This window comes from Aphidius gifuensis, linkage group LG1 (assembly GCF_014905175.1).
Source record: "Aphidius gifuensis isolate YNYX2018 linkage group LG1, ASM1490517v1, whole genome shotgun sequence".
Taxonomy (NCBI): Eukaryota; Metazoa; Arthropoda; class Insecta; order Hymenoptera; family Braconidae; genus Aphidius; species Aphidius gifuensis.
Genome location: NC_057788.1, coordinates 384,102 through 668,007, shown reverse-complemented (window position 1 = coordinate 668,007; position 283,906 = coordinate 384,102). Strand labels below are relative to the sequence as shown.

The 283,906-nt window shown below is 24.3% G+C and overlaps 35 protein-coding genes, 1 long non-coding RNA gene and 1 other non-coding gene across 53 annotated transcripts; 22 read left to right on the top strand and 15 right to left on the bottom strand.

Annotated features, from left to right (window-relative positions):
- Positions 1–29,953: 29,953 nt before the first annotated feature.
- On the bottom strand, positions 29,954–30,035 carry Trnal-aag. The gene has a single exon. It is a non-coding gene; the product is annotated as a tRNA-Leu (tRNA).
- A 13,688-nt stretch (positions 30,036–43,723) lies between these two features.
- Positions 43,724–56,007, bottom strand: LOC122860690. Its single transcript, XR_006374450.1, has 2 exons — positions 55,687–56,007; positions 43,724–44,318 (listed from the first exon to the last, which is right to left on the bottom strand). It is a non-coding gene; the product is annotated as an uncharacterized LOC122860690 (long non-coding RNA).
- Positions 56,008–56,614: 607 nt separating this feature from the next.
- On the bottom strand, positions 56,615–95,768 carry LOC122860689 (diacylglycerol O-acyltransferase 1). The gene is made up of 12 exons (XM_044164608.1): positions 95,215–95,768; positions 92,230–92,358; positions 91,081–91,175; positions 86,314–86,366; positions 85,329–85,437; positions 74,128–74,283; positions 70,440–70,620; positions 69,422–69,530; positions 63,019–63,063; positions 60,903–61,081; positions 58,622–58,772; positions 56,615–58,049 (listed from the first exon to the last, which is right to left on the bottom strand). The coding sequence occupies exons 1-12, from the start codon at positions 95,328–95,330 to the stop codon at positions 57,873–57,875; spliced, it is 1,500 nt and encodes a 499-aa protein (XP_044020543.1). The 5' UTR covers positions 95,331–95,768; the 3' UTR covers positions 56,615–57,872.
- Positions 95,769–99,509: 3,741 nt separating this feature from the next.
- LOC122860688 (protein slowmo) lies at positions 99,510–114,619 on the bottom strand. Its single transcript, XM_044164607.1, has 5 exons — positions 114,438–114,619; positions 114,145–114,310; positions 111,975–112,061; positions 101,671–101,844; positions 99,510–101,596 (listed from the first exon to the last, which is right to left on the bottom strand). The coding sequence occupies exons 1-5, from the start codon at positions 114,467–114,469 to the stop codon at positions 101,363–101,365; spliced, it is 693 nt and encodes a 230-aa protein (XP_044020542.1). The 5' UTR covers positions 114,470–114,619; the 3' UTR covers positions 99,510–101,362.
- A 2,135-nt stretch (positions 114,620–116,754) lies between these two features.
- LOC122847790 (calpain-A-like) lies at positions 116,755–118,046 on the top strand. Its single transcript, XM_044145646.1, has 3 exons — positions 116,755–116,886; positions 116,972–117,769; positions 117,828–118,046. The coding sequence occupies exons 1-3, from the start codon at positions 116,755–116,757 to the stop codon at positions 118,044–118,046; spliced, it is 1,149 nt and encodes a 382-aa protein (XP_044001581.1).
- A 2,397-nt stretch (positions 118,047–120,443) lies between these two features.
- Positions 120,444–121,350, top strand: LOC122860687. Its single transcript, XM_044164605.1, has 4 exons — positions 120,444–120,562; positions 120,632–120,876; positions 120,946–121,119; positions 121,236–121,350. Exons 2-4 carry the CDS (start codon positions 120,632–120,634, stop codon positions 121,243–121,245), a joined length of 429 nt encoding a protein of 142 aa, XP_044020540.1. The 5' UTR covers positions 120,444–120,562; the 3' UTR covers positions 121,246–121,350.
- Positions 121,351–122,584: 1,234 nt separating this feature from the next.
- LOC122847789 (protein PFC0760c-like) lies at positions 122,585–136,006 on the bottom strand. Its single transcript, XM_044145645.1, has 4 exons — positions 134,535–136,006; positions 124,065–134,480; positions 123,765–124,004; positions 122,585–123,684 (listed from the first exon to the last, which is right to left on the bottom strand). The coding sequence occupies exons 1-4, from the start codon at positions 135,972–135,974 to the stop codon at positions 123,649–123,651; spliced, it is 12,132 nt and encodes a 4,043-aa protein (XP_044001580.1). The 5' UTR covers positions 135,975–136,006; the 3' UTR covers positions 122,585–123,648.
- A 2,879-nt stretch (positions 136,007–138,885) lies between these two features.
- LOC122860686 (cytochrome c oxidase assembly factor 6 homolog) lies at positions 138,886–140,225 on the top strand. 2 transcript variants are annotated; one of them, XM_044164603.1, is made up of 4 exons: positions 138,886–139,077; positions 139,518–139,660; positions 139,746–139,810; positions 140,109–140,225. In XM_044164603.1, the coding sequence occupies exons 2-4, from the start codon at positions 139,520–139,522 to the stop codon at positions 140,173–140,175; spliced, it is 273 nt and encodes a 90-aa protein (XP_044020538.1). In that variant the 5' UTR covers positions 138,886–139,077; positions 139,518–139,519; the 3' UTR covers positions 140,176–140,225. The 2 variants fall into 2 exon arrangements, with proteins under 2 accessions (XP_044020538.1, XP_044020539.1); XM_044164604.1 differs by lacking the exon at positions 138,886–139,077 and adding an exon at positions 139,224–139,312.
- Positions 140,226–140,263: 38 nt separating this feature from the next.
- Positions 140,264–145,999, bottom strand: LOC122860683 (REST corepressor). 5 transcript variants are annotated; one of them, XM_044164598.1, is made up of 10 exons: positions 145,112–145,515; positions 144,555–144,623; positions 144,413–144,487; positions 144,109–144,323; positions 143,857–144,039; positions 143,044–143,160; positions 142,424–142,512; positions 142,165–142,339; positions 141,657–141,971; positions 140,313–141,589 (listed from the first exon to the last, which is right to left on the bottom strand). In XM_044164598.1, exons 1-10 carry the CDS (start codon positions 145,212–145,214, stop codon positions 141,491–141,493), a joined length of 1,440 nt encoding a protein of 479 aa, XP_044020533.1. In that variant the 5' UTR covers positions 145,215–145,515; the 3' UTR covers positions 140,313–141,490. The 5 variants fall into 5 exon arrangements, with proteins under 5 accessions (XP_044020536.1, XP_044020533.1, XP_044020532.1 ...); XM_044164597.1 differs by having other exon boundaries at positions 140,412–141,589; positions 142,165–142,360; positions 145,112–145,519; XM_044164599.1 differs by lacking the exon at positions 143,044–143,160 and having other exon boundaries at positions 140,507–141,589; positions 142,165–142,360; positions 145,112–145,518.
- Positions 146,000–146,105: 106 nt separating this feature from the next.
- On the top strand, positions 146,106–147,385 carry LOC122860684 (SAGA-associated factor 29). The gene has a single exon (XM_044164602.1). The coding sequence runs from the start codon at positions 146,438–146,440 to the stop codon at positions 147,311–147,313; it is 876 nt and encodes a 291-aa protein (XP_044020537.1). The 5' UTR covers positions 146,106–146,437; the 3' UTR covers positions 147,314–147,385.
- An 82-nt stretch (positions 147,386–147,467) lies between these two features.
- LOC122860682 (diphthine--ammonia ligase) lies at positions 147,468–151,514 on the top strand. Of its 2 annotated transcripts, XM_044164595.1 has the most exons (13): positions 147,468–147,591; positions 147,990–148,150; positions 148,217–148,401; positions 148,480–148,553; positions 148,644–148,824; positions 149,075–149,166; positions 149,232–149,322; positions 149,392–149,575; positions 149,648–149,815; positions 149,908–150,209; positions 150,296–150,623; positions 150,695–150,796; positions 150,865–151,514. In XM_044164595.1, exons 2-13 carry the CDS (start codon positions 148,036–148,038, stop codon positions 151,185–151,187), a joined length of 2,145 nt encoding a protein of 714 aa, XP_044020530.1. In that variant the 5' UTR covers positions 147,468–147,591; positions 147,990–148,035; the 3' UTR covers positions 151,188–151,514. The 2 variants fall into 2 exon arrangements, with proteins under 2 accessions (XP_044020530.1, XP_044020531.1); XM_044164596.1 differs by lacking the exon at positions 147,468–147,591 and having other exon boundaries at positions 148,055–148,150; positions 148,258–148,401; positions 150,865–151,289.
- A 401-nt stretch (positions 151,515–151,915) lies between these two features.
- Positions 151,916–160,046, bottom strand: LOC122860681 (reticulocyte-binding protein 2). 2 transcript variants are annotated; one of them, XM_044164592.1, is made up of 6 exons: positions 159,199–160,046; positions 154,423–159,132; positions 153,159–154,274; positions 152,726–153,083; positions 152,364–152,479; positions 151,916–152,175 (listed from the first exon to the last, which is right to left on the bottom strand). In XM_044164592.1, exons 1-6 carry the CDS (start codon positions 159,668–159,670, stop codon positions 152,057–152,059), a joined length of 6,891 nt encoding a protein of 2,296 aa, XP_044020527.1. In that variant the 5' UTR covers positions 159,671–160,046; the 3' UTR covers positions 151,916–152,056. The 2 variants fall into 2 exon arrangements, with proteins under 2 accessions (XP_044020527.1, XP_044020529.1); XM_044164594.1 differs by lacking the exon at positions 152,364–152,479 and having other exon boundaries at positions 159,199–159,744.
- A 109-nt stretch (positions 160,047–160,155) lies between these two features.
- On the bottom strand, positions 160,156–163,095 carry LOC122860680 (condensin complex subunit 2). Its single transcript, XM_044164591.1, has 3 exons — positions 163,021–163,095; positions 162,712–162,896; positions 160,156–162,638 (listed from the first exon to the last, which is right to left on the bottom strand). The coding sequence occupies exon 3, from the start codon at positions 162,613–162,615 to the stop codon at positions 160,405–160,407; it is 2,211 nt and encodes a 736-aa protein (XP_044020526.1). The 5' UTR covers positions 162,616–162,638; positions 162,712–162,896; positions 163,021–163,095; the 3' UTR covers positions 160,156–160,404.
- Positions 163,096–168,535: 5,440 nt separating this feature from the next.
- On the bottom strand, positions 168,536–170,423 carry LOC122860679 (SCF E3 ubiquitin ligase complex F-box protein grrA-like). Its single transcript, XM_044164590.1, has 3 exons — positions 170,306–170,423; positions 169,746–170,224; positions 168,536–169,657 (listed from the first exon to the last, which is right to left on the bottom strand). Exons 1-3 carry the CDS (start codon positions 170,343–170,345, stop codon positions 169,019–169,021), a joined length of 1,158 nt encoding a protein of 385 aa, XP_044020525.1. The 5' UTR covers positions 170,346–170,423; the 3' UTR covers positions 168,536–169,018.
- A 670-nt stretch (positions 170,424–171,093) lies between these two features.
- Positions 171,094–173,590, top strand: LOC122860677. The gene is made up of 3 exons (XM_044164589.1): positions 171,094–171,646; positions 171,718–172,227; positions 172,329–173,590. Exons 2-3 carry the CDS (start codon positions 172,131–172,133, stop codon positions 173,273–173,275), a joined length of 1,044 nt encoding a protein of 347 aa, XP_044020524.1. The 5' UTR covers positions 171,094–171,646; positions 171,718–172,130; the 3' UTR covers positions 173,276–173,590.
- Positions 173,591–174,280: 690 nt separating this feature from the next.
- LOC122860676 (ESF1 homolog) lies at positions 174,281–177,116 on the bottom strand. The gene is made up of 4 exons (XM_044164588.1): positions 176,925–177,116; positions 175,447–176,811; positions 174,552–175,360; positions 174,281–174,465 (listed from the first exon to the last, which is right to left on the bottom strand). Exons 2-4 carry the CDS (start codon positions 176,783–176,785, stop codon positions 174,346–174,348), a joined length of 2,268 nt encoding a protein of 755 aa, XP_044020523.1. The 5' UTR covers positions 176,786–176,811; positions 176,925–177,116; the 3' UTR covers positions 174,281–174,345.
- A 3,589-nt stretch (positions 177,117–180,705) lies between these two features.
- LOC122860675 (hybrid signal transduction histidine kinase G-like) lies at positions 180,706–184,227 on the top strand. Its single transcript, XM_044164587.1, has 2 exons — positions 180,706–181,964; positions 182,039–184,227. Exon 2 carries the CDS (start codon positions 182,451–182,453, stop codon positions 183,186–183,188), a length of 738 nt encoding a protein of 245 aa, XP_044020522.1. The 5' UTR covers positions 180,706–181,964; positions 182,039–182,450; the 3' UTR covers positions 183,189–184,227.
- A 2,688-nt stretch (positions 184,228–186,915) lies between these two features.
- On the top strand, positions 186,916–190,904 carry LOC122860674 (muskelin-like). Its single transcript, XM_044164586.1, has 3 exons — positions 186,916–187,642; positions 187,724–187,793; positions 187,915–190,904. The coding sequence occupies exons 1-3, from the start codon at positions 187,500–187,502 to the stop codon at positions 190,174–190,176; spliced, it is 2,475 nt and encodes an 824-aa protein (XP_044020521.1). The 5' UTR covers positions 186,916–187,499; the 3' UTR covers positions 190,177–190,904.
- A 96-nt stretch (positions 190,905–191,000) lies between these two features.
- On the top strand, positions 191,001–193,969 carry LOC122860670 (PMS1 protein homolog 1-like). Its single transcript, XM_044164578.1, has 4 exons — positions 191,001–191,959; positions 192,027–192,938; positions 193,000–193,713; positions 193,783–193,969. Exons 1-4 carry the CDS (start codon positions 191,132–191,134, stop codon positions 193,882–193,884), a joined length of 2,556 nt encoding a protein of 851 aa, XP_044020513.1. The 5' UTR covers positions 191,001–191,131; the 3' UTR covers positions 193,885–193,969.
- Positions 193,970–194,227: 258 nt separating this feature from the next.
- LOC122860671 (calcium-independent phospholipase A2-gamma-like) lies at positions 194,228–197,258 on the top strand. 3 transcript variants are annotated; one of them, XM_044164579.1, is made up of 6 exons: positions 194,237–194,652; positions 194,861–195,693; positions 195,776–195,988; positions 196,053–196,079; positions 196,144–196,352; positions 196,419–197,252. In XM_044164579.1, the coding sequence occupies exons 1-6, from the start codon at positions 194,600–194,602 to the stop codon at positions 197,085–197,087; spliced, it is 2,004 nt and encodes a 667-aa protein (XP_044020514.1). In that variant the 5' UTR covers positions 194,237–194,599; the 3' UTR covers positions 197,088–197,252. The 3 variants fall into 3 exon arrangements, with proteins under 3 accessions (XP_044020515.1, XP_044020514.1, XP_044020517.1); XM_044164582.1 differs by lacking the exon at positions 194,237–194,652 and adding an exon at positions 194,746–194,790 and having other exon boundaries at positions 196,419–197,169; XM_044164580.1 differs by lacking the exon at positions 196,053–196,079 and having other exon boundaries at positions 194,228–194,652; positions 196,419–197,258.
- Positions 197,259–197,348: 90 nt separating this feature from the next.
- LOC122860673 (60S ribosomal protein L29) lies at positions 197,349–198,542 on the top strand. 2 transcript variants are annotated; one of them, XM_044164584.1, is made up of 4 exons: positions 197,349–197,411; positions 197,719–197,786; positions 197,875–197,939; positions 198,027–198,542. In XM_044164584.1, the coding sequence occupies exons 2-4, from the start codon at positions 197,750–197,752 to the stop codon at positions 198,141–198,143; spliced, it is 219 nt and encodes a 72-aa protein (XP_044020519.1). In that variant the 5' UTR covers positions 197,349–197,411; positions 197,719–197,749; the 3' UTR covers positions 198,144–198,542. The 2 variants fall into 2 exon arrangements, with proteins under 2 accessions (XP_044020519.1, XP_044020520.1); XM_044164585.1 differs by lacking the exon at positions 197,349–197,411 and adding an exon at positions 197,427–197,457.
- Positions 198,351–199,378, top strand: LOC122860672 (phosphomevalonate kinase). Its single transcript, XM_044164583.1, has 4 exons — positions 198,351–198,539; positions 198,637–198,842; positions 198,919–199,068; positions 199,152–199,378. The coding sequence occupies exons 1-4, from the start codon at positions 198,454–198,456 to the stop codon at positions 199,295–199,297; spliced, it is 588 nt and encodes a 195-aa protein (XP_044020518.1). The 5' UTR covers positions 198,351–198,453; the 3' UTR covers positions 199,298–199,378.
- A 150-nt stretch (positions 199,379–199,528) lies between these two features.
- LOC122860668 (probable serine/threonine-protein kinase DDB_G0282963) lies at positions 199,529–209,009 on the top strand. 5 transcript variants are annotated; one of them, XM_044164574.1, is made up of 6 exons: positions 199,529–199,908; positions 200,139–200,273; positions 200,354–200,689; positions 200,772–202,730; positions 202,957–203,037; positions 203,269–209,009. In XM_044164574.1, exons 2-6 carry the CDS (start codon positions 200,150–200,152, stop codon positions 208,587–208,589), a joined length of 7,821 nt encoding a protein of 2,606 aa, XP_044020509.1. In that variant the 5' UTR covers positions 199,529–199,908; positions 200,139–200,149; the 3' UTR covers positions 208,590–209,009. The 5 variants fall into 5 exon arrangements, with proteins under 5 accessions (XP_044020509.1, XP_044020511.1, XP_044020510.1 ...); XM_044164576.1 differs by having other exon boundaries at positions 199,542–199,781; XM_044164575.1 differs by having other exon boundaries at positions 199,546–199,742.
- Positions 209,010–209,999: 990 nt separating this feature from the next.
- On the top strand, positions 210,000–211,166 carry LOC122860667 (phospholipase A2-like). The gene is made up of 3 exons (XM_044164572.1): positions 210,000–210,611; positions 210,667–210,823; positions 210,897–211,166. Exons 1-3 carry the CDS (start codon positions 210,440–210,442, stop codon positions 211,108–211,110), a joined length of 543 nt encoding a protein of 180 aa, XP_044020507.1. The 5' UTR covers positions 210,000–210,439; the 3' UTR covers positions 211,111–211,166.
- A 171-nt stretch (positions 211,167–211,337) lies between these two features.
- On the top strand, positions 211,338–212,661 carry LOC122847788. Its single transcript, XM_044145644.1, has 3 exons — positions 211,338–211,577; positions 211,693–212,153; positions 212,293–212,661. Exons 1-3 carry the CDS (start codon positions 211,427–211,429, stop codon positions 212,659–212,661), a joined length of 981 nt encoding a protein of 326 aa, XP_044001579.1. The 5' UTR covers positions 211,338–211,426.
- Positions 212,662–212,749: 88 nt separating this feature from the next.
- Positions 212,750–216,770, top strand: LOC122847787 (A disintegrin and metalloproteinase with thrombospondin motifs 8-like). The gene is made up of 8 exons (XM_044145643.1): positions 212,750–212,925; positions 213,013–213,252; positions 215,105–215,298; positions 215,449–215,599; positions 215,684–215,833; positions 215,917–216,066; positions 216,167–216,318; positions 216,415–216,770. Exons 1-8 carry the CDS (start codon positions 212,750–212,752, stop codon positions 216,768–216,770), a joined length of 1,569 nt encoding a protein of 522 aa, XP_044001578.1.
- A 5,177-nt stretch (positions 216,771–221,947) lies between these two features.
- LOC122847786 (A disintegrin and metalloproteinase with thrombospondin motifs 3-like) lies at positions 221,948–223,812 on the top strand. Its single transcript, XM_044145642.1, has 7 exons — positions 221,948–222,108; positions 222,172–222,323; positions 222,402–222,741; positions 222,836–222,951; positions 223,047–223,300; positions 223,388–223,540; positions 223,783–223,812. Exons 1-7 carry the CDS (start codon positions 221,948–221,950, stop codon positions 223,810–223,812), a joined length of 1,206 nt encoding a protein of 401 aa, XP_044001577.1.
- Positions 223,813–224,506: 694 nt separating this feature from the next.
- LOC122860666 (histone acetyltransferase p300-like) lies at positions 224,507–226,168 on the bottom strand. Its single transcript, XM_044164571.1, has 2 exons — positions 224,960–226,168; positions 224,507–224,850 (listed from the first exon to the last, which is right to left on the bottom strand). The coding sequence occupies exons 1-2, from the start codon at positions 225,885–225,887 to the stop codon at positions 224,831–224,833; spliced, it is 948 nt and encodes a 315-aa protein (XP_044020506.1). The 5' UTR covers positions 225,888–226,168; the 3' UTR covers positions 224,507–224,830.
- A 250-nt stretch (positions 226,169–226,418) lies between these two features.
- Positions 226,419–230,063, top strand: LOC122860665 (dolichyl-diphosphooligosaccharide--protein glycosyltransferase subunit 2). The gene is made up of 8 exons (XM_044164570.1): positions 226,419–226,550; positions 226,785–227,017; positions 227,197–227,632; positions 227,820–228,195; positions 228,422–228,601; positions 228,686–229,127; positions 229,405–229,576; positions 229,852–230,063. Exons 1-8 carry the CDS (start codon positions 226,541–226,543, stop codon positions 229,995–229,997), a joined length of 1,995 nt encoding a protein of 664 aa, XP_044020505.1. The 5' UTR covers positions 226,419–226,540; the 3' UTR covers positions 229,998–230,063.
- A 744-nt stretch (positions 230,064–230,807) lies between these two features.
- On the bottom strand, positions 230,808–233,185 carry LOC122860664. Its single transcript, XM_044164569.1, has 6 exons — positions 232,532–233,185; positions 232,149–232,438; positions 231,731–231,853; positions 231,422–231,655; positions 231,188–231,357; positions 230,808–231,113 (listed from the first exon to the last, which is right to left on the bottom strand). The coding sequence occupies exons 1-6, from the start codon at positions 232,780–232,782 to the stop codon at positions 230,892–230,894; spliced, it is 1,290 nt and encodes a 429-aa protein (XP_044020504.1). The 5' UTR covers positions 232,783–233,185; the 3' UTR covers positions 230,808–230,891.
- An 870-nt stretch (positions 233,186–234,055) lies between these two features.
- Positions 234,056–235,122, top strand: LOC122860663 (keratin-associated protein 21-1-like). Its single transcript, XM_044164567.1, has 4 exons — positions 234,056–234,158; positions 234,255–234,521; positions 234,611–234,856; positions 234,946–235,122. The coding sequence occupies exons 1-4, from the start codon at positions 234,121–234,123 to the stop codon at positions 234,953–234,955; spliced, it is 561 nt and encodes a 186-aa protein (XP_044020502.1). The 5' UTR covers positions 234,056–234,120; the 3' UTR covers positions 234,956–235,122.
- A 1,324-nt stretch (positions 235,123–236,446) lies between these two features.
- LOC122860659 (receptor-type guanylate cyclase gcy-12) lies at positions 236,447–246,134 on the bottom strand. Its single transcript, XM_044164563.1, has 20 exons — positions 245,852–246,134; positions 245,194–245,330; positions 244,372–244,744; positions 243,889–244,052; positions 242,159–242,285; positions 241,939–242,091; positions 241,545–241,869; positions 241,130–241,479; positions 240,826–241,064; positions 240,568–240,753; positions 240,380–240,460; positions 240,128–240,301; positions 239,910–240,069; positions 239,692–239,841; positions 239,445–239,616; positions 238,876–239,381; positions 238,531–238,801; positions 238,414–238,425; positions 237,768–238,333; positions 236,447–237,660 (listed from the first exon to the last, which is right to left on the bottom strand). The coding sequence occupies exons 3-20, from the start codon at positions 244,709–244,711 to the stop codon at positions 237,338–237,340; spliced, it is 4,299 nt and encodes a 1,432-aa protein (XP_044020498.1). The 5' UTR covers positions 244,712–244,744; positions 245,194–245,330; positions 245,852–246,134; the 3' UTR covers positions 236,447–237,337.
- A 5,383-nt stretch (positions 246,135–251,517) lies between these two features.
- On the bottom strand, positions 251,518–257,480 carry LOC122860660 (transcription termination factor 5, mitochondrial). 2 transcript variants are annotated; one of them, XM_044164564.1, is made up of 7 exons: positions 257,056–257,471; positions 256,847–256,980; positions 256,462–256,783; positions 255,973–256,394; positions 255,682–255,903; positions 255,264–255,596; positions 251,518–252,024 (listed from the first exon to the last, which is right to left on the bottom strand). In XM_044164564.1, exons 1-6 carry the CDS (start codon positions 257,377–257,379, stop codon positions 255,299–255,301), a joined length of 1,722 nt encoding a protein of 573 aa, XP_044020499.1. In that variant the 5' UTR covers positions 257,380–257,471; the 3' UTR covers positions 251,518–252,024; positions 255,264–255,298. The 2 variants fall into 2 exon arrangements, with proteins under 2 accessions (XP_044020499.1, XP_044020500.1); XM_044164565.1 differs by lacking the exon at positions 251,518–252,024 and adding an exon at positions 252,596–252,967 and having other exon boundaries at positions 257,056–257,480.
- Positions 252,679–255,268, top strand: LOC122860662 (protein kinase 4). Its single transcript, XM_044164566.1, has 3 exons — positions 252,679–253,291; positions 253,390–253,465; positions 253,743–255,268. Exons 1-3 carry the CDS (start codon positions 252,679–252,681, stop codon positions 254,725–254,727), a joined length of 1,674 nt encoding a protein of 557 aa, XP_044020501.1. The 3' UTR covers positions 254,728–255,268.
- A 5,667-nt stretch (positions 257,481–263,147) lies between the features above and the next one.
- LOC122847785 (matrix metalloproteinase-19-like) lies at positions 263,148–264,949 on the top strand. The gene is made up of 8 exons (XM_044145641.1): positions 263,148–263,184; positions 263,252–263,344; positions 263,411–263,431; positions 263,509–263,966; positions 264,035–264,107; positions 264,301–264,437; positions 264,503–264,826; positions 264,890–264,949. Exons 2-8 carry the CDS (start codon positions 263,281–263,283, stop codon positions 264,947–264,949), a joined length of 1,137 nt encoding a protein of 378 aa, XP_044001576.1. The 5' UTR covers positions 263,148–263,184; positions 263,252–263,280.
- A 768-nt stretch (positions 264,950–265,717) lies between these two features.
- LOC122860658 (RB1-inducible coiled-coil protein 1) lies at positions 265,718–275,133 on the top strand. 2 transcript variants are annotated; one of them, XM_044164561.1, is made up of 8 exons: positions 265,718–266,383; positions 266,956–267,284; positions 268,184–268,392; positions 269,060–270,608; positions 270,689–271,127; positions 271,399–273,210; positions 273,275–273,384; positions 273,468–275,133. In XM_044164561.1, exons 2-8 carry the CDS (start codon positions 267,217–267,219, stop codon positions 273,499–273,501), a joined length of 4,221 nt encoding a protein of 1,406 aa, XP_044020496.1. In that variant the 5' UTR covers positions 265,718–266,383; positions 266,956–267,216; the 3' UTR covers positions 273,502–275,133. The 2 variants fall into 2 exon arrangements, with proteins under 2 accessions (XP_044020496.1, XP_044020497.1); XM_044164562.1 differs by having other exon boundaries at positions 265,891–266,383; positions 270,689–270,758.
- A 189-nt stretch (positions 275,134–275,322) lies between these two features.
- On the bottom strand, positions 275,323–279,487 carry LOC122847784 (transcription factor glial cells missing-like). Its single transcript, XM_044145640.1, has 7 exons — positions 279,106–279,487; positions 278,112–278,214; positions 277,782–278,012; positions 277,434–277,703; positions 277,218–277,338; positions 276,315–277,135; positions 275,323–276,119 (listed from the first exon to the last, which is right to left on the bottom strand). The coding sequence occupies exons 1-7, from the start codon at positions 279,114–279,116 to the stop codon at positions 275,661–275,663; spliced, it is 2,016 nt and encodes a 671-aa protein (XP_044001575.1). The 5' UTR covers positions 279,117–279,487; the 3' UTR covers positions 275,323–275,660.
- Between the last annotated feature and the right edge of the window lie 4,419 nt (positions 279,488–283,906).

Sequence of the window (283,906 nt, the reverse complement as noted above, 5' to 3'; positions counted from 1 at the left end):
TTTTCTTAATGGAATCACAAAAATTTCAAGAGTGTGATAAGATTTAAAAATAAGTGATTTAAAATTGAATGCAGATTCATTCCAAGTGGTGGGAACTTTGCTTTTAAAAGTATATAACCTTTTTCACTGAAAAGAAAAAAAAGTATCTATCGAATCGATGCCACGATAAGTCGCAAAAATAAAAACGAAACTCAAGTGTTTAGAGAAAATATATAAAATAAATTTAAAACGATCGAATGGTATATCAGATGAATTTAGTACTAGACTACTAGTGATAAAAAAAGATAAAAATAAAATAACAATTGGGCGGAAGATAGTTGGTAAAAAAATAAAACAAACAAGTGCGTTGGAAAATAAAAAATAAAAAAATTGAAAGTAGAGAGGATATATTTTTTTTTAGATAGAAAAACTTGATGGTCTACTATAATTCTATATCAAATTATTATTTTTGAATGTCGTTGGAATATTGATTATTGACTTGAAATATTATCAAAATATAAAAAATTTATAAAAATTTTAATTTATATTTTTTTTTTTAAATTAATATAACCCGAAAATTTTGAACTATTATTTTGGATTTTTTAATTTTTATTATTTGATGAGACTTTAATTTCGTATTAATTTTATAATAATAAAAATAAAATTTAGTCAAATAATTTAAAGAATAAAATTCTACAAATTATAATTAATATTTTTGAATGAAAAAATCTAATTAATACCGGTAATTTATCAACGTAATAATAAGAAAATTATTTGAAATCAATGAGTGTAAAATTTCGTTTAAAAAATCATTCAATAAATTTACAATGAAAAAAAAAAATATATACAACTGTTTTTGTGACTGGCAAAATCACTGGATTTTTATTTTTTTATTTTTCAATGTGTGCTATCTATACATCAGACAATATATCAGTATTGTCTGACTCGCGATTTTCCACAAGGTCGACTATAAAAATGCGCATTCCGCTGGATACTCAATTTTTTATTTTCTTTTTTTTTTATTTTATTTTATTTTATTTTATTTTATTTTCAATTAGACCAAAGAGCACATTTAAGGCATTTGAATTGGTCACTACATTCATGATGTACATAGTATATAATTGATATTTGTTTTACAGTGAATATAATATAATTGCAATATTATAAAAAAACAAAGCTGCTTAAATATCACATATTTTACATGCAAAGTAAAATATTTTTTTTGTTGTATGATGAATTTAAAATCTTGCTGTATAACCATCTTGATGATGACAGTATATTTTGTGTACATAAAAAATAAGTATATGCACTTTTTATTTTGACTATTATTATATGGAAAATAAAAATGAAACTAGTATCATTTTTTATCTACAATATTACTCGGAAAAATATTTTGTATTATTTTTAATTTAAAACAATTTTTTTTTCTCTTTTATCAAGTATTTTTTTTATTTTTTTTTTTTAATTAATTGACTGGAAGTGCTTGGTTTACCTACGATATCCTGAAATTTATGAATTTATTATAGAATTTTATAACAGTTTATTAGACACACAAAAAGTTTTTTAAAATTATTCAAAAATAAAAAAAAATTTATTTTTAAATGAAACAATGTATAAAAAAAATATAAATAAAACATGTTTTGAATAAATTTTATTTTTTTTAAATACAACATATATTTGTCGTTAATTAAATTTTAATTACACAACAATAATCATTTTATTTTTAATAATATATTTTAAAAAGAAAAGAATTGCTAGATATACAGCTTTTTTTTCGAATTCCAATTATTTATGGTATTTTTGTCGAATAAAAATATTTCAATGAATTATTTATTAACTCGATCATATCGTGATCCAATGAAAGCACATGCTCTAAATTGACAATGATCACAATTTATTCTCGTTCCTGTTTCTAAAGTACAATACGGTACAATATTTCGTGGTTTTTTAAGATGAGCAATAGTAAATGAATGAATCTTCCAAGTTTCTTTTATTGGCGTAATGATATTATTATTAAATAAAAATATATCGTGAATTTTGGTGTCTTTAAATGCATTATCTTCAATGTAGCTAATTTTGTTGTGTGATAAATCCAACTGACTGCAGTTTACACCCTCAAAAGTATCTTTTTTAATAATTGAAATTTCATTGTAACTTAAATTGATAAGTTTTAAATTATTGTTACTGGATTTCATCAATGATTTACTATTAATTCCATTGATTTTATTATTATTCAGCTCAAGGCTAATTAATTTATTGAGATTATCAAAAATACCAGTAGAAATATAATTTATTTTGTTGAATGCCAAATTTATATATTTGAGATTGTCCAATAAATCAAATACATCAGCTTCAATTGTCATCAATTGTGTTTTTGATATTGACAATTTTTCCAAATTCAATAAACAAATTAATGAATTTGTTGGTAGTACACCGATTGATCCACCTGTATAATAAAGCCCAGTAAGTGGCAGTGAATTCTCATTGGATATTGGATTATCACAAATATTAATTGAATCACTATTTAAAATTTCCAATACTCTTATACTTGGAACAGTTTTTAATACATTATTAATATATCGCAAAGGTGATTTTGGATTATATTTAATTTCAATACGCAGATAATTGAGTGATGTTAAACGATCAAATGAATTTTCCTTGAGAGCAATTGGTCCAACATCTAATATTAAATTTTTTAAATTTGGCAAACCGTCAAATGATTCAGGATAAATAGTAAATTCACCTTTTATATTATTATTTAGATTTAATGTTTTTAAATAATTCGTAAGTGGTGAATCTTTGAATACATATTTACCAATTGCCGTTATTCTTTCGTCAAATATTTCAAGTGTATCATTTGCCTTAAGCCACTTGACAAAAGGCGAAAAAAATGATCCAGAATAAACGTGTTGATTGGGTAAGTCAACAGATGTTAATGTTTTTCCTTTTTTACAAATTCTGTATGTATCTCGAATATCACAGTTTGTTTCAATTTGTGAATTATCAATATACCAATAACGTGTATCATCGAAATAACCAACATTACTATAGTAATATATATGACGAAGACTCATGTCTTTAAATGCACCATCATCAATTTTAGTAATTTTATTATATGATATATCTAGCACATTTGTTTTAACATCGCTAAATGTATCATTTTTAATATGAGTTAATAAATTATAACTCAAATCAAGCATTGTTAAATTTTTATTCATGAATGGTTTATTATCAATTGACTTTATTTGATTTGATGATAAACTTAAATATTTTATGTTATCAAGACCGTCAAATGCAGTGGATTCAATTGTTTTTAAACTGCTATTTGTTATAGCAAGATATTCAAGTTGTTTCAAACACGAAAAAGCAAGTTGTTGTAAATTTTCAAACTTTCCATTTTCATAATGAAGACTTGTTATTTTAAAATCATTATTTGTACATAATTTTTCATCACAAATATTAACTCTATCTTGATGAGTGAGTAATAAATTATCAAAAAATTCAAGATTTTTAAATAATTGACAGAGAGGAATGCTGGAAGATTGATCTATCGAAATTTCAAGAAATCTTAATGATGTTAGGCAATCGAAAATAAATGAGTTAATTTGAATTGGTTTGGTATTGAGTTTGAGAACTTCAAGTTGTTTTAATCCAGCAAATGATGCAGGGAATAATGTAACTGCTGTCACAGCTGAATTTATTATCAAAATTTTTATACTCAAATTTTGAAATGTATTATCTTCAATTGATGTAATTGTGTCGTCTGTTATTTCAAGTGTTTCAGGTTGCCAATTATCAAGGAAATGTTCAACTGATTTAAGTTTCATGCTTGATGTTTTACAAATTCTAAAATAATCATTTTCACTGGAGTAACATATGTTGTTATTTTCTAATTTATTTAACGCAATATCATAATCCTTGTATTTAAAATAAACTATGGTATTTTTGTTGAGGCCCCACTTTGGATAATTTAGCGTAAATAAATAATTGTCAAACAAATAAATTTTTCGAATATGTGATCCATTAAATGCTCCATCAAAGACTAAAAAAATTTCATTTTTTCTGAAATCAATTAAATTACAATGTATATTTTGAAATATTCCTTCGTCAATAATTTCCAATGAATTGTAACTCAAATTGAGCAATGATAATTTTTTACTTTCAATTACAAATGCTCCTTTATCAATTTTATTTATTGAATTGTTACTCAAATCAATGATTTCCAAACTTCGAACAGTGTTAAATACAGTTGAAAGTATATGAGTCAATTTTTTATTTGATATTAAATATAATTTTTTTAATTTTTTTAAACCATCAAATGTACCATGTACAATGAGTGTCAATCTGCTTTCAGTTATTGTAAGATGTTGAAGATTTTTTAAACATATAAATGATTGACGAGTTAATATTTGTATGTAACCACCTGTATACTTAAGTTGCACAATATTGAGAGAATTATTTTGTCTTGTAAAATCGCAAATATCAGCATCTTCATTATTAACAAATTCCAATTTATTTAAATTTTGATGTTTTTGGAGTAAAACATTGAGAAGTGGCTTTGTTTCCTTGATCACTTGAATTTTTAAATATTTTAAATTATTCAATCCATGAAAAGTATCAGAGTCCAGAAAAACAGAGGCTGAATTAATTTCCAGATTTTCCAATGATGGTAAATTTGAAAAAGCAAGTGGTTCAATTTCCAATTGTTTATTAGCCAAATTGAGTTGTAATGATTTGATGGATGATGATGATATATTTTCCAACGCTTTATTTTGAAATACGTTGATTTTTTTATTTGTTATTTCAATTTTATCCGAATAAATTTTAATAGCTGAATCGTTATCTCTAAAAAATGTCCAATTACCGATCGCGCAACTTCTATAGCTTCCCGAGATGGATGTATAACAATAAGTTGTATGTGAAAATATAAATGATGGCTGTATGATCAATATTAATTTAATTATCATACCAATAATATTAATATTGGCCATGATGATTAATTACAACTTTTAAGCACTGATTTTAAAAGATACCGCATGAGCTTAAACTGATGATGAAGATCTAATTTTTTTATTTAATTATTTCGCCTTTTATAAGAGACAACGCATCACATCTTGGATATAATTTTTTTTATCAGTCACATTTAACTGATAGTGCTAGTATTATTATTCAAATATTTAAACAAATCTCCAAAGTTTCCATGCGTATATGTGTCTAGTAGGCTACTTATCATAATTTTTTTTTATCTTTTTTACATCCAAAGCAGAGTTGGAAAGAATATTTATTTTTTACTAAAATAATTATCAAGTGATTTGATGACGTATGTATATTGACAATAATAAAACAGTCTGATAATTTGAATTTAAATTGTTTCAAAATGTTAATTTTAATCGTTATGTATATAAAAATTTTTAAAAAATAAAATTAATGTTTATTTTAGTTTATTTGCTTGGCTAGACATGGAAAAAAATTTGAAAGACGAATAATCTTTTAAAACAAAAAAAATTAAATTTAAAATTATTTTTTAATAATAAATTGTATCGTATAATTTTAAATTCAATTTATCAACACATTAAAAGTAAATTTATTAGCTTTACAGTAAAAGACAATTTTAATTACTCATTATTTGAAAATTTTTATTATAAATATCAATTTATTGTCTACAAAATATTGAATTTATTCATTGACAAATAATTTTATTTCTCCATCATGAACATGACTGTGTTGTTCAATATATTTTTTAAATCCAGATGAACCTTGTTTGAAGTGATTGTAAGCCTCGCAAAACGATGAACGCTGAAAATAAAAAATAAAATAGATAACACATTATTTGATCAGTATTTTACAGTCAAAAAATAAATAAATATATGTGTGGTTAATAAAAAAAATATATAATAATGTTTTATTACCTTGCATTGTTTAACTTTATTTTCATTTGAACAAAAAAGATCAAAATTATCTTCGTTTAATCCACAATCATTTGAGCTTTTGGTTGAAATAATATTTTTACAAATTTCATTATAATTTCCATTGATACCACATGTATGAAAATTTTTTAAATTTTGACAAATATAATATGGTTTTGTACATTTAAAATCAAATATTTTATGTCCAAGTTGACAATTAACCGATACAATTATTAATAATGTTATTAAAAAATATTTAAACATTTTTAGTTTGAAGAAAAAAAAAAAACTAACGACGTTATTTAGAACAAGAGATCTTTTTACAAAAAATTGTCTGATTAAAAAAAAAAACGCAATCTAACGCAAAGTTATTAGTTGAAAAGATGATTGATTATTGAGAGTCGTATTAATATTAAATTTAAAAGACAAAATTGACTTGACGTAAAAATTCAATCCATTAATTTTCGCATGTAATAATTTAAATACTCTCTATTTATTTTTCTTATCTTATTTATTTGAAATTTTTTTCTTTACAGGTAGTCAGTATATAAAACTGTCGAACCGCAATGAAATAACCTAATTTTTTTTTAACATTTCAAATATTGATTTAATTTAATTAAAATACAAACTAAATATAACATCTGTATTATAAAAAAAATTCAATGAATACCATTATGCAAATTAAGTTATTGAAATATTATTATCCAATTGAATTTTTTACATAAAAAAAAATTGATTTAAAATAAAATATTAATATCATATTATTTTAAAATATTTATTAATTAATCAATTTTATATTTGCGTGTCTAATAATTTTATGAAAATACTTTTGTTAAATTTAATATTATATCATGACTATTTTTTGAATTTCTATAAGGAAATAAAATTTCATCTCATGTGGTTGAAAAACAACTTGAGGGATTTCAGAAAAATTATAGAAAAATGCTAGTGTTAAAATCTAGGATTTCAGTTTGGTCAGTATATATCATTTTGCACTATGTGAAAGTTTACCGGAAACTCGAACAAACTGATTCGTTTACCAACGTAAGTTAGTTTTTTTTTTTTTAAATTTTTTTTATTTTTTTCCTACTCTCATTTATATTTTCTTTCTTTATTTCATATCAAATATTTTTTTTCTTCTTTTATTTTCATATAAAACAACCCTCAAATATCAACAAACTCAAACTTTTTTTTTATTACAATATTTTTCAAGTAAAATAATATCATTCAAACAACAAATTCAATAAATAAATTCCTAGAAAACATCAAGTACTATAAAAATATGAAGTATTATTAAAAAAAAAAAAATTTAATTTATTTTTTAAATTAATCATTAGTTCGTTTTTAAATAATTTAAAATTATATAATTATTTTTTTAATTATAAATTGACACAAAAAAAAAAGTATTTATTATATAAATTTTTTAAAGTTTTTATATTAAAATTAATTAATTTTTTTGTTTTTAAAATAATTTATAAATTATAGGTAATCATAAAAATATTATTAAATTTATTTTAATTAAAGTTTTTACTTTTAAAAATTATTATTATATATTTTTAAATTAATTTATAAATTGAGTAACCATTAAAATGTATACAAATGAATGAAAATTGAGGCTATTGTTAAATGTGGTTTGGTACACGTTGCTCAAAAGTACAACTAATTACAACAGTATTTATTTTCTACACATATCAAATATCATTTATTTTCGTGTGTTATATACATATATTATTGCACCTACAATATTTACACATGACAAGCTAATATATCTCAAATATTCTCTATAAAATTTGTTCTCTGTGCACATATACATACCTGATGAAACTTTCAATTAGCTATCTGAAATATTTATTTTCAACATAACGTATACTGTCGTTCCTGAAAATCACCAATAAATTATATATTAAATTGTTTCATATATTGTACATTTTTATTTGTATTATAATAAATTTAAAAAATTCAAAATAGTATATTAATATATATTATTAAATAATTAATAAATTAATAAATATTTTTTTCGATTTTTTTTTTAATATTCAAAATTGGCTACTCGACTACTCGACTGGCGGGTAAAATGTTTAAACTTACCTTGATATTCCCGGCGTATTTCCGATCCAAGTTTTGGTGGAATTTCGTGATACCATCCTTGTATGTTTGCCTATTGTATACACATTGTTAAAAATTTATATGATAAAAGTTAATGGTCTTATAGGTATACTTAAAACACACACACACTTGAATGATTTATATATTTTTCATTTATCTCGGTATAACATACGCTTCATTTAATTTTATTATTTACAATTGTTGTTTAAATTTTTTACATTGCGGTTGACGAAAAAAAAAATCTTATTTTCCATTATTAACAACAAGTAAATATTTTTTACATCATAAATTAGAATAAAAAAATATTTTCAAGTTTAAAAATAAAGCTTTTAATAATTGCAAATATATTAATAAACGCTTTTGTATACGTAATAATTTTTTTTTCTTTTTCTTCGTGATATTATTGTCGAGAAATTTTATGTTGCAAAAAATATTGTCAACAAGATATCTTGAAATTTAATTGAATTATAAATACGTGAATTTTTTATTTCGACAAAAGTAATAAACAGTGTTACAACATTTTGAATTTAATGGAAAATTTTGGATCCTTGTAATTTAAGAGATCTCAGTATAATATATAATGGTGTCCTTTAACCATCTATTTTGTTGGTTAAGGCACTTTCATAGCTAGATTTTGGGGGCGTGTCCTAAATAAAATCCTATGCTTTTTACATTGTAGATTTTGTCATACCAACCCCAAAAAACCAAAAGTTTGAACTTTTTGTGATTATTTTTTTTGCCTAAACCATTTATTTTTTTCATTATTTATCAATTTTATGCAATACATTTCAATAAAAACCAATTATATATTAATAAAAAAAATTATCTTATGATATTTATTCATTTCAATATTGCACACAAAAATTTTTTTTTGTTAGTATGCATCACTGATTTGCACTGATATTAAGTTTTCTATTTATATCCAATTAATATCAATATTCATTATCAATCTTAATTTTATATCGTTAATAAAAAACATTTTTAATAATATTTTTATTAACACTTGCATTTATGATGCTCTATTATTGTGTAATTGAGTTTCTTGTGTGCAAGTTTAAATTTTCCCGCTATTTTAATATTGCCCAGTTATCATGGCTCCTCATTAAAAAATCAGTAAAATGCGTGTTTTTGACAGATAATTTTAATTATTACTCAAAAAGCAGCATTAAAACTCTATGTGAACCAAACTTTAAAAAATTCCTCATTATTTTTACTATTATTGATGAGTTTTTTAAAAAAAAGTGATTGTTAGAAATGTAATTTAGTTATGTTCAAAGAAATTTCAAACATAGCCTCCCATAAGAGCCCATGTATAACCCCTCCAAAAGTAGTCAACTTTTAAAAATTATTAAAAAAAAAAAAGGTTTATAACAAAAAAACTGATTTTACAAAACGATGCATTAATATTTCAACTATCTACTGTATAAATTTTAAGAAATTCTGATTGTTGGAACGTAGCTATGAAAGTACCTTAAATTTTACCTCTACAATTTTACTGAGTTAATGTGTATAGGTTTTAGAAATACATTTTACTACTAAGATATATATATACACACTGTCATGCTGTTGCCAAACTTGGGTTTCACTGAGTAAATAACAGTTGCATCAAGAACTACGTGATACTTGTTTTGAATCTGATACACAACATAGTCTACATAGTCTTTTTACATGACACACACACACACACACACACACACACATGGAATATATATTAATGGTTAAAAAACTATTTTTCTTGTAAAATCAGTAAACAAATTTACGATGTAATTTTCACTTATTTCTCTAGGGTGAAATTAAAAAGAAAAAAAAATTATAAAAAAAAAACTTTTTTTTTTTCTGGATATTTTTATAAAGACTTTTTTATATTAAATAAAATAAAAATAAAAAAATTTATTATGAAATATTTATTTTAATTAAATTATTTATTCAAAGAAAATATTTTTTTTTCAAGTACTTTGAGTATTGAAATATGTTGAGTATTGAAATTTTTTAAAAGTCAATATAAAATATTTAAAATTAAACATCGAGACAATAATTTTTATAAAAAAAATTCAAATAATAAGATTTTCATTTATTTTCAATTTTGATTAAATTGATTTAATTTTTTTCTTTTGAATAATTTATAACTAAAAAAAATTCATTAAGTAATGATGGTAATGTAAAATTGAATTAAAATTTTTTTCATTTTTAAAATTATCAAAGAAAAAAAAAATATACATATTTTTTTAAATTAATTATTTCATTATTTTTATTATTTCAAAAATTTATCAAAAATAAATTTAAAATTTAAATAAAACATGAATTATTTGTAATTAAAATTAAAAGTAAATTAGCCATATATAATTTGGACATTATATTTTCTTTTGTAAAAAAATAAATAAATAAATAAATATAATATAGGTATAATTAAATAGGTGAACAGTTTTGAAATTACATTGTTTCTGTAAGTGATAGGAGGTAAAATAAGTGAAGCTTTTTGATCTGGTTCATGACATGAAGCGAAGGAATGACGAATTATTGTTCATGAATACCCATCGGCGTTTGGTATAGGGTATACTCACTATACAATCGTTATATATGTATATATAGCTATAAAATCATGTTAATATACAAGTTTGAGAATAGACGAGTTGAGTTTATATTGTGAGGAAATGAGGGAGCAAGAGAGTTACGTGGTATTTCTGAGTATGGCGTTTAGTAAATTGGAACCGATGAGTGACGGACAAAATTAAACGGCTGGTAATTAAAATTTAACTTATTATTTTTATATTGTGCTTTTTCTAAATTTTAAATACAAGTTTCTTGTATTTTTATATAAAAAAAAAAAAAAAATGATAAATTTATAAAGTTAATGACGTGAACGAAAAAAAATATTTTAATATATTATCATTAAATTTGACTATTCATTTGATTTAAATTTAATTTCATAATAAAAAAATATTATTATTATTTAATTAAATATTTTTATCATTTTATTAGTTTGACCTTTATCAAATATAGCTTAAAAAAAGAACGCTTATAATTAATTAAAATCTCATTTTATTTTATATTTTATTTTTTTACATAAATAATCAAAGACGTTGTCAGTTTGAAAGAATATTAGTATACATAATTATTTTTAGAATCGTCTAGACAATCTTCTTTAAAAAAAAATTATTGATTGAAAAAAAAAAAAATACAATAATCTAAACTTGAAATAAAATTTATTTTTTTTTCAAGGAAAAATTATTAAACATAATAAAATGTTTAATATAATTAATGTTTTTTATTGACGTCAATTTTTATTGCTCCATCATGAATTGAACTGTGTTGATCAATATATTTTTGAAATTTAGCTGAATTTTCCTGAAAGTCTTTGTAAGCCTCGCAAAATGATGTACGCTGAAAAAAAATAAAATACATAACACATTATTTGATCAGTATTTTACAGTGAAAAAATAAATAAATATATGTGTGGTTAATAAAAAAAAAATATATAATAATGTTTTATTACCTTGCATTGCTCAACTTTAAAATCATTTGAACAAAAACGATCATAATTATCTTTGTCTAATTCACATTCATGTAAATTGTTGATTGTTATAACATTTTCACAAACTTTACGATAATTCATTGCGATACCACATTCATTAAAATTTTTTAAATTTTCACAAATATAATTTGGTTTTGTACAATTTTCATTGTAAAAATTATTTTTAATTTGACAGTTAACAACTGCAATTATCAATAATGTTAATGAATAATATTTAAACATTTTTAATTTAAAGACAATCAAAAAAAAACAAACGTGTTATTAGTTTGAAAGATGATTGATGAGTGAGTGTCGTATTAATATTAAATTAACAACAGGAAAAAAATGATAATTTATAAACAAAATTGATTGGTTCTATTTTAAAATCAACCAATTAATTTCTATTATTAATTTTGACCTTTATTTTATTTTACGGATGTGGCATAGACGCTAATATAGTCCCCAACATAATTTTTTTTTTTTTTTTATTATGTTTTACAAAGACCACTTACAGCTCCTATAATAGTTGAAATAAAAAATTCGTATTAGGCGCAAATTAAAGATCTCAATGAGCTCTAAAATCTGTAATAAGAATAGAAAATTTTCAAGTTATTATTTAGTCTGTAAATGACAGAGGAAGGTTCGAACAATATTCAAAAACTAGCCCAATTAATGATACATGTTGTTGAGAATTAAAAAAATATAAATAAATTATTATTTAAAATTTTTAAATACAGAATTATATAAATTTTAAATATAGCTTAAATCAACACAATAAAAATAGAACACATCATTAATTCAAATCTCGTTTATTTTATTTTTTGTTTTTTTATTTTTTTACAAAAACAATCAAAGACGCTGCTAGTTTGAAAGACTATTAGTATAATTATTTTTATAATCGGCTATTTCAATTATGATAAAGACAGCTTTGGAAAAAATTTATTAATTGATAAAAAAAAAAATTTTAATTTCCAATACAATTTCCATTAAACATTATTAAAAATTTTTCGTTGTAAATAAAAAACTATTGAACATAATTTTTAATATAATTAATTTTTTTTATTGACGTCAACTTTTATTTCTCCATCATGAATGTGACTGTGTTGTTCAATATATTTTTTAAATCCAGATGAACCTTGTTTAAAGTGATTGTAAGCCTCGCAAAACGATGAACGCTGAAAATAAAAAATAAAATAGATAACACATTATTCGATCAGTATTTTACAGTCAAAAAATAAATAAATATATGTGTGGTTAATAAAAAAAATATATAATAATGTTTTATTACCTTGCATTGTTTAACTTTATTTTCATTTGAACAAAACAGATCGAAATTATCTTTGTCTAATTCACAATCATTTGAGTTGTTGGTTGAAATAATATTTTCACAAATTTCATTATAATTTCCATTGATACCACATGCCTGAAAATTTTTTAAATTTTGACAAAGATAATTTGGTTTTGTACATTCAGAATCAAATATTTTATGTAAAATTTGACAATTAACCGATGCAATTATTAGTAACGTTATCAAAAAATATTTAAACATTTTTAATTTGAAAAAAAAAAAAAGATGATTGATAAGTGAGAGTCGTAACAGTATTAAATTTAGAACAAGAGAAAAAAATATTTCTTTTTACAAAAAATTGTCTCGTCTTATCTAAAAATTAATTTAAATATTCTTTATTTATTTTTCTTATCTTATTTCTTTTAAATTTTATTGTCTACAATTAATGAGTGCAATGACACCAAACGACTCAATTTTGAATTCAATTGAATTTTTATTTTGCCATTTTAAGAAGAATTATAAGAAAAAAAATTTTTTTTTTTTCTTGTTTATCATTTTGACAAATATAAATTCGAAACAATCTAGCTTGTCGTAAACGAAATTTTTTTTTTATATAGATAAAAATTAAAAAAATACAAACACACAATGATTAAATATTTTAGAATATTAAAAAATAAATTTATCAATTTTGACGTTATAATTTAAATGCTCACTTTTTTTTATATTTACATTGTCTCGACACCCAATGAAATAACATTTAAAGTATTAAAATCAAATTAAAATACATAAAAGTTACTCTTGATGCTTAAAAAATATATCAAGACCAGAAAAAAAATAAATATAAAAATATATTTTTGACGAAGAAATAAATAAACAGTTTGTAAATTTTTTGCCAGGATTTTTCACCCTTCAGACATTGACCCTTTGGATCTGAATTTTTTTATAAATATATTTTTTTTTTTCACTAAAAGCACATACACATGGCATGTAGATATATTTTACTTTAGTTTTTTTATCGTAACATCCTGAATCCAGCTTCACTCTCCTCTCCATCTTGGTGGAATAGTGGCAGGCACTCGGCAGCCGATAAATTTTCTCAAATGAAAAGAAAACATAGCCTGAAGCACAATAAAATAGTATATACACACCCAAAAGTTGAAAATGCCTGTGTGTAGTCCGCCTATCCAACTAACCTTATTTATGTGGCTTTTTTTTTTTGACTACATAAAGTTACTTTTTTCAACTTAAAGTAAATGCTTATAAACCTATACAAACTACATTCATCTTAAATTTATTTCATTTAATTTTTAGTCTATTTTTTTTTTGCTACCTTTCAATTTAAAAACCATTCAATATTAATGAAAATAATTTAATCAATAAAATAAAAACCACCAAATGAAAAATTCATTATTTTTTTTTATTTTATTTTTCTGTAATACTGAAGAAAATTTTTTTTTTCAATTAATTAATTAGTATTTTTATATAAAAAAAATTCATTGATTATTTATTTTTCATAAAACTATGATAAATGTAAATTTAAATTAATTTTTCAAATATTTGTACTATTTTTAATTAACAATTAAATAAATTAAATTTGATTGAAAAATATTTTTCTATCTAATTTCAGTATTGCATAATAATTCATGATATTTTTACTATTTTTTTTATTGCATCGAGTGTTGAATACAGTGTATTTTTTAAAAAAAATATAGTTTTACTACGGTTCATCTTAAGGATATATTTCCATCGATCTGTATGAGTTTAAAAAAAAAATAAATAAAATATATGTATATGAAAAATTTAGTTGTGTGTGCGCGCATTGTATTGAGGTGAAAATAAAGAATGAAAATTCAATGGTAAGTGAACAGATGTCACATGTCACACGACTGTATGGCGACAGACAGTCGATCCATTCCATTAAATTTCTCGGTAAAATATAGACAAAAATACATGTATTTTATTTTTAATGTACCTGCTTCGGTGGATAAAAAATATCATTGTCTCTATCATTTTTCATATAAATATATAATCAATACAGTTGTAACGACTGTCATTATACTGTAATTTCTTGAATTATAATTTACTTCCTCTTCAGAATTTTTTTTTTATTTTTTATCTCGTCTATATTTATTTATCAATAATAATAATAATAATAATTTTAACAAGTATATATATCTTTTTTTTAATGGCAATTAATATCGTGATTCGTGAGCTAAAAAAAAAAAAGTTTAATTAAATAGAAATAAAAGAAACGAAATTAAAAGATGATAAAATTATTTAAATGAATTTTTTATTTATTTATTATATATATAGATAATTGACCTAAAAAAAAAATTTTATTTTTAATTAATTTTTATTTTGTATTCAAGAGTTCATATATTATTTTTATTTTTCTGTTCTAAAAATGTATAAAGTTATTTTTTTTAAATTATTTTTTATAAATTTATTTATTCATTGGTTTTATTTTATTTTGTTTGTAATAAAATGAGTGATGATTTAATTTATTTTTTTCTATTAACATTTTATCAATAGCCAATTTTATTTATTTATTTTTTTTATTTTTATGGTCACTTTTATCTATTATAAAGGTTTTATATGGATAAATGTAACTTTTGTAAATGACCTCCAATCGGTGTATTCTTGATAAAAAAAAAAAAGAAACGATATGGATAATCTGTTTTTATCGGTTTATATATTTTATTATTTTTTATTTTTATGTGTATACAATGATATATTTTTATTGAAAATACTTGCAACTTGCGTTTTACAAAAGGACATAAAAAGTATTAAAAAAAAATTAATAATCGTTTTGATATAATAATAAATTAAATCTTGAAAAATATAATAATACTTTGGAAATACTTTTATTGCCAATTTTTGTATTATAAACTATGTTATTTAATAAACGAGACACGGTGTTGTGTTTTTTTTTTTGATGAAAATGTTTCTTTTCAATAGTGCAGTGTTATTTTTATTTTTGTGTAATTTTTTATTTTGCTCGATTAACCTTTTCATGAAATTCAGTATTTTTTATGTAATTGTTGGTTCAATATTTAAACAACACCTTGATACGTTTATTCTACAAGTTACAAAATTTAATTTCTATTATTTTTATTTCTTTTTCAATTTTTTAATTTGCTAAAATTCGGTTTTTTTTTGCCAAAAGTTGTCATTATATTAAAAAAAAATATTTCTAAACAAAATTTTTGCATGATATTATGCTTCTAGTATTTAGACAACTAACCAAATGAATTGCCAATTTTCATATTATAAATTTTGTCGTAAAATTACTTTTTTCCAATAATCAGACTAATTGTAAATTCATCTGATCAATATAAAAAATATTCTACCAATTCATTTAATTATTAGATTAAATAATTGAGTATAAAAAATCCGCTGTTTTCGTTCTCAATTACTCATTGACACATATCATTAAAAATACTAAAAAAAAAAATTTTCGAAAGTTAAATATAAAAATCAAATTGCCAATATTTATACATGACAAATTATACAATTAAATATTTTTTTATCAATTAAATTCTAATTTGAAATTTATCAAATCTATGAAAAATATTTTATTTAATTATTCAACTGATTATTATTATTATTTTTATAATACAACTTTCAATTAAAAAAATAATTATAAAATTCAATTAAAAATTAAAAAAATAAACATAATAATTTACAAATATACATATTTATTCTGTGAAAATGTTGGCAGTTTAATTTCAGAGTCCAATCTCATGGCCAAGGGATACAAGTCGACTATATGGTCAGACACGTCGACTAACACTATAACTAATTTGTATTTTTATGCATTAATATACACATATATGCCATGAGCATTTTGTCAGTTATTCTTTTCGTAAAACAAAAATAAAAAAAAAGTTTTGGTATGTATTTCATACGCCAGCATACATTCAACATAATTGAATCAGCAAGTCGTTTGTCCAACATCAAAAGAACTCCAACACAAAAACTTGCTAGAGGCAATACCCGAGAAATACTTTTTTCATTATATCTTTTATTTTTTTTTTCCCTATACTTTTTTCATTTATTATTTTTTTCCTTTCTTTATCATGTTACATCTGCGTCTATGAATTTTTGTTTCATGTTTTTATGTACAAAAAAAAAAAAAAAGCTAAATCAAATGAAAAAATTTGTCGAAAAAAATGATTAAAATATAAAACGATATTGCAGTTAAAAATTATACATTCAATTTTTACGAGTAGAGTGATTTTAGATGTTGAAATATGAAAAATTCATCATAAGAAATCAATATGAAAAAAAGAAGTTTAAAATTTTTATGATGTAGTATTAAAATGAATACGAAAGATGCAATTTTATATATGTAATAATATATAAAAAAGAAACTAGGTTAAATTTAATATTTTTATCGCACAGTAGCAAGGGTGATTGTTGGATTTAAGTGTAACGTTGATGGTGGTGGTGGTGGTGATGAAGGTTACCAAGACTCGTAAAGTGTCCTTTATAATTCTTCAGGCCTCGACTTTGAATGAGGCTATTAAACTTACTGAGCATCAACCATGGCCATTGCGTTGGCAATATATAATATATATAAAAAAATAAAAAAATAAACGTCTGCATAACATATACATATTTGTGGATGCATGTTTGTGTAAATAAAATCACTGAAAATATGTGTGTTTTGTGTCAACTTCAAAGTGTCACAGAAATTGAGCTTTTCGTAGTAAAATTTTATTATTTAAAAAAAAAGTCACAAATATTTTTAAAGATTATTTTTACATGTTTTATTGGAAAATTTTATTTAATTTTCATTTTTCGATAATTAAAAGTTTTTTTTTTTTATTAAAAATTCTTTTATTGATTTTTTGATTAAATAAAATCAATTCAACTCATTTAAACTTCAAGTTTTAAAAAATTTATTACCAAATTCTTTCAAAAAATTTTATTCTTGGCTCTTTTTTTTCTGTAATTCTTTGAAAAGTTTATTAATTGCCAATTTTAATTAAAATCCAAAATATCCAAAGAATTTTATTCAACAATTATTGTCTTTTTTTATATTATTTATACAAAATATATATAAAAAAAAAAACATGAATCCTTTGAGAGATTAATATTGTTTAAAAGTTTTATCAAATTCATTAAGATGAAAATCCTAGCAAAAGTTTATCTAAGATTATTTAATTCCCCAAATGGCTTCTAATACCCAAACATACAAGCCCAATTTAATGATCAAAATGAAAATTAGTAAAATTTTAATCTAATATAGGTCGTTAAAATGTTGATAAAATATCATGAAAATTGGCATGCTTCCCATGTTCTCTCAAAACTAGAATAATAATTCAAATATGTAAAATATATAATATACAAGCCATCATGTAATCACACATGTAGATATTGCTAAAAGTGTTGAACCACATAGACACAGCTCTAGTTCAAGTATATATTTAACAGAATGGATGCACTACGACATCATAAACAAATTTATGATCACTACGCATAGGTTAGACTGTAACCAACCCGCAATATTAATCATATAATCCTTAAGTATATTGCTACAAGTATTAGACATGTGTGAGTACATAATTTTACATATACATATTTATAATAATCCCTGGAGTTTTATGTTTTACTTAAAAATATATACTGGATAAAAATATTTGTGTGTTGAAAAAAATTCATGGAGACAAGCCAAAGTAGCATTTGCCATTTTACTTACACTATTTTGAGCTGGGTTGGATGGGATGGACAAGAAATATATCTATGATATATGTATAATAAAATAAGACTGTTCACGTTAGATTGTGATGTAAAATTTATACTTACTTACTCCGTCAAACCCTCGTAATTTTACTCTTCATTTTTTTTTTTTTTTTACTATCTACATCATGATAAGTATCAAGCGTGAATTAACTTGAACATTACGTTTTTGGATCAACTGATTTATGGAGGTTTTGTGTCCGGAAAGATATTCCGATCAATGGACCTCATGATAAGAGAAAAAAAACAAAAAAAAAAACCAAATAACCGTATCTTTTTTTTTCTATTCTATTTTGAAAATTTATCGCCTGATGGGTCTATAAATTTGAAGCGTGATATTTATTTAATTACTTGATTTAAAAAAATGATATTTTGAATTTTTCAAATTTATTATTCAAGTCTTTATTGTAAAAAAAAAAAATATAAATATTTTTATTTATTTATGTAAAATTAATCGTATGAAATATTATTGAATATTATTTGTTTTTTTTTTCTCTTTTTAAAGTAATAAATTTTGATTGAATGTGTTTTAGATTATAGTGTAGAAAAAAAAAATGTTTAGTTATGAGTTGAAGGTTTTCCCTAGATATTTTGTACGTGCGTTTATATTCTTGGCAATGTCGTGTGTAAAACCATATAAGGCTATAGAACACTACAATGAAAATTGTATATTTGCATATGAATTATTGTACGTACAATTGTAGAAAGTTTATTGGTTATTTAACGTTTCTGTGGAGGCCTTGACACAATGTTATACCATTTCAACTTTTCCCTTATAACTTCTTGTATTTTGTATTTCTATCTTTGTCTTTTCTATTTTATTTTTTTTTTTTTCAACATATTACAGTTATTCTCGCATACTCTCTCGTTGAACATTCAAGCCAAAGTACCACTAAGATTGATTGCATCTACGAGACTCACATTCTAAAAATTCAAATAATCATCTAATTTTTATTTCATTTTTATTGTTTCTCGATATATCAATTTTATTTTTTATTGTGTAATAAATTTTAGAAAAGAAAACAAATCATCGGATATTTTTATAAAATCAATTTTTTATATAATAAATATTTTTTATTTTATTGTTAAAAAGGCTCTTTTTTTTTTATGTAATTTTGTATTTTAATTTTATTTTAATTGCTTTTATATTTTATAATTAATATTGCCAGAGGGGTTTACTTTGTTTTAGAATTTATTAATTTTTATTTTATTAATTTTTTCATCATAAATAGCACTTGTTATGTATTTTTTTTTTTTAATTTACAATATTAACAAATAATTATTTAATAAATGAATATTTTTTGCATGTATTACTCACAAAATAATTTTACTTATTTATTAAAAATATAAAATCATGTATTTTACATTTTTTTCATACATCAAAATTAATTTATAAAATTAAAATTAATATGTTTTTATATTATGTCGCAATGATGATTGAAATTTTTTAACTTTAACTAATCATTTTTAAATAATTTATTTGTTCGTTGGCTTTACAGCAGAAATATTTCCATTAAAAAATTTAAATATTGATGACATTGTTATTTTTAAAAATGTAATAATGCAAAGATTATTAAAATATTCAAACACAAATGAATTTCGGTATCGTTAATTATATATGTGAAAGCACAAGGCACGATATTCATATGTATATAAATAATCAACTCAAGCGTTTAATTTCTAAACACATTCAAGCGTTAATTAATTAATCCACATATTCACCTAACAACCTACACATTCAAACACTCAATTAATAACGCTTGATTAATTTAAAATTTTTTTTTTTTTCCTTGATCAAGCTTTTTAATTTTTTATATATTCATTTATAAATAATACTTCAATTTATTGTGCAGAATTGTTGAGCTTTTTATTTACTCATATTTGAAAAAAAAAAAATGAATTTTTACCCACTTGAATGGCCTGCGTTTTATCATGCATGGTATATTTTTTTCATCTATTTTATCTTCAAACAGATATATATATTTATAAATTTCAGAAATAAAAAATTTTATAAAAGTTGTTTTTTAAATTGATTTTAAAATTTATTAATTTTTTTTTTTTTTATTTGAATTTTATATTGACAATTTTTTATATTATTTTATGAAAATTTTTAATATGAAAATTTTTGAAAGCATGTACTTATTTGGTAAAGTCTCTAAAATTTAATTTAAATTTGAGAAAAAAATTGTTTTAAAATAAATTTCTCAATGTTTAATTTTTATTTTTAATCAAAATAATTATTAATTTCTGAAAGAAATAAAATCTAATAATTAATTGTTTTGAACTAATAAATATGGCTAAAATAAAAAATAATTTGTACAATTTTATATAATTATAATCAATTTTCATTATCAAAATATTTTTTCAAAATTTATATTTCGTTTATTTAATATCCAATTTTAAAATAATTAAAAGCTATTATTATCATCATTGAATTTATTATTTTCATTTGAAAAAAAAAAAAAAATTAATTCCACCACTTTTGATGTACTTTCAGTGCCTTTTTATTATTACTATTTATTATATTAAAATTGATAAATGACTAACGAGATAAAAATGTGAAAATAAAAATAAAAAAAAGAGGAAAAATATACATCTAGTGATAAAAATGAGTTGAGTAAAATTCACAGTAGTATCCGGTTACTTGACAACAAAAGGATTGCTTCAGACACCGGAAATTCAAAACCCTATTTTACACATATATATATTAAAGAAACTACTAAAATATGTATGTGTGTGTGTACATAATATACACATATATAAATTTAAAATTGATTAGATTTTGGAATCTCGCCAATTGAAAGTAACTTGCTGGTGTTAAAATTGTGTGAGAAAAAAAAAAAGAATATAATGAAAATGAAGGTAAGTTTCTTTGATTGTCTACCTCTTGAACAACTTTAATGTTCATTAGTTTGATAAAGTTTTACTAAACATTATATAGCCTCTGATCATTGACCACTTGACATTAATTAAAGTTTTCTCTTATCCATTTATTTATCCAACTATAAATGTGTATACCAACTATATATTTTCATCTATCAAAGTTGTCACTTTGTAAATATAAACTATGTTGAAAACCTCAATGTTGTAAACATTGAATCACGAATATCCAATTCTCTATTCCTTTGCATACCTAAATAAACATCAATCACTTGACAAACTCTGATTTCATCAAACAAACGTTAAAGATGTATATTATTCTTTCAAATAAATTTTGTTTTTATCATTTTTAATTAAACAAGTAAAATTGTATGTCATTCATTAGAAATTTTATTTGATAAAAATATAAATTAAAATAATGAATAACAATTTAAAAATAAAGAAAAAATTTTTTGTTTAAAGTTTATATCAAAAGTCATTTGATTTTCAATGTATTGGATAGGAAAAAAAAATGATGAGAATAAAGAATTACGAGAAGATAATAAAAAAGAAAAGAAAAAAAAAATTAGGTAGTGTTACGAGGTAGAATGTGAAAAAGCTCGAGTCACGACTAATGAACTTGGGCAAGTGCCTCGTAAAGCTTCTTAGCCAGAATAGATTGTTCAATATATATGTATATAAAAGTTGAACATTTGTGCCACGGATAACTGAGCTAAATCTTTGTCGAATCGAAAATTTAAAGCTGCGAGATTTTCAAAGGCGCCAAAATAGGGTCAAGATATAAAAGAATTTAAAAATTAAAATTAAAAAATAGCACAAAGATGAAAATTAAATAAATATAATTAAAGAATATTAAAAATTTATTAAATATTGAATTTTTTTTTTATTAAATTATATTTGAAAATAAATTTAAATTAATTTTCTTTTAATTAATTTAATTAATTTAATTTTAGTATTGAAAAAAATTAAAAATACTCTGGATATTTTCTTATAAGATTATCAACTTTTATTCGTTATTTAAAAATAAATTTAAATTAATTTTCTTTTAATTAGTTTAATTGATTTAATTTTATTATTGAAAAAAATTAAAATACAATATAGATATTCTCTTAAAAATTATCAACTTTTATTCGTCTTTATTTTTATAATTTTTTTAATTAAAATTGACACAGATTACCCAATAATTTTTATTTAAAATTCAATCAATAATTTAAAAAAAAAAAACAAAGAAATTCTATTGTAAAACATAATGCCATGTTTTTAAATATTTAAACTTATTTTTACGATAATTAAATTACCTGATTTATAATGATTATCGAATATCATTTTAAAATTTTATTATGTAGACTTTTGTTTGAATATCCTCTTCGAAATTTAATCAATTTTGTTTGCTTAATAATGTTTGCTTAATACTCATTTAATATTCATCAACAACTTAATAAATTAAAAATTAAAATGCGTTGATGTTTGTGAGCATAATTATTCATCATTTATAATTTAAAAACAAAAGCTTTAACAACTCATAGCGAGAAAGAAAATAAAAACAATTTATCATATTTAAATTCATGTAATTATAATTTTACTATTATTTACATGAAAAATTTGATGAGTTTATTCTAGTTTTCATATCAACATTAAATTATTTCAATTTACACATTATATTTAGTTGAAAATATTAATTTACAATATTATTATTTTGAATTTCATTCACTATTTCCATTTTGAATATTATTTTAGATTATTAATAGTGGTTATTTGTAACAGATACATTAATGGGCTCGTTTGTTAAGCCATAATTAATAACAATTGAATAATGAGAAAAAAAAAAAAACATTATATATTATAGTGAAAGAAGTTTAAGTATCAAAAGAAAAATAGCTATCTCAAGTGTCAAGCCATTTACCTAGCTGATCAACTTACAATCTCGTCTCCAATTTATTTCCTGTATCCAAAAAATTATTAAAAAACAAAATAACATAAACAAAGTAATTTATAATAATAATTTAATAACTATTATTTATTAATTATATAATTTTATTTATGAAAATTTTATTTACATTTAATATCTCAATGATATACAATATTTTTGTTAAATTAATTTCTTAAAACAATTATTTTTATTTTATAATATTCATATATATATATATATTTTTTATTTTCTTATTATTTTTTCTTTTCATATTTGCATTTATGATTATAATATTTATATTTATAATACTGCTGTTAGTTAAATTTAATAGTAGCTTTTTTATCTTTTTTTTTATTTCGAGTGTTTAAAATGTTTTGTTGAGTTGTTTTTAATTTTCAAAATAATAAATGGTTTAATTTATAAATAAAAATGTAAATTATTAAGATGATGAAAATGTTGTTGAGTAGGTATTTTACCTTGAGAAATTTTCAAGATATAAGTGTAACAGGTGGCTTGAAAAGTCCCGCTGTAGATCTCAATGTACTACGACATGCCTGGAGGTCATTATTGACGCTTGCCCTCATGGGAACCCAAATCACCCCATCATAACAACCCCAAACTTCACCCCTAACCTCTCTTATATTTAATATCAACACCCTCAATATTATCTTCAACATCAAATGACGTGTATTTTATCAAAAATTATATATTTGATTTTATTTTTTTTCTCTTTTCAAATAATTGAACCTGGTTGCACCGTCGTCTAGTTAAACACCCAAGTGAAAAAAATATTTACAATATATAAATGCCATATGGATTTGTCACAAATAATTTATAGATATATATTTTTTATATATTAAAATCTGTATAAAACGAGAAATAATGTGTTGAATTTTTTATGGAAAATTTATTTGTAAAATATATGAAAAATATATATATCAATAAAAAAGACCAAATCTATATTTATTAATTTTAAATTTTCATTAATTGTTTATTAATTTTTAAATGTAATTTATATTTTATTCAAATATTTTCTTTTTATTTTAATATAAGTGAATATTTTCTCGAATTGATAACACTTGTTTAAATTTTTTTCAAAGATTTTAGCATGTACCAATATAATAGTCAAGTTCTATCGACTAAATAGATACTTGTTAAAAACCAAATAAATTAAAATGACAAATTAATTCAAGAATTAACAAAAATAGCATGTAGCTAATTTCGATAACCTGAATTCGATACAACCAGAAAATAATCAATAATTTATTTAAAAAAAAAAAACATTTCTATCACTGACATTTTCAGCTTATTTCATACTTGCATTAAATATTATTATTTTTAAATTTTGTGAAGCTATTCAAAACCAGTGCACAGTGTCTGGTCCCAGTGTTGTTCTACCCTGTGTTGTGTGTGTCTATTTGTGTGGTACACTCATTTAAAATCAGTGTGTCTGCATGTGTGTGTATGTTTATGTGCAATTTCATATTACATCTAAAAATATTTTTAGACTATCTGTATATAAATACCTTTATTCCACAAACAAATGGAAAATGATGAATTAATTTTTAACGATTTCATGAAAATTTAAATTATGTCTGCTTGTTATTCGACAGGATATTCTTGACATTTATATCAGACAAGCCATCTAATAGCTATTAATAATTTAAAGAAAATTATTTTTTAAATATGTTATTAATATTCTCTTTTAATTTTAATAATTATTATATAAAATTATTATTATTATACATAAATATTTTTGATATTTAATTTTATGAAAATTTCAATAATTCTTTCATTTATTTTTATTTACAAAAATTTAATTCATATTTTATAATTGGTATTTTTATTCATAGCAACGAGTTGTTATTATTATTATATAATAAAAGCTGTGTATTTTGAATCTACAATATTGCAATATGAAAATTTTCTTTGTAGATATTGTAATAATAATATGAGCTTCAGAGCTTTACGGATTATTACTCATACAGTATATTATAACTAAGAGTTTCATTTAAGCAATTCAACCCCTATCTGAGATATAACAGCTGTTTTCATATTTATATATTTTTCCCGCTCTTTATTTTTGTCACTCTTTATCTCTCTAAATCCCTTCAACCATTGAATTTGCCAACTACACACACACTCACTCACCATTGTTTTAATTTTTTTATTTAATTTTTCTTTTTCATTTATTCATATTTTTTTTTTTTTCCTTTCATTTGTTTTTGACACTCTAATATCTGCTGTTAATTTTATTATTTTAAATTCTTTTATTGTGTATTTATAAATCCATCATTGTCGACAATAATTTTTAATCTAATAAAAGTAAAAAATGAAAATATACATTAATCAAAAAATTAATCAAACAGCACCATGATTTTTTAGTATTTATTTTATTATATTTTCGTCAAAGCAATAAATTATATTTACTTTTAAATTAAAAAATTTTTTTTCATTTATTTATTTGATTTTATTTAATTAATTTAATTAATTTACTATTTTTTTTATTATATACTTTGAATTTGATTAAATTTTATTTATTTTTGTCGATATAAAAGTGATGAAATAAACAGTGACATATTTTCATTAATTAATATTGTTGATAGATAAAATGACATATTAAAAATTAGCAAAGAGATCTAGGCATTTGGCCAGACGTGTTGGCAATTATAAATAGAGGATAAAAAAAAAAAAAAAGTGATTGGTATTGTTGGTTTGATTGGTTACACAAGAGGAAGTTAAAAAAATTTATAAAATTAAATGAATAGCTGGTTGACGTAACAAGTTATCCAATAGTTATTAATTTTTTAAATTGTTTTTTTTTTTTTTTGTTTTTATATTTTCAACATATTCACGTCAATTTATTTATTTTTCATTTGCAATTAAATGCACATGGTTTTATGAAATATTATTTATATTCCATCTCAACTGTAAACTCAAGTTTAATTAAATTAATTTGTAATAAATAACATTTCAAAATTCACATAAATAAAATTATTTTATGTATCATTTTTTTTATTCTACACATTTTTTAATTAAATTTTTTCCTTTTATATTTTATAAATTTCTTTCACGATAAAAACATTGCAAAATAATTTAAAAAAAAAAATAAATAAAAATTTTATTTACATTATATTACAAAAATAAAAATTTATTTTATATTTTTTTTTTAATAAATTTTTATTACAAAAAAAAAAAAACACAATATTTATATATTTACAATTATTTAATAATAAAAGCTAACAAGCTACTTGAATTATTTAATAAAAGTAGATAAAAATATTTAAACATTTTTGAGTGTTTCGAAATAAGTTGCATGTAAAAAAAAATAAAATAAAAACCACAGTGGTTTAGAGAAAGAGATTGAGACAAAGTGAGAAAGAGAGTTGAATAAACGAGAAAATGAAAAGTTTTAAAATATATATATATAAAGAGATGATTTTCTGCACGAGTAAGTTGAAACCATTGAGTTGTATATATTGTGATTCCTTGGGAGTTTTAGCCTCGGGGTTATCTTTACCAGTATGTGCATAGTTGTGGTTGATGGTGTTGTTTCGTGGTGGCAAACTTGAGTCAAAATAATGCTGTCCTTTTTCGAAATACTCACCAACATGGAGACAAAATAATACATAGACAAAGACAAGTCAACATAAAAGATAAAATAGATATAATAGAAAGAGATAATGACACTTGAGTCAACTCAAGTCGGTTGTTGGTTCTTAGTACATCAAGATGTTGTTGTGGTTTATTTTGTATTGTCGTGGTTCTTGGCATTTTCCCTCTGGCAATGTCCAAACCTCTCAATGTTATATACACTTAAAAAATTTCACATTTTCACTGGCTTCCTCAGCTGACTCGATAGAACATGACCTCACTGAATAATTTGTTATTTTAACAAAACTTGCTTAAACCTATTTTGTTTATTTAAACATCCCATGAGATAATCCACTGGCTAGGTTGCTAAACTCTGTAACAGATAATAATTTTCAAAACTAAATTAAATTTACAATATTTTATTTATTATTAAATTAAAGCAATACAATTATTATTTGAATTATAATTTTTTTTTTTTTCATTATTCTCTTCTTTGTTCAAACAAAGATTTTTTTTTAATTTAAAAAAATGCTGATGTCATTGTTTTAATAATTAACTTTTTAATTGAAATAATTATGTACTATATAGATAAGCTTTATTAAGTAGATTTAAATGATTTATTTAATATCATCTCGTTTACTTAATTATTTGACCTTTTATATATATAATTTGTTTTTTCATCTTTTATTTTCAAATGTAACAATGCATTTTATTATTCTTCGGAGCTTTTCAATGGACCATTGTTCATCACTAAGGATTTAATAGAAAAAAAAAATGTGAATAATAATAATAGAAATAGGAAATGAAAAACAAAAGAGTCGACAAATTGTGAAAGAAAAATTTTTTTTGTTAACGAGATAAAATTATCACGTAGTGTGTGAATTCTTTGTTTTCTCTCGATTAGGCCTGATTATATTTTATCCTTATTTTTCATTCTATTTTTAGTAGAGCTTTTTTATTTTCACTTAGATTTTTTTTTTTGCTCAATGGTTTTCCGGAAGTTCACGGTTTAGTCGAGTGAACGAGAACAATCAAGATGGGACAATAGATAACGAAGATTGGCGACAGTGAATTTCTCTCTAGGTTGGTCGCGTTTGAATGAACAAGATAGGGACACACTCAACCTTCTCCAGGAATGACCCGCATCGTGTGTGATCACAATCTATATGGGCGTTAGGTAGATTCACTGCGCCACCATGCCCTGGTAATTTGTAAGCCAATAGTTTTTTTTTTTTTTCTTCCATTTTTTTTCCCCTATATATCTTTTACAATGAAATTTAACCTAAAATTTTATCTTTTCATAAAATATATAGGCTTAACATTGTTGAATTACTTTGATAAAGAAGCCCTAAATTACCAATGATCTCGTTACATCTTTATGTCTAGTTTCGCAAGAATATATTCGCAAATTTCATCCCTTTTTTATTTGATAATTTATAATAATAGAATTTCTTTTTCAAAATTAACGACAAAGAAAAAAGTGGGGAATAAATATTTAGCTTTATTATTATGTTGATAATTACGCAAGTTTTTGAAAGAAGGATTGACTTGACTTATCAACTGCAGTTATGACACATAAGCTTTGTTATTTTCCATTAACAATTTTGTGGTTCAAAGTGGCCTGCTGATAGGAGATAATCAGCACTGCAGCAGTTTGTAAATGCTATACCCTTTCTGACCATGATGATGAGGGAATGAAAGCAATGGGTTATTGCTGAAATCCTCATACTCTTGTACAATATAACCCCAGTACAATTCTCTTTCTCTATTTATCTCATCATTTTCTATTTCCCTCTGTTTCTCCAGTGTGCGGTGTATGTATAGAGTCAATTCTGTATATATACTATACTACACCTCGTCAATGTTTTAAGCGTTCGTGGTAACTTTTGGTACCGGTTGTACGCAATCAGCTGCTAATTGGGAAATGATTGGAGGCACTGGTACGCCAATACTATCGTGTGTACCTACAACTATGCCTCAATGATTTAACATCAAACCCTCAGATTCCTTTTATACCCTTTGCCACCATCATTATATTTTGTCTACCCATTTCTCTGTTCTCCATTTGTGTTCGAGTTTTTTTTTTTTTTTATTAGATTTTTCTCTTTGGTTAGACCTTTCTATTTGGTTAGCACCACATTGCCCAATTGTTCGACAAATGCAACACCATCGTTCAATTTTCAATAAATTTTGGAAAATCAATATAAATTTTCGGTAAACTATGCTATGATAATTTGACAAGTGTTTATGTACAAGAAAGTTTCATTTTTATTTAAAATTTCATTAATGTCATTGGTATTTCTCCCAAATATAATTTACTACATTCCAATATCATAAAGTTTAACTTGCATATATTCGTTGGGATATATTGTCTGATATTATATTAGTATTGAACATTTAAAGTTTGCCAAGTGAAACTGTATTAGACACTTTATCCATAATATATTGACACAATTCAAGTTACTCATAGTAATTTACAAATGTATAATATATTTACCTAGAGAGAAATATTATTAGCTGCAATTACGTAATATTAGAATAATTTGAATGACGTTGAGCCAATATTCATTCATGATAATGTTCAATTTAGGATATATTTTATCAAAAATTCGAGTTCATCAACCTCTTTTATTATGAAAAATATATGATTCTTAGAGGCTAACTTTTGGAATACTACCAAGTCAGCTACGACCTTTCGAAACACTCAATTTTCTATCGAAACTTTGATGCTGTATTATTATTCTACTAGATTATATAGTAGCATTCTCAGAACGTTATCGATCGTCGAGTAAAATGGGCAGTGGCAATTGGCGCTGAAGTCGAGCTGCAATCTAGTCTATTGTGACTTGGCTATAGCATTTTTTTTTTCTGAATTCACTTTTTTAAATTTATCATAAAAATAAATTGATAAATAATTGATTGCTTGACAATTACTAAAAAAATTCAATATTAAAATTAATTAAATTAACGTAATTTATGGATATATTGAAAAAAAATGTATCGCAATATTTAAAAATAATGCAAAAAGTTAATTTTGGCAGCGGTGGGATTCGAACCCACGCCTCCGAAGAGACTGGTGCCTTAAACCAGCGCCTTAGACCGCTCGGCCACGCTACCATGTCTTACAAAATCGTTAATCACGAACTTGTAGCGAGTGTCAACAAAGCACTCTAATAACAAAATAAATCAAACAAAAACAAAAAGTTAAAACCAAGTGTAAACATAAACATGACCTAAATAATCATACTCAACAAAAACAAGTCTTCTCTTTCGAAAAATAATTGTTTTTTTTTTTTATCAAAACTTTTATCAAAATATTTGCAGCATTAATTTTACTATCGAAGCAATTGTCAATCCTTAATTACTTTATGATTTTAATAATTCAATTTGTTATTACTGCATGAACAATAATAATTTTGAAACACTTGAAATTAAAATCAAATGTCATATTTAATATACATAAACAAGTTGTATGATGACAACTTTGAACGGGTTGTATTATGTATACTGCAGATAATCAACAAACAAAATTTACTAAATATATCAACAATATAAAGCAATTGTAATGAAGAAATACTTGGTAATATAATGAAATATGAGAGATGAATAGTCAGATATACATTTTGTGAATGTTAACATTTTCAGAAATGAGACAGCGTCAGATATAATATAATTTGAGTGGATCCTTAGTTGTGTTCTCAGAGTGTTCTATTTTTGTCGTCCATTTACAGTGACTATACACAACAAAACCCAGCACGTTGTGTCTGGTTTAAAGTACATCGTGAATCTAATTGTCAGAGACACTATGGTATAATACATGAAGCATATAGTGTTTTCAGTAGTGACCCTAACAAATTCACATTATTTTATATATGTATGTGGTATACCACATCTTCAACTTGACGTCTATATGTATATCAACACTCTCATGATAATTGGCTTATTGAAGTACATCATGTTAATGTATATGTGAATTGTGCTCTCCCTTGGTATAACATGTACATCATGTTTGATATGTTGTAATCAGATTGTAGCTAAACCAGGCGATAATAAAATATTAATAAATTCTGTGATAGACTAATTAATAATTAAAGTTAATTACTTTCGGTTGATTGGAAGGATCTTTCTTCAAATTTATTGACATGAACATTATTGTTCCGGGAGTTTTATCTATGGGTTTTTCTTCCAAGTCAAATCAAGAAACTATTTTGTTTGAAATTATCTCAAATTAATTTTTTACAACAGTTTTTAATAGTGAATGAAATCGCTGATTTCTGAGCAAATGGATTTCAATTTTTTTGACGATAAATAATGCTCGACGCAAGATGGTAATTTTTTTCGAAATAGTTAAGGCTGATCTCTATGTGCTGGATAAATTTTAACAATATCTATCGATGCGTTTTCGCAGGAGAATTTTTAAAAAATCAAAAATTCAAAAATAGGTCATATATTATTGAGCAATAAATATTGCTTGGTCCACGATGTAAATTTTTTTGAGAATAGTCAAAGCCTATATATCTATTTTCTCTTACAAATTAAATAAATATCTACCGATGCGTTTTTGTAGGAGAAATTTCAAAATAACAAAAACTTGAAAATAGAATTTAACAAAAGACCGATGTAGTTTTTTTATCCAAAAAAAAACTAACCTACAATAAATTCATCGAAATATGCCATATTAAATTTGAATAAAAAAAAAATTCTTTTTCAAATTATCAGATAAAAATCATATTTATAATTCCATTCATTGGACCAATTAAAAATTATTTTTAAAATCCTTTTTACCTCTACAATTTTGCGTATTTAGCTTACTGCAATTTCGATTAAATTGAGCAATATAAAAAAAATATTTATGAATGAATAGATAATAATAACAGTTGAATGAACAAATATAAAATCAGTGATGAAAAAAAAGGTATATATATATTAATAAAATGGGATAAAAAAAAAAAATCAAAACCTAGCATATGTTCAAATGCAATAACATAACAGCGTTGAGTGAGCACAAATCGAGTGAGTTATGTAGCTTGATACGAGATCAAATGGGATAGGACAATTGGGTTTGAAATGTTAAGTGCAATATAGTGATATCTTTCGATACATAAATAGAAAAAGAACGAGAATAGTTATAGTCGATAGAAATTGCGGTGAAATAAAAAGAGAAGAAGCTAGAATAAAATGTAAATAAATGTATATAAATTTATTGAAGGCTAACTCCAGAGAGATTGAGAGAGAGAGAGATATCAGATTAAACTAGAAACTGGTCTGTACGTTAACTCAAACAAGATTTCACATGGGATTTGGATTTCAAGTATCGACTCTATACAGGTTCCACAAATATAGGCCTCTGTTGCTTCGTATCTGTCAAACTGTCGGTTTCGAATTGTCAGCTAGAATGAGATAGACAATCGGCAAACTAAATAGATAACTTGAGACAAAGACAGACAAACATATTGAGAGACAAATATATTTGTCTATTGTAAAATTGATAATATATGCATCAGTTACATACAGATGATCATTTAATTGGTAGAAATTGATTACGGCTAATGTCATAATAAACATAGTTGAACATAAACATATCGAATAATAATATAAAATTAATAATTATTTGTTAATGTTCACCCAATATCTATAAATTTCATTTTAAATTATATCTAAATTGTAAATGGAAATTATTTATTACTCCAGCACGATAAGCAAAAGTCATTGCAAATAAAAAATCATATATTGATGGAAAAAAAAATATTGAAGTGCCTTCCGGCTTCTTGGTTATTTCAAAAGTTTTTTAGTACTTTTGCCACCTATTTTATGAACAGTCATAAAGTTATCTTAAATTTTGGATTAAAAAATTTGTTTTATTTATTTTTCTCTTTTCAAAGTTTTTTTTTTTTTCAATTTTTAAATAAATATTTAAAAAAAATGCAATATCTGAAGATTTTTTTTTTTTTTTTTTTTGAATAATTTTCACAGCTGTGACAGTACAAGTTTTTTTATTTCTTTATTTTCTGGTTTGTGATTTGAAAATTTGATGGAAAACATGTCGATAAGAAAATACGATGGAGAATATTTTGATTCAAGTTTTTTAATTTTTTTATGTCGTATTTTTTTGAAGAGTTTATTTTTATTCCTAGGGAATTTTGTTGCTTGATGTTTGATGAAATTTTTTGCTTTTTTCTACACGTAAATTTGAGAAAAAAAAATGTGAATATTATAAAATAACAATGGAAGAATGAAAAATAAATTTTCTATCTATTTTCGTTATAAAAAAAATGCCTAAAATATGAGAGTTTTAAATTTTTTTTTTCAAACACATCGCAAGTATATATTAAAGGAAATTGTTTGGTGTTCAAAGTTACACCACATTGCATACTAGATTTCAGTTTACCTTATATTATTATTTTTATAAAATATTAAACTTTCTTTTTCAAACACCATCGATATATTTTTACCTCTACCTTTCGTATTCTTTTACTCATAAATTTAAAATATTTTCCACAAAAAATATATTATCGATATAAAAAAGTAGTTTTTTTTTTTTTTCAAATTCTTCTTCCTTTTTCTTTTTCCGATCAGTTTAAATTCCACGTAATGAATTTAACTCTGCAAAACTTGAGTTAAAAAAAAATATAAATTAAGTTTAAATAGATACCCCGGTAAGTGTGCAAAAAGAAAAAAAAAAAAAAAACGTAAATGATTTCAGAATAAATGTGGTAAAAATTTTAATCGGAATTTTTTTCGATATAAAATAAATGCAAATAAATGAAAAAAAAAATACATATTCCAATAGTAAAAAGAATAATTTGACTGGTTGATTTTCTACGTTGCCATTTTCCGAATAAATATATATTTTTTTTTTATTTTTTTTACCTCTTCATCAGAAAACACGATTTGCCGTCTGTTTTTAACGAGCAGCATCTCGTTGAGCATTCTCAATTTCAAGCTTGTCAATCTAAATTTCCTATACATATATATCAATCGATATTATATTCGCTGAATTTACTTTTTTACATATTTTTTTTTTTTTAACTCATCTAGCTGTCCTCCACAATTTTCAAACGATCGCTACAAAAATTAACTCATAAATATTTATCGATCCAATATTTTTATATTTTTTTACTAACCAAAAATGTTAAAATTATATTTTCGAGAATTAAAATTTATCTACCGTAAGCTTTTAAAATGTTATTGTTAAAAATAACAAAAGAATAATAATAATAGTAACAATATTAAAATGAGTATTGTTATTTTTGGTGATAATATAAAATTTATATTTTTTTTTATATTTATTGTATTCTATTGAAGAGCTTAATTTGGGTTATAAAAAAATAATAATATGAAAGAGGATAATATTCAAACAATATGTTTTAAAAGCTTAATATTTATTTAAAAAAAAAATATATATTTAATAATAATAATGAGTGGTTCAAGCAACAATTGAATAAAAAAAATTTAGAGAATTTTAAATTTTACGAATTATTCACGATGCGGAAAATAGATTCAACCAATATGTGGTTTCACATATATATATCCAATTTCATTTTGTTTTTCTTTGTAGACATATTAAACTAAACCGATACATGCTCTGCTTTCGATATTCATTGAACCGAGCACTTGCGGTCGTTTCAAATCCACAGTTTATTCGATAGTGGTTTAAGTGGTTCAATTACACCAAATAATACGCCGATGCATTATAAATGTTTATAAATTATATGAAAAATATTTTTAAAGCGCTAATTATTATTATATAATTTATTATTCAAGTATTTATTTCAATTGATTTCATGTCGTCAAAGGTTATAATAATATTCTTGAAATAAATTCAAAATAAATTTAAATTTCATTTTCATTTAGACTTTTGAATTTTATATTTATTTTAAAAATTTTTTCATATTTTCATGAGACGTATTATTGTGTAGAAAAATATAAAAATATAATTAAAAAATTTAATATTATTTGAATATATTTTTCTTTCACTTCAGAGCTTTTAATAAACATATTTAATATTTTTATTAAAAAAATAATAACAACAGTAATAGCTAATCAAACCTCGAAAATTATTTTGAAAACTTTTCTAAATATTAATAACGATATGCAAGTTGTTAAATATATATACTAAATCCTATACAAAAAGCTGGTGCATGTTTTGCGATTTTCAAAACATCAAACATGCATCATAAAATTCATTGACACAAAGTACAAGTTCATAAAAAAGGGATATATAAAATAACATAGCCATGGAGAATATAAACCCCGTATATAAAAAAGATATTATTTTTATTTTTCCATATAAATAAAAGAAAATAAATAAAAAATAAAAAAAGACTATTTGAATGTGGATTTTGTTAAATATTGCTTTTTCATAAATCTTTCTTTTAAAACAAGAAGCTCTTTTGGGTTTCAAATAAAAGTATACCTGTTTGATGGCTAAAGGGTTAACAAAAAAAAAAAAAATACAATTGACCCAGCAGCCGAGAGTTCAAGTACTCATTCAAGCATTCAAAGTCACTTCCGTTTCAACTGACCATCCAACTTTTTTTTTTTTATATTCATTTCGTTGTTTTTTCCATTTTTTTATTGCTCCACTACCGGCCTCTTCAATTCACTGAATCCAAATGCATTTCATTTCGATTTGCAATTGACTTCACAGCTTGATTCCACAAAAATCCAGAGAGAATGTACCATTGAAAATATAGGAAAAAAAAAAGCTCAGCGAAAGAACAAAGCCGCGTTGTAATAAAAGCTTCTCTACAATTTTTCGTCAGAACTGTGTTGGAATTATTACAGAAGTTTTCTGTGTTTATAAATAAAAGTGTGTATATATATATATATTTTTTGTACAAAATGAAATAGTATTGATACCCAGGGATTGATGGAAAAGGGTTTTATTATTATTTATATTTTTATTTTATTTCAAAACAAATATAACAATGAAAATGAGAGTTGTCTGTTGTCGTTATGTTTTTATTTTTTTTTTTTTATATTATTTTTGGTATGTATCGTGTTACTTGGGTTATTTTTTCTTTGTTTAACAATTTCTATCTATTCTTTGGTTCACTCAGCTGAACCCTCAACGACAGTTACTGTTTCACATCTCTTTTATGTAACATCATACATAGCACCATCACCACTACTAGCTTTCATTCACCCCTGACATTATCCTGCCTCGTAAATGGAACTAAAAAAATATAAAAAAAAAGTTAAAAATTACTTTTTTTTTTTTTTATGCTATACCAACTTTCAACATGGTGCTTCAGTGTTATGTCCACACTTGGATGATCATTGTTTTTTTTTTTTTTTTGTCTTTTATGCAACATGACAATTTGTAAATTTTCATGTCATTGTTTGACTTATTCACCTACTTTATTTTAAAAACAAAAACAATTTTTTTTTTTTTTTTTGAATTATTTTGAATAGAGTTAAACTATTAACTTTTATATTTTTATTATTATCCAGTTACTTTTTTTTTCATCCATTGTTCTGTATGTAAAAATGAAAAAAATAAAAAATTAAATTTACTTTTTTTTTTAAATTTTAATTAGAAAAAAAAATTATTTAACATGATAATTATTTAATCAGATTAAAAAAAGGTGGTAAAATGTTAAACGAGTAATTTGATTAATGGAAAAAACTTTCTCTTAAATTTGGTAGTAAAAAAAAAAAAAAGTTAAATGAGAAAATAAAAAAAAAAGCTTTTTTTCTTCTCGAGAATAAATTGTTTTTTTTTTTTTTTGATTTAGGCAAAAGAGAAGGAAAAAAAAAATTACTTCCACAGCTCTGAAAAATAATCATTTGTTTGTTTAGTTATTAATAATAAAAAAAAAAAAAAAATTTAGATTAACGAGGTTATGATACTTGTACGCAATCTAAGGTTGATCACTTAACGAGTTTCATTTTCACCCCTCACATCTGTCAAGCTTCTTACTGTAATCTTCTTTTTTCCAGTCCTCTTTCTCTTTTTTTCTCTTCGTCTTTAACCTTACTAGTTTTTTTAACTTTTTTCGTTTCTTTTTCTGCTTCTTTTTTTTTATTTTTTCATTTTTTTTCCATGTCTAAAGGACATTACACAGCCGTCTTACCTCAATCATGACAAAAAAAAAAAATAAAAAAAAATAAAAAACCAAATAAAAGCATACAGCTTTGTAGCAATTTAATTTGTAAAAAATTTGTGATTAAAAAGATTGCTATTAGAAATGAGACTAGCACGAGTAGGTAGTTGTATAATTGAAGAGCTTAGTGTAGAGTTAAATAGAGATATTGGGCTTTGAAACTTGATGTGCAACACGAAGGTGTATACACTTGGCAATTTTCATTTTAAAATAACTATAAATTAACAAAATAAATTACTGATCATCCACAACCAAATTATTTATCTCATTTTATTATATGTATAATTTGAGTTAAAAAAAAATATGATCTTCCGACATGTTAACAATTTATTTTCATGCCAAAAAAAAAAAATAATGAAACAATGTTTTTTTTTAAATGTGCTTTAATGTTGAATTATAAATGAAAAACCTTGTGTTACTGTAATTTCTTCAAGATTTATGACTGTCCCTTTTTGTGGGTTATTTTTTTTTTTAAATTTTTCATTTATTTTCTCTTGTTTTCTCGTTTTTTTGCAGGAAGCCAGGAAAAATAAAAAAACCTTTTTTTTTTTTTTTCTGAATTCTTGACAAAAGAAACATAGAAGGATGCGGATAGTAAAAAAAAAAAAATAAAAAACATAAAGCTGTGTGTCTCAACGTTTACGAGTAAAATAAGTGAAGTGTATCCATGGGTTACAATGGGGATCTGGAAAATTACGAAGCGTGACCGTAGGTCGTGTTTATCGCTCTACTTCCGAGACATAATCGATCTAAAAGTACAAAACCCTCAACAGACTAGAAATAAATATAAGGAAGAAATATTTTCTCGCTTAGCTCATTGATCTCTCACAGTCGTGTGCAAGTTCAAGGAGTACTTGTTTTATTATCAATAGTTTTTTCTCTCTACATTATCCTTATCACAATACGTGATTTTTAAGTATATAGAAACTTTTTGAAATTATGTATATTTAAATCAAAAGACAAGTCACGAACTTTCAAATATTTGCTCATTAGATAAATTATTTGTTTATTTATTCATTTGTTTTTTTTTTTTTTTTTATAATCCAAAAGAAACACTGGTTTTATTCTACGAAAATCTTAGAATGTTTCTTCGAATTCTCAATTACACAGAAATAACAGGTAAAGCTCATTAAAAACTAGATAAATATTTCTACCTGGAAAATCACTTTTAAGAAGCTTTAAAATTTTTTTTATTTGTTTAAATATCCCTTTTTTTTTTTTTTTTAAATAAATTAAAAATTTTGTAATAATAAAATTAATTAATAGATATTAAAAATCATGTAAATATAATTATAAATTAATTAATTGAACAGTAGAAAAAAAAAATATATATATACAAATTTCATTGAAAAATTAATGTAAATTCATTTAAAATAAATTAAATATAAATTTTTCACAATTTGAAATACACTTTTACGATGAAAATAAAAAATACAATTTTTTATTCATGCTCAGTATGATTAATATATCAATAGAAACATCTCAGTATAATGTTTAATAAAAATTCCGTCAATTCCAGGTATAATATAAATATTATTTTCCATAAAAAAAAAATCCAGACTTCATCTATTGCAATATACATACATACAATTTGCATTACCATATACAATGGCATATATAAAATTGACCGCACCAAGAGATGTTCATCCATATATAAATAAAATCCATTTGTTGCATGAAATAAGCCAAAAATAAATCCAAAAAAAAAATACATATCGACATGTATGTTAAAATAAAAAAACAATATAATTGTATAAAAAATTTATAAAAAAAACAATTTAAAAATTTAATATATAAAATTACATGACACATTGACATTTAAAAAAATTTTTTGATTGATATTTGCTTAGTGTCATGTTGATAAATATTTTTTTATAATTTAAAAATGAATTCTTTGAAAAATGCCACTTGCAAATTTTGAATTGAGGTGAATATGTTTGTGGCAAGTGTATCAAGAGCATCATATTTCTGACGTCTGACGAGTACGTAAGCCATAACAGGCTGTCTAGTTTATTGTTATGCCCAAACATCCAGTATAAACGCATTTACGTATCTATATATATATAAATTTACAGTGTTGAATTTGTGCAAGCTTTGGATTATAACCCTGAGGGGGTCAACTCTGTATACTCTCATCATTCTAACCACCAAACTCATACCAATGTAAGTCTAGCTATAGATTTTGATTTAGTTCATATATGTATATATAATATGAGGGTTGTTGTTGTTGTTGTGTGTTGTGTGTTGTTATACTAGAAATAGGATGAGACGATGCGCTTTCCATACCTCAAAATGTACTATTCAAGTCCAGCCTCAAGCTTCTGTTATACCACACAGTAGTTTATTCTATATCTATATCTTTATCTCTATAGAAACACATTCAGTCTGTTGTTATAAGCACAAATGCATTCGCGTCATTCGTATGTGTTTGTGCATTTCGAAATGCCAAGTGTCCGGAAATCCATCATTTATATTTCATCTTCATCTACTGTGCCATCTAAATTCCAGGGGAATATCATTTTGTCGAGGGCCGATCCGTTTGAATTTAAAGTCATTGTGGGAATATTTATATTTACTAAATTATTCATCTAAATTTATATATATAAATATTTAAATTATATTAATTTTGAAAATATATATATTCATCATTTTCAAATGAGCTTTTAAATTATTTTTCATATTTTTTATTTATTTTGACATTTTTGTTTAGTTTACATTACTAATTCGAAATTAGTCTTTTTCTTTTATAGTTTTAAGAGTAAAATTATTTTTTTTTTTTCAAATAAATTGAGTTATTTTAGACTTCAAAAGAATTTAGTCATATATTCACAAAAATATATATTTAATATGACATTTAAAATTCTTATTTTCATTTAAAAATATGTATTTATAATTGTTGAATTTTTAAAAAAATATTTACCGAGTCAGTAAAGATCAAACATATTTATGATCTTCAATTGGGTTACTACATATATACATACGAAGGTTGCATGGTTTGAGAAGGGTGCATTACAGTTGACTGATTCTCAAAGAGAATAACATATATAACGAGGGAGAGAGAGAGAAAGAGAGTTGTATACAGATACCCATCAATGATTGATCAAACCACACAGAATGCTTATTTTTTTCTATTTTTTTTTTTGATTTTGTCAAACGCTAGAGTATCTCTCAATAGCTCCATAAAAAAAGAAAAATTTAAACATTATAATAATAATTGTAATGAATTATTAAAATATTTTTAAATGAATATAATCCTTCTTGAATGAATTTTATTTTTAATATTAAAATACACTGAGTTTAAATATTTTTTTATGACATATTTATATTCAAAAAATTTATCACATTAACTATTATTTTTTTTAATTGTCAATTTAAAAATTTATATAGTTTTATAAATATAAAATTTTAATAATAATTTTATTCTAGTCATCTGGTTGTTGTTAATGAGATTAATAAAAATTAATTAAATTTTTAATTTACATTAAACGTGAATTTATTATTTTATTATCATTTGTTTTATTTTTTATTTTTTTATATATATTTTTTAAAAAGAAAAATAACAAAAAAAATAAGTTAAATAAGATTTTTACTATTGTCCGAGAGTTGTAAAATTTTTTGACCTTTTTATATTTAAATAAGCAAAAAGAAAATAGTTTTAAAAATAAAAATTTTATACTCTGTCTGACTGAATTCGTACTATTACTACTTGTCATTTCATACTTTCTAAAATTGACGAAAAAAAAAAGGGAAATTCTTTATTATATATATATTTTCGTTATAAATTATTTAAAACTATTATTATGTATTTTTGTATAATCATCATGTACGTTTCATTGGCTGTGATCTGGATTATATGTGGGCTGCCACTTTCCGTTAGCTGTAGAGGCATCAACGTTCCCAACTTAGCCACAGGCCACATCGGCATCCTCACAATGTGCAAACCTCACATTCAGACACTATCTATCTTCTCATTCTCACAAATTTAAACTCATCTATATATCTATACATATATACTCATGTTATAAATTCAACAATTTTAGTCCTATTCATACACTAAATCTACCAACACTTTTCAACATAAGCCATATTAAATTTACTAATCACAAAATTTTTTAGTACCAATCAAAAATTCAAGAATTTAATTCATTACTAAATACATAAAACTTTAATCTTTTAAACTATATTCTTTTGTGTTATTTAAAAACTACTTAAATTTTCTTTATCTAATTTTCACTTTGCTTTATTTAACCTTTCATTGTTTTCTTTGACTATGATATTTACCATGTTATGTAATGTTAATTTTCAATTAATACCAAGTGTATTAATATTTGCACTTATTATAAATTCATTTGTCTTGGTAATGCATTTTCGTAAAATTAATTTCTGCAGATTTTTCAAAATTTATCAGTAAATAAAATTTTTATTTCATGAAAAAAAACCAGAGAAAAATCACAACTAATTACTCTATAAAACAAAGTTTTTTTTATACTAAATATTATTAATTGAGACTTGGTCTTAATTATGTAAAAAATAGGATGAAAAATTTTAAAAAATTATTTAATTTATCAGGCTATTTTTGCCCATTGAAATTATTTTAATAAATTAAATTCCATTGAGAATTAAAAAAATAAAATTACACGCTTTTGTTACTTGAAATGCAACAATTTGTAAAATACACAAAGACACATGGCTAAATGAACACCAAAAATGTGAATGACTTGAATAAAAAGCTTATGTTATGCAACAAATAACTCAACTTTCTATATCGAACAAAGAAATGTTCGACGTTTAATCCAATTTCAATAGCTTCAGAGTTTTTTGTTAACAAAAAAAAAAAAACAAAACCACTTTTGATCTTTTATTGTGTATAATGCTTGATACAATTCGATTGATATTTATTCGAGTGCTGATTTTGGTTAAATTATTTAACCATTCCATGTGGTTCATTGTTTGAATTTAATTTATTTTTACTTGTCAATAAACAAAATATTCAATCAACTAAATATGTTTTTAAAATAATTTTTTTTTTAATTTTTATTTAAATTTAACTCGAGAGAACGTATGATATCTTTTACAATTTACTGTCATAATTTTTTTTATTTTTCATATAGTTGGTTTGTTGGAGAATATACCTGCATGGGTTTTCAGCTTTCATTATCAGGCATGCCACTCACGGCTGCTCCTAAATTCAAGTTTTTTTATTTATTTATATATCTCTAGAATTTTTTTTTAATTTTAATATTACTGCCTGTTTTGGCTTTAATTTGTATATATTTTTTTTTTGTTGTGTTATCGTATTACACATCATAATTAGGTGGACAAAAATAGTAGTTATACGTGAAATGAATTAATTAAAAATTTTAATTTAAAACAAATTATATATATTTTATTATTTTTATACTTTTATGTAAATTAATTTTTAAATACTTGAAATATTAATTTACATTATTTTCTTAATCCAACTTTTATCTAATCATTTATTTAATTAATTTTTCAAACAATTTACTGTTTTTCAAATTTAAATAATCATTCAAAATATATTTCTTCAATTAATTTTAAAAAAGTATTCGATATTATTGATATGATAAATTTAGAAAGAATTATTTATTATAATTTTTAATTTATTTAAGGGTATTATTGTATAAATTTTAATACTCACAATATCTTCAATTCTTGTACAGCCATTTTTAGCAATACATACAAGTGCAATAACAACACCACCAACAAACATAAGTATCATGAAAACAGCTAATCTCCATCCATGATCTCGTTCAGTTATAAGCTTCTTAGCTGATGGTAATTTAGCAATCTCGGTTGTTGTAACACCAAGTTTATTGGCCTTATGTAATGTTGCTTTTAAACGACGTGATGCTTTTTCACACGCCATTTTACTTGAATTACTTCGCGCCATTGATTTTGTCTTTACATGTACATGATCCATGTTCATTTTCATTTTTAATATCAATTCTTTTAAATCTATCTTTTTTTCATCACATCTATCTTGTTTTTTTATGTCAATTATATTTTATCAAACACAAGTAAATATTGTATTTATAGATTTTTACTTTGCATTATTTTTTATCTATTTTTTTTTTTTTTTTTATATATGAAAAACTTTATTTTAAAAACGAAACAAATTACAAACAAAACTGAAGATTTGAAAAATTTTTCTCGTTATATTTTTGTGTTTCTAGAAGCCTCAAGGGTCAAAATAAAGACGATTTGAACTAGGGAATCGTACGATCGATGAGTTAAACTCAAACATGTCATCTTCAACTCACAAAACTTGTATTTTCTTTTCTTATTATTTTATATTTTATTTTTTTTTTTTAACCCTCAAGCTGATTTTATTCAACTTGTTTTTCTTTGCTGTCCCAATGGTTTTGACAATTTTATTTTTATTCCATATGTATCCCCGGATAATAATAATAAAAAAAATATTTAAAAAAAAAAAATTTCAACCTAAAAAATGCCGCCGCACATCAAACGTGAATTTATTTTTTATTTTTTATATTTTTCGAAACTCTGTCTAGTTTTTTTTTTTTGTTTCGAAATTTTTTTGTTTTTATTTAGTGAAAAAACTGGCAACACGCGCCAACGCACTGCAGTTTTTTTTATTTACGAGCATCCGTAAAAAAAAATCGGCTCTATGTCCAGTAAATTTTTCCGAGATTATTTTTTTTTTTTTTTTTTTAGTTGAGATGTGAACGAAGAGAAAAATCCCTCGGTTAATCGCACACTCGATTCGATCGAATGACAGTTTCGTTATTCACCCTTTTACTCGCCCCTTTTCATTCAACCATCACTTCTTTTGTTGTTTTTTATTTTTTTTTATTTTTATTTTTTCTATTTTGCGTTTTTGACCATTCACCGAATTTCATTCGTACTTTATTTTCATTTATTTTTGTTTCCTCTTCTCTTTACGTCACTTTTATATTTATTTTTTTTATTTTTTTTGTAATTCAACTCTTGTTTTTTTTTTTTTTCATATTATTTTATTTTTCTAGTATTTTTCACCCCCTATATAACCAGTGCCAACTGTCAGTCGTCGTAGAATTTGTTACTTGTGATATATATATTTTTTTTACGATTAACAGACACACCCACCACCACCAACTAGTTATTTTGTCTTGTAAAAAAAAAAATCACCACATAATATTCCAAGTCAATATCCTGTGCTTCAAGTGTTTTTTATTATTTTCGAATTATTCAGTTCAATTTTATTGGGATACTTATCAACAAATTCATCAACCATTTGAATTTATATTTTTCATTTAGCTTTGTATTCACTCTGCAACAAAAATAAAAACATTTTTTTAATTATTAAACTAGACAATCATTGCAATACTCATAAACAATTAAGACATTTTAATATAATTAAAAAAAAAATTAATTAAATTAATTCTCAAAATTTAAACCATATTTTTTTCATTCAACAAGCACCATAATTTCTAAAATGTTTATTGTTTATTATTGTTATAAAAAATGCATCAGTAGAAATCCACGAAAAATAATATTTTACTTCTTCAAAATATCTTTTATCTAATGGATATTTAAGAAATACTGTGCAACAAATGTTTACTGTAAAAAAAAATATTGAAAATAAAAAGACCTGCAGTAAAAAATTATGAAGTTAAAATTTTTTAAAAGTAAACAATAATAACGATAAATGAAAAAAAATCATGTAATCAAAAATATCAATGTTGAAAAATGGAAATAAAAAAAAATAATATTAAGTAATAATCTAATTTTTAATTCGAGTCTATTTTTTATAATTGATTGATTGTCGGGCAAGCTGATGGTTAAGTCGGCAAGAGCCCTGCCAACAGTGCTTATGGTCTAGAGTTCAAAACCCAATATCACCAAAATCGATTGGACATCAATCTATTTGATTAGTACTGGTGTTTAGGGCAAATATAATCTAGCATAGACCATGTGAACAATCGTACTTGGTCTATGCCAGGAAATATTTGCCTCAAATTTCTGATACCCGTTTTTATTTTTTTTGAAAAAAAGATAATGTAACACACTTACACATATAATTCTATCTATCTCTCTCTTATAATTATCAATGACAACTGTTCTTTTTATAATAAAAAAAAATATATTTTTTTGTGGATTTCTACTGATGAATTTGTACATAACAATAATAAACATTAAACTTTTTATGACATGCGTGGTCTATCAAGCGCATGGTCTATGATGTTTGTCCTTTTTATATAAGGAAAAAAAAAAAAGGAGGATTATTTATTGAATTATTTTTACAATTAAAAATCAATATTCACCATTAAATATTAATTTTAAAAAATCAATTTTACTATGTTCATTTGGGCTAATATTTTTTGATGAAAATAATAATAATTATAATAAAATTTAAAATATTTTAGATGAGTTAATGAATTAATGGTTCGTTGAAGTAGTAAGTTTATTTGAAAAAATAATTTTTTTTTTCTTTTATTATACTGTATATGATGTATGGTTGAACACGATGGTATGGGTCATGTGCTATTTTATGAGGTTGCATTAGAGTTGGCTGCTACATGGTCAGTGTGTGGTGATGCTGTAGGATGACGATGAAGTAAAAATAGAGTATATCTATATATATAGAATGAAACTGCAAGAGAATGTCTCGATATTACCTCAGCGAAGGTCGGTGTGAACAGTGATAATAGAAGATAACACGTGACATGGTCCAGTGAAAGATAAAACTCTATAGGGTTTTTGGACGTAAGGTCGATATGACTGGCCATTAGGTATATCAACGCTTTTCATTGACTAATTTATTTTGTTAACGAGCAATACTCAAATTAGTCATTGTTTCATCATTAATTGTTGACTTGTATCTTCAATATCTACATGATCATCAATCATTATATTATTTTTTATAAAAGCTCAATTAAATATGAAAAAAATTAATAAAAATGAGCTTTTAAAAAATAAGGATAAATTGGGGAAGCATATTTGAATGAGATAGCTTTTATTTTTGTATTTTGAGAAATAAAAAAACTTGAAATTGTGAATTTAAATAATTGTTGAAGTGAATAACTGGATATAAAAACTTGAGCAAACAATGAGACAACTAAAAGTCAATGTACTCGGGCAATCATAAACATATTATATAAAGTTTTATACAACATTTGAACAATATAATAAAATAATTTTGCTTTTTTTTTTTTTTATTTAAAGTAAGGGTTGTATAAGAGTTTATAATGTCGTTTTATTGGCTGAATGGTTTTTAAATATTTGTGATGCTACTATGCTGTTGTTGAACATATTGATTGTTTAAGATTTAATATAAACGTGCATAAAAATTATTATAAAATTCCATGATAATTAAATTATTTGATATTGAAATTTTTTAAATTTTTATCTTAAATAAAAGTTAAATAATTATCGAATGAAAATAGAATTATAATTACAATAAATTTAACATCTCTGATGTATTTTAATTTTAAAATACTGTAGCTTTTTTTCATCAAATAATTCTCAATTATTATTGCTAAAATATATTTCAATAAAATTAAAAATACATCTGCCATTAAATAAAGATAAAAAATAAATAATTTAAAGCATTTGTTAATATTAAAATTTTCTCTTTAATAATTATTATTACTCAAATAATTTTAAATATAAAATCAAAATAATATTTTATATTTTTATAAATAAAATTGTTTAAAAATAATTATATTTATCAGCAACATTGGTGACAATGTATATCATCACATTAGAGTTAAAAAAGTGTATGTGATATTTTATTTTGTTTTTTTATTCTCCGAAAGATTACCATTTGTTTAGACCAAAAATTATATTTTTATTTTACATGTTAAATTAATAAAAAATCATAAATCAACACAAAAAATAATAAACTCAGTGTTTTATTTATTTTTGAAATTATATTTAATAAATTTCATTTGAAAAAAAATTTAAGAATTAAAACCAAGTATGACATTACATATTTCAGTAGTACAAGTCAAGCAGTGTCAGACAAAAATCCAATTTTCCAATTTTACATGTATCATAAAAATTTAATTTTTGATAATTATAATTTAATATAAATAAATAAATAAATAGTTAAATTTGATTCGATAATTTATATGATAAAATTTTGATAATTCAAGACATAAATCAAAATTCAAAGGATAAACAGCTCAAGTCAAAGTTGATGGAAGCTTGGAAGGATTGTTCATCTTGAAAATAGTTATATATAGTATAAGAGAATCAGTTGATGCTGCTGTGAAAAGTTGAGTTTGGTATATATTTTCAGTATTATGTAGAATGAGAAAGTAAAGTGAGTTAGGAAGGTATTTCAAAGGAGACATATATAACACCAAACAGGAAGCTAGTGCATGCCTTATCGGATCGGACTTTGGGGTGTCTCTCTAAACTTTGTTTCTGCACGTAATGCCATTGGATTTTGGCTTGGGATAAAAAAAGAGAGAAGGGTGTAGGGTTAACCAAGAGTTGCATACCTACGACACACTGAAGATATGGAGCAGCCAACATTTCTACATGAGCTTTTATACATTTTTTACAAACTCTATTTGATAAAAATATATAAAATAGTGGTCAGACAATATACATATATTTTTTTCCCTTACAAATTTTAAAACAATAAAATTTATTTGTTGTTTTAATTATTGATCCTTTTTTAGTCCTTTTTTATATATTATTTATTCTAATTGAAATATTTATTTATTCATTTGATATTATTCATTGTTTATAATATAATTAATATATTTATTTCATGTCACGACTAACTATCATAGTCAAATTACTTTGAATGCAAATTTTTAATTCGAATAACCTGGTAAATAATTTTATATAAAACAAAAAATAATCGAAATTGATTGTTATTATGATGATACAATTATTTCAATACATAATGACTATTTACAATACCCCAAAAATTATTAATAAATGAATAAACATTTTATTCAATAATAAATTTATGAATGTTTTTTATTCAATCATATTTTTTGAATACAAGTATTTAATTTGAAAATAAATTAGCCAACGTATTGCAATGACTGAATATTATTTTAAATTTAATTTTTTTTATATTTACGTTTTAAATATTGTATTAAATTTTTCGGTATTTTAATTGTCATGAATTTATTTATTCAATAGAATATGGCTTGATAAAAGCTCATCATTTATGAAACAGAAAAAATGTTTTTTTTAATTATTAATAATAAATTTAGTGCATAATAAATTAATGAGATATAAAATCAAAAATTTCGCTTATCAGAAAACTGCTTTTTATTTACGTAGTAAAATTTTTATGATTTTTTGGAATATCGAATGAATTTATAACACAAATTTTAAATCAAAATTTTATCATTTTGTATGTTAATTTATTCTCGATAAGGAAAGTTTGTCTTACATATTTAATAACATTACAAATTTTTTTGTTTTTACATTGTTAAATATAAACCATAAACTTGAATGCAATTTAAAAAAAAAAAAATAATATTATTAAAAGTTAGTTATATAACCGAAAAATTTAAAAACAAAAAAAAAAATAATTTTTTCTTTTTAATATTTAAAAAAGTGAACAAGTTTTATGATAAATTATTTAATTTTTTTTATAAATCAATTTAATGGTTAAATATATATGTTCATTGAATAATATATATTTTCGACTTACTTTATTCAGATATTTTAAAATCTAAAATATATTTTTGTAACTGATTGCTCAACGAGGCATTCAAGCGTTATTTTTTGTCGGACTTTCATGGTGACAATCATATAGTAAAGTAAAGTAAAGCTTGTACAAGTTCTCTCGCTATTTTTCCCTTACTTAACCAACCTTCAATTTCAATATATTTGTATATCTATAGACGTATGCGAAATTTAACTTTTTGAAATCCCAATGGATATTCTCTATTTTTCCTGGACACGTCTCCACTCGACATCGGCATACGAATACTGTTTTATATTATTTTTTTTTTTCCATCATGCTTCAATGAATACGATAAATCCAAACCAGAGGTTTTTCTCTTTTTCCTACTATCACTTGATTTTTTTTTATTTTTTATTTTTGTTATATCTCTTTTGCGATTTATACGTCTCTCATATTGATACAATGTACTGTAGATGACTATTCTTTTTATCCACATGAATATTGGCTGACTATATATTGATAAATCTACTGATATAGAATATTTAAAAACGTATAAAATTCAGCTGAAATAATTTTTTTTTCTTTCAAAAATAGATATTCTTTTTATTATATATGTATCAGTGACATTTGAGTTATAAGTAGAGATAATGAATATTAATAGTGAATTTTGAAATGAGAATTAATTTTTGATTCTTTTATTAATATTAAAATATATCATTTTTTAAAATTATTTATACTACTGGGTTATCAAATAAATTATTAAAATATTTTTAGATGAATATAATCCTTCTTGGATGAATTTTATTTTTAATATTAAAATACACTGAGTTTAAATATTTTTTTATGACATATTTATATTCAAAAAATTTATCACATTAACTATTATTTTTTTTAATTGTCAATTTAAAAATTTATATAGTTTTATAAATATAAAATTTTAATAATAATTTTGTTCTAGTCATCTGGTTGTTGTTAATGAGATTAATAAAAATTAATTAAATTTTTAATTTACATTAAATTAAATTTGAATTTATTATTTTATTATTATCATTTGTTTTATTTTTTATTTTTTTATATATATTTTTTAAAAAGAAAAATAACAAAAAAAATAAGTCAAATAAGATTTTTACTAATGTCCAAGAGTTGTAAAATTTTTTGACCTTTTCATATTTAAATAAGCAAAAAGAAAATGGTTTTAAAAATGAAAATTTTATACTCTGTCTGACTGAATTCGTACTATTACTACTTGTCATTCCATACTTTTCAAAATTGACGAAAAAAAAAAGGGAAATTCTTTATTATATAAATATTCTTGTTATGAATTAATTATATTTATTTTCATCTTTTTTTATAATTGATAATTAGCATTATTATTATTTAAAGGAGTTTTCTTATTTTATACCTTTGTGTTTTATTTCATTTCATTTTATTTTTTTTTCTGCTTCAATTAATTAATTGCTTTCTTGGCAATGAACATATATTTTTATTTGGCTTGTTCATTTTGTTTATGACAGAGACACTATTCTTGACTTTTTGTATAACCCTCATGAACTGCTTTTATTTTTTTATTTTAAATTTAATTTTAACAACAAAAAAATCTCTCGTAATTTATTTTTCAGTAAAAAAAAAAATAAAAACTCAATTATCATTCATTTTCTGTGTTGATATTATTATTAAAAATAACAATATTTATTTACAATTATTATTTCAAATAAAAATTATTTTTAAATTATGTATCAATTTCTTGTCAATATATTTTACAAAATTAATTCAATTGAATAAGCCATGTGTGAATAATTAATACAAAAATAACAAATAGAAAAAATTAATAAAAAAATCAGCTCCATCAAGTAATTGTTAAACTTCAAGTTGATAAAATGGAAAATAAAAAAAATGAATCATTCGAAATAAAAAAAAGTAAAAACCAATCAGTGCCATTATTAAATGTATTTTTTCTTTTGTTTAATCGATCATCTGGCCTATTTATTTTTAAAAAATGTTATCATTTGTTCATTCAAATATATATATATTTTTCTTTTCCATATCGAATTTCATTCTTTTCACCATTATTATCATTATTATATTATGTACTCCCATTTTTTTAATGCCAACTTTAAAATAAAAATTGAGAAAACCACACAGAAAATAAATAGACCACGATGAGAAGCCTATTGTTTTATATTTTCGATTGTACTAAAAGCCAGGCAGATATTGGCCAATTATTAAATGAAAAATTAATTCAATCTCATCGATTTTTTTCCCTCAATATTCTCATTGTACACACATACACTTATACATCTATTATTTCATTTTTAAATATATACGAAAAAGTTACTTTGATCACATCAAACACACAGCTTTTTTTTTTTTCTTTCATTTATATTTTCAGTTTTATGTTTTCAATTTTATTATCACAATCAATTGGTGTAAATATTTTTATATATTTTTTTCAAATATAAATAGTAATAATAATAATAGTAATTATTGATATTTATATTATTATTATTTTATTTTTTTTTGTTAGAAGAGCTTCATATAAATTTATTTGTATTTTTATTATTTTTTAATTAACATTTCTGTTTGAAAAGTTGTCTTGTTTTAATTTTCTTGTGACAATTAATTTTTGTATACATATAGATTATTATTGTTGTGTATTTTTGTATTTACAGTGACTATTTTCTGATGGCTTATCTGTTCCATTTGCATGTATTTTACATGACTAATGCCGCGGGAGTTGTTTTCCCGCGGATACTAAATATCACCTATGTTTCATCAGCGATGTGCAATATCCATGATAACACGGATTTTATTTTTTATTTATATAACATTTTTTTTTATTATTATTTTGTATAGTTATGTTTACAATCCTTGGCTTGATTAACAGTATATTTTTAAAAGCAAAACACGAATATTTTGTCTTTTTTTAAAAAAAAAAATTATATTGAAAAAAAAATAAATCAAAAAAATGTATTGTAAATATTTCATTATTCATATTGATTTTTTTTTTTTATTGTAAAGGTATATGAATATTTAAAAAATATATATATTAATAAATTTTTTATATAGAATAATTTTTAGTAATTCAATTTCGATTGACATAATAATATTTTATATTTTTTTTCTTTGATAAATTATTTCGTATAAAATTTTAGTTAATAATTTTTTGTTTTTATGGAAAATATTTTATAAATTCATGTCAAATTAAAAAACTCATCGTCAGTAATTATTGATTTGATTATCTTTGCAATAATAAATTTTTCAAGTGAATTAATTGAAATGGACAAGTGCTTATTTTTAAAAATTTATTCATCAATTTGTATCGAATAAAAAATTTAAAACAAAGATTCAAATAAATAATCAATAACTGTTTTTTTAAACTTAAAATTTCAATAATTATAATTAACTTTAAACGTCTACTTTTTAAATAAAATAACGAATAATTTTATTTTTACTTTTCGAGAATATATGAATACATTTTGTCTGGGAGTGAATTTATACTCGTGATAATATAAATTTCTTGATGTTGTCTACAGTTCAACGTCAGATAAAATTTACTTGTCTGTTTCACATGAACCAGACGAGAAAAAAAAAATACGAAATAATAATAACAAAAAACTAAATTAATTATAAAAAAGAAAATTATTATTTCGTTTTTTTTAACTCCATGTAAACACGCGAGTTTTTTTAAATTCTTTGTTGGATTTATAAAAATTAAAAAAAGAAACAAATTATTTATGTTACATGTAGTATTAAAAATAAGATAAATAACATATAAAAAAAAAAAACATATTACCACGTGGGAAAATATTTCAAGACGACTCTCAACAATGAATGAAGCACTTTTTTTATTTTAAAAAAGACAAAAAATAGTGTGAAAGCCTTGTGCTTCAAATATATATATTTATAGCTTCAAAAATAATACTCTATTGATCAGATGTACTTTGCAAAGTGAAAATCCATTGCTGGACTTTTTTATTCTTATATTTGACATGAAAAATTTATTTATTTTTATTTACTTTTAATACAATTTTATTATCAAAATTATTATTAACAAATATTTCATTAAACAAGTATTGAAATGATTATTATCAAAGTAATATAATTTAGAATACATTTCGAAAAAAAAAATTTAAAAAATAAAAAGAAAAGATATATATTTTACAAGTGATAAATTGTTGTCTCACATAGACAGTGAATAATTGATGTTGTTTATTGTGTTACATTCTATTGCATATTTTTCATGTCTGTAAGAGTTTATTTTTATTTTATTTTATTTTTTTTTCATTTTGTTGCTAATGTGTATGTGTGAAAATGTCTGATGGAAGTTCCGGCTCAACGGAGTCCAAGTTACTCACGTTTTTAAACTTCCGGTCAAAACAACTGACATCCTGATCGCGTGTCCATGAGGGGTGTCACAATCATCCCCTTTTAAATTTATATACACATAAATATTTTCTAATGTCGTTTAAATATATATCGTTGTATCAGAGGTGAAAAAAAAAAAAATAAGTTTAATAGAAAGAAAAATAATGAATTTCCTATTTTGAAAGTTAGAAAATGTACGTGTAAATATTGCCACTATGATTTTCTTGTTTTTTTTTTCTTTTTCACGTTGGTTAATAGGTGGAAAAAAAATTGGAGTGGAAAGATCGTAAGTACCTGTGGATTGACAGACTGCTCTTGAATCAATAGAAATTATTTTGCCTATAATTATACGATATTTTTACTCATGATATAATTGATATTAATTTAATAATTATCTTTCAATGTTAAACAAACATAATTATTAAAAATTAAATTTTTATGATACATGTAAAATTGGAAAATTGGATTTTTGTCTGACACTGCTTGACTTGTACTACTGAAATATGTAATGTCATGCTTGGTTTTAATTTTTAAATTTTTTTTCAAATAAAATTTATTAAATATAATTTCAAAAATAAATAAAACATTGAGTTTATTATTTTTTGTGTTGATTTATGATTTTTTATTAATTTAACATGTAAAATAAAAATATAATTTTTGGTCTAAACAAATGGTAATCTTTCGGAGAAAAAAAAAACAAAATAAAATATCACATACGCTTTTTTAACTCTAATGTGATGATATACATTGTCACCAATGTTGCTGATAAATAATTATTTTTAAACAATTTTATTTATAAAAATATAAAATATTATTTTGATTTTATATTTAAAATTATTTGAGTAATAATAATTATTAAAGAAAAAACTTTAATATTAACAAATGCTTTAAATTATTCATTTTTTATCTTTATTTAATGGCAGATGTATTTTTAATTTTATCGAAATATATTTTAGCAATAATAATTGAGAATTATTTGATAAAAAAAAGCTACAGTATTTTAATATTAAAATACATCAGAGATGTTAAATTTATTGTAATTATAATTCTATTTTCAATCGATATCTATTTAACTTTTATTTAAGATAAAAATTTAAAAAATTTCAATATCAAATAATTTAATTATCATGGAATTTTATAAAAATTTTCATTTTATTTTTATGTTTGATATTTTTATTAATATTCAATTTTTAAATTCAACATATAATCATAAATAAATTTGAACAAAAACTGTCAATATAAATGTCGTACCGAGTAAAATTATAGTCATTATTGTCAGTTGTCTGTATTTTATTGCAAACAGAAATCCCAAATTTTCTTTTTTAATTTAAAAAACTGTTAATCAACATTTAATTGAGATCGACGAAATTAAAAAACTAAATTCATTTGAAAAATCTATTCAAATAAAATATTTAATAAATGAAAGCAAAAAACATTTGATAAATTAAATTCAAATTTTCTTTTCTTCTATCTCTATCAATTCATAGAAAAAAAAAAAAAAAAAAAACAAGGGTTAATTCAAAATTTCGTAGTATTTCTGTCAGTATTAAATCACTCATCTATACAAATTTTAAACTGCGCATTTATATTCCAATGAACAATATTCCGATAAAAATTAACAAATCATCATTATTCCAATATTTTCAATATTACATAAAATACAATTCCATCTGCAAATTAATATTTCCAAACAATATCCATATTTATTTCCCCGAAAATATTATATTTGTTAATCATCGCAATAATTGAAAAACACAATAACATTGTCACATATTACAGTACATTTCAATTAAATCATTCAATGAAAATATCAACAAAAAAAAATTTTTATCAACAACAAAAATCATAGCAACACCCCAAGCCACATGTGTCATTTTAATTTAATTTTTTTTTTCCTTTTTTACACCACTGGTTTGTCATGCAAACAATAAACTTTCATATCCTTTTTTTTTTTTTTCTCCTGATACTTATTTCTATTCAGCATGAAGCCTGTCAATAAAATTTGATAAACGTGTTTCGATAAATACGATAAAGAAAAATACACTGTGACCCGAATATAAAAAAATTTGTATAAATAATATTCTATGTAAATTATCTGATGGAAAATATTGATGATAATATGAAGTGCATTGATATTCATCATGATTGACACAATAAAAAAAAAAAGAAATGTATATATTTACTAGAAATAATGTCAGTATTATTTTAAAATACAAAATTGCATGTCTCATCAAAAATATCAATGTGATATCATCGAAATTAAATTTTCCAATTAGTGGATTTTATCATTTTGTCACGTGAAAATTTAAAAAAAAATAAAATACATATTGACTAATTTATCAATGTTTATTTTTCACATTCAATGATACTCGAAAAAAAATTTAACCAAAGCACGTGAATTTTATTTTTTTTTTATTTATTTCGAAATTTATTTCTACCGTCAAGAATGTTTCGAAAGGCACTCGATCGTATTTCAAGTTTCATCGATTTTTTCAAAATTATGTACGATGATATGTATGTCAAATTAAAGTACATAAAAACAACAAAAATTAATTGTTTTTTGGACGAATATTAATAAACAATTTTATATCGAAAAAAAAAATATTTAAAGAAATCAAATACACGTGTTTGAATTTAATTAAATAAATAAATATAAATCTTAAAAACTTACCAAATGTTAATAATTCATAAAAACAGGATAACTTGCTCAAAAAAAAAATATAAATACAATTATTAGTACAAATTTAAACCAAGTTACAAATATTAAAACAAAAAGAAAAAAAAACACTATTTCACAATAAATAATCACTCTGAATAATCCATAATAATAAATACAATATCGAAAAAATAAAAGTGTACATAAAGATCAACAAAACGTGGATTAATTTGTTGATATAAATTTTTTAAAAATAGATGATAATATTAAAGCGTCGCGACGCAAACTGCAGAGACGTTTTGACGCGCCCGTACTTTTATAGAAACGATGCCGGTGTAATATCAACCCCCGTCGTGCACCAGCACCACCACCACCACCACCACCAGTATAAAATAAAAAATAAAATAAAAAAAGAGTATATCATTCACGCAGGCGTTCTGATGCGGATACCTCACCACCAACACCCCCAACACCATCACCAACTGATGCAGCTGAACAAGGAAAACCAAGAGAATCAACTTTGTCTATTTATATATATATATTGCAGCTTATATCCAGTGTTGTAAAAGAAAGAAAAATAAAACGTTCTACATCACTGTGGAGACAACCATATACATATATATATTTTAAGGATGCCAGCTTTACCAACTTCCCGTTGCAAATCCAACTTTGAGTCAAGTTTCCGTGAAGGAAAATAGGCGCTGTGGCAGGACTAACCGGCCATCTATTTATAACATTTTTTTTTTTTTATATAAATATATTTATATTTATTTATTTCATTTATTTTTTGTCTACTAGTCTTTCAATCATCCTGACACATTTTTTTTATAATCATAAATCATTGCAAAACATTTTTTTTTAGATTAAAAAGTTTTAATGATAATTATTTTTGTTATTTAAATAAAAAAATATTTAAAAATTATTATAAAAGTTTGTTTGTTTATTTGTATTTATATTTCTTTTTTTTTTTTTTTTGATAAATTTTGAAGATGATTGATGGGGATTTGGGTAATCTGTCTTGTGAGTAATATTGTATATCAACTTGGAAAATTGTTGACTGGAGAATAATAGTGCAGATGTGTATTAAATTATTTATTATTTAATATTATGATATTTACTATCAAGACTAGAGACAAAGAGAAAATTTCTATGTTTATGTAGAAATGTATATTGTTTCGTGAAATCCACAGAGAAATTTCATTTATATTATATCAAAATTATGTCAATTATTTTAATTTGTTGTAGATGGATTTTCAGTATGATATATTATAATTATTATTTGTCATGATTATTGAAAAATTCATTTGAAATAAATTTATTTTTATAATATTTTATAATGAAAATAATGGTAATGTTAAAAAGACAATTTTACTAAGTGAAAATCAGTTTTTAGCGATATTATTTCATATCGATTTACTTTATGAGCGTGACAATGATAATAATTTATAAAATATTCAACAAATCGTTATTTCTTCTTCTTTTTTTTCCATCAATTATCATCATTATTCTATTATTGATTTTTATTTTCTTCGTTGCGTTTTAGAAATAACAATTTACGACAAATAAAATTAATTAATTGTAAATGAAATTTTTTATTTTATTAATTATTATTAATAAAAAGAATTAAATTGTATATATATTTTTTTAATTATTTTTATTTCACGTATAATTTTTTTATGATATAATATTATGATTGAGCAAAAAATATTTATGATAGATGTTTATCGAACGAAATGTATTCTTAGAAATTTTATTTTATTCGAAATTTTTTTTTTTAAATTTAATAACCTTTTGATTTAAATTCGATTGACCCAATTTACATAATTGGAAGACGTGATAATAAATTCAATACAATTAACAATGATAATTTAAAAAGAATTGATAAATATATGAGCAAAAAAAAACATAATAAAATCGAATAGAATATAAATATTTGGATTGTAATTTTCTGATGAATTATTAAATGCGCAATAATATTCCCAATTAGCCACATAAATTATAGTTACATAGTTCAAAAGAGTATTAATAATAATAACCACCAAAACAACATAAAAAATAAATAACTTTAACGAAGAAAAACATAATTTTTTGGCAGATATTGATGATAATAATAATTAAGACATTATCATCAATCATCTTGGAATATATTTAATCAATGTTTAAACTAAACACTGATAAGTGTTATGCAAATATATGTGTAACTAGACTATTGAGTGATCCTCTAGTAGTGTATCGCCAAAGTGTGTCACCACATAATCATGATAGTATACCATGATTGAGAGAGGCTGACCGATTATCAGACTTGACCAAACGACAATATTGCCCCATCTTGCACCAAAATGACGTTCAACATATTTACTTATTGCTGACAATGGTATCTGTAAATTTAAAAATATATTATTTTTTATTATTTAAATATCCTGAGTACAAATTTCCTGATCAAATTATATCGAAATAGAATATCCGGCTGAATAATTATTCCGGAAAAAATTAAATATGAAACAGAGTGTATATATTTAAAAATGTATTTGAAATTCAAATTTATCGTTATAAAAATAATACAATATTTCATTACTATTTTCAATGTTTTTCGAAATTATAATAAATAAATAAAAATTGCATTTAACAGTATTTTATAATTTATTAAATTAATATTAGTAATTGAATATTGTTACGAGTCAGTGTTATTATTATAAATTGTTTATTTATTCAATTTTTTTATTGATGAGATAACTGTTGTATGATTTTGATAAATACGTGATTAATTTTTTTTTAACTTGCTAGTAGATATTTTAATTGTAAAAATAATTTCTTCTGGATATTTTATTTTATTTATTTTGCTGCTTTAATCGCGATTATTTTTGTTTGAAATATATTAACCGGAAATTGTCATTACGGATTATTGTAATGAGGATATTTAATCGTTAAATCATTTGAATAATTAACATACCTGTCCCATCATTCCTAAAAACGCCCAGACTTTGAATGTTTTTAATGGCACACTGACCAAATATTCATGAAAAAATGCACTTATAAAAAATACAATAACACTTGCTGTTGACTTGCCGTATCCCATTTCCACAACAGGAATATATAAATGCCTAGATAAAAAAACAAAAAACAAATAATATAAATTGAATGACAAAATAATAATCATAAAAAGAAAAATAAAGTTCAAGTATTAGCATAATTTTACGTTCCAAGAGAAAGTCAAACATAAAACTGTAAAGAATCAAGCCGAGGTCGTTAGCTATCTCGTTACCAAACTTGTCTATGGCAAGTTGAATAAAATAAAAAAAAAAATAGCCAAAGAGGGTGAATGATAAAAAGATGAGAATAAGGACGAACTAAGGTTCTTAAAAGTAAAAAAAAAAAAAAGATATAGGTATATATTTTTGTACAAAAAAAATTGAAAAGATCTGAAAATATAAGATCCATGTGTTTGTAGTCTAAATAAAACGTTTTTTATTTCTATTATTCACTCTTTGAATATTTAACTATTTAAATATATTTCTATACTAAAAAGAACATCTTTTTTTTTTATAACATTTAAATGGTATTTTATGAATTTCAATAAGCCAAAACTTTCAGCTAAATCCTGGGGATCTTTAAAAAGACATATTAAAAATATATATATACCAAGTTGAATTTTATAAATATATTTTAATATGACAATGCAATGCAATGCATATTTAAACTCAAAAAATAATATATAAATATATTTTTTTTTTTGCTTGATTATTATTAAAAAAAAAAAAAATGAAAAATCAACTTTTAACTTGTCTTTCGAGTATATATTCAATCTTCCTTGTTTTTTTTTTTTTTTTTTTCTTTTTACTTTGCCCTTTACTCTTTTTATATTATAATTTTTTTTTTTTCCTTGGTTCTATCTCTGTTTGGCTGCATTCATTTTCACCCAGGCCATAATGCCACTTCGTCTAAACCCAACTGAGCATGGACTCGTGCCAGTTGCAGGCTGAGATTCACGACGAAAAAAAAAAAAATAAAAAAGTACTTTAGGGTGTGAAAGACGCCAGAGTCTTGAATTTTCTTCGTAATATGCGATCGTAATTTCAATATTTTTTCTTTTCTTTTTTTCTTCAACTTTTTTTTTTTTTTTTTTATCATCATTATCATTATTGTAAAATTTTCTATTTATTTATTTTTTTTTTTTTTCATAAAAAAGTTTTTAAATCGTATGAAAAATATATATACTAGTGAATTGTAAGAGTAAAGTAAACTGGATGTTGGAATTTGTCGTTTGGTAAAATTACATTTGAAAATCTCATAAAAAATTCAACAGTTTCATGGGGTGACTGGTGGATACATGATAACAGCACTGATTTGGTAATCCGTTGGTGAATAATACCGTACTATTTGAATTTATATTTATAACGAAATTTTAATAAAATTATTATTAAAATAAAACAGAAAATATATTTAATTAAAATAATAATAATAAAGCTTTGAAATTTATTTATTTTTATTTAAAATGTCATGTTAATTTATGAGAAATAAAAGTAATTAATGAAATATTAATTTGATAATTTGATTGTAAATAATTTTAAATAATTTCTAGTATTAAATGTTAAAGTTTGAATACTAAATTAAATTAAAAAGCTGACAAAGTGAGACATAATAAGATGAAGCTGTTAATCAAATTCAGATATTTCTTTGAACTTTTTTTTTTTGTCTGGATTAAGTGCATGCAAAAATTTCATACATTTTATTTCCTTTTAAAAAGCCTGATAATGAATTTCAAGATTACAAAAGAGATGTGAAATAAGGATAATAATAAAAGCACAAAAAAATAAAATAAAATTCTAGTTTGACATTGTGGATAAAATTGTCTGAGGTATGAATGGATACGTCAAATCAGGATAAAGAAAATTCAATGAAAAAAAAAATCTACTTCAAAAGAAAATTCCAAGAAAAACAGTATTAAATGAAAAAAAAAAAAAAATTATATTAAAAAAAAATTAAGTGACTCGATATTTTATTTCAATATATTTTTTTAAAAACCAAAATTGAGCTTTTTTTTTACAAAATAAAAATTTATATTTTTAATTTTTTAACCATCATTATTTTCCTTTTTTTTTTTCATTTAAATTTTTTCGAAAGTATTAGATGATTTAAGTGGCCATTAAATAAAAAAAAAAAAAAAATTTAATATTTCTTTTTAAAGAGTGTCCACTTGAGCCTCAAGTTTTTCAATATAATTTTAAACTTGCCTGAGTGCCCAACGATGTACAGGCATATTCCATGTTCGCCAAAATGTATCAATATTATTTGCATTCCACCAATCGCAATAGAAATTTCTATCAGCAAAATACAACAGTTCACCCATCAAATTCAAGAATGAATGAAACGTCAAATAAAAAAAGCACAGCCACATCAAATGATTTGGTATCTAGAAAAATAAAAAAATTAAATAAAATTAATTTTAAATAATTAAAAGTCATATCAAGTATACTTTTTTTATTTCTATAATCAAGTTATAAATTTTATTTTTTTTTTTCATGATATTTATGTAGCCTCAAGTGGGTATTGGACCCTGGCAATATTTCTGGGCGTGACGCGCAATTTTATGTTGAATCCTTTGATCTTTCAAGTAAGTAATAAAAATAAAAGTTGTAAAGGAAGACGAGAAGGAAGAAAAAAAAAATAAAAAATAGTTTGTGTGCAGGAGGGCTTAGAAAAAATAAAAAAAATAAAAGTAGCTCAAGGATAAATATAAAAATATAAAAAATAAAAAAATCGAAGAGAATAAACAAGTAAGGATAGATGCAAAAGCTGACTATCTTTTCTGCTTTCTAGAATTTCATTCATTTTATTTTTTATTTTGTCCTGAAGAATTTTTAAGTTATTTCGTTTTAGATGTCTAGAAGCATGTCTTTCATCCTTACTTAGCCTTTTTTTTTTGAACTTTTCAATGATGACTTGGTTTTTATAAATTCTCTCTCGTCTTTGTGTAATTGTTTTTTTTTGTCTTTTTCATTTCATGAACTTTTGCTTGAGAGATTATTAGCAATACTTGAATTTCAAAATTCAAAATTTATTTAGTACACATTGTGACAAGTATATTTTAATTTCCTATTTCTCAACAAGAGACATATATGATAATCATTTGTTCGTACTGTTTGCCAACACATGCTTTTGTGTTGTAAAACATATAGTGTCTTTGGTATGAGAATAAAATACCATCGTAAAATATCTACAACTTTGTGAAAAGCTTTGAATTGCTCATGTTTGTATCACAAAATACCACAAAAGAATCCCCATGTTCCAGGTCATGTCGACAATTTTGATTACTTTCTTGCACAATTCAATAGTCTTTATAAATTTATTTATTTATTTTTCTTTTAAATAAATAACAAAAATACAAAGAATTTTTTAATTATTATTACTCTTGGTTTCTTTTTTGTTTCGAAATAAAAATTATGATTATACATGACTCGATATTCCGGTTACAATATCCTCAACAAAAATATCCCGAAAAAAAAAAAAATTAAAACAACTGGTAAATATTATTTGACAATAAAAATATCAACTAGCAAATGAACAATAAATTAATTAAAAATTTATCAAATTAATGTGATACGTAACTTGATAATAATGCGAGATAATAAATTTAAAAAAATTAATTTAATAAATAAACATTTAATACAATATTTTTAATGTTAATATTTAAAATATTTAATTTTAAATATTAATAATATTACATCATTGCAACACGATGACTAATTAATTTATTTTTAAATTAATTTGCATTAAATTTATTCAAAATCTACGATAAAAAATTAATTGAAAATAAATAATATCCACGAGCAGGTAAAATAAATAATTAATTTAAATTGTCATTATACTTATATTTGAATTTATCATTTGTAAATGTAAAAAATGGAATTTAAAAAAATGATAAATTTAAATAAAATAATTTTATAAATGAGTTTGAGATGTAAAATATATACATTACAAGCAAGATGATACATTTACGTGTTGAATTTAACGACAAGCTTTTGAAGCACTACTACTGGAAAAGCTCTCGCAAAGTACTTGTACATCATGCAATATTCATAAATCAAATACATGTCATTATTATTTCTTATATGTTATCAAAATAACTTTCGTGTTAAGTACCTATTAATACGCCACAAACTTTCAATAAAATAATATTTTTTTAATTTAATCATCTACATTAATTATCACCTAAAAAATAAATAAATAATTATTTAATTTATATTTCATAAATTTAATTAAAAAACAAATCAATAATTTCAAGTTTGTATATGAATAAAATTTTTAAAATTATATTAAAATATTAATAAAAAAATTTTAAATTATTACCGCTAGTTTTAAGAGTCTCTCTGAAGCTTTGGCAACGTCCATGTTCTGGAAAAAATGAAAAAAAATATATAGAGTAAATATTAGTATTAAAACAGTGAAATTAAATTTTTTTTATATTTATACAATAATAATAATGATTTAAAAATAAATATGAGATTTACAGAAGCATGATCAAAATAATAATAATAAAAAAAAATGATGGTGAAAAATTTAGAGAAGCTAAAAATTAAAAAAAAAAAAAAAAAAATACAAACAATATGTTTGTAGATATATAACTTGCAGAAAATGACAAACATATAGGGTGTGTGCAGACGAAGCGAATGTGTCTAGCTTTGGATTTGAAAATATATATATATATATAGAACAACGAGAGACAAAGTGAGAAAGGGATGTTTGAAAATAAATGGTTGTACAGACACCTTGCTTGGTAAAACATTGCACGAAAAGACAAAGAAAACTTTGTAATTGGACACACGTATTTTTCTCAACGAAAAATTACAAATATTAAAAAGTCAAAAAATATGATTTTTTTATTATTATTTATATTTTTAATTTTATTTTTATTTATTTAATTATAAAAATGGTTTTTTTTTTTTAATTATTTCAATTTAATTAATTTATTACTGATTGATATTTTTTTTTTATCTGAAATATTTTAATTTTAACTTAATGTTTAATTAACTAATTTAAAATTAAAAAAAATTTATTTTTGGATTTAATTAATTTAATTATATAAACTTAATATAAAAATGAATTGAATTTTTATTTTTGACTGTTTTTTAAAAGATGACAATTTAAAATTGAATAAATTTATGATGAATTTTTAATTATAATATTTTTAATTATTTGTTTTTTAAAATATTTCTAGCTATGTAAATTTATTCATTTTTCAACTTTTAATTTTAATTTTTAATGAGAAAATATACTCGAGCACCATTATGCATCAGGTAATCTCGTATTTTTATACATTATTTTTTTTTTCCAAGTATCTCTGATCTATCAACAACAACAACACAAGAAAAGTAACAACCCTTTGATGTTTTTTTTTGTTTTTTTTTTCTGTAATATCAAACCCTTTTTCTCAGTCACTGTTATCATGACACCTCTGAAATAATATATTTCAATGGTTTTTTTTTTAGATATAATAATAAAAAAAAACTTGAAATAATAAAAGTCCATTTTTATAAATTTTCTTTGAAGTTAACATTATGATAAATAAAAATATTTAAAAAAAAATAATGTCAGACAGGTTTTTAGCTCACTATTTAGCTTGATGATTAAAAATGATAAAATAAAAAATTTATTTTCCCTGTTGAACAAATGAAATGAAAGACATTTTTACTGATTTTTCTTTTATAAAAATGTTCTTTTAGCTGAATGAAATTATTATTTTTTCAATCTATCCAACTGACAAAATAAATATTTAATAATTTTTCATGAATTCTGAATATTTGTTTGTGTATATTAACTGTTTTTTTTTTATTTACATTTATATAATATACAAGTTTATTTTTGTAATTTATTTGAAAAGGAAAAAGAAGCATATGTCTATAAATGAAATAAAAATATTGAAATAGTTGTGGTTGTAGATGAGATCGTGTTTGCAGGGTTGACATTGCTTGTCCTTGTACTGGTTTTCACTTTGGCACACAGGTGTACCAAGTTACTGATGTTATAACACAAGATATCCTTGTGAATTCTATATGCCAAAGCTGTATTACCAGATTCCATGCATGGAATATTTCATTTCCTTTCTTATCCAGGATAAATAAAACACTCAACCAATATAAAAACTGTATGATATATATATATATATTTTTTTTTTTAATTTAAAGATAAATTAAAGATAAACAAGAAATCATTTATAAACATTGAGAGAGATGAGTAGAGTTTTAATTTTATTTTTTTTTGATAAATTTAAAATGATCATTGATTCTTAAAATTTAATTATATATATAAATAACTACTTTGGCAAAAAGTTTGAGGAATAAAAGGTGGTAGAAAATATTGACTAGCAAGTGGAGAATAAATTATTTTGAATTTTTTTTTTTTGTTCTGGACATTTATATATTCCTGTTGTGGAAATGGGATACGGCAAGTCAACAGCAAGTGTTATTGTATTTTTTATAAGTGCATTTTTTCATGAATATTTGGTCAGTGTGCCATTAAAAACATTCAAAGTCTGGGCGTTTTTAGGAATGATGGGACAGGTATGTTAATTATTCAAATGATTTAACGATTAAATATCCTCATTACAATAATCCGTAATGACAATTTCCGGTTAATATATTTCAAACAAAAATAATCGCGATTAAAGCAGCAAAATAAATAAAATAAAATATCCAGAAGAAATTATTTTTACAATTAAAATATCTACTAGCAAGTCAAAAATAAATTAATCATGTATTTATCAAAATCGTACAACAGTTATCTCATCAATAAAAAAATTGAATAAATAAACAATTTATAATAATAACACTGACTCGTAACAATATTCAATTACTAATTAATTTAGCAAATTAAAAATCAATAACAATAATTGCATTAACAAATTATCATTTGTGTTAAAGTTCTTTACTTGATATGACCTACAAAATAAAATAAAAGAGGAAAAAAAAAGATAAGCAAGAGGTGTTACCATCTGAAAAAGTACTCAGTCAAACGAAATGACATTCAAGAACCCTTGACTTAAAAAGAGAACAAAAAATATAATAAAAACATTCATTCAAAAAGAAAAAAAAAAAAAAAAAAAAAATGATAAACCAGAGGATTAAATATTCCTGGTTAATATTGAGTTTGCATATTATTTGTCATTGAATTGAATGAATATAAATTCTTTGGCAATGATGTCATTTTTGGATTGATATCTCAATATAATGCCTGAAGATGAAGCCCTGTTATGAAGCCCACAAAGGGTTATAATAAGCTGGACGACGTTGAAAGCTTGTCAAGGGGTTTATTTTTTTATTATTATTATCATTATTATTTTATATTATTTTTGCTCATCGTTTGCTTGAGATTCTTGAGACGATGGGAGAGATAAAAAAAAGGATTGAAGTACTCGAAGAGTCTCTCATTGAAATCGCTCTCTCATCCATTTCTAGGCACTTGGCTTTCATCACTTTTTTTTGCATCAATTTTTTTTATTATTATTGTTATTATTTATTATTCATTTTTTTATTTTTTTATTTTTTTTGGAATTGTAAAGAGACAAGAGTTTGAAGAATAGAATTTTTTTCAACATCAAAATTGATATAATATTTTTAAAAAAAAGAAATAATTTTTCATTTTTTTTTTTTTTTTTTTTTTTAATTTAAATAAATACAAAGTTATAAATTATTGGTAATTTTTGGATTAAAAAAATTAATAATACTACAATGAGATAAGCTGAAAAAAAAGGGAAAATTTTCATCAGCATATGGTTGAAATGAGATAAAAAGTTATATTCATTTCTAAAACATTGAAATATTCCAGTCTGGTGATATTTGAAATTTTATATCTTGTCTTTATTCCTTGCTTTTATCAGTGAGAAAAAAATTTTTTTTTTCCTCAATGTTTGTTTTTTTTCCTTTTTTATTATCATTTTTATATATTTTTTTTTCTTTTTTTGTATATTTTTAATATTGAGTGAAGGAAAAAAAAAAATTGAAGACATCTTCTGGTATTGAGATGAAAAAGACATTTCATTTTAGTCGTCACTGTGCTTCATCTTTCAATTTCATTTTATCATTGAAATGTGTAGAATGAGATATATTCAAGTGGCAGATTAACTTTGAAAATTTTTCACTTTGATATATTATCATTTTAATTTCAATTTATACATGAAAATTATTTCAATAAAATGACTCTTGTTATTTTGAAGAACACATTCGAGAAACATAAAATATTGTTGAAGAATTTTTGATTGTGTTAATGATACTGCGAGTTGTTTTACTTTCTCGATAAAAGAATTACAAAATTAAGTTAGAAAAATAAGACAAGCAATTTTAAATACTGTCTCAAAGTGTCTTGGTATATATAATTTATAAAATGAAGTTTACTTTCTAGTCTTCCATGCACTTTGTAAACTTAATTGCATCGAATAATCATGAGACTTAATTTTCAACTTGCCGAACAACTATTTTATTTCAAAAAATATATACACAAAAATAAAAATACTTTTAAAGTAATTGTAAATAAAAAATTATTATTAACTTGTACCACATGTACATGGATGAATAAATAATATATAATCCATGAAATTTTTATAAAATAAATAAAATAAAAAAAAACATAACTATAGTAAAATATAAGTTGAAAAGTCAGAGCGAAAAAAAAACTAACAAAGTGGAATTACAAAAAATAAAATATAAAAACGAATAAATGCGAATGGAAAAAAAAAAAATTGCGAGAAAAGTCTTCATAAAGCTTCTCAACATCGCTTCAAGCCAACTACAAAGTTTTTAAACTTTTTCTTAATTTTTTGTACTATTTTTATTTTATATACTAGTTTTTTCTTTTTTTTTCATTCGTCCAATCTTCAACTACCAAGACGTGGATTATCGCTGACTGATGTAGTCCAAAAGGGGATTGTAAATCGATGCAATAAGTCTCCGATTTTTATCATCATCATCACATTTTGCTTTCATAAAAAATTATCATAAAATCAACAGAAATGAAAATAACAAAAATAAACATGGCTATAATCAAGTTTACGTTGTTATAACATAAAAAAATTTAATTTGTATCACGAAAATATCCAAGTTCCTTTTTTTTTTACACTTCAAAAGTCTTTAAATTTATATTTATTTATTTATTTTTTTTTTAAATAAATATAAATAACAAAAATACAAAGAATTTTTTAATTATTATTACTCTTGGTTTCTTTTTTTATTCGAAATAAAAATTATGATTATACATGACTCGATATTCCGGTTACAATATCCTCAACAAAAATATCCCGAAAAAAAAAAATTAAAACAACTGGTAAATATTATTTGACAATAAAAATATCAACTAGCAAATGAAAAATAAATTAATTAAAAATTGATTAAATTAATGTGATACGTAACTTGATAATAATGCAAAATAATAAATTAAAAAAAATTAATTTAATAAATAAACATTTAATACAATATTTTTAATGTTAATATTTAAAATATTTAATTTTAAATAATAATAATATTACGTCATTGCAACACGATAACTAATTAATTAATTTTTAAATTAATTTGCATTAAATTTATTCAAAATCTACGATAAAAAATTAATCGAAAATAAATAATATCTACTAGCAAATAAAACAAATATTTTATTAATGAAACTTAGGTATTTTTTGCATTAAAACTCAGTCAAATTAAAATGAGCTTTTTTTTTCAAACTGGAATCTAGAAATGATAAAAAATTGATAAGGTGAATAATTTGCATGATCAATTAGTTCAAAAGTCAATTGATGCAGTTTAAAAAAAAAAAATAAAAAATTAGTAAAAGCTTGAATAACGTGTACGTGTCGTTGAACGAATTTGTTCATGATAAGCTTCGTGCTAAACTAAAAGCTTTCCACGCACTGATTGGCCGATTAGCACGTTTCTATGGTATTAGTGGTTGGTCTATAACACCAAAATTCACCAATTTTATACTACCTTATTTCTACTCTTCTCTCTTTATCATCAAGCTGGTGTAAAGCTCGTTATAAACACCGTAAAACTTTGAACAACATACCAAGGCTACTGGCAATGATGTGAATTGTGATCCAAAGTTGGCAGGCTTCAACAACAACAACAACAACAACAACGCTCAAGCTATTTTTAATATATATGTATATGTTTTTGATGATGATGAATATCATCTCCATACACCAACATATCGACATACTAACACAAATGTTTTTGTCTGAGTGTGTTATTCGATATATCAACAAAGTTTTAAATTGTTTCAACAAAATGTTCTATCACGAAACAAATTATACTCCGGTTTATTGATGAATTTTACTCAATTACTTTTCACATGGATTTTTATTTTTTTTTTCTATTTTACACATTGCTGCTGTAAGCCAGATAGTTTCATGTGCTAAAAATTTATTTGTTTTTTTTTTTTTAAAAAAAAAGAGTATGTCCAATTTTATGTGACAAATATTGCGATAGATTTTTTTTTTAAACTCATTTTTTAATTTTAATTAAAGCTTCATGACTTACTGGACTTATGCCCTTTTTATTTTAGTATTATATTGTTTATTTTATTTGTAAAAAAATAATTGTATGAATTTTTTTTTTTTATATAATAATAATTATTTCGAATTCAGGTTTCGAATTTATGAAAAGGATTTTTTTTTTTTTTTTTCATTTAAAATTGAAAAAAATACACAAGTTTGCAGAAATTTTTTAATTAATAATTATAGTAATAAATATTATTTTAAATAACTCACCGAAAATGGAATTAGAGAATTTTTTACTGACGGTATTATCCACTGTTGACAAATCGACATGACAACTTGAAAACCAACAAAAACTTCAAATATTCGTTTCATAAGAAATCTGTAAAAACAAAGAGAAAAACGTGCTAATTATTTCAAAGTTTTTTGACTTTATTTAATATTAATTATCAAACAAGAAAGGGCTTCAAGTTTAAATGGAAAAAGTTTAAAATTTATATATATAATTTGTTGGATAAATATTGTTAAAATGATTGCGTAAGAAATTTTGAGGAAAAATTCCAACAAAAGTTACATAACTTGTCTTTCAATTTACTTTTGTACTTGAATTTAATTCAACTAGTAAATTTAACCATTGGCGATTTTTTTATGTTATACAATAGCTGTTACAAAATAAAAAAAAAAATATATAAATTGTTACAACATTGAGCTTGTATCTCGTTTCTAGCTTTTACTCGAACGAAAATAATAGAAATAAATAAACATGAGAAGAGTAAGTTTAAAAATAAAAAAAGAAATACAGGAAAAAAAATAGAAAAAAAAAATTAAAGTGGGGTTAAATAAAGAAAGTGAAAAGACGTCTGTTACACAGACAGGAAGGTAAAAAAATAAAATAAATACTTGTGGATAAGAAAAAAAAACTAAAAGGTGAATAAAAAAAATAAAACATTAAAATAAAAAAGTAAGTGCAAGAAGAATAGCAGAAGGTAGCTCATTTACAGAGCTAAAACTTTTCTTAACTATTTGTCTTTTATTTTTTTTTATTTTCTATTCTCTACTGACTCAAAAAATCAAACAAACGAAAACGTGTATGCCTTCCTGAATGAAAATTTACAAAAATAAAAAAGTATAAATTGAATTTTTTGAGTTTTTTTTTTCACTAAAATGAAAAAGTCATTGATTCGTATGAATTTTATCAGTATATAATCAAAAAGTTTTAAATTACCTGTCTTGGTGAAAAAAATAAATGATTTTCAATTAGATAAAAAATAATAGTAAAAGAAAATTTTACCTTTTTCTTATTCTTTGGGTACGTGGAAAATTGAGCTCGTAGCATAAAGTTGGTGCAAGTATAAAATAAAATAAATCACCGATATAAAGATTTTTTGGATATTTAACAAGATGTACATCAGCACCATTTGCATCGTGATAAGTTTCTTCATCTTCATTTGAATTTTGATGTGCTGTTGATACTGAAAAATAAAAAAAAAATATAAATTAAACTTAAAAACTTTTCTCAATAATAAAATAATAATATTTCCAAATAAATTGATTCAATAATTGATAAAATTACCTTGCAAAATTAATTAATTAAATTGAAAAAAAATAATTTCAATTAATTTTAAAAACTGTAATTAATTATTTGCTAATAATTAAATAAATTATTTTTAAAATTTGCAAAATAAATTGAAGAATAATTAATTAAATTTTTCAATTAAAAAATAATGGCAGAATTGAAATATTTTATTATTTTAATATTACAATTTTTGTGTCACTCAAAAATGTCATTCTGTATGAGAAATAATATTTTTTTTACTACAAAAAATATATATACATAATGTTGAAGTTGTAGATGGTAAAAAAAAAAAAGAAAAAGCTGATCGAAAATTCAATAAATTCACATTACAAACATATACGTAAAATGTAGCTGACATTACGAAAAAAAAAAATAAAAAAAAGCAAAAAAAAAAAAACATCAGGATAACTGATGGAATTTCTTCAATTATCCAAATCCGATAGATAATCCAATCTGGAATTCAAATAAGGCGAGATATTGGTACTGGGTTGGGTAAGGTTTTTCCAACTTGAAGAGAGTGAGTTAGTGGATGTAGGAGGAGTTTTAAGGGGTGACAGGGATGTTGGGGTTTGAAAAAAAGAGCTATAGACTTGAAGAAAAAAAAAAAGAAATTTAGAAAAAAAAAAATATATAAAAAGGATCGGGTCGTAGGATGCTAACAGGTCAGATTGGAAAAAAATTTATACGTTTCATCTTGCATCTCCCTTAGCTTTCATTTCATTTTTTTTTTATTTTTTATTCACCTCTTTTTCGTAAGGATAAGATGCTCTGAATATTCCACCAACTGAATGATCAGGGATTACAAACAACAACGACCCAAAGATACCACTGTTTTTCCAATGACTTTTGCAATACATACCATCAATTTTTTTTTTATTTTTTTCAATGTATAGATATGCATCTCTTTCTCTCTCTTTTACTCTTGGCATTTATTTTTTATTTCTTTTTTTTTTTTGTTTGAGAAACATCACCACTTTCTTTTACGTGCCAAAGACATAACGAGCAAAAGATATCCAGCTCAAATGAAATTCCAAACGATATATTTTTTTTTATTGTTTATCTTAAATTGTTATTTTATTTGATATGGGTTTTTAATATTTCTCGAAATTAATTATAATGATTTAGGTATTTTTCATAATTTTTTTTTTTATGGCTGACTATTCATTTACTTTTTCACTTGAAATAAATATTTTTTTAATGTAATTTTCGCTAAATACTTTATACAATTTGTATAATTTATACAAAAAAAAGGTATTTATTTAGAATATTTAATTTTTATAAAACAAATTATTAAAGATATTTTAAAAATTAATAAAATTTATTTTAACTCTCGTGTTTTAATTTTTCATTTCATGAATGTCTGACGATTTATTGAATTTTTATTTTATCACAAATTGCTTTTAAATATATTTTTAAAACAATGAAAATTAGATTAATCCATTTAATAAAATTATCCATCTCATTTATTACACTGTCTGACTTTTAATTTTTAATTATTTTAATTATCATAATAATTACTTGAAAAACATTTTGAAATCAATAACAATTAATCATTTAATTTCAAAATATTTCCCCAATAATATAAATTTTTTAATCTTTAATTCTATGTCTGACTATTCATCTACTTTTTCCCTGAATTTTCAAACAAATTTTATTTGACGACAATGTTTTTATCCTAAAAAATTATCATGTTGTAATTAAATATAGATTAATAATTTACGACAAGATTATTCAGCTAAAGATGATAGTAAAAAAAAATATAAATAAAAAATAAAATATAATATTTCTTTGAACAATAGTCATGATGATTAAATTCAAGAATTGTAAAATATAGATTTATCAGTTTTTGGCATTGTGCCACTAATATACCTGATACATTAAAGTCTATTAGTATAGAAGAACAAAACTTGGGATTAGCTTTATACTATATATAAAATGTTTGTATGGGTGAGTAACATTACAGGGCGTGTCTTTGGCATTTTAACAATTTAAGGGCGTTCACAATAGTCTCAACCTTTAAATTGCCAACGTTTGTTAAATGTAAGAAACCACAAAACCATCGTACAACCATCTCGTTGTTCCAAACCTACCCCTTTTTGATAGAGTTAATTTTCAAGATTCTTTAACTACAACATTAACCAGTATTTTAACTTCCATACATTGTGCCAATGTGCTTTTTTCCACTTTCATTTTACCTTTTTTTTTTTTTTTTCATTTTCTTAATTTTTTCTATATTCATTCAAGTGTATTACACATTTGGCCATTTCTCAATTGGTACAAGCAAACCAATATGTGTTAGCCAAGATTCAAAGACAAAAAAATAATAAACAAAAAACAAAATTACAAAAAAGGGTGCTTTTTTTGTTTTACTAGAAATCTCAGTGACGATAAAATTACAGGGGGTAAAATATTATTTTATTTTATTTATCTTTTGGTTTTTTATGATTGAAAAAAAAATATATTATATGCTGGAAAAACAAAATAACAAATGAATTTTATTCTTGATTTTTTTTTAAATTAAAAAACAATTTAAATTAAAGTTATTATTTTTTAAATTTGTTTAGCAAATAATTGCTTGACATGGAGTTTATTTTTCGATTATTTGTTTTTTATCTTTTTCATATGCAATTAAAGTTGGATGGAAAAAAAATATTGATCTATTTGAATTTAATGCAGAAAGGGTATTAAATTATATACAATTTTTTTTGTGCAATTGGATGGAAAGAAGATCTTTTTTATGATATATCTGTATTTAGAGAATATTGTAGTTGGTGACATGCAACTATATGCTTACTCGAACACAATCGACATATCCTGAGAATAGGGCTTAACATTTTAAGAAACTCATTGGAATGAAATGGTCGAAAGACACGCAACCACGAGTGCCTTTTATTTGTTATTTATTTTTTATTTATTATATATCCTATCAAGTTTCATGTTTATAAATTTTTTTTATATTTACAATATATTATTTGTACGAAAAAAAAATTATTAAATCAATAAAGTTGATAATTTGTTTCATAAAAAAAAATATGTATATATATTTATTAGAATGAAAATTAAACCGATAATTTAGTGTAACTTGAAATATTTTTGAGCTTTTCAACAAGTATTTTTGGTATAATGAAAAAAAAATAAAAAAAAAGAATTATTCATTCGATAAAATTGATAATTTGTTAAATTAAAAAAATAATTAAATTACGAAGTTGAAAAAAAATTAATAAATTAAATGTTTGCATTTAAAAATGAGGTTAATTGATTAAATTATTTTCTATTGATTAATTTTTTTTTTTAAATAGTAATATATATTTTATAAAAATAAAATTGGAATAATTAATTTGTTAATTACAATCACGCTATAATTATAAAAATTTTAAATTAAAAATATTTTATTAAAACTCACCTTGTGAATTATCATATGACAAAGATTGTCGCCTAATTCGTCCTTGTTTTGATGATATTTTTTTTGCATTAGCTCTGCACCACATGTTGACCTGCACGTACGACCATAACTTTAAAAATAGTATGGCATATAGCATACAAACATATTCAGCTCCAACTGAAATAAAATAAATATAAATAAATTATTATTATAAATAACACACGAGGTGAGAAAAAAATAAAATAAAAAATATAATCATACAAAGACAAATGGACTTGTTCATGGAAAAAAATAAAAACAAAAAAAAAATAGCAAAAAACACAAACAAATTGTTCAAAGAAATATATCTTTTGTACCTTTGATGTATATATTTTTTCTAAATAAACAAAATAAAATAGCAAATTTATAAATTCAATAATAAAATATACCCATCAGAGTGACTTTATTTATTTATATATTTTTTTTTTCCATTTACTTTGTCACAATCAGTGTCTTCTCATAACATTCTGTGATCTTTTAAAAGCAAATTTAAAATTATTATTATATTTTTTTTTATATATACATATTGTCTTTTATTTTTCAGAAAAAATGTTGATACTCGACGACACGAAAATAAATCTATTTTATTTTATTATTATTTTTTTTTTTTTTCAACATCAGTGTACTCTATTTTTTCACACTCAGCAAGTCCCTTTGTTCCCGGCTACTTGATTATCCCATGGGAAATTTTCAAGAATACACTTTATTGCAACCAGTATATTTTTTCACAAGATATTTTTTTTATTTTTTCTACTATTTATCAGTGATTTTATTTCACTGGACTTATTTAGAAGTTTAATATTGTAAATTTGTATTATAAATTTTTTTTTAATTATTTTTTATATAAACAATTAAATGGTTAAATTAATAATATTATTATTTAAATTTTCCATTTGTTTTATCAACAAAAATTATTGAATTAAAAAATTTTTCTATGTAAAAAAAAAATATAAAAAGCAAATTATTATTTTTAAAAGTACTATTATTATAATGAAAAATAAATATTTGTTTTAGTTGACAAAATAATAATTTACGATAAAACAAGTATAACATAAAAAATGTAAAGTGGATGATAATAATCAGCAGAAAAAAAAAAAAAATTGTAATAACCTGGAACAAAATATCACGCAGTACAAAATTGATAAAAATCAGAGTTAAGCTTTTATGATAATAATTACAAGCTTAAAAAAAAAAGTAATAAATTAAACATAAAATTGAAATAGAAGAAAAAACAAATTGGTTTATGAGCTTGCATGGTAAATTGTCAGTTGAAAGTCTGTCTTTGAATTTAGCATGTTTTAACAATTAGCATGAACATGTATGTGTGCATGTATTTATAGAAATTTATTGTATTTGCATTTGTGTGCTTTAAACACAAAACAATTATATCATTCTCAAAAAGAATCTCTAGACTACATGGGTATCGATTAATAATTGCACAATGTCGTGACACGAGTTAACTTTATCCTAAGAATTTTTTTTTTTTTTTTCATTTTTCGATTAACTTTATAATGGTTCTATGAATTGCTAATAATTCAACTGAAATGTATTTTTGTTAAATTGATCATTAAAAGTACATTAACAACTGTACATTAATTAAAATTGATAAAATAATTTTATGAAAATTAAAAATAGCCTTGAATAAATAATAAAATTATTGAAAAATTTGTCTTTTTTTTAAATTGATATTTTAAATATTCAAAATAAATTTAAAAATTAAATTTTTTATAATTTTAATTAATTAAATTAATGAAAATATTTAATATTAATGAAAAAATTTTTTTACAATTATTTACTTTATTTAAATCAATTATTTAAAATGATTTTAAATATTTTTTTTTTTCAAATTTCTATTTAGTTTAAAAATTTTTTAATAATTTTTTATTTCTTTATTATTATTATGCCAAATGAATAAATCAATAAAAAATTCATCAATCATTTTTGTTTTTACCTCGTATTTTAAAATTTTCATTTGCACATTTTTATTTATCATGTAAATAATAAATTTTTAGTTTTATTTTTCAAAATTGCATTGGAAGGTTAGCCGTTGGCAATGTTCATTATTTAGTCTCTGAATAAAAATAATTGACAAATTGTATATACAAACAAAAAATAAAAACGTGTAAATAAAAGAAAAAATTGCATATTTATATATGAAAAAAATTAATACGATTTTTTTGAATGAGAAAAAAATTTAAATAAACACAGTTGTAATATCAAACGGATTAATCAAGAATATTGTATGAAATTAGTAAACATTGAGCACATTTTTGATTGTATAAATTTAAGTTGTGAATAAACAAACACAGTGTCAACATAATAGCATGTTGACACATGTTTAATATCATCGATTTCAAATATTCAAATGATTATTCATGTCGAGTTTACAAGTGAATCAAATATAAAATATTTTTTTAATAATAAATATCAACATTCAATGATTTTCACTAAAGCAAATAATAAATAACTTGTTATTATTTAATAAAATTTTAATTAGAATTATAGCTAAAAATAATTATAATAAATTGAAAAAATAAAATAAAAGAAAATTAATTAAATGAAACAGCTGAAACTGACAGATGACAGGTGTGTAATTTCATTCCAAAAGTCCTTGTCAAATAAGGACCAGCTAATTGCAATTGAGAGAATATCAAATTCGAATATCTGTCTTGTGTATAATTATCAATTTGACTGTTAATTATATACATCCACAAATTTAGTCGTAATAATAATAATGTAACTTTGAAATTTGATATTGAAAATAAAATTATATGGACGTGGTTTTTTTCTTTTATAAAAATATTCTGTAAAAAAAAAAAATTAACAAGCAAGTTAAAATAAAAAAAAATATATTTTTGGAGTTGAAAAAAAATTAATAAATAATCAGCTGAAAAATAAAATTTTTTATGGAAATTTTAGTATAATATTTAAGGGTTGATTTGGTGATTCTATTTTTTTAATTTTATTGTCGATTTAATTTTGAAAAATATATTGGAATTTCAAATGAAAATTATTATGATAATAAATTTTATTAGAGTAGCTATTATTTAATATTTATGTTGCAACAAATAGCTGGTTGATGTTTAACAATATATACAAATTTTTAAGTATTAAAATTTTAAGCAAGATATCTGGCACAGTATGGATTTGGCAAAATAACAAAAAAATCATAAGAACAAGATACTGTGCGTAAAGTTTCATCTTGGCAATGTTGATGCAATTTTTTCTGCTTTTTTTTATTTATTTTTATATTTTGATGTTTTTTAACTCCAATTTATATGCTCAATTTTATATACTAGAAAAAAAAAGAAATTGTTTTTTTTTTATATAAAATAGCTGATAAACAATCCAAATATTTGTTTTATATTTCATAATAAATTTTGAAAATTGAAAAAGTAATTTTAATTATTTAAAAGGCATTTCGATTTTTAAAGAAATTAAAATTCAATAATTCAGTCGTCAAATTATCATGTTCTGTAGTTGATTGAATAAATAAAATTTATCTTTTTGTAAACTAAAATAAAAATAAAAATCAATGCTTTTTACATTTTACTAATGAAAAATTATAAAATTGATTATAATACATTTATACCTTCAACTCATGTCGAATAAATTTTAATTATCTAAAAGCATTTAAAACAAATTAAAATTTAATAATTTAGTCAATTTTAAAATTAATCTCTCGTCAAATTGTCATATTCCATAGCTGACTGAATAAATAATTTATACACATTTAAAAATCAGACGACAAATAAATTATTTAAAAAAAGTCTACCAAGAACAGACAAACGAAATAATAAATATTTCCTTTTTATACAGTAAAATAGTCTCTATTAAATAAACCAACAAATTAAATAAGCTCATCTTCAAAACAACCAAATAATATATATATTAAACTTTAAAGATAATTACAAATTCATTAATCAATTTATCATCAAACGAAAGCCACAAAAATCATCAAAGTTTGTCAATTAAATTTTTAATAAATTGCTCCATTTTTAACATTTAATATTTAATAATAAACAGCTTTATTATATTCTCTTCAATAATCCGTAAAATTATCATTTATCAACGAAAATGTTAACTTAATTTTCAAAAAATAAATTTGACAATATTCAAATTATAATAAATTTTATTTCATCCAATTTATAATATATTTATTTATGTTAATATTCATTTATTCAATGACTTAAGGGTGTATATATTTTTCGTCTATAAACCATGAAAAAAAAAAATAGTAAAAAAGTTAAGAATAAAGAAAAAAAATAATATATGCATTGAGGTATGTGGTAAAAGCAAGATACACCTGTTTTCTCAACCCATAATACATTTTTTTTTTACTTTTTATTTTCACATACAGTAGGTACAAAATCACCTAAGGCTTTTTTCATCCCCTATTTTTTTATTCACCCCCTTCGCTTATTACTAACATCTACTTATATCCTCTTGCACAAGACCACCCCATGACTTTTGGTTCGTAAAATTTCACGCTACGTCGAGCTCGTTCTCATTTAAAATCGTCTTTTTTGTGTTTTTTATTTTTATTTTTTTTTTTGACGTTGTGTTTTTATCTTGTGCGAAGCTTTTTTTTTTATTTTTTTTATACAACTTTCTTTTATTTGATTTATATTTTATTCCACTTTTTTTTTTCTCCTTGTTTTTGTAATTAAGGGGTACTAAAATAACGAGTCAGCAAACTGAGAGTTTCTATGAACGTTAATTAGATTTATTTTTGTTTTTTTTAAATTTTTTTTTCAACGATTAAAATTATACTATTTTTCTTTCATTATAAATAAAAATGTAATTCAATTTATCTTGTAATTTAATAAGCTAAACTTTTTTGATAAATAATATAATTATTGTTATATTTCAGCTGATTGAATTTAATTTTTATATGCTATACATGTTGTGTAAATTGAAGACACATAAAGGTAAAATTTTGCCCCTTGATTATTGAATTAGAAAAAGAAAAATATTTTTAAATAAAATTAAAAACCATTTGATTAATATAACTTTACATTCCCTCTATAAACTTGATAATAAAATTATTATTTGTTCAAGTACTTGTAAATTAACTACACAAATTATAATTAATTAATATTTTTTTAAAAAATTTTTATAATTAATTTAAATAGCATCAATAGATTAATTTTCCAACAAGTTTTTAATTTATAAAAGTACTTTTTTGCATTCTTTTTATTTTCATTTTATCAACTTGTATAATGAATAGAAAATAATAATAAAATAATAATAATAACAAGTCAATGGAACAAAAAAAAAAAAATTAAAATAAAAAAGGTTAAACAAGTTTTTTCCACTTTTATGTATTATATAAAAAAATAAAAAATAGTAAAACAGAAGAAAGACATTGTCAAGAGTATACAGGGCTAAAAAGCGTCTTTATTCTGGTTAAAAAAAAAAATATAAAAAATATAAAAAATATGTTTTAAGTTAGTAGGTGTGTCGTTGAATGCAGACAAGCATACGTGAGTCGTTTTGCATGTTGTATAATACATGGAAAATAGAAGGTCGAGTTTCGAATTTAAGATGGCCAAGAAGTTGCATACTTCAAGACTTGTTATATATACACACTATCAAATAATAAAAAAAATATAAATAAATATAAAAATAATAAAATATAAATAAAAAAAATTATTCCTTTAAGGTAACATGTTTTTTGAGATACTTAATGTGAGACTTTTAAACTATCAAGCAGATAGTTTTCCTGTCAAAGATTCAACTCTTTAAGTTTTTTTTTTTATTTTTATGATTTTTTTTTTTTTTTTAAAGAACCATGTCATTTGTCTCTGATATAGGTACTTTATTTCAATTCCCTGAAGTTTAAAAATTAAATAAGATGGATATTCTATTTGTTTGTGTAATGTAAAGTTTTTTAAAAATTCATATCATTTTTGATTTTTTAATTTCGAAAGTTTGATTTAATTTTTTATAAATGTAATATATTGTAGAATAGTTTTTTAATTTTTTGAATGATAGAAATTAATTATTCATAGTTATACTTTCAACTGCTTGTACATTTTTTGGATTAATTTTTTGAAATTTAGAAATTAAAAAAGACATTTTAATTATTGAAATAGCATTTATTAGAATAATTAAAATTCGATAATTCAGTCAAGTTTGACATGGACTTCTTGTCAAATTGACATGGCTCGTAATTAATTGAATAAATAAAATTTATACTTTTGAAATTAAACGAGTAATAAATTACTTGATGTTATTAAAATAAAAAAAATGAAATAAAAATCAATGCTTTTTACAATTTACATATGAAAAATTATAAAATACTTTTAAAAAATTAATTACAGTACATTACAGTACCTTCAACTCATGTCGAATAAATTTTAATTATCTAAAAGCATTTAAAACAAATTAAAATTTAGTAATTTAGTCAATTTAAAAATTAATCTCTCGTCAAATTGTCATACTCCACAGTTGACTGAATAAATAATTTATACACATTTAAAAATCAGACGACAAATAAATTATTTTAAAAAAGTCTACCAAGTACAGACAAACGAAATAATAAATATTTCCTTTTTATACAGTAAAATAGTCTCTATTAAATAAACCAACAAATTAAATAAGCTCATCTTCAAAACAACCAAATAATATATATATTAAACTTCAAAGATAATTACAAATTTCTTAATCAATTTATCATCAAACGAAAGCCACAAAAATCATCAAAGTTTGTCAACTAAATTTTTAATAAATTAATCCATTTTCAACATTTAATATTTAATAATAAACAGCTTTATTATATTCTCTTCAATAATCCATAAAATTATCAACGAAAATGTTAACTAAATTTTTGAAAAATATAAAAAAATATTCAATGTAAATTAAATTTCATAAATAATTAAAGTATAAACATTTCATTATTAATTTAATATCAAACAAAAGCCACAAAAATGCTCAAAGTTTATTAATTAAATTTCCATTTTAATAACAAGTAATAAATATCTCTATTTTCATTTTCCCTGTTTAAATAATTTCTCCTTTTTTTTTTTTACTTCAGTGTAATAAATTAAACAAATAGCCTCAACAATGCTTATATTTAAATATAATTTTAAAAATATCAACTCAATCGCGATTCACGAATAAAATGTATTGTAATTTGTATTTAATACCATGTTTTTTTTCGCAGAATTCCACTTCGTGGAGTGGTAATTCACCAGGTCTTGGTCTTGAAAATGTTAACAATCTATTCATTTAAAATTTTTGAAAACTTGATGAACCTGTTATTAATTGAATTATCAATGATATGTTATTAATTGAATGCTCAGTAATTTTTTATTTTTTTTTATAGATTAACCCAAAATATGGAGACTGTTGAGACAAAAGCTCATCAGTCAAAATCTTAATTAGCAAATTATTCTTATTAATTTTAAAATAATATATATTTTTTTCTTTTAAAAATTTTTAAAATACAGAAAAATATAATTGAAATTTTTTTTGCACGTGGTTTTTTTCTAGGTTCAAGAGCATGGCATCCACGTGAAATTTTTTTTTTTCACCTTGACGTCATCGTGGCGCGAAACTTGTTTTACCTGGCCTCAGCCAATGACTCGTCTGCAGAGGGCGAAACTGAACAGGAAATTCGGTAAATCCTAGAAAAAGCGCCCTCTATTCTTGGTCTAGGATTGTCTAGGATATATAAAGGGCATCCTAAACGATTTGTAGTCAGTTCATCTTCGGTTTTCGTCTGTTCAATATCATTTTAAAATTTTCAGTCTGTTAAATTTGTGGTTAGAAATATTTTAAATTACCTCGTGGTTGCTCGGTGTTAAATAAGAAAGTGCAAGTCTAAAATAGTAAAATAGTTTCTTAGAATTTTTTCGGTTCGTTTTAGTTTTCGCGGAGTGAATATCGTATCTAATTTTTTCGTTCGTTAAATTTGGTTAGGAATATTTAAAACGACCGCGTGTAGATTGACTCGTTGTTATAAAAAAAAGTAAAAGTGAAGTGCTAGTGATTCATTACAAAAAAAGAAATCTGTAATTGAAATTAAAGTGATATAATAAAAGTGATAAGTGATAAAGTGTATATAAGTGCCAGTTGCTGATTTGGAATCAATTGGATTATTGGAGACTACCGTACCACTTGCTGTTTTGGGATTACTGGAGACTATACCTTGACAATTTCTTCATGGCTTCGCTGAGAGGATGTGATGGAATTTATTTGGATTATTGGAGACTACCTGGACAACTTCTTCAGGGCTGGCATAAGGTAGGTTCCTCTAGATCATGATTGACTAGTTGTAATTTTTAACCTATCCCGGAAAAGTGCTTCAATATCCTTGAAGTTTCAAAAAATTGTTGCTATATTTTTTGAAGCTTCTTGTCGTTCCAAATTATTATTTTATGTATAGATTTATTTTGACTGATTTTTACAATAATTATATTCTCAATTTTAATGCCAAATTAAATATAGTCGTAGTGTAAAAGTCAAAATGAATCGACCTTGTCTTTCTCAAACAGAGTAGACAAGGGTGATTAGAAATTATTATCTATCGTGAAAATTTATAATAGATAAATTATCACCCTATTTTCCATTCGCGATGTATTTTTTTTATTTGATATTGAATGCACGTTTCCAAAAATAATAATAAAATTTTCAAGTATGTTTCAGGTTTTTTATGATTTCAGGTTTTTCAAGAGTTCAAATTTTTCACAATATTAATATTATGATTTTTTTTGTTTCAGGATTTTTCTGATTTCAGGTTTTTAATATCATGATTTTTTTTTGTTTCAGGATTTTTCTGATTTCAGGTTTTTAATATCATGATTTTTTTTTGTTTCAGGATTTTTCTGATTTCAGGTTTTTAATATCATGATTTTTTTTTGTTTCAGGATTTTTCTGATTTCAGGTTTTTAATATCATGATTTTTTTTTGTTTCAGGATTTTTCTGATTTCAGGTTTTTAATATAATGATTTTAATATTTTCAGAATTTTAATATTTCATATAGTGAAAAAGTGAAGTGTGAAATGATGATAGTAAGTGATAGTGGCATAGTGATTAAGGCCTAGAAATGTCCTATCACAATTAGTGATAGTGGCATAGTGAATTGAGCCTGTAGAAATGTCCTATCACAGCGAATAACAAAAAATATACCTGCTGCTAGAGCGCGGGTATAATTACGTATATATATTTATTTTTTTTTTACATGCGCGTGCGTTAATAATTGAGGGTCCGGATGCAATAACCGGCCGCACGCTCGAAGCCTAAGAAAACACGACGTTGCTCTGGTTGAAAAATCAAACATGAAATATTGAAAAAAAAAAAATATCATCATTTATAGAATTAAAAAATACATATTTTCCTTCAAATAAATTTTTTGTTATGATTATTAGTTAACGAGTTAAAAAATAAAAACAAAATTTTTTTTTTTGAAAAAAATACTTTTTTTTCAATATATAACTTGTGATAACTTCCTTAAAAATAAATAAATCAACTTGAAAATTTGACAGTAGCTTTATAATAATCTAGCGATGCCAACAACATTATAAAAAAAATTATTTATTCATATTGTTTATTTTTTTTTATTTATTGATTCATGTCCACGGAAAAATTCAATTTGTCTAACTTCAAACGATAAAAGAGTCGGAGAAATTTTAAAATTGAGTAACTTGTCAGCGACAATATTGTGTAGTAGTATATCAAGAAGTTTTATCCAAATTTTCAGGTATTTTTATTAATTATTTACTGAGTTATTAATTTAACAACAAATTGCAAGCCGCCGTGGAAGCTATATATGCTTGATCGTTACCCCCTCTCTCGTAAACGTGTATGTTCGCGCGTTCATATATTCATAAAAATACAAACGATAGACGCGCAATTTGTTGTTAAATTAATAACTCAGTAAATAATTAATAAAAATACCTGAAAATTTGGATCGCTACTACTACCAATAAGCGACAAAATTACTCAATTTAAAATTTCTCAAAACTTTGAAGTTGAACAGAGTGAATTTTTCGTGGACATGAATCAATAAATAAAAAAATAAACAATATGAATAAATAATTTTATAATATTGTTAGCATCGCAAGAAATTAAAACTTCAATTTCAATTATTTATTTTTTTAAGAATCACAATTGTTGTATATTGAAAAAAAAGTATTTTCAAAAAAAAAAAAAATTTTATTTATTAACTCATTAACAATAATCATAACAAATTTATTTGAAAATATGTATTTTAAAAATAAATGATGATATTTTTTTTTTTCAATATTTCATGTTTTATTTTTCAACCAAGCAACGTCGTGTTTCTTAAAATTCAGCGTGCGGCCGGTATCCGAATTCTAATTGCTATGAGCGCAAGTATAATTCTATATACAAAAAATACACCTGCAGCTATATGAGCGCGGGTATAATTTTTTATATATATATTTATTTTTTTTACATGCGTGTGCGTTAATAATTGCTGCTATGAGCGCAATCCGAAAAATTTAAAAATCCGATCGATATAATTCTAGCTGCAGCTAGAAAACGTGCGAAAAGTGGAATAGGTCTACTGGAGAAACCACTTGATGAAAAAAAAAACGAATCAATGTCTTACCTCCTGGGTGGTTTGGAAAAGACACGATTATAATTTACCTGTAATTATTTATTTATCATTTTTCAGCTTTTATAATTTAATCAACACCTAAATATTTCTTGAAAACTAAAATTGATCTCAAATAATAATAATTTTATCTATTTTTCTTTTTATTATAAATTTATTTTTAAATTTCTAAAATTTTCAGTTTGAGCTTTTTTTATATAACAAGAGGAAATAATAGCTGTAAATTAATTGTAAACTATTTAATTTAATATTTTTTTATAAAACGATAAAAACATTAATAATAATTATAGCCACAATACGATCATACCTCCGGCCTAATTGGATTTGCATGTTAACATGGTTTGATGACACATTTACTGAAATTTTGTATTATTCCAATGAAATGTTGGTGATATACCGGGAAATTTAAACGTGGTTTCATTTACATCGTCATAATGCTTGAATCAATTTCAAGTTTATGCTCAAGTGAATAATAATAATAATAAATTTAAATAGTTTAAATATTATTCAAATTTTTGTTGAAAGATTATGGATATTTATATGTAAAATATATTAATGTAATAAATTTATGAAATTTATAAAATTAAATATGCTTACTCAGAGTAAAACCAGATTCCTTGACGTGTATAACTACCATGGGCATCAAAACCATCACTACTAAGTTGACCACATGAAATGCCATGCCAGGTCCATGTGCAATTATATCCTGTAAATATAAAAAATTTAATATCATCAAGTAAATATTTGTTTTTATTAATAAATTATAATTTTACAAAAAAAAATAATAAATTTAAATAACAATTATAAATTATTTTTTTTTGAATTGATAATTGTTGTAAAATTAAAAAAATAATATTTCAATATTAAAAAATAATAATTTAAATTGTTTATTTATTTTTAATTAATTATTTTCATATTTTCTTGAAAATAAAAAGTTATAATTTAAAATAAATAAATTTTAAAAAATTGTTTAAATATTTAATTTATTTATTTTTTCATTACAATTTTTCTATTAAATTTTTATTTTGAAAAAAAAAACATTGTTTTCACTGATCGATTTAAAATCTCATATTCTCGATGGCACTATACCAGTAATACAATTTTTCTTTATTTATTTTTTTTTCTTCCTGATGCTTTTCCAGCTCCAGAAATCCTTCGATATCGTGCTACTTTCATTCTACACGTATACGTACTTTATACACAAATAATATATATATATATATATCGATGTACAGCTTATATGCAAGAGGATAAAAATCACAGAGAATTTTCACAATACAGTATTTGCAACACACAACCTTTTCAGCATTTTTTCCTCTTTATATTTTTTTTTTCTTTACATTTTACTATTTTTTTTTCACCTCTGGCAATGTCACTTGTAATTCAGTAAAATATGCATTTTATCAAAATTGATATACCCTATCTATTTTTCGATTTTAAAAAATTTATACATTTAAAATTTAAATATATTTATTAAAAAAAAATAAAATAGAACCATACTATTTTTTTGCATATAATTTCAATATTTTTTCAAGTTAATAAATTTTTTTTTTTTTTTATAAAAAATAAATATTTTACTTACTAAAGAGAGTCCTTTTTCAATGAGTAAACAAAATAGCACAGGTACAAGTGAGTCTGAAAAATAAATGAATTAAATAATGATTAATAAATAATAAATTTACATACAATTAAAAATAATTAAATAATTAAATCGTTTGATGTTTTATTTATTTTATAATATATATGTATGTTTAAAATTGATACTGAAGACTTGACTGAGTGAACATGAAGCATCTTAATGATGACGTAAAGTAGATTACCAGGCATTTTAGATGCCAAAGGAAATGCGGTAACGTACAAACGACTGGATTTCTTGCAGTAATTGCTAAGCCTTTTTATTTTTTTGAACTTTTTACTATTTTTTTCTTTCTTTGAGTATATATCTATAATGATAGTCACGAAATACGACAACGATGTCCTTCTCACTTGGTTTGGAACTTGAAAAAAAAGGATAAAAAAAAAAGGAAAAATTTATTCCATGTGAAATGGAGAACGTGCTTGTAACTGGGGTTGCATAATTAACTAGTTTTCTCTAGTCATCTTCTTGAATCTTAGCAAGCATCTCTCTCTTGCTCTCTGTGTCTCTTATTTTCGTGAACCAATGCAGAAAGCAACCCTTACCATCATCACTTTTACTACTCACATCATTCAATCCTGTGTTAAAACCACTGTGTGGCTTCCTGGTAATTAAGAAACTCCTTCAATGTGGTTAATGCCTTTTACAAACGAACCAACAAGTCGTGGGATTATTTAGTGGCTTTTAACTCTCACTCAATTCTCATTTTTTCATTTTTATATTATAATTTTTTTATACACATCAGGTCATTTAAATTTTGATGGTATTTAATTATTTTTTTTTTTTTCATTCAAATTTAGATTTAGTCATATTTTTTTTAATGTTTAATTTGCATTTTATGTTGGCTTTTTTTATATTTTAATTCACTTGGAAGATTTTTTTTCATTTTAAAACAATTTGTATGATGGAAAGAAAAATATTAAAATTTTTTTTACATATTGATAAAGACGTGTGGGAAGGGATTATTTTAAAGCACTTTTTTTCTTGAAAATTTCGCATAATTAATTGTTAAAAAAATATAATGAAAAATGAACTTGATGTTGTTAAATTATTTCAATGACTTGCAGTCACTTGTAAAAAATAGTCTTCAAAATGAAAATTTAAAAAACAAAAAAAATAAGTAAATAAATAAATTATTGTAAATTATATTGTTGAATAATATTGTCAAAAAGTTTCACCACTAAATCGTTACGTTAAAAAAATAATTAAAAATATTTTTATTGAATTAAATTTAAATAACTTATGTAATATTTTATTGTTTATAAATGATTAAATTTTATTTATCTATCAAAGTTCAATAATTAATTTTAATATTTACATTTAAAAAAAAATTGATAATTAAATATTTTAATAATAAATTTGATAAATTAAAAAAACATTGGATAAAAGCTTTGCACAAAAACATCATGATCAGGATTTTCATAACAACCACTATGATGACGTAAAACTAATACAACTTTTTTGATAGGTTTAGGTTGAATTAACTTTCTTTTTTCATAAGTACCCCCTGTCATTGCAAAATCTCGATGTATATCTAGTCTAACAGTTACTTCATGTTTACCTTGATTTAATTTTTCCATAGCTTTTCTTGCTACATCTGATGATAATGCAAAATGTGCTAATGTATCTTGATCTTCTTTTGATGAAAAACCAGATGCATTTGAAATTTCTGAATAATTTTCAACAGAACTTTTAAAACCAATTGCTGTTTTATCAGAAGCATGCGCACGTGGATGACCAGGATTATTATTTGGATATGAAAAACTTGCTTGTGAATAATCAAGAATTCTTCTAGCATCACTTGGTGATGTACCATTATATTTTGCACCACCAATTAATAAAACAATTTCATTACATTCTTTTGCTTTCATTAATTCTTGAATTCTTATTGTTAAACTATTAATATGTTTTTTCATATATTTAATTGTTTCATGACGTAATTCTGTTGGTTTTTTATTTGTTTGTGCTGCGATTGCAACAAACAAACAATCATTCAATGAACTTTCTATGTTATCACAATCTTCATCACCAATAAGTGTCCAATGTCCATATATTTGTCCATCACGTGGTCTGTGATATTGTATTTCAATTGGTGGACCTGACTGTGATCTTGCAGCTTGATGCTTATCAAGTAATTCCATATTTGATGAAAATACAATTATTCTACGACCAATAACATTACCAACAGCACTCAAGTGTACTGTTCCAGCTGGACCATTATTTTCTAATTCATTTATCTCATTTTGAGCTGATTCAATTGTTGATGGGTCAATTGATATTTTATCATTTTGAGAATTTATACTTGGTATTGAAAAACCTGATGATTTTATTTTTGCATTATCAGTGATTGAAAATTTTGAAGGTAATGAACCAATTGATGTGTCACATGACAATGAATCTGATGAATTTATTGGTACATGATTTTTTTTAATTTCTTCATTATTTTCTTCATCAGCTAATAAACTTGTATTTTTAGAATTTTTTAAACATGTTGATAAATAAAAACTTTGGCTTTCAGTTAAATTTTCTTCTATATTTAATTCAGATATACTCAATAAATGCTCGATTGTATTATCTGATGATGATGATTTTATTTCAATTGGATTTTTCAAGGCTTGTTTTAGTGATTCAATTTGTGATATTGTCACTATCAATTCATCTACAATGTCAACAAGCTGTTTATCAATATCCAAAGCTGAATTATCACAACTCATGTTGTCTATTTTTAAAATCGAATTAATTTAATTTTCATTATGTTATTTAATTTTTTTTTTTAATTTAATTTTGACAGTTAATTTTGTAATATATCCAAAGAGAAATTTATAATAATTTTGATTAAATGTCAAAAACATTTGAATGATGAAAAACCTCAAAAAAAATAAAAAATTAATTTCAAATATTTTTAATAGAAAAAAATTATTATCTATTACGTTATTAATTAATTTTCAATAGAAATATAAAATTGTGCATTTAATTTTCATTAAAAAACGAAAAAGAAAGTCATATTTTTATTTATAAATTTTTATTTAACATATAAAAATCAATTGAATTTAAGAAAAATATATAATTTATTTATTTTTTATTTTTTAATATTATCAAAGTGGTTGTTTCAATATTAGCAAAGCGTATTGTATCGAGTTGTTACAACTGAAATACATGAACTAGAACGACAAAATGTATCAGGTGTAGATACAAAACAACTCGTTCAATAGTCCCATAATAAATGTTTCACAACGATTTACAACTAGCACCACCGGGTGTTACATTTCCTTTTTAAAAAAAAAAATAAAATGAAATATAAATAACCAATCCTCTTTCCTCTGCCAACACAACACACACTCACACACACTATTTACTATTTTCAACAAAAAATAATCCAAAGGCTTTACTCGGTTTTTCTACCAGTGCAAACTGCAATTACACCCTCACAAAGTCAACACACACATTCAGCTCAAATCAAGCAATTTAAATTATTTTTTCTCAAACATTTTTCAATTCATCTGGTGTTTTACCTTTTTTTTTTAACAGCTCGAAAATTATCATCAAAAAAAAATAGTAAAAAATAGTTTAATCGTAAAATTTATTCTCGATTGATTTTTTTTTTTTTTTAATTTATTAATTTAAAATTAAAAACTTGTCATTTTAAAAATGTATCATTAGTTTATTTTTTATTTTGGCATAATTTGATTTATTTATTTTTACAATTTCCATTGAATTTTTTTAGAAGAAAATAGTTGGAAAATATATCCACGTGAATGGAATATTGTAAAAAAAAAAAAAAATGAATGATAATAAAATGAGGAATATATCGAGAGATAGTAGAAAAATAAAAAAAACATTTTTCTTCACGTCGAGGAGTTCACAACAACATTGAAAATGTTTCGCTTCGCACCGACGTGCGACAAGTGTTATTGGAATTTTTACCAAAACATCACATGAAACACGTACGAATAAAAAAAAATTAAATAAAAACTACTCATTCCTATTTGCTATTTTCAACATTCCACGCTTTTATTTCTTGTGTCGTCTTGTAAAATAAATTCTTTTGGTTATACATTTTTTTTATTTTTTCTTTCATTTTTTTACTATTGTTAACAATTGTTCATGTGGAATGATGATAAATTCCATCAAATAAATGTCGAAATATTGTTTTTAATATTTCAAATTAAATGATATTTTTTTTTTTTTGTTGAATTTTTATTGTTTAAATATTTAATAATAAAATCTAATATGAAACTAAAAAGAAAAACGAAAAATTCAGTTTTTTTTTTTTCCTTGAAAATTAGTAATAAATAATTAATCAAAAATTTTTTAAATTATTTATTAATAATTTGAAAGATACTATTTTCAAGTAACTGATAAATATAAAATTTCAAATTTCCATTAAATAAATTTATGAAAATGTATGATTAAAGCTGAGAAAAAAAAATTGAATTTTTTTTTCGTTATTTCAAGTATCTTTTATTATTTAAAAAATTAGTAATAAATAATAATATAAATTTTTTCAAATTATTTATTAATAATTTAAAACATACTATTTTTAAGTAGTTATTGAATATAAAATTTCAAATTTCCATTCAAGATAAATATATGAGATTTGTAAAAATAAAAATCTATCATTAAAAAAATTTTCTAAATAATTTTTAAAATTGTTTCAAACATAATTGCTGAGCTAAATTATTCATTTAAAAATAATTAAAAAATATGACTTACATGTAATGAGAATAACTGAAGGATAATCTTTACTTCCACCATTTTTATAGTCTAAAAAAAAAAACCATTGTCGTGGATCTACTCTGACACCATATCTGTAAAAATAAATATTTATTATCAATTTTTAAACACTAATTTTCTAATAATAATTAATCAAGTTGATTGCATAAAAATAGACAATATATATTTTTTTAAATAATTTTATATGGATATGACATTTTGATTAAACTGCAATCTGTTTTTCAAAACTAATATTTATACAATTTAATTGAAAGTATATGTGCCCCTGGGTGTGCAATTTAGTGCAAGTTTCCAAGACACTGGTTACTCCCCAGGTGGATACAGTTTCATTTAAATATCTACATTCAACAAAACATGATAACTAGATATTTGCATTTAAAACGATCCACATATTAATACAAAGAACATTACCCTTAATGATTTATAATTAAAATTATTAATTTCATTTCTATTTAAAAATAATATTATAGACTTCAGTGTATAAATACTGGCTAATTGTCCTGAAATAACTATTAAGTATTCATTTTAAAAATGTAAATTACTTATTGATGGAAAAAATTGAAATTTTAAAAAAAAATTCATTGAGAAATTAATCGATAAATAATTGACTTTTCAGGGATCACTTGAAGACCAATTTAAAAAAGTAAATTGAACGAAAACTACTTTTCTCATTTAAAGTATATTTACATTAATTTGTAATATATATATTTAAAATTTACATTTTATATTTTTATTTATTTATTTTTTTCTTGTCTTTTTGATCGTTGATGGCTGCTTTTTTTATTTTACGAATGAAAAAACGAAAAGGTAATGTCAAATATAATTTTAGCAATTCATGTGTTGGCTTTCCATCGATTTTATAAATTGCAAAGATATATTTTTTAATTTTCTTTTTTATATTTTTATGGGAGAAGCAATTAAGAGGGAGAATTACGAAGAGTGTGAAAAATGAGATTGAAGCTTTTTTCATTTTTTTTTTCAACCGTTGGGAATTGATGTAATCAAGAAATTTCATATCAACGATGATCAAATAAACAAGAATAATAAATAAATAAAAATTATAAAAAAATATATATATTCCTTTTGATATTGTAGATTTAAATGTGAAGACTTTTAAAAATTAATTACTTTATAAAATTTTCAAGCAGCAAACGAACTCCACCAATGCCAAGAAGCAAGAAGCCCCAATTTACAAATCCTGTAAAATTATTGAATCCTGAACTCCAAGAAAAAAGACTGTCTCTTGGTCTGTGACATCTGTAAAATAAATTAAAATATAAATTACCTTCAATAAAAAAAAGCCGCAATAAACCAATTATTTTTATGAATTAATTTAATAGAAAATATTGAGTAAATAAAAACTAAAAAAAAAAAAAAGTTGATTAATTTTTATATACTCTATTTTATTTACCAATCAATTTTTTATATTTTTTTTTTATTTGTTATTTCATTATATTTTTTTCGATTCAAACAAACACAAGTTGAAGTAATTTTCAAATAAACCGAGACGCAAAAAATGCCAGAAAATATTCATGAGTTTGAAAATTAATTTATAAATATATAACGTGAAAAAAAGAATAAAAAAATTTTATGTAGATTTAACATTAGATGTACAATTGTCTAGTATAAAATTATAAAAATTTTCTTTTGTCTTGATTTATTGAAGCACTCAATAAACATTTTTCATGACTTTCGTGTTAAAATATTTTACAATGAAACAAATAATAATCAGCTTAAGGTTTAAAAGCATCATTCCGCAGAATTTTTAGCATAAAATAAATACTCAAATGAAAAAAAATAATAATACTTATATTCAAACTAAGCCACTAAATATAAATATTGTACAAAAATAAATTTTTCTTTTCAAGCATAAATTTCTTAAGCCTCTTTTACTGCTGTCTATATTTTTTTTTATTTATTTTTTTTACAATTAAAAAAGTTATACTACTTGCTGTTAAAAAAATTCATTTAATAGATGATAATTTTTTTTTCAAATGTCAATTGTTCAGTAGTCATAAAATTTATAAAATAATATATAAAAAAAAATTAAAGCAATAAAGCAGTTTTATATTTTTTTAATTGTAAGCAAAAAAAATTTTATAATGGCTCTTACTAAAAATAAATAAATAGTCGTGTATGTTTGCAAGTCATTATCGTAAAGCAAATAGTGTACTTGAGATTTTTTTATTTTTTTTTTTTCTATTATTTGCTAATAATTTCTCATATTTGCTTCTGAGAATCTTGAGAAAATATACATCAAATATTTGTGGTAAATAAGCCAATTTTAAACGAGCAAAAAATACGAAATATAATTAAAAGTTTAAAATTTATAAAAATTAAAAATTATATTGTATGATTATATACGAAACTCTTTGATAAGAATATTGTGATAAAGAATAAAAAAAAATGAAATAACGTTACACACAGAAAATCCAATAAAACTTTTGATGCAAAAAAAAAAATTAAACTGAGGAAGAAAATTTCTTGAAACAATTCAAACTTTGTCGGTGAGTTTAAAATATAAACCGTAAATAGTCAACGGACTGTTGCGGTAAAAAAAAAAAATAAGTAAAAAAATTAAATTAACAAAAAAATATTACAAAATAATGTACTTTTTGTGAATGTAAAATTTTTTTTGAACATTTGTATAAAAAAAACTTGACTTTCTAAATTTTTTTGTTAAAACAATGACTTGAATTTTAAGATATAATTAATGTAAATAATGAAATGTAAAATTAATGTAAAATGATGATAATGATGAAAAGTAAAAAGTTGGCTGATGAAAATATAGGCGAGTGAATTTAACATTTGAGCAAGTTTTCTTGAGCATATTCAACAAGACAACTTCCAAGTGTCCTACGTAATTACGATTGTTGACTCCACGACAGTCTACAAGTTCCATGACCCCACAAAACTAAAATGTACATATATATATTTGTGTGTATGTTCTAGGTGACAATGATGCCGTGGTAATTAAGATTTTAATTAATTAAGATTTTCATGTATTATTCAAACAATAGCATGAAACAAACAAAGTAATGACCCTAAAAATTTCGAAAAAAAAATTCAACAATAATAATTATTTTCTTTACATAATAATTATAAATAATAATTAATAATAATTGATAATAATAAGAGAAAAGATAATAAATGATAATCAAAAAACAATAACATTATTTATTGATTAATTTTTTGTTTTCTTTATGGCAAAGAAAAAAAGAAAATAATTTCGAAATAAAAATTACTATTGTTTTTTCGACAGCTTAAAATAATTTATTTATTTTTTTTAATATAAATAAATATATTGCAATTTATTATTTATATTTAAAATTTAATAATTCTATATAATTTTATTTTTTCCAACTGGATATATAACTGTAGAATTTTTTACCTCTATTTTCTGTTGGAAAAAAAAAAAGTTTATAGAAATTTTTTAACGATAAAATCTATTGTTAATATTTAAATTACTTACTGTTAAGTAAATGTTAATCAATCCAAGTGCATTTAATTGAATTAAAAAGAAAAAAAATAAACAATCAATATTGAAAGGATGGATACCCATCAAGATGATTGATCAATTAAGAAAATTGATAGTAAATTGTGTCAAAGTTTTGCATGAAACTGCAACGATTTCGTCTTGCCCAAAATTATTCAATTAAACTATATCGCTAAGATAAATAAATCAATTTCTATATATTTTTAAAATAAAATTTAAATAACTACATACTTAGGTATGAAAAAAAAAAAAAAACCAACAGCTTCAATATAAAAACAAAGCAAAAATTTACGCATGCGTAAAAATAACGAGACACACGTTGAGTTTGTGTGTGTGTGCAAAAATAAAAATAAAAAACATTGTTATTATTTGACATAAGCCTTGTCATTCATCGACACATGATTAACATAAATCTAATCTACAAAAAAAATATACTAAAAACAGTATAAGCTGATTTTAACGACAATCTAATTAAATTAATTTTCAATGTCAAAATTAATGAATTTGTTTTGTTTTTTTTTTTTCGCAATTAAAAGCATCGAGTGTCAATTGTACATGTAAAAAAAAGTGGTGAATAAATATAATATTATAATTAAATAATTAATTATATAATTTACGGTTTATCTGGTTGTGATCTTCGAACCATATAATCAGCTCTTTGTATATCCTCAGCTCTGGCAACACTTTTAGTACGTCTTAACCTCACTTTTGTTTCATGCTCTTGCTCCGACATATTTTAATAATTAACAGCTAATTAATTTACACTATAACACACTTTACAACAATGACAATATTGTCATTAATCTCACAATTGTCCTACACTTTACCAAATTTAAATAAATCAATTAATAACAACAGCACAACAACAACAACAACTTGTAGAAAAAATAAATAAATATTACTATTTACTCGGTCGGCAAGTAACACACAATTTAACTGAAAAATATTGCGATTTTTTTTTTTTTTTTTCCACTGTGATATGTATATATCGTGTATATATATTTCGATGATGTAAATCAGTGTGTTTATTGCACAAAATAAATTATAAAATGTCTATAAATAAATCGAAATAAAATTTGTTTTTTTTTTCTTTTAAATTATGTAATTTATGATTTTTATTTTAATTTTACTTGCATGAGCAAGTTGTACAGACTGATTGTGGTCAATGTACATTTTTCTTTCAATGATTCGAGATAATACACACTTCCCCTTCTTGAAATTAAATATATATTTTATTCGACAGTGTTAATACATACGTGAAAGTCATCATTTAAAAAAACCTTTATAATTACGAACTTTGACTCTTTAAAATCACTTTGAACTGATTATTTTTACTCGTAAAATATTATTATTTTTTATCACACTTGATTGAGTGTTTGTAAATAACAACCTTGATTAAAAAAAAAAATCATTTCGTAATAATTATTAATCACCTATCACACTCGTTAGCCTTGTTTGTTATTTCGATAAAAAAAAAAAATCATAAATTAGCTGAAAAAAAATTGCTGATGCTCGAAAAAAAAAAGAAAATTGAAGAAAAAATTTATTATTTATACAATATGAAAATAAATATTGTTTAAAAGTTTTTTTCTTTTATTTTTGAAAAGTTTTATTCACTTGTTGGCAGAAAAAAGAGCAGCTATGAATTATGGGAAATTCATTTTTACGAGTTTAGCTATTTTTATAAAATTGAAGTAACCTTAAGAAATAAGGATGAATCTTTAACTCATTGTAAACATCCGGAAATTGTCAGAACTTCATTCAAACATCTTTGTTAAATTTAGTTTTAAAAGTTTGTTGGACATTTAACTGGCGGCTATTCTTCAACTTGAATTATTATTATTACTTTTTTTTTTTTTTATTGAAGATAATACAAACGGAAATTATTCAAGACTGGATAATCATATTGCAAGATAAATAATGATTAAATAAAATTTTTTAATTTATGATTAATCATGTTTTTTAATTAATCATGACAGTCATAATTAACTGTCATGGTAAAAAAAATTAATGCAAATCTGGATAATTAAATAATCTAGATATAAAATATCCTGGATAAAAATAAAAAATCCATGAGATATTTTTAAAATTAAAATTAATCCAAATACTAAAAATTATCTGTAATGAGTTGCTCATTTTATTTTCCAATTTTACATATATGAAAATTATTGAATCATCTATTACAACAATTTTAAAACTTGGGAATTTAGATTTTTATTTGGGGAATATATTTTCTTTATAGGAAAGAAGAAATAAAAAAAAAATATATAATTCACCTGCTGGGAATGAAGATATGACCAAGGGTGGTTCATCATTTTTGAATATATAAAATCCCAGTAGAACGATATAATTCATGTTCCAAACTCAGTGAAAAAGAAGCACTGGAGCGACGATAAGTGATAACAGCACCATTTTCGTATTTTTTTATTTTTATTTTCTTTCAACACCTCAAGCAGAAATAAGTGAATAAAACATAAAAAAAAAAAATAAAATAAAACATTTATTTTTCTTTAAAATAATAACAAAAAAAGGGTTGTAATATTTTAATTAATTAATTATAAATTAATTTGATTTTTAAATTACAATAAAAATATTGTGTAAAATATAAAATTTAATTAATGATATTTCGGTTTGTTGCTTTATAGTGGAAAATAAAAAAATATGATAATTTGTTGTGATACAAAGAGACAGTGATAGTTGATCCTTTAGTAGGGTATTAGTTAGAAAGAGGCTATTAGTTATCTTAGTTTTGCTTGGACTAACAACATACCACTTAAACCAGACTCTGTTTCTGACATTACCAACAACCATAAAAACCCCTATAAATCACATCAACTGACATAATAATTTGAAATTAAAATATGAAAAAAAATTAAAAACAATTTTAACGTTTATAAATTTTAAATTATACTTTTTTTTTTTAATTTAATAAATAAATTAAAAATATTAATTTGTAAAAGAAAATAATAGTTGATAAATTGTTTATTAACATATAAAATTATTATGAAATTTTAATATTCAAAAAATGTCGAGATTTATATAACGTTAACTCGTGTTATTTGAAATTTTGTATATAAAATTCAATTAGTAATTTGATCACGTGCATTATTAGCAATTCTCTTGTGAGTAATATACGAAAAGAGAAGAAAATATATAAGAAAATGATTATTGAGGTAAAAGATATGATAGTGTGCATGTTAGTGTTTGAATATAAAAGGGTGAATTTAAGAATGAGGGATGAATTATAATATGTATGTATAAGTGAGTAAAATCAAACTTGAAAGTCACCGCTAAGCATTTAACACACCAATTCTATTGTTAATAAAATACCCATCAGCAAAATTATGTAAATTCAATATTCAAGATCAAAAATATATGTATTTAAATTAATTAATTTGAAATTAAATTTAAAAATTTAACGATAAAACTGATTGACAGTTGAAAAATAAAAATATATTTGAACAAAAATTAACAGTGGTTTTTTAAATGCTAAAAATTTAAATTAAAAAAATTTATATTATTTTTTTAATAATTAAAATAATAACAATTATTAGTGATTGAAAAAAAAAAAAATTAAATTTACAATTGTAATAATTATTTAAAAATTAATTTAAATAAAATATATTTTTCTTTAAATTTTAATTTGAAATATGTTATATTTTGAACATGAAATTTAATATATTTTAAAATAAATTTTATTCTACTTTAATTAAATTGATAAAATAATAAAATTATCATAAAAAATTCAACTCAAATTGAATGAAATTTAAACTAAAATTCAACTAAAAAAAAAGAAAAAATAAAATAATTGAAATAATAATAATTTCATATGAAAAAATATGTTAGAATGTATCACGTTTTACATAATAAAAATTTTATATATATAAACCACATGTATACGTTGACTACAACCTTTTACGACAGTCATACGATTTAATTTAAAATTTTCTATATATAAAGACACGAACAATTTTTATAGACTTTTATATTCGCTGCTTATTTTCATCCTTATATTCTCATTTTTATATTTATATTTTTTATCATCGTAAAAAGTAAAAAGTATACAGGTAAAATAGTTGTATAAAAAATAAAAAAAAACAGTGAAAATTTGATGCATTGGTTAGTGCAGATGAAGAAAAAATAAAATAAATATATTGACGTGAAGAAAATAAAAAATAAAAAAAAGTTAAAAGTTGAAGATGGACTTTTTGATCACTGAATGACCCTCGAGGTTCGATAAAGTCTTTTATGACTTGGTTTTATTCTTCATGTGTTAACCATGAGGTTGGACAAGTGAGGTTTCAGTTTTGTACGTGATTTGAATTTTTTTTTTTTTATTTTTATTTACTTTTCTTCGACGACGGGTAAAAGACGGAAACGGAAGTGGCTGTCGAACGTCAAGCATTCCCCTTGAGTCACCACTACCACTACGACCTTCCATTTTTATTTCGAAAGAGAAAAAAGTCTTTGTAAAGTTTTTTATGGACTTTTGTATACCCTCTATGGTGTTTTTTTGTATATATATATATTTTTTTTTTTGATTTTTCTTCTCAGTTTAACTGGCAAAAGTCCAAAGACAACTCATCGTTTGGCTTTCGATCTATCTCCTTTCAACGAAATATCCAAGGGTGACATTTTTGGGCTACAGAATATACGTTATCAGAATACGAAATTTTACCTTTAGGGTCAATTGCAAAGAAAAAAAAAATAATATAAAATTCAATGGAAATTGTCAGTATGAAAAATCTCAACTGATTTTAGTTTTTTTTTTTTTTATATTTTTGATAAAGTGAAAGAAAAAATATATAGTCCATGATGAATATTCAGATTAAAATCTTGAATAATATTTCCATTTTAAATGGAAGAAAAAAATATGACAAATATTATAAAAATTAGAGATAACACGTTAAATGAATATTCAGTGATGAAATTTTATCTTGATAAATAAATAAATCAAAAAATACTTTTTTAAGATTTTTTTAAAATAAATTTACAAAGAAAAAAATGGCAAAATGCCATTAGATAAAATAATTTACACTGTATCTGTCTTTTGCAAAGGAAAATTACTGATTTTTATCGATTGACATTTAATTGTTCATTTAAATAAATAATTTATGGAAATTTTTTTTTTTAATTTAAATATTAATGGCTGAATATCTTGAAGAAAAAAATATTTATTTTTTTAAAATATTATTGACAGATGTCTACTTGCAAATGAAAAGAAAATTGTCAACGAATTTCATTAATAATATCAACAGATAAATTTATTTTCTAATTGAAAAATAAATTTGAATTAATTGTACATTAAAAATTAAATTAACAACTTGATAAAATAATAAATTAAAAAAATATTTTTAACGTTTAAAATAAATGAAAATTAAATTAAATTAATAACAAATTTAAAATAAATAAATATGAAATTAAATAAATTTAAAAAATTAATTTGTATAGATGAAAAACTGTAAACTGATAACAAATTTAAAAGATAAAAAAAAAAATAAAATAGACACTTAAACTCAAATTACTTTCAGATAAAAATATAAAATTATTAATTTTTACAGGTGTCTAAGAAAAGAAAAAAAGCCACAAAATAATAAACTTAATTAAAAAAAAAAAAGATATAATAAAATGTAGTTTAAAAAAAAGACATACGTGATGTTATAAATAAAATCCTCTGGATAGTTTGAGTAGGGTAATTCAATTTATCGGTGGAAAGTTGTTATTGACTGTGTCTCAACAAAGCATCCAATACTGCTTTGATCCAAAATATACACATATACACACTGAATTTCTGACCAATCGAATAAGCCTGGTCCTTCAATTCACTTTACTGGAGAGCAATGAAGAGACTATTTCTATATATTATAGTATATCGCGAATTCTATACATATGAAAACTTGTTTTCATTCAACATATATCCACACTGAAATAACATTGTTCACTTTGTTAAAAGCTGCCTTGTGTATTTTAAAATTTAATACAAAATACAATTGACGGTGATTAAATTATTATACAGTATTTTGTACAATATATTTATTGATTATATTAAGGTCAATATAAAGTAGCTGTGATGAAAATACTTGTTTAATTATTTATCAGTCAAATGATACCCTTAACTTTGTCTTTCAATTAAATTATAATTTTTAAATTAAAAGACTTTTATTTTGTGTTTTTTACAATTCAATATTGTGAAAATAATTATTAATTTTTTCATTTATTTATTTATGTTTTGTTAACAAATTAATTAATTATTTTTTAGTGTAAGTTGGTTGTTTTTTTTTTTTTTCTTTCATTTTATTTAGCAAGTTTTTGATGAAAATAATATTTAAGTATGATTTCATGTAAAATTTTTTCTTCGTTTATATTTTAATTAAATAAATTCAACTATGATATTTACATAAAATAATAATATCTTTATTTTTTATTATAACCAAGTTAACAGAAAAAAAAAAAAAAGAAAATTTTTAGCCCAAAATAAGATTTTGTTTGAAAAAAAAAAAAGAAAAATAATTTGATTTTATTCAATTTATATTTAGTAGTCAATAAAGAAATGTTTTTCGAAAATCATCATTTGACTACTATTTATTTACACAAATTAAATGACATTTTATCAAAAGAAAAAATTTGTTTTTTTTTTAGTCATTTTGATAATTGATGTTCACTGAATATAGCTCTTGTTTTATATTTATTTTAGTTAAGTTTAATGAGCCAGTGAAAATCATTTGTAATTTAATTGAATAGATTAAAACTAGTTCGCAATCTTAGCTATAGTTTTGGCATTGATTGTGGTGATGGTGGTGTAGTTAATGTGTGAATTTCATCAAGTGATTTTTGTGCAGCATGCTGTAAGTCATCCATTCCACGACGTGTTTTTGTTGTAATATCATCAAATTGACGTTTTGTTTGTGTGAATGATTCATCTATTGATTTAGCAGCACTATTTGCTAATTCTTTAACTTCTTTATCAAGATTAATAACCCATTCAACAGCTTGTCTTCCCTAAAATCATCAAAAAACACAAAAAAAAAAAATTTTAATATAAATTTTTGTATTTTAATTTCAAGTTTATTTACCGTTCCAGCATTGAAAGATATTTTCTTAGTTAACAAATCCTCCATGTAAGATGCCAAAGGTACTCCACGACACATGACAATTGCTTCTTGCTTTAATACAGTTTTCGTTTTGTCTGTTGGATGAGGTACGTATTTCAGTGTTTCATCGACAGAAATATATTTACAAAATGTCAACTGCAAATATAAAAAAGAAAATATAAATTAAAAACACAAAAAATACATTCAATAAAATCAAAATAATATAAAAAAATAAAAAACAATTTTAAAATCAATTAAAAAATAATAATAATAATTTAAAAGTGAAATTTTTTCGAAAAAAGAAAATTGTCTATTATTATAAAATGTATTTTAAAAAATATAAAAATTTAATTTTCATAAAAAAATAATAATTTAATGTACAAAAGTAATTTTTAATCTAAAAAAAAGGAGTTATAATAAAACCTCTATTACGAGACTACAATGAATTTTCAAGTTGATGTCGAGTGTTGATAATGCATGAATAAATATAAGGTGAAATAGTATATTTCGAAAAGCAGTTTTAACAGTGGTATTATAATGTGCTTGTGGATTTCAATGAGAGAGAGAAAAAAAGAGAGATAAAGAATGAGCTAACAACAAATGCTTGTGTGTAAAAGGGTAAAGTGTAAAATTGAGAGAAAGAAAATGTGAATTAAAATAAGGGTATGAGTTAACAATTGAATTGTATAGTAGTAGTAGTAGTAGTAGTAGTAGTAAGGGATGAAGAGGGTTTTAAAACAGTGCAATACGTTTCGTGGCAAAATTAACACCCCTGGCATTGTAGCCCACAGAAGCGTATACATACAAAATTTGCAGCAGTCTGATGATTATATTTGCAAGAGAAAATATTCAACATATACTGTATTGGTAATCACTGGAGCCAACTTAGTTACTCTACAATTTACAATCACTCATTTGCTTAATTTTCGTATTTTTATAAATTATAATAAATATTTTTTAAACTTTTAAAAGGAATATTTTGAATTAAAATTATTTATTTTATTTATTTTCTTAATTTTTTAAGATTTAACAAGTTTATTTAATTGATAAAAAATTATTAAATAATAAACACAATTTTTTATCTATTTTTTTTTTAATTTTTGTTTGGAAAAAAAAATGAAAATTTGCAGTTTATTAATTTCAGTAGTACAAGTCAACCAATGTCAGCCATGATTTTTTTTTTGTTTCTCATTCAACTTGTATGATTAAAAAAAAAAAAAATAATAATAAGAAAATAATTAATTTGTTTATTGTTTAAATAAATAAAGTCAAATTAACAAAAAAAATTTTAAATTTTTGAAAGAAACTTGGGGAAAAGAGAGAAAAAAAATTGATAAAGTTTTATTCCAAAAATGTGTATAATAAAAGAAAAAAAAAATATTAATTCTCAAGGGTAGAAATGAATAGATGAATAAAATAAAATGAGGTGATAATTTTTTTTTTATTTTCAAGATCTCTGTTTTTTATTTTATATAATATTATTTTTATCCACATAGAAAAAAGAAAACAATGTTATTCCCAAAAGTAATGACACTTATATAAGGCTATCTCAATTGCTTCCAACATTTTCTTCGATAATTATCATCCCAAAGTAGTAACCCACAGTCCCTTTAGGGTGGTGGCTTTATACACTTGGTATTCTACACAGCTCATCTCATGCACAATGGGCAAATTTCTCGCGGGTACACGTGGTATATAATTTTGCACAAGGGAGAGAAAAAAAAATAAAAAAAAATATATTATATACCTAGTAAAAGAGTGAAAATAAAGAGAGTAAAAAACAAAAAAAAATGGAAATGATGAGTAGAAAGGCTGCAAGAAAAGTGTAACAATAGAGTTGAAATAAAAAAAGAAAAAAAAAAAAGGGAATTACCATGGGAGTTTTAATTGCTTGGCTACCTTTGCAGTCATCGTTTCCTAAACGAGTCAAGTCACACGACCACAAGGCAACCTCAACAATGAAATAAAGAGTAAAAAAAAAAAAATTTACATTTTTTTTTCTTATTTATAAAGTACCCAAAAAAAAAAAATTAATGAAATTTAACACATTTACCAAATTTTTTACAAATTTTTCGACACTTTTATTTTGGATTTATAAAAAAATGTAAATAATTTGAGGTATAGAATATAAATTCGAAAATTAATTCAACGAGAGTTTTTGTCATTTGAATTTATATTTTTACAATAATTATTTAGTCTGATAATTTTCATTTTGTTGATTCACATATGGCTAATTTCATTTTATTTTGTTGGGTTAATTACACGTTTACTAATTAACAGTTACGATTTAAACATAACGCTTGATTATAATTATACATGCTAATAATTATTTTAATCTATAAATGTCAATTGATAAAAAATATTTATCTTTATTTGTAATAAATGTCCAAATAAACAGACGAATAATTGGTAATATATATTTTTCATTTAAACATCTAAAAAAGCTCTTTAAATTAATCATAATAAAATTATTAATTAATTTATTTTTACAATAAATTTAAATTTAATTAATTATAAAATTAAATAATAAAAAAAAATGTTTGAAATATAATTTAATTATAATTTTTCACAACAATTAAAACGTATTGTTTGATTAAAAATATTTATATTTATTTTCAATAAATAATTTTGATGAAAAAAAAAAATATAAAACCAAGCTTTTTAAATTAGTCATAATAAAATTGTGAATTAATTCATTTTATATTATACAGAGACAAAATAAAAATGGGGAAAAAAAAAATCACAAAGAAAGTAATTACAGGGGTAGTTTTATTTTTTTATATTTTTTTTATCGCGGTGTACGAACTAACCGGGTATCCCCCATCTACTCGGTCGCACTTTAGCGAGTTGGTGTTTGCGACACGGTACCTGCATCGGTTAATTGAAAATTTTTCCCACCGTCAAAATTCTCATACCCTCAAGTACTTGTCCTCTCTATTCCACCCTATTTTACCACCCTCTTTACTATCACACACAATTCTCTGTTTGCCAATTCAACGTCGGATTCACCCATGTCGTCGACACTTCGCATTTCAAGCGTTTGCTTTTAATTTAACGGACTATAGACCTAGCACATATATACACTAAATTTTTAAAAAAATTTATTCACAAAAAATTGAAATTAAAATAACGAAAAAAAGAGACATTAAAAAAATATTCATAAAACAAAAATAAACGGTTTTAAAAAATTTGCATTTAAAAATATTATTTTATTTTTTTATAATTTTAAATTTCGTAATTGAGTGGTTTTTAAATATGTCAGGTAAATATATGTATTTATTTTTTTCGTCTATTTTAGGTCAAGCTAACGTGTAAATTTAAAAAAAAAAAATTTAATATTTTTTTCTATAAATTAAGAGTGATGGAAATAAATTATATTTATCTAAAAATTTGACAGATATTAAATAAACTCCTAGCAACTTTTAAAATAACTTTAAAAATTTTTTAATTAAAACTATTATTAGTAAAATTTATTTAATAATAAAAATAGAATAAATTTGATTCTTTTTTTTAATTATTTTAAATTAATATATACCTTTGCGATACGACAAGTTACTTGTATGTTATTTATTTGTAATTTATCAAAATAATTTGATGTGAATATGTTCGTACAAGCGACAATATCAAATACATCTTGAAATTTTTATACTCAAGTGCAGTAAAAGCAGAGAGAGAGAGAGAGAGACAAAAAGACAAAGTTTGAGTGAATGAATAAGAGGAGAAGCTTCAGAATCTCCCTTAAACCATTCACAATTGAGAAGCTCCTTCGCGGTTGAGTTTCAAGCACACAACAAGAATGTTCAACAATCCATCGTTGTCTCGTACACACACATAACACACACACGTTTACCTAGATTTCAACAATTTACCTCAATCGATCTTAAACACGTTCCAACACAATAACCATCTTTTTTTCATTTTTTTTTTCATTATAAAACACTTGTTCTATACCCTTTACAAAATCAATTTATTTACTAAAAAGATTTCAACAAAATAAATGTATTTGTATACAAACGTCCTTCAAATTGTATATATTTTGTATATCTGTTTATTTTCCATCAATCAGATAAATTTAATCTCTCACAATTATATTTTCATAATAGCTATATAAATTATTTCTATATTTGCCTGATTAATTTAAATCATCATCCACCAATGCGTTTTTGTGAAATTTATTTTTTAATTTTTTAAATATCAAAATGGGTTTTAATTTTTTTTCATCAATAAATTATCCTTGGATTGGGTTGAAATTTTTTTTCATAATAACGTGATTGCAACTCTATTTGCCTGATTAATTTTGAAAATATCTAACAATGCATTTTTGTAGAATAATTTTTTATAATTTTTTAAGTTTTTTAAAATCAATAAAAAAACATGAAAATTGGTTTTAATTTTTTTATCAATAAATAATGCTTGGTTCATGATGAATTTTTTTTTGGAAATAGTTGAAACTCCCCTCTATTTGCTTGATTAATTTTAAAAAAATATAACAATGCATTTTTGTTGGAGAAATTTTTTGTTATTTATAATTTAAATTTTTCAACAATAAATAAAGTTGATTTGTAAAAAAAAGAAAAAAGCTTTAACAATCAAAAAAATGGAAAATTCCATTTGCAATTTTATTTTTTATACATCTAAATTATTTATTTATATTTTTGATATAATTTAATTTATTTACAAAAAAGTTGTTTTATTTTTTAAATAAAAAAAATCGACAAAAAAGTAAAATCAACTGGGATTTTTTTTTCTCATTCATGCAATTTGTTGTTGGTATATTTTTTGTATGTTTTTTTTTTAATTTATGATTTAGTGAAAGGCAGGTAGATAAACAATAACTCATTCGTGGCAAAGTACGAATAGTGAGAGAGATGAGTTGAATAGTGGTGTTTGTATATCTGACCAACCAAGTGCACTTTTTGATTATATATAGTGGACTCACTACATCAACTCATATCCACAGGGAGTCGCTACTCAAATACTATTTTCAGTTTAACCTACTACAAATTTATATATATATATCTAGACATACATAAATATATCCAATACACAACTTGCCTTCCGTTATTAATTTTAAACCAGAAAAACCATTTTTATTTACAACTTTTTTATTATAGTTTCAAACCCTCTGGGTGTTTCATAAATACATTGAGATTTTCAATTGTAAATTGCCAAAAAAATTGTTGCAAAATAGCAATGTCTAATTACTAAAGAGAAAAAATTTATTTTATAATTTATTTTTATATTTTTAATAATAAAAATATTTGATTAGAAATTTTTTGGTAAATTTTTTTTTGTTTTTTTAATTAAACATAAATGAACCGAGCATTTTTTAAATTATTTATCAAGGAAAAATTTTCAAGCCAGCAATTGATAATTTAAATTTCATTTTTCTCGCAAAATATTTTCTACTTAAATTTTTTTATCTGACTAAATGTTGATGAAACTTGGAGTGCGAAAAAAAATTTTAAAAATTATATAAATATTTAAGAGAGAATTAACGCTTGATGGAATATATTAAGTTTTTTTTTTTTCGATAGTTATTTGCAAGTGATTGCATTAATAATAATAAGACGTTGGAGAATAACAATTTATGCATAAAAAAAATATTTTCAATATTATCTGCAAGTATAGAAAAAAAAATTTTAAATCAATAAATAACTTTTTTTTATTATTTAATTAACCTAGATCTTGATCAATAAAATAATGGTATATTTATTTATAAAAACGATAAATAATTTTAAAACTAAACAACAATTTAATAATAAAAATTTCAATACAAATATAAAATAACGTTTGTTGATTAGAATAAAATTCAGCATAAAACTATGGTCTCCAAAGACCAAACTTATTCTGACAACAATAACCACAACAACGACGACAGACAGAGATAAACTTTTATTGTTGTTTGTCAAACAATATTGTAAATAAAATGAGTCACATGAGACAAAAAACAAAAATGAAAACGTCAAATATTTAAATAATAATTAAAATAAAAAACCTTATACACTTGTGTATAATACAACAAAAAATCTATTTAATATTTCTTCCAAATAAAAATAGATTTCAACTAGTAAAAAAAGCTATCACATGAACAATTTTCCATTTTTTTTCCATCAAATTATTTGTCTCAATTTAAAATTGAACAATTCCCAAGAGTTCATGGGTTAAGGGTTGTTTTTAAGAGCAACAAATACATATCTGTATATATTTAAAATAATATAAAAATTCAGTGAATACAACAGGCGAAATATATACTCATCAAAATAATATGTATACATGATATTTTCATAGATGAGCGCTTGCGCAATTGGCTTTTTTAGAATTGCATTTTCGTTGTGTATACATTGTACTACATAAACTACATAAGCTCCAGGTCCAGTCTCGGGTCGTTGCCCACACCCTTTTTGGATTCCCATGAGGAAAATATCTCTTAGCAATTTGATTCACTCTCTCACTCTTTTATTGAACCCTTTAACATCCTCAAACCGAAAACGCGTTGTTCATCGTTTTGTATACAAGAAGCTTCACATCGAATGCATTCTCATTTTAATACAAAAGCTCACCAAAACTTTCAACATTTTTTTTGTTTCTTTTTTTACTTACTTATTCTCTCTCTTTCTCTCTCTCTCTTTTTGTCTATAAAATCCCTCTTATATAATATACATATAATGTAACTTTATTCTCCGCATTTTCGATGCAACAAATTGTTTCTACTTTCCTTCATTTAACTTTAATATTGAATTTAATATTTTGGCTTGATTGGATAATCATTTTTTTCTTTTTTTTTTAACTAATAATATTGAGAAGTTTTAAATTGTATTAGAATTTATAACTTGGATTCAATTATACGTGTGTAATATGTTGAAATTTGTTAAAGATTACGTGACATACAGGTTATGAGATAATTATTAATTTTCAAACTTTTTAGTATGTGACTAACTCGAAGAAAAAATAAAAATAATTGACATTAATTTGCGAAATTTACAGGGTATATTTGTATTGTTTTAATTTAAATTCCTGAATAGTAATCTTTTGAAATTTATACTTGGAAATATTTTTTAAAACACAACTTTTCCGAAAAAAAAAAATACTGAATTTTTTGAAAAATTGAAATATTAAAAAAAATAAAAATAATGAAAAGTAATTTATGAAATTTACAGGATATATTTATATCGGTGTAATTCAAATATTTCAATAATAATGTTACGAAATTTGTCTATTTATAAATGTAAAAAATTAAAAAATTTAAAATAAATTTTTAATGTATTTTCAAATAATTATATTCTTTATTTTATTTTAGATCTTGTGAAAAATTATTTATGGAAAATATTATCAGTGTTGGAATTATAAATTGAAATTTGAGTAAATAAATAAACCTAATTAATTATAAACTATTCTAAATTCGTCTTGTATTAATTTGAAATTAAATTCTTCAACTTGTTAAAAATTTAAAAAAATCTAGTTTCATAAAGTTCACGTAAAAAACACAAGAAAAAAAATTAAATAATAATTCAAAATAAAGTAAAATAATAATATTTATTTATATTTTTTATATTTCATCAAACATCTTAACTTTTTCTAGCAATAAAAATATTTTTTCATCATTTATAAATATAAAATTCAAGTTTATATTTGAGTTATTTACGTCTATTTTATTTTTGAATCAAAATTGTAATAACTGTCGAGGGTCAAAATGGTTTTTCTACTGATCTTGTGTAGATGTAAAAGCATAAAAATAAAAAATAAAAACCCCATCGTAAATGCAGAAAACCATGAAATGGCATTTAAAGAAAAACGAAATATAAAAATGAAAAAAATATAAAATATAATGTATAAAAATCAGAATTTCCAAAGGTATTTATCGAAATGTTCGATAAAAGTTGAAAAGGATCAAGATGTAATGTCGATATCAACAATAAGCCCTGCACTTACTTTGTTGAATTTTAAAAATATACATTTTTTTTCATTTTAAATAAAATGTTATTATTTCGTTCAACAAATATTCATTTTTTTTTTTGCATGTAAAAAGCATCTGTCAGTTGTCAATTATGCAGATAAATTACTAATCCATTTAAAAAATAAATTTTTGAATTTTTTTGATGCATAAGTATTTTTTATTTTATGACATTTACTAGTTTTGTGTGATATAACACACAAGATATATTCGCAAATCACGTCAAGGTACTTTGCTTCTCAAATATCCTGAATCCTTTAACCCCATATACCAAAAGTTTCAAACGAGCTTTTACAATTCCCCTTCCTTAAACCCTAATGGTTGCATCAATAATCTATCATATCCATTTTTACTCACTACGTGATTTGATTTTGATGGATCTTCATCAAAATCTTATCCATCAAATGAAAAAAAAAAATACTTTTATCTTTTGTTTTCCACTAAAAATAATACCAATATATTTTTTTTTTCTTTTTAATATATAATAATCAAATAAAAATATAAACGCGTATTTTTTATAATTGATGAATATTAAAAAAATAAAATTCTTCATATAAATGTGTCGAAATTAATAACTTAAATTTTTTGAATCCTTTTTTATAATCTCATATGAATTTTAAATTAATTGGTTCAAAAAATAAATAAATAAATCATCATATTGTTCAAATTAAATTCCATAAATATTGAATGTTTACATATTATATTATTTGTTATTCAGAATAAAATAAAAAAATTAAATTTGAATAACAATATATTATGATGTTATCAATAAATACAAATTTGAAATTCAATTTATATTATTAATATTTGGAATTATATTCACAAGAGTGCAGCTTATAATTTTAAAACATATTGTTCAATAATGTTAAACATCATTCAATTTATTGTTCCAATAATTGAAAATAAATAAATATAATTGAAATAAGATTGCTTGTATTTTTTGTTTTGTTTATCTATAGTTGAATAATAGATGAAAAATAAAAATAAATAAAATTACATGATAAAAGATAACGTGCTTTGTGTGTATAAATTTAAAAAAAAATATATAAACATTTAAAAGTAAAAAATAAATTTGATATTTGTGTTGGTGAATGTTTACCCGAGAGGGTTGGGATAGTGGATGACCAGAGGATATTTTATACATTTTATATACGAAAACGAGTGTAGCCACAAAAGCACGATGGGTGCCAAGAAACCGACTGAAACCAGGATTTAGATGAATCGTACAATCCATGGGGTTTTACTACGTGCACGTCATTCCAATAAACTTCAAGGTACGACAGGTAATTTTTTTCTAAAAAAACATACAACCACCACACATTTACAATATTTATTTTTTTAAATTTCATTTCAAAGTTAGACTTGCAATTTTACACAGTCATTGTTTTTAAAATGAAGAAAATATAAAAAATCACTTGAGGCTGAATAAATGGAAAAAGAAAATTATAAAAATATATCAAAAATAAATTTAAAAAATAATAGAAAAAATATATGATACTTTTTTTTTTTTTTCTTTCAAATTTCGATTTGAAAAAAATTTTTTAAAATCATAAAATTATCATTTAATTAATTTAAAAAAATATAGATATTCAAATAATATTAAAAATGACAAAACCATATTTAATAATTATTTTAAAACTAGGTAATTAAAAAAATATTATTTTAATTATAAAAACAATTTAAAAAAACTTTTCAAAGTTTAAAAAAATACTAATAATTGAATATTATTTTTGAAAAATAAATCAATATTTAAATTTAAATAAAGGTTTCGAAATTCTTCATTTAAAAAATTGTCTGTCATCAAGTAAACGATGTGACAGTAAATTACAAGCAATACAAGGGTTATTCTTGTGTGTCAACTGTACATGTCATCCAGCGAAAATTCAGTCTAGCATATAATCAATATTAACTTGCAATAGTATTGTCAAATATGTGTGTGTGTTGGTTACCACACAAACTTGACGTTGAAAAAGTTTAAAAAGTAAAAGAAAAATTTTATATTATCAAGAATATATATCAAGTATTGGCAGGCGAATCACGATCATCATAATCCAGACATGAGATGATATCAAAATGGGAATCTTCGAAAGACGATAGAAAAGAAAAATAAAAATCACAAAAATGAGCTATGTCAATGACAATAAAATAAATAATAGTAATAATTTTATCGACAGTAATGGCAATGTCACGAGAAATTATTTTAAAAGTTTCGAAATCATTTTGGCACATAAATTACTATTAGATAATTATAATTTAAACACGTGTTAAATTTAATTTATCAACAAATTAATATTTAAATAAAAAATTAAATTATATTTTTTTTTAAACTTACATTTCTCGTTTTTAAAAGCATAGCTTTTTTGACAGGATCAACTTCACTGTGTTCACTTGCATAGCATACATTAGCATGTCCAATTATCTGAAAGAAAAAAAAAAAAAAAACTTTAATTACAAATTACATGAAAAATAGATTTTTTACTTTTTAAATTTGTCAAGTAAGCAGATATATTTTTCTTTTCAATCCTGATTAGTTAACTTTATAATGACTTGAGGATTAAATTTTTTTTTTTTTCAATTTTTTTACTACAAAAATCAATGAGGATTATTGTAGATAAAAAATTGCAATTAAAAGATTATATTTTTTTTTTTTTTAAATAATTATTAATGTCTGTAATTTATAATAATAATAATTAGATTGTGATTTTTTTATTTGAATGAAAATTTAAATAATAATTGTAATGTAAATTTGGAATCTGCATGAAGATTTTGTTTAAATTTTTAATTTTATTTTGGAGCAATGGTCCAGCTTGGAAATATTAAAACGACATGGCTTTTTAATTAAGACACTAATTGGCTAGCTGAATAGTTTAAGTGCTTATAAATTATTATTGTTCATTTATTTAATTATGTCCATTGAAATTATACCAAGAGAATTGAATCAACATTTACTATTAATTAAAGTTCGCTGTACTTTATTGAATGTCAAAGCTAAAAATTTATTAAAAAAAAAATACTTGAAACTTAAATAATACGTACTCTTCAGGGCAATTTAAATTATTTTTTTATAAATTATTTAACCGAATGAAAATTATCGGAAAACAATTAAATAATTAAATAAAAAGTTTTCGTTTTTTTTTTTTTTCGAATGAATAAAACAAGTAAACGAGAATGAGAATAAAAGTATAAAAAAAAAAATGAATGAATGAGTTTGAATAGACGTGAATAAACCGAGTATAAAAGTAAAAAAAAATTTTCAAAAGCCAAAAAGATTTTAGCCAAAAAGACCTAGCCATTCTGTTTTTTTTTTTTCTTTTTTTCTTTTTTATGTGCAAACATATGTTAACTCGGTAATGGATGGGGTTCATCTTCCTTTTTCACTCAACAAACATTTTTCATGTTTTTTTTTCTACACAATCAGAGTCTTTGTGGTTTTTTTAAATTTATAAAAAATATATAAATAATTATACCCTCATTATTTAAACGACTAAATGAAAATTATTAAAAAGATAAATTTCGTCTCAAGTTTTATTTTTTTTATCTCTTTGTTTCGAAACGAATGTAAATATAAATTCGAAATAGTAATATAAATTATTCAATTCTTTTGAGATTCAAATTGTAAAAATAAAATATTTAAGATAAATTTAAGATGTAAGGGTTATGAAAATTTTGAATATTTAATGTATAAGTTATGCTTTGAAATTATCCAACATTCAGCTCATTATTAAAATTCACGTAACCATTGGTGTTTTGTAATTTCCCTCGAGTGTATCACTATTTTCTCCAAGCTATTCTTTAACCTTTTTCGAAAACTACAACTGTGTTTCTCATTGTCTCACGAGAATCCAACAAAACTTTTAAATACATCAACCTTTTTTTATTTTTCGACTTGAAACCTCAAACGTAATATATTCCAAGATCCTGTTTATTAATATTTAAATTATCTTTGTTTAAATTCTAAAAAAAACAATTGATTATTTAGTCAATGAAAATTATAATAATGTTACGTCACGATCTTGACCTTATTGATAATACCACGTGCAATTAAATGACGTAGCTCGAATAATTTGATAAAATTCCAAGTAAAATTAAATAAATTAAACAATTAAAAATAAATTAATGAAAATTAATAAATATATAAACAATGACATTGTAATTTATGTGTTGAAATTAATCACGTGATTTGATAGTGCTTGAATTATTGAGCTGTGGACATGAGCCAATGACCTCAGCATCATTAATCAATTACATAATCATTTTTTTTTTTTCTTTAAAATTAATTACAATGAATGTTATTTAATTATCAATAAATTATTAATCATAAATATTATAATTATTTAATTTGTTAAAATAGAAAAATTCACTTGTTGGATTTTTTTTTTTCTATCAGCTTTTGAGAGCTCCAAAAAAGTTTGTGTGATGAAATTGATGAAGAAATTTTTCGAAATAAATGTCATGTTATTTCGATTGTTTAATTAATTAGATTTTTTGTGGTTTTAACTTACAGCATGTGTCCAACTTGGAAATTTAAATTCACTGACAACAAGCCTGTGCGTATGTAAAACACCATTGACAACTTGTCGATCAATAACATCAGCACCAAGAACTGCTGAATTCATTGGATTTGGATATTTACGTAGTGCAGCTTGTGCAACTGTTTCCCAAGGATGGCTATAATTTAATAAATAATCATTTTAATAGTGAATGAATGTATGACGAAATTATTATAATAAAAACTAAAAAATTAAAAAAATCATTGAGGTTAGAAAATATTTATTGCTGTATTAAATTTGATTACTTGAATGTGTGTTCATTTGTCCATATTCTCATGATGATATTGTTTTAGTCGTTGATGTTATTGTTGAGTTGTTGTTATTACTGACACTAATTTTAATTAACACAAAGATTTTTAATAATATTTTTATACACGATATATTAGAGATGTTTTTACTTTTTTTTTATCCTCTCTCTCTTGGTCTCTCTTTTCTGATCATAAAATAATTATAATAATATACATTCTGGAACTATACACAAGCGAGCTCTAACACAAAAAAAAATTCAGTCGGTATGAGAGATATGTATATGATAATACTCCAGAGATGTCTATACATGTCTATTTTAAGGGTTTAATTTTAATTTTGAATAATTCAATTTAAAAATGATTATAAAAGAAAAAAATTACACAAATTATTTTTATTGATTATTTTATCATTCTTTAATGACATTATTCTAATCTCTATTGAATTAAAAAGAAAAAAAAAAAAATTGAAGTTAAATCGTACTTTAAATTAAAAAAAATTAATTATTATTTTTCTTGATACATACATTAAACTTTTAAAATAATAACCAAATACAATCTAAATCAATAATCTAATGCAATTGATTGACTTATTTGATTTTATTTTACAATAGAAATAAATAATACATTCGTTTAATTATTTGTTGATATATAATACATTAAATTAAAGATTATTAATTTTAAAAAACAATAATTCAATTATTACATATATATTATACATACAATTATTATATATAAATCAACATATAATATACTTGTAGCTAATCAATTTTGTAATCAAATTCTTTTTTTTTTTTGAATATTATAATTTGTTGTATTTGAATATGATGATAATTTATTTATTAAATACATAAAGTTAAAGCTTGGAACAACTGGAAGGTGCATGTGGACATATATAATATATCCTTGAAAAAAAAATATGGTAAAATAAATAACTAAAAAATTTATTTTATTTAGTGTTTCAATAAATTTTCACAAGTCAAGAAAATATTTATAAATTTATTTTCAAATAAATGCATATTTTTATGGTAAAGTTTAAAAAAATATAAAGTTTTTTTTTTAATTTTATTTCCTTATTTTAAAATATTATACATATACAATTGGTTACTGGCCAATTAATATTTGTTTGAATTTTAATAAATATTTTATAGTTTTAAAAATAAAAAATAAAAAAAAAGTAATAACTCAAATTCTTGATAATAAAAAAATATGTTTTTTTTTTTATAAAAATTATCATTTGAAACATAAATAAAACAACTGTACTGACTGCAACTACTATTATTTATAACTATTTTTCATATTTTATTTGAAAGTGTTTATTTAAATATTGTGTATAATTATGAAAATAAAATATATTTTTTCAGTGATTTTGCTGAATCAATTTATTGGTAATATTGTTTATAAAATAACAATAAAAATTTTTAATTATATAATATATATTGCCTGGAAAATTTTCAATCTCTGTATATAATTTTCAAGGTCATTGTAGTACCATCAACTGTTTTCGAACATCGTTATCGTCATCGTCATGTTCATCGTCATCGTCATCAGCAAATAACTATAAACCAGTAGAAAATGTTCAGGTCACTTCTAATAACCATTATAATTAATTTTTTCTTAGTTCACATATATTTATTTTAAATGTAAAAAAATTGATTAATAAATAAATTTATGCATTATTTTAGTTGATAGAGCGTATAAATGATAAATATGTTAAATTGGAACAGCAAGACTACAATGAGCTACTAAAAATTACACTAAAATCGGGCCGAAAATTTAAAGACCCACAATTTCCAATGAAATCATCATATTCCAATTTTAATAGACCCCCGGTAATAAAAATGAGAAACAAAAAAAAAAAAATTTTGTGTACAAATACAGGAGAGCCTGCACTGATACATATTTTTTTTTATAGAAAATCTCGAGAAACCCGGTTTTGGTAATTAAAAATAATCGTGATAAAAGTTTTCACGTGAGACAAAGATTACTAGGTGATTGCTGGTTTTTAGCTGGACTTTTAAATCTTAAATATCATGAAAATTTATTTAATTTTATTGTGCCATCAAATGATCAGTCATTTGAAAAGGGGAAATATGCTGGAATATTTCACTTCAGGTAAATAAATATACATAGATAAAAATTTTATGACAGCAACGATTGTAAATAACAAAATAAAAAATGCATAACATAAATTTATTATATGCTATTTTTTTTTTTAAATAAAATATGTAAGAAAAAATAATTTTCTATAAATTTTAATGTAATTTTGTTTTTTTTTTATAATTTATGACTCATTGAAATAATAATAATATGATATATGAAATTAATAAGATTTTGGCAGGCTGGAGAGTGGGTTGACATTGTCATCGATGATCGTATTTACACGACAGGATGGTGGTTCAGAAAAAGTCCATTGTATACAACTTTAAAAAGTTCCAGTGAATTTTGGGTTTGTATACATAATAATCTCAATATGTATATATATTTAATGATGATTTGCTTGATATATTTTTAATTATATATAAATAAAATAGGTGCCTTTAATTGAAAAAGCCTACGCAAAACTAAACTATCGATCATACAACAGCCTTGAAGGGGGTTTTGCTTTACAAGCAATGCAAGATTTATCAGGATGTATTCCTGAATTTTACTTTGTTGAAATGAAACATGAAACGTTATTTGAAATTATTTATGATGCAAAATCAAGACAAACAATGATAGGTTGTGGCACTTATGACGAAGAAACATGGAAAAAAATGAAGAGAGAAAATTCTTTAAAAATTAGTTTAAAACATGCTTATGCTATTACAGCTGTGAAAATAGTTAAAGAAGAAACTGATGCTAGTGAATTTAAATTGATACGTATTCAAGATCCACATGGTGTTAAAGCTTCAATTTGCTATTCTGATAAAATTAAAAAAATATATACCAAATCTAATAAATTTGACCAAGTTACTATGGAGTCTGAATTACCAATTCAAGTTGATGGAGAAAGTTGGATTTTATATGAAGATTTTATATACCATTTTGGACGTGTTGATATTTGTAATCTAACACCAAATTCAATAGTCGGTGATATTTATACAAAATCGGGATCTAAAAAATTGTCATTATCAGCAAAAAAAGGAATATTTATGGGAGGAACCTTGTCGAAGGTAGTAGAAGACGATGATTTGTTTGTAATGAAACCACAATATCGTATTGTATTAACAGAGCCAGATGAAGGAAGAGAAAATGATAGTATATGCAGTATTCTCATTAATTTGTCATTAAAAAATCAACGGGATTATGAAAATTCTATGGATATAGAGTTAGAAATTTATGTTTTAGCAGTAAGTTATATTATTCGATTTTATAATTTAAAAAATAAAAATTTACTCGCATTTTCAGTATGATGGAATTGACGAAAATAAATTATCAAAACCATTTGATGATTTTCGACATCGATTAAGTTATAATACTTTCTTTACTTCAATTTCTGGTATAATAAGTAAACGTTTGGATTTAAAATTAGGTACATACTATATTGTACCATCAATTAAAAGTGATCTTCAGGGAACAAATTTTTATCTGCAAATAATGTCTGAACAAAAAAATATTTTGGAGTAAGTTTTTATTTTTCGTTTGAGTATAAGTATGATTTATTTTATTGTCATCATTATAAATATAATATTAATGATATATAAAAAAAAAATAAAAAAAAAACTAAATAATTAAATATTTTATTCAACTTTTTTTTATTTCAGGGTTTATGATCGAAATATTCATGTGGTTAGCAAGACTGAAAAGGTATATAATTTTTTCATATTATTATTATTATTATTATTATTATTATTATTATTATTATTATTATTATTATTATTTACAGATACATAATTTAAAATCTGGAAATATTGAAGATAAAGATAGTGAACTATTTTTCCAAATGGCAATTAAAAATAAAATTGATTTTAAGGGCTTATATAATATTTTTTTAAATAATGAATTTTCATTAAATAAAAATTGTATGTATAAATTTTTATTGTTATATTTTATTTATAATTTATTAATTTATTATATATCAAAACAGGTCACAATAAATATCAACTTGATGATGAAATATTTGACAAATTAAAATTAGTATTTGAAACAAAAAAATTTATGCCGAAAAAACAGCTGTCTATCGAAAGAATAAGAAAAATTTTATTGGAACTTGAAGTATAATTAAAATTATTTATATAATATTTAAATAATTATTTATGTTACTTTTAGAAGATGATAAAATACTAATATAGTACTATTATTATTTTTTTTAGGAAGAATATGAAAATTTTTCAAAAAAAGAACATGATACAATGACTTATACTCTGTTTATGACACATTTATTCACCCTGAATGGATATTCAATAAAGATTACATGCATTAAAGATATTAATTATATTTTTGATATAAAAAAAAAGTCAATAAATTTTAATGATTTTATATTAATTATGATGACTTTAAAAAGTCATCTAGGTAAGAAAGAAAAAATAATTTTATATTGTTTTTATATTAAAAATAATAATAATAATTTGATAATTTACTTAGTAATTTGAATTTTCATTATATTGAAAGGATCATTTTGTGAAAAATTCAATGTAAAATTGATTCAAGATTTGATTTCATTAGTACTCTCTGATGATGAATACTTATCTAACGAAATTGATATACAGGGTTTTAAAAAGATTATTCAGTTTATTAAGCCATTAAAAGTAAATAAATATTATAATTTATTAATTATTATCAAAATTTTTTTTATATTATTTATGTTAATATACATATATAATTGCGGTTTTAGGAAAAATTCATGGAATATGCATCTAGATTATCATTTATATCTACATCATATCATACTGTTCCATTTACAAAATTCAAAAAACTTTTGGATTCAATTGATTATAAATTAACATATAATATGGTTGCAACTATATATCAAACATATGGAAATGTTAATGAAATTTTTTACGAAGAGTTTATACAATCTGTCGTTGATATTACAACAGTATATGGTAAAAAAAAAATATAAATAAATCAAATTAAATATTTCTGAAAATTCTATACATATATAAGCCAATAATATTATATATGCATTTTTTATTACAGAACAAGTATCGCGAATTATAAATGTAAATGATAAAAGCACGAGTGATCTTCAAGAAAGCTGGTTTTGTGATTTTTGGAAAGCGCTACAATCAACTAAACGTTGAAAAAAAAAAAATTACTTTTCATATAGTACGAGAGAAAATTTACGATTTATTTTTAAATTTTAAACTATACTGTATAATAATTAACAAGGAATTCATATCATAATTTTCATGTATATAAATCATTGAAAATAAATAAATAAATATAATTGTTCTTTTTAAAATTCCTCATTAATTTTTAAATATATTTTATTTTTCATATGATGAGTAAATAATTTTTTATATATAGCTAATACAGTTGATTGTGATTCACAAATAGTAACACACACAATTATTTCCATACAGTCAATTGATATAAATAAATATATCATATTGCTTAAGGAAAAGAAAGGTAAAAGTGTGCCAATATAAAAATAGTGTCATAACAATTGAAATTGAAAACGCAGTCGAATTTTAAATACAAAAAAAAAAAAGTAACAAATGAAAAATTTAAAACACATTACCACAATAATAAACAATTATTATTATTATTTATTGTTAACTTGTAACAGTAATACAGTTAAAAATATATGTAAAAAAAATATCTCATTGATTTTTAGAAACACACATTCAGGGGCAAATGCGGAATCGAAATTAAAAATCAAGTTGTCGCAATCGAGTAACGCTCTTACTCAAATACATGTATACACGATCAATCGATGCTACGTGTTTGATTCAAATTGAAATTCTCACGTAGTTATATATACATGTATATAGCAAGTAAAGAGAAAAGAGTCATGCAGTATATTGTCGAGGTGTTTTATGTTATTTCTATAATAATAATTTTAAAAAGAATTTTGGTAGGGGTATATAGATGGATTGATATAAAATCAAAGCACCTGGATCTAAATGTCACACAACAGTATCAAAAGTGCAAGTGTTTGTAGCCTTCAATAATTCATTATTACAAATTTATTTTTCAAGGTAAATTATCATGGTATATTATTGAATTATATTGTATTTTTTTTTCATACATAAATTGTATATGTTTAGATGAATAAATGGCCAACATTATGGATCACATTCATTTGTTTATGCTGGATCAGTAATGCATTTGCATCATCATTATCATCAGAAGAAGGTGAAGGAAAAACGAATGATAAATTCAACTTGGAAAATAGCAATTTAAATAATTACGATGGACAAAAAATTCATACGAGAAATAAACGTACATTACTTTTGAAAAAGAAACTCATTGGTGCTGGATTACTTGGTCTAGGTGTTGGACTCACAAAAGGGTAATTAAATAATAATTTAAATAATTATATCGATTTGATATTAATGTTATTTATAAATTAAATTAAAAGATATAAAATTGGACATCATCATGGACCAGAAGTACATCATGTATATCTTTCACCACCACCACCATCAGTTAGATATGTTGAGTATGTTGAAAAACCAGTATACATTGAGAAAGCGCCAATCGAATATGATCACCATCCATGGTCACCTCCATCAGAACCATCACCTGTCTATGGGTATGTATAATAATGTTGACTTGATTAATTTCCGCAATTTTTTTTTCATCATGTAATAATATATAAACAACTCTCGATTTTTATTTATATAAAATGTTGATTTATGAAATTTACAGAAGCTGGTAATGGACAACATGAATATTATTTTCACCATCACCAACAACATCATCTCATTGTTATTTTTATTTTTTTTATAAATGTTTATTTACCTTGTTGATACTTTTTTTTTATTGTTAACTTTTTTTTTTTTATTGAAAATTCATGTACAGTTGAATCAAATATTAATAAAGAGAAAAATGAAAATTAAATTTTACTTTTTTTTTTTTTTATACAATAAGACTAATAATATGCATAAATCTTTTTTTATTATTAAAATATAATAATAGCTTTGCAGTGCAACAGGCTAACAGAAACAAAAAAACAACTTTTATAATATTTTATATGCACAAAGTCACATTACTTTCATCTCTGCATTTAAATTATAATAGCAATAAACCTGTTACAATAAATTATCAATTTTCCATATTTAAATATTAATTTATATTAAGATAAAAAAAAATAACCAAGTACTGACTTTTAAAATTAAATAAATCAGCTTAAATTTTAACGTACAAATCATCAACTTAATTATATAAACTGTACAGTACACTTGTCACTTTTCACATTATTTATTTATAATATATTTACGTTGTAAATACTCCAAGTGCAGTATTTATAAAAAAAATCAACAAGTATAACTCTTTCAACATTAGAATTGTATTTTTATAATTTTCATTATCAAATAATTACAAATTATTATAAATTTTTTGCAGCAAAAAAAAAAAAATAATAATACACATGAAATAATTAATTATGATAACATATTCATATAACAACATTGCAACAACAAAAATTACAACAATATATTCCATTTGTTTTTTCGTAAAACAATTTCTTTATCTTATTAATTATTAAATTTTTATATGTATAATATTATATAATATTTAAAATAATTATTATGAAAATTAAAAACATTTAACAAATAAAATAATCATTATTTATCAAATTTAATTTAAATCAACAATATCCATTATAATAATTATAATAACATAATAATAGTGTGAAGTATGCAATAACAAAAAAAATTAAAAAAAGCAACAAACATCACCACCACACATACTAAATGTTTAACAACATAATGATCTAGTAAATATTACAGTGATATTGACTTGATTACAATAATAATCATAATTATTATCGACAAGTGGGTGGTTGGGTGTATTTATATTATATTTAATAAAAAATATATATATATCGCCAACGAATCAATCGTTGCTGCAGTTGTGGATATATATTATACTTTACTATATAGGAACGTAACTTTGTTTGACAATTGCAAGAGCAACAATTTGTTTTTTTCATATCACAAAATATTTAATTTCTATCTATTGAATTAGAAATTTAATAAGGCAAATGTGTGTGTGTGTATATATTTTTTTTTCTATTTTTTTTTCTTGACCGCATCTCTATTTTATATAATTTATTTATAATATTATTACAATTATTTTTTATTTTCTTTGTATCAATTAGAGCATACGGCACATTTGAATATCAATCACAATTCCTATTTATTATTATTATATTTTATGTCTTTTTTTTCATGTCGTTTTATAATATGGTTCTTTGTGTATGTTTAAAATTTAAAATTTAAAATCTAAGTATACAATTAGTATAGCCTTTTGTGAATTAGTATACTTGCTTTGGCAAACCTAAGTATCTTTGAAATGCACATCACAACACATGGTGTTTATTTATTTAAAAAAAAAAAAAATATTTATACTTATATATTAAATAAAATATGTCATAAAATTAATTTAAAATTACACCTTAATATTATTTACAGCATGATTAATTTATCCAGACTATACCAATGTCTTTTTTTTTCGTTTTTAAAATAATAATTTTTCACAAATTTTACTCCCCTTTTTATCATTAAAATATTAATTATTATTTTCATATTGACATAATGTATACATCATTTTATTTTTCTCATTCTCTTGAAAAGAGATTCATTATTTCTTGCAGTTAATAATATTATATACTGCTTAGGACGGGTTTTTTGTTTCATTAAAATTGTTTTCTTTTAAGAATGCTAGTGATTGTAAAAATACTGTTTAACTATTATATCAAGGCACTCTTTAGTTGTAACTTTTTTAATAATATAATAACAATAATATGTGTATCGAACATGAAATATTAATCTTGTTTTAATAACAATAATAATAATAATAATAGTATTTAAATTGTGAGTCTCCATAGAAACCACAGCATTAAATAATTTAAATTATTATGATTGAGATAAATTTAATAATATTTACATACATTTAAAATAAAACCTGTATTCCCATTTTATAAATTGTATACATCATGTAAGTATATTTTCTTCTTTTTGTAATATCTTTGGCTAATTACTATTATTATTATTATTACTCACTTTTTTTTTCCATTTATATTTGATAATATTTAGCATTATTATTGAGTTTAGTCTTGTTATTTTTTTCCACTTTCAAGACTCGTTGCAACATCCTAAAAATAATAAAGTAATAATATAAATAACATTGTTTGAATTATAATATAAAAAATAGAGAATTAAAAATAAAACAAACTTGAACAGCAATTTGTAGTGGAGTTGGTTCACCAGGTACACAATCAGTTCTTGTTATATTTGCTGGTAATAAACGTGGACAAGGTTTACCAGTAAATAACATGAAAAGTGCATGAACTGTTCTACGTTGAGTTAGTTCAGTATGTCTGTGTTGATAACCAGTTAAATGTCTTCGATGTCTTGCTGCTGTTGGAAACCATCTTTCACAAAGAATACAATATCGTCGATGTTTAATGGTTGCCTGAAATTATTTATATAAATTTTAAAATATAATAATTTATGAAAATTAATCATTTATTACCTTTTCATGATATGCCAATTTTGCAACAACATCAGCAAATGTCATTGATTCAATAATTTTATCATCAATGTCTTTTAAACTTAAAGAATTATTATCAGTAGTTTCTCTACTATCTTGTTTTGTTATAACAGGTGGAGATCTTGAAGATTCTCTCATTTCAACATCAGCAACACCCTCAGGTTCCAATATTGGCATAAATTCATTTGATTTATTTGTTCTACTATTATCATCATCATCATCCTCATCATCATTATTAATTGGCCTCAATAATTTATCATTATTATCATGTTTATATTTTTTATTTTTTACTTCAAAATCTAGAGTATTTTTTTGATGATTTTTAGATTCATTTAATCGTTTTTTATTTTTTATTTTTGGTAATGATGATGTTGAGGTTGAGGTTGAGGTTGAAGTTGACGTTGTTGATGATAATGACGATAAAGAAAATGAAGACGATGAAGAAGAACAAGTAGATAATGATGCTGCTGTTACTGATGACAATAAATTATTCTTCAATACATTTAAAGAAGAACCATCAGCAACTGTATTATTATTATTATTATGTTTTTTCATATTTTTATTATAAACATTTGTACGTGCACCACTATTATCTTGGAAGACAACATGAGATTTATTATTTTCAGCTATTTTTTTACAATCAGTTGATTTATTAAATACAACTGGATCTTGTTTTTTTTCAGCAGATGTTTTTGTTTTGCTGCTGCTGCTACTACTAGTTCTACTACTGTGACTTTTACTTTTACTTTTATGTTTACTTTTACTTTTACTACTACTGCTACTACCACTACCACCACCACCACCACTAATAACAAGTTGTTTATTATTATCATTATTATTATTTGTACTTTTTGTCTTTGATAGACATTTTTTTAATGTTTCTTTAGCAGCTAATACCTCTTTTGCCAATAAATCAGATGATGATGATATATATTTTATTTCATTAATATTATTATTGTTATTATCATCATGATGAGATAGTGGTATTGATTTTTCCAATAAATTCAAGTCACTATTATCAACAACTTCAAGTTCAAGTTCAAATTGTGTTGGTATTGCATTTTCAGTATAAATTTGTCCTAAATTACCATTAAATAAAATGTTTTGTTGATCTTTTATTGATGATGATGGTGATGATGTTGGTATTATTGGTGTTATTGGTGTTATTGGTACAACTGGTACAACTGGTACTTCTGATGATATATTAACTGGTGATGCTGGTAATATTTCAATAGTCGTTTGGCTTTCATCAGAAGATTCAAGTTTTATAACTGAATTAACAACTTCTTCAAGACTTTTTGGATCAATTGCATTATCATTACATGTATTTTCAATAATCAATGATTGATTATTTTTATTTTTATTTACATCATGATCATCATTAACAATAGATAAACAAGTAGTTTTTTTTTTATATTCTTTTTCTTCTTTTTCTTTTTTTATTATCAAATTTGCATCACGTTGCATTTGTAAATTTTTTCTTGATAAATTTAAAAAATAATCATCATCTGAATCATCATTTTGTCTATCAATATTTTTTATTTTTTGTATATTCATATTTTCAGGCTCTGAATTACGTCTTTTTTTAAATTTCATATTAAATAATAATGATGTTGATGATGATGATGATGGTGTTGTATGATTATCATTATTATCATTATTATTGTTAGAAAATAAATCTTGTTTATCAACTGGATCTGATGTTGTTCGCCATTTTCTTATGCCACTTGTTGATTGACATTTTTTCTCAACTTGTTTTAATAATTTTAATGGCAATTTAATTCTACCAGATTCTTTTGCAATTGTATCTAGCACTTGAAATCTTTCCAATTTAACTTCTGGTTGCCATTTAAAATTTTTCGTTATTGAATCACCTCCATCTTTGCTTAATTCACATTTAAATTCGGCACTTGGTGATGTACGTTTTATTATAACCTTTGGTATTTTTTCCGACATTGTTGAATTTGTATTACTCTCATCAATTATCGTTGTCATTTTAATATCTTCATCATCAAAATAATATGCATCTCTTTTTTTTTTAGACTTTTTATTGAAACTTTCATTAACTATCGGACTTTTTGGACGTTTTTTCTTTAATTCTGATAAAGGCAATGTTGAAGTTCCACTTAAACATTCAGACACAAGAGTTTCAATTTTTTTAAATTTTGATTTTCGTATTTTCATATCTTGTTGTTTTTTTTCTTCATCTTCTTCTTCTTTTTGTTGATGTTGATGTTGTTGAATATTTGGTAATATTAAAGCATTATTATTATCAATATTTTCCAATTTTTCATCTTTTAATGGCAATAAATTTTTTATTTTACGAATTTTAAATTTAGGAACATTTTTAAATGACTTTGAATCATCATCATCATCATCATCATTATTATTTTTTTTTGATAATTCCATTACACTTGGATTTTCAAGTATCATTTTTGAATTTTTATCTTCAAATTTTATTTTTATTTTTGGTATTTTACATTCAATAATACCAATTGACTTTTTAATTGCATTACCATCATCATCAGCATCATTATTATTGCTAAATGATTGTCTTTTTTCATCAACTCTAAACTCCTTATCACCCCTAGCAGCATCAATAAAAATAGGAGCAACAGTAGTTGTTGTTGTTGTAGGACTATCACTAAAAACATCATCACGATTACTATTATTATAATCATCATTAATAATAATTTTTGTTTTTGTTTTTGGTAATGATAATTCAACAGCATTTTCTTCAATTGATGGAGTACTTGATCGTGATCTAACATTACGAATTATCATTTTTGGTATTTTTGGTATAAATGACGAGGACAATTTACTATCGTTGCTCGTTTGACTCTTAAATGTTGATGACAATGAAGAACAACAATCAGATTTTTTAATTATAAATTTTGGTATAGTTTGGCTTTTATCAATGATACTCGTCGGAGCACAATCATTTTTAATACATCCAAAAAAAGACAAGTTATTTTTTTTCTCTTTTAATTTAATTATTTCTCTGTTATCATTTAAATTATAAATATCATTCATCGATTGTTTATCAAGTGGTATATAATCACATGGTCCATTATCAACAATATGCTTTTCAGGACTTGAAATTCTACCAGAAAAATTTAAAACTTTTTCTGTATTTTTATTATTTTTGTTGCTATTATTATTATTATTACTAGAATTTTTGTTGTTATTGTTGTTGTTAATGTTTCTTTCATCATCAATAACATCATTATGATTATCTCCAATTGGTGAGCCATCTTGAGCATTTGAATCATCTTCACTTTCACTTGATATTCGTCCTGAAAATGGCAAAATAACATCTTGCTTTTGTTGATATTTTATATTTGTTGTAACTTGGGATGTTGATTGATCCTGATGATGATAATAACCATGTCCACATGTACTTGATAGTGTATTATTATTGTTATTATTATTATTTGTAACTTGCTGTATATCAATTCCATCAATTGCTTCTTGACTAGATGATGATGATGATAAAAAATTGACTACTCTTGTATTATTATTATTATTATCATCATCATCACAACGTGTCGTCATTGTATCATCATTTTTTAATTGACTATTATATTCTTTTTCATCATGTGTCAAACTAATGTCATTATGACATTGAGATACTTCAGGTTCAATTGAACTTTGTTGTCGTTCATTTGTCTCTTCCATAATTAAAGATGTTGTATTTTGTTTTGAAGACTCAAAGCTAGTGTTTTCTAACACATTAGGTTTTTCAAAATTATGTAATAAATTAACAGCTTTATCTATACTGCCAGTTGTTGCTGTTGTTGTTGTTGCTGCTGCTGCTATTGTTGCTGTTGGTAAGTCCGTCGATAGATCATTTGTATTTTTTATTTCATCAATAATATTTGGAGCACTTTTGTTGTCATTTTCAAAAACATCTTCCTTGTTTATAGTAGGAGATAAAATTAAATCATCTTGCTTGGATAATTCATCACCTGATGATGACGACGACGAAGATGAAGATGATGATGACGATGACGACGAAGAGCATGATGATGATGATGACAAAGACGTAGGTAGCAATGGCAAAGCAACTGGCTCACCATGAATATTATTCTCGTTGTTGGTATTTTTTGATGATGCTTTTTTACATTTATTTGGAAAAGCCAAATCTAAACTTTTCAATGGATGACTATCAATGGTTTTTGCTTTTTCAATATTATCTTTTGATAAAAATAAATGCTCTTTATCATTATCATTATTATTTAAAGATTTAATTTCTTCATTTGGCAATGCTGTTGTTGTTGTTGTTGTTGTTATTGTTGGTGTTGTTGGTCTGTCGTTTATTTGACAAGAATCAGGTTGAATATCAACACCAACTGTAATTAACGAATCACCTTTTTGTTTCTCATTTTTCAAAATCATTACATCAATTTTTTTATTATTAATATTTTTATTATCCCAATTTTTTGTCCACATTTTGCAATTTTTTGAATCTCTGATTGTCTCACCAACACCAGTATAAGTTGTCGAGGATTCAAGACCACTGTCAGTTAATGCTTGTGACTCTTGTTCAGTATCAAATATCACTGATGGTGGTTTCATTGTTATTATATTTTTATCATTAATAATATAGTTATTATTATCATTATTATTATTATTATTATTATTTATAACAGGATTTATTGAATCAATTGTTGATTCTCGATCATTCAACAATCCAAGATCATTATTATTATTATTATTATTGTTATTTATTGATTTTTCATTATTTTCTGATGTAAATTTCATCAAGTCTTCTTGATTATTATTGAAAGCTTTAGAGCTATCGTCAATTGTTTTCTCACTTGTATTTAATTGAGCTCCATCATCATCGTCATCATCGACATGATTTTTTTTACTTTTATGATGATTATCAGTTTTATTTTTAAACAATGTATCTTTTGAATTAATATTACTCTTTTCAACAGTGTCATAATGATGTTTTGAATTTTTCCCTTTATTGTTGCTACTACTATTATTATTATTCTTCAACAAATATTTATGCCGATGATGATGTTTAGAAGACTCATCAGTATTAGCTGATCGTTTTGATTTTGAATGTTTTTTATTATTTGATTCAGTGGATTTAAATTGTTGTTCATTGTCTTTTTTATCATTAAATAATAATGGTGATGAAGACGTTGACGACGGTGATGAAGATGACGACGCTGTGGACGATGATGAAGTCGTTGTTGATGATGACGATATTGATGTTGATGAATTATGTCTTTTATAAAATTTTTTATGTTTATAGTATTTTGTTGAGTGTTTAATAAAGTTGTAATCTCTTGATGATAAAGATGATAAATTAACACCATGATGATGATGATGACGATGATGATGATGGTGATGGTGATGACGACGATGACGATGATTATGGTGACGATGTTTTTTAGCTTCCATAATAAGTACACGATATGTATATTTTGGATTTGGACAATATGTTATTGCACCATCTTTAGTTGTATATATTGGTACTGAATTTATATTTATTTTATTATTACTATTATTGTTATTATTATTATCATCATCATCATCACCATCTTGTGTAGCAGAAGGATTACGATATTTTTCAAAATCTTCAAGTCTTCCAACTCGTAAACCTCTTTCAAGTTTTGATGCCATACTCAATTCATCATCATCATCGTAATTTGATTGTGATAATAATCCAGTTGCATCATTACTATTTTCAATTGGTGCTACTTCTTCAAAATCATAATTATTTGATGTTTCAAATTCTATTGAATTTATTAAAAATGATGATTTTGTTTCTTCACATAAATTCAATTGATTTGATTGTAAATTTTTCTCTATTGTTGTATCATTATTATCAGCTGTTGTTTTTTCTTGATGAATCATTTCAGCAGTTGATTTTTTATCATCATTTGTTTCCTTTTTTTTTCTATCATCATCATCATCATCGTCATCTTGATTTTTATTATTATATTCTTTTTCCTTGGAATTTTCAATAATTGGTTTATTTTTAAAACTTTTTTTATGATAACTACGATAATCATGACAGCCACTTTTTCTTCTTTTAGATATTACATTGTGATGTAATTTTTTTGGTCTTTTAGCTTCTAAATCACATGGCATTGATATTCTTCTACGTTTAAATATATTTTCCGGTAAATAAGAATCAATTTCAGATTGAAATAACCAATGTTTTTTAACAATTTCAAAATTATCAACAACGCTTTTTTCTTGTTTATTGTTGATTCGATGATTTTTATCTTCAATTCGTGAAAGATTTATTTTTATTTCAATAGCACCTCTGTTATCATTTATTTCATCATTATTTAAATTATCATTACCATTGATATTTGAAAGATGAATTTGGACATCAGTAGTTTTATGTGTTCGACTATTGTTACTATTATTAACAACTTTCAAATCATTGACAATATTTTTATTTATGTTTATTACTGATGATGATTTTTCTTCATTATCATCAATAAAAGGTAGATTATTATTATTTTTATTTTCATTAACAACAGTATTTATATTTAATTTATTTTTTTGATATTTTTCAAGTAATAACAAACGATTTTTATTATTATTATCTTCAAATTCTGTACTGTGTGAATCTTCTGAAGCAGTATCAAATATTGAATGAAAATTTTTCTTATTTTTTTTATCTGTATTTGAAGATTCAATGATTTTTCGTTCTTTACTTTTATTGTTATCATCAGCAGTAGTATTTTTATCATCACAACATTCAACACGTTTTGTTAGATCCATGGCATCTTGTGAATTTGTCAATTGATTAACACTTTTATTAGACTCATTAACATTACCATCTGTTGACTTTACTTCAATCCAATCATCATCATCATCATCATCATCATCTTCATCCTCATCTACAACTTTTTCTTTTTCTTTTTCTCTTTCTTCTGCAACAATCTCATCAGTATTTGTTTTGTTATTTAATGTGTTATCATTATTATTAAACGTTGTTGTTGGTGTTGTTAATTTACAAGATAATAAAGATGAAGAGCAAGACGCAGAAAGTCGTGTTCCTTGATAATCATCTGGTAAAAGTTGCATAATACAATTACTATCCAATGAAATATTACAAAGTTTATCAAGTTCATCAGATGTTTCATATGTATCATCAACATTCATTCCACCAGTGTTTGTAGTATCTAATAATTTATTATTATTATTGTTATTATTATCTGATGATTTTGATGGAGTGGTCATACCAACAAGTGGATCAGATGATGAAAAAAATAAATCATTGCTGGATTGTCCAAGAGATTTGTCGTCAAGTGTTGATGCTGCAACAACAGTTGGACTACTAATAATTGCAGTAGATGATGTAGCTGCTACTGATGTTGTAGTTGTTGTTGTAGTTGTATTTATTTTTTTTTTATTTATAATATTTAATAAAGATGATTCTTTATTATTATTATTATTATTATTATTATTATTATTATTATTGCAACTAGACTGTTGTTGTTGTTGTTGTTGAGCAATTTGAAAATTTTCAATTAAAGTATTTGAATTTTTACATGTATCTCTGTTAAAATCAAAATCAAGAGAATCATCTGGACGTTTTTCTACAAGTTGTTCATGATTTATACTACCATAATTATCAATTTTAATTGGTGAATGAGTAAAACTAATAATTGGAGCATTTTTAATAGCTTCAATTGGATTTGTTGATATTTCAATATTAGTTACATTATTATTATTTTTTTTATTAATAATATTATTGTTGTTATTATTACCAGATGATTCTTCATTATCTGAATGTATTGGTGTATTTAAAGTTGTTGATATTGGTGTACATTCAGATATTGGCAAATCAGGAAGGCTCAGCTCATCTGGATTATTTGTAAAACTGTGTTGTTTTTTTAAATTTTGATAATTTTTATTTCTACTTGTTTCACTGCTATTATTACCACCACCACCACCATCACCATCAATTCTATTATTATTGTTACTATTATTACTGACACTACTATTACTATTACCGCTACTACCACTACTATTACTACTACTGCTACTACTCTCACTACTGCTGTTGTTGCTGTTGTTATTGAGTATGATGTTACCACCACCACCACCACCACCACCACTATTGTTATTTAATTGATTTAATTCTTTTCTCACATTATTATGATCATCATTATCTCGAACTTTATTATTATTATTTGATAATTTTTTATCTGCATCAATTGATAAAGTACCAACATGTTCAACATTAACATTATTACTGTTGTTGTTGTTGTTGTTGTTATTATTACTATTATTATTATCATTATTGTTGCCTGATTTTTCTATACAATTTGTATCATTTAAAGAAACTGTTTGACTAGTATTTTGATTGAATAATGCTGTGATTGTCTTGGAGCAATTGTCATTTTGTTGAATCAAATTATTATTATTATTATTATCATTATTATTATTATTTATTATTTCAATTGGTGTTGTTGATGAAGTTTGAATTTGTTCAATGCTTAATGACGTTACAGCTCCATAAACTGTTTGTATTGTTGCAAGTTCTGATTCATCTGGTAAATGATCAACTATATGAATTGTTGGAATGTTATCAGTATCATTTTGTATACATTGAACAATTGTTCCGCTACATGCCAATTCTTCAATTGTTTCAAGTCCAGTTATATTATAATTTTTAGGAATATTAACTTGAATTGTACTTGATGTATCACTTTGTATATCACTTGTTGCTACTTTGGTATTTAATTCATTATTAATATTATTATTAATACTATTATTATTGTTATTGTTATTATTGTTATTATTTTCCAATTCAATGACAATTGACTGTGATGCTGCATTATTACATGCACTCAATTGATTATCAACAACTGATAAATTTTCAATTAAATTCAAATGATTATTTAATATTTCAGATGACTGAATAACGTTGGTCCCATTAATTACTTTATCAAATGACTTTGGTGATGATGCTTCTGTTGCTTCTGTTGCTTTTGTCATTGTCGTTGTTGTTGTTGCTGTTGTTATTTCTGCAGTTGTTACCAAGTTATTAATTGTGGTTCTTGCTGCTGCTGCTGCTGCTATTGCTGCGGCTGCTGCTGCAGCTTCTTCATCTTCAGTTTCATCCCAATTGGCCAAAAATTGACGAACATCAAGTTCCGGTTTATTAGCAAACTCACGTGAATTATTAATATCCATAATTGATTGACTAGTATTTGTAATAACTGATGACGTATCAACAACACCATCGACATCAACAATATGATTATCATAATTTATATCTCTTTCATTATCAGTTGGTATTTGATAATTATGTGAGATTTGTCGTTGCATCATATTGTGATGAATACTATCAGGATGTCTTGAAAGATTTAAAGTCTGTTCTTGTTGATTATTATTATTATTATGCTGTTGTTGTTGTTGTTGTATTTGATGTTGAAGATGGTTTTGATAATATTGTTGTTGATGTTTTATAAAATTTGGATGTATTGAATTTTTATTTTGAATATTCATTTGACTATCTGTTTCACGATTATTAAATGCCAACAAATCACTATTACTACTACAATTACCACTTGATAAAATATTATTATTATTATTGCCAGAATAAATGTGTCCTGGTATTTGATGATGATGATGATGATGATGTTGTTGCTGGTGTTGTTGTTGCTGTTGTTGTTGTTGTTGTTGTTGTTGCTGTTGTTGTTGGTGGTGGTGTTGTTGTTGATGTTGTTGCTGTTGTTGTTGTTGTTGGTGGTGTTGTTGTTGTAGATGATGTTGATAAGGTGGATTTATTAAAATACCATTGTGATCAAATTGTAAATTAATTGGAGGTAATGATGTCGTTGATGATGGTGTAGTAGCAGTAGCAGTAGAAGTAGAAGTTGTTATTGTACTACTTGTACCAGTTGTACCAGTTGTACTTGCTGTAATAGCTGTATTAATTGTACTTGGACTTGTTGATGGTATTTTTGTTGTTTCTTGAAGTACATTTTGATAATCAATATTTTGTTGTAATCTAACAAGTTCTCTATGTCGCATAACGTACTCATGATATTTTGGATGTGATTGATAACCAGGTGTTCGCATCATGGCTCGTAAATGATTTTCAATTGAATATCTGTGCATTGCAATTTTTTGTTGATATGCATGATATTTTTGATACGATCCATGAATTGATGATGATGCTACTGGTTGTACTGGCAGAGGTCTTGCAGGCTGATTTTGTATTTGTGTTGGTGGTAATTGTGATTCTTGATAGTCTCTTGCTGATAAACAGCCAGTATTTTTTGCTGATAATTGAGAATTATAATAAGAATTTTGTAAATTTAATGAAGACGTTGAATTTGAACTTTGACCTAATTGTTTTGTATTATATTTTTGTTGTTCAATATTAATTTGTTGTTGTTGTTGTTGTTGTTGTTGTTGTTGTTGTTGTTGTTGTTGGTCAGAATATTTAATAATACCACTTGTATTTTGATTATTATTACCATGTAACATTATTGAACCATTTGTTGAATTTGTTGTTGTTGTTATTGCTGCTGCTGTTGTCGTTGTTGTTGTCGTTGTTATTGTTGTTGGATTAGCACGTTTAAAATAATCTTTATTCACTGTATACGGAGATTTTTGATAATCTAATGGATAATTATAATTTTGCATTGGATAATTTGGTAATAAACTTTGTGTTGGATAATTTTTTGATGCAACATCTTTACGATATTTATTATAATCTTGATGTTGATGTTGTTGTTGCTGTTGTTGGTGATGATGATTACTATTTAGTTGACGACGATAAAGATCAGCTGAAGCAGAGGAAGAAGAAGAAGATGCTGATGATGTTATCGTTGTTGCTGGTGTTAAATTTGATGATATTGATGTTGATAATGGTGATGAAGAAGATGGAGATGATGATGTAGATGACGATGAAGATGGCAGAGGAATAAGAGGATGAATATGTGGATGTAAATGAGATGGTGGCAATGGTAATGGCATTGGTAATGGCATTGGTAGTGGTAGTGGTAATGATAATGATAATGGTAATGGTTGTACTAAATCTTTTTCAAGACATTCTTTTCTAAAATCTGTAGCACTTGTAATATAACGACGACTTTCATTTGAATGTTGACTTGATGTTTTTAATAATGGTGGTTCACGAAATGATATAGCATTTGCTTGGTGATTATATTGACTATATTTATCTCCCCAATGTTGATAGGGAATAATATTATTAATATCATGATTACAGCATGGAGCTTTGCATACAACATTACCACCAGCACTAACACCACCACCACCAACACGTCCAGATGAAATTGTTTCATTTTGTCCATTTATAATTGTTGAATTTGATGTATAATTTGATGGTTGATTATTTTTATTTGTTGGTGGTGGTGGTAATGGTGGTAGGGGCGGTGGTGGTGGTAATGATAATTGTCCTGGTAAATCATTATTGTTATTATCATTAAGACCAACAGATATTAAACGTGGATCAATTGTCGATGATGATGATGATGATGTTGATGATGATGTACCACCATAATGATGACTCATACAATTTGATAAAGGTTGAGAACAAGTTGTTGTAATATTTGTATTTAAAGTACTTGTTGCTGTTGACAATGATGTCAATGATAAAGGCAATCCAGATTGTCCAGGATAATTTCTTGTTGAATAATGTACATCATTATTTTTTGGATGTTTTGTCAAAGTATTACGATCAAGCAATGTTCCAGTTGGTGGACTTATACTACTTGACAGTAAGTGATGATGATGGTGGTGATGTTGTTGATGATGACTTGAATTGACATTTTGTGATGATGATGATACAGTTGGTCCACCAACTCGTCCTGACTGGAGTGATGATGGTGGATTATATTGATGCCAATCTGGCATATTTCCACTGTAACTCATTGTACATTGTCTTTTTTTTTTGTTTTATTTTATTATTTGGTTTATGTTATTAATTTTAAACTTTGTCGTAATTTTTTTTTTTCCTTCTACAATTTTATTTTCGATAAAAGTTGGAAAAAAAAATAAAAAAAAAAAAAAATATTAATAAATTGTCTGCAACCTAAAAAATAAAATAAATAAAATAATTAATTATCAAATTGAGATTTAATTTAATTTATAATATTTAATAAATATTAAAAAATTTAATTTCATTCATTCACTTGTAATAGTATAGCCAAGTAAATATTACTATTATTCAAAAATAAAAAATAACAATTAATAATACATATTGTGGCTAATAACTAATAAAAATAAAAATTAAACATCTATAAATGTGAATACAAATATGGTAACTTTAACACGCTGATAAGAAAGTTGAGGTGCCACTAAAAATTAAAAAAAAAAAAAAAAAAAAATCAACCAACCGAGATAAGAGATCAAAGATAAGAGATTTGACGGTGCTACATAATAATAAATTGAAATAAACATTAAACAACAGGCCAAACCTTGATGTCAATTATTACAATTCAAAAATTTTCCATTTTTTAAAAAATACTACTATCATTTAATTTGTATCATCTCATCAAATTGCTTCATTTATTTATTCAAAAATAGAGCAGTTTTATTATCAACGTGAAAATATTTTCATTTCAACGAGCATTGTTGTTGTTTATAATATAAATATTAATTTAAAAAAAATTACCAACTAATGAAAACAAAAAACAAATAAATAAATAATAATAACAATAAAAATAATAATAATGTAAATCAATTATTGTCGTGGCAAGTAGTTATGTAGTACCAATAACAATGATAATAATAATAATATTATTAATAATAAATTTGAAAAAAAACCCGTTGTTGTTGTTGCTATTATTATTATTATTATTATTATTATTATTATTATTATTATTATTATTTGTAGATAAAATATTTTGTTGTGTATAAAAAACAGGACATTTTTATATTATTAATATTTTTATTATTATTATTGTTATTATTATTATCATCATGATAAACTCACAATAATTGACATATTTATAAGCTACGTGGTATTTATATTGTAATGCTATAAAAAAAAAAAAAATTGATGCGTATAATAATTATTATACACCTGTTTTAGCTCAAAAAAATGTAAAAAAAAAATAAATTGGTTCCTACACAAACACACAAATTTGATATACATATATAAATAGTAAATACACACACACACACACATTGATATAAATCGTCACATCATCCATGCAACGCGACACTTATTATTATTTTCGTTGGTTGGTTGGCACAATTATATACTCTAAATTTTTTTTTTTTTTTTTTTTATCATTAATATTGTTGTAATACAACAATAACCACTTGTAATACACAAATTAATTATTATACATTCACTTATTTATATTATTATTAATAAATATTATATATTTTTTGCAAAATATTCACTAATTATAATAAACAAATTCATTTCTCACCTGCACGACGTATTTTTTAACACTTCTTCACAACAAGTACGCCATTTTTCTCTCTATTAAATTAGTGTGTGTATGTGTGTGTGATGTTTACACACCCACACACATATATAATCTATATACATATATTACACACCTGCCGTTACTCTTGCGTGCGCGCGTGTGGTTTTTTTATAAATATTATTATTATTATTTCCTTCTATTTCCCGTAATGCGCCCCCTGTCGATGTAACGTTATATATATTATTATTATTATTTTTATTATAGGTACATATATATAACAGGTGTTGTCTTCCCCTTCCCCTGTCCCGGAAATAGAACAAGGACTCGAACAAGTTGTAGTTTGGTATTTTTTTTTTTTTTTTTTTTCGTGGCAAATGACGAATTTTGATAGATAGATATTATTTATTTATTATTTTTATTTCTCCATCATTGTCATGGGTTTTTTTTTTTTTTTTTTATTTTTTTTAATACGTGGCCTATATATCAGCCAATCCAGGAAATCATAATCTATTTTGTATGTCGACACACACAAAAAAATTATGTGTCATCATTGTTATTATTATTATTATTATTATTTTTTGTTGTTGACACATGGCACGTGGCAGCCACCACCATCATCATCATTCATCACCATTGCCACTTCCACCACCACCACCGCCGTCATAGCTGATGGGGTGGTGGTGATGGTTTGGTTGAAGGCTTGAAATTTGAAATTGAATTTATTCCATTTATTCCAGTTTATTCATCATATATTATTTATGCATAATTATAGTTGGAGCACACATAATAAATTAAATATTAATAGATGAAATATAAATAGCTCGTTTTGCTTTGTCTTGAGTTTTATAATAATAATAATTTTAATAAATTTAATCGTTGTATACATTCGTCAATAATATTATTATTAAACAGGGGGCAATTGTTTTACAAGTAGCATGAATTGTTTAAAAATTATAACTATGTATAGGCTATGTAAAAAAACAAAAAAAACAACAACAATAAATTTGAATATATTGTTGTGATAATAATCATTGTGTAAGTATAAATATTAACCAGTTGCATTTACTCAATAAATCTGGTGTATGATATATATTTCAATTAATTTTAGTACGTGTGTTATTCGTCATACTTTGACTTGCTGTGGCTCTAAAATATTTCAACATTTTTTTTTAAATTGATTATTTGTATGTTGTATGAATAATATTATTATTTTTGATTAAACATTATTTAATCAACTGGCAATAAATCAATAAAAAAATTGACCTGAATTGCTTGTAACTATATAGGTATTGTGGTATTAAATATTAATGCTGAATGACATGATAATTTTGGAGTTTAAAAAAATAAAAAATGATTAAATTTTTTAGGTTTTATTTTCATTGCTATGAATAATTGAAATATAATTGTTGTTATTGTTGAACAATGAATAATTGTCATTTGTCAACAACAATCAGCTGACCCAAAGTTAAGGAGAGAAAAAAAAACTCTCTCTCTCTCTCTCTCGCTCTTTCTCGCTCTGTTCGGTCGCAATTCGCATGTGTTTTCGTTTTTTTTTTTCAAACAAACTGGAGGTGTTTTATTTTTAATTTAAAAAAGTGAGTAAAAAAATTTATTTGACTTGGTGAAATTATTAAAAATTTTTTAACAATAATCACTTGAACATGTTTTTTTTATTAAATAAACAAATAAATTGACAGATATTTACATATTTATTTACATGTTATGTCAATCATAATTCATAACCTGAAATTGGCTTTTATGTTTATTTATTTTTTATTTATTTATTTTATCAATTAATTAATTACTTGACTAGTATAAATAAATAAATAGGTAAATAATTATTTAATGTTTATTGAATTAATTGATTTATAAAAATAGATAATTTTTATTATTTCTATAAATAAATCATCTTCAAGGTTGTTGAAAATTTATATAAATTCTTGCTCAAAAACAAGATTAAATAATTTATTTATAATATCAATATCAAGTTTTAAATATATCTATATTTTATTAATATTAATATTTGGATTTTTAGAAATGTCATTTCCAAGTAAAACAGATCGTGAAAATTGCTGGAATCATCGTGATGAATACTGGAAATGTTTGGACAGTAAAAAAAACGAAAAAGACTGTCAAGAATTGAGAAATCAATATGTTAAATTCTGTCCATCTCAATGGGTAACTATTAATATTATTATCAACTTATTAATCTCATCTATATTTTCATTAATAATAATAAAAATAAAAATATATTTAATTACAGGTAAAACACTTTGATAGAAAAAGAGAATACAACAAATTCAAGGAACAAATTGAAAAAGATCCAGGGTATGTTGAGGAACATTTGAAAAAAAAAGCTACTGTCTAACAAAAATAACAGCAACAACAACAACAACTACAAACATCAAAAATAATTGATATAAAATTAACAAATTTATAGCAGCATTAGCATATTATGTTTGATAAATAAATATTTTTTTTTTGTTAAATAAATAATGCTTGAAAATTTAAATTTTTTATTCAAGAAAACACCCATCATGATGAAAAATTGAATTATGCTTTGCAAGTAACATAAACTGCCAATGATTATTATTATTATTAATTAATATAAATAATTTACATTTAGGAGTATAAAATGTCATGGTGATGATGATGATGATGACTCTAAAAAAATATGTCGTTTAAACAAGTGATGCACCAACAAATCTACCAAATATTTATTCATTCATTTATTATAAATTTGGCTCCAAATTGTATAATATTTTTCTCTTTCTCATTAATTATTAATTATCAAGTTTAATAAAAATTTATGATAAAAAAAAAAACATACTTTTTAATTATTTATTATTATATTTTTATCTTGAAATACATAATTCATCATCAGTCAAGTATAATTAATTTAAAATATGAATATTCATTATTATATATTGTTGAATCACTCATTTATTTTTTTTTTTTTTCATGATCTACAATTAAATTATTTACAATTGATATTTCAACAATATTATTTTATATTAATAAACATATAAGAACAGCATTTTTACCTACACTAGCAGTGATAATAATAATAATTTAATTTTGGATTCAAAAATCAATGAAATTGATCATTTCAATTTTTATTTTTCTTCTTTTCGATAAAAAAAAAAACTACGTTAAGTAACGTATTTTTTAAAAATCATGTTATTTTCTTTTTGCACTCTAAACACTCTGGTGCAGAAAATATCTTGTTAGCTAATAAATTAACCAACCAACTAACTAATTATATATATATTTTTTTAAATAGAGCTATTTTACAATTAAACTACACACTAATTATCATAATAATAATAATTTTTTAAATGAAACTCTGTCACAGCTTCAAATACGTCATCATATTATTTATTTTTTTGCATTTGTTTATCATTTATTTATTGATAAATAAATAAATTGATGGATAAAATTTGCACACCATTAATTTTCGTTCGATTATAATATAATAATTTAATTTGTTGTTTTTTATTTATGAAATAGAAAAATTGTGTTGCAAAATTAACATAAAAATCCCAATGTATTATTAATAATCTACAAATTATAATATCATTGAAAAAGAAAAAACAAAATAATAATATTATCATTATTATTATTATTATTATTATTATTTGTTGTACAATTTATCTACTAATTTAAATACACGAGTATATAGAAGAATTAATTGATTTTGAATCATCTTTTTCATTTTTTTTCCCCGAATATTATGAAATATTAAATCATTATATTAAATTGAATAATTATAATTCATTTTATAGTTTAAAAATTAATATTATTTATAATTCTAGATTTCTTAATAGTAAAAATATGAAAAAAAAAAAAAAATGAGCCTATTAATTTACTGTACAAATTGTTATTAATCGCGTGTGTTTAATGAAAAATATAAATAATTTTTATAGATGATATTTTTTATCTATCTTGATGATTAATATTATATTGATATTAGTGATTAATTGATTATTATGAGATGAAATTTGTCTGTTATTTTGACGTTTGACTTGGACCAACTGATGTTTTATTATTATTTTTTTGTGATGTTTCAGCTGATTCATTTGTTGTTGATTGTTGTTCATTTTCCGTCTATAAATATTATTATTATTATGATTAATTTATAATTAATTTGTTAATTAAAATATCCAAGAATTACCTTTTCATCTTTTTCATCTTCAACAAGTATTGGACCATGTTCAGCTTCATATTCTTTAAGTACTGTATCAAGATTAAATCTTCGTCTATAATTAACAAAAAATGATCTTAAATGTGCTTCAGTTTTAGTGCCAATAACTTCAGCAATTGCTGAAAAATCTTTTCCATATTTTCTAACACCCTGAACAGCAAGTAATAATTCATCTTGTGTCCATCGTGCATTGATACGACTTGATACTTCAGGTGGACGTAAATCATCAATTCCATCAGCTGTTTTACGTTTTAAAGCACTAACTTGTTGTTTATTTGATTGTATCTGAAAATATACATAAAAAAATATATAACAATTGTTAAATTAACATTTAAATTAATTAATAAACATAAAAAAATGAAATGAGTACAAAAAATTAAATAAATAAAAATGTATCCACACACGAGATTAATCAAAGGGGCAAATTAATATTATAATTTTTGTTTTGTTCAATATTTTCATCAATACAATAACATACTTGTCGCTTGAGGCTAACAATTTCCGTGTCGAATGCTTGGAGGTTGTTGATTGCCTGGTCTGGATGGCCAGCCAGTACCGCAAGATCATCATGATTAACTACCAGTCCTCGCGGCGGTTTTCTTTTGTTTGAACGACCCGGCATGGAACTCAGTGGCCTCGCGACACCGTTTTTTCTAAACCATATAATATGTATACTTTTTTTAAATTAAATATGATTTTTTTTGTTTTTTTTTTATTTGTATTTAAGGACGACTGACCTCCAATGACGATAGCAGCTATGACACATGTGTCCTTTCGGTGTCACACAGACATTATGACAAGCAACGCCGCAGTTGCTACACGAGCCCTACAACATACAATTCCCTTGTCAGTATATATTTTTTTTTTAATTTGGATTTTTTAATAATAATTATTATTGTATGTATCAAGGTGCTTTTCTTTTATTTTTCCTTCAACTAATTTTAATTACCGTTTTAGTCAAAAAATAAAGATACAAAAAAAAACTTTTAAGCAATCTCTACAAAATAATAATAATTGGTGCAAGTTGGTTAGCCAATGTAAATTTTAAAAAATAAAAACATTTTAAAATAAAATTATTCAAGAAAAGTGTAATAGTGTGGAACCAATTTGAAAAAATTTCTCAATGAAATTAAAAGAAAAAAAAAACATTTAAATACACATTAAAAAAAAAAAATCACTGATAAATGTTAGTACTATTATTAAAAAAAAAAAAAGATAATTCAATGTGTATTTAAATGTTTTTCTTTTTCATTTAAAAAAAACAAGTAGGAAAATTTTTAAATTGGTGATGGTGATGTTATTGTCAAAATGTATTAAAAAATATGAATAAAAGTAGGGTAAGGTTTAGGCTGTGTACCTGAACCTGAGGCATGTTTTCCGAGTCGGATGTGACTTTGCCATCAGCAACTTGGTTTCCTGGTACAGCTTGGTTTTGGTTTTTTCCACGGCGAATTCCGCGGTGGATCGTCCATTTCTGGAACGTTCCACATCATTTATATCGATTGTTCATTATCAAATATATTATCAATTATACACAATTAAAACTAACGCTAATTTTAACAAGTTAAATTGGTCCACTGTTGAGCAAAGCTCAGGTATATTTTAAATAATAATTAATATTATGATACCTCAGATTAATCAACATCTGGATCAACTAGCCTCATAATAATCATTTAAAAAACAAAAATAATAATATTAATGATAATAACAATAACAACAGCAGCTATTTTTTAAATATAATAACGAAAAATTAAAAAAAAAAAAAATGATATTGTTATTTTTCATCATGTTATTATTTTTCCATTTGATTAATTTGCTTTTGCCATCTCTATTATTCAGTGCCAAATGTCAATTACTACCATACTATTTTTTTTTTTCTTTCGTTTTTGTGTGGATACATTTTTTTAATTATTTAAAAAAAAAAAAGAAAAAAAATAATTTAATTATCAGTAAGTATGTTTTATATTATGAACAGAATTAATTATTGTTGATGAGAATATTGAAAGTTGGTATGAAAATTTGACACGGCATCCACAGGATATTTTTAAATTAATAAATAAATAAAAAATCAAGTAGAAATGATTATGATGATGATGATAATGATGAAACTAAATAAATGACAAAATAATTAATAATTGAAATATAATAAAATGTAAATAATTTATCTTACTTTTTCTTCAGATTCACTGTCAGTATTTGAGCCAAGTTCACTGCCATTTTCACTACCATTTTCACCATCTTTACCACTATTTGTTAATTTTCTTGCTTGTCTATCCATCAATGAAGTTCTTGTTCTTGTTTTTTTCCAACTATAATAATACTTGACCAAACTTGCAATTGATTTATCAGGTAACTGTAATTAACCAATTCAAATAAATTAATTAATAATATAAATATATTTATATTAATAATAATAAATTACCATTTGTTTTATTCGATGAAAACTCTTTCCATGAAATTGAAATGCTTGTTCAAATAAAACTTTATCTTCAACAGTCCATTCATCAGGAAATGGTGTAAAATTAGCTAAATCTTGTATAGCTTTTTCTAAATCATGTTTATGCCAAAAAAGCATACCCAATGCCTGTTCCCCATTGTAGCCAAATTTTTCTTTAGATAAAACTATATACTCGTCCACTTGAAAAGAAAATTAAAATTATTAATTTCTAATTATTATTATATATTAGTAATTAAATATTTTACTGATAAAAATAAAAATAATTTACATTTTTGATCTGAAATATGAGTAGTTGGTGACCATACAAGAAGAGCTCGATCAGGACACTTGTCTAATCGTCGTTCTAAAATTAATTAAAACAATTATTTTTTAAATGATAATCATAATTTATTAGTTGCTTGCTTGCTTACCACTGATTGGAATGAAGTCAGGCACAGTTGATTGATAATCCCTACCAACTCTTATTTTTTCTGCTGGAACTTGAAATATTTATTTAAAAAAATTATTAATTAATGATAATAACAATAATTTATATGGTAAAATAATTTTACTTGACGTTTGTTTGTTTATTTATTTATTGATTTTTTTAAAATAAAAAATTGTTATCACAATTGGTTTATTTGTTAAAAAAAAAAAAAAAAAAAGCATATGCTAAATTATCTGAGAAATTGACTTTGTATGTATGATTAAATTAAAATAATAATAAATGATATTTTTTATTAGAAAGATATATATATTAATAGTGGTAATAATAATGTTGTTATTGGTGGTGGAAGTGGTGGAGCTGGTGAAGCTGGTGGAGTTGGTGGTGGTGGTACAAACTTTAATATGATTTTCTTTATAATTATCATTATTATTATTCAATAAATGTAATTTTTTAAAAATAGTTAATGAAATTAAATAATTATTTTTATTATTATGTAAAAATTGTAAAAATATTTAAATAGATGTTTTTTTTTTTTTTTACCTCCATCCTCCTCACTGGAAGACTCGGTTTGTCCATTGGGGCTGGGACCTCGAGATCGCCTACCATTTCTTAAATTTTCCGAATTTCTTTCAGCCAAAACCATGGTTTTATTTATTTTATCACTACCACGATCACGCCTTGATCCCTGCACACTTTTTTTTTTAATTATAATAATTGTGATGATTAATAATTTGACACTTTGTCAGTAATTTTAGTGTACTCTTTCTCATCAACATTTGAGTCCTAAACTTTGAATTGTTCAAGTGCCACACAATGCACGCAAACTCACACAATTATTATATATTTTATATACATATATGTAATTTACTACAATACACATGTATTAACTTGCTTCACATGGATATATTTATTTTTTAAAGTGACAAATTCATTGGGGACGCAACGATGCTTCGTGCTACCGTAGCGAAAGTTAATATGGCCGATTCAACGAGTAATTCTATTGGTCAATATTTCAATCTGTCATATTCTATTTGTATTTTAATTGATTTTAATAATTTAATAATTATCTATTACTATTCATTATCAATTTTTTAATTTACTTATTTTATTAAGACATACCTATTATTGCTATTTTTAAACAAAATTATCATTTAAATTTTAAATTTTTTTTTTTTTTGTGTACACACTTGTTTTTTTTTTTTTTTTTTATTATGTTGTCAGCATTTATTTATTTTTTTATTTTTTTTTTTAATAATTGTGTGTAATTTTTGAAAAAACAAATATTGCTTTAAATTTTTATCATCTTCAAATTGAAATTAAATGAATAATTAATTGCAGAAATATTCAATAAATGAAAAACTATTTTTTGCAATTTATTTGATTTTCATTTGTGAAAATTATCCTATTGGTTGCGCAAAATGAGTCACGTGACTGCCATTTTTGTCGAAAAAAAAGAGAAGAAAAAAAAACTACGGTCAACTGAAGTTACAATCTGCATGTGAATCTCTCGAATCAACAATAAATTCAATTTAATTTAATCAATTGAAGTTTAATATAAAAAAGAGCATGACTATATTATGAATTTGAAACTAGTAAATATATTTTTGACTCAATACAAGGATTAAATTAATTTCAACAGGCATTTATTTTTAAATGAATTTAACTCTTCATCATCATCATCATCATCATCATCATAAAATTTGTTTGGGTCAGATGGCACTTTAATCGCAACTTGAAAAAGAGAGAGAGAAAAAGAGTAAATAAACCTAACCTAAAATAATAACAACAATAATTTATCGTTTATTTATTTTTGTTTTGACTTTTGACAACTCTAATTTTGTTGTTGTTGTTGTTTATAATATAATCATGCCATTTACAAATGACGCAGTGACACTTCAAATAAATGAAAGGCTTAAAAATATATACAATCTTGTTCATGATATTGAAAAAGAGCGTATAAAATGTGAAGTAAATTTGAATAATATAAGTAAAACACTTGATAAAGTAACACCTGATGACAAAGTAACACCGTATTATCAACAAAAATTAAAAAATTTATACAATGCAGCATGTCAAGATGCACAACAAGAGGAAGAACTTGTACGTACAACATTAAATAAAATAAATGAAATACGTACAATTAGAAATGAAAGAAGAATACAAGCAAGACAAGCTGGTAATAAAGAAACAATACGTCGTGGTGCATTGATGAAAATGTTACAAATAACAGCACAAACATTACCATTGTATATTGGTAAAACACCTGGTGGTAAAGCACCAGCATTATGTGGTGCTGTACCAGCTGAATCAACATATCATGCTAAAATGGGTGATATGGTTGCAGCACTTGTTAAAGGTGCTGAAGAAGAAGAAAATTGGATTCTAGCTGAAGTTGTACATTTTAATTCAACAACAAATAAATATGAAGTTGATGATATTGATGAAGAACAAAAAGATCGTCATGTATTATCTAAAAGACGTGTTGTTCCATTACCATTAATGAGAGCTAATCCAGAAACTGATTCACATGCATTATTTTCAAAAGGATCAATTGTCATGGCACTTTATCCACAAACAACATGTTTTTATAAAGCTGTTGTTAATCAATTACCAACAACATCAACTGAAGAATATGAAGTGCTATTTGAGGATGCAACATATGCTGATGGATATTCACCACCATTAAATGTCGCACAAAGATATGTCATTGCAATTAAAGAAGGAAAAAAATCTAAAAATTAAATAATTCAATAAAATATCTATTAATCTTTTAATCCAACACGTTTTATTTTATTTATTATATATTCAAATTTTACCGCCTTTTTTGTTTCATTTTATGAATTAACCGTAAGAGGCGTGTGTGTTTTTTCTCTCTGCTCTTTTTTTAACAGAGAGAGAGAGAGGTGAGAGAGCAAGTGGAATTTAGTAAAAAGACTGTAGATAAATCAGGCCAAAGTTTAATAAATAAATAAATATAATAATATCAATTTTTTGTGAGATTGTTATCAACAACATACAAGGTAGTAATATTATTATTATTATTGGTATAATTAATAAAGAATAATGCTTAATAAATTAGTACCTATAGCTATATATTATTTGTATACCGGTTATAAACTATGCACAATTTATTGATGATAAAAAAGAAGAAAAAAAAAGAAAATTTTAATTATTATTGTTAATCTTCAGCTCAGCTTGGCCTAATGGCCTTTCAAAGTCGTCTTTTTTCTTTTTTTTTTTCAACAACCAGTTTAATTTACTCACAGTTGTTTATAATAATAATAATCGACGAAAATAATTTGAAAAAAAAAAACAACACAGCAGCTGTATAAGCTCCAGTTTTCTTAGGAAAACTAACAAGTCAATCGAGTAATTAAAAAACACATGGAATAATTTATTTTCCTTATTTTTCTTTTAGTTGTTTAGCCAAGGAAAAAAAAGAAAACAATAAACCAAAATAAAAAATGAGAGTTGTGGCACTTGTCAGTGGAGGCAAAGACTCAATATTTAATATTATCCAGTGTGTTGCTGCTGGTCATGATGTTGTTGCACTTGCTAATTTATATCCAGTTGGAAAAGGTAATAATAATAATTAATAATAATTTAAATAGAATAATGACCCTGACTTTAAATTTTAAATTAAAGATGAACTTGACTCGTTCATGTTTCAAACTGTTGGACATCAGGGTATTGAATACATTGGAAAAGCCATGGGATTGCCATTGTACAGAGAGCCAACATTTGGAAAATCTTGTATGAGAGAAAAATATTATACAAAAACTGATGATGATGAAGTTGAAGATCTATATCGTCTTTTGGCAAAAGTCAAGGTTTATATTTATTATATTTTATTGATATTTTTATTATTTTATTTTGTTGAACAAATTAATGTTATTATTTATTTACAGGAAAAAGAAAATATTGATGCTGTTGCATCTGGTGCTATTCTCAGTGATTATCAACGTATTCGAGTAGAAAATGTGTTGGTTATTTTTTATTATTATTTTTTAAATAATCAATAATTAATGATAAATACATTTTATTTATGTTTTTTTTTTTTTTTGTTAATTAGAACAAGCAGATTAGGCTTGGTATCATTGGCTTATTTATGGCGAAGAAATCAAGATGATTTGTTGAAAGAAATGATTGCCTGTTCAATGAATGCTGTATTGATAAAAGTTGCATGTCAGGGTCTTGAGCCAAAGCATCTTGGTAAATCTATAAGTAATATGCAACAGACTCTCAAAAGACTTGTAAGTATTTACTTTTATTTATCAATTAATCATCATAAATTTAAAATACATTTCAAGTTGGATGTTGGATGTAATCCAATGAATCTACTTGTTAATTTATTTAACAAGTTTATTTTTGGTGATGCATCATTTATGATATGTTAAAAAATTTAAAAATTTCAATGTTAATTTTTAAATTATTGTTAACTTGACCTTGGCTTATTTATTATTTAACTAATGATGATTGATTTAATTATTTTCTCTTTTCAAGAATGACTTGTATGGAGTTCATATTTGTGGAGAAGGAGGTGAATATGAAACTTTTACACTTGATTGTCCATTATTTATCAAAAGCATTGTTGTGTAAGTAGATTGAATATTATTATCAATTTTTATAATAAATAAATGAATAAATTAAATTTTTCTAGTGATGAATATGAGAGTGTTATTTCGTCAAATGACAAAATTGCTCCAGTTGGATATCTCAATTTTAAAAAAATACGTTTACAAGATAAAGATGTAAGTTTTATATTTATCTTAATTATTTCAAATGAAATAGCTAACTATGTTTATATTTTTTTTCTAAAGGAAAATTTAGAAAATATGACGTTATTAGAGAGACTCAAAAATGTACCAATAAAAACACCACATGATTATATTGCTGAAATTATTGGTCCAGAATTACAGGATGGCTGTAATTTATCTGACGATGATGATGAAAATAATGAGACTGAAAATGGTGATACAAAGAGTCTTAAATCGTCAATTTCAGGTTTAAATTATTATTTATTTATTTGCTTAATTTTTATTTATAAATTGAAATAAATGTTTAATTTTATTTCAGGTAATTTTAATGTTGCAAGTACATTTGAAATGAAATGCAATGAAGAAGATTATCCAGATATGCCAGTTTCAAATCGTAATAAAACTGGTTGGTATTGGTTTGGTGGAATTGTTGGAAAAAATATTGATTGCCAACTTGCTATGGAAGAAGCACTTGATAAATTAAGCAGTAGGTAAACTTTAAATTTATTAATAAATTAATTAATAATGAAAGTATAAACATAACAATCAAACAATAATTATTATTAAAAAAAAATATAGATCTTGTTGAAAATGAGGCAATTGAAATGACGAATATTGTTGGTGTAACATTGTACATCAAAGACATGTCGAAATATTCAATAATAAATCAAGTTTATCAATCAAAATTTTCACAAACAAATCCACCAGTTCGAGTTTGTATTGAATGTCCATTGAATTTTCCTGTTATTTTGGAGGCTTTGGCTTACAAAGAGCTGGATCAAACCAACGAGGAAAAAATACTTAAAAGGCACACAATGCATGTTCAAAGTATAAGTCATTGGGCACCAGCAAATATTGGTCCTTATTCACAAGCAGTTAGGGTAAGATTACTATAAGATTACTTGAAAAAAAAAAAAACAATCAAACAAACAAACAAAAACAAAAAAAAAAACGAACAAAAAAACAGGTTGGCCACATAATTGCAGTGGCTGGACAAATACCCATGGTACCTGGAAATTTAAATCTTCTTGATTTAAATATTAAAAGACAATGTCGTCTTTCATTGAGACACATTAATCGTATTGTCAATGCCATGGATTCTTCAACTCAACTGAGGGATATTGTTCAAGGAATATGCTTTCTTACACATCCAAGTTTTATACCAGAAGCCAGAAAAGAATGGGAAAAACGTACAAATAATGCAATTGTTGATTATATTGTTGTACCTAGCCTTCCACGTGGTGCTCAAGTTGAATGGTGTGTTTGGGCACATCGTGACAACAATAGATTTGAATGTTTGTATTTTATTTTCATTGTAAATTAACTAAACATATACAATTAAATTAATTAAATGTATTTTTAACAGATGAAGAAACTGGTAGATGTATCAGTAATTTTAAAGTTGCAATAAGAAGAAGATGGAATTATGAAAATGATGTTTCAGCAGTTGTATGCTACTTATCAACAGGTACTAAATAATTATAATTATATTGAATGAATATATCATATTTATTTGTTAAATTAATCCTCTTTAAGGTTCATCAAATTCAACTGGTAATTTAGCAGCAAATGAATCATCATCTTCATCATTATCATTGACACCATTAGAAATTAGTGATGAAGGTTTACACGAGGCATTTGAATATTTACTTGGTAAATTAACTAAACAATCAAAAACTGAAAATCCAACTTGTTGTTTGAGAATTTTTTATAAAGCTGGATGTACGCCGGGTCCAAATATCATCCAAAGAGTTGTTGATAAATTTACCAGCAAAAATCTTGTTATAACAATTATACCAACTACTCATTTACATAATTTTAATACATTTTTGTCTGTGTGTGGAATTAGACACGAATAGAAAATGATTAATTTGTTTTCTTTTTCTTTTTTTAAACAAAAAACACTTTATTTTACCTCAAGAAAAATAAAAATACTGGTCAATTAATATTTTTGTCAACTATTCAAGGTCATTTGATGATTTATTCATTGAAAAAACAATAGAAAATTATTTCTATATTATGATTATCTATTTTATTTTTATTTCCATTAAGCTGATTAATTTTTTGAAATTAAAAACTCGGTTTGTATATAATATCAACAAAAATAATATTTGTTTTTTTAAAAAAATTGTAGATGAGAAATGCGTGGAGTAATGAAATAAATAAATAAATAAATTTAGTACAAATTAAATGATTTAATAATTACTTTCTTATATAATAATAATAATTAATTTTTATTTATTTTACACATATAAATTTACGAATAAAGCCTTGAAATATTGAAAATTAAAAACTCAATCTATAATATTTTGAAAATGATAAACTTAATTTTTTATTTTTCCATATTGATGATAATGATAAAAAAATGTTGATGATTTTTCATTTAATGATAAACTTATAGCTAATAATAAACATATTATTAATTTTATTAACAAATAAAAAATATGAACTTATTTTCTTTTTTTTTTTTCAACTTAATTTTGACTGCTTTTGTTTTCCTCTTATCAATATTAAAAATATCAACTATCAATAAAAAAATGTCAAAATATTAATAACAATTTGACAATTATTAGTATTATTACTGTTGTTTTTAGGCAATATATATAATTAAATTAAAAAGTAATCAATAAACAAACAGTCTTTGATTTTCAATGGAAAGATAAACAATGCAATTATTATTATTATCTATCAATAAATGTTGTGGTGGTGATGATGTATTTGATAATTTTTATCCTTTGATGACTTTGGACATGAAATTTTTAATTCCTTGTCCACGATATTTTGGCAGACACAAATCACACTGATATTTTTTCCTGTCGAATGTCAGATCCTTGTTCTCCACACAATCTGTAAAATTATTATTTAATTTTATTATATTAATAAACATTAATAATTAATAAACAAACAAATATAAATCATGCTTTATTTAATGTTTTTTTTTTTTAAATAATAATATTAGTTAAACTTGTTAGATTTGTTATTAATATAAATAAAAGACAAATGTTGTTGATGTTGAGATGAATTTATATTAATACCTAAGTGCAGATATTTGTCACATGCACTGCAGTGCACAAGAGTGTCATCTTGATCAAGTCTTGAGACAGTATGACATCGACTGCAATGAGGGCAATAACGACCCTTTCTCCAAAGCCTTAATATTAATAATGCAATAAATTATTATAGAGTTTGTTAATAAGTTAGTTGGTGATATAATATGATAATAAGCATGATAATAAATATTAATATTTTTAGTTGTATTATGTATTATGATACGTCTGCAAATTGACTACTGCTTCTGCTGTAATTTTTATTAAAATAAATAATAATACATACACACATACGTATATAATAAAATTGAAAATTAAAATTAAAAATAATAATAATAAAAACAACTTACTTTGAACAAGGAACACATAGAGTTGAAACATAAACTCTGGTATTTTTTTCACCCTTTTTATATTCATGTTGCCATTGTGCAACTCCATTTTTATCACCATTAGCAATACCACCAGCATCACGTGAACCACAACTACCACAAATTGCACATTCAGTACAATGCCAACGACCCTGTGGTACCCTTCTCAATCCAACACAATATATATGATATCCTCTATCACACATATCACAAAATAACATTTTATCCTCATCAGCTGGATCATGACATTGTGCACATGTTTTACAATCAGTACATTGCCATGCATATGCCTGAATATGTGGAACCATATCAATTGTTAAATCAATACACGATGGATGAACTGTAATGATAATAATAAAAATTAAATTCAATCAATTATCAAATTTAATATATAAAATATTTAATTAATCATTACCATATCCATTGCAAGTACCACATTGTACCAACATTTCCGATTTACTTGTTTTATTTAAATGTTTTAAACACATTTTACATTTAAGATTTTTATTTATAATATCTTTTTGATTTGTTAATTCTGTAATATTAATATTATTATCAACTTCATCCATTATTGTTGATTGTGATTCTTCAGTATCATCTTGTGTATCATCTTGACTTGATGAACAACTTGAATCATCAGATGATGAATCAGAATCATCAGTGTCATCATTATCATCATCAGTTTGTGATTCTTCTTCATCTTCTTCGTCTTCTGATTGACTATCATGATTGAATTTTCTTCTTTGATGATTTGGTCTCATTGGTCCATAAATAACAGTATTTAATGGATAATAACGTAATTCAGATGATGTATATTCACGATAATAATCAGTATATTGTCCAGGTATAAGTGATACTGGATAATTACAATTTTTATTACTATTATAATCTTTAATTTTATTGTAATATTGTTTTCTTTTAGGTACATGAATTGTAAATGTTTGTAAATCAAGACTACATTTTCTTGTTTCTTTTCTTTCTTTATTAAAATTAATATTCCATGATAGGGCTGATTGTACAGCCATTTCAGCTAAATCAATACGATTTTTTTCAGCATTTGCTGCTGCAGTTAATTCTTTTTGTTTTTTTGAATGTTCTTTTATTTGTTTTTCACGCATATGTTTTCTATATTCTTCATAATGATCAGGAAAATCACTACACATAATATCAAGTACCTCAGAACTACCAACAGCTGTTAAACCCATATCACACATACTTTCACTAACTAAACCATTTTCACGTAAATAATTACGTTCTTCCATATCAACCATACGTCTTTTTAAATCTGGATATTTACGTTTAAATGATTTAACACCAAGATATTGTGATATTTGTTCTTGTATCATTGACGTATCATTTTTACGATCAAGTGGCCATTCATATTCAGCTATTTTATCAACAGTAAATGGACCCTCATCTGGATCAAAATTTATTTCCATTCTACGATTTTTAACTTTAACTTTTTCTGATTCAGTTGTTGCTGTACTCAATACACTACCTTGTGATTCTTCATTTATTATTGTATCTGCACCTGTTTTATAAAAATTCACATTATAAAATATTAATTTTTCAGCATCAAACAATCATGTATCTTACAACTAACTATTATACTATTTTTAGATTATATAGAATATACTTGGTTCTTGCTATAAATATAAATACAAAAATATATATATTACCATGAGTTGATATTTGCCTTGCTGGTGTTTGAGATCGTGAAAATGAATCAGAGCTCATTCGTGTTTCTTCATCAATAACTTGAAGATTTGAAGATGTATCATTTTGTTTAATATTTTTTGTTGTTGTTGGTGTTGTTGTTATTGGTGTAAGCCAATTTTTTCCAATAGATGTATCACTTTCATTATTATTAGAATTAGAATTACTTGAATTTTTTATAATTGTTTTTGTTATTACACATTTTGTTTTATTACTATTATCAAATCTTGTTGTTATATCAACAATTGATGATGCACCACTACCAGCAGCAGCATTAATATTATTTGATGAAACTGATGATGATTTTAATGGTTGTTTTAGTGCTTTATATAATTCTGATGAATTATTAATTGTATCATTATTCATATGTACATTGTCTATGTTAATTGATGATGATGATGATGATGGTGTTTGATTATCAATTATTGTTAAATTATTATTATCATCATCGTCATCATTGTCATCATCATTTTCATCGTCATTATCATCATCATAATCAAATCTTGCTTTTTTATTTTGATAATAGGTATTAGCATCAGAACGATCTAATCTATCAATTTTTCTTTTACCTCTACCACGTCCACGTCCACGTTTTGGTGGTGCATAACTTTTTTGACTACTTCTACATGTTCTTTTTGGTCTTTCATTATCAGCCAATTTACCAATTAATGGATCTTTTAATATTATTTTTTGTTTTTGTGGTGATGTTTGTTGTTGTTGTTGATTTTGTGGTAAATCAATACGTCGTGGTCTACCACGTTTTCTCGGTACTTTAATAATAGCTTCAGGCAATCCAATAGGTTCTGGAGCTGGTGGTGGCGGTGGTGGTGGAGCTAGTGGTTGTGTTAATGATACTGATTGTGTTTGTAATGATGTATCATCAATTATCATGACATCTTGACTTGAATTTGAATTTTCATTGACAATTATTAATTCTGGTTGTGGATGATGCTGTTGTTGTTGTTGTTGTTGTTGTTTTTGTTGTTGTATTGTATCAGTATTATCTGATGATGAAGACGAGGATGATGAGGATGATGATGAAGCTGAAGATGTTGATGATAATGATAATGATGGTGGTGGTGATGATGAAGATAATGATAAAGATGAACAATTTGATTTATTTTGTGTTAATATATTTTTTAATTTTTCACCAATTGTTAAATCAGCACGTGATTGTGATTTTTTTTTAATATGAGTTATATCAATTTCTTGATTAATAACATTCATTTGATTACGACTTATTGTATCAATTGTCGTTGATTTTTTATTTTGTTCTTTATTTATAATTGTTTGATTTGAAAATTCTGTTATTGATTTTGATACAATATTATTATCAATTTTTGATTTTTTAATTTCAATTGGAGATAATAAAGTTGTTGTTTCTTTTCTTTTTGTTGATGACGATGATGATGTTAATTCATCATTTTTAATTGGCATTTCTTCAATTTTTTTATTATCAGGAATAATTGTTGGATGTCCAGTTGTTGATAATTTAATTTTCATACCAAGACCCTCGACAATTGTTCTACTAGGTGAACCTTGACGTGTCTCATGTATTATTGAAGCATCACCACTTTTAGATAGTTTAATTTTCATACCAAGAGGTGATTCAGTTCGTCGTTGTTCAATATCATGTTGTTCATGTTGTTCATGTTCAGTGATGATAGCATCAGTTGAAACAATTGATGCACCACCTTTTTTTAAAAATTTAATTTTCATTCCTAATGATGGTGAATCAGTTCTTTTTGTTAAATCTTTTGAATCATCATCAGATTTATCATTAGATTGTTGTATTATTGATGCATCACCTGTTTTTGATAATTTAAATTTCATGCCAATTGATGGAGATTCATTTCTTTTTGGTGAATTAATAATATTATTACAATGTTGTTCTTGTATTATTGTTGCATCACCTGTTTTAGTTAATTTAATTTTCATACCAAGTGGTGAAAGTGATGATGATCCTTCAGTATGCCATTGTTGATTTGATATTATATCTTTTTCATTAATTGTTGTTGTTGTTGTGGTTGTTGTGGTGGTTGTTGTATTATTATCATCATCTTCATCATCATTATTTGGTATTATTAATGGATGACCACTTTTTGATAATTTTAATTTAATTTTACCTAATTTTTGACTTGGACTATCAGGATCTAAATTTGGTGAATGAATTTTAGGACTTTTTGGTGATTTTGGCTCAGTACAATCAGTTATTGCTGATTTTGCAATTTTTAATATTATTCTTGGTGATCCAACATTATCAAAATCACATTTATCTGTATCTTTTTTTGGTGATTCAATATTCAAGCTTGTACTTGTTTTTTGAATTAATAAATTTGATGTTTTTTGTGTTGGTTCAATTATTTTTGATGATTCAATTATTGGAATAACAATTTTTGGTGGAATTTTTAATCTTTCTTCTAGTATTGATGTTTTTGGAAATACAGTTGAATTTGTGACATTTATATTTTTATTTTCTTCAACTTTAGTTATATCTTGAATTATTTTTTCATTAATATTTAAATTATCTGATGAAATTTTATCATCATCATTATCTACATAGTCATCCTCATTATCATTTAATAACAATTTTTCATTTTCAAGTTTAGCTGCTTCAGATATTATTTCTGCTTCAGATATTGCAATTGAATCTTTAATTTCTATAGTTTCTGAACTATTTGATGATTCATTTATATCGACAATAGTAACATTGTCATCAAGTTTTAATGGTAAATTAATTTGTGATTCAATATGAAGGTATTTAACAGCAGATTCAAGCTCAGATTCATGTATTTCTTCAATACCATGACCAACACCACCAAGTGGATCTTCTAAAAATTCATCAGAAATATCCATTTTTTCTTCATCTGGTACAGTAAAAGATACCTCAAATTCTGGTGTTAATAAATCATTATTTTCTTCTTGATTATCACTTATAACTTGGTGTACTGCATCACTATTGTCATCATCATCATCATCAACATCATTATCTTTATTTAAATTATTACATTCAATTGTTTTTTTTTCTTCAACATCAACTTCAATATCAGGTGATTTAGCATTTAATTTTTCATCTTTCACTGGCAAATTTGTTTTATCAAGACTCGCTGTAATATTTGAATCAACCGAACCTTCTAGTGGATTTGATAATTGATCTGCAGTTACATTTTCCAATGCTTCGTTTGATATTTTTTTAGATCCTGAAGCTAATTTTTTTTCAACATCATCATCATCATCATCACCATCAATGAGATCACTTGGACTTGGTGGATATAAATCTTTAGTTCTTTCAAGTATATCTGATATTTCTGTAACATTAGTATCATCTTCAAGATACATTTCCTCCAACTTATCATCCATATTTAATAGTGTGTTTATATCTTGTATTTCTTGAGAATTATTATCACCAAATATTTGAGAATATTGTTCTTGATTTGTTAATGATGCATCATCATTATCATTTTTATTAATTGTTTCATTATTATTTTGTACAGTTGTAATATTTGTTTCACATTTATCATCAATTTCAGCAGATATTTCTTCAGTTGTTAAATCAGCCATTTCTGATGAAGCTTCAGGATCAGATGATTGTTCTGAATGTATATTTACTGATGATGGATAATCAGTTTCAACTTGAATATCTTCTTTAGATTCATCAAGTTTAATTTCTTGTTGTTGTTCTTCTTCTTCTTGTTGATTTGTTGAATCAACTAATAAAGAATTATCTATATCTACTTGTAGATCATTAAAATTTGTTTTAATATTTTTTACTTGTTCTTGTGATGAATCATCAGTATTTTTAATAATACCTGTTTCCTCTATGTTATTTTCATCATTTTCAATTTCTGGAATATCTAAATTTGAATCATCAAGATCTGTTATTTTATTATCTTCAATTGTTTCAATTGTTTCATCAAGTTCCATTGATTTATCAACAATAACAGATGGTGATTCATCAATTATTTCATCATCAATTTCTTGTATATTTTGTGTTTCTATAATAATTTCATCAGTTGTTACAATATTATCATCCCCATCAGCATCATCATCATCATCACCAGCATTATTATCAACTGGTAAAGTAAGCGATGATGTTTCCTCAATAATATCAAGACTCTCTAAAATAGCATCATCAACTTTATTACTATTACTCTCTAATGCTTCTTCAACATAATCATTTTCCATAAGTTCATCATTTTCATCAACTTGATTTTTACATATATCATCAACATTGTCTAATAATTTTTCTTCAATTTCATCCATAATTTCATCAACTGTTTGTTCATCATTATCATCTTGAGTTGATTCAACAGTTTCAATTATTTCGAAAGATTCTTCAGTTATTGTCATTGTTGTATCATCATTTTTAATTTCATCATTACATGTATCAATTATCAATGGCTCATTTATTTCTTTATTTACAACAACATCATCATCATCAATTGATGATTGAGTAGAGTTGACAGTTTGAGTATTTTGTTTATCCACCAAGGGTTTACATGAAAATATTACTTTTGGTTCTTTACCAATGTGTAGCTCATCTGGATCAGCACCTTGTGAATCTTCAGATATATATGCTTCACCAATCAATGAAAGACTATTATTCAAACCTATTGAATCTTCTTTTTCTTCAGCCTCTTCTTCTTCTTCTTCTTCAGTTATTAATTTACAAGCTGTAACAATATTAATATATAATTTAAAATTTAAAAGGGAAAAAAAACATTAAATAATTACTCTACCTTCATTGTCATTTTTAATTGTTGTTGTTGTTGCTGTTATGGAATCGACAGATGCCTCTAAAATTTTATTACCATCATCATCATCTTGTGTTGTTGTTTCAGTTTGTTGAATTACTGATGGTGATTTTGGAGGAATAACTGGATCACCAATAATTTCTGAAAGTGCTGCAATTTCAGATTCTAAAGTTGATTCTTCAACTGGTTCAGTTTGCACACCAATAATATCATTAATATCCATAATGCTAAGTGATTGTGTATCATAAGTATCATTTTCACTGTCACCATCACAATAGGGTCTGTATTGTTCTGGTGATTCATCTTCCTTCATCATTTTATCATTATTTTTATTAATTTTATCTTTATCATCTTTATAATTTTCATCACCATCACCAGCACTGGTACTGGCATTATCATCACTATTTTTATTCTCATCTTTTGAGCTAAATGAGCCCATCTCGGAGGTCACAGACATTGTTTTTTTTATTCAACAAATAAAACAATAACTTTTAACTAATAATAATAATAATATTAATAAATAATTTATGTTTTTATAATTTATATAAATTTAATAATTAATCTTATTACATTGTTGATTAATTATTTATTTTTTATTTTCACATATAACCAAATTCACATATATTTTTTTTATTTAAAATTCTTGTTTTTTCTTTTAATTTTAATTAACTAAAAACTCTAATTAAATAATTAAACATTAAAATTAATAGAACATTTTTATTTATTTATTTATAATGACAAATTTTTATTGTTTATGTCTTATATTTTTCTTTTTTTTAATTAAGTTTTGCACTGACGCCAACTATGACACACACACACAGGCTTAAATGTATGTATACACACAGAAATAGAGAGAGAGAGAAAGAGAGAAATTCCTGCATTTAATGGCGGATCAAGGAGCAAGAGAGGGAGGTAAAAAAAAACTTGAAAATATAACAATTGTTTTTTTTTTTAATTAAAATATCTTATTTAATCATTTAAAAATTATTAGTACTATTAAAATGTTTATGATAAAATTTTACATAAAAAATTCAAGTATTGAATAATGATAATAGTAATTAGGTATTATTATTATTATTATTTTATTATTAATGTAAAAGAATAATAAAGTAATAATAAAAAAAAAAAAAAAAAAAAACACAAGAGAGAGCACTTGGAATTGTTGAATTTATTTTTTAATAAAAAAATTAATTAATGAATATCTTGAAATATTGATAAATCTGAATTTTCATTATTCGATATTATTCGAAGATTTTTTTCATTAGCCAAATGTAAAAGTGATACAAAAGCAAGTGGAAATGTTAATTCACTGGCATCATTTTTATTTAATTTATTTGGCAATTGAACAAAAACATCACTAAATTGTTTAATGTCTTTAACAATATGTTGATCATTTGTTGTAGTATCAGAATCATCAGCATCACCAATTTGACAATTTTCTTTTTCACCATCATCTTTTGTATCTAAACTTTTCCATATTGTTTTTTTTAAATTTCGCATATCCAATTTTTTGGCTCTTTGTGAAAATGGTATGTATATTTTTTCAGTTAATTTTGGTGCTTCAACAAGATTATCACCAACAAATGCACCTTGTGAAAATCCAACATTATCTTCATTTTCATTATTATTATTTTGTGTTAAATCTTGATTCATTTGTTGATTATCATTGTTATCATCAATAATCATATCATTATCATTATTATTAATGTCATCATATTGGCCATCATCATTATGATCATCATCATCATTATTAAATTCTGGTGTTTCATATGATACATTAAAATTATTCGGATCATTATTATTATCACCATCAGTGGCACCATCAACACCACCAAAAGTGAGTGCTTTTTGAACACGTAAATATCTCTCATCTCGAGTATTGTATTTAATTGTTTTTTCTGTATCATAAAAATCACATGATTCAAATAAAAATTTTTCTTTTTTCCAACCAACTGGATATTTATTTTTATTATTTGCATTAACTCTTGTTAATGTTGTAAAATTTTTGTCAACATTATCAGCTGTTAATTGTGAATATTCAATAGTAAATTCTTTTTTTTTCTTTGGTCCATCTTGACGACATCGACCAAATAATCTTGATTGACGATTTTTATTTTTAACAGTCCATGTTGATGGACCAGCTTGAAATATATTAACTGTATCACGTATATATGAATATTCAAGTTGTTCTGATGTTTTTTTACCAACAACAGTTAATACTTTTTCAATATCAACAATTTTTTCAGATAAACGATCAACTTGTTGAAATTGTGCATTAACATGTACTTCATCATCATCATAATCATCATTAATATCAAAATAATTTGTATTTGAATAAACATCATTATTACTATTTGGACCATTTCCTCCTGTTCCATTTTCAGATCCACCAGCTGGTAAACTAGCATTTAAATTGAATGGTAATGATTCATTTAAATTATCAAGTATTTCTTGTGATGATGTTACTGATTCATTGTCATTTGGATCCCAATTAAGAAATGAAAAATTTTCAAACATTGACATCATATTTTGTGATCCATTTGGTTTAATAACAGGCCATGGAACATTTAACAATTCATCATCATCATCATCATCTTCATCATCATTATTGTGATCTTTATCAAGTGGTATTTCTTCATCAAAATAAACATCTTTATATGGATGAAGATTTAAATTTTTATTACAATGTTTTGGTAACATAACTTGATAAAGCATATCAGTTGTTTGACAATCAGCATCACCAAACATTGGTGGTTCTAAACTAACTTTATCAGGTTTTGTTTGTAAACTTTCAATTGTTACTAATATTTTTTGTGATGATTTTCTTTTTTTTTTAATACGATCAGATTGACTATTGATATTTTGATTATTTTCATGATTATCATTGGGATTATTATCATCACCAGCACCACTATCACGATTACCATCATTATTATTATGATCATCTTGTGATTGTTTATCAAGATGACCAACCATTTTCATGGTGTCTTGATGTAATGAATCAACACGTAAACCATATATTTTAGCACTAACATCAAGTGTTGTACTGGCAATTTGAAGATTTGATAAACCTTCATCACGATTTTTTACCATGTATTCCATAAAATCAATCATACTCAAACTAAATGCATTTTTAATATTTATTTTATTTTGTGTATTTAGTTTAATGCATTCAGCAATACCATCTCTTATTTGTGGCACAGTCATACGTGTTATTCCTGATAAACCAAGTGATCTACGACTTCCTGAACGTTCAGTTTTATCATCATTAACAACATCATCAATTGGTGCTGGTGTTGAACGTTGAGCAATTACTGAACGACGACGTAGTGGACTTGATTCTAATAGAGTTGCATTTTCCATAAGAAGAGCATGACCCAAACTTTTACGACGATTCTCCATTTTATAAATATATTTTTAATTATCTAAAAAATAATTTTACTATTAGTACATATACCTAAATTATTACATATAAATTTATGTTGTCAAATTTAGTACCTTTTTTATGGTTATGTTTATTAGCAATTCGTAATTGATGAATAATTGTCTGTTATTTTATCCAAATCACTTTTCAACAAACAAAGCAGATTATATGTGTTTTCAAGATGAACAAGAATTTTTTTTAATACTTGAAGCTGTTTTTGATCACTTGGACTTTCAATTGGTATATCAATATCACTTTCCTAATAAACAATCATTTTTTAATATACACAAAATTACTAACAATAATTTAAAAGATTATATTTACATTTAAAAAATAGGTAATTTGTTTAAAATCAAAAACAACAACACAAACATTTAACATACCTGATCTTCCATTAATTAAATAATTAAATATATAAAAATATATTGTTAGCAATGTTTTTTTTTGTGTACACACACGAGCGTCTAATTTTTATTTTTTATAACCGTCGACAACATGGATCTATTTTATAATAATGATAATAAAAACTGGCGGGAGAGAGAGAAAAACAAAATAATCTGATTTGCTAGAGAATCAAGATGGCTACTTCATTTTAAATTTTGAAAAAGACAAGAGAGAGTAAAAATATGACTATTTTAAATAAATAATTATTATCGTTATATTTATAATGTAGTACATAAAATAGTTTTTATAAAAAAATTATTTGTTGAAGAAAGAGAGTATATTATATGCACTTACATTGTGGTAATTTATCAACTTGTAAATTCTGGGTGTTAGCCAACTTACTTTTTTGTTTTTTTTTTTTTTTTAACTTTTATCTTAATCATTCTATTTTTTTTTAATGAAAAGGGTGTAAAAAATACTTCATACAATTAATATTATTTTTATTTATTTATTTATTTATGATAGCTTGTTGTTGTTTTTATATTTGATAATGATTTTTTAACATTTTATCTTCGTAATTAATTTTTTTAAATATATATTTTTATGTTTGAAAATCGATTTCTTATATTTTAATTTTTAAAAATTGCACACTATCTACGTGAGCATTTGTATCAAAATATACTATTCTTTTTCTTTTTCTATGTTTTCAATTATCTTTATGTTAAAGTATGGCGATTCATATTGTTTTACATCAGGTATTAATGGAAAAATGCCGACCGTCAAAAGTTGTTCTCGATTCCTTGATATTTTTGCTGCTTTTTTGACAAATTCAGCAGTCACACTTGTGTCGTGAAGAAAGAGGTAAACAATTTTTGGTGAACTTTCAAGTAGTTTCGTGACTGAAACATCAGTTATTTTATTGCTTCGTGGTAAATATACTTTTACTATATTTTTGAGCAATTTGATTGAAGAATCAGTGATGTTACTGTGACCGTTGAAATGAATGATATGTAAATTATTCATCTTTGAAAGTGCTACTACACCATCATCGGTTATCCGTTTACAAGGTATAGATAAAAATTCTAATCGTTGGATGGTATTAGCAATAGTATACAAACTATTATCTGTAATAAAGCAACTTGATAAATTTAATGACCTGATATTTATTAACGAATGTCCCAGATAAGGAGGTTTCTTAAGATATCGATAATGGTTGAAATAAAAAGACATTTTATTATTTTTTAAATACTCAAATAAATTGTCGAAACCTCGTATACCAGCAACTTCTAAATATTTCATGACTTTCAGTTCACGAATCACCTAAAAAACAATTATAGATAAGTACGTTAAAGAATAAAAAGAGTACTTTCAAATTTTTTTTGTAATACCTAAAAAGTTACAACTTACACAATTAAATTCTTCTGGATAATCACAGCTGTTATTCAAGTGGTTGACGAAATTTAACAAATTTAGTTCAATCAATGTATCAGCAACGTTTCTCAATGAATTTATTAAAGACACAGGTATTATTTTATTCCCCATATTTTGAAATATAATTGTCAAAGACCTTAGTTTAGATAGACGTGTAAATGCATTGGATAACATTGCATCGTCAGTATCGATGAATCTCAATCGAAGTTTCATGAGGTTTGGACAACAATCATTAACAACTGGCACTATGTTACAATGACCATAAGCTGTCAAGTCTAATATTGTTAAAAAACGACCACACTTATCAAGCAGTGACTTTAAAAAATTTAATTTTTCATCAGCCGTTTGATACTTTTTTAAACACTTTGGAAACTCATGATATTTCCAATAAGTTAATTCAAGTTTTTTGACATTAAACCAAGAATCATTCAGGGCTCTTTTCCATTTTTTGCATACTAAAAAAATAAATTAATATACCATAAATAAATAAATAGTTTTTTTTTTTAATGAAATAATTTATATGTTATAATTATCATACCCAGTGCAATTTTAAGTCTCTCACATGCTGGTACATGCATGAATATTTCAGCCAGGCAATCATCATTAACACAGTCAATTATTATATTTTTGGCATAGGAATGATCATCATTATGATCATATATCTAAAAAGGATAAATAATATTTTTATATTTATAATAACAATAATGTAATATTTAATCTACGAGTATGTTTTAACTGCAATAATTTTTTAGACTTACGTTATCACTTTTTTCATTCCATGTTTCCATGATGCCCTTATGCTTTTTTATGTTATTTAAAAAATAATTTTACTATTAGTACATATATCTAAATAATTTATGTTGTCAAATTCAATACCTTTTTAATGGTTATGTTTATTAGCAATTTGTAGATATTGATGAATAATTGTCTGTTATTTTTTCCAAATCACTTTTTAACAAACAAAAAAGATTATATGTATCTTCAAGATGAACAAGAATTTTTTTTAATACTTGAAGTTGTTTTTGATCACTTGAACTTTCAATTGGTATATCAATATCACTTTCCTAATAAACAATCATTTTTTAATATACACAAAATTAATAATAAAGTTTAAAAGATTATATTTACATTTAGAAAATAAATAAATTGTTTAAAATTAAAAACAACAACAATAAAAACTTTTAACATATCTGATCTTCCATTAATTAAATAATTAAATATATTAAAATATATTTTTATGTTTTTTTTTTGTGTGTTCACACGAGCTCTCAATTTTCATAACAGACAACGTCGACACGTGGATCTGTTTTGTCATAATGATAATTAATGAAAGAGCGAGAGATGAAGAGGAAATAGAGGAGAGAATATAAACAAAATAATCTGATTGGCTAGAGAATCAAGATGGCTACTTCATTTTAAATTTTAAAAAAGACAAGCGATCAGGTAAGTAAAAATATATGACTATTTTAAATAAAATAATTGTTATAATTATATTTATAATGAAATACATAATTAGTTTTTATAAAAAAAATATGATAGACAAAAACAACTTATTTGTTAAAGGAAGAAAGTATATTATATGCATTTACATTGTGGTATATATTCAAGTATCAACTTTGCTTGTAAATTCTGGGTGTTGGGCCAACTTAATTCTTTATTTTTTTTTTTTCAACTTTTATCTTAATCATTCTATTTTTTTTTATGGAAAAAGTGTAAAAAATACTTTATTAACAATTAACATTACATTTTTTAAATAAATTAATTTATTTATGATAGCTTGTTGTTGTTTTTATATTTAATAATGTTTTTTTAACATTTAAATTTGAAAACAAATTTCTTATATTTTAAATATAAGATAAAAATTGTACACTATTTACGTCGAACTTGTGTCACCATGAACTGTTTTATTTTTTCTTTTTCTATATTTTCAATTATATTTATGTTAAAAAATTCCGATCCATATTGTTTTACATCAGGTATTAATGGAAAAATGCCGACCGTCAAAAGCTGTTCTCGATTCCTTGATATTTCTGCTGCTTTTTTGACAAATTCAGCAGTTACACTTGTGTCGTGAAGAAAAAAGTAGTCAACTTTTGGTGAATTTTCAAGAAGTTTTATGAGTGAAGCATCAGTTATTTTATTGCTTTGTGGCATACATACTTTTACTATATTTTTGAGCAATTTGATTGAAGAATCAGTGATGTTACTGTGACCGTTGAAATGAATATTATGTAAATTATTCATCTTTGAAAGTGCTACTACACCATTATCGGTTATCCGTTTACAAGGTATAGATAAAAATTCTAATCTTTGGATGGTATTCGCAATAATATACAAACTGTCATCTCTAATACAGCAACTTGATAAACTTAATGACCTGATTTTCATTAACCAATGTCCCAGATAAGGAGGTTTTTTAAGGTATTGATAATGGTTGAAATAAAATGACATTTTATTATTTTTTAAAAACTCAAATAAATTTTCGACACCTCGTATACCAGCAACTTCTAAAATTTGCATGACCTTTAGTTGACGAATCACCTGAAAAAGCAATTTTAGATAAGTAAGTATGTTAAAGAATAAAAAAAATACTTAAAATTTTTTTTTGTAATAGATAAAAAGTTACAACTTACACAATTAAATTCTTTTGGATAATCACAATTGTCATCTACGTGATTAACAAAATTTAACAAATTCAGTTCAATCAATGTATCAGCAACGTTTATCAATGAATTTATTAAAGTCACAGGTATTATTTTATTTTTCATATTTTGAAATATAATTGTCAAGGACCTTAGTTTAGATAGACGTGTAAATGCATTGGATAACATTGCATCGTTAGTATCGATGAATCTCAATCGAAGTTTCATGAGGTTTGGACAACAATCATTAACAACTGGCACTATGTTACAATGACCATAAGCTGTTATGTCTAATGTTGTTAAAAAACGACCACACTTATCAAGCAGTGACTTTAAAAAATTCAATTTTTCATCAGCCGTTTGATATTTTTTTAAACACTTTGGAAATTCATGATATTTCCAATAAGTTAATTCAAGTTTTTTGACATTAAACCAAGAATCATTCAGGGCTCTTTTCCATTTTTTGCATACTAAAAAAATAAATTGATAATTATTAAATATAATTAAAAAAATAAATTAAGAAATAAATAAATAGTTTTTTTTTTTAATGAAATAATTTATATGTTATAATAATCATACCCAGTGCAATTTTAAGTCTCTCACATGCTGGTACATGCATGAATATTTCAGCCAGGCAATCATCATTAACACAGTCAATTATTATATTTTTTGCATAGGAATGATCATCATTATGATGATATATCTAAAAAGAATGAATAATATATTTATATTTGTAATAATAACGATATAATGCAATAATTTTTTAGACTTACGTTATCACTCTTTTCATTAAATGTTTCCATGATGCCCTATTATGCTTTTTTATGTTATTTAAATTATTTTTTTATTTTTTATTATGTAAAAAATAATTTTACTCTTAGTAAATATAAATTAGTACATATAAATTTATGTTGTCAAATTTATTACCTTAGTGATGGTTATGTTTATTAGCAATTTGTAATTGATGAATAATTGTCTGTTATTTTATCCAAATCACTTTTCAACAAACAAAGTAGATTATATGTGTTTTCAAGATGAAAAAAATTAAGAGCAAAGTTTAATAGATTATATTTACATTTAAAAAGTAGGTAAATTGTTTAAAATTAAAAACAAAAACGAACACTTCCAACATACCCGATTTTCCATTAATTAAATAATTTAATGATTAAATATATAAAAATATATTACTATCAATGTTTTTTTTTTTTGTAAACACGTGCTTTTAATTTTCATAACAGCCATGCTGGTCGACACATGGATCTGTTTTATAATAATGATAATAAAACAGACGGGAGAGAGAGAGATAAAGAGAGAAGAGAGAGACAAAAATAAACAAAATAATCTGATTGGCTAGAGAATTAAGATGGCTTCTATTTATTTTAAATTTTAAAAAAGACTACATAGAGACTAGGTAACTAAAAAAATATGTGACTATTTTAAATAAATAATTATAATCATTATATTTATCATGGAATAATTAGTTTTTAAAAAAAATATTGACAAAAAAAATTATCTGTTGAAGGAAGAGAGTATATTATATGCATTTACATTGTGGTATATTGTTAAGTGCACTGTAATGCATTGTTATATATATGTATAAATTTGTAACTTGGTAACTGTTGGCACAAGCCAACTTTCTTCTTTTTTTTTTTTTATTTTCAACTTGTATCTTAATCATTGTATTTTTTTTTTATAGAAGGGGTGTAAAAAATACTTTATGCAATTATTTTTTTTTTTTTAAATTAACAAATTAATTTATAATATCTTGTTGTTGTTTTTACATTTGATAATGTTTTTAAACATTTCATCTTCGTAATTAACTTTTTTAAATAAATATATGTTTATTATATTTGAAAACAAATTTCTTATATTTTAATTGATAAAAATTGCACACTATCTACGTGAGCATTTGTATCAAAATGTACTATTTTTTTTCTTTTTTTACTATATTTTCAATAGTATATATTTTAAAATATTCCGATGTATATTGTTTTAAATCAGGTATAAATGAAATTATGAACGTCAAAAGTTGTTTTCGATTATTTGATATTTCTGCTGCTTTTTTAACAAAGTCAACAGTCACACTTGTGTCGTGAAGAAAAAGGTAGTCAATGTTTGGTGAATTTTCAAGAAGTTTTGTGACTGAAGCATCAGTTATTTTATTGCTTCGTGGTAAACATACTTTTACTATATTTTTGAGCAATTTTATTGAAGAATCAGTGATGTTACTGTGACCGTTTAAATAAATATATCGTAAATTATTCATCTTTGAAAGTGCCACTACACCATCATCGGTTATAAATTTACAAGGTATCTCTAATAATTCTAACCACTTGATGGTATTGGCAATAGTATACAAACCATCATTTTTAATATAGCACCAGTTCAAATCCAATGTTCTGATATGTATCAACGGATGTGATAGATAAGGAGGTTTTATAAGGTAATTAGTATGGTTAAAAAAAAATAAAAATTTATTATCTATGATATGCTTGTATATATCCTCAAAAACTCGTATACCAGCAACTTCTAAATTTTTCATGACTTTCAGTTCACGAATCACCTAAAAAATAATTATAGATAAGTATGTTAAAGAATAAAAAAAATAATTTTGATTTTTTTTTTATAATAGATAGAAAGTTACAACTTACACAATTAAATTCTTTTGGATAATCACAACTGTCATCCAAGTGATTGACAAAATTTAACAAATTGAGTTCCATCAATGTATCAGCAACGTTTTTCAATGAATTTATTAAAGTCACAGGTATTATTTTATTTTTCATATTTTGAAATATAATTGTCAAAGACTTTAGTTTAGATAGACGTGTAAATGCATTGGATAACATTGCATCGTTAGTATCAATGAATCTCAATCGAAGTTTTGTGAGGTTTGGACAACAATCATTAATAACTGGCACTATGTTACAATGACCATAAGCTGTGATGTCTAATGTTGTTAAATAACGACCACACTTATCAAGCAGTGAGTTTAAAAAATTCAATTTTCCATCAGCTGTTTGATATTTTTTTAAACACTTTGGAAACTCATGATATTTCCAATAAGTTAATTCAAGTTTTTTGACATTAAACCAAGAATCATTCAGGGCTCTTTTCCATTTTTTGCATACTAAAAAAATAAATTAATATACCATAAATAAATAAATAGTTTTAATTTAATGAAATAATTCATATGTTATAATTATCATACCCAGTGCAATTTTAAGTCTCTCACATGCTGGCACATGCATGAATATTTCAGCTAAGCAATCATCATTAACACAGTCAATAATTATATTTTTGGCATAGGAATGATCATCATTATGATGATATATCTAAAAAGAATAAATAATATATTTATATTTATAATTACAATAATGTTTTGACTCTAGTTATTTTCTGGACTTACGTTACAACTCTTTTTATTAAATATCTCCATGGTACCCTTATGTTTTTTTACTGCGATCTCTTCAAACTTTAATTCACGTTTCATTCTTATAAAGTCACTAACGTTTGGTATAATTTTAATATAATTAGTACTATGATCAAGTTTGCTTTTAGGTATATTTTTTCGTTATAATATAAGTATATTTACAATATATTTTAAAAAATTAAGATTTTTCAAGCTCTATGTTAATTTCTCAAACATAATCTAAGCCAGCATTGGCCAAATCTTGGTTTTACAGACCAGTATTGGCAACGGATTTACTCATTCTGATCTCACTCATATTTGATAACATTACAATGTGCTAATCACTATATAAACAAGTATTGGATTAATATTTTTTTATCTTAATATTTATATTAAGATTTTTATTAATAATAGCAGGTTGTCCTTTAAAAAGTTATACCTATATGTATGCGCACTCTCACGCTTGCAAACAACGTATGCACACTCTCACGTGCGCATGGAAATATATATATATATATATATATATATTTTTAACTTCTGCGCGTATGCGCGATCATGATGCGTCAAAACAAAGTGACGTCATCCCAGGGATATGTATTATGTTTATGTCATGTTGCAACATGACAGTATGATACAAAATAAAAAATATTTTATTATTTATTTTTTATATATTTTTACAGTATATTTTTTATATATTTGTATGTAGTTTAATAGTAATGGTACCATGGATATTTCATATTTTCATATATTTTTTATTTGTGTCATGTTGTCCTGGTCATTAGGCATTGGGTGACTTTTGTGTTAATATTGAAGGTTATGTTGTTTTGTTATGGTTTGTTTTGATAACATCTAGCCATGGAGATCTACATTAAACTCCATGCAGCTAGCCTAGACCTGGACATGCTAGTGTTTATTTAATTTTATGACCTACATCTGTTAATTTGTTTAATCCAACATGGCAGGGACACGTGAGGATTATAAATATTCTCATATAGTGGCTTTTTTTTTCTCGTTAAAGAATGTTTTTATTTTGTAACTTTGCCAGCTGGTTAAACAACAACTTCATCCTGCTCAAATACACCATGATCATACTATTCGACATGATGAGATACATTAGATACCAAGGCCGAATGAAGCATAGTAATTAATTTTTGCATTTAAATTATTATCTCAGGCTGATAAACTCTGATACTAATTGTCTTTTTTTTCAGTTAAAAAAGATCCAGATAAATTGAAAATTTGATTACAAGAAAATGTAAAATTTTTCAATAATAAATTTGATAAACAACACAGTACACAACAAAAGCAATAACGATAGATAGTGTTGATAGTTGTCAGCTAATAATAGTAATAATATATTCAACCAAATTGAATAAAAATGTTATTTTTTTTTTCAAAACAAAAACAAAATGACAATATTTTATTATTTTTCTTTTTCTTTTTCTTTTTCTTTTTCTTTTTCTTTTTCTTTTTCTTTTTCTTTTTCTTTTTCTTTTTCTTGCCGATTATCTTTATATTTTATTTTACAAAAAAAAAGTTTCATTCAGAATTAGACTTCCACGTTGAAACATCATAAAATAATTAGTTGCAATTATTAAAAATTGATTAACAATATTAATTAATAATGGAAAAAACTTGTCTTCATTATTTGTTAGATACAAAAACTAAAAAAGTTTATCCAGTTTTACTAAAACTTGATGCATACATTAAAGTTTTAACAAGTAAGTTTTTTTTTATTTTTATTTTTTCTCGCGTGATGGATTTGTTTTTTTTTTTTTTTTTTTTTTATGAGAAAATATTAATTTTAGTTTTATTGTTACAGATAAACAATATTCAAAATTAATTTATAAAAAAGCAATGGAACGTTATCACAACAACAAAACATTACCAATTAATTTAACAATAGATATTGATGTGGAACAAGTTGGTGATGGTCTTGAAGATAGCAGACACAATCCAAGATTAATAATTAATGAAATGATACAAAACAATGGACAACAAGCAGAATTGATTGGACATGTTGAAAATTTACCAGTCGACTTACCAATAAATATTGATATGGAGCAAATTGGTCTTGAAGATAGCAGACACAATCCAAGATTAATAATTAATGAAATGATACAAAACAATGGACAACAAGCAGAATTGATTGGACATGTTGAAAATTTACCAGTCGACTTACCAATAGATATTGATATGGAGCAAATTGGTCTTGAAGATAGCAGACACAATCCAAGATTAATAATTAATGAAATGATACAAAACAATGGACAACAAGCAGAATTGATTGGACATGTTGAAAATTTACCAGTCGACTTACCAATAAATATTGATATGGAGCAAATTGATCTTGAAGATAGCAGACACAATCCAGGATTAATAATTAATGAAATGATACAAAACAATGGACAACAAGCAGAATTGATTGGACATGTTGAAAATTTACCAGTCGACTTACCAATAGATATTGATATGGAGCAAATTGGTCTTGAAGATAACAGACACAATCCAAGATTAATAATTAATGAAATGATACAAAACAATTTACAACTTCTTGACAACGTTGTTTCAGCAGTAAATGAAGACAACGTTGAAGATTTTTATAAAAAAATGTATCCCATTCTTACTCGACAATGTAATGAATATTTACTGAGAGATGCTGACATGAGAGATGGTACGAATCATTTGCAACTGCCAAGGATTCCATGCTTAGAGCAATTATTGGAATGTAAGCTCGAGGAAGATGACTTGAATGAGCAAGTTGAATAATATTATTTTTGAGGATAATATCAATTTGTCTTGTTCACCAATCCATATCCAATGATCTATTCCATAGAAATCATAATTTAAAAAAAAAATATATATATTTTAACTTTTTTTTTTTTCAATAAAAATTGATTGATTTTAGAAATGATTTGACAACTTAATAAAAAAATAATCAAAATAAAACAAAGTTTAAAACTATAAAACAAAATGTATCAACGTATTTAATATTAAATGGTTTTATAATTATATAATATTAATAATGATTTGACAGCTGATATTAAAATAAACAAAATAAAATATAAAACAAATTGTGTTAACAAATTCAATAGGTATTTAGTTTTTTTTTTTCATTTTTATCCATAATTTAAATTCATTTTCAGGATATAATTGAAAAATAATTTCACTTTACTTATTATTTTTTTTTTTTCTTTTATTTTTTTAACAATTAATTTTTGGTGAGTGTTATTGTATGATGTATGTTATTTATCATCAACAAATAAAATTCTTAAAATACTAGTACTTATATTTCAAGGTGTATTGACAAATGTCAAACCATCACTGTCTAATAATGTAACTGGTGAATGGACTGGTAAATCAAAAAAAGTATTTAACAAACTTATTAAAAATAAAAATGATATTTATGGTATAGTTTATTCAGTTGATGACAGTGTTGTATCAATAAATCTCATTTATTTAGATAGAAATGCTGAGAGAACAGATGTTAATGAATCTTGCTAAAAAATAAATTCAAGTTAAGCTTCATAATTCAACAAATATTGGAATGGCAATGAAAGTCATTGTACATGAAACTTAATTCAGTATTATTTGATTGAACAATTGAAGAAGCACAAACAGAATTAACTAATGCTGCAAATGTTAGTTAAAATTCACGAACAAATTTATTGTCTCTTAAAAATACAACATTAATGCCAATTATTCTTGATCTTGTTGGTTTCTTTTTGTAAATTTTAAATAATAAGTATTTTAATTAAAAAAAGTAACATTCTTATGATTAAAAATTAAAAACTTTATTCAATTTAATTAAAAACTTATTTAACAAATTGTTATTATTATTACTTGATTTTTTTTGTAATATTTTTAGTATTTTTCTTAACAGATTTAATCAAGGCTTCAAGATCTTTACTCAATTTATCTTCTTTTGATGGTTTTGATATTTTAATAGCTGGCAGTTCCTGAAATAAATAAATAATTAAATAAATAAATGAACAAATAATAATGATAAATAAAGGTATGTTATAATTTAAAATTGTTAAATTACCGATGATACATCATCTTCTGCTCGTCGTTTCAGTTTTTCTTGAATAATTTCTTCGGTCCCCTTCGTCTTTCGATAATGTGGATCAGCAGGATCAATATTAAAATGATGCGAATTGTAAAGTGCTGCGAATCTTGAATCTTCAACGTCAACCTTAAATGTATCCTCATTATCAAGTTCTGCTTTTTTAACTTTTTTCTTTTTAATCAAACGTTTTTTCTTTGATTTAGCCATTGAATCATTCTCTTCAATGTCTTTCATATTAAAATGATGTTTTTCAAGCTGATCATCGTTATTAAGTAACAAAAGTTCAAGCTCAGCTTGTTTTTTTGCTTTTTTATCATCATCATCATCATCATTAGATTCAACTTTTTTATTTTTTTTATTTTTATCAACTTTGTTATTATTTTTTTTTGGTTTTAAATTTTTTATTTCGTCAGCGAAAAATGGATCATTCATATCAACATCTGAAGGTATTGAATCATCACTTTCATCATCATCATCTTCATTATTTTTTTGTTCTTTCAATTGTCTTTTTTCTTGTCTTTTTAATTTTTTCTTTTCTTTAATTTTTTCAGTTTTTTGTTCAAAAATTGAAAGTTTAGAAATTTCTTTTTGTTTCAATTGATCCTTCAATGCTTTATCAGCTTTTTCTTTAACACCAAGACTCCAAGTAAATTCAATTCCAACATCTTTTTTCTTTTTTTCCTCATCTTTGTCTTTAATTGATTGTAAAAGTGATCTATACTTATTTAACGAAGTTTTTTTATCATTAGAAATAAATTTATTTTTTATTTCTTCATTTTCATTTTCTATAATAAAAAAATATTAATAATTAATAAATAATAATTTAAACTAAAAAATATCATTTTAAAAAATAAATAAATAAATAAATTACCAATTTTTTTTTCTTTATCATCATCATTATCATCATCATCATCACTTGATCCAGATCCTAGATAAGCATTAATATCATTTTCATCAATTTCATTAATTTTACCAGAATTAATTTTATTTGTTATTTCTTGTCTCTCTGGTTTAGTCTCGTCCCATGTTAAATCAACTTTAACTTGCTGCAAAGCTGTTGTTGTAAATAATCTTGGCATGTATTTTGTTGGATCTGGTAATTTATTACAAGTTTCTTTGGGTTCTTGATCAAATTCCATATCATCTGGTATAAAACGTAAATCAAGTTTAGTTGATGTTGATTCATATTCAATACCATCACATTCAGTATATATTTTATTAGCTGTTTCTGGTGAATCAAATTTAATAACAGCATAGTAATATTTTAATCTATTCAATTGATATTGACGCATTTTTTCCATAGTATAAGCTGATCCTTCTTCATTTTGACTGTCATTACCATCACTTTCATTATTATCATTATTATCATCATCATCATCATTATCAGAATCATCAGAATCATTATTATTTTTTTTATTTTTTTCATTTTCTTTTTTAGAATCAACAAGTTCAATTGGTCCTTTTATTTCTTCTTCTTGAAGACGTTTTAATCCATATTCAGATGGATATATATTAACTGAATGTACAAATCCACCAGCTTGAAGAAATGAATTAAATAATACCATTAAATCAATTGCTCTAATTCTGTCCCAATCCATATTACAAGCAGCTAATCTTGATGTTATTGTTTCAGTTGTTCCAGCTTCTTTATCCAATTCACCCCATTGATGTTCAATCTCTTCATCTTCATCTTCATCATTATCAACATCATCATGTAATACCTTGTCATCATCGTCATCTGATGAATCATCAGATGAATCATCACTAAATAATTGTTTTTCACCTCGAGCATAATCAAAAGTAAGATCTTGAAGTTTTTTTTTAGTATCATTATCAAGTTTACCATCAACTTTTTTATTTTTAAGTTTTAACTGTTTTTTATTTTCAATTAAATCTTTTTTATCAATAACATTTGATTCATCAGACTCGTCTTCATCTTCATCATCATCATCTTTATTATTTTTATCATCTTCATCATCATCAGATTCATCAGAGTAATGATAAAATTTTTCCATTCCCTGTGATGAAATTGGATTGATAACTGCTCCTCGTTTATCAACAGTTGAATTAATTTGAAATTTTTTATCAGTACGTACTGATTTAAATCTCTCATCAATTTTAACTTTTTTTTCTTCTTTTGGAATTGGTTTATATTTTGGATCTCTTGAAAGATTCGAAAATCTCGAATCTTTTTGCATATCTTTAACCATTTTTTAATTTATTTTATTTTAACAATCTAAAACAACAACAACAATAATAAATTAATTTAATATATTGTTTGATAAATAAAAAACAATAGGCATAATAATTAAGAGGTTATAAAGAGAATAATTACAAACATCAACTTACTTTTTATCAAAACGTATACAATTTTTATCTTTTTTTATTATTAAAAAATAAGATGATTGTTTTATTTTTTATGTTGTTGTTGTGATATGTAAACAATTACTTGAAAATTATCAATAAAACAATGTTTATTGATAAAAAAACAAACTTGTCTGTGCAGCTGTGCTTGTCTGTTAGACATGTGGTGCTGGTCCAGTGGTGGTCATCATTTTCAATTTTTTTATCATGTGTGTTTTTTTATGTATAAAGGTGGTCATCTTTTTTTTTTATGTAGATATGAAAGTGTTCTGTGTTAACAACAATAAAAGAGAGAGAGAGAGAAAAGATGGCCACTATTTATTTCAAATTTTCAAAAAGACTAGAAACCAGGTAAGTTTAATAAATATAATTATTATCATTGTTTTAAAAAAAAAAATATAATAGACACAAAAAAATTATTCACTGAAAAAAAAAGGTATACTTATTATATGCATTAACATTGTGGTATTTCCTCAAGAATATACTTGTAAATTCTGGGTGTTGGCACGAACCAACTTTCTTCTCAATTTTTTTTTTTTTAACTTTTATCTTAATCATTTTATTTTTTCTTATAGAAGGGGTGTAAAAAATACTTTATGCAATTATTATTATTTTTTAAATTAATTAATTAATAAATTTATAATAGCTTGTTGTTGTTTTTATATTTAATAATGTTTTTTAAAAATTTCATTTTCTTAATCTACTTTTTTAAATAAATATATATTTATGCTTGAAAACAGATATCTTATATTTCAATTAATAAGAGTTGCACACTATCTACGTGAGCACTTGTACCACCATGTACTATTTTTTATCTTTTGCAATTATATTTATGTTAAAATATTCCGATGTATATTGTTTTATATCAGGTATAAATGAAACGGAGAAGTTTAAATGTTGTTTTCGATGATTTGATATTTCTGCTGCTTTTTTGACAAATTTAGCAGACACACCTGTCTCGTTAAGAAAAAAATGGTCAATTTTTGGTGAATTTTCAAGAAGTTTTGTGAGTGAATCAGTTATTTTATTGCTTCGTGGTAATATACTTTTACTATATTTTTGAGCAATATTATTGAAGAATCAGTGACGTTACCATGACCGTGTAAATAAATGTATCGTAAATTATTCATCTTTCATAACATCAATTAACAACAACAAATTCGTTTAATAACATTTAATAACAATTCTTTTTTACAATGTTTTATAATAGATGATGGTATGCCATCAGGCCCCAAAGCAGTATTTGTTTTTAGCCCTGAGAGTGATTTTTCAATTAAGTCCACATCAAATAAGACATGTTCACCCAAATTTCCCCATGTATTATTATTAGTAATGCTCACTTGATACAAATTAATGAATGATGAGTCTAATTCCTCATAAACTGAATCAAAATAATTGGCATAAACATTAGCTACTTCAAGTGGCTCAATAATATAATTATTATCAATTTTTAATACCCATTGGCATGCTTTATCTGAACGTTGATTACGTATATAACTCCAGAATAAATTTGAGTTACTTTTTATTTTATTTTCCATATTCTTAAAGTAAATTTTTCTATCTTTAACAATATTATTTTTGGCTAAATATGGTTTTTAATAGTATATATGGTTTAAAATATTCCGATTTATATTGTTTTATATCAGGTATAAATGAAATGATGAACGTCAAAAGTTGTTTTCGATCATTTGATATTTCTGCTGCTTTTTTGACAAAGTCAACAGTCACACTTGTCTTGTTAAGTAAAAGATAGTCAATGTTTGGTGAATTTTCAAGAAGTTTCGTGACTGAAGCATCAGTTATTTTATTGCTTTGTGGTAAATATACTCTTACTTTATTTTTGAGCAATTTGATTGACGAATCAGTGACGTTACCATGGCCGTGTAAATAAATGTATCGTAAATTATTCATCTTTGAAAGTGCTACTACACCATCATCGGTTATCCATTCGGAATTTATACGTAATAATTCTAGATGTTTGATGGTATTGGCAATGGTATACAAACTATCATCTTTGATACAGCAATCTTTTAAATCCAACTTCCTGATACGAATTAATGGATGTGACAAATAAGGAGGTATTGCAAGGTAAAAACTATGGTTTAAAAAAAATGATAACTTTTTTTCTATTAAATACTCTGATATATCCTCAAACATTCGTATACCAGCAACTTCAAAAATTTGCATGACCTTTAGTTGACGAATTACCTGAAAAAGCAATTTTAGATAAGTATGTTAAAGAATAAAAAAAATAATTTTGATTTTTTTTTTGTAAAAGATGAAAAGTTACAACTTACACAATTAAACTCTTTTGGATAATCACAACTGTCATCCAAGTGATAAACGAAATTTAACAAATTTAGTTCAATCAATGTATCAGCAACGTTTCTCAATGAATTTATTAAAGTCACAGGTATTATTTTATTTTTCATATTTTGAAATATAATTGTCAAGGACTTTAGTTTAGATAGGCGTGTAAATGCATTGGACAACATTGCATCGTTAGTATCGATGAATCTCAATCGAAGTTTCGTAAGGTTTGGACAACAATCATTAATAACTGGCACAATGTTACAATGACCATAAGCTGTGATGTCTAATGTTGTTAAAAAACGACCACACTTATCAAGCAGTGACTTTAAAAAATTTAATTTTTCATCAGCCGTTTGATACTTTTTTAAACACTTTAGAAACTCATGATATTTCCAATAAGTTAATTCAAGTTTTTTGACATTAAACCAGGAATTATTGAGAGCTCTTTTCCATTTTTTGCATACTAAAAAAATAAATTAATAATTATTAAATATATTTAAAAAAATAAATTAAGGAATAAATAAATAGTTTTTTTTTTTGATGAAATAATTTATATGTATTATAATTATCATACCCAGTGCAATTTTAAGTCTCTCACACGCTGGTACATGCATGAATATTTCAGCCAAGCAATCATCATTAACACAGTCAACTAATATATTTTTGGCATAGGAATGATCATCATTATGATCATATATCTAAAAAAAAAATAAATAATATATTTATATTTATAATAACAATAATGTAATATTTAATCTACGAGCATGGTCCAGTTATTATTTAGACTTACGTTGTAACTCTTTTTCTTTTGATTAAATGTCTCCATAGTACCCTTATGTTTTTTTACTGCGATGTCTTTAAACTCTATTTTACGTTTTATTCCCATGATGTCACTCACGTTTGGTATATTTTTAATATAATTAGTACAATGATTAAATTTCCTTTTATATTTTTTTATCTTAATATATATTTATAATATATTTTAAAAAATTAAAATTTTTAAACACTATGTTTATTTCTCAAACATAACCTAAGACCAGCATTGGCCAAATCTTGGTTTTACAGACCAGTATTGGCAACAGCTTCACTCAATGTTTTGATCTTACTCATGTTTGATAAAAATAAAATGTGCTAATCACTATATAAACAAGTTTTAGATTAATATTTTTTTCAATATCAATAAATTTGTCATTCAATTGATTCAATCAAATGTGTCACTATGTATTTACATACATAAAGCATGGTCTACACTCTACACATGGTAGTACATAAATATTTACCATAGTACCATGCAGTACCATGGGTCTACATATCTATACATACACACCAATACGCATGATACATACATATAGAAAATCTACATAAAAAAAAAAAAAAAAAAAAGAGAGGGAGAAGCAACGCGCAAACGCAGTGAAGCCTTGCTCATTTGGCCTGATTCGGCCAGTTTCGGAAAAAAACAAAAAGGCAACCAAGAAGACCTTTTTTTTTGTTTATCAAATTAAAAAACAATCAGTGTTTATTATTTACAAATTACATTACATAGTATTACATAGTATTCTATTTAAACTATCAAGTCATTAATATATCGTGAGTTAATAATAACAATTATGAGTATTTATAATTAATTAAATTTGAGAGCAAAAATGAAAGAATAAAATGAAAACTTATTTTTTTATTTTTTTTTTTTTCTATCAAATGGAATTTGACGGAATTGTTATGATTTTTCATGGTGAATCTAAGATCCCAGTCACCGGGATTTAAATGATTAAAATTTATTAATAATTAGATTTATTTATATACTGGTATTAATATTTTTAAACATATGTTTATTATATTATTATATTATTTTTACATTATTATGTTGATGTAATTATTATACCTATTAATAATTTTTTTTTTTTTTTTATTTCATTTGTTGAAGATGTAGGTACCTACATATGTAATTTGTGAAATTGTCAAGTGTATGAGAAATTTTTTTTAAGGAAAAAAAATATTTTAGATATCATATGGCTTTTATTATTATTATTATTATTATTATTATTTTATATAAGAATAATAATAATAATAGGTATATTTTTTTTTTTTTTCGAATTTTTGTTTTGGAGCAATTAAATGTTTTTATCATGATTTTTTTCTTGGACTAATTACTAATTAGTGTTGTATATTTGTATAATTTTTTTTTTTGTTTTTATAATAAAACATATTTTTAGAGATTAAAATTATTCAATAAATAGTGTTTTAGCTGTGCAGCGCCTTTCCATCTGATAGTTGATATACTGATTTATTTTTTTTCATTATTATTTATTTTATTTTTTTCAACTATAATGGTGATTTTTATTTTATCCAACGATCCAATATGTTTACAAGATGATTAATTTTAATTGATGAACCTTTAGGTTTATTATTATTTAGATTTTGTAGGTTTTTTTTTTTTGTTGTTTTTGTTGTTTTCATAATTTATTATTAATATGAATATGTAGCTAATGAATAAAAGACTGGCTATTTTAAGCAATATTTATGATAGTTTCATTTTTACAGGAACAAAAGTGGCTGATAATCATTCATTTCAAGTTGTTAGTGAAGTTGAGAAGGGTGATTCATTTTTTACACATTGGGAGTATCGTAATTCTCAAGAAATTGATAATAACGATAATCAATTACCATCCCAGAATGATTTGACTTTATGCGACTTTGATGCAGCCCTTTACAATGGTAATTGAAATTGAGGATTAAATATATAATTTTATATTTATATATATTAATGATAAATAATAATACTTTTTTAGGGCAACCACATCCAGGATATGCCCCAAACTGAGCACATTCATCGAATCATTGGGATTATCAAAATTCGTTGATAGCAAATACAAACACTTCTCAATTATCATCAAATGATTTTAATAATATTATTAATCAATCACAAAACTCACATATAAATTCAACGAAATTAACAGCAACAACAAATAAATGGGAAACAATAACAAATAATAGTGGCCAATTATTAAATTCTCAAATAATTAAAAAAAATAATAATATATATTAAAAAAATTTAAACAAAAATCATCATCAAATGATAATATAAAAATTGGTGATAAAGTGGATGTTAATAAACCAGTTGAAAATTACAAAAAAACTATTGAGAATTTGTGGAATTTAAGTGCACTGTGGTCTGCTGCTGGTGGCTAGGAAGACATCGATATGTCTGGACAGTACCCAGGACACAGTCGACCACCGGTTGGCACACCACCACCACAAACAGTATGGAATCATTTAACAATGACACAAGGTAGTGGATTAAATATACATCCAACAGCATTAACAAATGCTGTACTTAATCCAGCAAATTTTTATACACATTCATCAATAAGTAGATCATCACATTTAACAAGTCAATTAACACCACAATTAGCACATTCACAATCAGCACCAACATGGTATACACCAACAGCAGTACCATCATCAAAGCCAACATCAACAACATCATCATCATCATCATCATCGACATCATCATTAGCAACAACAACAGTAACAACAACAACAACAACAACAACAACAAATTCATCTGTTAATCCATTATTTAATTTACAAGCACATATTGATAATAATTGTACAAATCAAAATCAATATCATCGTGGATCACCAAATACACTTGATTTATCAACAACATCTGATATAGCAGAAAATTATTCACGTATGACACAAGATATACCAATTAGTTTAACAGCAAGAAATATTGATAAATCAAATCGTAATGGAAATATAATATCACCACCAATACCATTAAATGGTGAAACATCATCAGATAGTGGTATTAGTTCATCAGTACCAACTCCAAATTCACTTATTGAACCAGTATCATTATCAACAAAAGATTTATTATCATCATCATCATCATCATCATTATTAACAACACCAAAAATTTTGAAAGTCATATAAAAGGTGTTGCAAATATTCATGATAAAATTGGTGGTGGTGGTGTTGGTAGTGTTGGTAATAGTGTCAATAGTATTGGTATTAATATCATGTCAATAGTATTGGTATTAATACATCAAGTGTTACTATTGAACGTATATTATCAGATAATAAAAAAGATATTGAACCAATGAAAATTAAAGATTCATTAAGTGTTACACCACCACCAGTTATTGTTAATTTAACATCAAGATATGATAAAGATGTTATTGATAGTCCAGTATTATGTGATTTATCATCAATAAATGATAGAGAACAAAAAAAAATTAATAATGATGAAATGAATGTTAGATCACCAAAAAATATGCCAAAACGTGGTAATAAAAAATGTGTTGATTCATTATTAGAAAAACTTGAAAGTGGTAGTAAAAAGTTAGGTAGTACAGAAAATATTGGTTCAATAATTGTAATACCTGGTGATGATTATAAAGATGCATCAAGTATTAAAAGTATGTCACCAGATAGACAAAAATCAAAATCACCAACAAGAAAAGATGATGTGTCACCAGAATTTAGTAATTATGATTCAAATGATAATACTAAACAAAGAAGAAAAAGAAAATTAGAAAAACCAGTTAGATTAAGTAAAGATGCTAAAAATGATATTGACGATATTGGAGAAATTGAATCAATTATTGAATCAAAAGAATTAAGAGAACCTAAAGAACCAAGAATATCTGTACCAATTATTGATGAATTAACGAGTAAATTTGATACAAAAAAAAACAACAACAACAACAGCATTACCACCTCCATTGGCACCACCACCTCCACCACCACTACCACCACTGTCACCATCATCAACAACAACATCCTTATTATTACTACCTCCGGTTGTTGAAGAAAATCATAAAAAACAAACAAATGATAATCTTTTACCAACAACAATAGACCTAAGTACTGTCAATAAAATAAATGATAATGATGTTGATGATAAATTAAAATAGTACCAGATGATATTATTATTTCTAAAAAAATACAAAAAGAACAAGAAAAACAAAAAGATAAAGAAGAATTAGGAGAAGATGACGAAGATGATAATGATGATGACGATGAAGTTGAGGATGATGATCAAGATCACGATGTTATACAGCTCGTGATACACCACCACCATCAAAACCACCAACTGATATTGCTGAATATACACCACATGCATATTGTCACATTCAACCACTTGATGTAACGCATACAACAAGTTAAAGTTGGTGAAATATATGTTGATAATACAGCAACTGGAGGTCAACATTAAGAATTAATAATCATAATAATCATAATAATAATAACAATACATTAAAGAAATTTGTTTGAAAAAAAAAAAAAAACAACAACAACGACTATGTTGTTATTATTTTTATTTTTTCTTTTCTTTTGAGGCTTCACAATAAATAATATTTATTCGTTTGTTGACTATCGTAGAAGCAACACGAATTGAAATATCATCAACTACAACAACAAAATATCGTTTCAGGTAATTTTTTTTTTTTTTGTTTATTGTGGATAGTGCTTTTTGTTTTTTTTTTATTTTTATTTTGTTAATTTATTTCATATTATTACAGGTTCACATTATAAAAAATTAATTTTTAAAAAAGCAATGGAAGATTTAAAAGGAAATCAAACTTTACCAATTGATTTGACCAAGTGTAATGACACAAGTAAATTTATTCGTAAAATGTCACAACGATTCATATTATCATATTTAGATAATGAATTGATAATCAAACCTGTGAATACACCAAGTTGTTTACCAATAAAAATCGCCAATACAATAATAATATCAAGTCAACAAATTGTTGGTGCAGCACCAAAAAAATTTAAACCAGCTCATAAAACAAGTGGTTCTTTCAGTGGTTATTCAACTTGTTCAAATAGTGAGACAACAAAATTGGTTCAAGAACATGCTGGTGCAGCACCAGAAAAATTTGGAATTGCTGGTGTATCTGCTGGTGAAGCAGCAGAAGAATTGGAAATTGATAATGAATCAAGTGAATCATCATTTGCTGGTGTATCTGCTGGTGAAGCAGCAGAAGAATTGGAAATTGATAATGAATCAAGTGAATCATCATTTGCTGGTGTATCTGCTGGTGAAGCAGCAGAAGAATTGGAAATTGATAATGAATCAAGTGAATCATCATTTGCTGGTGTATCTGCTGGTGAAGCAGCAGAAGAATTGGAAATTGATAATGAATCAAGTGAATCATCATTTGCTGGTGTATCTGCTGGTGAAGCAGCAGAAGAATTGGAAATTGATAATGAATCAAGTGAATCATCATTTGCTGGTGTATCTGCTGGTGGAGCAGCAGAAGAATTGGAAATTGATAATGAATCAAGTGAATCATCAATTGAGTCAGACGAACCACATGAAAAAAATTGGGTAATTATTGAGGAGGTTGTTACTTCTCTTGATGAAGACACTCTTCCAGATTTTAACAAAAAAATACAGAAGAGACGTGCTGTAAAAGACGACCAAAGTACGAATTTATGTCTAGATGACGATCAAAAAGTAGTAGTCCCTGATCTTGAATCTGTCGACAATTTGTTTGATGAATTACCAGAACTTGATGAATCACAAGATCCTGTTGGAATTTAATTTCCATTGAAGAACCATTTGATTTGACAAACACCACCAGAGCTGTTTATGATATTGAAAAATTTAAAATTATTAAACATGTTTTTGCTCAATCATTTGAAAAACTTGGTAGCTCACGTAATCTTGACAGTATATTTCAACAAATAAATATTGTCGAAAAAAAAATGATTCATCACAAATTAAACAACAAAATCAATTCAAAGATTTAAATATTATTAATGAAGACAAAAAAAAAGGATAATAAATCCAAGTAAATTTATATATTGAATTATCTTTTTTTTTTTTTATTTTTATTTTTGCCAAATAATCAGCCTAAGTTGATGATGATAGATTATTGATGTTTTTTTTTTTTTTTTTTTATTTAAATTCCGTCAATAGACAATTTTATGATATTTAAAAAAAAAAAAGAAAAATGAATAAATAAATAAAAATACTTGGGCTGAAATAAAAAATAATTGCATTTTTTTTTTTATTTTGTATTGACAGAAACTAAAATTGAATATAAAACATAATGAATGATAATAATAATAATAGTTATTTTTTTTGTTTTATTTACTCATTCATGTAACACCGTATTTTATTTCAGGATATAATATAACATTTGATTCATCTTTATCATCTTTATCTTCATCATCATCATCATCATCATCATCATCTTCTGACTCATCAGATTTATCAGATTTTTTTTTATTAGAGTAATGATAAAATTTTTCCATTCCCTGTGATAAAATTGGATTATTAACTGCTCCTCGTTTATATATCAACAGTTGAATTAATTTGAAATTCTTTATCAGTAAATACTAATTTAAATCTCCCATCAATTCAACCTAAAGCAACAACAACAATTGGCAACAATTAATTTAATATATCGTTTAATTAAAATTATCAATTAAATAATGTTTATTGATAAAAAACAAACTTGCTGCAACTTGCTGTGCTTGTCTGTTACATGTGGACATGTGTCATGTGTGGTGCTGGTCCAGTGGTGGTCATCATTTTCAATTTTTATCATGCATATGTGTGTTTTTTTTTTTTATAGAGGTGGTCATCTTTTTTTTTTTATGTAGATATGAAAGTGTTCTGTGTTAACAACAATAAGAGAGAGAGAGAGAGAGAGAGAGAAAGTGAAAAGTGACCTTTTATCTGTTTTTTTTTTCCAATTGAATTAGCGATAACGCAAAGATCCAAAGATCAACAAATATTTACAAGGAAAATAAGGGTTCTTGACTGTTTGACTGGATTGACTGGTCAATATTTATAACAATATAATAATAATTAATCATCATCAGCAATAGTGTGTGTGTGTATTATACACACCTACATGTTTATTTTGTAAATTTTATTTTTAACATTCACATAGGTATAAATATTGAAAATAAATATAAATAATTTTTCATTAAATTTAATTTGCACTTGTCGGTTGTCAGCCGAGGCAAGTTGACGACAACATAAATATACATATATTTTTATTTACCTGCACAAATAATTAAGTGTTGAAGTGAGTTGATAAATAAATTAAATAAATAAATAGTCAGTCAGTCAGTCAGTCAATTGATGGATAAATAGTGCCATCATATTTAATTTTTTATTTAAACAATTAAAGCACAATTTGTACAATAGTCATTATTGATAATATAAAATAGAGCAGACAGCAATAATAAATAAATAAAAGCATCACCAAAGAGGTAATGCGTAAATTGCATAATATGGCGTCTTTTGATAATATGTCTGATGATAATAATTGCAATAATAATAACAATAATAATAATTGTAAAATATTGAGATATAGAATATACAAATGTTCAAGTTATTCACCAACTTATGTACCAGAGTAAGTATATTTATTTTCATCATTGTGTATTATGTATAAACAATATAAATAATATTATGAAAATTTTTATATTTAAATTAGAAATATTTTGGTTGATAAACCATTGGATCAATCATCACGTTGGTCATCAGAAAATGATAATCATCCACAGGTACTTTGTTTACAAATATTCTATTCATTTTATTTATTTTATTTATTTTTATTTTTTTTAATTTTCACATGTTTATTTGCTTATTTATTTATTTGTTTACATTTTTTTTATTTTGTTTTAGTATATTGTATTGAAACTTGATCAAGCATCAATCGTTAAATCAATAACATTTGGCAAATTTGAAAAAACACATGTATGTAATATGAAAAAATTTAAAATATATGGAGCAATAGAATATGACAAATGGACAGAATTATTAAATGCTGGATTAAAAAATGATACAGTACCAGAAACATTTGAATTAAAACATACAATTGGCTGTGATAATGTATATTATCCAATTCGCTATGTTAAGATAATGCCACTTGAGTCATGGGGTCCAAGTTTTAATTATTCAATATGGTTTGTTTGTTTAAATGGAATTGATGATAAATCATATATTGATTATAATATTAATAGAGTCAATCAATATTTAAATAATGAGATAATAAGACTTTGTATGAAACATTTTCGTCGATTAAAACAAACTGATATTGTTGATTCACTTGTAAAAAATACATCATCATCATCATCATCATCAACATTGTCATTTGAAGATAAACATTTATCTTTATTATATGATATATTAGTTAATAATGGTGATTATAAACAAGCTGAAATATTTATAACAAATTCAATAAATAATGGTTTATTAGACGAGTATATTAGTAATCAACCATACAAAGCAATATGGAATAAAATTAATTGTGATGAACCAAAACCAGGTAAACGTGGTGGTCATCAAATGGTATTAGATTCAAATAATGAAATATTATATTTATTTGGTGGATGGGATGGTCGTCAAGATTTAGCTGATTTATGGTCATATGATATTAAATTAAATAAATGGACATTAATATGTAATAATACTGAACTTGTTGGTGGACCAAATGCAAGAAGTTGTCATAAAATGGCATTTGATCAAGATAGAAAACAATTATTTACAATTGGTAAATATCTTGATACACAATATCGTAATGTTGATAATTTAAAATGTGATTTTTATGTTTATGATATTGAAAAAAATCAATGGACATTAATATCAAATGATACATATTCTGTTGGTGGTCCACCATTGATATTTGATCATCAAATGTGTATTGATCATGATAAAAGAATGATTTATGTATTTGGTGGTAGAATTTTACTCTCATCATTATCTACAACTACAAATACAAATACATCATCATCACCACCACCACAAAGTGTTAATGCTGCTGCTGCTGCTTCTTGTAATGTTCCATCACCATCATCATCATCATCAACAACATCATCAACAACAACAACAACAGAACCACTTTTTTCTGGTTTATATTCATATCATATACCAACAAGTACCTGGAAATTATTAGCATCAGATACAACAAATACAAATTCATCATCAAATATTAATTGTTCATTACGTGCACGTGTTGGACATTCAATGTTATTTAATCAAATTGATAGAAAATTATATATATCACCTGGTCAAAGATGCAAAGAATATTTAAATGATTATTTTACATATAATGTTGATACAAATGACATACAACGTATTTATCTTGCTGATTTTTCAATAAATAATAGTAATAATAATAATAATAATAATAATAATAGTTTAAATAAAAATGAAAGATTTAGTAAAGATGAATTTAATAAAAATATTAGTCCAGGTGCTGGTTTTACACAAAGAGCAACAATTGATCCAGTACTTGGTGAAATATATGTATTATCTGGTCCTGGTAAAGATAAAGATAAACGTGATGAAAATGTACAAAATTCATTTTGGGTATATAATATTAAAAATAGTAATTGGACTTGTATTTATCGTAATGAAAATACTGGTGAAAAATATTGGAGTAAAATGCAAGATATTGAACCATGTCCAAGATTTGCACATCAATTAGTATATGATAAATATAAAAAAATTCATTATTTATTTGGTGGTAATCCTGGACGTTCATCATTACCAAAATTACGTTTAGATGATTTTTGGACATTAAAATTATGTCGTCCAACTCATGATGAGTTGTTAAAAAATTTCAAATGGATCATTAGAAAATATAAATTTAAAGAAATTGCTATTAATGGTAATAGTATTGAAGCACTTGAATATTTACAAAATGATGTTTATGAAATTATTGATCACAATGATCCAATACAAACAAAAGAATTTCAACTTTTAACATCTGTATTATTTAAATCATCATCAAGTAATTCTCGTACATCAACTGATGATGCTGCTGCTGATGTTGATGTTGATCAAGTACACAATAAAAGGGTTCAACTTTATGATAAAATATCAGAATTTTTTCCAGAGTCCATGACCCAGCCTCGAGCTAATCTGACTGACCTTTTACTGTGATCAAATTAATTATATTTTTTTTTCTCCCCTTATTGATGATGATATCACAGTCTTTTATTAAATTTTCAATATCAATTATTTATTATATATTATTATAAACGTTTATATTTTTATAATTTTTTTTTTTCAAATTATTATTTACTTGTTTATAAAACTGTTGATGATGATATAGACAAACTAGAAATTATTTAGACAAAAACTTGAGGTTCAAATGAAAATGAAAAAAGATTGTTTATATTTTTTATTTTTGGATCTTCAAGTGGTTATTCATATTATTAATTGTGGTGTTGTGTTTTTTTTTTTTTTTTATTATTAATATTATTTATATCCAAAGATGCAGGGTGTGATAGTGTCTAACGTTTGGATACTTTATTATTTTTTTTTTTTCTAATAATGTAAATACATGAGTAATAATATTTCAAATCTTTTATAAAACTTAACAATTATATTGATGTTTTTTGAAATAATTTGATAAGTGTTATTTTTATTAGAAAATTTTCAATTGACAAATTATTATTGTTATCTTTAAATAAATAAAAAACAAAAAAAAACATTAATTATTTATTGCAATTAAAAAGAAATAGTAGACAAAATGTATCTGAATAAAAAATGCTTCCAGTTGTTTTTTTTTAAATTTACTGCAAGCTAATATTTATTTATTATTATTAATATAATATTTGCAATGTCATGTAAATAAATAAATAAATTTATACTTGTATTAATTATTATATATGCTGTTTAATGTTGATTATTTATTTTATTTTAAATTTATTGGCGCTAAAAAAAAAAAAAAAAAACAAACATGGCGATAAAGATGGTTGACACACATGGTTGACATATTTTTATTTTCAACAACAACAACAACAACAACATTAATTTTAATAGGATATACCTATGTTTTATTATTTTAATATTCGTTTTATCAATAACATTGAATAATTGATTAATTATAAAAATGTCAATAATTGAACTTGATAAACATACTTCAAGACAATTAACAACAACACAAGTAATAACATCTGTATTTAGTGTTGTTAAAGAACTTGTAGAAAATTCATTAGATGCTGAAGCAAATAGTATTGAAGTTAATTTATTTGATGAAGGTACAAGTTTAATTGAGGTAAAAGATAATGGAAAAGGAATAACAAAAACAGATGCTGCTTTTATGGCTTTACCATCTTATACATCAAAATTAAAAAATTTTACTGATTTTGAATCATTGAGATATTATGGTTTTCGTGGTGAAGCATTAAATGCCATGTGTAATATATCAACTGTTAAAATAATAACAAGAACTCAAGATGATGATGTTGCTCGTTGTTATACTATGAATTATAATGGACACATACAAAAAGGTGAAATGTGTTGTCGTACTATTGGAACAACTGTACAAATTCATACATTATTTAAAAATATACCAGTTAGACGACAAATTATTAAAAATAAAAAAAAATCAACTCAAGATTTAAAATTAATTGAAAATTTATTAAAAGATTTTGCAATTTGTCATGCACAATTAAGAATAACATATAAAATTGATAATTCAATTGTTTTTAATAAAACACCTTGTCAAAAAATTCAAGATTGTTTGATAAATATTTATGGTAAAAATATGATTTCAAATTATGAATTTATTGATCATAAAGAACAACATACTGAACATTATGATATTAAATTAATTATTCCAAAAAATAATTTTCATGATATTTTACCATTTTGTCAAATTAATTATCAACATGTGTTTGTTAACAATAGACCAGTTACATTTAAAAAATATGAACAGGTAAATAGTAAATATTAAATATTAAATATTAGTAATATTGTTATTAATATTATTGTTTTCATTTCAGTTGATTGTTCGTATATTAACACAACATTTTCATGATGATAAATTACAAGGTAGAAAAAAGCCAGTTTTTTTTTTACTAATTACTGTTGATCCATCTGATGTTGATGTAAATTTGGAGCCAAATAAAACAGCAGTGTTATTAAAGGATAATGATAGAATACTTGAAAAAGTTGAAAAATTATTATTGGATTATTATCAAGTTAATTTATCACAAGATTCACAAGAAATAATAAAAGATGTTGATGTATCATCAACACCAGCTTATCTTAATTTTTCAAGTACTGAAGTTGAAGAAAATACTGAGCCAGTTGCTAAAAAAGCTAAGCTTGAAAAAAAAAATAGTATCAGTAAATCAATGTCATCAAAAAGCAATAATAATAAAGAAAATCAATGCAATAATGCCATTAGTCCAACGCCAATCACCAATGATGTTGATGATGATGATGATAATAATGTTTGTCTTGTTGAAAAAATACAACAACAAAATCAACATAATGATGATGAAGAAGAAGAAAGATTTAGTCAATTACCCAAGGTTGACATTGGTGCTGATTTTACAACTCAAGAAATTAAAAAAGTTTTAAGTACAAAATATCCAGATGATAATAATCAGTTAAAAGAGTCAAATGTCATTAGTACACCAAAAAAAATAGACAAATTAAGCTGTCAAAATGATGAAAATTCAATTATTAATTTTGATGAAGATTTTTCAGCTCAAGAAATTAATGAAATTCTTCAACAAAAAAATCCACTTGATAAATCAACTGATAAAAGCTTGAAAGCTTCAATGGAACATCTTAATTCTTCATTTGAAGAAATAAGCATGGAAAATTTTGATAATAATAGGGATAAATTTGATGGAATAAGTGAAGTACAATGGAGCAGGGGTCAACATCCAAAACATGCTACAATGGTAAATTAATTTTTTATTTAGCAAAAATCATTATTATATTTTCATGTATTCTATTTTTTAGATTCCAGTTAGTGTAAAAGTTTGTGGACCAAATGATAATTTAGAAAATGATGATGATGAAGATGATGCTTCAGGTGAAAAAAATAATAAAGATGATGAAATGAAAGGTGAAAAAAATACAGCAACAAATGTAAAAACACCACAGACATATGCTGCAGCAAATAGCCGAGGATTTATATTATTTTCAAAAAAATATAGACCACAAGTTATTAAAATGAATCCTGGTATAAATCTTGTTGAGGTTGCTAGAAAAATAACATCAAAATGGAAAGAAATGACATCAGAAGAACGTGAAAATTTTCGTGAACTTGCTATGAAAAATAAATCAATGAATGAATCACAATATTTATCATCACCATTATCAACAACAGCATTTTCTAAAAATCCAAAAATTTCAAATAAAAAGCTGGCGAGTAATAAAAAACACATGTTAAATTTAATTACAAATATGAAGAATCAAAATCAATCATCAAGCGATGAAAATAAAACTCGTTTAACAAGAAATATTGTTAATTGGCAAATTAATTTAACAACTGTAGCAACTAAATTAAATGAAAATAGTAAAATTAATGATAAAAAAAGAGGAGCTGTTGTTGGATCACTTGGTAATGACATTTGGATTGTCAAAACAAATTCACAAATTTGGACATTAAATGCATTTGAGTTGTTTGATTGTATCAATATTAATGATGATACTGAAACAACAAACAAAAAGGTAAATAAATATAATGTAAATAAAATCTATTTAATAAATTAAAATTATTATTTTAATTTTGTTTTTTAGGAGGATCCTGATTTTATTGAATTTTGTTTAAACAGATGTCTTCAAGAAAAAGATTTTTTAAATTGCATGAAACCAATATATGATATATCTCATGAATTTTAATTTAAAGTCAGTTAATTAAAAAATAATATTGTGTGTTTTATATTAATAATAAAAATATGTTGTTGAAAATTAAATTGTTGTAAATATTTACAATAATTAACTAAACCAAATTCAAGTAAATTCCCACACGTGTGTAGCATTGCAATAAACAAAATTATATTATTATTTTTTATTTCATAGAATAAACACTTAAAAATTACGATTTATTTTTCAAATTGAATAACAGTACGCAGGAGTCAATAGTTAAATTCTCTATTTACTAAAAAATAAAACGTGATTGGTTAATAAAAAAATGAGGTGATGAGCAAGTTCTCTCTCCTTCTCTCTCTTATTCATTCACACATGTTCACAAGAGACAAGGCAGTGAAATAATAACACATATTGCGTGATGTATTTACTTGCCTTAAAAATAATACTATTGGCTTGATAGTTTCAATAAATAGCTGTACAAATTGCTAATAAACAAATAAAAAAAGTATAAAAACAAGTGAGTGATTAGTCATTAGACCAAAAAAGTAAAACAAGTTGCAACAAAACAATATAATTAATAAAAAATAAATATAATAAAGTAAAAAGACAAAGAAACAAATCAATTAATTTAATTAATTAATTTATTTATTTATACTACATAAATAGTATTGACAAAAGAAAAATACAATTAAAAAATTAGTGCACCAAAAAGTGTCTATTTGTGTATTAGAAAAATAATTAAAAAATGGTTCTAAGTAAACATGCAAGACATTATCGACGAGGCATATCATTAACAAGGTATATTCCGGATATATCGTATATTTTGTATTTATTATTATGATTGTATAGAGTAAAGTGTAAACAGCTGATTTTAACAGTTTTCATATGCGTGTAGAAATTAGTTGTTATTGTTTTGTATAAATAAAAAAATAATAGGTTATAAGTAATTTATCATTAAACTGTCAAGAGAAAATTTACATAATAACATAATTATTTTTATTTACAGACGTGTTGCAGATACATTAACAACAAGTCCCACTAATGGTACTGATAATTTACGTAAAATATTGACAAAATCAAAAAGTACCATGCAAAATATGCAAAATCAATCGAAATTATTCGGACAATTCAAGGCTCATCTTGGAAAATTTGAGTATAATAAACAATTACAGCTTGTTGTCAATAAATATTGGACAAATATTGTGCAAAAAATTACTTATCCTGGTTTGGAAAGTATCAGAACATTTTCAGGTGATGATAGTATTAACAATAAAAAAATCCAAATAGATCAGGATGATAAAATTGAACTAGATAAAAATGTACAAAACTCATCTAAAATTGATCAAGAAAATAAAACGACAATAGCAATTCAATCATCATCATCAAATAAAAATGTATTAAATGATGCAACAACAACAATAACAACATCAGCTCCAAATTCAACTTTATCAAATCAAATGTATCAAAATACAAGAGATTCAATAATGGCACTTCCACAAGTATTTAATGATTTAATTATTAAATTAACTGATAATGGAAATAAAGAATCATCATCAACAACAAACACTGTACCAAAATGGAAAACAAATATTATTAATCAAATTAATGATGAAAATAATATAAATAAAAATATATCAGAAAATAGTATTGTATCAAGAACAAAACATGTATTAAATAGTATTGTAACTGCTGAATCATTATCATCAAAAGCCAAAAGAATTGAAGATTTTTTATCTCACATTGATCAGTATCCTGAGGCAAGACATCATGCAATTAAAGAAGGAGCTATTAGAATTTTCCTCAAGGCTCGTCAAAAAACCAACAATAAAGAAATTCAAGGTAAATAAAAAAATAAATAAATAAATTAATTAATTAACAAATGATATGAATGATAATAATAATGACAATAATTATTTTTTAGCTGGAATTAGAGAGGGTCTAGCAGTCTTGGGATATATTGAACCTGTCTCACGTCGTGGTATAAGAATTTTGTCAATTGATGGTGGTGGTATGAGAGGTCTTTTGGTATTAGAAATGTTGAAGAAACTTGAAGAGTTAACTGGACAAAAAGTACATGAAATGTTTGACTACATGTGTGGTGTCAGTACTGGAGCAATTTTATCAGCAACATTTGGTAATTATTTTCAAGTTTTAATTTATTTAATTAATTTAATTTTTATATTATCAATTGTATGCAGCTTTTGATAAGGAAATTTTTATAAATGGTAACATGTAGTGTTAATTTTATTATATTACATTGATATTTACTTTATTTAATTATTATAATAGGTGGACACAAGAAAAAATCATTAAATGAAATATCTGAAGTTTACAAAGAATTAAGTACAAAAATATTTACTCAAGGTGCTTTAAAAGGTACCAGTAATCTTGTTTGGAGTCATGCTTATTATGACACAGCATTGTTGGAGGAATTATTGCAAGAACATTTGGGAGACAAAGATTTAATAAAAACATTACGTGATCCAAATTCACCAAAGGTAAATAATAAAAAATAAAAAATAAAATAAAGAACAACAATATAATTAATAAATTTTTAATTTTAGTTTTCAGCAATTGCATCAATATTTGATCATGTTCATACAATGGCATATATATTTAGAAATTATACATTGCCAGCAAGTGTTGAAAGTCAATATATGGGATCACATAGACATAAACTTTGGGAAGCAGTTAGAGCATCAGCAGCAGCACCAACATATTTTGAAGAATTTAAACATGGTAATTTTGTATTATCTGATGGTGGAATTATGGTTAATAATCCATGTGCTGTTGCAATACATGAAGCTAAATTATTATGGCCAAATACACCAATCCAATGTGTTGTATCATTTGGTACTGGTAGAATACCACCAAATATTTATGATCCAAATCGTCCATCATCAAATGAAACACTTTCTTCAACAAGTTGGAAAGATAAATTTTCAAAAATATTAGCTAGTGCAACTGACACTGAGGGTGTACATATTATGTTAAATGATCTTTTGCCAGATCATGTTTACTACAGATTTAATCCATATATTTCTGAAATGATTACAATGGAAGAAAAAAGAGCTGAAAAATTAGCACAACTTGAGCAAGATGCTCGAATGTATATTAGAAAAAATGAAGATAAATTTATTCAAGCAGCAATTGCATTAAATCAAAATAAACGTTTATCACAAAAAATTTTAGATTGGATTGAGGAAAAAAGACATCTTCATGGTTTTAATTAATAATTAATAATTAATAATTTTTATTACAATATTACAGTTGTCTTGTCTTATTAAATTTTATATTATATATATTTGACTGTGATATCCCATGAATTTTGATTTTTTCACTGTGTGATTTTGGTTTTTTATGTTTACGATAAATAAATATCTGTATGTGAAATGTCATTTATTGTTTGTTAATTTATTTATTTGAATTTTACCGCTTAAATTAAAACATCAAAATGGCTTCCATCATCTGCAAATGCGCCACCGCTTCTGCGCCTTTTATCTCTGTCTCTTTTTGTTTTTTATTCTTTCTTTTTTCTTCGCTTACGTGCTGAAACGGTATGTCGATTGTCCAAAATTTAACTAAAAAATCATCCAAATAATCGTAATAAATAAATAAATTAATTGTTTAAATTTATATTCTAATCAATTATATCTGTCCTGTTATAATTCAATTAAATCTATATTTTTTTTATGTCATTTAATCATTTTTCAATACAATAATTCATAAAAAAACGATAACCTCCAAAATTAATATAATTAATTTTTTTTTTTTTTTTTTCTTATTTTTCAATACATTATTTATTTATTTATACATTGTGCAAAAAAAACGTAATATTAATATATTTTTTAATTTTAATTACAGCATCTCTAAGGAGAAATAATAATCATTTGAAATGGCAAAGTCAAAGAATCACACAAATCACAACCAGAGTAAGTAAAAAAAAAATAAAAAAATAATATAAATTATTTTAATTTTTATTAAACAAAATTATATTAATTATAATTATTTTTTTTACAGGCAGAAAAGCTCACAGAAATGGAATTAAAAAACCAACTCGTTTCAGACACGAATCTACCCTTGGTGTAAGTCAATCAATTTAATAACTAATAAATTATTAATTTGTTTAAAAAAATATTGATAATTAATTGTGGCTTGATTTATATTTTTAGATGGATTTGAAGTTTCTTCGTAATCAAAGATTCGCCAAGAAGCACAACTTGAAGCCACAGGCTCAAATCAAGAGAGCAAATGAGCGTAAAGCACTTCGTGAATCCAAAAAACCATAGATAAACTTTTTTTTTACACACATGCTCTAACATAACATAAATAATAAAGTTTAAAAAAAAAAAAAAAAAAACAAATTACTCTGTGTCTCGTTTTGATTTTACTATTACTATAAAAATTGATTTATTATTCATTTACGAATTATAAAAATTACATGTCTATGATAATATTAATAATTATTAATTAATATGGTGGTTTTTAATAATAACAATAATAATTTTCAATATGGCTGTTTGACACTGTTGCACAGACTAGACAGACACTGACTGATGAAAGTGATGATGTCAGTAACATGTTGTAATCATCATCAATATGTCATCAAATCCAGAGTGTATTTTGTTATTTAGTGGAAAAAGAAAATCTGGAAAAGATTATATAACTGATAAGCTATTTGATAAGTAAGATTAATTAATTTTTGAATTTAAATTTGAATGATTATTGTCTCATTTGTATGTAGTTGATTATTTTGCATGTGGTACTTGTTGTGTGTTGTAGACTTGGTTCAGATAATAGTGTTATTTTAAAGCTATCTGGACCAATTAAAAGTCATTGGGCAAATACTCAACAATTAAATTTAAATGATTTATTGAGTGATGGTCCATACAAAGAGCAATATCGTCTTCAAATGATTAAATGGGGTGAAGAAACGAGAAATAAAGATTATGGATATTTTTGTAATGCAGCAATTGATATGTACAATGGTATTTCTTAATTTAATTGTCATTGAAATTAATTAATTAAATTTTATTGTTGTTTATTTGTTTATTTATTTGTTAGCTAGAGAAAAAAAAATTTGGATTGTCAGTGATGTCAGAAGAAAGACTGATATCAAATGGTTTACTGAAAATTATAAAAACATTTGCAAGACCATAAGAATCATATCCAACAATGATATTAGATCACAAAGAGGCTGGATATTTACTCCAGGTTAACATGACTATTTTATAATTAATTTAAAATTTGTAAATTAATTTTTAACTTTTTTTTTTATTATTATTATCATCATGAAGGAGTTGATGACTCGGAGACAGAGTGTGACCTAGATGATGTACACGATTGGGATCTAGAGATTGTCAACGAGAACAACAACAATCTTAACAACAATATCATTATTCATGACATTTGTCAACTTGTTAAATCATCATCTCAATGTTGATATTTGTTAGTTAAATAAATAAACATGTGTATTGTTAATTTTTTAATTAAAAAACAAATTAAATATACCTATATAATTTATTATTAACTATTTTTGCGTGTATTTATCTAAATTGAGTAAATTCTAATTGAGTGTAATTGTGCAATAAAAAAAACACTCTCTCTTCTTCCTTCCTCTCTCTCTCTCCTATTTATTATTATTATTATTTTTTTAATACACACACATACAGCTTGGCATCATTTTGCTGCGCGCGCAGTCGCAAAAGCGACAAGCAACTTTTGCTGAATAATAAAAAAAAAAAAAAAGTCGCGGTTATTCGCGAAAAAGTTGACGTATAAATGTATATCTGTTAAATGAATAGACAAACAATAAACAATTGTTTATTATTAAATACATATATATATTTAGAGGACCATTAAAACATCAACAAAGTTATTGATTCATGGTCAGTGGTTGATTTATTAAAATAATAATAATAATATAGGTATAAACAGTTGGATATATGTACATAATCCACCTCACCTACTTCTTCTTCTTCTTGTTCTTCCAATCAACCAGCCAAACAAGATGGCCGTCCTCATCTTTTCACAACTCTGTTTATCATTTTTGTTGTTTGTATAATTTATATTTTATTATTATTAATTAACTAAACAAAATTTAAAAAAAAAACAATAATAATTTTTTATTGACTTGTGTTTAAATAAAATTTAATATTTTTTTATATTATTGAATAAATTATGAGGTATTGAATTTAGTTTATTTTGATATTGATAATTGTCTTGTTATAATTTTGTTTGTTTATTTATTTATTTAGGTATATTAATTAATTTATTTGTTACAGATTGAATCACAATGTCAAGTTCTTATATTGTTGAACCAGAAAATAATATCAATAAAAAAGATGATACATTGATTATTGTGGTTGATGATGATGGTACAATATCTGTTGATCAAGAAACACTTAAAAATTTAATAAGTAAGTATTATTATTATTATTAGCATTGTATATTAACTTGAGTTAAAATATAAATTAAATATTAATTAAATTAAAAACAGTGAGCAAATCAAATGCAAATGTGAGCGTTGTCAGAGTTGGTCAAGCAATTGGTGATCATGAAAAAAGTGATTTAACATTTACTGTTGATCCTCCAAATTTAACAACAACAACAACAAAAATACCAACAACTACATCATCAATAGCAACATTAAAAACAACAACAACAACGTCGACGACGACAGTGACAACAACAACAACAACAACAACAACAAGTGAGAGTGGACTTGTTGATCCTTTTATGGAAATGGATCCTGAACAATTAGAGAAACTTGAGACTGCATTACAAAGTGAACAAGCTAAACAAATACTTGGTGAAAATGTTACTGCCATGCTTGGTAAGTTGTTTATTAAAATAATTGTTTATTAACATTAATAATAATAATAATAATATGTTTTTTATTTATTTTAAATTAATAGATATGCTTACTGTTGAGGAACAACAAAATTCAATTCGATATAGTATTGAATTGGATCATTGTTATACAAGTAGAACATCACCATCAGATCCAGCACCAGTAGATCCATTACCAGTTCCAAATTCTCCAGATATTGATAGAGTTAATATTCTCGAGTCATCAATACCACTACAAATAAAACAACAAAATCAACAACACCAACAACAAGTGTTTGTTCAACAACATACACACTTAAATCAAGATCAAAAAATTGTTCAAAATGCAAAATTATTAGCTAAAAAATCAGTTGGTCGTCCAAGAAAGGCTTCAATTGTTCTTCCATCATCAAATATTATTAAAACTTCACCAGGTATTTCATCTCGATCAAATACAACAATTAATCATGAATCAAAACAACAACAATCATCATCCAATTTACGATTGTCTGTTGATGATAATATTGATAATGATAATGTGGATGATGATGACAATAATGGTGATCATATTAATAATATTAATGCTATCAATGATGCCCAATCATCAATATCAGAATCAAGTGAATCTGGTCCATCTGATGATGATGTAGATTTTGGTCCACCACGTGGTTTACGTGGTCAACGACGTGTTCGTGCTAGAGGTGGTAGAAAAGGGCTTACAACACGTGGTGGTACAATGGCTGGACGTAGAGGAAGACCAAATAAACATCATATGGATAATGATCAAGTTAAAAGACTCAATAATGAAATGGCTGCAGCTGTTGATGCTATGAAAACACCTGGACGCATTGATAATAATAATTCTTCAACTGATTTTTCAATAAAAACAAATAGAAAAGTTAGTGGTATTAAAACAATGGGTGGTAGTAGTGGTAATAAAAGAAAAGATGATGAAGATGATGATAATAATAAATCAGTTAATTCTTCTTCTCCTTCTTCTTCTTCTTCTTCTTCATTAACAATGTTGAATGAAAAAACACATTTTCAAACAACTAATCAAGTTAAAGCAAATTTAATTAATGCAAATATGTTAAAAGGTGATATGATATTAACAAAACCTGGTCAATCAAGAAATAATAATCAAAAACTTGTATTTTTACAAAAAAAATCAATTGCTAAACCAAGTGAACTTAAAACAATTAGTAGTATTAGTAGTGGGCCTAGTAAAAAACAAACTTTACCAATTACTGTTGCAAAAACAAATGTTATTAATAACAAAACAATTGAAGATCCTAATAATTTATTAATAAAAAATTCTGATGAATTTATAAATACTAAATTAATTGATAATACAGATAAAACAGAAATTTCAAAAATTTCAAAAACTACTATTTCAAATTCATCACCATCATCATCATCATCATCACCAACAATTAATAAAATAAATAAATCTCCAAATGCTGTTAATAAAAAAGATAGAAAAAAATCTGAAAATGAATTATTGTCAATAAAAATTGATGAACAAAAAGAAAAAGAAAAAGGACGTATTATTGATAATAATAAATTATTAGATAATAAAAAACATTCTGTTAAAAAAGAACAACGTAAAGTGCCAGTAGTATCAGCTGTTGTATTGGGTCCAGCATTATTTTCAACACCAGATATTATTCGTCGTGTTGGTTCAATTGGTGAAGGTAAATCATCATGTGATTTATCAGATAGTCATGGAACAAGCAGCAGCAACAACACATCAATAACTGATGATCAATTAAATAATTCTACAACACCAATGGATCTTGATGAAACAATGAAAATCATCACATCAATTAAGACTGATTTACAAAATATTAATAATACTAATGCTAGCACTAATACCAATGATAATAATATGTCATCATCATCATCTTATGTTTCAACAACAAATATTATTAATAATGATCATCATCATCATCAAAATAAAATGCAACTTATGGACATTGATGATGATGAATTACCAAAAAATAATACCAATGATGACGATGATTTACAATCAGCTCTTGACCCTGGTGAGTCAAAGTTTCGACGAGGACAAATATTAACTTTATATTACTAGTTTTTATTGTATTATTATTTATTTATTTATTTATTTTTTTTTTTTTACAATTTATTATTTATGTTATAATTCTATTACTTGACATAACACACTCACAATTTACACAGCATGAAATGAAATGGAAAAAAAAAAATATTCCTAGCTTTTATTTATTTTATTTTTTTTAATTTTTTTATTAGCATCAAATACTCGTACACTTGAGGAAGTTCAAAATACAATCAAGGATCTTTCTGTTGATGAAAATATTGTTTCTAAACAGAGTAAGTTTCAACTCTCTGTTATTATATCCCAGTTTTTATTTAAAAAAAATTATTGTTTTGTCGTTTTTTTTATTTTTAAATAAATAAATTAAAATATTAATTAATAAAAGCAATTACAAGATTGAAATTTTTTTATTTTTTTTCTTTGTTATTATTATTATTTTATATTGTTTTGTTGATAATATTTTCATGTAAATACATAATAATGTAAATTGAATTAATTTGTTTTAGGTGGAATTGAAGGTGAAGAAAATTTATTTGCAACACTTATGGATGCATCTAAACACGAGGATGAATTACTTGCAGAGGCTTTACTTCTTCAGGAACAACTTGACGTTGATTTGGGTGATCCATCGGCCAATCCACTATTATCACCATCTGTCTTTGATAGTGAATTATTGAATCCATCTTTAGCAACAACTCTACAACAATCACAATCATCATCAACAACAATAGATTCTACAATAAAAAGTCCAGAAATTTTAAAACAACAGCAACAATATTTATTATCAGCTACACCACCAACAACACCAACGCCATCAACAATAACAACACCATCAACAACAACAACAACATCATCATCATCATCAACAAGTAGAAGAAAAGAACAAAAAGAACCAATTCAAATTGTTCGAGGTGGACGTGTTATAACATTACCACCAATTGAAGCACCAGCAACTCGTAGTAAACGTAGTCTTCAAATGAAACCTGAATCTCCAAAACCAATAAATAATAAATTAAATGAAACAAATCGTATTAAAGAAGATGTTACAATAAATAAGCTAACAAAACAACCGACATCATCATCGTCATTAACACAATTAACAGTTCAGACACAAAAAGAACCAGTATCAGAAATGGAATCTGAAATGGAAGATGATGATGATGGAAGTCAAAATTCTGATTCAGAAGATGATCCAAATAGATTATGGTGTATTTGTAAACGACCACATAATAATCGTTTTATGATATGTTGTGATATATGTGAAGATTGGTTTCATGGTAAATGTGTTAATATTACAAAAGCAATGGGTAAACAAATGGAAGATCAAGGTATTGAATGGGTTTGTCCAAATTGTAAAAATAAAAAAAAGTCTGATAGACCAGTTTTTAATTCAGGAGCGCCATCACCATCGCCATCACCATCATCATCTACAAAAACAACAAAATCAGCATTGTCATCTAATAATAATAAACAACAAAAAAATAATAACAATAATGATTCATCAACACCAAAAAAACAAATGATGAATAAAAAATTAAATGACAGTAATATACAATCAAATCAGCTAACACCAACATCATCAACGTCAACGACATCAACAAAACCAGCTGTTGTTGTACATACACAATGTGTTGTATGTAAAAAAGAAGCAAGAAATTCAAGTATTTATTGTTCAGATAATTGTATTCTTACATTTGCCCATAAAACATCGGGAAAAGATAATAAAAGTGGTACAAAATCAACAAATGATGAAATAAATAGTGTTATTGTACTTGAACGTAAAACTGGTAAAGTACTTAGTGGTGAAAATGCACCAACATTAGCAAATTTAGATAATTGGCTAAAAGAAAATCCAACATTTGAACAAGTTTTACTTAAAAATATTAATAATGTTCAAGTTGGTAATAAAACATTTCCAACAATACAAGTACAATCTGGCAATAATAATAGTAGTAGTAATAGTAATAGTAGTGGTAGTAGTACTAATAATAATAATAATAATAATAATAATAATAATAAAACAATTAGTAATAAAACAACTCCTAAAAATCAACAAGTACAATCACCAAAAATGATTTATACAAAAATTGCTGGATCAAAACAAACTGTTTTAACATCATCAAATCTTAATAGTAATAAATCGATAAGTATAACAACACCATCAGCAACAACAACACCACCACCAGTTAAAAATTTAAAACAAACAACAATTAAAACAATACCAATACAGCCAGCTGTAGCATCATCAACGCCAATTAAAAAAATTGAACAAAAAGCATCTTCATCAGCATCACCATCATCATCAACACCATCATCATCATCAGTTGGTGGTGGTAGTAGTAGTAGTAATAATAATAATAATACAAAATCAAAAACAATATTTAGTAGTGGTAGCAAAAGAGGTAATGGAATTGATCAAAATCGTTTAAATGTACGTAAAACACTTTCTGAATTATTAACAACAAGAATGAAAGAAACAGATGATCTTAAATTAAGTGAAGATGAAATATCAGATATTGCTATTAAAATTGAACTTGAAATGTTTAAATTCTTTCGTGATACTGGTACAAAATATAAAGCAAAATATCGTAGTTTAATATTTAATATAAAAGATGTTAAAAATTTAACATTATTTCGTAAAATACTTGATAAATCATTAAAACCAGATGAAATAATTAAATTAAGTCCAGATGAAATGGCATCACAAGAATTAGCTGAATGGCGATCAAAAGAAACACAACATCAATTAGAAATGATTAAAAAAAATGAATTAGATTTAATGGCACAAGCTAAATCAATTGTCGTTAAAACTCATAAAGGTGAACAAATTATTGAAAATGATGGTGGTAATAATGATTCAACTGTTGATCCATCAACATCTGTACAAGATATTGTTAGTGTTCTTAATAATACTGATAATAGTAATTTTAATGATTCATCAATAAATGAAGAAACAACAACAACAACATCACTTGATGATTCTAAAAAATCTACAACAAAAATTGATGATACAGATGATAAAAAAAAGAAAAAAAAACAAAAAGAATATAAAGATTCTAAAAAAAATAAAAATACAAAACATCGTAGTCGTGATCGTAGTCGTGATCGTCGACATCATCATCATCGTCATAGTTCTCATAGTTCTCATAATCATCATTCAAATAATAAAAATAAAAATGATAAACGTGATAAAAATAAAGACAAAGATAAATCATCATCATCAACAACAACAACAACAACATCATCATCAGCAATACAAAAAAATAACAAAAAAGAAACTGGTAATAATAATAATAATAGTAATAAAAGTAGTAATAGTAGTAGTAGTACTAGAAAAAGAAGTAGAAGTAGTAGTAGTAGTACTAGAAAAGATAATAATAGTAAAAAAATTAAATCAGATAATGAAGAAATAATTGATATTATTAATAAAAGAGAAACAACACCATTAATTATTTCAACAGATAATAAAATTCAAGAATTACAAGATGTTGATAATAATTGGAAACATATTGATGAAGATACAACAACAAATACCATTGATGATACTGGTAATTTATCGGATTTATCAGATAGAGAACCAACTTCAACAGTTAATATTAAAACACCAGATATTAACATAAATGATGAACAAGATAATAAAGATAATAAAAATATTAATGAGACAATGATGATGACTGTTGTTGATGATGAAAAAATATCAACAACAATTGATAAATTAACAACGTCAATTCCAATGGATATTAATCAACAAAATTATGATAATATTGATGCTAATGCTAATGCTAATGATGATGATGTTAATAATAAATCAACTATTTGGCAGGGTGTTATTAACATGAGTGAAGTTGCAAAATTTTATACAACAGCACAAGAATTAAATAGCCATACAATTGGTCTTACAAATGATTTACCAAATACATTTGATATTGTTGGTAGAATAGTTCCCGAGATTGTTTGGGATTATATTGCTAAAACAAAAAAAAATGGATCAAAAGAAATTGTTATATTACGATTATTGCCACTTAATGATGAGGAAAAATTATCTTATATTACATTATATAGTTATTTAAATAAACGTGATAGATTTGGAGTTGTTGGTAAACCTGGTAAAAATATTAAAGATTTTTATATAATGCCATATTCAATTGACACTAAAATACCACCAATTTTAATGCCATTTATTGGTGATGCATTAAAAAATGATAGACAACATTTACTTCTTGGTATTATTGTTAAAAAAAAATTAAATATAACAAATTTAACAACAATTAATAATAAAATGCTTGTAAATAAAAAAGATGCTAGTGATAAAACAACAGTTACACAATCAACATTAACAACATTGAATAAAGCACAAATTGGAATGTCAAGAAATAATATTCATATTGATAATACTAAAGTATCAACAACAACATCAACAATACCATCTTCAGTTTCATCATCATCGTCTTCACCATTACCACCATTACCACCATCACCAACACAAATATTACCACCACTACCACCTACACCTTTATCGTCATTATCAACGATAACAACACAACCACTACCACCACTACCACCACTTCCACCAACAACAACGTCATTAGATAAATCAATAATTAATGATGATGACGAGCCATATAGTCCTGGTGGAATTGATCATGATAATGATAATGATAGTGGTAGTGGTACTGATTTATTATTAAATAAAACTAAAAGTTATACTGCAACTGTTAAAAATTCAACTGAATTACAAAGAAAAATGGATGAATTAAATCGTCAAATTGAAGCTGAAAAAAAACAAATACAAAATATTAGTTCATCAATTTTAACTGATGTTGGACCAACTTTGCCAGGTCTAGGTCTTGATCCACCTGGTTTAAATGATTATGAAGAAGCATATAGTCCAAGTGATAATTCAAGATCATTTACACCACCACCACCATCATCATCATCAGCTATACCATCAATAACAACAACTGAAAATATAACAAAATTAACACAGCCAATTTTAGATAAAGTTTCTGATATAACAATACCTGCAAATCTTCAAGAAATATTGGCAAATGTTAAAAGACAAGAAACAACTAAAATTGATACATATTTACCATCAAAACCTGGTGCATCATTTTTAACATCATCATTTGATACATCAATGCTTAATAAAAAAATAATTGATAAAAAAATATATACACCAACAAGCAGCAACAAAGATAATACAAGTACATTGAGATCATTAAGTGATATGGATTTAATTAAAAAAGCTGAAGAAGAACTTGCTGCTGTTGCTATTGCTGAAGCTGCTGCAACAGTATCAACAGTATCATCAATTTCAAATAATTTTACTACACCACCACCACCATTACCAATGACATTACCACAATTATCAACAGCATTATTAATGTCATCACCACCACCACCATTACCACCACTATTATTACCACCACCATCATTATCATTAGTACAAAATGATATGCAAATTATGACAATGCCTGCTGATATTTTACATCAAAGCACAACAACAACAACAACAACAACAACAAAAATATTTGAGTCTGAAGAAAATATGAGTTATCATGAAAGTGATTCAATGGATGATACAGTACATGAACAACCAAGACCACCAGGTGTTGAGGATGATGAGTTTGATACATTTTCATCATCAACTCCTTCAAATATATTAATTAATAATACATTAACAAGTGAAGGACCTCCTCTTCCTCCTGCTGTATTAACAGGTGTCAAGAGAAAAATAAATGACGACGAGGCAAGTCCAGCAACAACAGCAACTCCACCAAAAGCACCAAGGACAAAGTCTAGATGGGGTCAAGGACCCACTGACTGAAACATCATGTAAAATTTATACATATTATTATTTTTATTTTCTTCCTTATTTTTTTTTTTTTAAATATCTTTTTTGTTTATATATCAATAATAATAATAATTATTCAATTTTTATTTTAATATTTGTTTAAACGCAAAGACATTTCTAATCGATAGAAAATTTTGATATTGAAAAAAAAATTAATAAAATATTTTCAATTATTAATTAAAAAATTGTACATTCAATTATTACTTTTCTTTTTTTTTTTTTTTTTTTCGATGCATTTAATTAATAGTCATGCGTTTTTTTATTTTTCTTATTATTATTATTATTTTTATGTAAATATAGTTGCGTTATTGGAGTGACGGCAGGCAACATGATGAATTTTTTTTTTTTTAGTTATTATTACAATATGTATATTTTTTTTAAATCTCAATCGAGGTTATTATTATTTTCTGTCTGTACATAGCCCAACGAAAAATGAAATCGAAAAAAAAAAAATAATAACATGTAGTTGTGTACAGTATTTTGGATATGTTTCGAAATATATATAAATATTAAAATAAATGATAAATTTAAAAAACTTTGATAATAAAGTTGATATAAAAAAAATAAAAAAAAAAATAGTAAGACATTTGTGAGAATGATAATAAATATTATAATTATTATTTAATTTTGAGTATTTGTAAAAAACATGGAAAAAAAAAGCATGGCTGTGTATATATTGGAAAAAATGGTATTTATATTAATTTTTAATATTTTATAAAAATAATAAATATACAATTTCTTGAAAAATCATTTCTTTGCCATGTTAAAAGCAATTTTTTTTTTCTTTTTTGATATAATTAAAATATTAATTTACTCTGCTTCCAATAAAACATGTATGAAAAAGTAATTATACTCAGGATATATATCATTTAAACATTAATTTCCGAGTGAATGAAAGAATGGCTAATTAATATTATTATTATTATTACAATTAAATATAATTTTTGAATATTATATTATATATAAAATGGAAAAAAAAATTAAGTGTCGCCTGCCAATCGGAAAAATGGAAAATAAAAATAATAATAAATATATTAAACAAATAAAATGTGTATTTCATAATAAAAATATGCTCATTTTTATCTCACAAATGTCTTGATGATGATGATGATAACTCAGTTGAGCTTAGCCAATAAATTATTTCGATTTTTTTTCTACAAAAATGTAATACTTTTATATATATTATTAATTAATTAATTAATTATTCATTTAAAATATATAATATAATTTCTTTTAGTACATAACTGATAATAACAATAATAATAATAATAATTGAAACAATGAATGTACAGTACATGTACAAAAAAGAAGACAATGTTTATGTTGATGATTATTATTATTATTGTTATTATTATTATTACTTTGTAATTCATGTTAGACAATGATTCATAAAAATTTTATGAATAAAAAAAAAAAATTATTAGCTTGAGCTAATAAAATCATTAGAGTATTTATAAATAAATATAAATAAAAATAAAAAAATTAATATCAATTAATAAATGAATATATCTAAAAAAAATTTAAGTGTTGAATTTTTTTTATTATTAAATTAGAAAAATAAATAAATAAGGTCACTGGAATTTCGTCATTAAGAAATATAAAAAAATAGAATAATATAAGATTTCAAGGACACACAATACATACATATATATGTAAATGTGTAAATGTGTAATTATATTTACATATGGATCTCAGAGGCGATGATTTGAGTCAATTTGTACAACTTCAGAGTTCAGTTGTAATTTGTTTCTACAAAGAGCAGTAATACACACAAAATTTGTATAATTAAATTATTTAAATAATTTAATAATCATCATATCAACATGAGATTATTATTTTCTATAATTTTAATAATAAATTTATTATGTGTTATTGAATCTCAAACTTCATCTGAGATAAAAAATGACCCTGAAATAGTAAATAATCAACAGACTAATACTAGTTCAACACCATCAACTAAAAAAAAATCAGGATCTCATATGAGTATTTTTCCAGGTAATAAAATTAACATAACAAACAACAACTATAATTGAAAATAATAATAATATAGGTACCAAGTGGTGTGGCAAAGGAAATATAGCCAAAGATGAGAATGATCGTGGTAGTTATAAAGCAGATGAATGTTGTTATGCTCATGACAGATGTCCAGTTAAAATTAAAGGAAAAACAACAAATTATGGAATTCACAATAATAAATCAACCTCAATGTAATCATTACTATTATTATTTATATTGATTTTAAAATAATTTAATTAATTTAATTAATTATAATTCTTTTAGATTAAGCTGTAAATGTGATCGTGAATTTTATGATTGTCTCAAGGGTGTACATACAACATCTAGTAAAACAATTGGAATACTTTATTTTGATATATTTAAAAATGATTGTCTTGAGGAATATCCAGAAGGAAGTGGACAATATATTATTCAATCAAATACAACAAGATATTCACAAAATCGCTTTGTCAAATTATTATCCAAGCTAAGATCATAAATTTGTCATAACATAAACATTAAAATTATTATTAAATAAATGAATAAATAAATCTACATATGCAGCTGTATTTTCTCTCTCTTGAAACTGCCGCTGTTTGCCTCGTTTTATATTTATATACATATATACATATCTATACATACATATATATAAATTTATATTTTGAACGCACATTGTGCGTTTTATTTAACTTCCATTTTAAACATAAATATTAACCTCAACCTGCCTCAACCTGTCATTCATTAGGTATATTTAAACAAACAAACAAATAAATAAAAGTTTAAATTTGCATAGTCACAATTATTAAACTCCAATTATGAGTTTAATAAACAATTATCAAATTGATAAAATGGATTATGATGATTCTGTTGAAACAAAAACAGATTTAATAAATATACTTGATGATGATAGTTTATCAATAATATTTTCGTATCTTCAACCGCTTGAACTTGTTGAAATAAAAGAAGGTATTTATTCATATGCTTTTTAAATTATCATCTAAATAACAATATACAAAATTTAAATAATTTATTTTCAATATAATATTACCTATAATGATTTATACCTATATTGATTTTTTAGTTAGTCAACGATGGAATTATCTGGCAGACTTAGCTTGGATTTATATCAAAAAATTTGAATATACTAATCAAATTTTTGGCTATGAAAATAACTGGCGATTGATAAATTTTAATCAATTAAAAAATGTCATTTTAAATTGTGGTCGTTATTTAACACATTTAACATTAAAAAATTTATGTGGATCTGAAATTGTACCATTGATACGTGATCATTGTCACAATCTCGTTAGACTTGAATTAGTTTTACTTCTAATGATTAATAGAGATGATTTTAAATTTGCATTTACTAAAATGAATCAACTAAATTACATATCAATTAGTATGGATCCAGTATATCATTGGAATGATGAATGTTTGTATGGAGCTATTTTATCAACTCTTCATTCATCTATCAATGAAATTCATTTCCCATCAATATGTGATTCTCGTGAAAATAAGCCAAGTATAAGATATTGCAATTCTGTAAGTAAAAAATTTCATTATTATTGGATTATTTCTCTCTAAAACAAACATTATAATTAGATTTAACATTTTTTTTTCTTTTATAAACAAGAAAAATTTACAAATTTTTTTGTCATTTAATAATTATTTTAATTTTTAGAAGTCCTTTGTACCCTGGATGAAAAAATTTGATAATCTTCAAGCATTGACATTGCATTATCAAGCAATGGATGAGCATGATATGTCAACAATATTAAATTTTAAAACATTATTACATTTGTCATTGAGCAATTCAAAAATTGAAGATTATTGTTTGATAGGTTTATCTAATTTAATTAATTTAGAATATTTAGATTTATCATATGTGGATGAGGTTGATAATTATGTAGTTTGGAAAATTGCTGATAATTGTTGTAAATTAAAATATTTGAATTTAAAAAAGTGCTCATCTGTTACTGGAAAATCTATAAACAAATTAACAAAACTCATAGATTTGGAACATTTAATTGTTGAAAAGTTATCTCTTTGATTATTGTATTCATAATATTGTAAATAATTGCAAAAATTTAAAGAGTTTAAATGTATCTAAAAGTACGCATGTGAAAAAAATAAATATAATGAAAGTTAGTGAATTAACATTTTTAGAACATTTGGAGTTTTGTGGTTCAAGTGGTCTTGATGATTATGGATTGATAAATATTATTCATAATTCTTGTAATTTAAAATACTTGGGTATAAAAAAATGCCATAGTTTAACGAAGAATGCTCTTGCTGAGATTAAAAAATTAAAAAAGTTAGAAGCACTTATAGTAACTGGTCTTCATGATATTGATGATGAATTTATTTCTCATTTATACAATTTAAAATATTTAAATTGCAGTGAATCTAAGGTGACTGATATTGGCATCAAAAATGTTATTAAAAATTGTCCAAGTATTGAAAAATTATATGTTAGTTATACTAAAATCACTGTTGACAGTCTATTTTTTGCTGCTCAAGAAACAAATAAACGTTCAACTAATATCATTTTAACAATGAAAGCTGATGATGTCATTAAAAAAGAATATGAAAAAAATTCTCAGACTGGTTCAAATGTTTTGTTTGTTATTACAAAACCACGGTATTAAAATTTATAATGTTTAAACAATGTACTTTGTATTGATATTTGAAATAAAAAAAAATAAATAACAAATTTGTGGCTTAATTTAGAAATTCATTATTATTATTTCATTGACATTGATTAATGATAATATTATTTTTAATTATTACTTATTATTTATTATATTTCACATTACAAACTCAATTTCATCATCAAACGACGTCCCAGAACAATTTTAACAAAAAATACGAAATTTATGTAACTTGTGTTCGAATTTTCTAATACACTTTGTTGTACATTTGAAAAAAATTTTCACTTTGTAATTAAATTTAATAGTACAAGAAAATACTAGATACAGATTAAATGCAAAATAATTTTTGTTTAAATTCATTTTACATGCTTTAAGTTCGAAAATTTATCATTTTGTTTTTAATAGCTGTTTTTTTTATATATTCCAGCTATCATAGTTCCGGTTATTAATAATAATAAGTGTTATTTTAAAAAAATTTCAACAAACTAAATGCTAAAAATTTAAAATAAAAAAAACAAGTCAACGATAGTAATTAATTTTATTTGAAAATTTGATTAATTAAAGTTGCTTCTTTATTTTTGAAAATAATAATAATATAACAGTATACTAATAGCTGACGTAAAACTAAAATTTCATACCATTTAAAGACTTGTCATGATAATCATGGATAAAAAAAAAAAAATATGTTTTTCTATTTTAATAATATTTTATCTTTTCTATTGTTCGAGTTGGGTTTTACCAACGAGTGACGACAAATTCAGGTGAATTATGATAACGATATTTTTAGGTAAAATTAAAAAAAAATATTTTAATACGTTTAAAAATTTTGTCATGTCAAGACGTTGCTTTTTATTTTCATCAAGTGCAGCAATGTCTCAACGATTTTCAATTATTTTTTCTTTATTTATATTAATTTTTGTATTGTCAAAAGTTGATTTAATTGTTGCTTCTAAACTGGATGATGTTCAAGCTACTACTGGTATGTTTAATTAATTAATAATTTTATTCATCTTTATTTTAATAATATTATTGAATAAATTTTTTAAAAATTTATTACTCAAATGAAAATTATAGAAAAAAAAAATTTATCGTAACGCGAATTATTAAAAAATTCTCCAATTCTGTAGTAATTTTTGCAAATTAAAATTTTACACAAATTCCTGATTTTTTTTTTTTTTTAAATATATACTTATTATATTATTTTTTTTTCTCTTGTAATATTACCAAATAAGGTAATGCGTATAAGTATATTGGTTGGTAGAAGCTAAAAATAACCTTTTGTGATTAGATAAAAAATATAAAATAATATTTTGTTTATTCTAGTCAATAGTAAAAAAAATAAAAAAAAAATATATTTTGTTTTTAAATTATCTAAAATAATATATTATCAAAATATAAAATACTTGAATAAGCATAACTTTCCGATGAATGAATTAATATAAAATATTATCGAATAATGAATTGAGTTTTTATTTCAAATAAATTTACAAAAAATCTAGCATATGTACATAGAGTTGAGGCAAAAAAAATAGAAAAATAATTTATAATTTTAAACAATTTATCCAAACTGGGCAATATGTAAATTTATCATTATTGATTTATATTTATTTAATAACATTTTTATTTTTATTTTTCAACAATAAAAAACTTTCACAGATAAGTTATCAGTTACAAGGGAAAATGAACAACCATCAACAACCCCAAGCCTCAGGTACTTAAAATTTGTGAAATTAATTAAACTTAAAATTCCAAATACGAATTTAAAATTTTTTAAATTTATAATTACTTTATCTTGTATAACAATACTGCCATTGATAATTAATTAATAATATTATATTTTAGTGAGGCAATGCCCGAAAAAACAAAGTCAAAAGAAAATTCACGTACACGCAGAGAAATTAAATCTTTTGATGATGATTTTTCTTCACGTCGAGTACGTCGACAGATTCCCGAGGATCAAACTAATCAATATTTTATTAATATCATTGTTTATGCTGATACTTCAATGTCTGATAATTATGGCAATGAACTTGAACGTTATATTACACTCACCATGGCAAAAGTAAATAATTAAAAAATACAAATATAAATATTTATTTAAATTAATAATTGTTATGCATTATTTAATTAGGTAGCAAGAATATTTAAACATTTTACAATTGGATATTCAATCGCTTTTGGATCAGTGAAAATTGAAAAAATAAATGAAGATTTTTCAGATGAACATAAATATGGATTTGATAAACCATTAATGGATAATTTTTGTCAATGGCAAAGTACACAACGCAATAATCGAAACATGCAAAATAATTCTTATGTTCCATTACTTTTAACAAGGTTTTTTGTTATTTTTATGGATTTAATACTCAACAGCTATATCTAATGCATAATTTAAATATCTCGCTGTTTTTTTTTTTTCAGAAATCGATTGTTTCCAGTTAGTCACAAAGATAAACATGCAATTGGTATGGCCAACGTAAGTTCAATATGCGATACAAATTTATCTTGCACTGGAGTACAAGATGGTCCTTATTCAACAGCATCAGTTATTGCACACGAAATCGGTCATCTGTAAGTTTGTATTATTCGTATAAATGATAAATAATAGTTAATTATATATATTTCTCATTTTTTAATCGGTTTGTTCTATTAAGATTGGGAATAAAGCACGATTATGACAACAATATATATTCATGCTGGACAAAAGACGAAGACGAATCATTATACTTGATGAGTAAAGTAGACAAAAAACAGACGTTCAAGTGGTCTAATTGTTCTAATGAATACTTGACACAATTTCTCGAGTGAGTATATAATATATCAATTGTTTTTTTATTTAAATATATAAAAATAATAAAATATATGTATTAAAAAATATAATGTTGATTTTTACGATGAGTACAGATCTGGTGGTGGTGACTGTCTTCTTGCAAAACCCAGAGAAAAATTTGATGAAACAAGATATCGACATTTAGGTGAACAGTATTCACTTAATAAAACGTGTGAATTTGCATTTGGCAGAAGATATTATGCACGTGAACTGGATGATCGTGACAGTAAGTTATAATACCTATCAATTGACAAACTTAAGTTTTGTTTATCAATATACAATTATAATATAATACCTATATTTATTTTATATTATTCAATAGAATGTGGAATATTTAAGTGTTATAAAAACCAAGAATTGGGCTACTTTGAATACCGTTCGCTTATGGTACCAGATGGCACAACTTGTGGTGATAATAAAATATGCTATGAAGGTGAATGCATGTCGTCAAATAAACTGAAACCCGTCAATGGTGGATGGAGTGATTACGGAGATTTTAGCGAATGTTCAAGAACTTGTGGTGGTGGTATTAAAATGAAATATCGATATTGTAATAATCCAACACCCATGTACGGTGGTCAATATTGTTTGGGAAATAAAAAATATTATGAAATTTGTGCTTCTAATAAATGCCCTCATGAAGAATCACAAGATTTTAGGTTTTTATATTTATTTTAAATTCAATTATATATTGCTTTACGTAATGTAAAATTTACCATATTAATTATTGTTTTTTATCTTTGATTTTTTTAGAGAAAGCCAGTGTGCTGAAATTAAGAAAAAAAAATTAAGAAGTTTGGGTATTCAAAATATAAATACCAACTGGGAATCAGAATTAGCTTATGAAGGTAAAAAATTTAGTTATCTATATGTAGTTATGAATTTTTAAAATTATTTTAAAAAATTTATTTTTTTCTTAGTTCCTAACAAGCCTTGTGTATTGTATTGTATAAATGACAACGATGGTATTTATCATCAACAAAATCAAATGATAATTGATGGCACTCCATGCAAAAACGACAATTCTCATATGTGTGTTCAAGGTGTATGCAAAAAATATGGATGTGATTATAAATTAAACTCAACTGCTGAATTTGATATTTGTGGTGTTTGTAATGGAAATAATTCTACTTGTCATAAAATTACAAAGAATTTCACAGTTACACTGCAGCCTGAAGTCCGATCAAATTATAACTACATTTATACAATTCCAGCTGGAAGTCATCATATTGATATTAAACAGTACACCACAAATCCATCACCTCCTCGTAAAAATTACATTGGTAAATTTAATTAGAATTCATTCATTCTTTTATAGAGTTATATATTTCTTTTTCTATGTTATATTTTTTTTATTCTGTAGCATTGAAGCTTGCTAAAAATAAAAATTATATTTTAAATGGTGGCTTAGTCGTACGATCACGCTCCAACATTTACGAATCAAGTGGAATTAATATTGAATATAGTGTTATTAATGATGCCTCTATGCGAGTGAATATTAACAAGCTTATTGCCGAAGATTTAATTGTGGAGGTAATCATCATAAATTTAAAATTCATTCAGTTAAAAATATTATTTTATATACGGTATTTAATGTCTACATAATAATTTATAAATAGGTGTTATTTGCAAGTGAGTTTGTGGTTACCCAAACATTAATAGAATACTATTTTCCAAATGAAAGTAAAAATGATTATCATTATATTTGGACAACTGGTAAATGGACTTATTGTAATGCAACTTGTCAAGGTATCAAAAAGAGAGATGTACAATGCCAAAGAATTGAGGATAATCTAATAGCGGAAAATAGTTTTTGTCAAATGAAACAACCAAAAAGTTTCATGGAATGTAATTCAAATTGCATTTTACGGTAAATAAATATTTCATGAATTTATAAATAAAACAAAAATGAAAATCTTTATAATTTAAAGTAAATATTCGCTATATAATTACAGATGGGATATCGAAAGCGAATCAGCATGTTCTGCAAAATGTGGAAATGGTACAAAAAAAATTAATTACAATTGTGTACAAGATTTTCTTCAAGGAATGAGCACTGTGAAAAAATTGATTCCAATATTTTGTTCACACATTAAAAAACCAAGTGAATTTAAAGGATGTTATACAAATTGTATTACTGCAAATTGGAAATATTCGAATTGGGGAGATTGTAATGTTACTTGTGGTGGTGGTGGTGTTAGAACAAGAAGTGCACAGTGTATTGACAATAATACTGGACAAAAATTAAACGATAATATGTGTAGTTTAAAAAAAGTAAACTTGATGGAATCATGTGGTCTCAATGAGTGTCCCAAGTGGGTCACTGGACCATGGTCACCTGTAAGTTGTATATTATAATTATTTCGTGTTATTGAAATGTTTTTACATTGTATAATTAATATATAATATATTAATTAAAATATTTATTTGCAGTGCTCAGTTACTCTCGGTAAAGGTGAAGAAAAAAGACAAGTTACATGTCAAATTGGAAATACAATAATTGACAATTCATCTTGCAAAGGATCAAAGCCTGTTAACCGAAAAATTTGCAGTAAACATTCTTCTATTGATCCACTCAAAAAAAATAAAGTAAGTTTATTAATAAATAAAATTATTATGATGATCATTGACCAGATATAAAATTTAAAATTTCACTTGAATAATAATTTTTTTTTTTTTTTTTACTTAGATTAATTATTATGATATAGCCTTAAAATTAATCAAAAAAATGGATGGAGCTATGAATGATTTAAGAAACCAACGCTCAAATCTGATAAGAATTTTCAAATACGATGAAAGACTATTACTGCAACAACAGAATCAACAAATAACAAATTCATTCATTCAATTTCAAAAGTATTTCGAAAATGCTCACAATCATGGAGCCAATTACAAAACATGTGATAATACAATTATTACAACAGTACACAAGGGTTTTAAAAGTGCAAACAGCAATATAAATAATTGTTTCGCTACTTTATCAAAAAATTTGGCATTGAAAATTAATGAAATTGATTCAGCAATAAATGTAAGTCATGATTATTCAACTCACGTATTTAATAATACCAAAAATTTAAATAATCTATCCCCTTTTTTATTTTTTTTTTATTTTAAATTTTGCATACTAATATTTTTATTTTATAGCGTGGGCGCAAAAAGTATAATCACACAAGCAATCTCAAACACAATTGTAGTGAAAACAATATTGCAATATCAATTGAATATTGTAATTCGGAAATGGCATCTGCTACTGAATCAATTGAGGCACTTGAAACCAGCGCAAAAGCATTTCAAAATTATACAACACAGTCTTTAAAGACAAAAGATTCATGTTATAATGAAGCTACTGAATCGTTTAGTCGATTACTTAAAAATGCTTATAAATCATTCGTATCTTGTCAGTTGCTTTAAGCAAAATGTTCAAATTTGAATCATTGAAAATTATAAAGTAATATGGAAAATGTTTAATTACAAAATAAAATCAAAAATAAGTTTAAAAAAATAATACTTTTCTGCTCTCAAAGCTGCAAGTATTTATAATTATTAAATAATAGATATATAAATAAATAATTAAATAAAAAAATCTACTTGCATAAATTATATTATTTTTATTATTAAAATTTGCAATAATAAAGTTGTTTTTTCAAGTTAATTTTTGAAAATATAAAAAAAAAAAAAATGTTTTTCTATATTTTATAAATTTCAACGAAATTTATAATATTTTATCTTTTCTATTGTTCGAGTTGGGTTTTACCCCCCTGTGGCCCCCGGGGGGTTTGTTGTGGATTATGGTCTTTTCATTATTTTTTTATAATTAATTTCAAATAATTCCTTTATTCACATTTAACTTAAAAATTTGGCAAGTAAAATAAGCTAGTAAGGTAAATTAGCCTTACAAAAGAAACTAAGTCTCTTATAAGTCACATCCCTCATCATCGCGGGAGTGCCATGGGCCTGAAATCCGATCGGTTGACGACAACTTCAGGTGTTAACTATACTATTAAAGTAAAATTAAAAAATAATATTTCAATACGTTTAAAAATTTTGTCATGTTAAGACGTTGCTTTTAATAATTTTTTTCATCAGGTGCAACAATGTCTCAACGATTTTCAATTATTTATTCTTTATTTATATTCATTTTTGTATTGTTAAGAGCTGTTGATCATTTAATCGTTGCTTCTGATCTTAATGATGTCCAAGATACTACTGCAGGTATGTTTAATTAATAAATAATTTTATTCAATCGTTTATTTAAATAATTATCCATGACATGTCAATGGTAAATTTCATTGTGTCCTGCAACATTTAGTTGAATGAAATATTTAAAAAATGTATTGGAATATAATTTATATTTCTTTCATAATTTTTTTTTTATTACTCAAATGAAAATTATCAAAAAAAAAATTAATAAATCGTTTTAAATTTGTGACTGAACTTTGGATTTATCGTAATACAAATTATTAAAAATTCTCCAATATCGTAGTAATTTTTGCAACATAAAATTTCACACAAATTCCTGTTTTTTTTTTTTTCTAATATTACCAAATAAAAAAATACGCAATTAAATCATTTAAAATAAAATTAAAATATATTATACCAAAATATAAAATAATCGAATAGTCATATAACTTTCCGATGAATTAATTAATAATCGATTAATAAATTGTGTTTTTATTTTAGATAAATTAAAAAAAAATCAAGCCCATGTAGAGTTGAGGCAAAAAAAATATAAAAATAATTTATAATTTTATAAACAATTTATCCAAACTGGGCAATATGTAAATTTATCATTATATTGATTTATATTTATTTAATAACATTTTTAATTTTATTTTTGAAAAATAAAAATTTATAGATGAATTGTCAGTAACAAGGGAAAATGAACAAACATCAACAACTCCAGACTCCAGGTACTTTCAATTTGTGAAATTTATTAAATAAAAAAATTAAACTTGAAATTTCAATTATGAATTTAAAAATTTTTTTGTTTTTATAATTGTTTTATCTTGTATAATAACATACTGCCATTGGTAATTATAATAATATTATATTTTAGCTGTGAACCAATGTCTGAAGAAGATGATGATATTTCTTCACTTCGAGTACGTCAACAGATTCCCGAGGACGATACTAATCAATATTTAATTAATATCATTGTTTATGCTGATACTTCAATGTCTGACAATTATGGAAATGAACTTGAACGTTATATTACACTCACTATGGCAAAAGTAAATAATTAAAAAATATAAATAAATTTTTATATTTAAATTAATAATTGTTATTATATTTTTTCTTGTAATATTTAATTAGGTAGCAAGATTATTTAAACATTTTACAATTGGAAATTCAATTGCTTTTGGATCAGTGAAAATTGAAAAAACAAATGAAGATTTTTCAGATGAAAATAAATATGGATTTGATAAACCATTCCTGGATAATTTTTGTCAATGGCAAAGTACACAACGCAATAATTTACATGATGAAAATTTAAAAAATTCTCACGTTGCATTATTTTTAACAAGGTTTTTTTTATTTTTATGGATTATCCAGTATTCACAACTCAACAGCTATATCTCATGCATAATTTAAATATCTCGATTTTTCATTTTTTCAGAAATCAATTGGATCCAGTCGGTCACAAATATGTAGATATTTCTGGTATCGCCAACCTAGGCACAGTATGCGATCCAAATTTATCTTGCACTGGAGTAAAAGATGGTCCTTATTCAACAGCATTAGTTATTGCACACGAAATCGGTCATTTGTAAGTTTGCATTATTGGTAAATGATGAATAATTGTTAATATTAATAATATTTCTCGATTCTAATGGTCTTATTTATGAAGATTGGGAATGAAGCATGATGATGGTGATGATGATGATGATGATCACAATACATGCTTGAAGAATGACAACAACAACAGCCCATTTCACTTGATGAATCAATTTCATACAGATATACACAAGTTCATGTGGTCTTATTGTTCTTATGAATACTTGACACAATTTCTCGAGTGAGTATATAATATATCAATTGTTTTTTTATTTGATAATGTTGATAATGCTGATTTTTACAGATCTGGCAGTGGTGACTGTCTTCTTGCAAAACCCAGAGAAAAATTTGATGAAACAAGATATGGACATTTAGGTGAACAGTATTCACTTACGAAAATGTGTGAATTTGCATTTGGCCCAAAATATTATGCACTTGAACTGAATGATCGTGACAGTAAGTTATAATACTTATCAAGTTTTATTTATCGCTATACAAATATACATATATTTTTTTTTATTTTAAAATCAATAGAATGTGGAACATTTTTGTGTTATGACAATACAAGTTGGTGGTATACTTGGTCTAGCCGTCCGCTTATGGTACCAGATGGCACAACTTGTGGTGATAATAAAATATGCTATGCAGGTGAATGTATCTCGTCAAATGAAATAAAACCCATCAATGGTGGATGGAGTGATTACGGAGATTTTGGTGAATGTTCAAGAACATGTGGTGGTGGTATTAAAATGAAATATCGATATTGTAATAATCCAACACCCATGTACGGTGGTCAATATTGTTTGGGAAATGAAATATATTATGAAATTTGTGCTACTGATAAATGCCCTAAAGAAGAACCACAAGATTTTAGGTTTTTATATTGATTTCAAATTCAATTATATATTGCTCTACGCAATGTAAAATTTACCATATTAATTATTGTTTTTTATCTTTGATTTTTTTAGAGTAATACAGTGTGTTGAAATTATAAAAGAAGAGATCGATAGAATGGATCTTTCAAGTTTATTGTCAGCATTGATGACATTGATTGTCAACTGGAGAACAAAATTAGCTTATGAAGGTGAAAAATTTAGTTTATAAAATTTATTTATACAAATGTAAGTATATGTGTATTTTTAAATTTTTAATATTTAAAAAAATTTATTTTTATCTTAGATCCTAACGAGCCTTGTGTATTGTATTGTAAAAATTTCAACGATGGTGATTATTATCGACAAAATCAAATGATAATTGATGGCACTCCATGCAAAAACGACAATTCTCATATGTGTGTTCAAGGTGTATGCAAAAAATATGGATGTGATTATAAATTAGACTCAACTGCTGAGCTAGATATTTGTGGTGTTTGTAATGGAAATAGTTCTGATCTCAATGAATGTCCCCAGTGGGTCACTGGGCCATGGTCACCTGTAAGTTGTATACTATATTTTTATGTTATAAAATTTTTTACATTGTAATTAATATACATGTATACTGATTTAAATATTTATCTGCAGTGCTCAGTTACTATTGGTGAAGGTGAAGAAGTAAGACAAGTTACATGTCAAATTGGAAATACAATAATTGATAATTCATCTTGCAAAAGATCAATGCCTGTCAATAAGAAAATTTGCAAAAAATATTCTTCTATTGATAATATTAAAAATGAAGTAAGTTTATTAATGAGTAAAGCTATTATGATAATTATTGACTACATATAAAATTTAAAATTTTACTTAAATAATAATTATTTACGGCTACTGAATCAATTGAGGCACTTGAAACCAGCGCAAACGCATTTCAAAATTATACAACACAGTTTTTAAAGACAAAAGATTCATGTTATTATGAAACTACTGAATCGTTTAGTCGATTAATTAAAAATGCTTATAAATCATTCGTATCTTATCAGTCGCTTCCAACTAAAATGTTTAAATTTTAATTATTAAAATTATAAAATAATATGAAAAATGTTTAATTACAAAATAAGATGTAAAAATAAGTTTAAAAAAATAAATAAATAAATTTTTTTTGTCTTCAAAGCTGCAAGTATATAATTTAAAAAAAATAATATCATAAATGTTGTGGAGTTACGAGATGACCAGAGAGTCTTTTTATTTTTTTAGCAGATCCATGAAAGATGTACAACAGGTGTTACGATGCTCATTCAATTTAAAAATCTAAAATACATTTATAAGATTGTTTTTTTTCTTTTCACATTTTATAACTTGATTAAATTGGTGAAAATAATTTTTTTTCTTAAACTATTTTCAGTTTTTATTTTTTTATTTGTATATCCAAATTGACTCAAAATCAGAGCCAATTTTTGCTCAATATATTTTTTCTATTAAATCATGGTTTAATTTTATGATTACTGTACTAATTTGTACCACCAAGCCCGGAATTTGTATCTCAAAAATAACAACAAAAAAAAAAATTATTTACTCCAAAATGATAATTCAGGTACAAATTCTAATTTTATTGGTACAAATTAGCCTTTGTTTTGTTCTTTGAAATGCCAAAAGACCCTTAAAACAACTTGAAACTTTTTCATTGTCACGAGATGTTTTATATACTAGATCCATGACTAGAACGGATAGGTACTATTGATACAGAAAATTTTAAAATCATTTAAAATTTTTTCATTTTTAATTTATTTAAATATTTAAAAAATTTATTTCAGTTTTTTATATTACAAAAAATATTATTATTTTATTTGTATTTGATAAAGAGAAAAAAAAAAATTTTCTATAATTTTACTTGAAAATATTTTATAAAAAAATTACTAAAAAAATTACCATGAGATATTTTTGTTTTATTTTTAAATGACTTGATTATAATTCGTAAAAAAATAATTCAGATTAATTGAAATTAATATTCATTATTTTGATATTAAAATCAAAAAATTTATTATTCTCTGGAATCAATTGGCTCTTGGTTTCCAGCTTGTATCAAATTCTTCATGACTGCTCTGTTCTCTCTGTAAACAAAATATAATTTTTAAATAAATTTATTTCACGTCAATTATTATTTTACAATTGAATATTTTATGCTACACAATACACGTGGATTAAATGTATATTTCTTACCATGACGATAACTATGTGACTCCAGAACTGGTCCAATGATTTCGGCAAATACTTCTGATAACTTTTTACAATATTTATAAACAGGTGATGTTTTGTTATTATAAAGCCATGCATTATCAAACATCAGCCATACATCATGACAATAGTCCAATGGAGTCCTGTATTCTCCAGCATCGAGTTTTCTTTTAATTGTTGATAAATCCATGGGTTTTTTAACAATATCAAAATAATCTGGAATGCCAAGTGCTTGTGGATCAACTGGTTGACGAAATGGTAATGATTCTGGTACAAGTCCATATAATATTTCAAATGTTGGCATGAGTGCTTGTCGTAACTGATCTGCTTTGGATAGTGCTTGAGGTGGTGGATTATCACTACCACGTTGTGCAAGTATTCGATCAGTTGGTGTTATTGCACCTGGTGGTGGAACTTGCATAACTTGTCCAGGACTACGTATAACAAGTTCTAAACCACCAACTGTTCTTGCATTAACATTAGTTGGTGTTGTTGACATTGATGATTGTAAGCTTGGACTTTGTCTGCATGATGGTAATGATTGTTGTTGCTGTTGTTGAGCTAATTGTCGATTTTTAAATTCTTGACGTTTTCCTTCAAGTTGTTTTTCAATTTTATATATTTTTTCAGTCATCAACGAATAATATTCAGATCTTGAATTAGCCATTTCATACATATCACTCTCGACTTTCCTCGCATATGCAACTAAATTATGCAATCTTTTATCAAACATTGCTTGTGGTGGTACTGGAAATATTGCTTGTACTATGGTATGAACAAGATCATTACGTAAATCTGGTGTTACTGATTGATGCCATTCTTTTGTTCCTTGTACTGAATTTGCTGTAACTTGTCCAGCATTTAAACCATAATAAGGTTGTGCTGGACTTGGTGTTGGTGGTTGCGGCGCCATATCACCTTATTCTTGACCACTTACTGCCACTTTAAACTGTCTACATTAACTTTGTTGCCCTTGGTTAAACTGGATTGAACAGTTGACAGCTGAACTGAGTTGAAGCCGAAGCAAGTTGAAGTTTGTATACAAGTCAATTGTCATTTGTCAAGGGCTAGGGCCTAGGGGCGAGAGTAAAGTTTTAGACAAAATGGCCGTGATTAATAATGCCAATCAATGCCAAATTGCCAAATCTGTCAAATCATGCCCCAAATATAGCGCGAACAGTTATTCGGAATAACATCGGGGATGTCTCATCTCTTTCTAGAACATTTTCAACCAGCCATTGCTAGTTTTCAGACATTAGCTCAATTGTGCTCAGTCACACTTGTAATATTTTATCCACATCTTGCATAGTCTTTCTTGTTTCTTTTTTTCTTCTTGAACACCATTGTAGTGCCATTCTCAACTATAATATTTTTAACCTCTCTCTTTATTTTCTTCGACACGTCCATCTCACTAAACCTCACAATCATAACAATAAATAAAAAAAAAAAAAATTGCAATTTTTTATTTTAATTCAGACGTCATCATCATCACAAAAATAAAAAGCCATCTTGTTTGTGACTTGGGCGACGTGGCTGCCGGTGTACCGGTCATTTATTAACTTTATTATGAACAAGTGTAAGTTTAATATTATCAATATTAATTAATAATACATCATTGAACATTTTAATTCATAAATTTATTCATTATTTACATGATAATAATAATTATTTAATTGTTTGTTAATATTTAAGCAACGTGGCTCAAATACTACATTCATTTTTTTTTTTTTCATGATTTTTTTTTCTTTATGATATTCAAACAAAATGATATGATAAATGTTAATTAATAATAAACAATTGTTTAATATAGTTTCAGGTGTAGTGTTTACGCTATTAGTGGTCCTATTGGATCTCACCTTGGCAGCATCAAATGTTGGTGGTGCTGGTGGTTCTGCAACGTCAACAAATTTATACTTAACAGATTCACATCGTGATAAATTGGCTAAAGTCATTGAGCCTGGATTAAAACTTACTGATGTTGAATCTGTTTATTATGCTGTTGTTGGATTGAAACAACTTGGTCGAACAATTCCAAATTCATTGGTAATATTAATCACTTATTTTCATGTCATTTATTTTATTATTAATATTACATGATGAAATATGCATTCATATTGATAATCTATGATTCTATGATTAGTCTTTCTGATGATTATTAAAAATTACATTTCATAATTATTGTTATACATAAACTATTATAAAAATTACATTTTGTTTTTTAGGATATTTGTAATTATTTAATCAAAAGTTGCGATAAAAATGAATACAAAAATGCTGAAAGTATCAACTACATTGCCTCAACATGGAAAGCTATTGGATCATGTTCATCATCACTTCCAACAAGTACATTAATAAGTACATTGAATGCTGTTGTTGATTCATCATCATCATCAATTGCTGATTATTATCATGTTGCCTCAGCTCATGCTGCCCTTGGTCGTAAAATTGATACAACAGTTGTTGCCAAATTGTCAAAAATATTGGAAGCTGCTTCAAAAAAAGAAGAAAGTCTTTTAAATTTGGGATATATTTTCCATATTGCTGCAGAACTTGGTCCAGCTGGTAAATTTGCTTTGAATAAAATTGAAGATACAATTATTCAAGCTGATGAAGTTGATGGTAAACTTTTACAATTTGAAGGTGGTCTTTCTGTCACAAGTAAGTTGTTGATATTTTAAATAATAATAATTAGGAAAATTTAATTTATTAAATGATGTTTTTGTAAACTTTCGTTCTTCTGTAAAAACCTTGGAGATTATTTGTTTCACTGATAATAATACCAAGAAGAAAATATAATTTTTAATAGTAATATTTTTGATATTAATAAATTATTAATTGTTGATAGGTTTAATTGTAACTGGAATTGAAAAACTTTCAATGGCATTTGAAAAATTACCACCAGTAACTTCCCAACAAATTGTTAAATTGACCAACTACTTGTTATCCAGATTGACTGTTCAACAGCCGAAAGGAGTTGTTTATTTGTTATCAGCTCTCAATATGTTGGCTAAAAATAAAGTCAGCAAACCAGTTGCCATAACACTGGCTGAAAATGGAAATGTAATATCAGCTAAACAGCCATATGTCACTGTCAAAGTATGTGATGTACTTGGTAATCCTCTTGTTGCTGTACCAAATGTCGTTGCCAACTCTGCAAGTAGAGTAAGTGATGACGTGGTTGTCATTAGCAAGCAAAACTTTAAACCATCAACAACAGACAAGTAAGTATCTTGGTAATTTATATTAGTTTTTATTATTCCCAATATTTTACTGGTTTCAAAGTGTCACTTGATTCACGTTATACGCTTGGGATATAAAAAACAAATGCTCTAAACTTGTTGACAGTTGTTGATGATGATCATCAACTACATAATGAGTTTGGCAAATAAATTTTTATTATTAAATTCAGTTGATTAATTAATTTTAACTTGATGTTTTTGTTATAAGGACATTGTTTATGTTGAACTTCAATGACATAAAACCACAACGTGACTTTTACAAAGTTGATGTAGCAGCTGGTGCAGCATCAAATGCTGTTGAGGTTAAAGTCATTACAGATGTTAAAGTTGATTATCTTGAAATTGGAACTGGTGATGCTGATCAAACAACACAACCAAAACTTGTCAAGTAAGTTTATCAATTATTAAATTATCAAATGTATTTTTTATATTTATAATTATTGTTGTTGATGTTTCTAATATATTTTTTCAGAGTAAGTCATCCAAACAAATTGAGTACTAAAATTGAGGCAGACTCACAACAAAAAATTGTCATGAAATTTATGTTACGTGATACAATGAATGACAAACCAATGCGTGTTCATCAAGCCTTTGTTCGTTTTTCAACAATTGACAAAGTTACAAATCAACTTCGTGAAGTTATTTTTGTTGCTGAACCTGATTCAACAAATGTCTACAAATTTGATATGCCAATTGGTAGCTCAGCACAAACTTTCAATTATGAAAGTGGTCAATATGCTGTTAATGTTATTATTGGTGATGCATTATTGAGTAATTCATTTGAATGGTATCTTGGTGATGTATCATTAAAATTCCCTGATAAGTCAAATGAAGTTACTTCAACTGACAAATCAGCAACTGGTGGTACTTATAAACAAAAAGCCAATACATATGTACCAAAACCAGAAATCAAGGTAAATAGTATTAATATTGATTAATAATATAGAACATATGCATAATGCCAGTGCTCGTTAGCGACACTAATTTTCTTGTGTTAATGTCACCTCCAAAACACTGGCAAATTAATGGATCCTGTGTTTTTTTATTAATTATTTTGAATCAATTCAATGAGGCAAAATATAAAAAAAAACATTTCCAACATTTTTATTTATTATTTTATCAAAACCTTAAAGCATAAAATAATATATTTATAAAATATTAATTTAATTATTATTAATTAATGTTTTTTAGCACATGTTCCGTGAGCCAGAAAAACGACCACCAGTTTTGGTATCAAATCTTTTTACTGGTCTCTGTTTGGCACCAGTATTGATTCTGTTGGTTCTTTGGGTAAAACTTGATGTCAATGTATCCAAATTTCCATTTTCAATCAGCGCAATTGTTTTCCATCTTGGACTTGGCAGTGAGTATTTTTTTTTTTTAATGATTAATTCAAAAAAAAAAGAAAAAAATGATGCTCGATGCTTGACAGGCGATTACCATCTTAGTGGATCGAATTTGTTTTCAATCGAGCATATAATAATACTGTGGATTTTTCACAATTGTGATTTGATTGTTGTTTTCACAATTGCAGCCCAATTTTTCACGACATTTTTTTTATATAATTTATTTTATATTATATATTATGTAATATATTTTGATTCAATAATACTAAATATTTCGTTGTTTTTTTCACAGGCATTTTCGTACTATTTGGAATTTTCTGGTTACAACTCAACATGTTTGTAACACTTCGTTATCTTTTTGGCCTTGGTGTTGTGACATTTTTGTCAGGCAGTAAATTACTTTCACACATCAACCAGAGTCAAAAATTATCACGTTAATACATGTCCATTAACTTTTCTACTCCCCAAAAAAAAAATAATAATAATAATAAAATAATAATAATATAGAGACTATTATTTGAAACAATAATGAAAATTTTTGTGGAAAAAAAATAGTCTCAACAATCTAGTATGTAAGAGAGAAAGTTGACGAGGAGGTGAGACGACGAGATGAGGTGCGGGGGGAGTAAGAAAAGTTAATAGAGCCTACACAGAGAGATATAAAAAAAAAAAAAAAATAAACAAATGCTTTTAATAAATTCGAGTCATTTACATAAAACATGAAAAAACAAATAAATAAAAAAAACGTGCTAATTGAAAAAATTAGTAGTCATGTAAGCACGATGTTTATTATATTAATAATTATTATTACGTTCTTTATAAAATTCAACTTGTTTGTACATAATGAGACGTGATAATAGTACTGAATGATTTGTGATTTTTTTATTATGAATATTTTTTCAAAATCTCAAATGAAACTTAAAAAGTGTGCATTCCAACCAAATGGAAATCAAATGATGTTTATTTGATTAAATTAAATAAACTATATAAGTATGAATTTTTATTATTTCTTTGTACAGAATTTAAATAAAAAAATATAATAATTCTATTGAGAAATATATTTCATCAAGATGTTGTTGTTTCTTCAAGTAGATGTTTTCTTTTCTTTTCTTTTTTTCAAAGGGATAATGATAATTGGTGTGTTGTTTAATAGTTGTTGGATTTATTTGGCGAATACCACCTTTTTTCTATCAACTATGACATAAATAATTAGCTTAAAATTAATAATAATAAAAATAGGTGATAATATACATGGTATAACACTTATTTACTTTATTAAATTGAATAAACTATTTATTTTTTTAAGAATTTAAATAAATAATAATAATTGATCTACTTAGATATATTATATTTCAACATCAATATTTTGTTAGTAATTTGAGGATGTTTGAAAGATTTTTCTCTACATTGATTTTCAAATTTATATCTTATTTGTGATTTTAAACAATTTGATTGTAATTTTAATCTATTTAATTTTTTTTTTAAATTTATTGTATCATGCTCAACTAGTCCAACTCGATACCAAAAAAAATCAAAGCCTCTTTCTTTTTCACTCTAGTAAAAATCAAATAATTAAAAAAAATTAAATTCATAAAAATATAATACTAATAATAATAATAATATTTCACCTGATTATATCCAAGTGGTAAAATTTTGTCACTTTGCATTTCATATTTTTGGCAAATTTTAATTAAATCAATTAACAGCCGAGTTTTTTTTGCAAATCCTCCAAGATATTCCATTGTTGAATTAAAATTTTTCGTTAAAATAGTTAATCGTTTTTTACATTTTTCTTGGTCTTTTGAATAGAGAAAAGAAAATATAAATAGTATTATGATGATAATGATATTACAATTAAATACCTTGACGAAAACACTCTTTCATTTCCATATAAATTTCTTCAGTTGAATTTTTCTTACATGAAATATTTATAATTTTTTGATCAATGTTAATTTTCAACTGTACAATCATATCTTTCAGTTTATTAATTGAATTAATTAATTGACCAATTTGTAATGATTGACTTATCATTATTTGCTGATCTTTTGTATCATTTTTTTTGAGTCTTTCAAACAACACAAGACGTTCTCGTGTATCTAAATTAAACCAATAATAAAAACAAATTTTACATGGATAAACAATAATAATAACAACAACAACAAGTATATTACCGTTATGATATTTTGATACAACATCATTAAAATCATTTTGATAGTTAAAAATTTTTCTTTCCAATTCAATTAAGGCCATTTCATTAAAATTTTGTCCGTCTTCTCTTGCGTTGTCCAACTTGGCTTTAATAAAACAATAACTTAAAAATTTTACGTAACTTTCATTTTCAAATTTATGGTAAAAGAAAACGATGTATTAATGGGTTTTTTTTTTTTTTTTGATCAATAAAGCCGGCACTTTTTATTTATTTATTTATTTTATTAAAATTAATATAACAAACTATCATCAGGTGACATTTATCATCATAAAATTAGAATAATTAATGTGCCTATAATGTCTTTCTTTTTAATTTATTATATTTTATTATTTAATTTAGAGAAAAAAGTGAAACTGAAAACTGAAAAAAAAAAATCTTACTTATTACTGCACTTTGAGTATTTTGTAAGGAATTTTTAATTTTTTTATCTCCAGATATTACAACAGATTGTAAAAAATTCATGGTTTCACTGTGAACCGAATGAATTTTATCAGTATCTACATCGGCCTCATTGACTAGAAAATTCATTTTATCATTGTAAAATTCTTGCTGAGCATTTAATCTTTGATTATATATTTTTTCAAATCTTTCAATATTTTCTACGTGTGAGGCAAAATTTTTTTTATACAACAATTCGGCTTCATCCCATTCTTCTATTGATCCAATTATCCTACAAATAATATATCAAATAAAATATAAATATATACAATATAATTAAATTGTTGTTGTTATTATCATCATCATCATCATCATCAACGTCAACCTGAAATCCATAATGTCAAGGCCACGCTGAATAAATTTTTTGATGATCCGGATGTCCTTTCTTATGTCAGACGTCTTGAATTGAGTCATTATTTCATACCAAAAATCATCTAAAATTTTGCTATTTATTGTACCCATTTTACACTCACGTTGACTCTTTTCTTTCAACAAATTAACTCGTTGTTCAATCGTCATTTTTACTCCTTTTTTTGCCTTTTTTTTTTTCTTAATTTTCTTAGTTTCTTGTTGCATTTTTAATGAATTTCGATGGATGGATTGATTTATTTTTTTTTTTTTTAAATATGTAGATAAATGTGAGAATTTTTTTTTATTTTTTAATTTTATTAGTTTTTGACTGAAAACTGGAATTTTACTTTTTTTTTAACTTTAATAAATTTACGATTAAATAATGCTAATTATATTAAAAGCGGATATTGCAAAATCATAGCGGCACAAGACATTTTTTTTTTTTTTTTTTTTTTATGAGAAAAACAGGTTCAACGACAAATCTTCTGTGTGTGGACCAAAAAAATCATATATTATTATTATTTTTTTGAATGATATTTCTCGGAATAGTCTGATGTTAAATAAAAAAAAAAATTAAATATACAATTAAACTCCGATACGACAAATATTTAAAAAATATATTTGATTTTCATATTTAAGTCAACTGAAAATACTCAAACTGAATGTCAACTGTTTTGAATTTAGTTGAAAAAAAAAAAAATAATAATAAATTAAAATAAATTTATTCCATTATTTTCATAGAGAAGAAATAAAAATTAAAAATTTTAAACTGATATTTTATTCGAATAACGTCATTCACTTGAAAAAACCGGTTAAAATTCCTCATTTTATATTTTAATTTTGTCACGTGCTAACAAATTTTAAATATAGTATTTATTTTAAAAAATTAGCAATTACTTAATTTGTAAATAAATCATGAAAATTAATTTCTAAATTTATTTTTTACACTTATTTTAAAATAAATAATAATTTTTTTAATAAAAAATTAGGTCATTCAAGTTTTTTTTTTTTTTTCAACTTAAAATTCAATTGCAAAATAATTGTTAATAATTTTTCCAAGAAAAATATTAGTTTCATAAAATATGGGTGTGTGAAAATATTTAATTATCATTGCTAATTGTTATGATAAAAATTTAAGACGACACGTGTTTGTATACTATCGCTCGTTTAATATATTTTTTTGTTAAATTTCTAGTTCAAGATCACATCTTGATACATGATAATAATTAATATAAGTTTGTCTGTTCGGTCGACGACTTTATGAATTTTATAAAAAATAATATATAATGTAATGTACAAAATAAGTATATTATTTTAAAAATGACCTTGTATAATGTCTGTTGGCCTTGTATTATTCCTTTTTTAAATTATCGTGTATGTTCTATTCTAGCAAAGTCTCGTTTTTCGTTTTTTTATTTTACACAAAATATGAGTGAATGGATAATGATTTAAAAGTGGGGAACACTTTAATATACATCATCATCATGATCATCACCACCACCACCACCACTGTTACTATTACCACCAACGTCACCAACAAAATCCTATAAGAGTCCATCCTCAATGCCCATCACAAATAGTTACACTGGTATTATCTTCAGGTGTGTACTACATATATCTATTCACATCTTGAATTTCTGTTTAAAATTTTTAAAATAATATATTAAAACACAAGTGAATTTTTAATTTTTTTATAGGATGCAGATTTTAAGAGTAACATTATTACTTGTGATTGTTTGGGCTGCAATTTTATCAATTGCAGTTGATGCCCAAGATGAAGTACCAGAACAACAAAAAGAACTAGAACGAACAGATAGAAGTATATCAAATGAACAAGAACAACTTAAAAGACCAAAACGTGGTTTGTTATTGGCAAAAGCTGCTCTACTTGGTGGAGGAGCAATTCTTGCTAAAAAAGCACTAATTGGCAAAGGTCTAGTTCTTGGAGCAGCTCTTTATCACAAGTAATTACAAATAAATTTTCATCGAATAATCATTTAATTAATTATACACATAAATTTAATATTAATATTTTTTTTAATTTTATATATAGAAAAGGATATGGAGGCGGTGGTTATGGTCATGGGTATGGTAGTGGTTATGGTCATGGTTATGGTCATGGTTACGGTGGTAATTATGGTCATGGATACGGAAATGGATATGGAAATGGATATGGATATGGCAACAGAGGTGGATATGGAGGATACCGAGGTGGTGGATTTAGTGGTGGATATGGTGCCCATATTTACAAATCAATTTCATATCAGCCATCATCTGGCTGGTCCAGTTACAACAGCGGGTAATTGTTCATATAAATATTATATTATATATTTGTGTTTTCATTAAATATAAATTTTGATAATAATTTATTGTTTTATCTTTTTCAAGCTGGCATTAATCATTGATGATGATAATTATTAATAAAAAAATAATTGGAAGAAGAAAATCATAAAAGTCTGCATCATCAAAAATCACAATTTAAACTATTGTTTTTCATTAATTGTCATTTTAAAATTATGTAAAAATAAATTTAATAATAAAAAAAAAAAAAAAAAAACGTAAAAATAGTATAAATAATTTTTTTATTTTATTCCCACCTTTTTAATTTATTTTTTTTTTTTAAATATCTCGAGACATTTTGATAATAATCTTGCTCATTTTTTTTATTAATTTTATTAATTTATTTTAATTTTCGATGCAAGTTTTTTTAATTTACATATTTATAAATTTATTTTCTTATCAAAAAAGAAATACATTATAAAAGTCAGTAATTCGAATGCAAATGTCAAAAATATCTAGACGTGTTTTAACGAATACTCTCACTTTTTCAAAGTTTGCTTAATTTTGTCAATATTTAATATACAAAAAAAAAAAATAATAATAATACGACAAATGTCTGGAAATAGCTATTAATAAAATAATAAAAAATTTTGGTATTCAGATAGTGAATATGAGAAAAAAAAAAGAGAGTGATGTGTTTGAATTATTATTAAAATGCGTGCACCAACATGACGACGATGATGATGATGATGATGACAACAATGATGATAATGATGATATGATATCAGCTACGTGACTTTCGCAATTGAATCACAGTCATTCACAGAATTTTAAATTATAGAACGTTTTCATTTAATGTACTAAACAAGAGTTTAACGAAAGTAGGCAATGTAAAATTCACATTATAATATGACTGCGACAAATTAAAATAAAAATTAAATGAAAATAAAAAATAAAGTATTTTATTCACAAGGTTACTTACAATGCTTCTCTACTTGCACACATGTCATAATAATTATAATGTTAAATTTATTTTCTTTTTCATTTCGGTTCATGAAAAATAAAATGAAAAATTCACTTTCTAATTAATTTATTTTTCATCAATCTCAATCAAATATATTAAAAAAAAAAAAAACAAATCTAAATTCCCACAACAATGACATAAAATGTGCTTTCGAATTTGGTAATATTTGGGCAGAGTTAAATATATTATAACAAAATAAATATATATTACCTGTCATGACACTGACGTGATGAGTCATTATTGTTTGTTTAAAATATTATTACAAGGTGGTAAAAAGATGAGTACCATAACTCTTTTTTTTATTTTTTTTAATTTCATTTTTTTGACTAGACATATATTTATTTATTGAATGAAAAACCTTTCTTAATATTTTGAAATTCAATTATTTCTATTGGAAATAATTTAATTTCGAAAGTTTAAAAAATAATAGTCTCTATTTGATCAGACCGAAATTCTTTTTATTGTAATATATATAATTTATTTGATTTAATTTATTGCTGTTGGATACTATACACATTTACATATTTTATTATTCAATTATACATGTATAAACAAACAACTATTATTATTATAAATTTAAACATATTTTTTTTTCATTTTTCTATTTTTTTTGTAACATTTAAATTTAAATTCAAGAGAGAATAACTATAAGTTATAACACAGATTGGTTTTATTTTTTTCTCAAGTGAAAATAAATTAAACAATAAAAAAAAAAAAAAAGCTCACTTTATTATTAAGTCTTATTATTATTATTATCGTCGTGTTCACAATGATTGCCATTAATTATTAAAACAATCAATTGATTGATAAATATGATTTTCGTAAAATTGACACATTTTATTATTATACATTTAAAACAAACAAATTCATTAATTTAAAAAAACAGATATATATTTTGACAATATAATACAGGTACACATTGAAAAACAGTTATTAATTATAATTTATAAACCAACACATTGTCTTTAATCTTTATCATATCGTCAATAGATTGTCATTTAAAAATTCATTTATCAGTATAATTATTTTATTGTACATTTGGCACAAATTTCATATTTTTATTATTGCTCACAATAATATAACTCTTTCAATTAGTAAACAACACATATATATATATTTTTTAATTGAAAAGTTAAACAGTTTTCTTGTATGTTATTATTTTAGTATATAATTATGATTAATTGATTTTTTTTTTTAACATCAACAAGTCGTTTTTCATTAAAATAAATCATCAGAAATTACGACTGACACTTAGGCCGATAGAAAAAAAACTATTTACAAAGTATACAAATAATTTTTCATTATATTAAATTAAACTATCAGCTAGTATTATTATTATTTATCTAATTATTATAACAAACAGTCAGTGTGAAATTGAGGGAGGTAGTTTGTTTAAATGGCAAGACAATTCAATGATATTCAGGTTTCATGATTTTTGATTATTTGCTATTATTAAATAATATATTAGATAACTAATTAACGCATTGTAAGTGATTCAACAGATAGTGACATAGAGGCAGCATGTCGATAAGGTGGATGATGTGATGATGATGATGATGATAATGATGATCCAGTTGCTGGATTATTATTGCTATTATTATTATTATTAAGTTGTACAACTTCTTCAATTTTTTCCAAGTCATTTGCTGCTCCAGCACTATTTTGTTTGTATAAACGTGATGATATTCTTGATGATGCTGCTGCTGACATTATTGAATCTGATATTATTGATATTGATGGTTCATCAGCACGATCAAGGCTAAATTGTCGTTTGAGCATTCGTCCACTTGAACCTTTACCTGTTGTATTATTCATCAATAAGTTTTTTAAAGAGGTCTCAATCTTTCTCTTTTTCTCAATAATAATACAGAAAAAGTATTTGTTGTTATTATTATTGAATACTTACCATGTTCGTTGGGTGATAGGCGCCTGTAGTGATTGTACGGTGAGCTAAGATCATCAGCATTAAAGACTCTGTGTCTGTGTCTTGCTGATGAATTACGAAATGCAGTTGTTGCTGTTACAATTGAACTTAGTGAAGTTGTTGAAGCACCACAAGAACCAAGAAGAGCAGCAGCAACTCTTGATGCTGATGCTGATTGTATGCCAGTATTGATGCTGCTATTATTATTATTATTATTTGTTGTGATAACTGATGTGTCTTTGTCTTTCTCGTCATGTACAGTAACAACAACATTTTTAGTTATAACACCAGCACAATCTGATGCAACCACACCAAGACCACCATTTGCACCATTGTACTTTGAATTTGTTGAAATTGAAGAATTACTTTTACAATTTTCATCTTCATCTTTTGATGATATACTTGGAGCATCAGCATCAATACATTCATCTGTTGTTTGTACTTGTACTTGTACTTGTGGCAATTTAGTTGAATTATCAAAATTTTCAATTGTAACTTTTAAATCCTCAGTACTTGCTGATTTTTTTATCATCAAACTTTCATCCAATCTAAAATTATCAAAATTTCATAATGATAATACTAATAATAAATATTATTTTATATAATTTTTTTTAATCATTACACATACCCATGATCATCACTTAAATATATTAAAATTCCAAGTGTAAAAAATCGAAAAAACTTTGTTATATTTTTATGAGAAATAAAAGATGGAAAAAAGAGAGAAAAAAATATTAAAACTCACCCAAATGGTGGTGGTGTAGGTAATTTTTTGTCAAAGCCTTGTTTACCAAGTAGCCAATATGTTGGCATTTTTCCTTTACCTTTAATATCAGTTGAGCCACGATATTCAATATGATAACCACCAACTTGAGTCAAACGATCTCGTGTTGCTTGACTCAAATGTATACGCCATGGTGCACCAGTTGATTCCATTCTTGATGCTGTATTAACAGTATCACCAAATAAACAATATCTTGGCATTGTTAATCCAACAATACCAGCACAACATGGACCTTGAATAATAATAATAAAAATAATAAGTTTAATAATACATATGTTGATGATATATTTTGTTAATTTAATTTACCAGTATGTAAACCAATTCGAAGTTGTAGCTGTGTTTTTGGTAAATGTCGTACTTTAAATTTGCCACTTTGATGTAATAAATCAAGTGCCATTGTTGCAATTTGTGATGGATGATCTTGTATTCTAACTGGACAACCACCAACTACCATATATGCATCACCAATTGTTTCAACTTTATAAACAGTATATGCATTTATTGTATCATCGAAACATGTATAAAGATCATTCAATAAATCAACAACTTGAAATGCTGTTGAATTTGCTGATATTGTTGTAAAACCAACAATATCAGAAAAATATATTGTAACTTCATCAAATTCTTCTGGATCAACAGGCATACCTAATTTTAATTTTTCAGCAACTGAACCAGGTAACATACGATTTAATATTTCTTCTGTTTTTCTTTTTTCAATATCAAGCTCTTGAGTACGTTCACGTATTAATTCTTCCAAATTATTTGAATATTTTTCAAGCATTTGAAACATTGTATCGACAAAATTTACTTTTCTATTAAAAAAAAAACAATGCAAAATTATAATTAATTTAATTAATAAAATAGTTTTAGTATACCTTCCATGATTTAATTTTTTAAAAAGATCATGAACTGCATTAAAATCAGGTCTCATTTCAGCTGCTTCAGCCCAACATTGTCGCATGATATTTATTGCTTCAGGTGGAGCTGCTTGATGTGATACTGATGGCCTTATTAATGGTGGTGGTTTTTTAACTTTTTCAATAATCTCTATTGATGAAAATAAAAATAACACATTGAGCAACTTGTTGTTGTTGTTGTTATTAAAATAATAAAAATATTTACCTTCTGGTGATCTTGCTAGCATACAAAATGGTTCTCCACGAACAATAACTTCTTGCATAATAATACCAAAACTATAGACATCACCTGGTTGTGTGCCTCTTTTACGAAGAGCTGTATGTCTCAATAGCTCTGGTGCTGTCCATAATAAATCTATAATAAACAAAATATTAAATTACATGTAAATATTGACAATTTAAAAATATTCGAAACAATTTTACCTCGAGCAGTTTTAGCAGGCATGACAATATTTTGGGCTTCATAAAATGCTGGTAATCCATAATCAGCTATTTTTAAAACCCATCTAGCATCAATAACACAATTTCTTGATGTTAAATATCCATGTACACGAATTGGACTATTGTGTAAATATTTCATACCCTATTATACATATGGAAAATTAATATATTATTTAAAATTAAAATATTATTATTATTACCCGAACAAGATCAGTTAGCAGTGAAAGTCTAAATGACCAGTCTAATTTAACATCTTGAACTAGAACATCTTCAAGTGATCCTCTTGAACAATATTCAGTAACAATACAAGGACGAGACGGTTCAGTTAAACATCCAATAAAAGGATTTAAATTCTCATGACGTAATCCATGCATCTATATTATAAAGATAAAATAATTTATAAATAAAATGAGATATAAGGGAGCAGATAAATTAATTCAAAAGTAATTTACCATGACTAAAACATCCATGGCTTTGCTTTTTAACTCAAATGTTGTTTGGCAAGGGACCTCCTTCAATTGAACCAAGTCACCCTGAAAATGAATTTACTGAATGAGGGGAAGTGAATTTATTCCAAGCATGGATATTATTTTTACTCGTTGATTATAATAATGCCAAAGGGGAATAATATTAAACTCACATTGTATCTTGCTCGAGAATCACCAACTATATTAAGACGTGACAAACTACCTGTACTTGTTTTAAAATGTGGCTTGAGTGAACCAACACTACCCTGTAATAAATCAGGCTTTTCAATTTCAGGACCACCAAATTCTTGTAGTTGTTGTAGCCAACAACACAACATTGCTTCTATACCCTCATCAACCTAATTTAATTAACAAATAATTAATATAAATACTCTATTTATTGATTTATTTATTAAATAATAAATACTTACTCTACGACCATCAGCAATATGTGGAAAAACAAAATCAGAAGCTGTTAAAATTATTTTAAATGGTCCTTTTGATATTCTTTTGTTGATAAGATGTCTTCTAATTAATATACCAATTATTATTATCAACAGGGTCAATAAAAGACAAACCAAAACAACAGCAACAATATGTGATGTTCTCAATGGTAAATTATTATTATTATTAACATTATTATTATCAGCAGAGTTATCAACATGTTCATCTGAATAAATAATAAATTGAAAATTATTATAATATTCAAGAGTATATAAACTTGTTTTGAAATACCTTTGCAATCGTTATCCGTGAGACAGTTGATTGGGTCAAGGATTATTTCCTCATCAGTAAGATTATTATTAACTACAAGCTCTTGAACAATTAAATTATCCCAACTTTCAATAACTTGTACAAGTGGCTGCCAATTGTAATCATCAGTATTATTATTATTATTTACATTGTTTAGAAATTTACGTGAATCAAGTAAAGCATAAGTAAACATTTTATTATTATTTGAATTTAAATTATCGTTGTTATTATTGCTGTCATTTAATAATATTCCCAATGATTCATTTAAATAATCAATCAGGTTTTTTTCATGATATACATTTGTTCCATTGTAAATTTCTTCCAAGTTGTATCTAAAATAAAAGGGAGATTGAATTATTATTTTAGAAATATTATTTTTATTTTTTTTTGATAATACCTTTTATCAAATGATAAAAAGACCATGAGATTCTTCATGTGACCTTGAAATTTTCTAGGAAATTTTTGATGTTTATTATTACTATTATTTTCATATGTTGTATTGGCAAATGACAATACTTTTTTACTAGTTGAATTGTCAGATAAACTTTTTTCAATGTTACTTTTTATTTTTGTTGTTGTTGAAGATGGTGGTAAAAAAAGTTCAGGTCCACCGGGATGAACAAGTATAAAAAGTGATTTGTCTGTTTTTGATATTGTTTCAAGTTTTTTAAAAATACGAGATATAAATTCTTCATCATCAGCAGGTATACACAAAACAATAACTGTAATTAAATTAAATTATTAATGATAATGATGATGACAAGTTTAAATAATAAATATTAAAATATTACCTCGTGAAATAATAGACTCAAGAGAGACAAGTGATTGATGAATTTCTTGTGAAGTTGATTGACGTGAAATAATTGCATGGTGACGAGGTATTATTCCAATGTTTTTCAATGCACCAATTATTAAATTTTCCAAGCTTAGCCATGGTTCCTCATCTTTTATTTTTAATAAAATTAAATAATATAATGAAATATAATTAATAAATTCAATGATAATAATTACCAATTGATATAACAGCAACAGATTTCCATTTAAAATGTAAAAATAATTCTGACAAAGCTTGAGCAATAATCGGGAGAAACGGAGTGAGTCTTATCATTGACGTTGCCTCATTATTTTTCAACGTTTTCTGTAATTTTAAAATTTTTCATATTAATTTGACTCTTGTAATTTAATGATATTTGAAAAAAATGTCAATGAAAAAAGCATGTATATATATAATTTAATGTTTTTTTCGGGCTTGACAATAAATAAGCAGGCTTGACTTTATACTTTTAAAAGTCAAGATGAAAAAGTTGATGAAAAAACTAGGTCACTTATTATTATATTTATTTTTTTTTTCTCAATTCAAATAATAATATAAAAAATAAATAAAAAAAAAAAAAATAAAAACATAAGGGTCATATAATTTATATTGGCGTCTATGATGAATAGAAGCAATAAATTTTATACACAACCCCTACTACCACTACTATCTCTCTACTATTACTATTATGTTACTACTATCTTTTTTACTATGAAAAAAAAAAATACATATTTTCAAGTCATCCTTTTCTTTTTTCAATCTTTTTATCAAGGTCAATTGTGTACACACACACACACATGTAGAGCTTTATTTCGAAAAAGAAATTTTTTTTTATTTCTCTCTCTGTCTCTCCTCTCTCTGTTGTCTTTATTTTTGCACATATCGTAAAAATAATAATAATAATAGTAATAACAATAATGAATCTGAAATCTTATAGAATTTTTTTTTTTTTTTTTACATAAAAATAATATAAAAAATAAAATTTAGTTATATTGTCTTTGTGTGCGATCAATGAATGTGATTTATGCGGAAATTTGAGTTGAAATAATTTCGAAATATAGGAAGAAGAAAAAGCAAATAAAATTCAAGGGGGCTGAAAAAGTAAAAAAAAAATAGTTGTTGTGGTTTTTCTTGTTGGTCTTTACTTGATTTTATTTTTATTTTTATTTTATTATTTCCATAAAGCCACTTTGTTAAATTAAAAACACGTGTTTTTGTTTTTATATAAAAGCATAGTAATTACATTAAAAATCATTGTGAAAATTAAATTCACCTTATTCATATTGTTATATAACTTTTTTCCGATATTTTCATCATAAAAGTTTGATTGTTTTTATGATAATTTAATTATAAATTTATCGTAAAAGCAACATTTTTTTTTTTTATTTTTTATTTTTTATTTTAATATACCTATATTTTCATTTATATAGTTTTAAACTTTTTCAACATTTTTTTTTCATTTTTTAAAAATAAAACGAATCAGAGTTTATGTAAGAAAAATAATCAAGTAAAATATTATTGAAAATAAAATGAACTTTTAAAAGAGCATTAATTGAATTTTAAATTTTAAATTTTTACTTTTTCTCTTTTGCATTTTATACACGAATTATTAGTTATAATAATAATAATAATAGTAATAATGATAATAATGGTAAAGCATTTGTAAAGATTTTATAGTGGAAATAAAAAAAAATAAAAAAAATAAAATGAGTGACAAGAAGAATAAAACTTGATGCGGAAATGATTTGCTCTAATTTCCGTTTCAAGTTGGTTCCTTTACGTGTTTGTCAGACAATTATTTTCTTTTTATAATAATAATAATTATTGAATTTAAATTGATGATTTTATAAATGAGGAAAAAAAAAAAAAGAAAAATCAATTTCAATATAGGTAAAATATATTTTGAATATATAAATGATTAACTCACTGTCTGACAGGTCCAAGTTAGTAATGGTTTATTCCAGAGAAATGCAAGCCTCTCAGCAACTTGACAGGTGTTTACATCCAAAGCCGCAATAAGTGCTTTTGTTGTTGATTGTTCTAAAACTTGAACAAGTGCACCAAGACCCCATGATTTCGATTCACATGCAACTATCAAAAAATAAAAAAAAAAATTAAATAATTACATAAAATTTAATTATAAAATAAAAGTACATAATAATAATGTAAAAAAAAAAACGGATAAAAGTTCAAGAACAGTAGAAATTAAAGTCATTAAAAAAAATGTAAAAAGTGAATTGAAAATCGATGAGACTAAATGAGAGCAATGCCTCGTTATGTCAATGTTAAATTGTAATCGTTATATCTATTTTTTAGTGGCGCATGATTCATCAATGTCATCATATGTATATTTAATTTTAAAAAATAAATAAAAATATTTAAATAAAATTAATAATAATAATATACAAACGTGATTTTTGAAGAATTCCAATACTAAGCTTTCCATTGGTTTTATAAGAGCCAAGAAAATTGATAATTTCATTGTCTTGATTATTATAATTATTACTAGTATTATTATTGCAATTGTCACGTAAAAAAATAACAACATCAGATGTTGTTTTTGTGATATTTTTACGCATCGTTGAAAAAGTTGATGTCATTAAATTACTATCATCAACAACAAGTCTATTAGCATTAGTGATAATTGGTCTTTGTGGTGGTGGTTGTGGTGGTGGTGGTGGTATTGCTGATGATAGACTCAGAATTAGACTGAGGATGAGCCAGTCCTGGTGAAGCCGGCTACGGGCCATCAGCCCGTCCAACCTCACCAACCACTAATTTACCTGTAAATTTTTTTTCAAAATAATTCATGATTGATTATACATAATATTGTCATTTTGAAATTTAACATAAAAAATAAAAATTATAATACGACTTGGATATTGGTGTATTTTCTAATCTTTATTATATTATTTTTTCTTTTTCGATTCATAAAAGTCAATGACAAATTTTATGGGAAAATAAAATAATAAAGATAGAAAAATGTAATGTCTGTAAATATATCTATATCTTGAGTATCATCAAAAGTAATTACAACGAGATAAAAAAATAAAAAAAAATTTGATAAAATGTTTAATGTTGCTTTATGCGACAGTTAAATAACCATATAGATCGATTTTCAATATATAGGCAATATCATGACTTGAAACGAAAATATTAAACATAAGAAAATATTTCATTATATAGCTAATTATCTTTTTGATATTTTAAATAAATATTGATAAATTATTACCTCAGAGTCGTTCGTCACGTGTTCCAATAATAATTATAATAATAACGATGAAAATAAAAATATAGAATAATTTTTTTTTTTTTTTATATTAAATTATTATCTTGACAGCATGTTTTTATTTTTTTTAATTGTTTTTCCTACAATATCAATATTTAATTTAAGACATAATTCATCAAAGAAAATTATTTTTAAAAGTCATGCAAGCTTTATCATTTTTATGAAAAATTATAAAAATATTAAATTCTTTTGAAATAATATATACTGTAATCACATAATGTAAATGAAAAATCCATTTATAATTATGCAATTTTTATAATTTAAAATTTAAATTAAAAAAAATTAAAAAAGGAGGGAAAAAAGCTAAGATAATAATAATAATAATTGGTACTGTTGATATAGTGATAAAGAATCATATTGAATTGCCAATTTTTCTCTTTCAAATTTAATATATTTCTTTGATGGATAAAAATAGTTGACTTGATTTTAATAATTTTAATTCACAAAATAATATCATCAAAAACACTGTGCAAGTGTTGAATTAATATTTTGTTTGTTGTTTTAGTTGTCAGCATACAACATGTATATAAAAATAAATTACAGCTATAAACAATGAAATACATATTAATGAAAAAATAATTATCAATGAAATTGTTTATACTTTTAGCATTTTTTTAAAATTGCAACTGATGATACTTTGAGGTGCAACGAAAATTTATCAATAATAAACATTATTCATCAAACAACCAAATAATATTTTCAAAGAAAAAAAAATAAACAAACAATTAAATAAATAAATAAACAACAAATTTGTGTGTGATGAACTTTATCAAGAGCTTGTAACCGTGGCGCGCGCGATTTCAATACTAGTTTAATTTCATGTATACAATGACGATATCTGCTCCAGCTCAAGCTCCAGCAGCATCACCATCATTATCAGTACTAGTAGAAGTAGTAGTAAAAGTAGGTAGTGGTGGTTGTGGTGGTGGTGGTGGTGGTGGTGGTGGTGCATAGACTGCGAGAGTATCGCGCGATTTTCTAGCAAAACAGAGAGGGTCAAGTCAGAGGGATGTAGAGTTTGGTACATGCTAGAAAGATAGATAGATATATATACATTTATAGGGGAAAAAAAATAAAAATAAAAAATAAAAATAGGCTAAAAGGGGTGCGCGCACGCGTTTCGTTGACATTCGCCCGGGATATATGCCAAGCAAAAATTCTCTTGGGTACATATATAATACTGTAGCTATGTGGCGATGATGATGATGATGATGATGATGAAAATGATGATGACAATGATAGCTTCTTGGAATACTTTTCCTCAAACAATCATACATGATATGTATATAAATTTTATTCTGTTCACATACGACTTTACATGCATGATAATATTTTCAAAGAAAGGAGAAAAAAAAAGAAAAGTTTAGCACCCTTTTTTTTGTTAATACTCTCATATTGCAGCACTTGTCTACTTCACGACTCTTTAACCCACACAATGACAACTGGGCTATCAACTTTATATATATTTTCATCCACCAAAATTGTCAATAAATAATTGATGATTATTTAATTGACATCGATAAAACAACTTTAATTGAATTGTGTACATAAAAGAAAGAAAAATTATTAAAAAGGTCAAGCAATAATATGAACAATAAAATTGACAAAAAAATTATACAAGTTTATTTAAAGGTGCACTCATTTATTTAACAAATTCATATGACATTTTCAGGCGGCAATTAAACAAATTAATTTTACCTTTTTAAATTTAATATATGCAAGTTTTTTTTCAATTTAATTTTTTAAATTTTTAGCCAACCAACTAGCTATTGATTGTTACGTAAATTGTTATTATTATAATTATTAAATATTAGAGGTAAAAATTTAAAAATTGATTAATAATTTTTGTTAATTTATTGACATAATTTCGGTAGGAAAATTTCGACAAGATAAACTGTCGAAATGTAACAGACCATCATTTTATGAGTTGAGTGTAAATTTGGGGGATTTAATAATTTAATAGAAGGGCAAAGAAGCAAAGGGGCAATAAGGCAGAGGGATGACTCGTAGGGCATCTACAACAGCTGTATCTATATATGTTTATTTCAACAAGGAGAATATGACCTAATCGATTTTGCTACAACTAAACAGGCGTTGCATGTATATATACTACGCTTGTTGACATCAATTAGATATTTATTTATCAATTTCATATTAATACCAAATATTTTACACGTAATTATTAATTATTTTATAATTAAATTTTTGTGCTTTGAATAATTAAACTCGTATATAAATGTAATTAATTAATTTATTGTTGTTTTTTTTAAGTAGTAAATAACTGTATAAAATAAAATGTATTTTATGCTGTAAGATATATACTGTAAACACATATAAATTTTATATTTTTTTTTGTATTTCTGATTTTGACACAAGATGAAGAAAATTGAGGGAAAAGCAATATGAGTCACAACTGTGCTTTATATAATAAATGAAAATAAAAATAATCTACAAGGCAGACAGGTGGAAATGAGGTGGCAAATATATATATTTTGATGATGATGTTGATGTGATATTAGTTATGCTACTTCTCAAGGCCACACGTGTTGAAAATTTATATATTTATGTATATTGAAAAATAATAAAATGAAAAACACAAGAAAGATGATGATAATAATATCGAAAAAAAAAAAAAAAAGTGTGGGCTATCAAGATCAATAATTTATTTATTTTATAACTATATTTTTTTGCAAATACCACAATTTATATGTATATTATCATTCGAATTTCATTACTGTATATATAAATTTTATGTTTTCATGTAAAAAAATTATTTATTATTTGGAAAACATTGAAAATTACAAGAAAATTATTTTTTTAAAAATCAGGAAATCATGAATTTAAATATATATCCGTCAGTTTTAACTTAAAATTGAAAAAAAAAAGCAATAAAAAAACCCACGTAATATGTGAATGAGCTAGCTAGATATAGCTTGGTTATTTATTTTACTACCAAACTCATTTATTTCCATAAAAAAAATAATAAAAACAAAAAAAAAAAATGTATAATTGATTGCAAAATAGTAATAAATATATTTTCATTATAAAATTTGATAAATTGAAAACAATATAGAAAACTAAAAGGTCAATAATTATTATTGACTTTAAAGTTAAATAAAAAAATAAAAAACCCGTTGATAAAAAACCAACAGCTCGAAAACATGACATTTCGAAAAGCACTTGTCGATAGAAACGATTTCTATGCATAGAATCGTCTGTCGAAAAAGCAACAAATTTTTATTTATTTATTATAAAAAATAATTAGAAATAAATTAGAAATAAATTTTAGAGTATTATATAATGACACAGTTATTCTCACGATCAAGTAATTGAGTGATTGATAATAACAATAATAAATTGTGGTAAAATTTTGGAGAATCCTGCGGGTCGCGTGTCTGTCTCTCTGCTCTCAAGATTTTATAGAATTTCATAGAAATATAAAATGACCGAGACCACCATAAAATATATATAATACAAAAAATAGTTAAATACAAATTTATATATAATCAAGGGAATCATCGGAAAAAAAAAAGCATATGGTCCTAATACGGGAGCCACGATACACAAAAGCACATTCTTTTAAATTTTATCATTTCATATAATTTCGTGGCATTTGCAATATATTTACATTATCATTTTTTTTTTCATGTATACATACTGTTAACAAAATATCTGCATTTTAATAAATCATAAAAAAATATTAAAGAACTCATTGCATGTTTTTTTTTTGAATATCTTTTTTCAATTTTCATACACTTCTCATAAAACATGTAGGCGCGCGTATTTCGATTTTTCGATTCAGCAATTATCCATGTAAAGAAAATAATCATAATAATAATAATATTATGGACAAGGTGTCAAGATGCAGGTAAAGGATCTGTTTATATATAAAAATGTATTTATATATTGAAAACGGGACCGCCCGCAGGGTCATCGAAGCAACACGTTGAACATTATTATTTATATTGAAACGACATAAGCTATTTATGACACGAATCAAACTAGATAATAATAACAAAAAAAATATAAAAAAAAAATTAGGTAAAAGGGAAAAAGAAGGTATATAAACTATAAAGTAAAAAAAAAAAAAAAAAAAAGCATCCCTATATGATGATCATGACGATGACGACGACGATGTCCAAGATTCACCTTATACATGCGGGACACACATCAACTTGTATATTTGTCATTGACAATAAAAATATCATCCCCTTTTATAAAAGTAACAATATTTTACAATCGAAATAATATTTCGTGAGAAATATACATGAAATTTTGGATTTTAGTTGTTTGATGCTGGTGCTTCATGTAGAGTTAAGTGCGGGTGGTTCTCACGAACCATTATTTCAACTAAAAATACATTTTTTTATTTTATTTTTTTTCTTTTACAATCGTTTGTGTTTGTGTGCGATTGAGATTATTTATTAATATTAATTTATCTATACTGTATATTCATGAAAAGAGTTATTGATAATATAATGCTACAAAAAATAATAATGATAATGATAAAATATGTAGTGTATTTTATTTTGAGATATAAAAGTCCACCGGAGGTTTCCCCGTCGCCTTCGTGCAATTACATCCAATTGAAACAATTTAGTTCAATTGATCTTAACTCGCTGAATTGACCGGCAGGCTCGAGACTCTTCCACTCAGCTATGCGGGTTTTATTCCGTTATTTTTTTTAGAGCATTTATTTTTTTATTTTTTATTCTGTATATCACACGCATGCAACGAATAAACAACAGAAGAAAAAAAAAAAAAAAACCAAGATTTAAATTACAAGACAATAGACAAATTTAAATTTCAATATGTATATACTTTTAGTATGTTTGTCTTGTTTATATTAAAAATGAAAGAATTTATATTATAAAAAAAAAAATAAAAAAAAAGCAAAAGGGTCATCAACAGGAAGGACAAAGAGGCCAGGGGGTGATAATTTATAAATCGTGATATATTCAATATGATTCACGCAATGACTTGATGATCATCATCATCATCATGATTATTATTATTATTATTATTATTAATGTTTGAAGGGGACCAAGAGCAAGAGCAAGAGCAAGAGCAACAGAATAAAAAGGAGGAGCCATCAGCAGGTACTCCTTCTTTTTGCGCAAGCTATTCAAGTGGGAGTTTAATAATGCGCGGGATATTTTAACTCTTGTCAACTTGAACCAACATTCAAACAGATCTCATTTTTTTAAAACTCTCATCATTTTTTTTTTTTTTTTATTCTTTATTCTTCCCGCTTTATTATTTAAAAAAAAAAAAAAAATGGTAACACGCACACACACGTCACTCTGTAACAAGTAATATACGTAATATGAAAAATTGAAAAGAAAAAAAAAAAACACTGAGGGAAAAAAATATTTGAAACACAATTATTTTAATAGCTCAAATGACATTTAACCCTCCCAAAGTTATATCTTTTTAATAATAATCAAAATGATGATGGTGATGATTATGATGGTGATGATGATAACACAAAATAATTAAAAATAATATGTATAGAAAAAAAATAAATAATGAAAAAAAAAAAAAAAAACGTGGGTCAGTGCAGGAGGCGACCCACCCGGTACTGCAGTCTGGCATCACCGAACCTTTACTTATATCGTGCCTCGGCTAATAACGCCCAGTAATGTGATATGATTAGCTTAGTTGAGTTGAGTTTAGTTCGTATTCGTTCAATTCACTTGGTTCGTCGGCAAAATCACATCGAGTTAAAAACCATTTAGTCCAGTTAAAGTCATAAACATCTCAGTGTCTTTATTATCATCACCACAACCAACGACAACAACAGCAACAACAACTAATAATCACATTATGTATCAATGGATTCATCATCATCATCATCATCATCATCATATGAACATGCCTTCTTTCACCTTTGCAACATCCATAAGCCAATCTTTGATTTTATTTTTCATTAGATTTCATTAATAATTATTATGAAGCAAGACCACGTGCTTTATTCAACATAACATACAGGTGTAATTGATAGATATATAAATATAAAGATAAAGAGACAGCTGACAAATGTATATATTGAATATAGTCAACACAAGTTAAACTGGTCAATAAGACAGATTTTAATTAATCATTTAAATTAGCACTTGTTAGAATAATAATAATAATATGAAAATGAAAAAGCATGATGATCCATAAACTAATAATGCGGAATGTATGAATGGGGGTAGTTTGATTGGACCAATTCGAGGCAATTCCTGACGATTACTGGCATTCATTGAAGGCCCTGGTCTGTTGAACAACGAGTTTGTCATTCCAGTATCAGATTGTCAAGCAGTCGAGATGGTTCCTTATCATTCTCGATATTTAAATATTTAATTAATAGATTACAGTAATTAATCATGAAGAAGAAGAAAAAGTAAATGATAAATTAATTTCAGATCTAGAATGTTTCAATCAATGCTGATGGACAACAATAAAAACAGTCTTGCTAAAACAAAAAAAAAAGTATTATAAGAAAATTCAAAGTAAGTAAGCAAGCAAAACCCGCATATGTTATCTCCTCAGTCATCATTTGGCATCATAAAAATATGGCTTGTAGCTTGTACACGATCATGATCATGATGATGATGATGATCATCATCATCATCGGGTCGTGATGTATAAATGTATATACATGTATTTATAAATGTCCATCATAAGGCAACAAGGCACCAAAGCATAACGTCGTTGTACCAGCACACTCGTCCTATTGGCCCAACTCGTCATCTACTGTGGTAACGTGGGCGGTGCCTTCCAGCCATCCTTTTAATATAAACGTGTGTGTGAGTTAGTTGTCTGGTCATTAGAGATCAGTACTCGCAGTATAGATGAACGGGTACCGTTCACAGTATAACACGAATAAAATAAATCGGATAAATTTATTTCAACTTTTTTAAAAAATTATAAATTCATCATTATCAATTGTTATCACATTACAAAAATTAAAATATATTTTCTATTTATAAATAAAATAGATAAATTGATAAATTGACAGACAAGCCAATCAACTAACGACGGTGAATTTAATTATAATAAAAAAAAAAAAAAAAAAAAAACATATTTGTTTAGCAAGAGACAACGACACTTTGCAATAAATGAGAACACAACTAGTTCACTCGGTTAACTTTGTTTAAAATTAATCAAAATTAATCATAACCAGGCCAACAATTGATAGCAATTGGTTGAGATTCCATTAACGCGACGACGACCTGCAACAAATAACACTCTTCACCTATTCTACCCAATTTCATCAATCAAATATATACATACATTAATTATTATTAATTAATTAATTTATTGATTGATTGAATTAAATTGTTTGAAAAGTTGATAATTTTTTTTAAAATAATTGTGTTGATTGTTGATTTTTATTATTGAAAAAATAAATAGTGAAGTGAATATAGTAATATAAATCTCATGAACATCGTCGATTATTCTTGGCAATCAGTTCTTCTGGATTATCCGAGGAATTATTTGAACAGTGATATTGATTCTTCGTTTGTGGAGAATCATCAGTACAATCAAGTGGTGGATAATTTTGATGCAAATTATATCATGGATGGTACACCATTTGATGATTCAATATTTTCGGATTTTGGCGGTGGTGGTGGTGGTGGTGGAGGCGTCAGAAGTGCTACCGGTGTTCATTCAATTCAAGTAATGCTTGGTCTTCATGGTACTCATCATCCAGCTGATTTAATACCACCTGGTGGACATTTACATAAATTAGATACATCTGAATCATCACCAACTTCTCATCATCAAAATTCTCATCATCTTCAACAACAAGTACAGCAACAAGTTCAACAACAACAACAACAACAACAGCAACAGCAGCAACAACAACAACAAAAAGAATTAAAAGAAATGGAATTAGCTGGAATGTATGCACCAATGTCACAAACACAAGATGTTACAACATCAACATCAACTGTTGTTACACCAACATCAACGTCATTGCAACAAAATTTACAAATGGTCAATCAATTGAAAAGAAAAACTGACGATACAATTAATTCAATGACTCAAGGTAAAATTTTAATTATTTTGTTTTTTTGTTTTTTTGTTTTCATTTTAAAAAACAAATTTATAATATTATTTTTTTGTTTTTTTATTTATTGTCAATAGCCAACGAGACTCAACCAGCCAAAAAAGATTCAAAAAAAAAGACAGATAACAATGGAATTAAAAAGAAAAAAACAAGGTAAATAAAATAAATTTTTTTTTTTTTTTTTGGTATTTTGAAGAAGTTTAACTTGGTATAATGATAAATATTTTTAACTAATATTTTGTGATAATGAAATACTGATAAGTTTGAAAAAAAAAAAAAATAACTATTTTCCAAGAAAAAAAAATAAATGAAAAATCAACAAAACAAGTTACTGACAAGTATTTTTTTATCATAAAAATATTATATTAAAAATATAGATATTTATATATATTTAAAAATATTAATTTAAATAAAATAATTTGTTATTTAGAACAACATTTACTGCATATCAATTGGAAGAACTTGAAAGAGCATTTGAACGTGCACCATATCCAGATGTATTTGCCAGAGAAGAATTGGCATTAAAACTTGCACTATCAGAATCACGTGTTCAAGTATGGTTTCAAAATCGTCGTGCTAAATGGAGAAAACGTGAACCACCACGTAAAACAGCTGGTTATATGACAGGTGGTTCACCAAGTCCAGGTTTAACTGGTTCATTTACATCATTAAATAATAGTTTAAATCCATTTGCAACATCAACAAGTGTTGCAGCATCAACACCACCAGATGCATGGGCATATTCACCAGCTTATGATTTAGCACCACATTTAAATTTATTAAGTCCATCAAGTTCACCATATTCAAGTACATTTGGTGGTGCATCAAATAATGGCTCATATTCATATGCAACAATGTTACCACAACATGATACATCATTATTTTCAACATCTGGTCAAAATACAATGCGTGTACATCAAGATTACATGACAACAAGTAACAATAATAATTCACCACCACCACCATTACCATTACCACCACCACCTTCATCATCATCATCATCACAAAGTGCCTTAACACGTGCTGATTATCAAAATATGATTTCAGCACATTCACCACAATCACATACAAATCATCTTGTTGTTGTTGGAGGTGGTGGTGGTGGTAACAGTGGTGGTGGTAGTAGTAGTGGTGGCGGTGGTGGTGGTCCAACAAATAATAGCATGTCTGAAGATGAACATGCTCGAAATAAAGGACAACTTGATTATGTTGCTGGACTTAGTCCACCTGATAAATATCATCATGATCAAGATTATCAAACACATCAACAACAAGACACGGGTATTCATCAAAAAAATGATTATGGCATGCATTCACCACCACCATCAGTTAGATCAATAAAAGATCAGGTACTTGTTAAAAGTGAACCAACTGAACACCAAAATTACGTTCAACTTCCACCTTTTTTGAATTAACTCGGACCCTCGTTAAGCGAGCAACATATTATTAGCTATTAATTATTATGCAATAACGTCGTGCCTTTGATATTTTATATATAATCAAACAATTCATCAATTCATTCATACATTTATTCATTTATTCATTAGATAATATTTTTTCTAGTTTTAGTTTTTAAAATAAAAATATATTAATTTGGCAATAAACCAAAGAAATGAATTATCTCATCATTGATTCAACATTTTCTAGACGTTATTGTTTATTATTTTTTTTTTTTTTAAATCTATTATGCGAATTATTGTTATTATGATTATTATTATTATTAATATTATTTTTAAACGCAATTTAAAAAAAAAAAATAAAGTGTAATTTTAAGTTTAAAAAAAGTGTGTGTTTGATACAAGTTTTGATAATTATTAATAATAATGATAATTTTATAAATATATAGAAAAAAATTATTGATGAAATTAAAATAATAATTTGAGGATTGTCCGAGCATATTTAATGTTAATTATCAATTTTTATTTGTATTAATAAATAAAAAATTATTTACCTCGTTTATTTGTGAATTATTTTTATTATTATTATTTAATCATCAACATCATCAGCAGCATCAGTAGCATCACCACCAGCAACTCTTGGATCTTCTAAATATTTTTCATGTTCTTCTTCTTCTTCTTCTTCTTCTTCTTCTTCATTTTGTTGATATCTTGGGGTTGTTTGAATTTCACGAGTCAACTCCCAAATACCCTCACCAGTAAAATGATACGCTTTTTCAATTTCATAAATACACAAAGCCAATAATTGACAAGATGTATAACGATCCTCTTGATTCAATGATTCATTCATTTTAATTAAATCGATACATATACCTTCAACTTTTTCTCTGTTGAAAATGGAAAAAAATATTTATACTTATTGTTGTGTTTTTCGAATAATAATAAATAAAAAAGTAACAATATTTTTCATACCTCGAATATAATAACAATTGCAAATTTTGATGAACATCTTGAATGTCAAAATTGTCCATTAAATATTTACGAGTACCGTAAATTGACATAACATTTGCACGTTTCCACAATGGATGTTTTTTTAATTCAATTTTTAATTTTACAAAATCAATTCCAATTTGTTTAGCTAAATCTAAAAAGAATTCTTTATCTTTGTGTCTGCTTCTTGTGTCTTTCAAGTATCTAAAGATAATTAAATTAAATTACATTGATAAATTAATACAGAGCAATTAAGTAAATAAATAATCTTACGTGTCAAATTTACTGAGTGATGATCCTAATACTTTAATTGTAAAATTAGATGCAAAGCCTAGATATTTAAGATAATGAATTCTATTACTGATACCATCTTTTGTCAAAACAATTTGCAATATTAAAGGATGATCGATTAATCCTTTTAATTCTGGTAGATTGTTTATTGCCTCAATACCATCAATTAAATTATCAACATCAACTAATAATATTTCTGGACAATTTTCTAATTGTATTTTTGTAAAATTATATTTTTCCAATAACTTTTTTGCCATTGATACATTTTCATATTTCATTTTATGAAGTTGTGGCCAATGATTCAACAAATATTTTACTGATAAACCACAAATTGTTTTTAATTCATTTAATATTTTTTTCATATCAATTGCACAAGTATTTTCAAGACATCTTTTTGTTCTAATCTGTAAAATAAATAATTACAAAATATAATTTTAAATGACAAATAAAATGGGTAAAATCCAAACTTACAATTTCAATTGGTAATCCATAATCATAATGTAGTACATCAAAACTATTTTTAATATTTGCAAAACTTTTGTACAATAGCTTTGAAGTAACAAGTTTAAGTAATTTATCTTGATCAGATGGAAATTCAAGTCTCCATTTGATATAGTGATTTATAATTAATTTTCTGTATTCTTTTATTGATAACGTTTCACTTATTGAAGCTAGTTTTGGTACATCATGAGGTGGATCATGTAAAATTGAATAAAGCTCTTGACAAATATTTTTGTTTTTTGGAATTTCAGCAAATGCCTTGAACAATGCAACATTGGAAGAACCACCACATCTAAAATTAAAGTTCCATTTATCAATTAATATTACAAATGGTTATTTAAATAATTAAAATTACCTGGTGATCATGGTTGTTGTTATGTACATTGCTCCCATTTCTTTGAGTGATGCTATTCTTTCTTCCAATTGTTGTTCATTTAATTCCAAAAATTTAATATCAGTTAGACCATTTTTCATATCAATATTTCTCATCTGTTAATTCATTAAATTGTCATTATAAAAAATATTTAATATTAATAATTTAAATAATATCAATCAACAACTTACTCGACAAATATGACAACAATGATCAATTGTTTTCAATGGAATTTGAAGAAATTTATTACTACGATGAATTAAAATATTTGCTTCATTTTCATCAACTCCTAAATTTTGTATTATAAATTGTTTATAATCTGCAAATGTTGATGATGGTTTATTTTGATGATCAACATGATGATTTATTGTATAATTATTACTCTCTTCTTCTTCATCTGGTACCAACAATTTGAGGTTAGAATTTAAACATCTAAATATTATTTTACAGTTTATTTGATTGTCATATTTCATTTTTGCTCTTGACAGTATATTTGTTCTTCTTAAAAACTGCATTATAACTATTCATTTGTTTTAAATATTTACAATTTAATTTAAATAATAATATAAACAATAACACTATAAATATTTACTCCAACTCTTTTTTTCATTTTAAACATGGAATTATTTGTCCATCTTTCAGCTAAATAACAAACTAATTTTTTTTTCCTTTTTCCTAGTCGATAAGATAGATCAATTGAATTGAATTGAATAATTAATTATATAAATAATTAACAAATAGTTATAACGTTGTTTATTTATTCATCTAAACATATACAATTTATATATGAAAAAAAATATAATATAATTCAATAATATATCATGAAAATTTATGTATTTAAGTAAGTGAGTTACTCGATTGCGACAACTTGATTTTTAATTTCGATTCCGCATTTGTCACTGAATACGTGTCTCTAAAAATCAATGAGATATTTTTTTAAATATATTTTTAACTGTATTTCTGCTACAAATTAACAATAAATAATAATAATAATAATTGTTTATATTGTATAATGTTTTTTAAATTAAAATTATGATAAAATATTTTTTCATTAATTACTTGTTAATTATTATATAGTTTAAAATTTAAAAATAAATTGTGGAAAAAAATAATTTACTTTCGTATACCTATGTATGAAAGTTTTTTTTTTTTTTTAATTTTTATTGACTTGCTTCTTATTCCAACAATCACAAAACAATTTATCTTTACGATCACGCGAGGTTTCATCATCTTTATTTACTTGAAGTTGTGGTACTTTTGCTGCAACAAGAAATGCATATTTATTATTGTCTCATACGCATGTATAAAATTTACAGAGATATTTATTTATATTTTTTTTTACCAAATATTTTTGTAATATCAATAACAGATTGTACAAACTCTTGGTAAAAAATATCATCACCATTTCCATATGTTTGATATATAGTTACAATCATATTATATGTTAATTTATAATCAATTGAATCTAAAAGTTTTTTGAATTTTGTAAATGGCACAGTACGATATGATGTAGATGCATATTCGATGAAATTTTCCTAAAACCACAATTATATTAACACAATTAACATAAATATAAAAAAAAATTTTCAATAATATAATTAATAAATTATAATATTTATTTACTTTTAATGGCTTAATAAACTGAATAATTTTTTTAAAACCCTGTATATCAATTTTATATTCATCACCAGAAAGTACTAATGAAATCAAATCTTGAATCAATTTTACATTGAATTTTTCACAGTATGATCCTTTCAATATAATCAAAATTCAAATTATTATTATCATTATTATTATTAATAAAAACTATATATAAAATTATATTTTCTTTCTTACCTAAATGACTTTTTAAAGTCATTATGATTAATATAAAATTATTTAAATTTATTGGTTTTATTTTTTCATTAAAAATATGATAAATGACTTTAAATTCTTTAGGCTCTATGAAATATCCATTTTTTTTGAATAAATGTTTCATAAACAGAGTACTAGTCCATGCATTACCATATCCTTCTTTTGGAAAATTTTCATATTCTTCCTAAAAATAATAATAATAGTAGTACCAAGAATTTTATCAATATATTTTAAAATAATATAAATTAATTATACTTCAAGTTCTAATAAAATTTTTGTTATTCTTTCGATAGACATATTTTTTTTTGGCATAAATTTATTTGTTTCTATTAGTAATTTTAACTTGTCAATTATTTCTCCATCAAGTTTATTTTCAGTGTGGCCTGAAGTTGATATAATAAATTAATAAATTATATTAAAATATAAAAATAACAATAAAAATTTATACCTACAATTTTTATTTAATGAAAATTCATTATTTTTGAAAATATTATATAAGCCCTTAAAATCAATTCTATTTTCAATTTCATTTTCATTAGAATTTGTATTTCTTGCCATTTTAAAAAATAGTTCACTATCTTTATCTTCAATAAATTCAGATTTTAAATTATGTATCTATAAATAATAATAATAATAATAACAACAATAATAATATTTTTAAAAAATTTATAATATAAACCTTTTCAGCTAAACTAGGCATATTGATATTTCGATCATACACCCTGAAATATAAAAAAAAAAATTAAAATATTTAATTATTTTATTGGTCATACTTGTAATCAAGAGAAAAATAAAAACTTACTTTAAAATATTTTCTTGTTCAGACATTATTTGGAGATGAAAAGTTGCTCCTTTAAAAGTATTTCCAATTGATGGTAAAATATAGTATGTACCTAATTTTAAATCCAAACGTCTACTTGTTACTCCAGACATTGAATTTATGGAATTGATTAATCTAACTTCATGTACAAATTTATATAGTGGTTTTTGTAATTTATTTTCCTCAGTTTCATCATACTGAAAATACGTGTAAATGTTAATTTTTTAAATTATAATTTAATAATTTAACTTACTGTTAGAATAACAATTGCTAATTTTGGATCAATAAAATTTTCTATATCAGGTTGATATTTTAATGACAAACTAATGAGAATACTGCATATATTATTATTTTCTTGACCTTCATCTGGCTCTGTTAATACAATACGATATTGTGGTTTTATTGTAAGTAAATCATCTGTTGTTACTACCTTTGACAAGGTTCCTCCCATAAATACTCCTTCTTTTGCTGATAATGATAATTTTTTAGTTCCCGATTTTGTATAAATATCATCGATTATTGAATTTGGTATTAAATTACAAATTTCAATAGTATCAAAATAGTATATAAAATCTTCATATAAAATCCAACTTTCTCCATCAACTTGAATTGGCAATTCAGACTCCATAGTAACTTGATCAAATTTATTTGATTCGGTATATATTTTTTTAATTTCATCAGAATAGCAAATTGAAGCTTTATCACCATGTGGATTATTAATACGTATCAATTTAAATTCATGATCAACAGTTTTTTTTTTTTTTTTAATTATTTTTACAGCTGTAATAGCATAATAATGTCCTAAAACAATTTTTAAAGAATTTTTTTTCTTCTTTTTTTTCATTGTTTTTTCGTTATAACTGCCACAAGTCATCATCGTTTTTCGTATTTTTGCATTATAAATCATTTCAAATAATGTTTCATGTTTCCTTTCAACAAGGTATACTTCAGAGATACATCCTGATAAATCTTGCATTGCCCTTGAAGCAAAACCCCCGTCAATGTTTTTGTACGATCGATAGTTTAGTTTTGCGTAGGCTTTTTCAATTAAAGGCACCTGTTTTATTTATAAAATTAAAAATATATATCAAACAAATCATTATTAAATATACACATTGACATTATTAGTATACAAACCCAAAATTCATTGGAATCTTTTAAAGCTGTATACCATAGAAACTTTGATAATGTATAAAGACGATCATCGATGACAATGTCAACCCACTTTCCGACCTGCCAAAATCTATAATTAATCCACAATCCAATTATTAATGGCATATTTTTTTTCTAAGGCCTTGAAATAATTTTTTTTTACATATTTTATTTTCAAAAAAATATAGCATATAATAAATTTATGTTGTGCATTTTTTATTTTGCTATTTACAATCGTTGTTGTCATAAAAATTTCATGATATATTTATTTACCTGAAGTGAAACATTCCAGCATATTTATCCTTTTCAAATGACTGATCGTTTGATGGCACAATGAAATTAAATAAATTTTCATGATATTTAAGATTCAAAAGTCCAGCTAAAAACCAGCAATCACCTAGTGATCTTTGTCTCACGTGAAAACTTTTATCACGTTTATCACTTATGAATAAAACCGGGTTATTCGAGAGTTGCTATAAAAAAAAAAAAAAAAATATGTATTGCTCTTCTGTATTTGTATACAAGATATATGTTTTTTTTTTTTTGTTTCTCATTTTTATTACCGTGGGTCTCTTGATACCAAACAATGTACTCATTGGAAATTGTGGGTCTTCAAAGTCGTCGCCCCGTATTAGTTTATCATCTAGTATCACATTGTAGTCTTGCTGTGCCAATCTAACAATTTCACCATTTATGTAGTCTATCAACTAAAATAATACATAAATTTATTTGTCAATCAATTTTTTTACATTTAAAATAAATATGTGGGCTAAAAAGAAAATAATTATAATATAGTTATTATATAGTAGTGACCTGAACATTTTCCACTGGTTCATAGTTGTTTGCTGATGACGATGGCGATAACAAAGATCGAAATCTGTTGATGGTACAACAATGATCTGGAAAATTATATATACAGAGATTAAAAAGTTTATATGTTATTAAATTTTTATTATTATATTATAATAAATTACCAATAAATTGATTCAGCAAAATCACTGAAAAAATATATTTTATTTTCATAATTATACACAATATTTAAACAAACACTTTTTAATAAAATATGAAAAATAGTTATAAACAGTTAGCTGGTCAGTAGTTGTTTTATTTATGTTTCAAATGATAATTTTTATAAAAAAAAATATTTTTTTTATCATCAAGAATTTGAGTTATTACTTTTTTTAAATTTTATTTTTAAAACAATAAAATATTTATTAGAATTGAAACAAATATTAATAATTGGCCAGCAACCAATTGTATGTATAATATTTTAAAATAATCTTATTAACGTATAAGAAATTACATGTATTTATCAAAATTATTATGTCATCACGTGTAGCCCAAAAAACGTATTGTTAAGGGCAATTTAATTAATTAAATAAATTAATAAATAAAATAAGGAAATTTTTAATTTATTTATTTTATCATATTTTTTTCAAGGATATATCCTCAAGGAGTTGTTGTAAAAGGAATTGACGTTATTTATCTAATTACATGTAATATCCTAAATACATATTTAATATGTTCATCTTTTTCTTTTTTTAATAAATGTTGTAAATAATTCATTTCAAATGCATTAAAAGACGTGACTGATGTTATTGCTGCTGGTAAATGTAATTTCTGTTTTCAATAAAAAAAATATAATCATCATATTCATATATGAAAAAATTTATTGAACAGCTTTTTCATCTACAATTACAATTAATTAATTAATTAATTAATTAAATTTTAAATGTTAAATAAAAATATAATAAATTATTATTTACCAACTAATGACGTTAGTGTATTCATTTATTTATTATTATTAAGAAAAATAAATAACAAGTGTTTCATTGAATTTTCGACAATTCAAATAACGGAGACAATCATGATTTAATAAATTACATTGATTAATGGCCTATTTTTTATTTGTATATAATATTGACAAAATGATGATATATTTCAATATAATAAATTATCATTTCAATGGTTTTTTATATTTACATAGCAAGTATCAAAAAGTTGAAACCAAATAAAAGCCAATTTAATATATAACCGAATTTGCCATGTTTCTAGTCAATAGTAAAAATATATTTCAAGCAGAAAGTACTTCTTTTTTTTAAACTTGACAATTGATTATAAATTTTTTTTATTTTAAATAATATTTTAATGATGGCAAGGGCTTTCAATCCATCATGTAAATTCATCAATTGGATTGTCATTTTATTGATTGTATTTACAAAAATAAATGCTGAAGATCAAGTTGAAATTGTCAATTCAAATCCAACTGATGAAGCCAATAATGCTGATACTACTTTTGTTTTGGTTAATTTAATTACTTTAATTTAAATTTATTTAAAAAATATATGTAAATTAATTATTATTATTTTACAGAAATATTTAATGCAATATGGATATTTGCCTGAGACAAATATTGATAATACAATATACAATGGAGAAAGTGTAGCTAATGCAATAAAAGAATTTCAATCATTTGTAGGACTTGATGCAACAGGTATATTATTATTTTATTTAAATTTTAATATTATTCATTAATTAATCAATTAATTTATTTGTCACAGGTATTTTAGACAAAGAAACATTGAATTTAATGAGCATGCCAAGATGTGGAATTAAAGATAAAATTATTTCAACATCAACTGATCAAAATAATGGTGTTGATGAAGTTGATGAAGTTGACAATGTTGATGATGTTGATGATGTTGATATTCATAGCAAAGTTAAACGTTATGTTATTCAAGGTAAATTTTATCTATGAAAATTGCAATTAACAAAATAATCCATGAATAAATAAATTGATTTATTAATTAATTAACAGGTACAAAATGGTACAAGTATCAATTAACATATCGTATATTAAAATATCCATCAAGATCTGTGCTTGATAAAAAAACAATTGACAAAGAAATAGCTCGTGCATTTAATGTTTGGTCTGATTATACTGATTTAACATTTACACCAAAACCAACTGGTCCAGTTGATATTGAAATTAAATTTGTACGTGGTGATCATGGTGATTATGATAATTTTGATGGACCAAGTGGTGTTTTAGCACATGCATTTTTTCCAGCACATGGTGGTGATATACATTTTGATGATGATGAATACTGGACAGCAAATGATTACAATGGAATTAATTTATTTCAAACAGCCGCACATGAAATTGGTCATGCACTTGGTCTTTCTCATAGTAATGGAAAAGCTCTTATGGCACCACTTTATCGACAATATGATCCAAATTTTATGCTACATTATGATGATATACGAGGAATTCAAGTATGCTATATTATTAATTCATAGAAAAATTTAATAAATTTTAATTATTGTTATTATTTTATTTTTAGGCATTGTATGGACCTAAAACATCAAAACCATTAACAACTACTATTCCACCACCAAGACCAACACCAACAACACCACCAACAACACCACGACCAACAACAACACCGCCAACAATAAATAATACTGGAGAATATCCAGATATGTGTAAAGACACTAAAGTTGATGCTGTTTTTAGTGATAGCAAAAACAATGTTATATATTTCAGAGGTAATTATTTGTTTTTTTTTTTTGTTTGTTTTAAATGATAATGATTCTTTTTTTTAATCAGGTGATTATTATTGGAAAATGATTGATGGCAAACCAATAAGTGAACCACCACAATTAATAAGCTCATATTGGCAAGGTTTACCTGGTAATATTGATGCCGCATTTTCACTCTACGATAGATATACATTTTTCTTCAAGGTAAAAATAAAAAATTATTAATTATTGCTATTTTTATTAATTTATATTATTTTAAATGAAAATAGGGAACAAAATTTTGGAGATATCTTGATGATAAAGTTGATGGAAATTATTTTCCAAGAGAAATTAGTCAAGATTTTCCAGGTGTACCAAATGATATTGATGCTGCAACAATTTCATCTAAAAATGGAATTATTTATTTTTTTAAAGGAGCCCATTTTTGGAAATTTTATTATCGCAGTATTAGATTGATAAAAATTTCAGCTCCAATTCCCATTGGATTACTTTATGGAGCACCAGATAATGGTATCGATGCTATTTTCTCATCAAATGAATCAACCTATTATTTCAAGGACAATATGTACTACGTAACAAACACCCAAACAATGGCAAGTACTTTTATTTTTATTATACATTTATTATTGATTAATTAATTTATTTATTTTCAACAGAGTACAGTTAGTGGACCAATAAATGTCTACTTATTTTCTTGTCCAGTTTTCAGTTTTTAATAATTTTATTATTATTATTATTTACTACTGAACTAAATAATTCGCATTTTTAAATTTAAATGCCAATTATTGTTGCTGTTATTATTATTATGACGTCATTTTTTTTCAAGTACAGTCATGCGCAGATAATAAATACACACACTCTCATTAATTAATAAAAAAAAATATAATTATAAAAAAATGAAATTATAAAAATCAGCAGCCAAATAGAATAAAACTTTATTAAAAACAAATAAAATAAAATTCTTTGTCAATTTATTAATGTAAAATAAACTAATTACCTATAATAAAATAAAAAATAAAAAACAGCTGATTTGTCAGCCCGGATATTGATAAATGAGAAAACTTTTTTTTCGGTTGCTTAAAAAAAAAAAATCATTCGCAAAATTTTTTTGATAAACTTATTTACAATGTCATTATTTCATTATGTATTTTTTTTGTATCTTTGTAGTAATTAGTATGTAATTCACAATCTAAATAATAAAATTATCAATTTTAATTCAAAACGTATGTTAAAAGTAAATTTTAAATAAAAAACTTAATCACCAAAAAATTAATCATTTTTTTTGTCAAATTTATCAACATTTTTAATTATTCAATTGATGATAATACATCGTTAAAATTTTACTTTGATTAAACAACTCAAAACAGCTGTGGTGTCTCTGAAACACACACGTCAAACACACATTGACACAGAGCCATATGTAAAAGAGGTCGCGCAAGTGCAAAATAATAATAATATCAACACACACAATTACACACAAACACAAATGCATTTAACAAAAAAAAAAAAAACTTATAAAAGGCTTCGTCGAAATCATCATCATCATTAAAATTAAAAAGAATTAAATACAAAAAACAAAAACTAGCTTCTAAAATTATTTATACAAAAAAGAGTTGTCGTTGTTGTTGTTGTTGTTACTGTTGTTGTTGCTGTTGTTGCTGTCAAGTTTGTTTTGTTTATTGTTAAAAGAAAAATAATAATAATAATAATAAAACTGGTTGTGTTGTGTGTGGAGAAAAAAAAAATCAAGTTTTTTTGTGTGTACATAAGTGTTTGCCAACAATAAATAATATTTAATTTAAAGACAATTTTTATTGTATCTCCAAGTAGACAATATATATATTGTAATTGATATTTTTATTTTTTTTTTATTATCAAGATATATAGTGTCATAGTGATAAACATATATATACTCAAATACTCGAATATATATTTATTAAAAAGTTTTTCTTTGTTCTGAGTTTCTCGCGCATTTGCATTTGTGCCAGTGGCGCATATTGCTTTGTGCTCTCTCGACAACAACACTTTATTTCGTCTTTCATTAAATTTTTTTACTCTATAAAATTTAATAAACAATCAAAATAAATAGATAAATATATTCAACAACAAAAATCCATCATCATCATTGTATTATATACCCTGGAAAAGTGGTTAGTACAATATTATACTTGCAATTATTGAAAAATTTATTTTTTTATTTTTTTCTATTTTGCCATCATCTTAATTTGGATAGTTAAAAAAAAAAACATTTAAATTATTAAATAGTGTGATCAATAAATAATCAAACAACGGTACAATGATAAATTATTATTATTATTTATTTGAGTACATCGCCATTCGTTTGTGTATTTTTTTTTTTTTTAATTTTTTTTAAATTTCTTTTTGTTATTGTCCAGTTGTGTTGTTGATTTTTAAATATAATAATTATACCTAATAAAATATTTAATATTGTTCAAGAGTTTGATTTTGTGACATGTCATTATGACAATTTTATATTTTTTTTAAAATATAAAGTGAATAGTGCTTTGTTTATTTGGATGAGCAGCTGATCGAGTTGGTTGGTTGGCAACAACCTGAACCAGTGACATTACTTTATTATTATTATTATTATTATTTTCATAGCTACACTTGTATTATTATATTTAAAAAAAAATATAAAATAACACAATACCATTATATAATATTAGTTAATAACTTTTATTTTTTTGAATAAATTAAATAGGAGTGAAAAAGAGGATCAAAATTGATACATGACGTGCAGATTAACGGGGGCCGTCCTCTCGAGCAAGCCAAAACGTGGAGTACGGCCCCGTAAAACTTGACGATATATTAAATTAATAAATTAGCTAAAAAATCCATGTGGAACTGGTTAATCTCCTTCATCATCATCATCATCATCAACTGGAATAAATAAATCAAGACTTTATATTGATATATCAAGTTGAAATAATATTATTTGATACTTGGCATCATCATAATCATCATGCTGTACATATTTTATGTCGACACTGGTGCAACAATTACTTTCAACATTGGTCTCGCCCTCCAAAGGTAATTTTTAAAATTAAAAAAATCAAAAGTAAATTAACATAAACTTGTTACACATATGATTTCATTTAAAATACAGAAAAAAAAAAAACACAACGTAGTATTTTTAATTTAAAATGCGTCATTTTTTTTTTTTTTTCTTTTACGAATATTAAATAGAAAAAAAAAATATATCGAAAGATTTCTGATGAAATCTTTACATGTGCTTACGTATATATAAAACTTGGCGATAGTTTCGACTCGTATTTTTTGATGTTGACGCAACGACTTGAAAAAACTTTATTCAAGATGTGATTTTTACATCAACTAGATTAAATAAATCATAGACCAGAGTCTACCTATTGTAATTGATAAATAAATATTAGTCAGTACAGCCAGTCAGTTAGTCTGACATAAAATATTCGAGAACATAATGCAATTTGACCCTAGATGACCAAACACAACTTACAAAATGTCTCACACACTAACACAATTAATTTATCATATATATTACGTAATAATTAATTCAACTTATCATTTATTTATTACTCCCAATTAGCACAATAATTTTTGTCATAATCGTGTTAAATTTTAAAAGCAAATTTGAATTTTATTGATATATAAAAAAAAAAAAATAATAATAACAAGTCTTTGATGTGTACTAAATTTATATTCATTATAATGTCATCAATCGAATTAAAAATATAAATATTAAAAATAAAAAGGTCATCATATCTATATACCTAATATAATATCATGTTTCTTTATATAAAAAAAAATAATAATAATCATTGACACGCGTCGCCGTCTTGTTATCTCACATGCGCAATTTTTTTATTTTTTTTATTATTAATATTTTTACACAATTTATATATATATATTAATAGATTCAAATAAGTAATGCATTTTGAAAATTAATACAGTGTTGCCGAGTTGAAGGAAGCAATTGAACGAGAATGTGGCGTACTTGCAGAACATCAAGTATTACTTATGAGTGGCGGGGAAAGTTTGGAATCAAATGCACGTGTTTGCTCGTACTCAGCTGGAACTGACACTAATCCAATTTATTTATTTAATCAAGGAGCAATAGAGAGTCAGGTTCCTCCTATTCCTCATACTGATTACAGCACAGGTTTGATTATTTTTATATTTACAGTTATTGACAATAATTATTGCTGCAATTAAAAGTAGCAAAAAATAAATGTAATCATCATCATAATACAAATAGAAATATAAAAAAAAATATCGTAGCTATTGTCGTAGACTGTTGGACGCCAACAACTGTGTAAATAAATATATATTTAACGTTGTTGTTGTGTACACATGTATGTACACGTGTATGTACACACATTTATCTATGATTATTTATATTGGTTATTGCTGCTGCTGCTGCGTAATCCAAATGTGCAAAGGAATACTTGACACTATGAATTATTACGTAACGAAATGTATTTATGCTGATACTGCAGTAAATTAAAATTATTATAAATTTCTAATTTGATAAAATGTTTTAATCTCTGTCTGAAGAATTTACTAGACAAATTTTTATATTAAAAAAAAAAAAAAAAAAACTGATAAGACAAAATATATAATCTAAATAATTAAATAAAAAAATCTCATTATAGATATGATGATGATAAAATATACGAGAATTAATTTGACCCCAATAATAATTTTTTGAATGAAAAGTCGGTCAAAGATAATAATAAAATAATTGCTAAGCAATCAGTTGTATAGGTCAATAACTTTTTAATTTTTTAAATAATATATAAATAATGATAAATGGTATATTTTTACAGATGTTGATTTGGCTGATCAAATTAATGCCTCATTGGCAATGTCAGCGACATATGCAACCTTGGTATCACGGGCCCAACTTGCTCAGCAATGTTATAATATTGCCAAAGAACAAACAAGAACTTGTGAACATTTGGTACATGATCAACATCTTCAACAGCAAGGTTGGGCAGCAGTTGTTGCTAATCTTGAGGATATTACACAAATGTTTCAAACAAGAGCTGATTTATTACAACAAAATGTTGCACATTATTTAACTGAACGTGAACAACATATGCAATTGTTAAATAATTTTAATAATGATCTTCAAACATTATCAAAAATACCAATATTACCAGCATTAAGAGCACAAGCTGATGGTTTAATTAGTCCAGATGATAATGAACATTATGAATTACAACAAAATGAAACATTATTATCATCATCACAACAACAACAACAACAACCAAATGACAATCAAGTATTGAGTTTACTTAGATGGATATCAGCTAAAGATAACCAGAGTAGTCTTGAATTAATATTTGATCAATGTTCACGTGGTTTAGAACAATTTGATGAACGTATGATGGAATCATTAAAAAATGAAGTTAATTTAGCAATTGATGCATCAGATAGACCAGAATTAAAAGAAATAAAAGGTTTAGGTGAACGTTTATTTGGTTTAGAACAATTAATGAGTCAAGCTAAAAGATTAGTACAAGATCAAGGTGAATTGGCCCAAGGTTTTTCACAAAATCAAACACGTGCTAATAATTTAGGTGATCCAAGTGTATTACCAGATTTATGTGCATCACATCGTAAACAATTAATTGTCATGTTGGGTAATCATAATCAATTACGTGATATAAGACGTCGTTGTACACGTGCTAAAGAAGAATTATCAGAAAATATATATCATCGTTTAAAATGGATAATGTTTGTTGAAAAAAAAATATGGGAAGTTGATGGTAAATTAGTTATGTATCATGAAAATTTAAAACGTTTAAGAAGACATTTAGAAATACTTGAACAAATACATTTAGCACCACAAATGTATATTGATGCTGTTGCTGAAGTTGTTAGAAGAAGAACATTTTCAAATGCATTTTTATTATGGGCAAGTAATCTTGCTTGTCAATTGATGACTGTACATAATGATGAAGTACAATTACGTCGTAATTTTCAAGCTAAATTTGATGGCCATTTTTTAAATATATTATTTCCTGGTCTTGAGGATACACCACCATCATTTGCAACACAAGCACCAAATTTATTTGACAATCAATTGCCAAAATTAACATCACAAGATATGGATTCATTGAAATGTCAACTTCCTGATTTTGCTGAATCCATGAATATTCCAAATTTAAATAGTATAACACAATTTTTTTTATCAAATAGTTTATCAAATAGTAATAATAATAATAATAACGATAATAATGAAACAACAACAAATAATGATAAAAAACAACAAAATGAAAATAATAATAATGCGACAACAACAACAACAACAATTGATGATGTATCTAATATTGTTGATCAATCATCAACATCAATGACTACTGATCAAAGGTAGTGACTCTTTTTTATCTATTTAGCTATTTAGACATTAATAAAAATTTTAATTGTAATATTTTTCATTTGATTTCTAGAATGATTGATGATGGTACTTTTATTCATCAAGATCAAATGGACAATTTATCAAAAACAAAAGAATTGGAGGTTGGTTCGGACAATGTGTTATTATCTTCATCCCCAAATAAAAAAATACAATTAACAACATCAAATAATAATAATAATACTCCTCAATTTCCATCATCACAACAATTAAATAATAATAATAATAATAATTCAATCATTTTATCCCACCAAAATCATTCATCTATCAAGTGCGACGGCCAGCTTGTATCAAAACAAAAATCTACTGTTATCATTGATAGTAGTAGTGATGATAGTAGTCCATTTAGTGATGCACCAGCCTCTGGTGATTTTATACCAACTGAATTTTATATGGATGAATCATTACCAAGTAGTCTCAGTGAGCATCACAACAACGATACTCAGCATCAGGCTTTTCTTAATCTTCTTCAGGTACTGGATTGAATTTTCCAGATCTATTTTCTTTTTTATTTATTTCTCAATATATTTATATACTATTTTCCAATCTATATAATTTCTTTTTTTCCAAAATAAATTTTCCAACAGCTGATGCCGTCGCATATACATTTTTCCTTAAATTTTCCAATAGTCCTTTTAGATAAAAATAAATTAATAAATAAAAAATTTACCCCCTTTCTCCCTCCCAAGTATCAATAAATAATTGGATTAATAATTAATTTGTTTTTTTGTAATTTATTTATAGGAAAATCTTGGAAATGCACGAGCTGAAGTACAACGTCTTCGTACAATATTACAAACAATGAAAACAACAACAAGTGAAACAATGATGACATTTAGAAATGAATTATTAAATTTACGTGAAAAAATAAATGATGATAAAAATAATAGTATTAATGATGTTACTGAAAGAATAAATCAAGCATTAACATTACATTCACAAGAATCTGAACGTATATTACATGAACGTCAACATGAAATGACTGTTGATCATGAATTTGAATTATCAGATATTAAAAAATTATTAAATGCACGTGATGAAGAAATTGATAATTTAAAACAAACAATGATTGACAAAGAAAATAATCAAGCTGAGCATGAACGTTTAATAAATACAATGCGTCAAAAAATTGAAGCTGAAAATGAAGAAATAATAAATATTAAAAATATACAAACACAACAACAATTACAGCTATCAGAAAAATTAAATATGACAATTATTGACAAAGATAATGCAATTGAAAAAGTTAATATTCTAACAGATACTATTGAACAATATAAATTAAAAATAAATCAACTTGAAGATAATTTAGAAACAGCAAAACTTGATCAACAAAAAATCATTAAAGAAACAACAGATAAATTACAACTTGAATATAAAACAGAGCTTGAAACAATAAGAAGTAGATTTAAATTAATGACTGCATCAACACTAATGGAAAGAAGTCCAAGTGATTCTAGTCTTGAAAAAATTGAAAGAACAGATTTAATTGAGCTTGTTAATCATGAAGCAATTATTGCACAATTGAGACAAGATTTTGAGACTGAAAAAGACAAGGCAATAAGACAAGCAATTGAAAATAAAACACATGATATGCAGCTAAAAATTAATCAATTAGAACGACAAATTGAAAATCTCATGTTACGAGAAATAACATTATTCAAAGAGTGTGAAAAATATCGTGAAAATATTCATCAACATTCAGCTACTGACACAAATGACGTGTTATTTAATAAAAATAATAATAATAAAATGGAAATGAATGAGAGTATTGATGGTTCAACAACAAGAACAATTGTTAAAACTGATTGTGGTGTTAGTGGTGCAACAAAATCTAGCAAAGATGATAATATTGAAGCATCTGAATCAAAAAAAGTTAGACTTGAATCATTATCATCAACATCATCTGAATCATTGTCATTGTTGGGTGGTGGTGGTGGTGGTGGTAATGCTGATTGTTTAACAAGACATTTAGAAAAATTAGAAATTGATAATAAACGTTTAACAGCTGAATTACGTGCTGTTAAAGATTCAAAAAAAAATATCATTGCAAAAATGGAAGCTCTTGAATCTGATAAAGTTTTTTTAGAAATTGAACTTGTTAAAGAAAGATCACGTAATAATATTAATCAACCAGAAATTATTGTATCAATGGATTCATCACGTGAAAATACTAGAGAATATAAAGACATGAGTTGTTCAGTTGCAGTTGTTTCAGAAACATCAAGCCAAGAAGCTGGTACTTCATTATCATCTGATATTAATCGACAAGATCCATCAACATTTAAATATCATGAAAAATTAATAAAAAGTACAACAAATATATTTCAACAGCTATCCATTAGTTTAAATACTTGCAATACTGGTGATTGTGTTATTGTTCTTTGGGATACAAAACATTCAAATTATATTGTTCTTCAAGAAACAAAAACAATGTATTTTTTACATTCTGATTGTACTGATACACTTGATTTACGTCCTAGTCGTGATGGTTTACCGAAACAAACTTATGTACTTGGTCAAGTTATTGATAAACAATATTGCCATGCAAAAAAGGTAAAAATTAATAATTTAATTAAAGCAATTAAACAATTTAAACATTAATTCTTTTTTATTTTAGCCTGAAAATCGTTATAAAGTTCCTCAAGGCACGAAATTTTATCGTGTACGTGTAAGACGACTAGCAAGAGATTTGGATTTGACAATATCATCATCTGATAGAAGCCAAGAGTGAGTTGTTGTTGTTGTTGCTGTTTTTGTTGTTAAAATGTTTTTTTTTTATTTTTTATTTACAAATAATTATGCAATTATAGTTTTACGATAAATCACCTGAATCCAATAAATTAAACGTAATGAATGACGATGACGATCATGATGTTTATGAAAGAAAAGGTAATAAATTAGCGCTGTGATTGGAATCTTGTGTCACACATACACACACACACACACACACACACACACACACACACACACACATGTATACAATATCTTAATTATTATTATTATTATTGTTAGACAATTATTAATAAAATAAATTAACTCACACTTGTATAGAAATATTTAATAATTGTCAATTTTTTTTATTATTAAAAGTCTTGAAAGTAATTCATTGAAAAATAATAATAATAATAATGATAATTTGTGTGAGCATTATAATTAACATAATTAATTAATATGATAATTTAATAAGTCTAGATTATTATTGACAAATAGGAGAGATAATAAAAAGTTTCAAAAAAATGACAAAAAATAAATATAAAAGTGAAAAAAAAAAAAAAAAAAAAATTTGTGATATAAATGCTGCGAATTTTATGATAGAATGATAAAAAAAATAAAAAATGCACTGGCGTTTCGTTGTGATAATGTTTGATTGTAAACAGCTGTGACTGTGGAATTTTTTTTTTTTTTTTTTTATATAATAAAAAGTATCTGTGGATCATGATGACAATGAGAATGAGTGAGTAAATTAATTAAAAATTGTACCAGTTAAAAATATATAATAATTAATTATTTTATTTTATATTACTTGTAGAATTTAAGAATTAAAAAAAAATGTACTTTTTGTATTGCAATTGTGCAATTATTGTCGACGAAAATAATTTAATTTACAATAAATTATTTAAAAATAAAAAACGAAATTATTTCGTGCAATCTAAACGAATTGATAATAAATAATTATTATTATTTCTTTATCTCACAAACAACCACACAAACACACACGTTAATATTTATAGTGAATATTTATAGTGAAAAAACAAAAGAAAAAAAAAAAAAAACATAGCTGTGATTGTTAGACCTAATGTAACAATTTTTTCACCCTACTACTTAAAATTTGAAAAGATAAATTATATAAATATATATATTAACGACAACAACAATAAATATAAAATATAGGATAATAATTTAAAAATAAAGCTCGATATTATAAATTTTAAATTGATAAATTAATTTTGTAGTTATTAATATAAATAATAGTTAAAAAAATGTTATGCAACTGACTGTCACAAATAAGTCTATTTGTATTGCTACTCCTACTTCTACTACTTCTACTACTTCTACTACTTTTACAATAATTATTATTATTATTAAAAAAAATCAGTTGTAATGAATAAATTACTCAAAATCTAGCTAATCAATTAGTGTATTGATAAATAATAGCCAACATAAATATTCATTTTTTTTTTTTTTTGCACCAAAATATCTAAAATTATTACTACTACTATGTATTATTTGACAAGCAAGATATTAATAATAATCATTATTATTGTTGGCTATAATTAATAATAATAGGGCTCTGCTAATATATATAAATAATGTTGCGATATGAATCATGATAGATATACTTAAACTCTACACACCGATGACTGGAAAAATTAATTATATCGAACCTCAATGTTCAACACAATCAAAATTTGTAGATTTTTTTTATAAAATTCATTGAACATGTGTTCGATAAAATAAATGTGAAAATTTTTCAATTATTGTTTTTATTAATTAATTGATATTTTACCCGCCAATATTTTCTATTTATACGCATGCGTCAATTTAAATAGGGTAGTTCTACTTTTTCTCGTTGCAACTCTTTTTTTTTTTTTTTTTCTCTCTTCTCTCCTCTCCTCTCATTAATTGCCAGTTTTTGTTTATTTACATTGTTGATTGAGTTAAGTGTTTAGTTGTTATTTTTGTTAATTTATTGTGTATTATAAATTATAATTTATTGTTGGTGAAAAAAATAGAAAACAAAGCGTCAACGTGTTGAATTGTCATCATCAAAAACAACGAAATATTGTGAGTAAATCAAGTAAAATATAATTAGCATAAATAGGTCAATAAAAAGATGATTGATTTAATATCAGTTCATTTTGCTTATTTATTATTATAGTATAATACATATATATTTGTTGTAACTTAAAAATAATCACATTGATCATTGAACAATGATTAAAACTCTTTATCAATAATAATAATACTAAAACTAATTAAATTGATAAAAATATATAAATATATTATTGACGAGAAACATAGAGTTGAGCTACTGTTTGATTGCAATGATTGTTATTTATGTTTACATTATGATTATCATCAGCATCAGTAGCACCACCATTACCAGTTGTTGTCGTCGTTAATATTCTTGATCCTGAATTGCACAACATACCCATATATGTATAATCAACAAATGGCTGACATTCCAAATCAACATCACCATATTGATGATGATGATGATTATGATGATTATTGATACTTGTCTGATTAGATGATAATCTTGATGATTGTTGATTATTATCAATATGTGAAAGTGAATTACAATTGTAATTATCACCACCATGTTCTAATGAATCAATGACAATTTCTGGTTCTTCTAAATGACCATAATTAAGTGAATAAGAAGGCTCAGGGCTTGTATCAATTATTGTTTGACTTTTATTATGAAAATTATTTGTATTATTTAATATATAAACATTTTGATAATCATTATTTAAATTGTTATTTAATAACATAATATTTTGACTAGTTTGATTTTGATTATCAATATTTATTTCATTTATTAATTTTGTTGATTTTATTATTGAATTATTATTATTATTATTATTATTATTGTACAATTCTTGTTGATTATTATCATTATAATCATTTGTTGTTTTGTCAATAATATCAATTGAATAATTTAATTTATTGTTATCTTGATTCCAGTATAATTGTTCTTGATTATCTGCACTAAATTTTCTTTGTTTTATTGGTGGTTTATCATAACAATTTATATAATTATTATTTGTATTTGTTAATTTATATTTTGCTGATTCATCAGTTGTATAATTTTTAATATTATTATTATTATTGAATTGTGAATAATTAATTGATTTGTCATTTGTTTGAATGCTACAGCTGCTGTTTGAATCATCACTCATTATTTGTGGCCAATAATGATGATAATGAAGATGTTGTTGTTGTTGTTGATGTTGTTGTTGATGTTGGTGATGTTGTTGTTGTTGTTGATCATCATTTTTATTAGCAATTTCATATTTAATAATACCACTACCAAGATCTAGTAATGATGGTGGTGATCTTGTTCCAAGTATATCTTGTGAATTTTGTGTATAATCAGATCTAAGTGGTTGATCAAGTTGAAATATTTCTTCTGGTTGAAATAAATCATCACTTGATGGAAATAATGTTGCAAAATCACCGTCTTCATTTGGAATAAATGGATATGATGGCTCTTGTGGTACTTGACTTGGAAGACAATAACCAAGTGTATCTTCATGATGATGATGATGATTTTGTATTGGTTCTTGAAGCCAAAATGATTGCTCATTATTTGCCATACTTGGTTGATGTTGTAAATGATGATTATTATTATTTTGTGTATATGTTGTTTGATGTTGATAATGCTGTTGTTGTTGTTGTTGATGTTGTTGATAGGATGACATGTTTTGTTGTTGATTGCATAAACACTCAAACGGTGGACATGAACACGAATATCCTGCTGATTTAAGCAATAAAAATAATATTAATAATTTTATAAATTTATCAAAATTAAAAAAATTATTAAATATAATAATTACCTTTATCGGAAATGAGTGGTGGTGGTGGTGGTTGTTGTGGCTGTTGCTGTTGCTGAATGTTGAGTTGATTTAATTCAAGATTTTCAGTACTTGGCCGTTTAATCCCTCGCAATGATAATAACTTGAAAAATAAATAAATAATTAAGTAAATTATAAAGTGAATAAAACGAAATACAACTCAACAGGATATGTAAATGTATAATGCGTAATATTTACCTTTGAGCCTAGGGCAGCATCACGCGCTAATATAACAGCAAGACCTCGTACTCTTCGTCCATTTCCTGCACTTCGTCTTGCTTCAGATGTTGATTTAGCCTCGGGTTTTGGGTGATCATGAAGTCCTTTTGCTTGAAAAAATATTGCGTGTTCAGTGTGTCGCCAAAAGTGGGTTACTGGATAACCACAATGACCTCTGCATGATTGTATTTCCAATTTTCCATTACATTGTCTATTTGGACAAGGTTTTCCCTGTTGTTTTTTTCTTGCCTATAAATTAATAAATTTAATATTTAATATATTTAATATATTTAATTTATATTATACAAGCTTAATTGAGATGTATACCTTGTCACAAATTGCTGGTCTCAAATGTACTTGATTACCACTTGGTAAATAACAGTGTTGTGAACAAACCAATACACCAAGACATGATTTTTTTAATATACTGACATTGTGATTGTTGGTATTTCGCATTGCCCAGCCGGAAGCATGCCTCCGGGCTTCTTCGCAATCCGGTCCATACACTTTTCGAACATGTCCGTCTGCCCACTCGGACCACGAATCATACTCTGCGACCTTCAATAAGTAAAAAAAAAAAACACACACATTTATTATTATACAACTTACTTAATTGCAATTTTATATAATTAATTAATTAATTATTTAATTAATTACCCTCGGTACATTTGAATCATTAATATCCCATTCTTGATGTGGATGTTGTTGTTGTTGATTATTGGCAACAGTCGCTGACATTGTCGGCGAGCCCACTCGGCTCCTAAATAACAATAAAAAAAAAAAACATTTATTTAAAAACAAAAAAATGAATAAAAATATGTATAATGTATAAAAAAAAAAAAACAATTGTGATGCGTTAATGTTGAGTAGGTGTTTTTAAATCGTAAATGTCAAAATTAAACTGTCGTACAATAAAATTAAAAGAATGACAGTTAAGGTGTTTTAAAATGTTTGTAGTAAAATTATATTTGAAATAAAAAAAATAAATTTACACTGAGAATTGAAGCTCTCATGTTAAAGTACCTGTTTGTAACGACTTTAAATAATATAACATTGTATTAATACTCTGCACGCGTGAAAATATTTTCAACTGCAGTTATATGTTTTATTTAAAATTTTCTTATAAAGCTCATCAAGTAAAAATTTAATTTCATTTTATAATACACACACTATGTTTATTTAATTATACGCATGAAACATTTATAATTTTCGGGCAGCATGTATTTAAAACATTTTATACAAGATTTGTATATTTGCGTATATAGAGAGTGAATGATTGCCTGGATTGGTGATAAAGTCATCGCCTTTATAGTATAGTAACACGTTTAACCACGTAAGATGATACATCGGTCGGTGATCATGAAGTCGAGATTATGTAGCAAGACTTGAGTGTAAAAGACACATCAGTCGCGTGTGTATATATTTTAAACGCAAACTTTCTTATTTATTTATTTATTTATTCAGTTTTTTATTTTTTCATTTAGATATATTTAATGAGATAACAATTATATGCGTTTGTGCATGTATATAAAAAACAATATATACACTTGAACCTTAAACGCATAATTTTTATTTGAAAAAAAATAAAAATAAAAAAATCATTGCACCCAAAAATAATGCATGAGATAAATTAAATTAACAATAAACTTACTGTACAACCATGTTCCTGGTTATCAATGTTTCTCAATGAATGAAAAAATAATCACAAAGTTATTGTAAAAAAAATCCTTGATTTTTATTTTTTTCACAATTTAATAATTAATATATTAATCATTGATTCTAGCTAATCACTTGTATGATATAATTTTTCTAGATCATTGTACACTTTATACAAAATAATTGAATTTAACTATTATGTGAGTAATTTAAATTAATTTATAAAATATATCACAACAATGATTTTAATGCTGGTATAAGCAAGACATATATTTTATTTTTTAATATAATAATAAAACTTTAAATTTTATTGTATAATCGCGACTTGTAATAATTGTGAATTGATATAATTTCTCTAAGGATTTGATCCTGCGTCGCGACTGACGTCTCGTTGGTAACTGAATTGAGCTTTGAAAGTTGCGGCAATCAAGGAACATACACAATAATATTACGACAAAAGTATACGCCTATGGGTGTGGCTTCCTATGAACCAATCAACTTTCTACTGTCCCACCCTTTCTATCTCTTGGATGTACCAGAGCTCATGATTTTTTCATGATGATGTTTCTATTGAAGGTATACCTTTTTTATATTATAAAAAAATAAAATTAAGTAATAGCTGCATAATATATAAAACACAAACTAGAGCACATTGTTGTTGATTTTTCATTTTTATTTATTGAAAAATTGCATTTTTAAAATTATACATTTGTCTGTACTCTATCACCACATAGTGCTAGGACCAAATGTCTATATGATCATGTAAAGAAAAAAGTGAAAAAATTGACTCCCACCTTTGCAGCTACTTCATCCCTTGATGCTATACTAGCTACCCGCATATCTTGTCCAAAGACAAAAAGGTCCGTTATACACATATACATCCCTTTAATCTATTTATATTTATATACGTTTATACATGTATATAATATGTTTGATGATGAATGTTGTGAGAATTAAGAGTCGCGATCTTTACGCTGCTGCTGCTGCTGCACTTGAATGAATTTGTTTTTTTAAATAGACATTTTTCTAAACTGACTTAATTGCTAAATTGCGTAATTATAATTTTGTATTTCATGCATGTGTGCTTTTTAAATTTGTATATGATAATGCATTATTGTAGTTAAATTTAAACACTATACAAAAATTGTTAACTTACCTATTTTCACATTTAAAAATAATGTATAATGTAAATAAGTGATAACTCTAGCGTTACTTCCTACCACGTGTTATTGTTGTCAACGTTGTTGAGGTAGACGTCGTTACAGGACGTGTGCCATACTACAACTGCAGCGAACAATTAACTTGTACAAGACGAGACATCATGTTATTCACAGGTGATGTTCATTTGGAAAAATAAAAAAAAAAAATTCATTATATGAATATATCATTTTAAAATTCAAATATTCATTTGGGGTTTTTTTGAAACATTTATCCCTTTTATTTATTTTGAGAAAAAATAAATAAAATTACATTGTATAAAAAGTAATGCGATGGCGTCGAGTTAATACATAGTGGGAGGTACGTTGTATATAGAGAAAATAGTAGTGTGTTGAGAGAAGTTGGATAGCTCCAAGTTGAGGGCAATCAGCGAGTGTTTGCCGCCCCACAAGCTTAAGCGCCTCGCGGATCAAAGGATAATGTAATAGAGCAAAAGAGCAAGAGAGCAAGACAAAGTGAAAAGGGATATATATTGTTCAAATCAGTCTGATAGAACTGATTTGATTGTTGCCACAGCAGCAGCAGCTATTATCCGAACGATCAACTCTTCATCATCACATTCACATCGCACACAAATATATATATCGATCGGTATTCGTTTTACAATTGTTGTCATATAACAAACAATGGGTATGTCCAAATTTTAAACTAATTATTAAATTCATTTAATCAATTGTTTTTTTTTTAAATAAATAAAATTTTATTTATAAAATGACAATTGATTGGATATATAAAAATAAATTTATCTATGACAATGTTATTGATAGATAAATTCAAACGAAATATATGGTTGTGTGTGTTGTATTAATATCCAATTGTTTTGATGCGTTTGATGCTGCAAATGACAGGTAACATCAGAGATAATACAACAGCCATTATAATGTATTTATTATTATTTATATATTTCAATTTTTGCAAGTCAATTGATATTTTTTATTTTCATTGTGACAATTGTTTTTTGGATGAGATAAAGCAACAAAGTTTGAAATATATTAAAGATCGGTGGTGTAGACAAACGCCTTTCTTATTTATGTAGATATTTATATACTGTACTCTTTTTATTCTTCTGGATTCTCAGCAACTCGTTGATTAACGTTGCCTGATCTTTCGAGATAATTTTTTTTAAACTTTGTCCTTTATGTTATACGTACGTACGTATACGTATAGGTACGTCAGGTTTTTATTTTTATTTTTTATATTCTTATATAATTTATTTCAATAACAAAATAAAAATTTTCATTTTTTTTTTTTTTTTTTTAACATTAAATGTTTGGCATGACGAGTGTAGTAATAATATTATCGCATCTTAAATATATCCCAAATAATTTAAAAACCCTTCAAAAGAAAGAAAAAAAATATATAAATAAATATAACCACACAATAAACATTAAATTTTTTTTTATATGAGCAAATAAAATTGTGAAAAATTGGAAAGAAAATAAAAAAATAAAAATCAGAGAAATAAAAAAAATTTTAAAATAATTGTTGGTGCATGAGACTCGATGACATTGGATGTTTTTAAATGCACCTGCCTGCCTGCCTTTTTGTCTGCAACCAACCACACATCATGTGAGCATCTATTAACACCTTGTCTTAACATATTTCCAATAATAAACAATAAAAAAAATATATATTTTTTTCATTTTTCAATTTAATTATATTTTGACAACAGAAAAGTTGAAATATATTTAAAATGCAACTGCATTTTATATGCTGCAGGTATACAAAATTTTTTCATCTCAATTTTTTTGTCATTGCAACCTTTGCAAGGTAAAAAATAAATGCTACAACATGTATAGTAGATTTATATGAATTTTCATTTGAAAATAAAATAAATTTTTGAAAATAGAAGGGGTAAGCAGATGACACGAGAAAGGGTCATGTATGTATATCTACACACATACACGCACTGTGAGTCTCGTGCCGGCTGCTTCCGGTTTAAACTATTATAAAAAAAAAAACATTTATATATTTTTGTTTTATAAATATACGCTCGCGCATTTGCAATTGCGAAATTATGGCAAAATTAATAAATAAGAAAGCTTTAATTGTTTCCCAGGCTAAACAAAAAAGGTATCAAAAAAAAAAAAATTAGACAAAATAAATATATAAAAACGAAAAATCCATAATGTAGATTTTTATCAAAGAGCGCACCTATTTTTCCCATCAAAGTATATGCAAGTCTGTTGGTCTCTGTCTCTCCCTTATGCATTTAGTCAAGTGACACAACAAGCATCACCGTCTAATCGCCACAAGTCCAGACACAATATTCGTGCCATCAGAGAATCGATTTGATAAACGATAAGACAACTCCCATAACATTTTAATATATACTGTAGCTTTTAGTGTGTGAGAGCTAAGTGTGATGTGGTCACAGTTAATGGTCACACGATTTAAATTTATATATTTATACACCTATATATTTAAATTGAACCATATAATTATCATGATGTACACATTTAATTTTTCCCTGGATTTATTCGTTCAATTTTTACGTGTTAGTAATGAAAAATCATCAACTAGTACAAAACTAAACAAAAAAAAAAATGCCCTTTTTATTTAGCTTTTGAGGATCTTATGTTTCACATCAGTGTCAAATAAAAGGATTAGTTGGATATATGTATAAATGTATTGACAAACGAAAGGGGCAACTCCTTTATAATTCTCGTGCTCATTCAATTGTCTCTGATGTTGTATGTAAATACTCTCATCCCCATGGTCAATAACAATCCTAAAAAAAAAAATATGCATTTAACGATTAACCCCTTTTCGTTGAGGTATTTATCTATCTATCTGTCTACAAATTGTCAAAGGTAAATATATATTTCAACAAATATCCGATATCAATATCAAATTTCATGTTTCACTAATTGAATTATTATTTTTTTTTTTCAATTTAAATACATGCGATGTGACTTTTTCAACTATAAATACAAGTATACAATGGCCATTTAAATAAAATTAAAAAAAAAATAAAAAATAATACTTGACCGGTGGCTCACGGACAATGTCATAAGGATTATTATTGTCGTTGCAATTTATGATATTAATTCGTGCTGAATTTGTGATTTTAAGGATCTTCTTCACAATGGGAGGCAAAATATAATATTAAATTTATTATATGCGCGACTTGTCAAATGTCATAGACAATAGACAATATAGATAACTTGTCCATACAAGACAAATCTGCACATCAAGTCAAAATTCAAATTGGCATATCAAATAATTATCTTCAAGTATAATATGATTCGTTGCGAGTGGTGATTTGATAGCATTATAACATATATATAGTGTGTATATTATTATAATAATGTTGGCTTTGTATAACGTTTGACGGGGTAAACTTTGGTCCTTTGTACTTGGCTGCTGCTATTCTGTTCTTTACCTCGGTTTAAAATCACCCCGCCTTGACATTTGTGAGACAATGCCACTGGACGTTATGAACATCTAGTAAATCTTGGTGTGTATATATAGTTGATATAATATGCTGCTGTGGCTGCTGTGGCTGTTGGTGGTTTAGTGACTCGAGTTGAAATAGAGGGTGATGTGTGTTTATGACATGACACGATGTAATGAGA

Excerpts from the sequence above, each read along its gene's own strand:
- LOC122860666 (XM_044164571.1), bottom strand. The coding sequence starts at position 225,887 with ATGGCGCCGCAACCACCAACACCAAGTCCAGCACAACCTTATTATGGT. Across the intron at positions 224,851-224,959 it reads GTCACATAGTTATCGTCATG|AGAGAACAGAGCAGTCATGA; the intron begins GTAAGAAATATA and ends TTTTGTTTACAG.
- LOC122847790 (XM_044145646.1), top strand. The coding sequence starts at position 116,755 with ATGAAATTAATAAGATTTTGGCAGGCTGGAGAGTGGGTTGACATTGTC. Across the intron at positions 116,887-116,971 it reads AAAGTTCCAGTGAATTTTGG|GTGCCTTTAATTGAAAAAGC; the intron begins GTTTGTATACAT and ends TAAATAAAATAG. Across the intron at positions 117,770-117,827 it reads TAGAAATTTATGTTTTAGCA|TATGATGGAATTGACGAAAA; the intron begins GTAAGTTATATT and ends TCGCATTTTCAG.
- LOC122860671 (XM_044164579.1), top strand. The coding sequence starts at position 194,600 with ATGGTTCTAAGTAAACATGCAAGACATTATCGACGAGGCATATCATTA. Across the intron at positions 195,694-195,775 it reads CAACAATAAAGAAATTCAAG|CTGGAATTAGAGAGGGTCTA; the intron begins GTAAATAAAAAA and ends ATTATTTTTTAG. Across the intron at positions 196,353-196,418 it reads GTGATCCAAATTCACCAAAG|TTTTCAGCAATTGCATCAAT; the intron begins GTAAATAATAAA and ends TTTTAATTTTAG.
- LOC122860687 (XM_044164605.1), top strand. The coding sequence starts at position 120,632 with ATGAATAAATGGCCAACATTATGGATCACATTCATTTGTTTATGCTGG. Across the intron at positions 120,877-120,945 it reads GGTGTTGGACTCACAAAAGG|ATATAAAATTGGACATCATC; the intron begins GTAATTAAATAA and ends TTAAATTAAAAG.
- LOC122860688 (XM_044164607.1), bottom strand. The coding sequence starts at position 114,469 with ATGAGAATATGGACAAATGAACACACATTCAA. Across the intron at positions 114,311-114,437 it reads ACAAATGAACACACATTCAA|CCATCCTTGGGAAACAGTTG; the intron begins GTAATCAAATTT and ends ATTAAATTATAG. Across the intron at positions 112,062-114,144 it reads TTCCAAGTTGGACACATGCT|ATAATTGGACATGCTAATGT; the intron begins GTAAGTTAAAAC and ends TTTTTCTTTCAG.
- LOC122860674 (XM_044164586.1), top strand. The coding sequence starts at position 187,500 with ATGCGTAAATTGCATAATATGGCGTCTTTTGATAATATGTCTGATGAT. Across the intron at positions 187,643-187,723 it reads TCACCAACTTATGTACCAGA|AAATATTTTGGTTGATAAAC; the intron begins GTAAGTATATTT and ends TATTTAAATTAG. Across the intron at positions 187,794-187,914 it reads AAAATGATAATCATCCACAG|TATATTGTATTGAAACTTGA; the intron begins GTACTTTGTTTA and ends ATTTTGTTTTAG.
- LOC122860667 (XM_044164572.1), top strand. The coding sequence starts at position 210,440 with ATGAGATTATTATTTTCTATAATTTTAATAATAAATTTATTATGTGTT. Across the intron at positions 210,612-210,666 it reads TCATATGAGTATTTTTCCAG|GTACCAAGTGGTGTGGCAAA; the intron begins GTAATAAAATTA and ends ATAATAATATAG. Across the intron at positions 210,824-210,896 it reads AATAATAAATCAACCTCAAT|ATTAAGCTGTAAATGTGATC; the intron begins GTAATCATTACT and ends TAATTCTTTTAG.
- LOC122860659 (XM_044164563.1), bottom strand. The coding sequence starts at position 244,711 with ATGGCCCGTAGCCGGCTTCACCAGGACTGGCTCATCCTCAGTCTAATT. Across the intron at positions 242,286-243,888 it reads TAACTTGGACCTGTCAGACA|AAAACGTTGAAAAATAATGA; the intron begins GTGAGTTAATCA and ends TTAAAATTACAG. Across the intron at positions 239,382-239,444 it reads AAAAAATTAAATCATGGAAG|AAAAGTAAATTTTGTCGATA; the intron begins GTATACTAAAAC and ends TTTTTTTAATAG.
- LOC122860684 (XM_044164602.1), top strand. The coding sequence starts at position 146,438 with ATGCCATTTACAAATGACGCAGTGACACTTCAAATAAATGAAAGGCTT.
- LOC122860660 (XM_044164565.1), bottom strand. The coding sequence starts at position 257,379 with ATGCAGTTTTTAAGAAGAACAAATATACTGTCAAGAGCAAAAATGAAA. Across the intron at positions 256,784-256,846 it reads ACAACAACCATGATCACCAG|ATGTGGTGGTTCTTCCAATG; the intron begins GTAATTTTAATT and ends CTTTAATTTTAG. Across the intron at positions 255,904-255,972 it reads TCACTCAGTAAATTTGACAC|ATACTTGAAAGACACAAGAA; the intron begins GTAAGATTATTT and ends AATTATCTTTAG.
- LOC122847786 (XM_044145642.1), top strand. The coding sequence starts at position 221,948 with ATGAAGCATGATGATGGTGATGATGATGATGATGATCACAATACATGC. Across the intron at positions 223,301-223,387 it reads TCACTGGGCCATGGTCACCT|TGCTCAGTTACTATTGGTGA; the intron begins GTAAGTTGTATA and ends ATTTATCTGCAG. Across the intron at positions 223,541-223,782 it reads TTGATAATATTAAAAATGAA|TCGCTTCCAACTAAAATGTT; the intron begins GTAAGTTTATTA and ends GTATCTTATCAG.
- LOC122847784 (XM_044145640.1), bottom strand. Across the intron at positions 277,704-277,781 it reads GACCAGCAATTTGTGACAAG|GCAAGAAAAAAACAACAGGG; the intron begins GTATACATCTCA and ends ATTAATTTATAG. Across the intron at positions 276,120-276,314 it reads ATAACAATAAATTAAATTAT|CAAAATGTTTATATATTAAA; the intron begins TCAATTGATATT and ends AATAATGATTAT.
- LOC122860658 (XM_044164561.1), top strand. The coding sequence starts at position 267,217 with ATGCTGTACATATTTTATGTCGACACTGGTGCAACAATTACTTTCAAC. Across the intron at positions 267,285-268,183 it reads ATTGGTCTCGCCCTCCAAAG|TGTTGCCGAGTTGAAGGAAG; the intron begins GTAATTTTTAAA and ends AAATTAATACAG. Across the intron at positions 271,128-271,398 it reads CTTTTCTTAATCTTCTTCAG|GAAAATCTTGGAAATGCACG; the intron begins GTACTGGATTGA and ends ATTTATTTATAG.
- LOC122860686 (XM_044164603.1), top strand. The coding sequence starts at position 139,520 with ATGTCATTTCCAAGTAAAACAGATCGTGAAAATTGCTGGAATCATCGT. Across the intron at positions 139,661-139,745 it reads AATTCTGTCCATCTCAATGG|GTAAAACACTTTGATAGAAA; the intron begins GTAACTATTAAT and ends ATTTAATTACAG. Across the intron at positions 139,811-140,108 it reads CAAATTGAAAAAGATCCAGG|GAGTATAAAATGTCATGGTG; the intron begins GTATGTTGAGGA and ends ATTTACATTTAG.
- LOC122860676 (XM_044164588.1), bottom strand. The coding sequence starts at position 176,785 with ATGGTTAAAGATATGCAAAAAGATTCGAGATTTTCGAATCTTTCAAGA. Across the intron at positions 175,361-175,446 it reads TGATAAAGAAAAAAAAATTG|AAAATGAAAATGAAGAAATA; the intron begins GTAATTTATTTA and ends TTTTTATTATAG. Across the intron at positions 174,466-174,551 it reads CAGAAGATGATGTATCATCG|GAACTGCCAGCTATTAAAAT; the intron begins GTAATTTAACAA and ends TATTTATTTCAG.
- LOC122860682 (XM_044164595.1), top strand. The coding sequence starts at position 148,036 with ATGAGAGTTGTGGCACTTGTCAGTGGAGGCAAAGACTCAATATTTAAT. Across the intron at positions 150,624-150,694 it reads TGACAACAATAGATTTGAAT|ATGAAGAAACTGGTAGATGT; the intron begins GTTTGTATTTTA and ends TATTTTTAACAG. Across the intron at positions 150,797-150,864 it reads TGTATGCTACTTATCAACAG|GTTCATCAAATTCAACTGGT; the intron begins GTACTAAATAAT and ends ATCCTCTTTAAG.
- LOC122860663 (XM_044164567.1), top strand. The coding sequence starts at position 234,121 with ATGCCCATCACAAATAGTTACACTGGTATTATCTTCAG. Across the intron at positions 234,159-234,254 it reads TACACTGGTATTATCTTCAG|GATGCAGATTTTAAGAGTAA; the intron begins GTGTGTACTACA and ends ATTTTTTTATAG. Across the intron at positions 234,522-234,610 it reads GGAGCAGCTCTTTATCACAA|AAAAGGATATGGAGGCGGTG; the intron begins GTAATTACAAAT and ends TTTTATATATAG.
- LOC122860689 (XM_044164608.1), bottom strand. The coding sequence starts at position 95,330 with ATGTCGGAGCAAGAGCATGAAACAAAAGTGAGGTTAAGACGTACTAAA. Across the intron at positions 74,284-85,328 it reads GGAATCTGGTTTTACTCTGA|TTGGAGCTGAATATGTTTGT; the intron begins GTAAGCATATTT and ends ATTTTATTTCAG. Across the intron at positions 69,531-70,439 it reads ACCCAAAGAATAAGAAAAAG|ATTTCTTATGAAACGAATAT; the intron begins GTAAAATTTTCT and ends TTGTTTTTACAG.
- LOC122860675 (XM_044164587.1), top strand. The coding sequence starts at position 182,451 with ATGTCTGGACAGTACCCAGGACACAGTCGACCACCGGTTGGCACACCA.
- LOC122860662 (XM_044164566.1), top strand. The coding sequence starts at position 252,679 with ATGAACATCGTCGATTATTCTTGGCAATCAGTTCTTCTGGATTATCCG. Across the intron at positions 253,292-253,389 it reads AATTAATTCAATGACTCAAG|CCAACGAGACTCAACCAGCC; the intron begins GTAAAATTTTAA and ends TATTGTCAATAG. Across the intron at positions 253,466-253,742 it reads ATTAAAAAGAAAAAAACAAG|AACAACATTTACTGCATATC; the intron begins GTAAATAAAATA and ends TTTGTTATTTAG.
- LOC122847785 (XM_044145641.1), top strand. The coding sequence starts at position 263,281 with ATGAGCATGCCAAGATGTGGAATTAAAGATAAAATTATTTCAACATCA. Across the intron at positions 263,967-264,034 it reads ATGATATACGAGGAATTCAA|GCATTGTATGGACCTAAAAC; the intron begins GTATGCTATATT and ends TTTTATTTTTAG. Across the intron at positions 264,827-264,889 it reads TAACAAACACCCAAACAATG|AGTACAGTTAGTGGACCAAT; the intron begins GCAAGTACTTTT and ends TATTTTCAACAG.
- LOC122860680 (XM_044164591.1), bottom strand. The coding sequence starts at position 162,615 with ATGGAGAATCGTCGTAAAAGTTTGGGTCATGCTCTTCTTATGGAAAAT.
- LOC122860672 (XM_044164583.1), top strand. The coding sequence starts at position 198,454 with ATGTCATCAAATCCAGAGTGTATTTTGTTATTTAGTGGAAAAAGAAAA. Across the intron at positions 198,540-198,636 it reads ACTGATAAGCTATTTGATAA|ACTTGGTTCAGATAATAGTG; the intron begins GTAAGATTAATT and ends TGTGTGTTGTAG. Across the intron at positions 198,843-198,918 it reads AGCAATTGATATGTACAATG|CTAGAGAAAAAAAAATTTGG; the intron begins GTATTTCTTAAT and ends TTTATTTGTTAG.
- LOC122860679 (XM_044164590.1), bottom strand. The coding sequence starts at position 170,345 with ATGCATGTGCCAGCATGTGAGAGACTTAAAATTGCACTGG. Across the intron at positions 170,225-170,305 it reads GAGACTTAAAATTGCACTGG|TATGCAAAAAATGGAAAAGA; the intron begins GTATGATAATTA and ends TTATTTTTTTAG. Across the intron at positions 169,658-169,745 it reads ATCCAAAAGAATTTAATTGT|GTGATTCGTGAACTGAAAGT; the intron begins GTAAGTTGTAAC and ends ATTATTTTTTAG.
- LOC122847788 (XM_044145644.1), top strand. The coding sequence starts at position 211,427 with ATGAGTTTAATAAACAATTATCAAATTGATAAAATGGATTATGATGAT. Across the intron at positions 211,578-211,692 it reads ACTTGTTGAAATAAAAGAAG|TTAGTCAACGATGGAATTAT; the intron begins GTATTTATTCAT and ends TTGATTTTTTAG. Across the intron at positions 212,154-212,292 it reads GTATAAGATATTGCAATTCT|AAGTCCTTTGTACCCTGGAT; the intron begins GTAAGTAAAAAA and ends TTTAATTTTTAG.
- LOC122860668 (XM_044164574.1), top strand. The coding sequence starts at position 200,150 with ATGTCAAGTTCTTATATTGTTGAACCAGAAAATAATATCAATAAAAAA. Across the intron at positions 200,274-200,353 it reads AACACTTAAAAATTTAATAA|TGAGCAAATCAAATGCAAAT; the intron begins GTAAGTATTATT and ends AATTAAAAACAG. Across the intron at positions 203,038-203,268 it reads AAATATTGTTTCTAAACAGA|GTGGAATTGAAGGTGAAGAA; the intron begins GTAAGTTTCAAC and ends AATTTGTTTTAG.
- LOC122860673 (XM_044164584.1), top strand. The coding sequence starts at position 197,750 with ATGGCAAAGTCAAAGAATCACACAAATCACAACCAGA. Across the intron at positions 197,787-197,874 it reads TCACACAAATCACAACCAGA|GCAGAAAAGCTCACAGAAAT; the intron begins GTAAGTAAAAAA and ends TTTTTTTTACAG. Across the intron at positions 197,940-198,026 it reads GACACGAATCTACCCTTGGT|ATGGATTTGAAGTTTCTTCG; the intron begins GTAAGTCAATCA and ends TTATATTTTTAG.
- LOC122847789 (XM_044145645.1), bottom strand. The coding sequence starts at position 135,974 with ATGAGTTACAGTGGAAATATGCCAGATTGGCATCAATATAATCCACCA. Across the intron at positions 134,481-134,534 it reads GTAATAATAATCAAAATACA|CAACAACAACAACAACAAAT; the intron begins AGTGGTATTATT and ends CAACAACAACAA. Across the intron at positions 124,005-124,064 it reads AATTGGCATATCATGAAAAG|GCAACCATTAAACATCGACG; the intron begins GTAATAAATGAT and ends AAATAATTTCAG.
- LOC122860670 (XM_044164578.1), top strand. The coding sequence starts at position 191,132 with ATGTCAATAATTGAACTTGATAAACATACTTCAAGACAATTAACAACA. Across the intron at positions 192,939-192,999 it reads ATCCAAAACATGCTACAATG|ATTCCAGTTAGTGTAAAAGT; the intron begins GTAAATTAATTT and ends TCTATTTTTTAG. Across the intron at positions 193,714-193,782 it reads CTGAAACAACAAACAAAAAG|GAGGATCCTGATTTTATTGA; the intron begins GTAAATAAATAT and ends TTTGTTTTTTAG.
- LOC122860681 (XM_044164592.1), bottom strand. The coding sequence starts at position 159,670 with ATGTCTGTGACCTCCGAGATGGGCTCATTTAGCTCAAAAGATGAGAAT. Across the intron at positions 154,275-154,422 it reads AAGGCAAATATCAACTCATG|GTGCAGATACAATAATAAAT; the intron begins GTAATATATATA and ends TTTATAAAACAG. Across the intron at positions 152,480-152,725 it reads CTATGTGTTCCTTGTTCAAA|GCTTTGGAGAAAGGGTCGTT; the intron begins GTAAGTTGTTTT and ends ATTAATATTAAG.
- LOC122860683 (XM_044164597.1), bottom strand. The coding sequence starts at position 145,214 with ATGGTTTTGGCTGAAAGAAATTCGGAAAATTTAAGAAATGGTAGGCGA. Across the intron at positions 144,040-144,108 it reads TTCATCGAATAAAACAAATG|TTACCTGATAAATCAATTGC; the intron begins GTAATTTATTAT and ends GGTTAATTACAG. Across the intron at positions 141,590-141,656 it reads AAGATGAAAAAGATGAAAAG|ACGGAAAATGAACAACAATC; the intron begins GTAATTCTTGGA and ends TAATATTTATAG.
- LOC122860665 (XM_044164570.1), top strand. Across the intron at positions 227,018-227,196 it reads GAACAATTCCAAATTCATTG|GATATTTGTAATTATTTAAT; the intron begins GTAATATTAATC and ends TTTGTTTTTTAG. Across the intron at positions 228,196-228,421 it reads AAACCATCAACAACAGACAA|GACATTGTTTATGTTGAACT; the intron begins GTAAGTATCTTG and ends TTTTGTTATAAG.
- LOC122860677 (XM_044164589.1), top strand. The coding sequence starts at position 172,131 with ATGGAAAAAACTTGTCTTCATTATTTGTTAGATACAAAAACTAAAAAA. Across the intron at positions 172,228-172,328 it reads ATACATTAAAGTTTTAACAA|ATAAACAATATTCAAAATTA; the intron begins GTAAGTTTTTTT and ends TTATTGTTACAG.
- LOC122860664 (XM_044164569.1), bottom strand. The coding sequence starts at position 232,782 with ATGCAACAAGAAACTAAGAAAATTAAGAAAAAAAAAAAGGCAAAAAAA. Across the intron at positions 231,854-232,148 it reads TACTCAAAGTGCAGTAATAA|CCAAGTTGGACAACGCAAGA; the intron begins GTAAGATTTTTT and ends GTTTTATTAAAG. Across the intron at positions 231,358-231,421 it reads GAAAGAGTGTTTTCGTCAAG|ACCAAGAAAAATGTAAAAAA; the intron begins GTATTTAATTGT and ends TCTATTCAAAAG.
- LOC122847787 (XM_044145643.1), top strand. The coding sequence starts at position 212,750 with ATGAAAGTTAGTGAATTAACATTTTTAGAACATTTGGAGTTTTGTGGT. Across the intron at positions 215,299-215,448 it reads TTATGGCAATGAACTTGAAC|TGAAAATTGAAAAAATAAAT; the intron begins GTTATATTACAC and ends CTTTTGGATCAG. Across the intron at positions 216,067-216,166 it reads TACTTGACACAATTTCTCGA|ATCTGGTGGTGGTGACTGTC; the intron begins GTGAGTATATAA and ends CGATGAGTACAG.